At 42.0% G+C, this 217,017-nt stretch overlaps 12 protein-coding genes across 15 annotated transcripts; 8 read left to right on the forward strand and 4 right to left on the reverse strand.

Annotated features, from left to right (window-relative positions):
- Positions 1-12,865: 12,865 nt before the first annotated feature.
- Positions 12,866-16,002, reverse strand: LOC140306501 (charged multivesicular body protein 4b-like; the record flags this gene model as incomplete). Its single annotated transcript, XM_072385114.1, has 5 exons — positions 15,819-16,002; positions 14,468-14,564; positions 14,261-14,378; positions 13,045-13,159; positions 12,866-12,932 (listed from the first exon to the last, which is right to left on the reverse strand). Coding segments are annotated over exons 1-5 (581 nt in total), but the record flags the coding sequence as incomplete, so codon positions are not given.
- Positions 16,003-16,406: 404 nt separating this feature from the next.
- chmp1a (charged multivesicular body protein 1A) lies at positions 16,407-24,091 on the forward strand. The gene is made up of 7 exons (XM_072385357.1): positions 16,407-16,534; positions 18,089-18,108; positions 18,199-18,276; positions 20,220-20,366; positions 20,477-20,605; positions 20,959-21,152; positions 23,012-24,091. Exons 1-7 carry the CDS (start codon positions 16,528-16,530, stop codon positions 23,031-23,033), a joined length of 597 nt encoding a protein of 198 aa, XP_072241458.1. The 5' UTR covers positions 16,407-16,527; the 3' UTR covers positions 23,034-24,091.
- A 6,171-nt stretch (positions 24,092-30,262) lies between these two features.
- slc10a3 (solute carrier family 10 member 3) lies at positions 30,263-32,673 on the forward strand. The gene has a single exon (XM_072385356.1). It carries the CDS (start codon positions 30,716-30,718, stop codon positions 32,126-32,128), a length of 1,413 nt encoding a protein of 470 aa, XP_072241457.1. The 5' UTR covers positions 30,263-30,715; the 3' UTR covers positions 32,129-32,673.
- Positions 32,674-40,876: 8,203 nt separating this feature from the next.
- LOC140306770 (Fanconi anemia group A protein) lies at positions 40,877-93,955 on the forward strand. The gene is made up of 42 exons (XM_072385362.1): positions 40,877-41,142; positions 41,798-41,910; positions 42,722-42,806; positions 43,376-43,527; positions 45,231-45,326; positions 47,229-47,302; positions 48,055-48,185; positions 49,265-49,363; positions 49,452-49,506; positions 51,090-51,202; positions 51,671-51,747; positions 56,019-56,160; positions 56,317-56,450; positions 57,073-57,183; positions 57,986-58,081; positions 58,183-58,242; positions 58,550-58,638; positions 59,743-59,803; positions 60,425-60,474; positions 60,567-60,637; positions 63,060-63,158; positions 63,316-63,449; positions 63,521-63,591; positions 63,803-63,902; positions 63,991-64,178; positions 65,730-65,823; positions 67,038-67,235; positions 67,691-67,764; positions 73,714-73,842; positions 74,768-74,852; positions 76,367-76,536; positions 76,631-76,736; positions 76,819-76,878; positions 76,959-77,063; positions 78,279-78,394; positions 80,773-80,929; positions 83,660-83,722; positions 84,904-84,997; positions 85,082-85,157; positions 86,591-86,741; positions 87,739-87,837; positions 93,171-93,955. The coding sequence occupies exons 1-42, from the start codon at positions 41,082-41,084 to the stop codon at positions 93,267-93,269; spliced, it is 4,338 nt and encodes a 1,445-aa protein (XP_072241463.1). The 5' UTR covers positions 40,877-41,081; the 3' UTR covers positions 93,270-93,955.
- znf276 (zinc finger protein 276) lies at positions 93,395-105,225 on the reverse strand. Of its 4 annotated transcripts, XM_072385359.1 has the most exons (14): positions 105,115-105,225; positions 103,845-104,144; positions 100,810-101,125; positions 100,685-100,731; positions 100,210-100,590; positions 99,469-99,550; positions 99,223-99,306; positions 98,329-98,448; positions 98,176-98,251; positions 97,652-97,769; positions 96,230-96,329; positions 95,232-95,896; positions 94,462-95,151; positions 93,396-94,074 (listed from the first exon to the last, which is right to left on the reverse strand). In XM_072385359.1, the coding sequence occupies exons 2-12, from the start codon at positions 104,086-104,088 to the stop codon at positions 95,626-95,628; spliced, it is 1,839 nt and encodes a 612-aa protein (XP_072241460.1). In that variant the 5' UTR covers positions 104,089-104,144; positions 105,115-105,225; the 3' UTR covers positions 93,396-94,074; positions 94,462-95,151; positions 95,232-95,625. The 4 variants fall into 4 exon arrangements, with proteins under 4 accessions (XP_072241462.1, XP_072241460.1, XP_072241461.1 ...); XM_072385360.1 differs by having other exon boundaries at positions 94,462-95,896; positions 100,810-101,122; XM_072385358.1 differs by having other exon boundaries at positions 94,462-95,896.
- Positions 105,226-106,742: 1,517 nt separating this feature from the next.
- Positions 106,743-109,651, forward strand: LOC140306549 (C-C motif chemokine 3-like). The gene is made up of 3 exons (XM_072385153.1): positions 106,743-106,822; positions 106,898-107,024; positions 107,691-109,651. The coding sequence occupies exons 1-3, from the start codon at positions 106,765-106,767 to the stop codon at positions 107,830-107,832; spliced, it is 327 nt and encodes a 108-aa protein (XP_072241254.1). The 5' UTR covers positions 106,743-106,764; the 3' UTR covers positions 107,833-109,651.
- Positions 109,652-117,038: 7,387 nt separating this feature from the next.
- On the forward strand, positions 117,039-157,073 carry vps9d1 (VPS9 domain containing 1). Its single transcript, XM_072385363.1, has 17 exons — positions 117,039-117,152; positions 119,100-119,172; positions 121,771-121,932; positions 123,400-123,556; positions 127,003-127,114; positions 130,886-130,948; positions 132,242-132,294; positions 132,916-133,003; positions 133,309-133,391; positions 136,002-136,150; positions 136,812-137,198; positions 137,280-137,409; positions 139,466-139,671; positions 140,198-140,282; positions 144,708-144,812; positions 147,889-148,002; positions 155,770-157,073. The coding sequence occupies exons 1-16, from the start codon at positions 117,060-117,062 to the stop codon at positions 147,995-147,997; spliced, it is 2,055 nt and encodes a 684-aa protein (XP_072241464.1). The 5' UTR covers positions 117,039-117,059; the 3' UTR covers positions 147,998-148,002; positions 155,770-157,073.
- A 6,026-nt stretch (positions 157,074-163,099) lies between these two features.
- On the reverse strand, positions 163,100-173,396 carry LOC140306550 (uncharacterized). Its single transcript, XM_072385154.1, has 6 exons — positions 173,191-173,396; positions 171,058-171,165; positions 168,418-168,557; positions 167,229-167,325; positions 166,154-166,278; positions 163,100-164,131 (listed from the first exon to the last, which is right to left on the reverse strand). The coding sequence occupies exons 1-6, from the start codon at positions 173,372-173,374 to the stop codon at positions 163,955-163,957; spliced, it is 831 nt and encodes a 276-aa protein (XP_072241255.1). The 5' UTR covers positions 173,375-173,396; the 3' UTR covers positions 163,100-163,954.
- Positions 173,397-174,638: 1,242 nt separating this feature from the next.
- spata2l (spermatogenesis associated 2-like) lies at positions 174,639-178,369 on the forward strand. The gene is made up of 4 exons (XM_072385364.1): positions 174,639-174,760; positions 176,234-176,583; positions 176,680-176,973; positions 177,261-178,369. Exons 2-4 carry the CDS (start codon positions 176,236-176,238, stop codon positions 178,113-178,115), a joined length of 1,497 nt encoding a protein of 498 aa, XP_072241465.1. The 5' UTR covers positions 174,639-174,760; positions 176,234-176,235; the 3' UTR covers positions 178,116-178,369.
- Positions 178,370-178,397: 28 nt separating this feature from the next.
- Positions 178,398-182,739, reverse strand: pdf (peptide deformylase, mitochondrial). The gene is made up of 3 exons (XM_072385365.1): positions 182,633-182,739; positions 181,175-181,784; positions 178,398-179,387 (listed from the first exon to the last, which is right to left on the reverse strand). Exons 2-3 carry the CDS (start codon positions 181,767-181,769, stop codon positions 179,230-179,232), a joined length of 753 nt encoding a protein of 250 aa, XP_072241466.1. The 5' UTR covers positions 181,770-181,784; positions 182,633-182,739; the 3' UTR covers positions 178,398-179,229.
- Positions 182,740-183,007: 268 nt separating this feature from the next.
- LOC140306503 (uncharacterized) lies at positions 183,008-192,201 on the forward strand. The gene is made up of 8 exons (XM_072385115.1): positions 183,008-183,292; positions 183,438-183,661; positions 183,755-183,856; positions 185,532-185,633; positions 186,479-186,592; positions 186,788-186,896; positions 187,320-190,419; positions 191,337-192,201. Exons 1-7 carry the CDS (start codon positions 183,187-183,189, stop codon positions 190,352-190,354), a joined length of 3,792 nt encoding a protein of 1,263 aa, XP_072241216.1. The 5' UTR covers positions 183,008-183,186; the 3' UTR covers positions 190,355-190,419; positions 191,337-192,201.
- Positions 192,202-204,401: 12,200 nt separating this feature from the next.
- Positions 204,402-214,576, forward strand: tat (tyrosine aminotransferase). Its single transcript, XM_072385366.1, has 12 exons — positions 204,402-204,582; positions 205,227-205,516; positions 206,661-206,765; positions 206,916-206,983; positions 207,105-207,263; positions 208,368-208,506; positions 208,592-208,644; positions 212,218-212,370; positions 212,877-213,005; positions 213,274-213,357; positions 213,729-213,827; positions 213,924-214,576. Exons 1-12 carry the CDS (start codon positions 204,578-204,580, stop codon positions 214,062-214,064), a joined length of 1,425 nt encoding a protein of 474 aa, XP_072241467.1. The 5' UTR covers positions 204,402-204,577; the 3' UTR covers positions 214,065-214,576.
- The last annotated feature ends 2,441 nt before the right edge of the window (positions 214,577-217,017 follow it).

Genomic DNA, 217,017 nt, shown 5'->3' on the forward strand with positions numbered 1-217,017 from the left:
AAGAGAGGGGAAAGGTGCATTAAGAGAGGGGAAAGGTGCGATAAGAGAGGGGAAAGGTGCGATAAGAGAGGGGAAAGGTGCATTAAGAGAGGGGAAAGGTGCATTAAGAGAGGGGAAAGGTGCGATAAGAGAGGGGAAAGGTGCGATAAGAGAGGGGAAAGGTGCATTAAGAGAGGGGAAAGGTGCATTAAGAGAGGGGAAAGGTGCATTAAGAGAGGGGAAAGGTGCGTTAAGAGAGGGGAAAGGTGCGTTAAGAGAGGAGAAAGGTGCGATAAGAGAGGAGAAAGGTGCATTAAGAGAGGGGAAAGGTGCATTAAGAGAGGGGAAAGGTGCGATAAGAGAGGGGAAAGGTGCGATAAGAGAGGGGAAAGCTGCGATAAGAGAGGGGAAAGGTGCATTAAGAGAGGGGAAAGGTGTGATAAGAGAGGAGAAAGGTGCATTAAGAGAGGGGAAAGGTGCGATAAGAGAGGAGAAAGGTGCATTAAGAGAGGGGAAAGGTGCATTAAGAGAGGGGAAAGGTGCGATAAGAGAGGAGAAAGGTGCATTAAGAGAGGGGAAAGGTGCATTAAGAGAGGGGAAAGGTGCGATAAGAGAGGGGAAAGGTGCGATAAGAGAGGGGAAAGGTGCATTAAGAGAAGGGAAAGGTGCATTAAGAGAGGGGAAAGGTGCGATAAGAGAGGGGAAAGGTGCGATAAGAGAGGAGAAAGGTGCATTAAGAGAGGGGAAAGGTGCATTAAGAGAGGGGAAAGGTGCGTTAAGAGAGGGCAAAGGTGCGATAAGAGAGGGGAAAGGTGCGATAAGAGAGGGGAAAGGTGCGATAAGAGAGGGGAAAGGTGCATTAAGAGAGGGGAAAGGTGCATTAAGAGAGGGGAAAGGTGCATTAAGAGAGGGGAAAGGTGCGATAAGAGAGGGGAAAGGTGCGATAAGAGAGGGGAAAGGTGCATTAAGAGAGGGGAAAGGTGTGATAAGAGAGGAGAAAGGTGCATTAAGAGAGGGGAAAGGTGCGATAAGAGAGGAGAAAGGTGCATTAAGAGAGGGGAAAGGTGCATTAAGAGAGGGGAAAGGTGCGATAAGAGAGGGGAAAGGTGCATTAAGAGAGGGGAAAGGTGCATTAAGAGAGGGGAAAGGTGCGATAAGAGAGGGGAAAGGTGCGATAAGAGAGGGGAAAGGTGCATTAAGAGAGGGGAAAGGTGCATTAAGAGAGGGGAAAGGTGCGTTAAGAGAGGGGAAAGGTGTGATAAGAGAGGAGAAAGGTGCATTAAGAGAGGGGAAAGGTGCGATAAGAGAGGAGAAAGGTGCATTAAGAGAGGGGAAAGGTGCGATAAGAGAGGAGAAAGGTGCATTAAGAGAGGGGAAAGGTGCGATAAGAGAGGGGAAAGGTGCATTAAGAGAGGGGAAAGGTGCATTAAGAGAGGGGAAAGGTGCGATAAGAGAGGGGAAAGGTGCGATAAGAGAGGGGAAAGGTGCGATAAGAGAGGGGAAAGGTGCGATAAGAGAGGGGAAAGGTGCATTAAGAGAGGGGAAAGGTGTGATAAGAGAGGGGAAAGGTGTGATAAGAGAGGGGAAAGGTGCATTAAGAGAGGGGAAAGGTGCATTAAGAGAGGGGAAAGGTGCATTAAGAGAGGGGAAAGGTGCATTAAGAGAGGGGAAAGGTGTGATAAGAGAGGAGAAAGGTGCATTAAGAGAGGGGAAAGGTGCGATAAGAGAGGAGAAAGGTGCGATAAGAGAGGGGAAAGGTGCATTAAGAGAGGGGAAAGGTGCATTAAGAGAGGGGAAAGGTGCGATAAGAGAGGGGAAAGGTGCGATAAGAGAGGGGAAAGGTGCATTAAGAGAGGGGAAAGGTGCATTAAGAGAGGGGAAAGGTGCGTTAAGAGAGGGGAAAGGTGCGATAAGAGAGGGGAAAGGTGCATTAAGAGAGGGGAAAGGTGCATTAAGAGAGGGGAAAGGTGCATTAAGAGAGGGGAAAGGTGCGTTAAGAGAGGGGAAAGGTGCGTTAAGAGAGGAGAAAGGTGCGATAAGAGAGGAGAAAGGTGCATTAAGAGAGGGGAAAGGTGCATTAAGAGAGGGGAAAGGTGCGATAAGAGAGGGGAAAGGTGCGATAAGAGAGGGGAAAGGTGCGATAAGAGAGGGGAAAGGTGCATTAAGAGAGGGGAAAGGTGTGATAAGAGAGGAGAAAGGTGCATTAAGAGAGGGGAAAGGTGCGATAAGAGAGGAGAAAGGTGCATTAAGAGAGGGGAAAGGTGCATTAAGAGAGGGGAAAGGTGCGATAAGAGAGGAGAAAGGTGCATTAAGAGAGGGGAAAGGTGCATTAAGAGAGGGGAAAGGTGCGATAAGAGAGGGGAAAGGTGCGATAAGAGAGGGGAAAGGTGCATTAAGAGAAGGGAAAGGTGCATTAAGAGAGGGGAAAGGTGCGATAAGAGAGGGGAAAGGTGCGATAAGAGAGGAGAAAGGTGCATTAAGAGAGGGGAAAGGTGCATTAAGAGAGGGGAAAGGTGCGTTAAGAGAGGGCAAAGGTGCGATAAGAGAGGGGAAAGGTGCGATAAGAGAGGGGAAAGGTGCGATAAGAGAGGGGAAAGGTGCATTAAGAGAGGGGAAAGGTGCATTAAGAGAGGGGAAAGGTGCATTAAGAGAGGGGAAAGGTGCGATAAGAGAGGGGAAAGGTGCGATAAGAGAGGGGAAAGGTGCATTAAGAGAGGGGAAAGGTGTGATAAGAGAGGAGAAAGGTGCATTAAGAGAGGGGAAAGGTGCGATAAGAGAGGAGAAAGGTGCATTAAGAGAGGGGAAAGGTGCATTAAGAGAGGGGAAAGGTGCGATAAGAGAGGAGAAAGGTGCATTAAGAGAGGGGAAAGGTGCATTAAGAGAGGGGAAAGGTGCGATAAGAGAGGGGAAAGGTGCGATAAGAGAGGGGAAAGGTGCATTAAGAGAGGGGAAAGGTGCATTAAGAGAGGGGAAAGGTGCGTTAAGAGAGGGGAAAGGTGTGATAAGAGAGGAGAAAGGTGCATTAAGAGAGGGGAAAGGTGCGATAAGAGAGGAGAAAGGTGCATTAAGAGAGGGGAAAGGTGCGATAAGAGAGGAGAAAGGTGCATTAAGAGAGGGGAAAGGTGCGATAAGAGAGGGGAAAGGTGCATTAAGAGAGGGGAAAGGTGCATTAAGAGAGGGGAAAGGTGCGATAAGAGAGGGGAAAGGTGCGATAAGAGAGGGGAAAGGTGCGATAAGAGAGGGGAAAGGTGCGATAAGAGAGGGGAAAGGTGCATTAAGAGAGGGGAAAGGTGTGATAAGAGAGGGGAAAGGTGTGATAAGAGAGGGGAAAGGTGCATTAAGAGAGGGGAAAGGTGCATTAAGAGAGGGGAAAGGTGCATTAAGAGAGGGGAAAGGTGCATTAAGAGAGGGGAAAGGTGCGATAAGAGAGGGGAAAGGTGCGATAAGAGAGGGGAAAGGTGCATTAAGAGAGGGGAAAGGTGTGATAAGAGAGGAGAAAGGTGCATTAAGAGAGGGGAAAGGTGCGATAAGAGAGGGGAAAGGTGCGATAAGAGAGGGGAAAGGTGCATTAAGAGAGGGGAAAGGTGCATTAAGAGAGGGGAAAGGTGCGTTAAGAGAGGGGAAAGGTGTGATAAGAGAGGAGAAAGGTGCATTAAGAGAGGGGAAAGGTGCGATAAGAGAGGAGAAAGGTGCATTAAGAGAGGGGAAAGGTGCGATAAGAGAGGAGAAAGGTGCATTAAGAGAGGGGAAAGGTGCGATAAGAGAGGGGAAAGGTGCATTAAGAGAGGGGAAAGGTGCATTAAGAGAGGGGAAAGGTGCGATAAGAGAGGGGAAAGGTGCGATAAGAGAGGGGAAAGGTGCGATAAGAGAGGGGAAAGGTGCGATAAGAGAGGGGAAAGGTGCATTAAGAGAGGGGAAAGGTGTGATAAGAGAGGGGAAAGGTGTGATAAGAGAGGGGAAAGGTGCATTAAGAGAGGGGAAAGGTGCGATAAGAGAGAGGAAAGGTGCATTAAGAGAGGGGAAAGGTGCGATAAGAGAGGGGAAAGGTGCAGTAAGAGAGGGGAAAGGTGCGTTAAGAGAGGGGAAAGGTGCATTAAGAGAGGGGAAAGGTGCGTTAAGAGAGGGGAAAGGTGCGTTAAGAGAGGGGAAAGGTGCGATAAGAGAGGGGAAAGGTGCATTAAGAGAGGGGAAAGGTGCGATAAGAGAGGGGAAAGGTGCATTAAGAGAGGGGAAAGGTGCATTAAGAGAGGGGAAAGGTGCGATAAGAGAGGGGAAAGGTGCGATAAGAGAGGGGAAAGGTGCGATAAGAGAGGGGAAAGGTGCGTTAAGAGAGGGGAAAGGTGCGATAAGAGAGGGGAAAGGTGCGATAAGAGAGGGGAAAGGTGCATTAAGAGAGGGGAAAGGTGCATTAAGAGAGGGGAAAGGTGCATTAAGAGAGGGGAAAGGTGCATTAAGAGAGGGGAAAGGTGCATTAAGAGAGGGGAAAGGTGCGATAAGAGAGGGGAAAGGTGCGATAAGAGAGGGGAAAGGTGCATTAAGAGAGGGGAAAGGTGCGTTAAGAGAGGGGAAAGGTGCGATAAGAGAGGGGAAAGGTGCATTAAGAGAGGGGAAAGGTGCATTAAGAGAGGGGAAAGGTGCGATAAGAGAGGAGAAAGGTGCATTAAGAGAGGGGAAAGGTGCATTAAGAGAGGGGAAAGGTGCGTTAAGAGAGGGGAAAGGTGCGATAAGAGAGGGGAAAGGTGCATTAAGAGAGGGGAAAGGTGCGTTAAGAGAGGGGAAAGGTGCGATAAGAGAGGGGAAAGGTGCATTAAGAGAAGGGAAAGGTGCAGTAAGAGAGGGGAAAGGTGCGATAAGAGAGGAGAAAGGTGCATTAAGAGAGGGGAAAGGTGCATTAAGAGAGGGGAAAGGTGCGTTAAGAGAGGGGAAAGGTGCGATAAGAGAGGGGAAAGGTGCGATAAGAGAGGGGAAAGGTGCGATAAGAGAGGGGAAAGGTGCATTAAGAGAGGGGAAAGGTGCATTAAGAGAGGGGAAAGGTGCATTAAGAGAGGGGAAAGGTGCGATAAGAGAGGGGAAAGGTGCGATAAGAGAGGGGAAAGGTGCATTAAGAGAGGGGAAAGGTGTGATAAGAGAGGAGAAAGGTGCATTAAGAGAGGGGAAAGGTGCGATAAGAGAGGAGAAAGGTGCATTAAGAGAGGGGAAAGGTACATTAAGAGAGGGGAAAGGTGCGATAAGAGAGGAGAAAGGTGCGATAAGAGAGGGGAAAGGTGCATTAAGAGAGGGGAAAGGTGCATTAAGAGAGGGGAAAGGTGCGATAAGAGAGGGGAAAGGTGCGATAAGAGAGGGGAAAGGTGCATTAAGAGAGGGGAAAGGTGCATTAAGAGAGGGGAAAGGTGCGTTAAGAGAGCGGAAAGGTGCGATAAGAGAGGGGAAAGGTGCATTAAGAGAGGGGAAAGGTGCATTAAGAGAGGGGAAAGGTGCATTAAGAGAGGGGAAAGGTGCGTTAAGAGAGGGGAAAGGTGCGTTAAGAGAGGAGAAAGGTGCGATAAGAGAGGAGAAAGGTGCATTAAGAGAGGGGAAAGGTGCATTAAGAGAGGGGAAAGGTGCGATAAGAGAGGGGAAAGGTGCGATAAGAGAGGGGAAAGGTGCGATAAGAGAGGGGAAAGGTGCGATAAGAGAGGGGAAAGGTGCATTAAGAGAGGGGAAAGGTGCGATAAGAGAGGGGAAAGGTGCGATAAGAGAGGGGAAAGGTGCGATAAGAGAGGGGAAAGGTGCATTAAGAGAGGGGAAAGGTGTGATAAGAGAGGAGAAAGGTGCATTAAGAGAGGGGAAAGGTGCGATAAGAGAGGAGAAAGGTGCATTAAGAGAGGGGAAAGGTGCATTAAGAGAGGGGAAAGGTGCGATAAGAGAGGAGAAAGGTGCATTAAGAGAGGGGAAAGGTGCATTAAGAGAGGGGAAAGGTGCGATAAGAGAGGGGAAAGGTGCGATAAGAGAGGGGAAAGGTGCATTAAGAGAAGGGAAAGGTGCATTAAGAGAGGGGAAAGGTGCGATAAGAGAGGGGAAAGGTGCGATAAGAGAGGAGAAAGGTGCATTAAGAGAGGGGAAAGGTGCATTAAGAGAGGGGAAAGGTGCGTTAAGAGAGGGCAAAGGTGCGATAAGAGAGGGGAAAGGTGCGATAAGAGAGGGGAAAGGTGCGATAAGAGAGGGGAAAGGTGCATTAAGAGAGGGGAAAGGTGCATTAAGAGAGGGGAAAGGTGCATTAAGAGAGGGGAAAGGTGCGATAAGAGAGGGGAAAGGTGCGATAAGAGAGGGGAAAGGTGCATTAAGAGAGGGGAAAGGTGTGATAAGAGAGGAGAAAGGTGCATTAAGAGAGGGGAAAGGTGCGATAAGAGAGGAGAAAGGTGCATTAAGAGAGGGGAAAGGTGCATTAAGAGAGGGGAAAGGTGCGATAAGAGAGGGGAAAGGTGCATTAAGAGAGGGGAAAGGTGCATTAAGAGAGGGGAAAGGTGCGATAAGAGAGGGGAAAGGTGCGATAAGAGAGGGGAAAGGTGCATTAAGAGAGGGGAAAGGTGCATTAAGAGAGGGGAAAGGTGCGTTAAGAGAGGGGAAAGGTGTGATAAGAGAGGAGAAAGGTGCATTAAGAGAGGGGAAAGGTGCGATAAGAGAGGAGAAAGGTGCATTAAGAGAGGGGAAAGGTGCGATAAGAGAGGAGAAAGGTGCATTAAGAGAGGGGAAAGGTGCGATAAGAGAGGGGAAAGGTGCATTAAGAGAGGGGAAAGGTGCATTAAGAGAGGGGAAAGGTGCGATAAGAGAGGGGAAAGGTGCGATAAGAGAGGGGAAAGGTGCGATAAGAGAGGGGAAAGGTGCGATAAGAGAGGGGAAAGGTGCATTAAGAGAGGGGAAAGGTGTGATAAGAGAGGGGAAAGGTGTGATAAGAGAGGGGAAAGGTGCATTAAGAGAGGGGAAAGGTGCATTAAGAGAGGGGAAAGGTGCATTAAGAGAGGGGAAAGGTGCATTAAGAGAGGGGAAAGGTGCGATAAGAGAGGGGAAAGGTGCGATAAGAGAGGGGAAAGGTGCATTAAGAGAGGGGAAAGGTGTGATAAGAGAGGAGAAAGGTGCATTAAGAGAGGGGAAAGGTGCGATAAGAGAGGAGAAAGGTGCATTAAGAGAGGGGAAAGGTGCATTAAGAGAGGGGAAAGGTGCGATAAGAGAGGAGAAAGGTGCATTAAGAGAGGGGAAAGGTGCATTAAGAGAGGGGAAAGGTGCGATAAGAGAGGGGAAAGGTGCGATAAGAGAGGGGAAAGGTGCATTAAGAGAGGGGAAAGGTGCATTAAGAGAGGGGAAAGGTGCGTTAAGAGAGGGGAAAGGTGTGATAAGAGAGGAGAAAGGTGCATTAAGAGAGGGGAAAGGTGCGATAAGAGAGGAGAAAGGTGCATTAAGAGAGGGGAAAGGTGCGATAAGAGAGGAGAAAGGTGCATTAAGAGAGGGGAAAGGTGCGATAAGAGAGGGGAAAGGTGCATTAAGAGAGGGGAAAGGTGCATTAAGAGAGGGGAAAGGTGCGATAAGAGAGGGGAAAGGTGCGATAAGAGAGGGGAAAGGTGCGATAAGAGAGGGGAAAGGTGCGATAAGAGAGGGGAAAGGTGCATTAAGAGAGGGGAAAGGTGTGATAAGAGAGGGGAAAGGTGTGATAAGAGAGGGGAAAGGTGCATTAAGAGAGGGGAAAGGTGCGATAAGAGAGGGGAAAGGTGCATTAAGAGAGGGGAAAGGTGCGATAAGAGAGGGGAAAGGTGCAGTAAGAGAGGGGAAAGGTGCGTTAAGAGAGGGGAAAGGTGCGATAAGAGAGGGGAAAGGTGCATTAAGAGAGGGGAAAGGTGCGTTAAGAGAGGGGAAAGGTGCGTTAAGAGAGGGGAAAGGTGCGATAAGAGAGGGGAAAGGTGCATTAAGAGAGGGGAAAGGTGCGATAAGAGAGGGGAAAGGTGCATTAAGAGAGGGGAAAGGTGCATTAAGAGAGGGGAAAGGTGCGATAAGAGAGGGGAAAGGTGCGATAAGAGAGGGGAAAGGTGCGATAAGAGAGGGGAAAGGTGCGTTAAGAGAGGGGAAAGGTGCGATAAGAGAGGGGAAAGGTGCGATAAGAGAGGGGAAAGGTGCATTAAGAGAGGGGAAAGGTGCATTAAGAGAGGGGAAAGGTGCATTAAGAGAGGGGAAAGGTGCATTAAGAGAGGGGAAAGGTGCATTAAGAGAGGGGAAAGGTGCGATAAGAGAGGGGAAAGGTGCGATAAGAGAGGGGAAAGGTGCATTAAGAGAGGGGAAAGGTGCGTTAAGAGAGGGGAAAGGTGCGATAAGAGAGGGGAAAGGTGCATTAAGAGAGGGGAAAGGTGCATTAAGAGAGGGGAAAGGTGCGATAAGAGAGGAGAAAGGTGCATTAAGAGAGGGGAAAGGTGCATTAAGAGAGGGGAAAGGTGCGTTAAGAGAGGGGAAAGGTGCGATAAGAGAGGGGAAAGGTGCATTAAGAGAGGGGAAAGGTGCGTTAAGAGAGGGGAAAGGTGCGATAAGAGAGGGGAAAGGTGCATTAAGAGAAGGGAAAGGTGCAGTAAGAGAGGGGAAAGGTGCGATAAGAGAGGAGAAAGGTGCATTAAGAGAGGGGAAAGGTGCATTAAGAGAGGGGAAAGGTGCGTTAAGAGAGGGGAAAGGTGCGATAAGAGAGGGGAAAGGTGCGATAAGAGAGGGGAAAGGTGCGATAAGAGAGGGGAAAGGTGCATTAAGAGAGGGGAAAGGTGCATTAAGAGAGGGGAAAGGTGCATTAAGAGAGGGGAAAGGTGCGATAAGAGAGGGGAAAGGTGCGATAAGAGAGGGGAAAGGTGCATTAAGAGAGGGGAAAGGTGTGATAAGAGAGGAGAAAGGTGCATTAAGAGAGGGGAAAGGTGCGATAAGAGAGGAGAAAGGTGCATTAAGAGAGGGGAAAGGTGCATTAAGAGAGGGGAAAGGTGCGATAAGAGAGGAGAAAGGTGCGATAAGAGAGGGGAAAGGTGCATTAAGAGAGGGGAAAGGTGCATTAAGAGAGGGGAAAGGTGCGATAAGAGAGGGGAAAGGTGCGATAAGAGAGGGGAAAGGTGCATTAAGAGAGGGGAAAGGTGCATTAAGAGAGGGGAAAGGTGCGTTAAGAGAGGGGAAAGGTGCGATAAGAGAGGGGAAAGGTGCATTAAGAGAGGGGAAAGGTGCATTAAGAGAGGGGAAAGGTGCATTAAGAGAGGGGAAAGGTGCATTAAGAGAGGGGAAAGGTGCGTTAAGAGAGGAGAAAGGTGCGATAAGAGAGGAGAAAGGTGCATTAAGAGAGGGGAAAGGTGCATTAAGAGAGGGGAAAGGTGCGATAAGAGAGGGGAAAGGTGCGATAAGAGAGGGGAAAGGTGCATTAAGAGAGGGGAAAGGTGCATTAAGAGAGGGGAAAGGTGCGTTAAGAGAGGGGAAAGGTGCGTTAAGAGAGGAGAAAGGTGCGATAAGAGAGGAGAAAGGTGCATTAAGAGAGGGGAAAGGTGCGATAAGAGAGGGGAAAGGTGCGATAAGAGAGGGGAAAGGTGCGATAAGAGAGGGGAAAGGTGCATTAAGAGAGGGGAAAGGTGCATTAAGAGAGGGGAAAGGTGCGATAAGAGAGGGGAAAGGTGCGATAAGAGAGGGGAAAGGTGCATTAAGAGAGGGGAAAGGTGCAATAAGAGAGGGGAAAGGTGCGATAAGAGAGGGGAAAGGTGCATTAAGAGAGGGGAAAGGTGCGATAAGAGAGGGGAAAGGTGCGATAAGAGAGGGGAAAGGTGCATTAAGAGAGGGGAAAGGTGCATTAAGAGAGGGGAAAGGTGCATTAAGAGAGGGGAAAGGTGCGTTAAGAGAGGAGAAAGGTGCGATAAGAGAGGAGAAAGGTGCATTAAGAGAGGGGAAAGGTGCATTAAGAGAGGGGAAAGGTGCGATAAGAGAGGGGAAAGGTGCGATAAGAGAGGGGAAAGGTGCATTAAGAGAGGGGAAAGGTGCATTAAGAGAGGGGAAAGGTGCATTAAGAGAGGGGAAAGGTGCGTTAAGAGAGGGGAAAGGTGTGATAAGAGAGGAGAAAGGTGCATTAAGAGAGGGGAAAGGTGCGATAAGAGAGGGGAAAGGTGCAACAAGTCAGTAACAGGGTTATTTAACCTTTGCTATGGAGTGCTTGTCATTCTTTGAACAATCATTTCTAAAAAGACATCCAGTGGTTTAGGAACAGATGTTACTCTGCAGTGTTTTGCTCGTGTCGACAAAAAAAGGATTTTGGTCTTTTCAGTTCAGTTCAATTGAATAAAACTTTATTAATTACAGAAAGGAAATTGTATTGCTTTAGTATTAATTATTTTAAAAGATATGCCATCGCTATGGATATCCATCCATCTGTTCTCTTCTGCTTATCCAAGGTCGGGTTGCAGAGGCAACCGGCCGAGGAGGGAAACCCCGACATCTCTCTGCCCAGAGAAACTTTCAGGCTCATCCTGGGGAGGCGTTCCCGGGCCAGAAGGGATGTATAATCCCTCCTGTGAGTTCTGGGTCTGCCCCGGGGGTCTCTTCCCAGTTGGATGTGATAAAACGGCTTAACAACTGTCCTGTTGCCATGGTTTTACATCCATCATAGGACGACCCGTCACCTCAAGTCAGTCTGGATCTCAGGAACACTCAAAAAAACACTCAGAAACAGTTGTTTAGTTGTGTCAGCGGTAGATGTGGAACCAGGAGGCAAAGATGAGGCAAAAATGATCTTCTGTGGACAGTAATGAGCGCACAGCGGGGTGCTTTTATTTAGCAAACATCAGACATACAGGCCCCAGGGAGCTAATTAGCTTCCTTAAGGCTTTGCCTTTTATTCTCTACGGAGCTCCTCCTGAGTTTCCACTCCTGTTATTTCTGACCTTCCACACCATTATAAATCAGGCTTAAACTTTAATGATGTATTGTTCCTCATTACCTCATTAGAGCAGTTGGCTGACTCCATCTCAACCATATCTGACTACATCTTAACTCATTAGAAGGTAGCAAAACAGCTGAGCTGATTACAGAAACTAAAACTGGGATAAGAGCTGTCCAACGCATCATTAACACCTGGAAGGATGGTGGTAAACCACCAGCTTCGTGGAAGAGGCCTCAGCAATGTTTACTCATAAAGTCGGAGCATTTCCACGTGCACAATGTGAAGAGAACTCAAGGTGTTGGGACCAAACAGCTCATAGCACTTATCGTGACTTAGTAACTGGAAAGAAAAGCATAAATATTGGACTCTGCCTGGTCGGCTGGTCTGATGAGGCTGCAGTTTTAGGACATTTTAAACTTTTAGCATATCATTTCACATCGTTAACCGGCCAAAGTAGCATGAAAGTAGCATGAAAGTAGCAAGAAAGTAGCATGAAAGTAGCATGAAAGTAGCATGAAAGTAGCAAGAAAGTAGCATGAAAGTAGCATGAAAGTAGCATGAAAGTAGCAAGAAAGTAGCATGAAAGTAGCAAGAAAGTAGCATGAAAGTAGCAAGAAAGTAGCATGAAAGTAGCAAGAAAGTAGCATGAAAGTAGCAAGAAAGTAGCATGAAAGTAGCATGAAAGTAGCAAGAAAGTAGCATGAAAGTAGCATGAAAGTAGCATGAAAGTAGCAAGAAAGTAGCATGAAAGTAGCATGAAAGTAGCATTAAAGTAGCAAGAAAGTAGCATGAAAGTAGCAAGAAAGTAGCATGAAAGTAGAATGAAAGTAGCATGAAAGTAGCATGAAAGTAGCAAGAAAGTAGCATGAAAGTAGCATGAAAGTAGCATGAAAGTAGCATGAAAGTAGCAAGAAAGTAGCATGAAAGTAGCATGAAAGTAGCATGAAAGTAGCAAGAAAGTAGCAAGAAAGTAGCATGAAAGTAGCATGAAAGTAGCATGAAAGTAGCAAGAAAGTAGCATGAAAGTAGCATGAAAGTAGAGGGGCAGCTCTCCAGAAGCGCTCCACCCAGCAGGCTTTGAGCCTTCTGTACAGCGCTGTGATCTGGGCTTGGTTGAGTTGGTCGGGTCAAGGTTCACTAACATTATGGTCCAAAAGAAGAGGACAGCTGACAAACTGAACATACTGAACCACCAGGTTTCACGAGTCCATTAAAACCAGACTAAAAGTAGTATAAAACACAAATGCACATGCCAAAATGTAAAAAAAACATCTAGAATTCATAGAGATACCAAAATAAATCATTTTAATAAGACTGTGAGCATTTATGAGTTGAAAATTAGTTCCATTAATCCATTTCGCCTGAACTCAGGAACTCTTCTGAGAACAGCTATGAATTAAAGCTCCACGGTGCAAAGTTAGAGGGACTGAGAGAAAGCAGAGTTCTGTGATCTGATCTGAAATCCCTTTATTAAACATGTCCAACAGACAAACAACTCAAAGCCAACGCCTGTGGTGGTGCATTCCTGCACATGGCATCTGTGTGGAAAATATTAAGGAATAAGGATTTTGGAGCAACATGTGCTGCATTCTTGAGTCTTTTTCTGGGTTTGAGTTGCTGTAAAAGTTCAGGTTAAAGACTGAATTTTCACAGGAGACCGTCAGTAAGCTGCTGGTGGCTTTTATTTCTGGAACAAGTAACTTCAACCAACAACCTTTAGAAGAAAGATGAAGATCAACACCAAACTTTAAGAGAACGATGCAGCATCATCAAAGATCTGTTGATCAGAACTTTACAATCAAGCCTTAAATTCATCAAGTGACTCCAACAGTGGTCTAAATAAAGTGTTCTAGTGGTTCTACTTTACAGCATCAAATGTCTCCAAAATAAAACACCTGTGAACAATAACATGTAACTGCTGCCTGTTTATTCCTTCCAGTGTTTCATCTCCTCTTTTAAGCACAATTAGTTGCTTACAAGGATTCGTTTGCCCACCGTAGAAGATACTTTAGGCCATCTTCAACATCCTGCTCCTCCGTCTTGGCTTTAGGGGAGAAAGAAAAGAGAATAAATGGTGATAAATGTGTCCACATTTACCATGACTTCCATGGGAACTCAACCCAGGAACATAAAGAAGCTCTTCAGAGCGTTCCTACCAGGCTGGGAGGGCGATACAGTGGAAAAATGGACTCCGGCATCCGTTTCGTCCGCCTCAAAGAGGCTCTGGTCCAGACTCTTCTCCAGCCTCTCCAGCTCTGCCAGCAGCTCATCCTGCAGGAAACAAACACAAACAGGTACTCTAAGCCCGGTAACCGGACAGTTATGTGTGGATTATGGTGTTTAAGAGGCACAAAGTTTATATAAAAACTTTCACATAGAAATAAGAACCGTTGCATGATGGGAAAGAGTCCAACATGTCACTGCAGCAGCTTCAAATGTGCAGAACGAGGGAAACTGCATTTATTTATCACTAAATCCTTCAAACTGCTCCTTTAAGAACGTCTCTCTCCAGTTTTTATGAACAGTTTAGGGAAAGCTGCACATTTTGGTGATTACTTTATAAGTCAGATGTTTCAAACCTTCAAACAACACTAAGAAAGTCATTAAATTCCTTACAAAGCAAAGAACGCTGTTGAAAAACACACATAGGTGTGTGGAGTACTTATGGAAATGTGTCTCCTTCTCATTAAATGGCACGACGTGTTGCATAGAAAGAATCTTATTCTGGGTCTGTTGCTCCCATTTGTTCCTGAAGCTTTAGGTGGAAGGTTTAGAAAAGGTAATCTTTTCAAGCAGCACTGCAGACGTCAGCTAATCTGATCATAAGACTGATCTCATGTCTGATTGTCCTTAAAATTCCAAGCATCAGGCCCCGCCCCTTATTGAGCTTTAATGCATCACGCCAGCGTGAATCCTGCTTCAGGGCTGCTGAATCTGCACAGGTGATGCAGGTGATCTGTGCCTTCATGATGCACAGACCAGGTGAGTGAAAAACATTACAACATGCTGTGCAACATCTGGATAAGCCAGAGCCAAAAGGTTTGTTCTCACTGCAGCGGTTCAGTTTGCTTCAGACACAGAATCATCCACAAGTACAAAGGATGCAAAAGTTTTGATGCAATCTGTTGGTTTCCTTAGCTAGGATATTATTTTTGAATTGGCTCCATATGAATTAATTGGATTATGATCACAATGAATTGAATTCCAATTGGCTTGAATTGGACTATATTACTTAAGTGCCTTGAGATGAAATTTGTTGTAATCTGGCGCTTTATAAATAAAATAAATTGAATTGAATTGAATTGAAAAAGATTGCTCAGCACAAATAAAAAGCTAAATGATGGAAATCCCAAAAGGTCATTCAGCAGATACCTCATCAAACTCCACTTCCTGGTTTACAGACGAGAAGAGGCTGTCCGACATGTCTGCAGCCACGCCCTCTTCTTTGGGGATGTCCTTGATCAGGTCGTTCACTTTGTTGAAGGTTTCACTGCAACAGCCAGCAGAAAGTGTCGGTCAAACATTTCAGGAGAGCTGGAACTAAACCCACGACCTGGCAGCGTCAGACTTTCTGCTTACATGTGTTCGTGGGCAGATCTCATGGCCCTAAAAGCGCAGTCGATGTGCTTCAGATGTTTCTCGCACCACTTCTTTCTTCTCAGCGCCTGCAGAGCCACTGTGGGACAGCAGAGTTAGACCAGGTGTGACCGCGGCGTCCTCCATCCCATTCACACTGATAACATGTCGCCTTAGTTTCATTTAAACATCATGTTGGATAACAGCTGCTGTCAGTAATGCTTTGGTTATAAAATATATTCTATAATACAGCATCAGAACATCTGAAAACACAAGTTAAACCCAGAACTCTTTTATCGATTAAGCTCCAGCTGTTGGATCAGATCAGCTTTGCAGGATGGAGCCTCGTCTTGGACCTTTTCTGAATTTCTATTTTTATCTTATTATTCATGGATTGACAAAAGTGTCCAAAATGGTAATGACTGCCATCTTTGCCATCTGGTCCTTCACCCGACATCAACCCCATATCAGCAGTGATTGTGGAAATGTGCTTGTTTGCTTCATACGTTTCATTGGACCTGCACCAAACTAAGGTCCCAGGATCATCTCCGTGTCCAGTGGGGATTCATCACTTTCCTCTAGCCTTCCACAGTCCATGACTACTTCTCTCTATCCCACTGTGACCTTGTTCTTGTGTTAATGATGGTTTATGTTTGGCTTTTCTGAAAGGAAGTCCCATTTCGTTTCATTGTTTTCACAGTTCAGTTCAAACCATTGACTGCTGTTTCTGCCCATTTGTTTCCCATTTCTATTTTCAGGCATTTTGCTACGAGTCTCCTGTGCTTGATGCCTTCCTTGGTCGACCTGTGTGTTTCCCTTTTACTACTTTCCCATTTTGTTTGTACCCGCTCCAAATCTTAGACGCCTCTCACTTGAACCAACATCTTCTAAAATGGCTTCTTAAAGCAGTTTATGATCCTTTCCTGTGTTTCCACTGACAGCTCACTTGTTGGGGCCAATATTCAGAAATTACTGTAATTATTATTATTCTATCATATCTCTGTTTTTAAAAAAATGTCTTTTTACAGAAAGAAAAGCTGAAAGTTTGGTTATTTTGGTTATAATACTTGCAGTGACCAACCATTTATTACTAATTTCAGATTGTTCACCTATTCTCCATTAACTTTAGTTGTTTTTCAGCATCTATTTCTAACTTTTACTTCTCCATTTACATTCATAATTACATTTAGTTGAGCGTTTCAGTTAGTTTGTGTAGAGAAACTAAGCTAACATGCTAATTAGCTCTATAACTAGCTAACGCTTTTTCAGCAGTTAGGCGCCATTTTAAGCCTCAGAAACTCAGTCTGTTTAAATTTAATTTAAATAAACTAGACTTTTACAGTAACTATCTCACCTCTTCTGTTTTTTCTGCTGTTTTTCTTGGCAGTCACGAGTTCCTGGTTAATTTTTCTCCTCAAAAATTCTGTCTTTTTCACCAACAACTCTTCAATCTCCGCAAGCTTATCGATCTCCTCTTGGTGGCAGGTCGTCTTTCTCACCTTTTCCCCGCCGCATAAAAAATTAACAAACAGGGACATGTCTGTCACGACGACAGAAACACAGAAATGTCTGCTTCAGGCAGTGAGCTAAAACTGGATGGAGGACTGCTCAGTGGCCCCGGTCGGAACACAGTTGACCTGCTTTAAAACTGGGGACCACTTTCAAATCAAAACACGGAACAGATAATGCCTTTTTATGTTATTATTAAATGGAATGAACTTTAAACAGTAAATTCTACCGTCTATTGGAGGATATTTTTAAAATTTTGTGTTAATGAGGTAATAGTAATGGTACTATTACACAATATTTTACTTAAATATGTCTTCAGCCGCTGAACTTACAGTTATCTGTCTTTATATTGTAGCGTTCAATACAATACAGTAGGGGGCAGTAGACGCAGCTACCGAAAAATAATAAAAGAAGAAGAAGAGATAAAATTCCGGTCACGTGACAACTGTTGAACCAGGAAGCTCCACGGTTAGACCAAAACAAATCGAGACGATCTTGTTGAACAGCTGAACAACACTTTTTCCGTGATTGCCTGGCCCCAAATTTGTGACAACATGGATGGTATGTTGTGTTTTACCAGCTTAACTTTACGTTTAGAGGGATTTTAACTTTTAATTTTCGGCAACACAGTTATTCTAATGACTCATAGCTAACATTAGCGTGTTAGCTGGGTGGGAGCCGAGCCCAGCGGTTGGCTTTTAGCTGTCAAACCACTTGTAGTTTTAAGCTCAGTTCTTTTATTATTAACTGCAGTTGCCAGATTGATTATTATAGTGGCTTTTGGCTTGATTTGGTGTCTTTTCGGAGCTCTAGCCTATGCTTGCTCTATTCTTAGCAAATGACTATGACATGTAGGAATGTTGCACTTGATCTCTGTAAATTCAACAGACACTTCCTGACTTTTGCGCTCACAAATTTTAACTGATAAATGCTGAGCCAAATTATCTGGTGTTACTTTAAAGAATGCCTTCAAATTGTACATCGTCTTTGTTCCAGTCTCAGTATGATAGTTGTTTTTCCAGTGAAAAGGATTTTACCCTCCAGCAAAGAAACTTAAATAGTTGAAAGGATTGTCATTTGACATGTTTCATGTAATTTAGAGCGGGCTCATAAAGGAAAGACAGACCTGACACTGGCTTCTTCTTAAAGCATTTATTCCGATTGTTCATACAAAATGTGAACATGTCTGTTGGCCACCTTTAGACATCAATTAAAAATGTTTTTAAGACTTGTTGCACTGGTGCAGACAGCATCGCATTCAACACAGAAGTTTTACAGGTTCACTCTTTTTTTAAAAACTGTTGCCTGTATTTTTGGGCAGTATTGACTGGTAAATAATTAACGATCTGGTCAACATAATGTTCTTTATTTGAAGTATAATTCCACAAGACGGGTAACTAACTGAAAAGTGTTGGTGCTTAAAGTGCTGCACTGAGCTGAAATTTAAACTTAAAACATCTCAAGATAGATTAAATTAAAAAGACTCCATTAAAAGTGTTTTAAAGACTTATGTTATTATTATGTTACTACACTGGTCACCAAGAGCAGAAAAATGCTTTATTAGAGGCAGCATAAATTCCTAAAACGAATAAAAAGATAATATGATTTACTTTCCAGTTCAAGAGTTTATAATGGAATCTGCTTTTTAACTTTCTGACTCGCAGAGACTTTTTTCCTCGAACCGCTGGTCGCACCTGTGAGACCTCAGATTTATTTTATTTAGTCGCACCGTTAAGAAATCAGGTCGCCCTGGTCTATAGGAGAGCATTTTCTTAAAATATTGAGCTACAAACTAGAAGCTTTTACTGTTTTTACTGCAGAATGTTTTTCAAACCTTTTTTTTTTTTAGCATTAATAGTCAGTTTTAGGAATAACTCTTTTGGGGTTATTTGATAAATTTCTTTCATATTTTTCTGTTGGGAACATAAAGACAAAAAAGAGACATAAATGTCTGAAGTGACATAGATAGAACTATATGAACTCTGCGTATTTCCACCCTGTTGTTTTAGTTTATAACAGATTCAGATACTTCTTCACATACATTGGTATGTTTTTATTAATCCACCGATTCATTATGACAGTTTATTTCATCTCACTGGTTCTGTCTTTCCACAGAGACACTCTTCCAGCTAAAGGTATGTTCCCTTTATGTTTAATCCATACCAGCTGGATAAGTTTGAGTTAGTTTCTCATTGATCTAATGCACCTTTTCCTCTGGGTAACAGTTCACATCCAAACAGCTTGAGAGACTAGCTAAGAAGGCAGAGAAGGAGTCTGAAAAGGAGCAGGCCAAGGTCAAGAAGGTGAGCAAATCTTATTCTTCTCTTTTGTCTTGTTTCTACCTTTGTTGTCATTTACGCTGTATTTTCTATTTCCCCTCATTACCTGTCTCCTGTACTGCTGTTACTCTACATAGAAAGTCCAAATAGATTAATAAAATAGAGGAAACTAATTTACATTAAACCCAAAATGTGATTTACAGCCAAAGTTAAGTCTGACAACCAAAGAATGATGATAACTTTTCACTAAGTGGCCTCTCACACACAAACAGTTTGCCAGTAAATGCTATTAAATGTCTGCAGACACAAAGGGGGGGGCAGCTGCTTACACAAAGCCTGCCAGCTGCCCACTGAAACACAGGAAACCAACGGTTTAAATATGATTAACTGGCTTTCTGATTAGTGCGGCAAACAGAGGAAAAGATGAAATCAGTCGATACCGGACAGTCTGAGATGATGAGCAGCCAATCCTGAATGGGGAACTGCACAGCTGAAAATAAAACTATAAGGACCAGAGTCAGACCATTAGTCTGAACAGTTTAGTACTTTTAAACGATGTAAAACATCCTGCCTTGTATCATCCACACACTTTGCATCTCTACATCCTTCTGAGCATCTGTTGGGTGGCATCTAAAGCCTGAACAGTCTGCAGTCCACCTCAAAGCAAAGGCAGAGCACAGACCACTGGCTCCTCCCTGTTCTTTCTGTGCTTCTTTGTTAAACCGCCTGAAAGTATTCTGGTAAGTGGTTGATTATGTTTCCTGTGTAGAGTGTTTTTTACTGGATGGAAGCAAACCTTTTAAATGTAAGCTCGACATTGATCATCTTATTAGATGAGATGGAAAAGAACAGCCAGCACAAACCACCTGCTTGCTTATGCAATGATTTGTCATCCAGCTATGAGGCAACGGTGCATAAACTTCTTTAGTAATATTCACATCTAGCATTAGAATACGGTGACAGCTTTCTGGTATTTCATTATGATCCAACCTCCTTTTCTTGGTTTGGAAACAATGGTTTTAAGCCTTTATATTTTTCTGCTCTTATGACACAGCTGGTTGCACCCATCAGCCAGCAGGGGGCAGTGCAGCCCAGTTCTGAGCAAAGAGCGGCTTTGGTGAAAATGATGTTTTAGTATTTCCTTAATGTGAAATTATTTTAAGAGCTGCAGGGTCATTAAGCAGCTCTCCTAATGCTGTAGATGGGTTTGAAGTTCCTGTCAGACGGCTTCTCATAACACAGAGAAGTAGTTTCTTATTGAGCCAAGATGCACAACAGAGCTCACATGGATCTGAAATGATATGAGATGGATTTGTTTTTATTACTTTTCAAGTATCATTACTGATACTAACTTAATTTGCTGTTTTGATAATTATTTTGTCAGTTAAATTAACAGAAGACCACCTACAAAACCTTAATTATTTCCTTAAAATAGAATTATCAGTGGCATTCACATTCATCTTCTTCATCATTCATCTGTAACACAAATACAACATAAAACACAACCCAAGGACACAGATACTGTGAATTAAAACTTGTAGTTGACTCAAACCAAAGTAATTTAACACCATATGTGTGTGAATAAGAGCTTCAACAATAGTTTAGTGTTGGTAAGAAGTTGCTCTTTAACCAAAGTGTTTATCGACAAAGTTCTAAAAGTAGAACGCCTCCATGTGTAAAACTAACATTTAGAGGTTTTCAAAAGGTTCTCCTTTAACTGTGAGGTGAAAAACAGCTGTTTCATATTTGATATTTGGGGAAATAAAACTTCTAATATCTAACCGATGTCTGTCATTATTTGATTTTTTTTATCTTGGAGTCAGTTTTAAGTAAAAAAAGAACAAGATGATTCCTGTAAATTGACTATTAAACTGATTCTCTGCTCTTCATCTGTAAAAAGGCCCAAAAACGTGTGAAAGTTGCTCAGACTCTGCAGACAGTTGATAAACATTTTGTCTCCTCGACAGGCTTTGCAACAGAAAAATGTGGAATGCGCCCGAGTCTACGCAGAAAATGCCATCCGGAAAAAGAACGAAGGTCTTAATTGGCTGCGCATGGCGTCCCGTGTGGATGCCGTGGCCTCGAAAGTGCAGACTGCCGTCACCATGAAGGGCGTAAGTTACGGCTCAGCCCAGCAGTGAATGCTGTTCTGAATAAAGCAGGTTTCTGCGTTTAAATGCAGAAGGATCCATTCAGTAAAGATGAATCTCATTCCTTCCATCAGGTGACCAAAAGCATGGGCCAGGTGACCAAAGCCCTGGACAAAGCTCTGAATTCAATGGACCTCCAGAAGGTCTCCGCAGTCATGGATAAGTTTGAAACCCAAGTCCAGAACCTTGATGTCCACACCTCAGTGAGTGGCTCCTAACCTTCAGTTGAGATGTTTTCAGAGAGCTCTGGTGCTTTAAAATGAGCTCAAACTCGCCTCCTAACCTTCAGTTGAGATGTTTTCAGAGAGCTCTGGTGCTTTAAATTGAGCTCAAACCCGCCTCCTAACCTTCAGTTGAGATGTTTTCAGAGAGCTCTGGTGCTTTAAAATGAGCTCAAACTCGCCTCCTAACCTTCAGTTGAGATGTTTTCAGAGAGCTCTGGTGCTTTAAAATGAGCTCAAACTCGCCTCCTAACCTTCAGTTGAGATGTTTTCAGAGAGCTCTGGTGCTTTAACACGAACTGTTTCTGCTCCTTCGCCTCTCTTTCCTGCTCCAGGTGATGGAGGACTCCATGAGCTCAGCAATGACACTGACCACGCCTCAGGAGCAGGTAGATGACCTGATCCACCAGGTAGCAGAAGAAAGTGGCCTGGAGGTGATGGACCAGCTCAACCAGCTGCCTGCTGGGGCGACTTCGATTGGTGCAGAGAGCTCACGGAGCCAGGATAAGGAGGACCTGCTGTCCCGACGGTAAGGAGCCGTCTTAGTGTGCCTGCTGAGAATATCATATAATAATATAATATATAATATATATATAATATAATAATGTAATAATATAAGCTCGGAACGTAGGAGGCATCTTAGAAATAGGCTTCTTCTTTAAAAAGTTCCATCTTCACTCAGTAACCAGGGCCATATGTAGAAGAACTACAAAATAAAAGCGCCACAGTCAAAGTAAAGAAGACCTTCAGATGTTTGGAGCTTATTTATGGCTCACTGTAAGCCATGGAGACGGCACTTTTTGTTCCATCATCTCAGCTGCAGACAGTGCTGGAAAAGCATGTCTTTGACTCTAAATGACACAAACATCTCTCGTTTGCTTAATGTTCTATAAAGAAATGGAGCTGGTGTGTTGAGGACTGCATGCAGTAAATGTTCATCCTGTTAGAATCTGTCACAGACTTATGGGTCAGGCAGACTCTTTTTATCTTCTACAAACTGGCAGCAGCTAAATGGGCCAGATTTAAACCAGTTACCTCTCTTTATGACTTCTACAGGAGCAGGAAACTGCCGTCCAAATGTTGATGTTCACAGTCCAAAAGCTTCGATCTGCAGGGATCAATGACCCCGTTCAAACTCAAACTTTGACTGCTTTCGTGCTGCTTTCAAAGCAACAGTCAGCAGCAGAGGGACAGAAGAGTTTCCTCTGCATCCTGGACTGCCATCTTGGCTCTTTGTGCCATCTGAAGGGAGCCAGTTATGTAACTCATGAGCAAAGCTTGGCTAAATATGAGTAATTATGGAGGCTGGTGTCAGAATGTGAAATAAGATCAACTTCTCCCTGTTGTAGCATTATTTCCGGTGTACAGGTTTCCTAAGTTGATAAATCACTAAGCTGGTTAATATCCACAGGTGGAGCTTTCTTCCACTGAATGTTTATTTCAGGCTTTGCAGGCAGGCAGCTGAGCAGCACGTGCACAGGCAGCTCTGTAGTCAGGACAGGAAATTAGACGGCTGTACAGGCTCCTGCGTTCACTCACAGCTGCTGTGGCTGCAGAGCCATAACTGAGCGAGACTGGTCGTCTGTGTTCAGCTCAAACGGTGAAACTCGCAGACAGAAGGAAGCTGCTGCACTGGAGAGAGATGAGAATCAGATGGATCCATCTGAAATATCAGCTGGTTTAGACACCAGCAGCTCAAAACTTTATTTAGACCTTCTTTTCTCTTTTTTATCCTTGCTAATAATCCTTTAAGGAATAAGAATTCTTTAGATTAAGGACATGAAACTCCTCTCAGTTCTCATTAGTAATTCTAAAGGTTTTGGTTTGCAGATGGACAATAATTCCACAAAATGTCCAAAAAATGACAGATTTGTGCTTGATCAGCATCATTTATAATTCATCTCTGAAGCTGCTGCTTCATATGAAACACGGTTTGGTTTTACACCTAAAATAGCTGAAAATTTGACAGATTTCTGGACGATTTGTCATCATTTTTCAACATTTTTTTTTGTTGTCATTTTATTGAGTTTTAGCAGCTCAGGAAGCGGGTGTTAAAAAAACCATAAAGATACTATTATTATCTCATTTATTGGCAGGGAAACATGGATGAAACTTAAAGTTTGTTAGTTCAGAGAAGCCTGTTTTTTCTATTTTATAATCATTTATTTTAATTTCATAGAATAAATGACCAAAAACCATTGAAATAATTGTTTGTAGCAGCCCTGCTCTCTATATATTTGCATGCTTTCGTCTGGTCAGAAAGGGACCTGCAGTCCTGCTCAGGCTGCATCTGTTTCATGTCTTATTTATTTATATAAATAAATTTAAATTTAAATGAATAAATGTCTTATTTCACACAGCTTGACAGGTTCTTATATTTTCCCACAGGTTGGCAGCTCTGCGAAACTGAAGGCGAGATGTTGGACAGACTCACCGCTGGATGAGTTTATGCGAATTATGGGTTTCAAATGAACTGTTTCAGCTGGGAGGATTTAATAAGTCCCTCAGATAAATCCACATAAACACACAGCAGTTAGAAATCTCACCTGAGGGGGCGCTGTTGTCCCGGTTCACCTTCCTGTTTCTTCATTGTCCATCAGATCTCATTTCTTTCCTTTTTCCTTCAGGTTTTTGGATGTAAACTTTGTACAAAAACAGACAGATTTTACAAATAATGGTGATGAAAATTCGTTTTAATGATGGCGGGGGGGGGGGGGGGGGGTTCTCTGATTGGATGATCCTGCTGAGAGAAAGGAGATAGGATTTTAATCTGAATCAGTTTAAATGCATGTTGGTAACACTAATAGATTTAACTCTCCTTTCCTCATCAGGTTCATCATCCAGGCTTTATTTTCTGCTGTAATCAGAAGACGATCTCCTTGTTTCTCTGTGGGTGGAACTCGCTTCCTTTTATTTTTAAGCTTGTATTCTCTGCTTTAAACGCCTTATTTGGGGTGCAGATGCTTGTTTAGGTGCTTCTTCCGCTTGTGCCTGAAGGACAACAGCTGAGATGCTGCGCTCTGGCTTCCCTTCGCCGCCACAGGTGGACCCTTTGGATCTGTAACCCGATCGCTGTCATTTTTAATTTTAGCCACACTGAAACCGTGTTCAGATATTTTTGGAAGCCTTTCTCTCTAAAGTCCTCTCCACCTGTCCCTGCTGAACAGTTTCAGGATAGATCAGATGAAGAGGTGTTGCTGTGAAGATGGTTAGCTTCAGGAGGAGGTGACACCTGAGGACAGAGGAATGTGTTTGAAGGTCTTTGCTTTGATGGGTTTCAGTGAGAGTGTGGGGGGGGCAGAAAGGGAGAGACCCTCCACCTGTGACTGAGCAGCTTCAGATGCAGGTTTAAGTTTCTCGTCCCTTTTTAACACTGGGAGGGTTTATTTATACTCAAGTCCCACATATTCTTCAGCACTTTTCTTTTGTATATTTATCTTACGGAAAATAAAGTCGTGCCCTCAAAAATCAGTGGTTTGTGTGTCGAATGCAGACAAATGATGTGTTCAAGCTTCCATGGATGGCAGCAAAACCATGAAAAGCAAAGGTTTGTCTGCAGGAACATCCCCTGAAGAACGGGAACCTGGTTCCTCTTCCTGTTTCTGTTGAGGACTGAGTAGCTTTTATTGTGTCCTGAGCCCTAAATCCAGAAAATGCACAAAAACATTCTTAAGGAGAAAAATAGATGCAATAGAACTGAACTGTGCAGGAAACATTTTAGATAAAATTATTGCTGTCGGATGGATTTTAACTGTAAGCAGACAGAAAAGATGCCATTAAACCCATCAGAATGAACGGGTAACTAAACACTTTAAATGGTATTTATAGGGAGAAACAAGCATGGAGATTAACCTCCAATGAGACTTTTTCTGGATGAACTTCACAATTATTTCAGCCTTTAAAAAATCTTCTAATCAAACAGAGATAAAAACAATCTAAATGATCATTAAACAGGAGGCATAATGTACAAAGTAAGAAATACCATCTTTTTAACTCCTTTATATAGAGTTAATTTAGTCCACCGGCTCCCAGCCTGATGTTAAGGGTTCAGAGATGTTTGCTGTGTGAGAAAAGAAGGAATCAAACTCTTATAAAATACCAGCATATTAAAAACCTGCTGCATATAATTAGGCTTTTCCTTGCAGTGCTTGTTATTTTCCATCTGCACAACATGCACTGGAGTTAATCTTTGCTGTAAGACCTGAAAGGTTCGGTCCTCTCTCTTCTTAGTGTTCCCCAGATGTTAGTCACAGTTACTTTGGCTGAAACAGAAATTAGGTCAATCTGAGGAGCTCCAATCTCCACGCAGCAGTCCTAAACCCGGCTGTTTACTGCTGTCAGGAGGGTAACTGTTGCGTAATTTCAGTGCGGAGTCATCATGGCTGCTGATGATCTCATCTGCAACACAAGGCAGATCATAACATCTGGTTCATGAATATTCAAACCGTGCTGATAGAAGCGGATCAAACTGCGCTAAATATTCCTGTAATTCCTCGTGAAAGAGGAAAGAAGAGCTGCCGTTCTGCCCTCCTCTTCCTTCCTATTCTGCGCGCTCTGCCGCGTCCTGTTTGTGAAATAAGTCATGAGGTGAATTATCATACCACGGGTAAATAATAAGAGCAGGAAGTGTGCGTGCCTGGCGGCCCCGCAACAAATAGGCTGTCGCTCCACGAAATGTCAGCGAGGAGGCCGGAGCGCGCGCAGCCAGCAGGTTGTCTTGGCGCGCGCTGAGTGTTTCCACCGAGGACTCCCCCGCCTTTTCTTTTTCTGGAAGCTTTGACTTAGCCGTGCTGACAGAAGGAGGACACACAACTCATGGAAACACAATAGATGACGAACAAGCCGCCCCAGAAGTGCTTTTTTACCACAGCGAGCCACATAATCCTGCTGTGACCTCGCTCACCCACCGAAGCTGCGCGTTATGAAATAAAAATGGCTTTTAAATAAGAGAGCGACTCCCAACGGGAGCGGGTTACTATAAAAAGGCCTGCTGACAGGACGGAGTTTCCCTTCGGTGTCAGGTTTCCTGTTTGTGTACAACAGGAAGCCGTTGATGGAGCCTGTTTAATGGATCCGTGTCTCTCCAGGGACTAAAGGTCAGGGACAGAAACTGGGAGTGACACAAGGTCCAGGATTACAACACTCTGTTGAGAGAACTGAACAAAACGTATTGATCACTCCTGTCTGAGAGTTTTTAATCACTCTTTTCCTCATCAAACACATCTAACAGAACACTGTAAACTCTGTAAAACGGGGGATTATGCAGCAGCCGGCCTCAGATCCATGGACCACACCGGCCCACTCAAGCCAAGCCGGAGCCACACATGCAAAAACACTGCATGTTTCTTTAATTTAGCCTTAAACACTGCATGTTTCTTTCATTTAACCTTAAACACTGCATGTTTCTTTCATTCATCTTTATTAAAGCCAGTCCTTGTTCTTCACTATTTTCAAAGGTTTTGTTTTGTTTGTAAGCCACTTAACATGAATAATTCACAGGTTAAAAAGACTCAACTCAAGGGATGAGCCGGTGTTGGTTCAGCTTGTTTTCTGGATCTCTTTTTGGTTGTTTTATGTCTGGTTTTCATCATATCTGTATAGTCGAGTCTCCTTTAGGCTCCTTTTGGCTCCTTTTTGGTGATTTTGTGTCTGGTTTTCATCATATCTGTATAGTCGAGTCTCCTTTTGGCTCCTTTTTGGTGATTTTGGCTCCTTTTTGGTGATTTTGTGTCTGGTTTTCATCATATCTGTATAGTCGAGTCTCCTTTTGGCTCCTTTTGGCTCCTTTTTGGTGATTTTGTGTCTGGTTTTCATCATATCTGTATAGTCGAGTCTCCTTTTGGCTCCTTTTGGCTCCTTTTTGGTGATTTTGTGTCAGGTTTTCATCATATCTGTATAGTCGAGTCTCCTTTTGGCTCCTTTTGGCTCCTTTTTGGTGATTTTGTGTCTGGTTTTCATCATATCTGTATAGTCGAGTCTCCTTTTGGCTCCTTTTGGCTCCTTTTTGGTTGTTTTGTGTCAGGTTTTCATCATATCTGTATAGTCGAGTCTCCTTTTGGCTCCTTTTGGCTCCTTTTTGGTGATTTTGTGTCTGGTTTTCATCATATCTGTATAGTCGAGTCTCCTTTTGGCTCCTTTTTGGTGATTTTTTTCCCTCCTTCTTGTCATTTTGTATTGTTCATGTTTATGATGGCACCTCTGGGTTTTTTTATATCACATCTCTTCCTTTTTCTTGTCTTTGTGATGAACCTTTAACAAGAATCACTTCAGGTTTAAAATCCATACATGAATAAAATAGATTTAGGTCAAATAGGTCAGAATACTTCCAGTGGGATTCTGGGATTTATGATAGCCTGATGGTTAAGCCCCATGAGAGAAACTCCAACCCAAGGATCTTATTTGCATGTTGTTCTTCTTTCTCCTCCAAAAATGCATAAACTAGTTATTTTTAATATGTTATATAATTGTAGTGGATTCATTGAACCTGAAAGACCTTTATTATCCTCCCAGTTTCTGCTGCATTATTGTGTTTTCAGATTCTTTTAATGCTCCTTTGCGAATGAAATGCATGCCCTCCTGTGTTTATGTGTCATGGGTAATCCCTGTCTGCCCCCCAAGTGGATAGAATCACGGTGTTCCCTGCGCCATGTGACCGCCCCTGCTCATGTCTGACGGGGGAGAGCTGACGCTATGGGCCGCTCCGATTGGATCAATGAGAAGCTGCGTCAGGTTTGCCATGGTTACGCACGGAGAAGCAGGAAGTGCTGGGATTATTCCTTAGAAATAAGGGCCAACTGAATGATATAATCTGTTAATACTTCCAGAGTATAATCACTGACTTTGCACAAAATCTAAAGCTCTAAACAGCTCAGGGAAAACCATACAAACAAAATGCTAAATTGGATTTATTCTTACTCATTTGAACTGGTCGCTTGACATTTTTGGGGCTTTTGATAGTTTCTCTTGTAACTTTCTCTTAAAAGTAAGAGAAAAATGTAGCGGCGAGGAAAATTATTAGAACAAATGATTGAAAAAAGAATCAGATAATCAACAAATTATCACATATTCAAGTAAAATATGTAACCATATTTATTTTTAATTAATCTTCATTTTAAAGGATATCTTGAAACAACAAAGAAGGTTTTTTAAATAAGGAAGTAGTTCTCACATTAAGTCTGGTGATGTATTATATAGCATAAAACAGTCAGATAATTTAGCTAAACTCAGTATTTTACTTTAATTAAAGAAGTATTTTCAATGCTGCACTTTGAGTTGTTGGATGTATGGTGTGGTTTTAATTATTTTACATAGACATTAGATCTAGAATTACCTCATTTCAGCTGCATTTGGTCATTTAAATGACTATAAATGCATTAGATGCCTTTATCAATAAGGGTTTGGCTCTAGTTTTTAGCATTAGCATTAGCATTAGTTGGTGTTTCTCTGTATTTTTCTAACATTAGTTGGTGTTTCTCTGTATTTTTCTAACATTAGTTGGTGTTTCTCTGTATTTTTTTAACATTAGTTGGTGTTTCTCTGTATTTTTCTAACATTAGTTGGTGTTTCTCTGTATTTTTCTAACATTAGTTGGTGATTCTCTGTATTTTTCTAACATTAGTTGGTGTTTCTCTGTATTTTTCTAACATTAGTTGGTGTTTCTCTGTATTTTTCTAACATCAGTTGGTGTTTCTCTGTATTTTTCTGACATTAGTTGGTGTTTCTCTGTATTTTTTTAACATTAGTTGGTCTTTCTCTGCCTTTTTCTAACATTAGTTGGTGTTTCTCTGTATTTTTCTAACCTCAGTTGGTGTTTATCTGTATTTTTCTAACCTCAGTTGGTGTTTATCTGTATTTTTCTAACATTAGTTGGTGTTTCTCTGTATTTTTCTAACCTCAGTTGGTGTTTATCTGTATTTTTCTAACCTCAGTTGGTGTTTATCTGTATTTTTCTAACATTAGTTGGTGTTTATCTGTATTTTTCTAACATTAGTTGGTGTTTCTCTGTATTTTTCTAACCTCAGTTGGTGTTTCTCTGTATTTTTCTAACATCAGTTGGTGTTTCTCCGTATTTTTCCAACATTAGTTGGTGTTTCTCTGTATTTTTCTAACATTAGTTGGTGTTTCTCTGTATTTTTCTAACATTAGTTGGTGTTTCTCTGTATTTTTCTAACATTAGTTGGTGTTTCTCCGTATTTTTCTAACATTAGTTGGTGTTTCTCTGTATTTTTCTAACATTAGTTGGTCTTTCTCTGCCTTTTTCTAACATTAGTTGGTGTTTCTCTGTATTTTTCTAACCTCAGTTGGTGTTTATCTGTATTTTTCTAACCTCAGTTGGTGTTTATCTGTATTTTTCTAACATTAGTTGGTGTTTCTCTGTATTTTTCTAACCTCAGTTGGTGTTTATCTGTATTTTTCTAACCTCAGTTGGTGTTTATCTGTATTTTTCTAACATTAGTTGGTGTTTATCTGTATTTTTCTAACATTAGTTGGTGTTTCTCTGTATTTTTCTAACCTCAGTTGGTGTTTCTCTGTATTTTTCTAACATCAGTTGGTGTTTCTCCGTATTTTTCCAACATTAGTTGGTGTTTCTCTGTATTTTTCTAACATTAGTTGGTGTTTCTCTGTATTTTTCTAACATTAGTTGGTGTTTCTCCGTATTTTTCTAACATTAGTTGGTGTTTCTCTGTATTTTTCTAACATTAGTTGGTGTTTCTCTGTATTTTTCTAACATTAGTTGGTGTTTCTCTGTATTTTTCTAACATTAGTTGGTGATTCTCTGTATTTTTCTAACATTAGTTGGTGTTTCTCCGTATTTTTTTAACATTAGTTGGTGATTCTCCGTATTTTTCTAACATCAGTTGGTGTTTCTCCGTATTTTTCCAACATTAGTTGGTGTTTCTCTGTATTTTTTTAATATCAGTTGGTGTTTCTCTGTATTTTTCTAACATTAGTTGGTGTTTCTCTGTATTTTCCTAACATTAGTTGGTGTTTCTCTGTATTTTTCTAACATTAGTTGGTGTTTCTCTGTATTTTTCTAACATTAGTTGGTGTTTCTCTGTATTTTTCTAACATTAGTTGGTGTTTCTCTGTATTTTTCTAACATTAGTTGGTGATTCTCTGTATTTTTCTAACATTAGTTGGTGTTTCTCTGTATTTTTCTAACATTAGTTGGTGTTTCTCTGTATTTTTCTAACATTAGTTGGTGTTTCTCTGTATTTTTCTAACATTAGTTGGTGTTTCTCTGTATTTTTCTAACATTAGTTGGTGTTTCTCTGTATTTTTCTAACATCAGTTGGTGTTTCTCTGTATTTTTCTAACATTAGTTGGTGTTTCTCTGTATTTTTCTAACATTAGTTGGTGTTTCTCTGTATTTTTCTAACATCAGTTGGTGTTTCTCTGTATTTTTCTAACATTAGTTGGTGTTTCTCTGTATTTTTCTAACATCAGTTGGTGTTTCTCTGTATTTTTCTAACATTAGTTGGTGTTTCTCTGTATTTTTCTAACATCAGTTGGTGTTTCTCTGTATTTTTCTAACATCAGTTGGTGTTTCTCTGTATTTTTCTAACATCAGTTGGTGTTTCTCTGTATTTTTCTAACATTAGTTGGTGTTTCTCTGTATTTTCTAACCTCAGAGGGCTTTTATTTTGGTACTTCCTGAGCAGAAAATTGGCTTTAACTTAATCCAGCTTCACCGCAACGTCTCCGAGAAGCAAATAAACGACAGGAACTACGATGCTCCCAGTTTTCTTCAACCTGAGGCACAAAAACAACGACGGACGAGGCGAGGCGTTGCTTTATCGTGACAAACATCTGAGCTCCGAGTAGCCGGCGGGGAGCTTCACCGGGGCTGTGGAGCTGGGCTCCGACACCACAGGGCGGGGTGATGTTTAGGTTCCGGTATAAAGGCACCAAGAAAATGGGAACCAGACTAGACGAGGAGCCGGCTGGCGACGCTGAGGTTGTATCCCGGGGACTAGAATGAGAAGCTCGGCGGCTCGGTGTAGCAGGGCGGCGGTGTAACCGTCCGGGGAGGCCGCCGGCGGGGGAGAAGCGCGTCTCTGCGGCATCCCTCCGCCCCCGTCACTCTCCACAATGAGGACGCTATTTACCTGCTGTTGGCTTTTCCTTATCTCCGTTGGAGCGGACCGGGCGTGGACCGCCGGGAACCTGACCGTGGACAGCAGCACCAAGACCAACCTGACGGCCGACAGCAGCAGGTTCATCAGAATCGGGGACGGATCGTCGCAGGAATTCGAGTTTCCTGAAAACACCAACGGTGTCATTGTGATCTCCAGCCGGTACCGGAGCTCCTTGGCCAGCAGGAAGGGCCGGCAGAGCTGGAAGCAGACGGTGAAGGTCTGCTCCCTGGACCCGGAGGTCCTCTCCATTCTTAACGTGACGGACGGCGGCCACGCAGGTCCAGCCAGGAGCTACATTATCAGCATCCGGTCCGGGTTCCCCGGCAGGGCTCAGCTGCAGATCCAGCTGCTGGACCTGGACCAGGACTCTGTGCCGGTTCTGATCGAGGAGAGGACGGATTACTCCATCAGGGTGGCGCCCGGAGACGATGACCCGGCCACCCGGCTCATCCAGTCCGGGGGTCTGTCTCACTTCTCTGAGAACCCGGTTCTGTTCGCGCTGCTTCCCCTCATCTTCGTCAACAAGTGTGCCTTCGGGTGCAAGGTGGAGGTGGAGGTTCTGCGGGGGCTGCTGCGGAGCCCGGTGCCGCTGCTGCTGGGGGTGCTGGGCCAGTTCCTGGTGATGCCGCTCTACGCCTACTGCGCGTCCTGGCTGGCCTCGCTGCCCACGGCGCTCTCTCTGGGTCTGGTGATCACCTGCTCGGCCCCGGGCGGCGGCGGCGGCTACCTGTACAGCCTGCTGCTGGGGGGGGACGTCACGCTGGCCATCTCCATGACGCTGGTGTCCACCGTGGTGGCCACCGCCGCCATGCCTCTGTCCTCGGCCCTGTACGGCCAGCTGCTCGGCGTGCACGCCGCCCTGCACGTGCCGTTCGTGAAGATCCTGGGCACCCTGCTGTTCATCGCCATCCCCATCTCTCTGGGCATGCTGATCAAGCTGCGCCTGCCCGCGCTCACGCGCGTGCTGCTGGTGCTCATTCGGCCCTTCAGCCTCGTGCTGATGATCGGCGGGATCTTCATGGCCTACCAGATGGGCGCCTCCATCCTGGCCAACGTCAAGCCCCAGATTGTGGCGGTTGGGGTGACGGTGCCTTTGCTGGGCCTGGTGGTCGGCGCCGTCCTGGCGAGGCTGGCGGGGCTGGCGCCGCCGCAGCGGAAGACGGTCAGCATCGAGGTGGGCGTCCAGAACAGCCTGCTGGCCCTGGCTGTCATGCAGCTGTCCTTCCGCCGCGTGGAGGCGGACTTTGCGTCCCAGGCGCCGTTCATCGTGGCGCTCAGCAGCACCTCGGAGATGCTGCTCATAGTTCTGGGACACTTTGTGCGGCGCAGGTTCTGCGGCTCCGCCGTCCTCAGGAGTGACGCCTGATTGTTTTCTTCTGAACTCTGGAGAAGTTGGACCCTTGGATACCTGAGATCTGGGCTTCAAGAAAGTCTCCTGTCCACAGATCGCTGTTGTACACAGGACACAGAATGGACGTTTTGTGGTTCTTTTGTTGTCGTTTTTGGTATTTTTTGATGAAAACCAAAGGCCTTTTACCCCACTGAGACCTTTTTGTGTTGGTTTTACACTCCGTACTTTTTCAGATCAGATTCTACTGTGAGGTACTTCATGTAAATACTCCTAAAAAGAGAAAATCCTATGACAGAAGAGATATTTTTCTACCAGATTACTTTTGTAATCAGAGCTCAAAGACTGATTTGTACCATGTTTACAAAAGGTCCACGTGTCTTAGCCGAAGGGGGATTTAGTTTAAAGTGGAAAACATTTGGGAATGGAAACAGAAAAAGGTTGAAATGAGGATTCTGGAGGTTTCTGCCACTGATTGTGTGTCCTGGATCTTTGAATCCGTGTACTTGAATATTTGAAAAGGAAAAATGATGAAAAAGTCAATAAAAATCTTTGTCATAGCAGCTTTGGGTTGTTGTGTGTTTGCTGTGAAACGAGTTGGACGGGAAGTTGCCGCTCACGCGCCAACGGGCCGCGTTTATCGGAGCTGAGTTTCAGTTTTACACAGAAACGGAAGCGAGTTTCATTTCTGGCACATATTTGTTCTGGTAAACAGCCTCAGAGGGCGTCAAAGCCGGCTGTTTCACTCCTTTAATCGGTCACATTTTAACCAAAAAGCCGTTTATATTCAGCATGTAGAAACGTGCACACGCCCCAAAACTTACAGGAAGCTTAAGTCAAGTTAATGTTAATTAAACTGTTTTAATGAAACCTGAGCTTCCCCTTTCAGGACCTATGATAGATTATCATTACATATATTTGCTCTTCCTCTTTGAACAAGTTAATTTAACCAGATAAGGCTCCAGTTGCTGCTCTTTCTGCATCTGAATGATTTCAGCTTCAGCCTCAGGCTAAAAACCCACATCAAGCGTTTTCTAAGAAACTATTTAAAGTAAACTTTGTGTTTCTGCAGGTTTATGAGAATAAAAACCCAAATGTGGGCCAGAGGTAGGAACCTGAAGGCGAATGGAACCAGCCAATCATAAGCAGCGTGACGCTGAGGTGAAATAAGGCAGATACTGGATCAACAAGCAAGTTTAGACATGAGTTTGTTCAGCATTTAGAAACCAAAGGTCTCCTCCTTATCAGCTCGCTGTTGCCTAAGAACACAGTCGAGCTGAAAGCCGTAAAAAGCTGTTTAAAGCAGGTTCAGGGTCCACAACAACAGCAGAAAGCCTTCCTCTGCTGCAGCGGGCGAACGAAAGCAGGTATTTTTATGTGAGTTTCCTGTTGAGGCGTGCAGAGCAGCAGACTCTCACTGGCTTTCATTAGCAGCGGTTTTTAGGTTGGTTTTATGTTGGAAAACACGGCTTCAGAGCTGCTGTTGGGCTCAAAATGCAGCTGAGAATCCTCCAGGCCTCAGGGAAACATCCTCATAATGCAGCTGAGAATCCTCCAGGCCTCAGGGAAACATCCTCATAATGCAGCTGAGAATCCTCCAGGCCTCAGGGAAACATCCTCATAATGCAGCTGAGAATCCTCCAGGCCTCAGGGAAACATCCTGAAAATGCAGCTGAGAATCCTCCAGGCCTCAGGGAAACATCCTCATAATGCAGCTGAGAATCCTCCAGGCCTCAGGGAAACGTCCTCATAATGCAGCTGAGAATCCTCCAGGCCTCAGGGAAACATCCTCATAATGCAGCTGAGAATCCTCCAGGCCTCACAGAAACATCCTCATAATGCAGCTGAGAATCCTCCAGGCCTCAGGGAAACATCCTCATAATGCAGCTGAGAATCCTCCAGGCCTCAGGGAAACATCCTCATAATGCAGCTGAGAATCCTCCAGGCCTCAGGGAAACGTCCTCATAATGCAGCTGAGAATCCTCCAGGCCTCACGGAAACATCCTCATAATGCAGCTGAGAATCCTCCAGGCCTCAGGGAAACATCCTCATAATGCAGCTGAGAATCCTCCAGGCCTCAGGGAAACATCCTCATAATGCAGCTGAGAATCCTCCAGGCCTCACAGAAACATCCTCATAATGCAGCTGAGAATCCTCATAATGCAGCTGAGAATCCTCCAGGCCTCAGGGAAACGTCCTCATAATGCAGCTGAGAATCCTCCAGGCCTCAGGGAAACATCCTCATAATGCAGCTGAGAATCCTCCAGGCCTCAGGGAAACGTCCTCATAATGCAGCTGAGAATCCTCCAGGCCTCATGGAAACATCCTCATAATGCAGCTGAGAATCCTCCAGGCCTCAGGGAAACATCCTCATAATGCAGCTGAGAATCCTCATAATGCAGCTGAGAATCCTCCAGGCCTCAGGGAAACGTCCTCATAATGCAGCTGAGAATCCTCCAGGCCTCAGGGAAACATCCTCATAATGCAGCTGAGAATCCTCCAGGCCTCAGGGAAACATCCTCATAATGCAGCTGAGAATCCTCCAGGCCTCAGGGAAACGTCCTCATAATGCAGCTGAGAATCCTCCAGGCCTCATGGAAACATCCTCATAATGCAGCTGAGAATCCTCCAGGCCTCACAGAAACGTCCTCATAATGCAGCTGAGAATCCTCCAGGCCTCATGGAAACATCCTCATAATGCAGCTGAGAATCCTGCAGGCCTCAGGGAAACATCCTCATAATGCAGCTGAGAATCCTCCAGGCCTCAGGGAAACATCCTCATAATGCAGCTGAGAATCCTCCAGGCCTCAGGGAAACATCCTCATAATGCAGCTGAGAATCCTCCAGGCCTCACAGAAACATCCTCATAATGCAGCTGAGAATCCTCCAGGCCTCACAGAAACGTCCTCATAATGCAGCTGAGAATCCTCCAGGCCTCAGGGAAACATCCTCATAATGCAGCTGAGAATCCTCCAGGCCTCACAGAAACGTCCTCATAATGCAGCTGAGAATCCTCCAGGCCTCATGGAAACATCCTCATAATGCAGCTGAGAATCCTCCAGGCCTCAGGGAAACATCCTCAAAATGCAGCTGAGAATCCTCCAGGCCTCAGGGAAACATTCTCATAATGCAGCTGAGAATCCTCCAGGCCTCAGGGAAACATCCTCATAATGCAGCTGAGAATCCTCCAGGCCTCACAGAAACGTCCTCATAATGCAGCTGAGAATCCTCCAGGCCTCAGGGAAACATCCTCATAATGCAGCTGAGAATCCTCCAGGCCTCAGGGAAACGTCCTCATAATGCAGCTGAGAATCCTCCAGGCCTCAGGGAAACATCCTCATAATGCAGCTGAGAATCCTCCAGGCCTCAGGGAAACATCCTCATAATGCAGCTGAGAATCCTCCAGGCCTCACAGAAACGTCCTCATAATGCAGCTGAGAATCCTCCAGGCCTCAGGGAAACGTTCTCATAATGCAGCTGAGAATCCTCCAGGCCTCAGGGAAACATTCTCATAATGCAGCTGAGAATCCTCCAGGCCTCAGGGAAACATCCTCATAATGCAGCTGAGAATCCTCCAGGCCTCAGGGAAACATCCTGATAATGCAGCTGAGAATCCTCCAGGCCTCAGGGAAACGTCCTGAAGTGGCAGCAGAAGGGGAAGTCCAGCCCAGGCTGTGAAAAGGAGATAAACCCCAAATCTCCTGAGTCATGACCGCTTTGTTCTTCCTCTTAGATTACAAGATTAAGACTGCATTTGATCATTGGAGGCATGTTTGTGACCTACATGCAGAAACTGTGACTATGAGCAGCACAGCATTCAGTCAGGAAGCATAAAGACATTATTTATGCATGTATTTAACAGATCATAGTTCATCTTTACAGAAAGAAGGCTTTCAGTTCAAGATAAAACCAGCTTCTGTCTTTTTAATGTAGTTTAGTAAAAAGTAAAGTTTATCTCCTCTTTATGGTCAGAAGTATAAATTACTGTAACATTTCAGGTCAAATATCTCATGATTAACCGAGGAAATGTAGTTATTCGTTCAGGCTCCACCACATGACTTTATGAGCTAAAAGACTAAATATATCATTAAAGAGAAGAAAAACGTAGGAAAGGAACATTAATGTAGACAGAGACATGGATAGAGAAGACAAATAAAACTGAGGGGATAAATTAGACTGAATAAAGTGCAGGAATAACCCAGGAGAGGAACCTGAAAACAAGATTTCATGTTGCAGAAACACAGCTGCAAGATAAATTCATCAAATTAAATCAAATTAAACGGGGAAAAAAAAGGAAAAAGAGAAATACTCTGAAATCCTAACCTGTTCCCCTGGTTTTGTAAACTGTGCTCACTGTATTTTGTGTTCTGGGATTAATCCGGAGCCCAAATTCCTGAGCCATAAAGACAAAGAGCAGCACCGAGGGCCCGGTTTATAACTGCTGTAAACAGAAATCTGCTTTTCTTCCACAGATGGCTCTGAACACACAGGCTGCTGCAACTCTTGGTTTAATTAACTGGATTTTTTATCCTTTTCTAATTCATCAGTTTATAAAGGATAAAATGAGTGATTCCCACTGTTTTTCCCTTGTTTTCAGCTCTGTTCAGATCTGCTGAAGTAAAGAACTGTTGAGCTGAAGTCTGAAGGTTACAAACGGTGTTTATGACGGGTTTAGATTGTGCAGATTAAGCACAGATTAGGTTCAGGTAAATTAAAGGTGGTTTTAGGTTCTGTTAGAATGAGACGAGGCTCATATTTATGTAAAATCCGGAGCTTTTTGGGTTTCGGGGTTAGTCAGTGGCAAATTAATTTAAGTCATTGTGACGTCCTCTGAAGTAATAGGTCAACAATCTGTGTGTGTGCACGTGTGTGTGCACGTGTGTGTGCACGTGTGTGTGCACGTGTGTGTGCCCTCAGGTGTGTGTCGCATCCACAGAGCTGACAGGTGATGATGCTGCTGCTGCATTAGCCCCCTACAGCACTCCGGTTAATATTCTGACCGGCACAATAGGAGGAGAGGCTCCTTAAAAATTCATGAGGACACATTGCATTAAGTTTTCATGAGTTTTATGCGGCTCCCGCCGGACGGCTTTCCTGCTGCCTGTTCTGCTGAAATAACGCCGGGAAGTCCAGGAATCATGTGGGGGGGGGCTGCACTGATGGAGCCTGAACAGCTGGGTGTTCAGAGGGATCCAGAGATGGGTTTAACTTCACAAGCCAGATGAAATCAAGTGTTTTTCAAGCTACTCATGAACAAAAATAGCATTCTGTGAGATATGTTTATGTTTTCTCACACTTCTTTGGCTGTTCGGCATGTGTTCTGGATGCTGCCCCATACTGTTGTATGTGGGGCAGGTATATATGTATGTATATATATATAAATATATATGTATATGTATGTCTGTTCTGGACAGACTCTCAACATTTACAGTGGGAACCAAAAATAAACTGATCTGTTTCATGAAAAAGTGGAAGTTTACCTCTGGGTCACACCTCCTCACATGCTGTGTGTCGTGGAAATTAAAGCAGAAAAGAGGAATAAAGAGGAATAAAGCGGAATAAAGAGGAATAAAGAGGAATAAAGAGGAATAAAGCGGAATAAAGAGGAATAAAGCAGAATAAAGAGGGATAAAGAGGAATAAAGAGGAATAAAGAGGAATAAAGCAGAATAAAGAGGAATAAAGCAGAATAAAGAGGAATAAAGAGGAATAAAGCAGAATAAAGAGGAATAAAGAGGGATAAAGAGGAATAAAAAGCCATCCTGTTGTCTTTCTGCGCAGTTATTCAGGACAGACCTTATAAGGGAACGTCTCTTGGAGGCCTGACAAAGAGCAAAAGGCCATAAGTTTTATGCTGTCCTGAGACATAACTGTGGTTTCAGTCTGCAGCGAAGCCAGCTGGAGCTGCAGCTCATGAAGAAGTGGCTCTCAGAGGAGCTCATGGGAGGAGGAACACTCAAAAAACAAATGGATGATGAATAAACACAGGAGAACATGCAGCCTGAGAGGAAACTGTTGCCCCGGGGGGGGGGAGTGTTGCTAAAGAACGAGTTGCTGGTCTACGCCCAGATTATTGGGAAATATCTGTTTATAAACTCAATAACTCATCTGCTTCATTTTGGCTTCACTTACTTTCTAACTGCCTTCTGTTTTAAATTAATTACGCCTTTTTACAGTTTGGTAATTTCTTTCTTGAGCAAATATATTGCTGGGAAAAGATTTTTGGACAGACAAATAAATCTTCCAGAGTTCTCAAACCAGAGTTTTCCCTTCATGGCATAAACAGAGATGAACTGAAGAGGTTAAAATAAAACCAGGCTCTAAAAAATCACACATCCCTTTAAAAACATTTACAACTGCCCCAATAAGTCAGCATTTAGATGGAATTTACAAAGTAAAATGTAATTTATTTATACAGCCCTTTAAAACAATCCATTTCGGTACCAAAGTGCTTTATAGAAGATAATAAATAAAGAAAAGAATAAGTAAAAAACAATAAAATAACAGTAAACGCAACAAAATACAGCAAAATTGAATAAGATAATATGAAAGTGTCACCAAATTGTAACTAATAGCTCAAATAATTGCAACTTTGTGGCCTTATAATAAAATAATTCTAATAAAATAATAATGATACTAATAATAATAATAATAAAGAAACAAAATGCTCCAGATAAAAATATTACAAAATCAACTAAGATAAATTAATTATTCTTTCATTTAATTAATAAAAACAGGAAAACAGCTGTAAGAATATATATTTTCCCAATAAACTGATAAAAACAATAAATCAATAAGAAATAAAAAGCCAAGTAAAATGAATTTGATAAAAGTAAGTTTTAGGAAGAGATTTCAGGTAAAACTTCTGTAATTTAACCACAGACCAGAGCAGTTTATCAGTAATCTGCCGGAGGATCTCAGGTTTAACTGCAGACTTCTACAGGCAGGTCTGGTGAATAAGTTGAGCCACGAAGAGCCTTAAAAGTCAAAAGTTAGAGCTTAAGAATCCATTCTGAAGCAGGTTGTTGGTTCTTGTTAAAAGTCTGAAGCTGAAGAGTGTAAATGAATAAAATTTGTTGGCTTTTTTACACTCATCTTATAGGAGAACTTCTATGTTTGTTGTAATCTAACTTTGACTTTGGAAACTCTTTTTTGGTCTCTTTGTGAATCCAGGAGTTAGAATGAGTTCCATTTATGTGTTTATTTTAGCGTTGGATTTCCCTGTTTTCTGTATTCCAGTCAACCTGGTTTTCATTTCAGAATCATTCTTCCTTCTCGACATTTTTTACTTTGCTCAGTTCCCCCCCTTCATGTTCTGTTTGAATCCGGGTTCTGCGTCCGACTGCCACACCTGTGTTTGTTAGTCACTATTCTCCTCAGCACAGGTTTCCTTTGTGGTCAGCTACATTCTCATCATTGTTTCTCACCTTGATTTGTTCCCTGACTCTGTTTCTCTGACTTTTTCCTTTTAAATCACTATGAGTTTCAGTTTTAGACATCCTTCCCAGCCGTGCTCCTGGTTTCCTGTTTTGATTGTTTTTTACCACAATATGCATTTGTCCTCCATCTGACTGCATTATGCACTACAGTGAGCCTGCATTTGGCCCCCCATTGTACACCAACACACCAACATGGCATTCAGTTAATTATGTGTGGGGCAAGATTATTCTAGAAATGCAGAAAGCCTGTTTTGGACAACTCTGTTGCTTTGTGTCTAATCCTGTAAGCAGATATTGCAACAGAGGGGAAAATAATCCCACCCACAAGTCAATAACTGTCTCACTACTTAAAGATTAATAAGAAATGACACAACCAGTGAGCACATTTACTTTTTTTACACCATGAACTCATTCACTCTGGGGAATACATAAGATAATGAATCACAGGCATGAGCGCTGCAAGACAAAGTGGGAAATGGTGCAGAGCTATGACAAAACAGGGCGTTGGAAACTGATGCTCATGTTCTCACACCCTTTGTCAGGAATTAGGCTACACAACAAAAGTTCAGGTTTGGTCCTATTTAAATTGTCCCTGAATGTAATGCAGTCCCACAAGTTAATTTTAACTACCTGAGCCATGTAGGCGTAACTTTTTGGGTCACTACAGTTTGGAAAATGAACAAACAAAGAGATTAGTTTATCGATTAAGTTTTAAATTCTGGGAAAATTACAAGATATATCAGAGGAGATATTCACATTTGCTCCACTGGGGAAGGTCAAATAATTAGAGGGTCTGCGGTAGTCTTATTATTGTTGTTAAATCCTTTACTTCAGAGTGCTTTACAAACTACTGAGGAAGGCAAATTGGACACTGAAACACACAAAAATACCAAAAATGTGACGAATTTAAAGAATAAAAGAAATTACAGATCATGTAAAAGCCATTTTAAAAGGAAAAGGTGTAACATGTCATGATTTCTAATAATATGTTCAATGATACAACAAGTGAATATGGTAAATACAGTTAAATCACACTGATGAGAAGTGAGTCAAAAAGATTAAATTATTATTGATATAAAAAAGAGTTTAACAATCATGAAATTACACTATGAAGTTACGTGAATAAAAGTATACATTGGACACCACAATAAAATCCTAAACCAGTCAAGAAATTAAAGTAAACCAAACAAAGAAAGATTATTAGATATTAGATTATTAGATTAGATACATTATCAGTTAAACGTAAAGACAGCATTAATGATAAACGTTAAAACTCCGGGATAGTTTCTGTTTGTCCCGCAGGAGGATGCTCTGTCCTGATTGGCTGCAGTACGGACCAATGAGAAAGAAAAGCGCGAGAAGGAAACATGGCGGACAGGATTAACCAAAACATTGCTGCTGCCGCGTGAACACGCTGAGCAGACGCTGACAGAAGTGATTTAGCATAGTTTAGTGTTTTAAACATCTCTAATGTGTTCATTTAAAGAGTCTGCTTCCTCTCGAGACGTTTGATTAGTGATCCTCCAAAGAAAAATGTCTTTGAGTGCGTCGTATGAGTCGGTATCTCATAAAAGGACTCTGTCGAGCCTCCTCGGTGAGTTAATGGACAGTTTAACTGAGAATAAAACACTGGCTTGAATGAAAACATGCACTGAAAATCTAACATAACCAACGAGCATTTTACTCTTCGGTGTCATTCCGTTTCTACGCGTGTTGTGTGAGTAAATCTGCAGTTTGTAACGTTACTTCTGATGTAAACACATGTGGCAGAACAGCGCTTTATCCTTTTCAGATCATAATTACATGGCTGTCCAACAGAGAATCTGCAAATGGTAAATCTAAATGAACGCAGGGTTTGTTGTCTGAGGTCTTCCCACAGAAAAGTGGGGAAAAAGTGACTTTTTGCATAACTTCATAGTGAAAATGACTTTATCCATATATATATATATATATATATATATATATATATATATATAGCAGGAATGACAAAAACCGTGTGGCAGGTAAGATGATCAAATCATCTTCTTTTCCTTTCTGGCCCTCTGAGGTTACCATCCTCCCTGCATGCATCCCAGACTCACCTACATGGTCAACATGCAGTTTTCGAGCCGAAGCTCCTGCTTTAGGCCCTGATAATGTTTCCAAAGTGACTCACTTTAGTACAAAGTATATAATTCCTGCACTGTTTGTCAAACTGTTATTCAGTTCGGAGACATAGCTTCGTATCTTTGTCTTTTGTTTGGTCTCAGCTGGTCGTGTGATAAAGAGGCCAAAGCAGGAAGATGGTCAGCAGCTGCAGGAAGCAGCGATCCAGCTGATGGAGCAGAACCAGAACCTCTGCAGCCTCATCAGGGAAATGGGGGTAAGTGAGGTGGAAGGAGTACTTTTTGTAGGTTAAGCTGGACTGAGCGAGGTGTTAAACAACAAAAATATCAGGAATATCAGGAATATGAGACTCTATTTAGACTCCAAACAAGTTTTCCACTCGAGGAACATTTAAATTTTAATAAAACTGGTGTCAGAGTTTGAATTAGAGGTGATGCTTTTATGCTTTTATCTCTTTAGATTACTGTAGCACTCACTCATCTTAATGAAAAAAGCAGCAAGGCTCCTCACTTGAACCAACAGAAGAGCAAACTTGCCTCCAGTTCTATCATCCCAGCACTCGCTGTTATTGAATAAGATTCAGGGAATTGTTCCTTTTAATTAGTTTCACCTCAACTATAAAATCTTCTCTTGTTTTGATTCCTTTAAATATCATTTTAATTTATTGGGATAAGCTTTTAGTCTTTATCTCACGTTTTATTGTGAAACACTAAAGGAGGGTTTCCTGAGCAGCCGTTCTGTTCTCATCAGGACCAAGAGTCAAAGTAGACTGGAAGCAGGAGTGTTTAGTGGAGAATGTTCTTTAACACATAAAAGCTCAGGTAACCCGGTCCTATTTAAACCTGAAGGTACGTCCAGAACCGTCTGTCTTTAGGTGTTTCTCATGATTTCTGTAAGGAAAGTCATAAACTTTCTATAAACCTCCTCCTAACATAAATCTCTGACTGACTTTGTGATTTTTATCTTTTCTAAAGATGCATTTTACTTATTTGGAGAAAAATCCCGTGTGATGCATTTGAAGGAAGCTGTTTTACTTCCATGTGATGCTTTTTACTCTTTTTTTATAGAGTCCAGACCCGTTTCACCACCTTCAAAAGGAGGAGAACAAACCGGCTGAAGACGTCTCTTCTGAGATTTCAGGGTCGCTTCTGGGTGAGTGTTTGAGAGGAAAAAAGGTCATGAGTTAAAGTCTGTCTTCAGGCTGCTGGACACACTGAGCTTTGTGCAGGAAACCAGCAGAAGCTGCAGACTGGAGGGGGAAAGGAAGTCATTTGTTGCAACTTTCTCTTTAATTATGAATGAAATTCAGGAGTTTTCAAACGGAGAGAGTTTCAACTGTAGATGGAAGATGTTGTGATTAAATCTGAAGCTCAGCCTCCTCACTGACTGATTAACTGACACCTCTGAGTTTCCTCTCCTTCTGACGCTGTTAACAGTTCACAGCAGAGTGTGGATTCCTCTTTTTAAAGATGAAAAGCAGAGCAGGCAGATGGTTTTGGACGGTTTAAAAGCTTAATTCCTCTCGTGGTGAAGCAGCAGAACTTCTTCTTCTTCTTCTGATGAATCCTGAAACATTCAGTTTGGGAGCAGATAATGTTCTTTAATTCAGCTCCTTCTTCACACAGCGAGCAGTTTTTGTGTCATAAGACTCGGATGTTTAGGCCAGCTGCTGAATTCCCTGACCTTCCGGTTCCTAACGGCTCGGTTTTCTCCGTGGACAGCGTGGGAGCTGCGGCGCCAGGCGGCACGCCGCGGCGTCTCGGTGGCAGCGCTGTCGGTGAAGGTGCTGCTGCAGAGGCTGCAGGAGATCACCGAGGGCAGCGAAGAACGGGGGGGCAGCAGGAGGAGAGAGCTGCTTACATCCTCTCAGAGGGTGAGTTTGATCCAGCATCTGCTGAAATCCAGTCTGAGAGAAACATTCAAGCATCGAGAGAAAGAAACTTCCTGAACTTCTGCTGATTTCAGTCTGTGTTCCTGTGTTAATTTCTGTTTATTAAATGTTTGACTGAGGTTGCTGCTGTTTAAATAAGTATAAATAAGTATAAATAAGTATAAGCAGGTATAAATAAGTATAAATAAGTATAAATAAGTATAAGCAGGTATAAATAAGTATAAATAAGTATAAATAAGTATAAATAATAAGTATAAATAAGTATAAATAAGTATAAGCAAGTATAAATAAGTATAAATAAGTATAAATAATAAGTATAAATAAGTATAAATAAGTATAAATAAGTATAAATAATAAGTATAAATAAGTATAAGTAAGTATAAGGAAGTATAAATAAGTATAAATAAGTATAAATAAGTATAAGTAAGTATAAATAAGTATAAATAAGTATAAATAAGTATAAATAAGTATAAGTAAGTATAAATAAGTATAAGCAAGTATAAGTAAGTATAAATATGTATAAGCAAGTATAAATAAGTATAAATAAGTATAAGTAAGAATAAATAAGTATAAGTAAGTATAAGTAAGTATAAATAAGTATAAATAAGTATAAGTAAGTATAAATAAGTATAAGGAAGTATAAATAAGTATAAGTAAGTATAAGTAAGTATAAATATGTATAAATAAGTATAAATATGTATAAGTAAGTATAAGCAAGTATAAATAAGTATAAGTAAGTATAAATAAGTATAAATAAGTATAAATAAGTATAAGTAAGTATAAGTAAGTATAAGTAAGTATAAATATGTATAAATAAGTATAAATAAGTATAAATATGTATAAGTAAGTATAAGCAAGTATAAATAAGTATAAGTAAGTATAAATAAGTATAAATAAGTATAAATAAGTATAAATAAGTATAAGCAAGTATAAGCAAGTATAAATAAGTATAAATAAGTATAAGTAAGAATAAATAAGTATAAGTAAGTATAAGTAAGTATAAAGAAGTATAAATAAGTATAAGGAAGTATAAATAAGTATAAGTAAGTATAAGTAAGTATAAGTAAGTATAAATATGTATAAGTAAGTATAAATAAGTATAAATAAGTATAAATATGTATAAGTAAGTATAAGCAAGTATAAATAAGTATAAGTAAGTATAAATAAGTATAAATAAGTATAAGTAAGTATAAGTAAGTATAAGTAAGTATAAATAAGTATAAATAAGTATAAGGAAGTATAAGCAAGTATAAGTAAGTATAAGCAAGTATAAATAAGTATAAGTAAGTATAAATAAGTATAAATAAGTATAAGTAAGTATAAATAAGTATAAATAAGTATAAGTAAGTATAAGGAAGTATAAGCAAGTATAAATAAGTATAAATAAGTATAAGGAAGTATAAATAAGTATAAATAAGTATAAGGAAGTATAAGCAAGTATAAATAAGTATAAATAAGTATAAGGAAGTATAAATAAGCCCCACAACAGTATCATTGAGTTCAGTGACTGAAGTAAAGTAGAATTATTGAATTATTGAGTTTGTTTCTCAGAACGAGTCACAGTGACTGAACTTTTCCTGGTTTTCCTGACGCCACCTCCTGCTGCGTCAGATTCTTATTTCTGTGTTTAACGTTCCTCAGCTGCAGAGCAGATGGTGAATAATAAATGTGGTGAAACTCTGCAGGTCCAGCTGTGTGTTCTGATGGAGTCCAGCAGAGAGCTGCTGTCGCAGGGAGCGCTCTGCCCCAAGCTGCTGTGGCAGGAGAGCAGGAGGGATCAGGTCTGTGCCACCGCTGGAGCTCAAGAACTGAGGTTCTTCAGCCGAACAGCAGCTGAGCTGAAGGAAAAGTAGTTCCTCACCATCACCTTCTGTCAGGAGTAAAACTGCCGTCCAAACATGAAAAAATGTCCTTTATTACAGCTGTGGCTGCTGTTTATCTACAGCTAAAGATGTCCTTTATTACAGCTAAAGATGTCCTTTATTACAGCTAAAGATGTCCTTTATTACAGCTAAAGATGTCCTTTATTACAGCTAAAGATGTCCTGTATTACAGCTAAAGATGTCCTTTATTACAGCTAAAGATGTCCTTTATTACAGCTAAAGATGTCCTTTATTACAGCTAAAGATGTCCTTTATTACAGCTGTTTCTGCTGTTTATCTACAGCTAAAGATGTCCTTTATTACAGCTAAAGATGTCCTTTATTACAGCTAAATATGTCCTTTATTACAGCTGTTTCTGCCGTTTATCTACAGCTAAAGATGTCCTTTATTACAGCTAAAGATGTCCTTTATTACAGCTAAAGATGTCCTTTATTACAGCTGTTTCTGCCGTTTATCTACAGCTAAAGATGTCCTTTATTACAGCTAAAGATGTCCTTTATTACAGCTAAATATGTCCTTTATTACAGCTGTTTCTGCTGTTTATCTACAGCTAAAGATGTCCTTTATTACAGCTAAATATGTCCTTTATTACAGCTAAATATGTCCTTTATTACAGCTAAAGATGTCCTTTATTACAGCTAAAGATGTCCTTTATTACAGCTGTTTCTGCTGTTTATCTACAGCTAAAGATGTCCTTTATTACAGCTAAAGATGTCCTTTATTACAGCTGTTTCTGCCGTTTATCTACAGCTAAAGATGTCCTTTATTACAGCTAAAGATGTCCTTTATTACAGCTAAATATGTCCTTTATTACAGCTAAAGATGTCCTTTATTACAGCTAAAGATGTCCTTTATTACAGCTGTTTCTGCTGTTTATCTACAGCTAAAGATGTCCTTTATTACAGCTAAAGATGTCCTTTATTACAGCTAAATATGTCCTTTATTACAGCTAAAGATGTCCTTTATTAGAGCTAAAGATGTCCTTTATCTACAGCTAAAGATGTCCTTTATTACAGCTAAAGATGTCCTTTATTACAGCTAAAGATGTCCTTTATTACAGCTAAAGATGTCCTTTATTACAGCTAAAGATGTCCTTTATTACAGCTAAAGATGTCCTTTATTACAGCTAAAGATGTCCTTTATTACAGCTAAAGATGTCCTTTATTACAGCCGTCCAAACATGATGTTTCACAAGCTCAAAGACAGGGAACCACATGCTGAAATGTTCCATTTTATCTTTAAACACAGCCACAGAACTTTTCACTTTGAGCTTTAGTGGCAGAAGAAGAGCCGCTTGTTCTGCTGTTATCCAGGTGCTGCGGTGCGGCCTCAGAGTGGAACTAAAGGTGGAAAGGACGGTTTCTGCTGAGCCGACTGTCTGTTACACACAGTTTAATTCCTCAGTCTGGGCACAGACCTGCACTCTCTGTGGCTTCAGACCTTTTTCTTACTTATGAAACTTGGCATATAAACCTGAAATGTTTCCACTCCACACCATAATATCCAAAAAGTAGCTGATAATGGGTTTCTGCACGGAAAGCATCGCATTTTAGGAGATATTAAAGCCTTTAAATGACTTAGAAGTGTTTTTATTTGACCTCCTGAGCTGAAGCACCTTAAAATGTGCCTAAAATCTTCATATTTTGCAGCTAAAACCACAGAAAACATCATGTTTGGGAGAGTTAACCAACTATTGAACAGTCTGATGGTCGAATGAGGATAAATTTCAGTTCCATGTGGTGTTAAACAGCCTTTAATTGAACTTGGAGCTGTACTAAATCAGAGCTGCTGTGTTTTCAGAGGCTTCCCAACCTGGAGGTGGTGTTTCGGCTCCATTCTCACAACATCTTGACCCTGAAGCACATCGTAGAGACGTAAGAAGCATCGATTCTGTGCTCGCAGAAGGTCGTTTTTAGATATTTATTTGATGTTTATTTGCTGTAAAGTTTTTCCAGAGTCAAACATGATGAATAACTTTATAAACTAAAAACTTTTGACATGTTAATGCTCCTTGATTTGTGGCATTAAAGCATTAAACTTTACTTCTTTGGGTCCAGTGGAACCCTTTCCCAGCTTTCCCAGTGTCTCCTAATCAGAAACACTGAATCCTGAGCTGCTTAGTTTTATTAAAACCAGAGGAAAAAAGGCCCCATTAATGTAAAACTTACTGTTAGAGGCTCTTTATCCTCACCTCTGAGACATTTTCACAGCTGAACACCAGAGAATCTGGAGAAAGGGAAGCGTCTCAGTAGCAGAACGTGCTGGAAGCCGGTTTTATTCGCTGCAGAAGAACGAAAGAACCGACCTGAAAGGGTTGCTGTGTTTCTGTGAATATCACCTGTATTTAGACATATTTATGATTCCTGCAAGCGATTCAGAAGCAACAGAAAAGAGTGAGGCTCAAACTGTGATCAGCACCTGCCGTCACTCACCTGGATGCTTCGGAGGGTTAACTGTTGCCTCCTCAGATGCAGATAACCCTCCAGAGCACCTGAGCTCACCTCAGTCAGCTCTCATCGTGTCAGAGCTCCTCTTGCATGAGATTTACGAGGCAGGACAAAGCAGAGCGGCACCTTTCCCGGCCTCTGAGAAAACAACGCTCAGTTCTTCTCTTGTTGCTTCTCAGGGATGAAGGAGTGAGATCCTGGTTGGTGCCTCAGCTGAAGGCTCTGTGTGGCTGGACCCCGCCTCAGGGAGGAGAAGAAGAAGAAGAAGAAGAAGAAGAGACCAGACGAGTTCAACAGGAAGTGCTGACAAGTAAGTCACAGCTTTAGATTTAGTTTCCATCTCTGCTTATTGAAACCTTTTAAACGGCTTTATTTTCTTTAGTTTCGTTAGTTTGAGGCTGGAAACCAGCTTCAACACATCTGATTCAGGCTGATAAAAGTGTTAAATGCAGGAAAACCCATCATAATCTCCTTTTTTAATCATTTTAATCATTAAAAGTACCGCTATGGTTCAGATTCTTAGTGTCTTACAACATCTACAATAAGCCCCTTTAACAAAACAACCATAAAATCTACAAATAAATAATACATTTTATCATTAAAATAGAAGAAACCTTTAAAATGCTACATTTTCCTGTATCCAACTATATGAGTTTAATTAGCCTTTTCTACTTAATTAACCAGATAATTTGTTTATTTCTGTAAATAACAAACAAATGCATTGAATTTTCATCTTTGAAAAAAAATGAAACAAAAATATAAAATGTTTTATTTAGATTTTCTTGATAAATGTAGTTAGTTTCTGCTTATTGAGTCCAGCATTCGCTGCACATGTCGGCCTCCTCCTGGCTCCACTGCTGCAGCAGCCAATCAATGAGCTCCAGGTCGTTCACATCTCAGCTGGATTTCAACAGGAACCCAGAAAAGAGGGAACATTTCTCCGGGTTTAGCCGCCTTGCACCAGCTCCCAGTATGTTTTAGAACTGATTTAAGACCTTTATGGACTTTTAAAGCCCCTCGAGGCCTAAAATATGAGCCTCTGCTTAGACTCTCTGGCAGAGGATTCTTAACCAGAGACCTGGTTTGAGTCCAGAGGTGACAGAGTGTCTTTAGGCTTCACATCTGCTGCATCTGTCCAGAGCACATTGTTCCGAATGGGCTGATCTTTATATGATTATCTTGTATTACAGCTGTGGCTGCTGTTTATCTACAGCTAAAGATGTCCTTTATTACAGCTAAAGATGTCCTTTATTACAGCTAAAGATGTCCTTTATTACAGCTAAAGATGTCCTTTATTACAGCTAAAGATGTCCTTTATTACAGCTAAAGATGTCCTTTATTACAGCTAAAGATGTCCTTTATTACAGCTAAAGATGTCCTTTATTACAGCTGTTGCTGCCGTTTTGGTGGGAGCAGGGTTTGATCCGACGGCTGCAGACAGGAAGCTGTCCCTGCTCTGCTGTTCGATGCTGGACGACCTGCTTTTCTGTGAGTCTCTGACCTGCCTGGATGAGATTTACCGAAGCACTTTGATCCACATCTGAGCCGTTTTTACTGTTTTCTGTGTCTTCTTCAGGGCTTTTGGACGCCGTGGACTCTGTGCAGTCGGCTGGAACAGGAGCTGAGCTGTGGTCCTGTCTTTTTCTTTCTGTCTTATTTGTCTTGTTGGAGCTGTGAAGGTTTACACTGACCCACCAAGATTCACACTAACCTGAAAAGAATTGCAGCTAAAACAAACTTCAACCACAACCTATAAAAGTCACTGTGAGAATGCTGAAAAGCTGAATGGGATTAGCTGACCATGCTAAAAAAGCTGAAAATAGTGAACATTTAGCAGAAATCCAGTGAGTAACAGTTAAAATGGCTTCTCTGTAATATTCAGCAGGGAGTGGAAGAGTGATGTCATCAGTGATGTCATCAGTGACAGGAATTTTTGTAAACAGCTGCGGCTTCACGGATTAACCTGCAGAAATGGCTTTTTTGGATACTATGACCTCCTGTGAGAAAACTGGAAGAGCGAGGAAAATAATTTGAAGACCGTAAGAAGCAGAAGGCTTGGAGGAACGCGGCAATGTAGTTTTTATTTCAATGGAGTGAAAAATATTTAAACGGCAGCGAGTTGAACACAGTTGAACCCACAGTTTTCATTGGAGTTAGTGAGAGAAATTGAAAGGTTTCTCTGGCTTCAAGGCTCATAGGCTCAATTCTGTAAATGTGAGCTCTTTAGTAGTTACATCAGCTGAAAGAGGACAAGTGTTCCTACATTTTAAGGTATAATTTGTTTATCTGAGTTAAACAGCATGAAAGTTAGAGGAATTTGTTTGAATATCAGAAAAAGCTGAAAATGATCAGTCTGCCACTCTAATCTAATCTTCTCATTCATAAAAATCAAGAAGGAGCAAAAATATTCATGTTTTTTAAACTGTCATATTTTAAAATTGGCTTAATATTTTAAAAAGCTGAATCATCTGGTAATAGCTGAATGTCTTGTGAACATTTTAAAGTTTGAATGGTGTCTCTAGCTGAAAGTATGCAGAAGTAGTTGGTTGAAAAGAGGAGGCTGAAATCAGTTGCCATTCATTTAATGGACGGGGAAATTTGAATAAAAGTTAAATATTTTAAAAAGTATAAAAGTGAGAAAGACTGAAAGATATTACAAAAATCTCCTGAATGAGCTGAACATTTTGAGACCAAAACTGTTTAAATCGGTTAAAGTGTGCAGAAGTAGTTAAACGGCGAAAAATGTACGGAAGAACTGAGCTGTTGGAATAATAATAACATCTATAATAAAATAATAATCAGCATTCTCACAATAAGATGTGCGTCATGGGGTAGAAATGAAAATGCTGTGTGTATTTAAAGAAGTTAAAGTAAGTTAAATAAGAATATAAAACAAGTTTGATGACTCGGTTAAACATTTTCATTCTGTTCTCACAAGCTGGAGACTGAAAATGACAAATAAAGGGATTTTTAACCAGTTTAGGGTAGAATATGTACAAAATAACAGTTTAATCGGACACTTTGCTGGTTTAAATCGAGCATTAATGGGTTAATTTGAACAGATTTGAACAGTTTCAGAGACTGAATTATATCTTCTTTAGATAAATGTCACCATAACTAAGTTTTTATGGTTTTCACGGTCATGTTGATCTATTTTTGTGCCCATTTCCTTGAGGATATCTCATCTCATTGAGGATATTTGTGCTTCCTGCAGGATTGGGATATTTGATGCATCCCTCTGTGGAGTTTCAGCATCGGCTGAAGCTCTTCAGCGTTTCTTCACACACTCGCTAACGCAGACTCTCACCTACAAGCCCCGACTTACAGGTAAAGACCCGTTGGATGCAGGTTTTCTTCCTTTAACATCGGGGCTTATCTGCAGCTTTAAAAGTCATCAGAAAGTTCAGGTTCTGGATGTTTTCTGTGAGTTCTTCTTGTATTTTACTGCAGATGTTCTACAGTAACCAAAGGTTAGGCTGTTTTAGGCGTTTATATTCAGTTTATATACACTATAAACAGCCAGCTTCAGGAGCTTGGAAGGTCTTAAAATCCATCAGCAAGGAAGTAGAAGAAATTAATAAGAAAAAATTAGTCCCAAAAAACAGAAAAAGCTTCAATGGTTAGAAAAGAAGATTAGTTTTACAAATAATCATATCAAAAATGTACTTAGTAGCTAAAACAGCATCATGTATCCATCCTTATGAGTAAGTAAAATGGTTTGTTTGGGACCTTAAAGCAGGTTTAATATTGCATTTAGTCTCTTTTTACAGTCTTTAATGTGATAAATCTCCTCAGTGTCAGACGCCATCAGGCTGCAGGTTGAATGGACCTTTGCCAAAGCCGGCCGCTTGCTGACCTCACTTTTCCGGAAGGTGAATAATTTGTCTAATCTGTGTTACTAATTAAGATGGCAAAGCTTAAAGTTTGGTAATAATCTGTGGACTAAGAGCTGTGTTTTGGCTGTGTTTTGACTGTGTTTTGACTGTGTTTTGACTGTGTTTTGACTGTGTTTTGGCTCCGTTTTGACTGGTTTTGGCTGCGTTTTGGCTGCGTTTTGGCTGCGTTTTGGCTGCGTTTTGGTTGCGTTTTGGCTGCGTTTTGGCTGCGTTTTGGCTGCGTTTTGGCTGCGTTTTGGCTGCGTTTTGGCTGCGTTTTGGCTGTGTTTTGGCTGTGTTTTGGCTGTGTTTTGGCTGTGTTTTGGCTGTGTTTTGGCTGTGTTTTGGCTGTGTTTTGGCTGCGTTTTGACTGTGTTCTGGCTGCGTTTTGGCTGTGTTTTGACTGTGTTTTGACTGTGTTTTGGCTGTGTTTTGACTGTGTTTTGGCTGCGTTTTGACTGTGTTTTGGCTGCGTTTTGACTGGTTTTGACTGTTCTGGCTGTGTTTTGACTGTGTTTTGGCTCCGTTTTGACTGGTTTTGGCTGCGTTTTGACTGGTTTTGGCTGCGTTTTGGCTGCGTTTTGACTGGTTTTGACTGTGTTTTGGCTCCGTTTTGACTGGTTTTGGCTCCGTTTTGACTGTGTTTTGGCTGTGTTCTGGCTGTGTTTTGGCTGGTGTTTGCTGCGTTTTGGCTGCGTTTTGACTGTGTTTTGACTGTGTTTTGGCTCCGTTTTGACTGGTTTTGGCTGCGTTTTGGCTCCGTTTTGACTGTGTTTTGGCTCCGTTTTGGCTGTGTTTTGACTGTGTTTTGACTGTGTTTTGGCTCCGTTTTGACTGGTTTTGGCTGCGTTTTGGCTGCGTTTTGGCTGCGTTTTGGCTGCGTTTTGGTTGCGTTTTGGCTGCGTTTTGGCTGCGTTTTGGCTGCGTTTTGGCTGCGTTTTGGCTGCGTTTTGGCTGTGTTTTGGCTGTGTTTTGGCTGTGTTTTGGCTGTGTTTTGGCTGTGTTTTGGCTGTGTTTTGGCTGTGTTTTGGCTGCGTTTTGACTGTGTTCTGGCTGCGTTTTGGCTGTGTTTTGACTGTGTTTTGACTGTGTTTTGGCTGTGTTTTGACTGTGTTTTGGCTGCGTTTTGACTGTGTTTTGGCTGCGTTTTGACTGGTTTTGACTGTTCTGGCTGTGTTTTGACTGTGTTTTGGCTCCGTTTTGACTGGTTTTGGCTGCGTTTTGACTGGTTTTGGCTGCGTTTTGGCTGCGTTTTGACTGGTTTTGACTGTGTTTTGGCTCCGTTTTGACTGGTTTTGGCTCCGTTTTGACTGTGTTTTGGCTGTGTTCTGGCTGTGTTTTGGCTGGTGTTTGCTGCGTTTTGGCTGCGTTTTGACTGTGTTTTGACTGTGTTTTGGCTCCGTTTTGACTGGTTTTGGCTGCGTTTTGGCTCCGTTTTGACTGTGTTTTGGCTCCGTTTTGGCTGTGTTTTGGCTGTGTTTTGGCTGTGTTTTGACTGTGTTTTGGCTGTGTTTTGACTGTGTTTTGGCTGCGTTTTGGCTGCGTTTTGGCTGCGTTTTGGCTGCGTTTTGGCTGCGTTTTGACTGTGTTTTGGCTGCGTTTTGGCTGCGTTTTGGCTGTGTTTTGGCTGTGTTTTGGCTGCGTTTTGACTGGTTTTGGCTGCGTTTTGACTGCGTTTTGACTGGTTTTGACTGTGTTTTGACTGCGTTTTGGCTCCGTTTTGACTGGTTTTGGCTGCGTTTTGGCTCCGTTTTGACTGTGTTTTGACTGTGTTTTGACTGTGTTTTGGCTGTGTTTTGGCTGTGTTTTGGCTGTGTTTTGACTGTGTTTTGGCTCCGTTTTGACTGTGTTTTGGCTGCGTTTTGGCTGCGTTTTGACTGTGTTTTGGCTCCGTTTTGACTGGTTTTGGCTCCGTTTTGACTGTGTTTTGGCTGTGTTCTGGCTGTGTTTTGGCTGGTGTTTGCTGCGTTTTGGCTGCGTTTTGACTGCGTTTTGGCTGCGTTTTGACTGTGTTTTGGCTGTGTTTTGGCTGGTTTTGGCTCCGTTTTGACTGTGTTTTGGCTGTGTTCTGGCTGTGTTCTGGCTGTGTTTTGGCTGGTGTTTGCTGCGTTTTGGCTGCGTTTTGACTGCGTTTTGGCTGCGTTTTGACTGTGTTTTGGCTGTGTTTTGGCTGGTTTTGGCTCCGTTTTGACTGTGTTTTGGCTGTGTTCTGGCTGTGTTTTGGCTGGTGTTTGCTGCGTTTTGGCTGGTGTTTGCTGCGTTTTGGCTGCGTTTTGACTGTGTTTTGGCTCCGTTTTGACTGGTTTTGGCTGCGTTTTGGCTCCGTTTTGACTGTGTTTTGCCTCCGTTTTGGCTGTGTTTTGGCTGTGTTTTGGCTGTGTTTTGGCTGTGTTTTGGCTGCGTTTTGACTGTGTTCTGGCTGTGTTTTGACTGTGTTTTGGCTCCGTTTTGACTGTGTTTTGGCTGCGTTTTGGCTGTGTTTTGGCTGCGTTTTGACTGGTTTTGGCTGCGTTTTGACTGGTTTTGGCTGCGTTTTGGCTGCGTTTTGACTGGTTTTGACTGTGTTTTGACTGTGTTTTGGCTCCGTTTTGACTGGTTTTGGCTCCGTTTTGACTGTGTTTTGGCTGTGTTCTGGCTGTGTTTTGGCTGGTGTTTGCTGCGTTTTGGCTGCGTTTTGACTGTGTTTTGGCTGCGTTTTGACTGTGTTTTGGCTGCGTTTTGACTGTGTTTTGGCTGCGTTTTGACTGTGTTCTGGCTGTGTTTTGACTGTGTTTTGGCTCCGTTTTGACTGTGTTCTGGCTGTGTTTTGACTGTGTTTTGGCTCCGTTTTGACTGTGTTCTGGCTGTGTTTTGGCTGGTGTTTGCTGCGTTTTGGCTGCGTTTTGACTGCGTTTTGGCTGTGTTTTGGCTGTGTTTTGGCTGCGTTTTGACTGTGTTCTGGCTGTGTTTTGACTGTGTTTTGGCTCTGTTTTGACTGTGTTCTGGCTGTGTTTTGACTGTGTTTTGACTGTGTTTTGACTGGTTTTGGCTGCGTTTTGACTGGTTTTGGCTGCGTTTTGGCTGTGTTTTGACTGGTTTTGACTGTGTTTTGACTGTGTTTTGGCTCCGTTTTGACTGGTTTTGACTGTGTTTTGGCTGCGTTCTGGCTGTGTTTTGGCTGGTGTTTGCTGCGTTTTGGCTGCGTTTTGGCTGTGTTTTGCCTCCGTTTTGGCTGTGTTTTGGCTGTGTTTTGGCTGTGTTTTGGCTGTGTTTTGGCTGCGTTTTGACTGTGTTCTGGCTGTGTTTTGACTGTGTTTTGGCTCCGTTTTGACTGTGTTTTGGCTGGTGTTTGCTGCGTTTTGGCTGCGTTTTGGCTGGTTTTGACTGTGTTTTGGCTGTGTTTTGGCTGTGTTTTGGCTCCGTTTTGGCTGTGTTTTGACTGGTTTTGCCTGCGTTTTGGCTGCGTTTTGGCTGGTTTTGGCTGCGTTTTGACTGGTTTTGGCTGCGTTTTGACTGGTTTTGGCTGCGTTTTGGCTGGTGTTTGCTGCGTTTTGGCTGTGTTTTGGCTGCGTTTTGACTGTGTTCTGGCTGCGTTTTGGCTGCGTTTTGGCTGCGTTTTGGCTGCGTTTTGGCTGGTTTTGACTTGTTTTGACTGGTTTTGGCTGCGTTTTGACTTGTTTTGGCTGCGTTTTGACTGCGTTTTGACTGGTTTTGACTTGTTTTGACTGGTTTTGGCTGCGTTTTGGCTGCGTTTTGACTGGTTTTGACTTGTTTTGACTGGTTTTGGCTGCGTTTTGACTTGTTTTGGCTGCGTTTTGACTGGTTTTGGCTGCGTTTTGACTGGTTTTGGCTGCGTTTTGACTGGTTTTGGCTGCGTTTTGACTGGTTTTGGCTGCTTTTTGACTGGTTTTGGCTGCTTTTTGACTGGTTTTGGTTGCTTTTTAACTGGTTTTGGCTGCGTTTTGACTGGTTTTGGCTGGTTTTGACTTGTTTTGGCTGCGTTTTGACTGGTTTTGGCTGTGTTTTGGCTGCGTTTTGGCTGCGTTTTGGCTGGTTTTGACTGTGTTTTGACTGTGTTTTGGCTGGTTTTGACTGGTTTTGGCTGTGTTTTGACTGTGTTTTGGCTTGATTTGGGCCACTGTTTGAATCCCTTTCTGTCCCACCTTCTCATTTTTACACGCTGAATAAATGAACCTTTGACATTTGACCTTTGCACCTTTCTTTATGTGAATGAATGCTGTATTTTATAAGCATGTGGTGGACCGGTCTGTGTCGTTTCTCCCTTAAAGCTGGCGGTGATCTCCAGTGTGGAGCAGCTTTTGGGTCACCTGCAGCAGGTTTTGCAAACCCATGAGGTCAACTGGAAGCATGTTCTGTGCTTCCTCTCCACTCTGCTGGTTTACTGTCCGTCTGCTCAGCCCAGACTCAGAGGTAAGCACAAAGAAAGCACCTGGAGTTTAGGAACACCTGCTTTATTGGCTGAAACAGCCTCATTAACATTAACTTTACAACACATTTAAGCTAATTTCATGCAGATGTTTGGCTTGGTGCATCAGACTGAGATCTACACCTTTATATTTCTGCCAGAGCTGCTTTCCAGGCTGCTGAGCTCCACATTTGAAGGCTACGACCTGGAAAACCTGATCACTGCGTTCTTGTTGGCTCGTCAGGGAGCGCTGGAGGGTCCCGGCGTCTTCCCCTCCTACAGCGACTGGTTCAAGGTTTCACAGCTTTTCGGCTCAGTTTCAGATTTTTACACGTTTTTATTTTATTTCCAGATGTTAAAGATGATTTTTTTTCCTAGTTAGTGATGTTATTCTGCGATAGGCTCCACCCCCCCGCCTCTTACCCACTGGAAGCTGCGATAGGCTCCGCCCCCCGCCTCTTACCCACTGGAAGCTGCGATAGGCTCCGCCCCCCCGCCTCTTACCCACTGGAAGCTGCGATAGGCTCCGCCCCCCGCCTCTTACCCAATGGAAGCTGCGATAGGCTCCGCCCCCCGCCTCTTACCCACTGGAAGCTGCGATAGGCTCCGCCCCCCCGCCTCTTACCCACTGGAAGCTGCAATAGGCTCCGCCCCCCGCCTCTTACCCACTGGAAGCTGCGATAGGCTCCACCCCCCGCGGCCCTGAATTGAACTGAGCAGGTTTAGGAAGCGGCTTTCACCCGAAACAGATATTGTTTAAGCACAGATTTGGTAGATTTAATTGTATATTTTTCTCTCTTATACCATCATAAGATCTTTGGCCAGATACTTATTGTTTTTATCTATTTTAGTGACAGATGGAAGTCTCGGGTGCATCATTTTTCTCACTGCTGGTCTGACCCTTTCTGCTGTTTCAGATGTCCTTTGGTGGCGGCTCTGGCTTTCATGCAAGCAGTAAGAAATCTCTGGTGTTCCTGCTGAAGTTCCTCTCTGATCTGGTGCCATTTGAACCCCCCCAGTACCTCAAGGTGACTCCATCTGAGCCTTTTCTTTATCTACAGGATGTACAAACCAATGGCTGAATGAAAAAAGCGTGTAAGGTCAGACCGTAAAGTGCAGTTTCAGTGAAACTAACACTATACTATATTATATTAACACTTTTCATGACCTGAAGATGTTTAACTTGTAGATTTTAACAGATATTAACAGATATTTCTTTATTGAACATCTAGAGAAGTATTTAAATTCCAATGAAAGGTATCCCAAAGTAGTGTTTTAGCTCCATGACAACAGCCTGTGGATGAATTTCATCGTGTTTCGGCGTGTTTCAGCGTGTTTATTACGCTGCAGAACTGGTAAAATGACATAAATTAGATCATTTACAGAGTTACTGAGTTCCAGACCAACCATTAGCTGAATTAGATGCTCTAAAAGACTTATTTAGTGTATCATTTCTAAGCTTGTTGAATGAATTTTTGCATTTGTTCAGCATTCACATGACAATTTGAGAACATTTCAAACTCTTAGTTATAAAAAGAAGTAAAATCCATGTTATCATTGCTGTAAATGTGACTTTTTTTTTGGTTTTAGCTTAATTTTTTCAATTAAAAAAAAGTTTTTTATTGCACATGTCATGCAGTATATATCTTTGTTGTGATTAATTAAATCATTAGTGCTGATTGTTGTGTTTAACAGACTGTACTTTATACTGTATATATCACATGTTGCTATGTAAAAAAGAACTTTCTTTCAGCTCGGTTGAAGCTGTAAGAAAACACAGGAATAACACATCTCTGATGGTTAACACCTGAGTGTTATTTCCACACATAGGTGCACATCCTGCACCCCCCCTACGTGCCTCTGAAACACCGGAGCCTCCTCATGGAGTACGTCTCTCTGGCTAAGACCAGACTGGCCGACCTCAAGGTGAAAAGAAAAGTCTTTTTGTCTCAGTGAAAAGCAGTAATAAAACAGAGTGGATCTTAAGGCTAATTCCCTTCCATAATTGTGCATTTTTGTGCATGCAGGAGTCGGTAGAGGACATGGGTTTGTATGAAGATGTTTCTGGTGCAGGTGCATCACTTCAGGTACCAGTGAACTGGGCAGAGTGTCCTTTGTGTGCTTCTTATCAAGATGGGACCCATTAATGTAGTCAGTTACCATAGTAACGTATACCTTGGTGGTAATGCTGCTTGTTCACTATTTATTTAAGTATTACTTTAGTGTTAATTAAGTTTTAAGGATGATTAAAAAGTTGAAGGATTTTAATCTGAGTGGACCCTACCTTACTATTAGACTATTATTGTATGTATATATGGGATTATCCTCCATGTCAGGGTCAGATTCTGCAGTTTTTTCTCTACGAATAACACTGTAATGCTTCTTTTTCCGCAGCCTCAGTGCCAGGCTGCACAGGATGTGGAGAAGGCAGTGTCTCTGTTTCAGAGCACCGGAAAAATCTCTGCCACAGTCATGGAGGCCAGGTGAGAAATCAGAGTTCAGCTGCACATCTGCAGCAGATTCATGGCTAAAAACAGGGACTAAAAACAGCAGAGATCTCACTGGAAGGGATTGGTAGATTTCTTAATGACTGCAGAGACACAGAACAGCGAAAATAAACTCAAATCAACCACAAAAAGACAGAAAACTACCGCAGACACACATGTGGGCACAAAAAGAAAAGAGAACAGCAACAATAAAGAGAAACAAAGTGACCTCAAACATACAAATCAGCTACAAAACAACACAAATCAGCTACAAATCAGCTACAAAACAACACAAATGGACAAAAAATGAATGCAAATGAACACAAATCAGCTACAAAACAACACAAATCAGCTACAAAACAACACAAATCAGCTACAAATTAACACAAATCAGCTACAAATTAACACAAATCAGCTACAAATTAACACAAATCAGCTACAAATTAACACAAATCAACAAAAAATGAATGCAAATGAACACAAAACAACACAAATCAGCTAAAAAACAACACAAATCAGCTAAAAAACAACACAAATCAGCAAAAAATGAATGCAAATGAACACAAAACAACACAAATCAGCTAAAAAACAACACAAATCAGCTAAAAACAACACAAATCAACAAAAAATTAATGCAAATGAACACAAAACAACACAAATCAGCTAAAAAACAACACAAATCAGCAAAAAATGAATGCAAATGAACACAAAACAGCACAAGGAGACCACAGCGATAAATAACCTCAGAGATCCTGCAAAGCTGTAAACCAAAGTGTCAAAGTGACAAAAAAGGACCTCAGAAGGGCAGAAAATGACCACAAAGAGAGATAAAATAAGAGCAAAGTGACCTGAAATATCCACAGAGAGATGATAAAAATGAGTGCGAGATGCAAAAAAAAACTGCTGACGAACAAAATAACAACCGGGTGACGCAGAATTACAGCTGCTGATGATTAATAAGACATAAAATAACCAAAACATGACATAAATACGTTCAGAGCGACAGGAAGTGACCAAACGCAACCATTTAGAGACCAAAATAACCCCAGAAGTGTGAACCTCAGTAACCTGAAGAAATAATCAGGTGTTTTCTTCTCACAGTATTTTCCGGAGACCGTATTTCCTGAGCCGGTTCCTTTCTGCGCTGCTGAAGCCGAGGCTGGTGAGAGTTTCCACCTTTCTTTGCTGCTGAAGCTGAGAGTTTCCACCTTTCTTTGCTGCTGAAGCTGAGAGTTTCCACCTTTCTTTGCTGCTGAAGCTGAGAGTTTCCACCTTTCTTTGCTGCTGAAGCTGAGAGTTTCCACCTTTCTTTGCTGCTGAAGCTGAGAGTTTCCACCTTTCTTTGCCTGTTTCTCTGCTGAAGCTGAGTGTTTCCACCTTTCTTTGCCTGTTTCTCTGCTGAAGCTGAGAGTTTCCACCTTTCTTTGCCTGTTTCTCTGCTGAAGCTGAGAGTTTCCACCTTTCTTTGCTGCTGAAGCTGAGTGTTTCCACCTTTCTTTGCTGCTGAAGCTGAGAGTTTCCACCTTTCTTTGCTGCTGAAGCTGAGTGTTTCCACCTTTCTTTGCCTGTTTCTCTCTGCTGAAGCTGAGAGTTTCCACCTTTCTTTCCCTGTTTCTCTGCTGAAGCTGAGAGTTTCCACCTTTCTTTGCTGCTGAAGCTGAGAGTTTCCACCTTTCTTTCCCTGTTTCTCTGCTGAAGCTGAGTGTTTCCACCTTTCTTTGCCTGTTTCTCTGCAGAGATGCATCACACCTATGAGTCTTTCTTTTGCTTCTGTCCATTCCAGCTTCCAGTAAAGCCTGATGCTCGGATGAATTTCATAGAAGCTCTGAAGAAGTGAGTCGTTATCAGATCTGTATGTATACAGAAATAAATGATGTTGTTTTCAGGGTTGCCAGCGATGAGCATCTTTTGTTTTTTGTATGCAGAGCAGATAAGATCCCCGGGGTGCAGTATTCATCTTATGTGGAGTCCTGTCTCAAACAGAGGCAGCAGAACAGTGAGTATTCTTTATTTATTGTACTGCATACAAGCCCAGATGAGCATTTACCATGATTATCACTTATTCTGTACGTTATTTATAAGTCTTATTGATACAACTGCAAACCCCGCAGCTACAGGTCTGATATAAGAACAGAGATGAACTAAATGCTAAGACCTTCACTAATAGGATTTCCATGGATCCAGATGTGACCGAGCTGTCAGCTCTGCAGAATATAATATAAAACTCTGTTATTTGGGATAAACAGAAGCAGGAAAGCTTAATTATGACCTATGTTGCACACGGAAGTTCATCTGATCTCAGTTTCGGTGCAATAACTTCTTTTAAACTCTGCTTTTAATCGTAAGCAGTTCGAAGACAACATGCTGAAAATGAGAAATGTTTTTTTATATTTGCACATTTTAAACTGGTGAGTCATAGCTTTACCTCTGTATATGAGACAGTTACAGCGATTAGCTCAGTCTATTTTAGATCAAAACTCCCATCTGATGTGCAGGGAGTTTTAGCTTCTCCCCTCTTTGAGGTCTTGATCTGGTTATTTATGTGAAGTTTTTTTAAATCTGTGTTATTGGCTCATCTTTTTTCTCTTATATGCACTGATTTGTGGATCCAAAGCATTTGAACCAATTTATGGTGAATTTCAACGTGTTTTGGGCTGTTTTATGTTTCACTTGCTTCATATGTTCTGTGTCATGATGGCACTAGTTTTTGTAGGGCTACAAAACAAATCTAGCCAGAGATACACATAAAGTAACCTGAACCTTAACCTAGAGTGACAATAGGAACATATTTAAGAATTGTTGGGACTGAGGAAACAAAAGAGTCCTTCAGTGCTGTAATTAAAGTCATTTCTGAATGTTAAAGCTGTAGTGTGCAGCCTCTGCCGCCCCCTAGAGGATTTATGCGTTATTACAACGAATTTTATGCTTTTTGTGTTCAGGGACCCTTGCACAGTCCAGTTTCTGTTTCCCAGTCAGAACCTGGAGCAGGGAAACAGATACTTATAGACTACAGCTTTAAGGTGTAAATGATGCGTTCAGGGACCCTTACACAGTCCAGTTTGTGTTTCCCAGTCAGAACCTGCAGCAGGGAAACAGATACTTATAGACTACAGCTTTAAGGTGTAAATGATGCGTTCAGGGACCCTTACACGGTCCAGTTTCTGTTTCCCAGTCAGAACCTGCAGCAGTGAAACAGATACTTATAGACTACAGCTTTAAGGTGTAAATGATGCGTTCAGGGATCCTTACACGGTCCAGTTTCTGTTTCCCAGTCAGAACCTGCAGCAGGAAACAGATACTTATAGACTACAGCTTTAAGGTGTAAATGATGCGTTCAGGGATCCTTACACAGTCCAGTTTCTGTTTCCCAGTCAGAACCTGCAGCAGGGAAACAGATACTTATAGACTACAGCTTTAAGGTGTAAATGATGCGTTCAGGGATCGTTACACAGTCCAGTTTCTGTTTCCCAGTCAGAACCTGCAGCAGGGAAACAGATACTTATAGACTACAGCTTTAAGGTGTAAATGATGCGTTCAGGGACCCTTACACAGTCCAGTTTCTGTTTCCCAGTCAGAACCTGCCGCAGGGAAACAGATACTTATAGACTACAGCTTTAAGGTGTAAATGATGCGTTCAGGGACCCTTGCACAGTCCAGTTTCTGTTTCCTAGTCAGAACCTGCAGCAGGGAAACAGATACTTATAGACTACAGCTTTAAGGTGTAAATAATGCGTTCAGGGATCCTTACACAGTCCAGTTTCTGTTTCCCAGTCAGAACCTGCAGCAGGGAAACAGATACTTATAGACTACAGCTTTAAGGTGTAAATGATGCGTTCAGGGATCCTTACACAGTCCAGTTTCTGTTTCCCAGTCAGAACCTGCAGCAGGGAAACAGATACTTATAGACTACAGCTTTAAGGTGTAAATGATGCGTTCAGGGACCCTTGCACAGTCCAGTTTCTGTTTCCTAGTCAGAACCTGCCGCAGGGAAACAGATACTTATAGACTACAGCTTTAAGGTGTGAATGATGCGTTCAGGGATCCTTACACAGTCCAGTTTCTGTTTCCCAGTCAGAACCTGCAGCAGGGAAACAGATACTTATAGACTACAGCTTTAAGGTGTAAATGATGCGTTCAGGGATCCTTACACAGTCCAGTTTCTGTTTCCAAGTCAGAACCTGCAGCAGAGAAACAGATACTTATAGACTACAGCTTTAAGGTGTAAATGATGCATTCAGGGATCCTTACACAGTCCAGTTTATGTTTCCCAGTCAGAACCTGCAGCAGGAAACAGATACTTATAGACTACAGCTTTAAGGTGTAAATGATGCGTTCAGGGACCCTTACACAGTCCAGTTTGTGTTTCCCAGTCAGAACCTTCAGCAGAGAAACAGATAATTCTGATGTTGTGTTCTCAGAGAGCGCCGTGTCTTTGGACTGTAACGATGATCCTCTGGAGGTCCTCAGGCTTCAGCTGCAGGAGTTCACAGAGCTGGTCGTGGGTGGAAATGATGGAGGTGGGCAGATATCCGTGCACTCATTAACTCACGCTTATTATCCGGTGGTCAGGGAGCTGCTTCAGGATTGGGTTTTATGCAAATGAAAGACAAAAAGCTGATAATGACATGCAGACTGTGTGTTTCTGCATGCGTCGTGTCGGTCGTGCACCTTCAGAGATGTCAGCCCAGCTGTCCAGGATCTCACACACTCTGGGCGTCGCCTTCCCCGGCCGTCCTGACGAGCTGATTGGACGAGCCGCCATCGCGCTCAACACAGACGCGTCTCTGTGGACGGAGCTGCATTTAAAAGTATGCTCAGATGAAAGCTCTTTGTTTCATTCCTGTTACATCTTTAATGAGTCTTTCTGACTTATCACCAGGTCGTCAACATGATCCTGAGAAGCTTCTGTCAGTGCCTGTTAAACGCTTCCCACGCAAACCCTCCCAATAGGTGAGTGGGACTTTGATTAGTGCTGAAAATGCATCTTTTCTAGCAGCTTTCAGTTTCTTCTCCACAGTTCAGGGAATAAACATCACTGTAGGATAAAGAAAACCATCAGAATCACATTTAAAACAGTTTAGTTCAGAAAATCTCCTAAAGGATCGTATCCTGATGAAAATAGAGGCAGTAACAGACTAATTGTTGCTGCTTTATCTCTCAGACACAGCCTGTGGGCCTCCAGATATGTCAGTGTGCTCTTTGGTAACAGACAGCTGCTCTGCACCGTCATAAGCAGACTCTGGGACTTATTTCACAACCAGGTACATGGATCCAGATTCCTTTAATATCGCTGTTAGCTTAGAAATCGCTGCACCTGTATTCCTGCTCATTACTCTTTCCTCTGTAAAGGGGTCGTCGCTGAGCGCCGCACATTTACTCGGTTTAGCGGCGTTCGTGGTCCAGCTTAACGCCTTCATGGCCCAAAGCCTGCTGGTTCAGCTGCCGCCGCCCGTGAGGCGCCAGCCGGTGACCTTTGGAGAAGCTCTCAGCTTGGCCCTGGCGTGCAACACAAGCGCTAACATGCTGGTCTGTGTCAGGTGAGGCTTGTTCTCTGGAGATGTTTCGGGTTCTTTTGCAGAAAAAGCAGAGCCTGTTCACAATGAACACAGCAGCTGATTTATAGCACCAGGAAAGCATCTTGGTTTCTAAATCAAAACCTCTGTGGAACAGGTGAAAGAGCTGCTCTACAGTTTCATTGTGAGAATGCTTTAAGGCATTCTCACTATTGTTTTCCTGTTTCTCTTTTTTGGCACTTAATCAGCACATTCCGGCTATGACTTTTGGTGTTTATAACTTTTATACTTTTTAAACTATTTAACTTTCAATTCAAATTTTCCCGTCATTCAAATGAATGGAAATTTCTTTCAACTCTTCAAAAACTTCCTCCTCTTTCCAACCTAACTAGTTCAACATACATTCAGCTGGAGACACCATTCAAACTTTAAAATGTTCACAAGACATTAAACTATTACCAAATGATTCAGCTTTTTAAAATATTAAGCCAATTCTGAAATATGACAGTTTAAAAAACATGAACATTTTTGCTCCTTCTTGATTTTTATGAATGAGAAGATTAGAGTGGCACATTTTAACTTTTTCTGATAGTCAAACAAATGCCTCTAACTTTCATGCTGTTTAACTCAGACAAACAGATTATACCTTAAAATGTAGGAACACTTGTCCTCTTTCAGCTGATGTAACTACTAAATAGCTCACATTTACAGAATTTCAGCTATGAGCCTTGAAGCCAGAGAAACCTTTCAATTTCTCTCACTAACTCCAATGTAAATTTGGTGGAACGCCAGAGACGGGTTCAACTGTGTTCAACCTGCTGCCGTTTAAATTTTTTTCACTCCATTGAAATAAAAACTACATTGCCGCGTTCCTCCAAGCCTTCTGCTTCTTACGGTCTTCAAATTATTTTCCTCGCTCTTCCAGTTTTCTCACAGGAGGTCATAGTATCCAAAAAAGCCATTTCTGCAGGTTAATCCGTGAAGCCGCAGCTGTTTACAAACATTCTCCTGTCACTGATGACATCACTGATGACATCACTGATGACATCACTCTTCCACTCCCTGCTGAATATTACACTGAAGCCATTTTAACTGTTACTCACTTGATTTCTGCTAAATTTTCACTAATTTCAGCTTTTTGAGCATGTTAAACTAATCCCATTCAACTTAAAAAGCATTCTCACTGCTGTTTCGCAGGAACAGCTTTTTTCTAGTTTATTTTATTATAACAGAGGAAAGGACATTGCTCTGAAAGCCTTCTATAATACATTTAGCTCTCGTAGACACACGACAAAAGAGACGTTTTTTAAATGTGATTTGGTGTCAGATTCCTCATTTAACCGCTGTGTGATGTTGTATTTGTTATATTGCGTTATAATCCAGTTTATTTCATGCTTTAGAAGCTTTTTGTTGTTGTTTTCTAGCGAACACGCAACTCTTGGTCCTCTTGAACTCATTTATGCACGGTCAGCACTTCCTGGACCTTCTGTTTCCCTTCCACTGAAACCTCAGTTCATGTTAGACTTGTTTTCATGTTCATTCTGCATGTATCTGGGGTTGAACTGGTTGCTCCAGGCTCTGTGTGGCAGCTGTGTGTTACGGCATCTGTACGAGGGACTCTCTGCCTCAGCAGCAGCAGGAATACGTCCCCAGCAGCCTCTATAAGAAGGTAAACGTTTCTCTTAACTCATCGCTTACTAAGCTGCAACAAAGTGATCTTCAGTCTTCAGATCTTTACTCTGCAGTTTGTCTTTAATGCACCCTTATCGAGCCCTATCACCACTTTCAGTTATAATCGTCTTTTTAGAGATATCTTGGACCATGTCTGCGTCATTTTTCTAATTATCTTCAGTCACGTGTCTGAAAACAGCAAATTCCTTCAAATGGTGAGGAAAAATGTGCAAATATGTGCACATCTTCTGCTGTTTATCTGCTGTTTACCTGCTGTTTATCTGCTGTTTATCTGCTGTTTACCTGCTGTTTATCTGCTGTTTATCTGCTGTTTACCTGCTGTTTATCTGCTGTTTATCTGCTGTTTATCTGCTGTTTACCTGCTGTTTATCTGCTGTTTACCTGCTGTTTACCTGCTGTTTACCTGCTGTTTATCTGCTGTTTATCTGCTGTTTACCTGCTGTTTATCTGCTGTTTACCTGCTGTTTATCTGCTGTTTATCTGCTGTTTACCTGCTGTTTACCTGCTGTTTATCTGCTGTTTACCTGCTGTTTACCTGCTGTTTATCTGCTGTTTATCTGCTGTTTACCTGCTGTTTACCTGCTGTTTACCTGCTGTTTATCTGCTGTTTGTCTGCTCTGTGCAGTTTCCATCACTGTGAGATGTAAATTATCCGATTTGTGTGAAGTTAACCTTCAACTAAAATGTCTTAATTAGAAATACATTTATAAATTATGACATCAAACACGGTTGTAAGTTTGAGGACTGCAACCATGAACTGATGTTTTTGTCATGAAAAGAACACCTGAAAGTACACGTGCACGGTTTCATGCACGTTAAGCCCAAATTCTGTTGATTTAAAGCAAAGCAAAGACACCTGAGAAGCTATTTGTAATGTGAAAAGAGCCCAGAACTGGTTGATTTAAAGCAGATTGGGTCAGAACTGGTTGATTTAAAGCAGATTGGGTCAGAACTGGTTGATTTAAAGCAGATTGGGCCGGACTCTGGTGTGTTTAGAGTTAAAAAGTGGAGCAGATTTAATAACTTTCACACCACTGGTGTTTTGTGGTAAAACACGCTGCAGAGTCACAATTTAAACTGCATTTTTACTGAAATTCTGTGAAAAACAGCCTGAAAATGCAGAGTTTTACCATCGTTTATGTCAGCAAACACACTCTTTGTGCTTAAAGCTACACATCATTGTCTGTTCAGCTTTTGTACCTCATCCCACGGCTGGTGCCTGAGGCCAGAGGAGCGCCCCCTGCTGGCTGTATGAGTGAACATCAGGAGGAGAACCTGCTCAGCTTATGGAGCAGCATCACAGACGGCAACAGCACCTGGAGGCAGACTGCCTGCCATCTCTGGAGACATGCTGCCTTTAAACAGCTGGAGCAGATGCCACAGTATCAGGTCAGGCTGCATCTTTTCAGTGAAGATTCAAGCCAGTAGCTGCTGTTGAAAGACATTTTATTCCGTGTGATAATGCTGTCGGGTTCAGGTTGATGACGGCACTTATTCCCTAAATAAATCTGTTTTATTTATTTATATGGACCAAGTAAGCCACTGTTCAGGTGGTAAAAACATAAAACCCAGATTAATTAAGCCCAGAATGAAGAGTTTTAGCATTTATTAGTATAAAATCACTTTGTATTTTATAGGATAAACATATAAAACATTTTCAGTTAAACTTTTTGGATGAATTCTGCCGTAGAAGTTTAGTTTCCATGTTTCTTATTAGATGTGACAGAGTTTCTAATGTGGATCAAACCTTTTTAAATAGTCTTTTAAATCAAGTGACGACACGATATTCTAATGCATAACTAATAATAATAAAATAACGCCGACCTTTTGTTGTTTTGGTCAAGCTGTGTCTGTCGGAGTGGCTGCACAACGAGCTGAGAGTCCAGAGAAGTGAAGACGCCCTGACTGACGCAAAGCGGTACGTGCACTGTTCAATGCTCACAGCCAGAAACAGTCAGAAACAGCCAGAAACACAGTCAGAAACAGTCAGACACAGCCAGAAACACAGTCAGAAACACAGTCAGAAACACAGTCAGAAACACAGTCAGAAACACAGTCAGAAACACAGTCAGAAACACAGCCAGAAACACAGCCAGAAACACAGCCAGAAACAGTCAGACACAGTCAGAAACAGCCAGAAACACAGTCAGAAACAGTCAGACACAGTCAGAAACAGCCAGAAACACAGTCAGAAACAGTCAGACACAGTCAGACACAGTCAGAAACAGTCAGAAACAGTCAGAAACACAGCCAGAAACAGTCAGAAACACAGCCAGAAACACAGCCAGAAACACAGCCAGAAACACAGCCAGAAACAGTCAGACACAGTCAGAAACACAGCCAGAAACAGTCAGAAACAGCCAGACACACAGCCAGACACACAGCCAGAAACACAGTCAGAAACACAGTCAGAAACACAGTCAGAAACACAGTCAGAAACACAGTCAGAAACACAGTCAGACACACAGCCAGAAACACAGCCAGAAACACAGCCAGAAACACAGTCAGAAACACAGTCAGAAACACAGTCAGAAACACAGCCAGAAACACAGTCAGAAACACAGTCAGAAACACAGTCAGAAACACAGTCAGAAACACAGCCAGAAACACAGCCAGAAACACAGCCAGAAACACAGCCAGAAACACAGCCAGAAACAGTCAAACACAGTCAGAAACAGTCAGAAACAGTCAGAAACACAGCCAGAAACACAGCCAGAAACACAGTCAGAAACACAGCCAGAAACACAGCCAGAAACACAGCCAGAAACACAGTCAGAAACACAGTCAGAAACACAGTCAGAAACACAGTCAGAAACACAGCCAGAAACACAGCCAGAAACACAGCCAGAAACACAGCCAGAAACACAGCCAGAAACAGTCAAACACAGTCAGAAACAGTCAGAAACACAGCCAGAAACACAGCCAGAAACAGTCAGACACAGTCAGAAACACAGCCAGAAACAGTCAGAAACAGCCAGACACACAGCCAGACACACAGCCAGAAACACAGTCAGAAACACAGTCAGAAACACAGTCAGAAACACAGTCAGAAACACAGTCAGACACACAGCCAGAAACACAGCCAGAAACACAGCCAGAAACACAGTCAGAAACACAGTCAGAAACACAGCCAGAAACAGTCAGAAACAGCCAGAAACACAGTCAGAAACACAGCCAGAAACACAGCCAGAAACACAGTCAGAAACACAGTCAGAAACACAGTCAGAAACACAGTCAGAAACACAGTCAGAAACACAGTCAGAAACACAGTCAGAAACACAGTCAGAAACACAGCCAGAAACACAGCCAGAAACACAGCCAGAAACACAGCCAGAAACAGTCAAACACAGTCAGAAACAGTCAGAAACACAGTCAGAAACACAGTCAGAAACACAGTCAGAAACACAGCCAGAAACACAGTCAGAAACAGCCAGAAACACAGTCAGAAACACAGTCAGAAACACAGTCAGAAACACAGTCAGAAACACAGTCAGAAACACAGTCAGAAACACAGCCAGAAACACAGTCAGAAACACAGTCAGAAACACAGTCAGAAACACAGTCAGAAACACAGTCAGAAACACAGTCAGAAACACAGCCAGAAACACAGTCAGAAACACAGCCAGAAACACAGTCAGAAACACAGTCAGAAACAGTCAGAAACAGTCAGAAACACAGCCAGAAACAGTCAGAAACACAGTCAGAAACACAGCCAGAAACAGTCAGAAACACAGTCAGAAACACAGTCAGAAACACAGTCAGAAACACAGTCAGAAACACAGTCAGAAACACAGCCAGAAACACAGCCAGAAACACAGCCAGAAACACAGCCAGAAACAGCCAGACACACAGCCAGACACACAGCCAGACACACAGCCAGACACACAGTCAGAAACACAGTCAGAAACACAGTCAGAAACACAGCCAGAAACACAGCCAGAAACACAGCCAGAAACACAGTCAGAAACACAGTCAGAAACACAGTCAGAAACACAGTCAGAAACACAGTCAGAAACACAGCCAGAAACACAGCCAGAAACACAGCCAGAAACACAGCCAGAAACACAGCCAGAAACACAGTCAGAAACACAGTCAGAAACACAGTCAGAAACACAGTCAGAAACACAGCCAGAAACACAGCCAGAAACAGTCAAACACAGTCAGAAACAGTCAGAAACACAGTCAGAAACACAGTCAGAAACACAGTCAGAAACACAGTCAGAAACACAGTCAGAAACACAGCCAGAAACACAGCCAGAAACAGTCAGAAACACAGTCAGAAACACAGTCAGAAACACAGTCAGAAACACAGTCAGAAACACAGCCAGAAACAGTCAGAAACACAGTCAGAAACACAGTCAGAAACACAGTCAGAAACACAGTCAGAAACACAGTCAGAAACACAGTCAGAAACACAGTCAGAAACACAGCCAGAAACACAGTCAGAAACACAGTCAGAAACACAGTCAGAAACAGCCAGAAACACAGTCAGAAACACAGTCAGAAACACAGTCAGAAACACAGCCAGAAACACAGTCAGAAACACAGTCAGAAACACAGTCAGAAACACAGTCAGAAACACAGTCAGAAACACAGTCAGAAACACAGCCAGAAACACAGCCAGAAACAGTCAGAAACAGTCAGACACAGCCAGAAACAGTCAGAAACACAGTCAGAAACACAGCCAGAAACAGTCAGAAACACAGTCAGAAACACAGCCAGAAACAGTCAGAAACACAGTCAGAAACACAGTCAGAAACACAGTCAGAAACACAGCCAGAAACACAGCCAGAAACACAGCCAGAAACACAGCCAGAAACACAGCCAGACACACAGCCAGACACACAGCCAGACACACAGCCAGACACACAGCCAGACACACAGCCAGACACACAGCCAGACACACAGCCAGAAACACAGTCAGAAACACAGTCAGAAACACAGCCAGAAACACAGCCAGAAACACAGCCAGAAACACAGTCAGAAACACAGTCAGAAACACAGCCAGAAACACAGTCAGAAACACAGCCAGAAACACAGCCAGAAACACAGCCAGAAACACAGCCAGAAACACAGCCAGAAACAGTCAGAAACACAGTCAGAAACAGCCAGAAACACAGTCAGAAACACAGCCAGAAACACAGCCAGAAACACAGCCAGAAACACAGTCAGAAACACAGTCAGAAACACAGTCAGAAACACAGTCAGAAACACAGTCAGAAACACAGCCAGAAACACAGCCAGAAACAGTCAAACACAGTCAGAAACAGTCAGAAACAGTCAGAAACAGTCAGAAACACAGTCAGAAACACAGTCAGAAACACAGTCAGAAACACAGTCAGAAACACAGCCAGAAACAGTCAGAAACACAGTCAGAAACACAGCCAGAAACAGTCAGAAACACAGTCAGAAACACAGTCAGAAACACAGTCAGAAACACAGTCAGAAACACAGTCAGAAACACAGCCAGAAACACAGTCAGAAACACAGTCAGAAACACAGTCAGAAACACAGTCAGAAACACAGCCAGAAACACAGCCAGAAACAGTCAGAAACACAGCCAGAAACACAGCCAGAAACACAGCCAGAAACACAGCCAGAAACACAGCCAGAAACACAGTCAGAAACGCAGCCAGAAACACAGCCAGAAACAGCCAGAAACGCAGCCAGAAACACAGCCAGAAACGCAGCCAGAAACACAGCCAGAAACAGTCAGAAACACAGTCAGAAACACAGTCAGAAACACAGTCAGAAACAGCCAGAAACACAGCCAGAAACACAGTCAGAAACAGTCAGAAACACAGCCAGAAACACAGCCAGAAACAGTCAGAAACAGCCAGACACACAGCCAGACACACAGCCAGACACACAGCCAGACACACAGCCAGACACACAGCCAGAAACACAGTCAGAAACACAGTCAGAAACAGTCAGAAACACAGTCAGAAACACAGTCAGAAACAGTCAGAAACAGTCAGAAACACAGTCAGAAACACAGCCAGAAACACAGCCAGAAACACAGCCAGAAACACAGTCAGAAACACAGTCAGAAACACAGCCAGAAACACAGTCAGAAACACAGTCAGAAACAGTCAGAAACACAGTCAGAAACACAGTCAGAAACACAGTCAGAAACGCAGCCAGAAACAGTCAAACGCAGTCAGAAACGCAGTCAGAAACGCAGTCAGAAACGCAGTCAGAAACGCAGTCAGAAACGCAGCCAGAAACGCAGCCAGAAACGCAGTCAGAAACGCAGTCAGAAACGCAGCCAGAAACAGCCAGAAACGCAGCCAGAAACACAGCCAGAAACAGTCAGAAACAGTCAGAAACAGTCAGAAACAGCCAGAAACACAGCCAGAAACACAGTCAGAAACACAGTCAGAAACACAGTCAGAAACAGTCAGAAACAGTCAGAAACACAGCCAGAAACACAGCCAGAAACACAGCCAGAAACACAGTCAGAAACACAGTCAGAAACACAGTCAGAAACACAGCCAGAAACACAGCCAGAAACACAGTCAGAAACACAGCCAGAAACACAGTCAGAAACAGTCAGAAACAGTCAGAAACACAGTCAGAAACACAGTCAGAAACACAGTCAGAAACAGTCAGAAACACAGTCAGAAACAGCCAGAAACACAGCCAGAAACAGTCAGAAACACAGTCAGAAACACAGTCAGAAACACAGTCAGAAACACAGCCAGAAACACAGCCAGAAACACAGCCAGAAACACAGTCTGAAACACAGTCAGAAACAGTCAGAAACACAGTCAGAAACAGCCAGAAACAGTCAGAAACAGTCAGAAACACAGCCAGAAACACAGCCAGAAACACAGTCAGAAACGCAGCCAGAAACGCAGTCAGAAACGCAGTCAGAAACGCAGCCAGAAACGCAGTCAGAAACGCAGTCAGAAACGCAGCCAGAAACAGCCAGAAACGCAGCCAGAAACACAGCCAGAAACACAGTCAGAAACACAGTCAGAAACACAGTCAGAAACAGTCAGAAACAGTCAGAAACACAGCCAGAAACACAGCCAGAAACACAGCCAGAAACACAGCCAGAAACACAGTCAGAAACACAGCCAGAAACACAGCCAGAAACACAGTCAGAAACACAGCCAGAAACACAGCCAGAAACAGTCAGAAACACAGTCAGAAACACAGTCAGAAACACAGTCAGAAACACAGTCAGAAACAGTCAGAAACACAGTCAGAAACAGCCAGAAACACAGCCAGAAACAGTCAGAAACACAGTCAGAAACACAGTCAGAAACACAGTCAGAAACACAGTCAGAAACACAGCCAGAAACACAGCCAGAAACACAGCCAGAAACACAGCCAGAAACACAGTCTGAAACACAGTCAGAAACAGTCAGAAACACAGTCAGAAACAGCCAGAAACAGTCAGAAACAGTCAGAAACACAGCCAGAAACACAGCCAGAAACACAGTCAGAAACACAGCCAGAAACAGTCAGAAACACAGTCAGAAACACAGTCAGAAACACACAGATGGCATTAAGTGCAGCAGAAACACAGTTAGCTGTGATTTGTGTGCATACAGCTGCAGTCAGGAAGGATAAAAAGACCAAAGTCAGCACTTTACTTTAACAACTTTAGATCAGTGTTTGGTCCCTTTTTCAGACACGTGCACTGTTCAATGCTCACAGCATGCAGACAGTTATTATTTGTTTCCTGAGCAGCTCTAACGTTTCCTTAATTTAAAGAGTTCTGTCGAACAGACTGAACAAGAACAGCAGCTGTGGATAAAATACTTTGGGAGGACAGCAGTGTGGATTTGGCCTTTCTCTTGATATAAAGATTGTTCTTTATTGAAGTATCTTGCCTGTTAATATGTTCAATGCACAGTCAGGAGTACCAGCAGTGGGCGTGCACGGAGCTCTATCTGACGCTTCCTGGGGAGCAGGGAGGCTGCGGAGGAGACGTGAAAAACCTCTGTTCCAACCTGCTCAATGCCATCATGGAGCAGCAGTTAAGGTGACTTTAATTCTCTGGCTTTGATTCTGCAGTTTATCTGTTAGCTCGGTCAGAAGAGGCCGAGCTTTTTAAAGTGTTCAAAGGACGGCAAAACAGTCCAGATCTAACCCTGGACTTCTTTTGGAGTCATAAACAGTCATAACCCTGCAACATGGGATGCTTATTTATGACATATAAATGGATGGAAAGCTGTTCGTAGAGCTTTGAAAAAGATGTCCAGAACGCACCTGAAAAAGCTTTTATTAGCATTCTTAATAATTAACTAATAAATTAATAAAAAACTGAGTAATTCAGTGACAGACAGATGGTTTACGCCTGCAAACAGGAACGTTTAATAGCTCATTTGACTTGAACTGGCTAAAATATCAACAGATAAGAGCTCTAAAAAGCTGTGACCCTTAAATAACTCGCCTCATACTGACAAAAACCCCGAGTTTCCCCCCTGTGGAGGACGACAGGCCCTTTATTAACTGATCAAAATGAATAGTAATGATGTTTTTGTCAGAGTTAAAGCGTATAAAGTGATCAAATACAGGATATGTTTTGAGTTTCTGAGACACAGGTCAGCAGGGCCTCAGATGGCCGAGTTGTTGTCTTCCAAATGAAGGGTCATTGGTTCAGTCCCCAGTAAGGCACTGAGCCCCTATATTTCCCCCAAACTGGTGAATCAGTGAGTGACTGTAGAGAATCGGACTGATGTAACCAAAACTTATTTTATCATTGACTATAAATATATAAAATTAAAAATAAACTATAAATTTATCTAATATATAAATAAATATATATTTAATGTGTTCACAGTATCAGATGTTCAGTAAAAATCAGTCTTTTAGAGTAGAATGAATTGTTATCTGTTGTCTCAACATGAAATGAATGAATTACACATTAATTGAAAACATAACTGCTCTGTATTTGATGCCAACAGTGACGCACGTCTGGAAAAGCTGAACTGTGAGGTCGGAGAGTCAGAGACCGGCACCTGTTTGCCAGACATCCTGTCCAGATTACAGGTAACTATCTGCTGTGATGCTTATACTTCAGAGTCAGGCTATTGGTTGAACTTTTATATCCAAAAGCGTTAAAATGCTCAACCAGAAAGCTCAGCTTCTCCATCAGCTCTGGGGCTTTGGTGGGTCTGAGTGGGTTTGGAACTGAACCAACTGCTGATTAGGTAGGTGGTCATAATGTTTTGGCTCATGAGTGCATGTCTGACTTCAGGTTAAGCCTGAAGAGATCTGATGGGTTAGGGTCAGATCTGATGGGTTAGGGTCAGATCTGATGGGTTAGATCTGATGGGTTAGGGTCAGATCTGATGGGCCAGGGTTAGATCTGATGGGTCAGATCTGATGGGTCAGGGTCAGATCTGATGGGTCAGATCTGATGGGTTAGGGTTAGATCTGATGGGTTAGGGTTAGATCTGATTGGTTAGGGTTAGATCTGATGGGTTAGGGTCAGATCTGATGGGTTAGGGTCAGATCTTATGGGTTAGGGTTAGATCTGATGGGTTAGATCTGATGGGTTAGGGTTAGATCTGATGGGTTAGGGTCAGATCTGATGGGTTAGGGTCAGATCTGATGGGTTAGGGTCAGATCTGATGGGTTAGGGTCAGATCTGATGGGTTAGGGTCAGATCTGATAGGTCAGGGTTAGATCTGATGGGTTAGGGTTAGATCTGATGGGTTAGGGTTAGATCCGATGGGTTAGGGTCAGATCTGATTGGTTAGGGTTAGATCCGATGGGTTAGATCCGATGGGTTAGGGTTAGATCTGATGGGTCAGGGTTAGATCTGATGGGTTAGGGTCAGATCTGATGGGTTAGATCTGATGGGTTAGGGTTAGATCTGATGGGTTAGGGTTAGATCTGATGGGTCAGGGTTAGATCTGATGGGTTAGGGTCAGATCTGATGGGTTAGATCTGATGGGTTAGGGTCAGATCTGATGGGTTAGGGTCAGATCTGATGGGTTAGGGTCAGATCTGATGGGTTAGATCTGATGGGTCAGGGTTAGATCTGATGGGTCAGATCTGATGGGTTAGGGTTAGATCTGATGGGTCAGGGTCAGATCTGATGGGTCAGGGTCAGATCTGATGGGTTAGGGTCAGATCTGATGGGTCAGGGTTAGATCTGATGGGTCAGATCTGATGGGTTAGGGTCAGATCTGATGGGTTAGGGTTAGATCTGATGGGTTAGGGTTAGATCTGATGGGTTAGGGTTAGATCTGATGGGTTAGGGTTAGATCTGATGGGTCAGATCTGATGGGTTAGGGTTAGATCTGATGGGTTAGGGTCAGATCTGATGGGTCAGGGTTAGATCTGATGGGTCAGATCTGATGGGTTAGGGTTAGATCTGATGGGTTAGGGTCAGATCTGATGCAACATGAGTTGATCATGAGTGTTGATGTTTACGCTCAGGTCTTTATCGCTAAACTGGTGAATAAGGCTGTGAAATAGCAAACTGTAGTTTATATTAATTCAAAAAGAGCCATGTGTGTGCATGTGTGTGTGCATGTGTGCATGTGTGCATGTAGGAGCTTGTATATGAGATGGAACTGACTAAACTCTCCGGCGGCGGTGGAAACGGCGCCGATCTGTGTGACTTCCTGTTTGAAGCGGCGTCTCAGAGATGCTCCTCCACCTCGTCCTCGCAGAGCATCAGCAGCCAACTCAGCCTGCAGCGCACGATGCACACGTGGAACAGGTGCACTATTCACTATATGCAGGTTGTCTTCACAGGCCAGCGTGCTGTAAAGAGACATTTAGTGAAAAAGCTGTTGAAACGCTCCTTTTGGCAGGGTGCTGCTGAGTCTTCCAGCTGCGCTGCTCATCAGATTAAAGGCTGAAGGCGGCAGGACGACTCTGGACTGCAGCAGCCTGATGGAACATGTCAACCAGCATCAGGTGAGCTGCTCGGTTCATTCTCAGGAACAGACTGGTGTCGCCCTCCTTGTTCTCTGTCCTCACTCCTGTGGTTCATCCTCAGAGGAAGGCGTGCTCTCCATCCGGCCTGCTGCCCCGCCACATAACTGCACACTTTCTGAAAGTGAGAACCGTTCTGTGAAACAGTCCCATCTTAAGTGCTGTTAAACACATGTAAAGTCTGTTCGTGTTGCTTGTGTTTAGGGGCTGTTATGTGCCGGTGTGCAGTGTGGTCGTCCAGCAGAAGAAGTGAACAGAGTCTGGGCTCAGATGAGTGTCCGCTGCCCTCTGCTGTTGGTCTCCACAGTGGTACGATCCGCTCCCTGTGCATCTTAAATGGATTTATGGATAAATGGATTATTTTCATGTCAGTTTAATCTCTGCAGATATTGGCTAAAAGGTTTGCTTATGAGCCCTTTTGGTTTCATGATTTTAAAGCTGTTAAAATAGCTGTAGATTGGTGTTTTTTCTGTCTTCTCTCTGAATTGTGGGGCCTCACTCGAGCTGTACATGGTACCTTTTAATATTCCCTTTTAATTAAAGCCAAGTGGCTGGGATGAGAATCAGTGCCTCCAAATCTGAGACTATGGTTCTCAGCTGGAAGAGGGTGGAACGCTCTCTCCGGGTCGGGAATGAGATCCTTCCCCAAGTGGAGGAGTTCAAGTATCTCGGGGTCTTGTTCACAGTGAGGGACGAATGGAGCGGGAGATTTATGGCGGATCGGTGCAGCTTCTGCAGTGTTGCTCTGCACCGACCCGTCGTTGTGAAGAAGGAGCTGAGCCAGAAGGAGAAGCTCTCTATTTACTGGTCAGTCTACGTTCCCATCCTCTCCTATGGTCCCGAGCTGTGGGGAGAGACCGAAAGAACGAGATTGAAATGGGTTTCCTCCGCAGGGTGTCTGGGCCTCCCTTAGAGATAGGGTGAGAAGCTCAGTCATCCGGGAGGGGCTCGGAGTAGAACCGCTGCTCCTCCAGAGAGGAGTCAGATGAGGTGCATCTGGTTAGGATGCCCCCTGGAGGCCTCCCTGGGGAGGTGTTCTGGGCCCGTCCCACTGGGAGGAGACCCGGGGAAGACCCAGGACACGCTGGAGAAACTATGGCCTGGGAAGAGCTGGAGGAAGTGGCCGGGGACAGGGAGGTCTGGGTTTCTCTGCTAAAGCTGCTGCCCCCGCGACCCCTGGAGAAGCTGCTGATGATGGATGGAATTAAAGCCATATTAGATTTTAATGTTTTGCAGATAAATCTGCTGCAAAGTATACGGGACACTTGAACTACAGCATTTATCTCATGAGACCTGTGACTTTCTTTTAATGTAACTCATAGCATAAAGTTACATATTATTATATGGATTTAAAACTCTGCTGTAGAAAAAGATGTGTGCAGTTCCTAACCCTAAAGTTGACACTCTGAAGTGGTTCCTGCTCTAAGATCTATTATCTGTGATATTAAATGTTTAGATGGTGATGAAGACCTTAAAAAAGCCGTGTGAACCTGAGTAAACCTGCTCGGATCTCTTTCTTTGCAGCACTGGTGGCAGCATCTGTCGCCACTCCTGGCGTCTCTGTGGCGGCGTCTGCGTGATGCAGAGTTTCTACCAGAGCAGCTGCAGCTGCTCTCAGACTGTCAGCTCTGGGCCTGCAGGTAAAACCTCATTTACACCTGAATCCAGGTTAGTTTTGTGGAGAAAGAAAAAGAAGCGTTGATAGAAACCTGCAAGTTTGACCATTTAGGGAAGAACAAATGTAGAGAAACTGAATGAGTTGTTGAAAGTACAGTCAAAGGTACTGATGCCCCAAATAATCCAAGAGTTTCCCTTCATTTCCCTTCATTTCTCTTATTCTCTACAGTTTGGAAACGCAAATCAGTGGAAACACAGCAAAAAAACCCACAAAATTCTGAAAAACCCTCTCAGTTTTCATTCCTCACGTTTGAACGATCGCAGAACATTAAATCCACCTCAGCTGAATGTGGATTTTGTTGGTTTTAGCTTCTAAAATCAGCCCCAGAAAGGAGCAGAGCGTTTCCATTCTGATTTAAGATGAATTTATCTGTAGTCCAAGTAGCTTTAATCTATGTGGGTCCTTATCCTGGCATTTGGTGAAGTCATTAAATGACATTTTCTTTTGGTATTGGCAGAAAAATTCTCTCAAAATTAGACTCGGAGTTGCTGGAAACGATTAATACAGAACATTTATTTCTTGGAAGAAAGAGACGAGTCGGCACAACCTGTCAGGAAGCTGCTCAGAGTCTCCTAACTAAATGGTGCTACTGTTATTTATACTGTTTATGCTTGCTGGCCACACAATGTTCTCTGTATTTAGTATTGAAAAACCTCCTGAACGCAGCAGGAAGTCTGTTACAGCTCTGACTGTGTGAAAAACCTCCTGAACGCAGCAGGAAGTCTGTTACAGCTCTGACTGTGTGGAAAACCTCCTGAACGCAGCAGGAAGTCTGTTACAGTTCTGACTGTGTGAAAAACCTCCTGAACGCAGCAGGAAGTCTGTTACAGTTCTGTGTGAAAAACCTCCTGAACGCAGCAGGAAGTCTGTTACAGTTCTGACTGTGTGAAAAACCTCCTGAACGCAGCAGGAAGTCTGTTACAGCTCTGACTGTGTGAAAAACCTCCTGAACGCAGCAGGAAGTCTGTTACAGCTCTGACTGTGTGAAAAACCTCCTGAACGCAGCAGGAAGTCTGTTACAGCTCTGACTGTGTGAAAAACCTCCTGAACGCAGCAGGAAGTCTGTTACAGCTCTAACTGTGTGAAAAACCTCCTGAACGCAGCAGGAAGTCTGTTACAGCTCTGACTGTGTGAAAAACCTCCTGAACGCAGCAGGAAGTCTGTTACAGCTCTGTGTGAAAAACCTCCTGAACGCAGCAGGAAGTCTGTTACAGCTCTGACTGTGTGAAAAACCTCCTGAACGCAGCAGGAAGTCTGTTACAGTTCTAACTGTGTGAAAAACCTCCTGAACGCAGCAGGAAGTCTGTTACAGTTCTGACTGTGTGAAAAACCTCCTGAACGCAGCAGGAAGTCTGTTACAGTTCTAACTGTGTGAAAAACCTCCTGAACGCAGCAGGAAGTCTGTTACAGTTCTGACTGTGTGAAAAACCTCCTGAACGCAGCAGGAAGTCTGTTACAGCTCTGACTGTGTGAAAAACCTCCTGAACGCAGCAGGAAGTCTGTTACAGCTCTGACTGTGTGAAAAACCTCCTGAACGCAGCAGGAAGTCTGTTACAGCTCTGACTGTGTGAAAAACCTCCTGAACGCAGCAGGAAGTCTGTTACAGCTCTGTGTGAAAAACCTCCTGAACGCAGCAGGAAGTCTGTTACAGCTCTGACTGTGTGAAAAACCTCCTGAACGCAGCAGGAAGTCTGTTACAGCTCTGACTGTGTGAAAAACCTCCTGAACGCAGCAGGAAGTCTGTTACAGCTCTGACTGTGTGAAAAACCTCCTGAACGCAGCAGGAAGTCTGTTACAGTTCTGTGTGAAAAACCTCCTGAACGCAGCAGGAAGTCTGTTACAGCTCTGACTGTGTGAAAAACCTCCTGAACGCAGCAGGAAGTCTGTTACAGCTCTGACTGTGTGAAAAACCTCCTGAACGCAGCAGGAAGTCTGTTACAGTTCTGTGTGAAAAACCTCCTGAACGCAGCAGGAAGTCTGTTACAGCTCTGACTGTGTGAAAAACCTCCTGAACGCAGCAGGAAGTCTGTTACAGCTCTGACTGTGTGAAAAACCTCCTGAACGCAGCAGGAAGTCTGTTACAGCTCTGTGTGAAAAACCTCCTGAACGCAGCAGGAAGTCTGTTACAGTTCTGTGTGAAAAACCTCCTGAACGCAGCAGGAAGTCTGTTACAGTTCTGACTGTGTGAAAAACCTCCTGAACGCAGCAGGAAGTCTGTTACAGTTCTGACTGTGTGAAAAACCTCCTGAACGCAGCAGGAAGTCTGTTACAGTTCTGTGTGAAAAACCTCCTGAACGCAGCAGGAAGTCTGTTACAGCTCTGACTGTGTGTGGTGTGCAGTTTGGGGAAAGCTGAGGCGCCACAGACCCCCCCCGCTGCGGCGCTCCTGCTGGCGGCCAGCCTGCACGGCGCCTGGCGAGGCGGCGAGGGAAACCAGCAGAGCTTCACCTCTGCTCTGAAGTCACTGCAGCCAGAGAGAGACGCCAAGCACCAACAGGTGAGTTTAAAAGCTGATCCTGATGCAGCTGGATGCAAAAGTGTGGGTCGAGTTTTGTGCTCTGAAGTGGGGAGACGCATTAAAAATACTGTGCTGTCACTTTGCTTTTAATTTACTTTAATTTACTTTTGTTACTTTGCTTTTAATTTACTTTAATTTACTTTTGTTACTTTGCTTTTAATTTACTTTAATTTACTTTTGTTACTTTGCTTTTAATTTACTTTAATTTACTTTTGTTACTTTGCTTTTAATTTACTTTAATTTACTTTTGTTACTTTGCTTTTAATATACTTTAATTTACTTTAATTTACTTTTGTTACTTTGCTTTTAATTTACTTTAATTTACTTTTGTTACTTTGCTTTTAATTTACTTTAATTTACTTTTGTTACTTTGCTTTTAATATACTTTAATTTACTTTAATTTACTTTTGTTACTTTGCTTTTAATTTACTTTAATTTACTTTTGTTACTTTTCTTTTAATTTACTTTTGTTACTTTTCTTTTAATTTACTTTTGTTACTTTGCTTTTAATATACTTTAATTTACTTTAATTTACTTTTGTTACTTTGCTTTTAATTTACTTTAATTTACTTTTGTTACTTTTCTTTTAATTTACTTTAATTAACTTTTGTTACTTTGCTTTTAATTTACTTTTGTTACTTTGCTTTTAATATACTTTAATTTACTTTAATTTACTTTTGTTACTTTGCTTTTAATTTACTTTAATTAACTTTTGTTACTTTTCTTTTAATTTACTTTTGTTACTTTGCTTTTAATTTACTTTAATTTATTTTTGTTACTTTGCTTTTAATTTACTTTAATTAACTTTTGTTACTTTTCTTTTAATTTACTTTAATTTACTTTTGTTACTTTGCTTTTAATTTACTTTAATTAACTTTTGTTACTTTTCTTTTAATTTACTTTTGTTACTTTGCTTTTAATTTACTTTAATTTACTTTTGTTACTTTGCTTTTAATTTACTTTAATTTACTTTTGTTACTTTGCTTTTAATTTACTTTAATTTACTTTTGTTACTTTGCTTTTAATTTACTTTAATTAACTTTTGTTACTTTGCTTTTAATTTACTTTAATTTACTTTTGTTACTTTGCTTTTAATATACTTTAATTTACTTTAATTTACTTTTGTTACTTTGCTTTTAATTTACTTTAATTTACTTTTGTTACTTTGCTTTTAATTTACTTTAATTTACTTTTGTTACTTTGCTTTTAATTTACTTTAATTTACTTTTGTTACTTTGCTTTTAATTTACTTTAATTTACTTTTGTTACTTTGTTTTTAATTTACTTTAATTTACTTTTGTTACTTTGCTTTTAATTTACTTTAATTTACTTTTGTTACTTTGCTTTTAATTTACTTTAATTTACTTTTGTTACTTTTCTTTTAATTTACTTTTGTTACTTTGCTTTTAATTTACTTTTGTTACTTTGCTTTTAATTTACTTTAATTTACTTTTGTTACTTTGCTTTTAATTTACTTTAATTTACTTTAATTTACTTTTGTTACTTTGCTTTTAATTTACTTTAATTTACTTTTGTTACTTTGCTTTTAATATACTTTAATTTACTTTAATTTACTTTTGTTACTTTGCTTTTAATATACTTTAATTTACTTTAATTTACTTTTGTTACTTTGCTTTTAATTTACTTTAATTTACTTTTGTTACTTTTCTTTTAATATACTTTAATTTACTTTAATTTACTTTTGTTACTTTGCTTTTAATTTACTTTAATTTACTTTTGTTACTTTTCTTTTAATTTACTTTTGTTACTTTGCTTTTAATTTACTTTTGTTACTTTGCTTTTAATATACTTTAATTTACTTTAATTTACTTTTGTTACTTTGCTTTTAATATACTTTAATTTACTTTAATTTACTTTTGTTACTTTGCTTTTAATTTACTTTAATTTACTTTTGTTACTTTTCTTTTAATTTACTTTTGTTACTTTGCTTTTAATTTACTTTTGTTACTTTGCTTTTAATATACTTTAATTTACTTTAATTTACTTTTGTTACTTTGCTTTTAATTTACTTTTGTTACTTTGCTTTTAATATACTTTAATTTACTTTAATTTACTTTTGTTACTTTGCTTTTAATTTACTTTAATTAACTTTTGTTACTTTTCTTTTAATTTACTTTAATTTACTTTTGTTACTTTGCTTTTAATTTACTTTTGTTACTTTGCTTTTAATTTACTTTAATTTACTTTTGTTACTTTGCTTTTAATTTACTTTAATTTACTTTAGTTACTTTGCTTTTATCTGGTTTAACTGTTGAGGCGTCATCGGTTAGTTAGAAGCTGTTGGATCTGTCTGCAGGGTTAGGGTTAGGGTAACTAATCCTCTCTAATGATCATGGATATCAGACTTTGGACTTTTCTTTTCAGAGCAAAAATTCAGATTTTCTCTCTTATTTAAAAGCAAATTACTGAAAATGAGGCAGTTTTACAAATGGTCTGACAAAAAGAAGCCATTTAAAGACTTTGGTTTACAGTTAATCAGCAACAGACTTTGTTAGGATTTGATCGTGCTGTAAAATGTTTCCTTTCTCGATGTATTTCAAACCAAATAACTTATTAGAGTAAGATTATCGTATTTTGCACAAGACCAGAAATAATAGAACGATATAAACTCATTATTCTGAGCCTCAGGCCAATATTTAACTTTTCCAGACTGTGTTTATTCACCTGCTGCCTGATTTCTGCTCACAGCTGCTGGTTTTTCTGCTCTTCCTGTGTGTGAACGACTTCCTGTCAGCACTCCTGAGTCCTCAGGTAACCGACCGCCATCAGATGTGTTCAGGTTCAGGTTAGAAAGTGGGAAAAAACACACCTTTACAGCTCGAGTGTAATGAACACAGAAGCTGCTGATGTTTACACCTTCAGGCTGATATTCAGAGTCCAGGAGGGAATTAATTCTTTACAACGTACAGTTTAACATTAAAAGTGGTGTTTTTACATCTTATTTTCAGTGTATTTCTCCATTAATTGGACTGTACAGCAAATGGCCGTAATGTTAAAGGAATAAATTTCACTTTCTTATCTGTTCTTTAAATTAAATCTGGAGCTGCAGACTCAACCAGGCCAGCTGCTGCTTTTTTATTGTTTGATTTTTAAAGTTTCTCTGAGCTTATTGGCTCTGTGCTGTAATTTAACATCAAACTTAGCATCAAACTGTGGCTTCATTTCACAAATAATAACAGGAAATACTGGAACTTTTCATTGACTTCGAATCATTTTGACTGAAAGAAGCACATAAACAGCGGAGCTGCTGTTCTGAACGTTTAAAGCAGGTTCAGCAACAGAATATAATTCTAATTTAAAGGTGTTTTTTCTCTGGAGCCTGGTTTAAGGGATGCAGATACTTCTTTTTATCTTATTATTATTATTATGAAGTCCAGCTGTTACAGACCCAATTAAGGATTTTTTTTATTGTTGTTCCAGAAAATAGTCGAACAGTTTTTACATAAACATGCATGTTTTCTATAGTCCTCCATGTAAAGAATGCTTGGAGCTCATGAAAGGTACGATATATAAGTTTTATTGTAATAAAGTGAAGAAATGAAGTGCTGCTTCATCCTAAATTAGCCATATTTGTCCCATGTGCTCATATGAATTTGCTGTAATTGATCCTTTTGTTAGTTTTATCCATTAAATGCTGTTTATACGTTTGGAGCTAAATCCACAGCACTTAAAACCACAGATATTGACTCCTAAAGAGTATAAAAATGAGCTTTTTGGAAGTGTTTCTTTAAAGTTCAAGGCTGAGCACTTCCTCTTTTCAGCTACGAAAAATCACAAAACTATCGAATAATTAATAAGAAAAAGAACAATATAAACTGAGTTTGGGCATTTTAAGATAAAAGTGGAAGTAAGAAGATGATAAAAGGTGTGTTTTCTTTGAAATAAACTAGTTTTTTTGCTTGTTTCCTCTGTTTTACTGCTTGGTTCTGAAGGAGAAGAGTCGTGGAAATGCCAAAGATTTGTTCACAGCGCTCCTGACCGGGCTGGTGAACTCAGCTGATTGGCTGCTCATCTTCAGGTCAAACGGTACAGAGCGAACCTGCAGCTCAACAACATCTCATGTTACATGTTTTATCTATTGCTAAAGTCGATGCTCGATCTGTTTTCCAGAACAAGGCGTTTACCAGCCAGTAACCATGGTAACATCGGATGAGCGCACACGATTAATGCCGTGGGCCTTCTGCAGGTGAGTCTTTCCAGAGGGTTTGTTTTATTACTAAGATCTGGAATAAGTGTTTTATAAAGAAGAATCTAAACAAAACCTGAAGCATTTCACTTTCAGTTGCATGCTTTATTTCTGACACTTTTCTTCACTTTTCTGTCATGTTTTTCAGTAGAGACGAATAAATCTTTTTGTTTCCACTTTTTTGAAGTCAATATAACTACAGTGACAGTAAAAGCTCAACAGCAGAGAGATGAGGCATCGATAGAGTTTTTGTTACATAAATACATATAAATACATATATTTATTCACACATACAAACATGCATACTAAGGCTGCCACAAACGATCATTTTAATAGTCGATTAATCACAGATTATTATTACTCGACTAATCGGATCATATATCGAATGTAAAACATGCAGCTTATCGCACCAGGAAGCAGCTGCTCTTATAGAACCAGCATTAGCTTTCAGCTTGGACTGTTTAAGGTAGATGCTAACTAAAGAAAAGAAAGTATTATAGTTCATTAACCCTTTAATGAAATCTGCAGCTTGTTGCAACAAACAATTATTTAACTGTGTAGCAAAAACACAAAAATAAATACTTTAGGTTTTAAGGAACCAACATGTTCAGTTTGGACTCAGTCAGGACATTTGCTTGCTAAGGTGTGCATGTAGCTTTGTAACAAAGCCGTCCTTTGAGGATAAAGTACCTTTTTAGCACTGAAACATAACGTTAGAAAACATTAGCGTTCCTATTCAAACACATTACTGTTATAACATTACAGAAAACACATGAAATATGTGTTTTAAGGCTAATTAATCACTAATGTTAACGTTTACAGATATCAATATGAGTAAGCAGCAAGTTGACTCTGTTTACGCTAATTTTAGCAGCTAACTAGCCAGTTAGCTGTTAATTTTAGCAGCTAACTAGCCAGTTAGCTGTTAATTTTAGCAGCTAACTAGCCAGCTAGCTAACCAAGACAATGGTCCCTCTTCAGCCGAACCCCAAACCTCAAGTATTTATTTTTGTGTTTCCTACACAGTTAAATAATTGTTTGTTGCAACAAGCAATAATACCAGAGCCTCTGATTTAACTTCCTGTGACATCACGGCTGACCCCGGTTACCACGACAACGCATGTGTGTCAAGGACAGAAAGCCAGACGCAGCAGCAGCTTTGAGGGGAAAAAAAGTTATTAAATTAGTCGTCGACGCATTTAATAGTCGACATAATCGTGGCAGCCCTAAAACATACATTTATTAACACACATTTGACACGTTTGCATCTGTCAATGAATGAATTTGTCAGTTAATTTGTGTCAATGAGACACAGAGAGACACACATACACAGATTAAAACATTTTGTCCAGTTTCCCAGCTCCAGGCAGCTTCTTCTTCTTCTTTAAATCTCCTTGTGGGTTATAACATGTGGAAATGCTTGATGTGTTCAGCTTGCTGCCGCAGCAGAGTGCAGAGCTGCTTCAGAGGGCTGCAGGCTGTCCAGGGTTCCTCCACACCGCCGTCAGCTGCTACATCTCTGTGCTGCAGCTCTTCCTGGAAGGACAAACTCCTGCACCAGCCACCGAGCTCCCTGAGAAGCAGGTGAGCATGTTTGCTGCCTGTTTCTGCCTCTAATGAAACCAAAGCAAACACTGTGTTCTGCCTGTTTCTGCCTCTAATGAAACCAAAGCAAACACTGTGTTCTGCCTGTTTCTGCCTCTAATGAAACCAAAGCAAACACTGTGTTCTGCCTGTTTCTGCCTCTAATGAAACCAAAGCAAACACTGTGTTCTGCCTGTTTCTGCCTCTAATGAAACCAAAGCAAACACTGTGTTCTGCCTGTTTCTGCCTCTAATGAAACCAAAGCAAACACTGTGTTCTGCCTGTTTCTGCCTCTAATGAAACCAAAGCAAACACTGTGTTCTGCCTGTTTCTGCCTCTAATGAAACCAAAGCAAACACTGTGTTCTGCCTGTTTCTGCCTCTAATGAAACCAAAGCAAACACTGTGTTCTGCCTGTTTCTGCCTCTAATGAAACCAAAGCAAACACTGTGTTCTGCCTGTTTCTGCCTCTAATGAAACCAAAGCAAACACTGTGTTCTGCCTGTTTCTGCCTCTAATGAAACCAAAGCAAACACTGTGTTCTGCCTGTTTCTGCCTCTAATGAAACCAAAGCAAACACTGTGTTCTGCCTGTTTCTGCCTCTAATGAAACCAAAGCAAACACTGTGTTCTGCCTGTTTCTGCCTCTAATGAAACCAAAGCAAACACTGTGTTCTGCCTGTTTCTGCCTCTAATGAAACCAAAGCAAACACTGTGTTCTGCCTGTTTCTGCCTCTAATGAAACCAAAGCAAACACTGTGTTCTGCCTGTTTCTGCCTCTAATGAAACCAAAGCAAACACTGTGTTCTGCCTGTTTCTGCCTCTAATGAAACCAAAGCAAACACTGTGTTCTGCCTGTTTCTGCCTCTAATGAAACCAAAGCAAACACTGTGTTCTGCCTGTTTCTGCCTCTAATGAAACCAAAGCAAACACTGTGTTCTGCCTGTTTCTGCCTATAAAGACTGATGAAAACAACACTATATTCATCTGTTTTGCCAGCTGGAGCCCTCCCAGATCCTGAGTCGCACCAAACAGTTTCTTCTAAATCTGATCTCCCAGATGTCTCCATCTGCACTCACCTCCAGCCAGTTCAGACAGGTAAACGGCCCACATGAACTTATGCTTTATCTTCTCCTGTGTGCTCACCTCTCACTGTCTTCACTCTTCCTGTCTTCACTCTTCCTGTCTTCACTCTTCCACTCTTCCTGTCTTCACTCTTCCTGTCTGTCTTCACTCTTCCACGTCTTCACTCTTCCTGTCTTCACTCTTCCTGTCTGTCTTCACTCTTCCTGTCTGTCTTCACTCTTCCTGTCTTCACTCTTCCTGTCTTCACTCTTCCTGTCTTCACTCTTCCTGTCTGTCTTCACTCTTCCTGTCTGTCTTCACTCTTCCTGTCTTCACTCTTCCTGTCTGTCTTCACTCTTCCTGTCTGTCTTCACTCTTCCTGTCTGTCTTCACTCTTCCTGTCTTCACTCTTCCTGTCTTCACTCTTCCTGTCTTCACTCTTCCTGTCTTCACTCTTCCTGTCTGTCTTCACTCTTCCTGTCTGTCTTCACTCTTCCTGTCTTCACTCTTCCTGTCTGTCTTCACTCTTCCTGTCTGTCTTCACTCTTCCTGTCTGTCTTCACTCTTCCAGTCTTCACTCTTCCTGTCTTCACTCTTCCTGTCTTCACTCTTCCTGTCTGTCTTCACTCTTCCTGTCTGTCTTCACTCTTCCTGTCTGTCTTCACTCTGCCTGTCTGTCTTCACTCTGCCTGTCTTCACTCTGCCTGTCTGTCTTCACTCTTCCTGTCTGTCTTCACTCTTCCTGTCTGTCTTCACTCTGCCTGTCTGTCTTCACTCTGCCTGTCTGTCTTCACTCTTCCAGTCTGTCTTCACTCTTCCAGTCTTCACTCTTCCAGTCTTCACTCTTCCTGTCTGTCTTCACTCTGCCTGTCTGTCTTCACTCTGCCTGTCTGTCTTCACTCTTCCTGTCTGTCTTCACTCTTCCTGTCTGTCTTCACTCTGCCTGTCTGTCTTCACTCTGCCTGTCTTCACTCTTCCTGTCTTCACTCTGCCTGTCTGTCTTCACTCTGCCTGTCTGTCTTCACTCTGCCTGTCTGTCTTCACTCTTCCTGTCTGTCTTCACTCTTCCTGTCTGTCTTCACTCTGCCTGTCTGTCTTCACTCTTCCTGTCTGTCTTCACTCTTCCTGTCTGTCTTCACTCTGCCTGTCTGTCTTCACTCTGCCTGTCTGTCTTCACTCTGCCTGTCTGTCTTCACTCTTCCTGTCTTCACTCTTCCTGTCTGTCTTCACTCTGCCTGTCTGTCTTCACTCTGCCTGTCTGTCTTCACTCTTCCTGTCTGTCTTCACTCTGCCTGTCTGTCTTCACTCTTCCTGTCTGTCTTCACTCTGCCTGTCTGTCTTCACTCTTCCTGTCTTCACTCTTCCTGTCTGTCTTCACTCTGCCTGTCTGTCTTCACTCTTCCTGTCTTCACTCTTCCTGTCTTCACTCTTCCTGTCTTCACTCTTCCATGTCTTCACTCTTCCTGTCTGTCTTCACTCTGCCTGTCTGTCTTCACTCTTCCTGTCTTCACTCTTCCTGTCTGTCTTCACTCTTCCATGTCTTCACTCTTCCTGTCTGTCTTCACTCTGCCTGTCTGTCTTCACTCTTCCTGTCTGTCTTCACTCTTCATGTCTTCACTCTTCCACGTCTTCACTCTTCCTGTCTGTCTTCACTCTTCATGTCTTCACTCTTCCTTGGCTTCACCTCTTCCTGTCTTCACTCTTCATGTCTTCACTCTTCCTGTCTTCACTCTTCCTGTCTGTCTTCACTCTTCATGTCTTCACTCTTCCTTGGCTTCACCTCTTCCTGTCTTCACTCTTCCTGTCTTCACTCTTCCTGTCTTCACTCTTCCTGTCTGTCTTCACTCTTCCTGTCTGTCTTCACTCTTCCTGTCTTCACTCTTCCTGTCTGTCTTCACTCTTCCTGTCTGTCTTCACTCTTCCTGTCTGGCTTCACTCTTCCTGGCTTCACTCTTCCTGTCTGTCTTCACTCTTCCTGTCTTCACTCTTCCTGTCTTCACTCTTCCTGTCTTCACTCTTCCTGTCTTCACTCTTCCTGTCTGTCTTCACTCTTCCTGTCTGTCTTCACTCTTCCTGTCTGTCTTCACTCTTCCTGTCTGTCTTCACTCTTCCTGTCTGTCTTCACTCTTCCTGGCTTCACTCTGCCTGTCTGTCTTCACTCTTCCTGGCTTCACTCTGCCTGTCTGTCTTCACTCTGCCTGTCTGTCTTCACTCTGCCTGTCTGTCTTCACTCTTCCTGTCTGTCTTCACTCTTCCTGTCTGTCTTCACTCTGCCTGTCTGTCTTCACTCTGCCTGTCTGTCTTCACTCTTCCAGTCTTCACTCTTCCAGTCTTCACTCTTCCTGTCTGTCTTCACTCTGCCTGTCTGTCTTCACTCTGCCTGTCTGTCTTCACTCTTCCTGTCTGTCTTCACTCTTCCTGTCTGTCTTCACTCTGCCTGTCTTCACTCTTCCTGTCTTCACTCTTCCTGTCTTCACTCTGCCTGTCTGTCTTCACTCTGCCTGTCTGTCTTCACTCTTCCTGTCTGTCTTCACTCTTCCTGTCTGTCTTCACTCTGCCTGTCTGTCTTCACTCTTCCTGTCTTCACTCTTCCTGTCTGTCTTCACTCTTCCTGTCTGTCTTCACTCTGCCTGTCTGTCTTCACTCTGCCTGTCTGTCTTCACTCTTCCACGTCTTCACTCTTCCTGTCTGTCTTCACTCTGCCTGTCTGTCTTCACTCTTCCACGTCTTCACTCTTCCTGTCTGTCTTCACTCTGCCTGTCTGTCTTCACTCTTCCTGTCTGTCTTCACTCTGCCTGTCTGTCTTCACTCTTCCTGTCTTCACTCTTCCTGTCTGTCTTCACTCTGCCTGTCTGTCTTCACTCTTCCTGTCTTCACTCTTCCTGTCTGTCTTCACTCTTCCATGTCTTCACTCTTCCTGTCTGTCTTCACTCTGCCTGTCTGTCTTCACTCTTCCACGTCTTCACTCTTCCTGTCTGTCTTCACTCTTCATGTCTTCACTCTTCCTTGGCTTCACCTCTTCCTGTCTTCACTCTTCCTGTCTTCACTCTTCCACGTCTTCACTCTTCCTGTCTGTCTTCACTCTTCCACGTCTTCACTCTTCCTGTCTGTCTTCACTCTTCATGTCTTCACTCTTCCTGTCTGTCTTCACTCTTCATGTCTTCACTCTTCCTGTCTTCACTCTTCCTGTCTGTCTTCACTCTTCATGTCTTCACTCTTCCTGTCTGTCTTCACTCTTCCACGTCTTCACTCTTCCTGTCTGTCTTCACTCTGCCTGTCTGTCTTCACTCTTCCTGTCTGTCTTCACTCTGCCTGTCTGTCTTCACTCTTCCTGTCTTCACTCTTCCTGTCTGTCTTCACTCTGCCTGTCTGTCTTCACTCTTCCTGTCTTCACTCTTCCATGTCTTCACTCTTCCTGTCTGTCTTCACTCTTCCTGTCTGTCTTCACTCTTCCATGTCTTCACTCTTCCTGTCTGTCTTCACTCTGCCTGTCTGTCTTCACTCTTCCACGTCTTCACTCTTCCTGTCTGTCTTCACTCTTCATGTCTTCACTCTTCCTTGGCTTCACCTCTTCCTGTCTTCACTCTTCCTTGTCTTCACTCTTCCTGTCTTCACTCTTCCTGTCTTCACTCTTCCACGTCTTCACTCTTCCTGTCTGTCTTCACTCTTCCACGTCTTCACTCTTCCTGTCTGTCTTCACTCTTCATGTCTTCACTCTTCATGTCTGTCTTCACTCTTCATGTCTTCACTCTTCCTGTCTTCACTCTTCCTGTCTTCACTCTTCCTGTCTTCACTCTTCCTGTCTTCACTCTTCCTGTCTTCACTCTTCCTTGGCTTCACCTCTTCCTGTCTTCACTCTTCCTGTCTTCACTCTTTCATGTCTTCACTCTTCCTGTCTGTCTTCACTCTGCCTGTCTGTCTTCACTCTGCCTGTCTGTCTTCACTCTTCCTGTCTGTCTTCACTCTGCCTGTCTTCACTCTTCCTGTCTTCACTCTTCCTGTCTTCACTCTGCCTGTCTGTCTTCACTCTGCCTGTCTGTCTTCACTCTTCCTGTCTGTCTTCACTCTTCCTGTCTGTCTTCACTCTGCCTGTCTGTCTTCACTCTTCCTGTCTTCACTCTTCCTGTCTGTCTTCACTCTTCCTGTCTGTCTTCACTCTGCCTGTCTGTCTTCACTCTGCCTGTCTGTCTTCACTCTTCCACGTCTTCACTCTTCCTGTCTGTCTTCACTCTGCCTGTCTGTCTTCACTCTTCCACGTCTTCACTCTTCCTGTCTGTCTTCACTCTGCCTGTCTGTCTTCACTCTTCCTGTCTGTCTTCACTCTGCCTGTCTGTCTTCACTCTTCCTGTCTGTCTTCACTCTGCCTGTCTGTCTTCACTCTTCCTGTCTTCACTCTTCCATGTCTTCACTCTGCCTGTCTGTCTTCACTCTTCCTGTCTTCACTCTTCCTGTCTGTCTTCACTCTTCCATGTCTTCACTCTTCCTGTCTGTCTTCACTCTGCCTGTCTGTCTTCACTCTTCCACGTCTTCACTCTTCCTGTCTGTCTTCACTCTTCATGTCTTCACTCTTCCTTGGCTTCACCTCTTCCTGTCTTCACTCTTCCTGTCTTCACTCTTCCTGTCTGTCTTCACTCTTCCACGTCTTCACTCTTCCTGTCTGTCTTCACTCTTCATGTCTTCACTCTTCCTGTCTTCACTCTTCCTGTCTTCACTCTTCCTGTCTGTCTTCACTCTTCATGTCTTCACTCTTCCTGTCTGTCTTCACTCTTCCACGTCTTCACTCTTCCTGTCTGTCTTCACTCTGCCTGTCTGTCTTCACTCTTCCTGTCTTCACTCTTCCTGTCTGTCTTCACTCTGCCTGTCTGTCTTCACTCTTCCTGTCTTCACTCTTCCATGTCTTCACTCTTCCTGTCTGTCTTCACTCTGCCTGTCTGTCTTCACTCTTCCTGTCTTCACTCTTCCTGTCTGTCTTCACTCTTCCATGTCTTCACTCTTCCTGTCTGTCTTCACTCTGCCTGTCTGTCTTCACTCTTCATGTCTTCACTCTTCCTTGGCTTCACCTCTTCCTGTCTTCACTCTTCCTTGTCTTCACTCTTCCTGTCTTCACTCTTCCTGTCTTCACTCTTCCACGTCTTCACTCTTCCTGTCTGTCTTCACTCTTCCACGTCTTCACTCTTCCTGTCTGTCTTCACTCTTCATGTCTTCACTCTTCCTGTCTGTCTTCACTCTTCATGTCTTCACTCTTCCTGTCTTCACTCTTTCCTGTCTTCACTCTTCCTGTCTTCACTCTTTCCTGTCTTCACTCTTTCCTGTCTTCACTCTTTCCTGTCTTCACTCTTCCTGTCTTCACCCCTCCATGACCCCAGCTGGAGGCCCGGTGTGCAGACCTGGACCCGGAGTTGGCCGCCGCTCTCTCAGGACACATCGACCTCCACAGTCTGAGCCCTGAGATGGATTTCCTCTGAGCTTTTTAACTCTGACAGTGCAGCCCAGAAATAAAAAGCACCGACTCATCGACCCACATATTAACCACCCGGACTTTAAAAAAAGGAGGCCGATGCTCTGCTTTGTTAAAAAAAAGTTTACATTTTATTTACAATTCTTTTTGTACAGAATACACTTTTCTTTTTACACCTGAAGCCGTTCAGAGGAAACGACTCTAAAAAAGAGTCAGAACTGTAATAACTTAATAAACTGGACTGCATCTTCCTGGATATCAACAGAAACTCTCTGCAGCACAAGTGCTTTTCATGAAAGAGGCAACTGGTATGTTTCAGCTTTAATTCACTTTAGAACCATCTATATTCAGAGTGAAAGATCTGTCTTTAAATCTAACTTTGGGAAGTAAAAGCTGGAACAACAAGAAGAACCATTTGTTCTTAGAAATGACAGAATTAACTAATTGGATTTATTTATTTTAAACGAGCAGAAAGTATTCTTGTTGTGGATGTTTTATTAAAGTGTTGAGCTGTTTATATCAGATCTGAAAAGAAAGCATTTGACCGGTTTAATGTTGCTGTTTCTATTTTCAGTGTCACTGATGGAGCAGATCTTCTCTTTTTCTTTAATAAACAGCAGCAATATCACTAGCTTTTGGGTAATATATTAATGAATAAAAATAGTTCTGATCAAATGTTCCAACCCTAGTTCCTCCCCTGCTGTATTTCTAACTGCTGACGTGTTGTTTGTGTAAAAATCTAATGAAATCTGAAGGTTTCCAGTTTAAAATCTCAGGTTTCTGACACTGAATACAGTTTAACTGTGGTTCACCTTAGACCTTAGACCTTAGGCCCCCCTCAGGTCACAGTGTGTTGATGACACACCTCTCAGGTTCTTTCTACGGTTCCTGATGCCTTCCTGAGGCCTTTGGCCTTAGACCTTTGGCCTTAGACCTTTGGCCTTAGACCTTTGGCCTTAGGCCCCCCTCAGGTCACAGTGTGGTGATGACGCACCTCTCAGGTTCTTTCTAAGGTTCCTGATGCCTTCCTGAGGCCTTTGGCCTTAGACCTTTGGCCTTAGACCTTAGACCTTTGGCCTTAGACCTTAGGCCCCCCTCAGGTCACAGTGTGTTGATGACACACCTCTCAGGTTCTTTCTACGGTTCCTGATGCCTTCCTGAGGCCTTTGGCCTCAGACCTTTGGCCTTAGACCTTTGACCTTAGACCTTAGGCCTCCCTCAGGTCGCAGTGTGGTGATGACACACCTCTCAGGTTCTTTCTAAGGTTCCTGATGCCTTCCTGAGGCCTTTGACCTTTGGCCTTAGGCCCCCCTCAGGTCACAGTGTGGTAATGACACACCTCTCAGGTTCTTTCTAAGGTTCCTGATGCCTTCCTGAGGCCTTTGGCCTTAGACCTTTGGCCTTAGACCTTTGACCTTAGACCTTAGGCCCCCCTCAGGTCACAGTGTGGTAATGACACACCTCTCAGGTTCTTTCTAAGGTTCCTGATGCCTTCCTGAGGCCTTTGACCTTTGGCCTTAGGCCCCCCTCAGGTCACAGTGTGGTAATGACACACCTCTCAGGTTCTTTCTACGGTTCCTGATGCCTTCCTGAGGCCTTTGGCCTTAGACCTTTGGCCTTAGACCTTTGACCTTAGACCTTAGGCCCCCCTCAGGTCACAGTGTGGTAATGACACACCTCTCAGGTTCTTTCTAAGGTTCCTGATGCCTTCCTGAGGCCTTTGGCCTTAGACCTTTGGCCTTAGACCTTTGGCCTTAGGCCCCCCTCAGGTCACAGTGTGGTGATGACGCACCTCTCAGGTTCTTTCTAAGGTTCCTGATGCCTTCCTGAGGCCTTAGACCTTTGGCCTTGGACCTTAGGCCTTAGACCTTTGGCCTTAGACCTTTGGCCTTAGGCCCCCCTCAGGTCACAGTGTGGTAATGACACACCTCTCAGGTTCTTTCTACGGTTCCTGATGCCTTCCTTAGACCTTAGACCTTTGGCCTTAGACCTTTGGCCTTAGACCTTAGACCCCCCTCAGGTCACAGTGTGGTGATGACGCACCTCTCAGGTTCTTTCTAAGGTTCCTGATGCCTTCCTTAGACCTTAGACCTTTGGCCTTAGACCTTAGACCCCCCTCAGGTCACAGTGTGGTGATGACGCACCTCTCAGGTTCTTTCTAAGGTTCCTGAGGCCTTCATCGTGTTGCACTGCAGAGTTTGTGAGCGTCTGCTGAAGCCTGAACTGAGACAGTAAATTAGATCTTGGAATGACAGTTGGTTTGTGGTAACTTCAAAGAACTGATAATATGATGGAGAACATCCAACAACAGACTGGCTCCAGCCCACAGAGAGAGACCGGATCCTGCAGCAGACTCCCTGCCGTCATCTGTCCTGGTCCTGCTGGAGCACCTCCCCTGTCAGTGTGATGGTGTGCAGGTCGGCGTACGGCGGCTGCTGCTGGCTGCTGCCCCTCTGGGTCTCGGCCTGAGTCAGCGGGTGGACCATGGACATGTGCACGTTCAGGTTGTGGGCCTTTTCAAAGCGTTTCCTGCACATCAGGCACTCAAACTCCAGGTCGGCCTCGGCCTTGTGTTTGGTCATGTGATACTTTAGAGACGCCCGCTGGCGGCACTGGAATCCACACACCTCGCATCTGAGGGCCAGAGATAAACCGCTCACATTAACGCTTTGATCTTATTATAACGGTCATTTATGTGTAATTAAAAAGGAAATGTATCGATTTAAATTACTAGCATCATGATAATAACGACAGAGCAGCAAAAACCTGTAAAGGAGCTCATAAACCTGTGTTTATAATGTTATATTACAGATAAATAACTGCAGTAATTTAATAAATGAGTCATCAGGACTTACTGGAGTGGTTTAGCCCCTGAATGCCTCATCTGAGCTCATAAACCTGTGTTTATAACGTTATATTACAGATAAATAACAGCAGTAATTTAATAAATGAGTCATCGGGACTTACTGGAGTGGTTTAGCCCCTGAATGCCTCATCTGGTGAACCGACAGGTGCTTCCTCTGTTTGAAGGTTTGGCCACACTGGTCACAAATGTAGTTCCTCTCCTCTGGAAGCAGAGACATAAACTTAAACATCTACTAATGTTTTTACTTTTCTTTTAACAGATGGTGATGTCTGCTGAACATGCATCCAAATTCAGGAGAAACTCACTTTACAAAACCATTTCAGTAAGATTAAATGGAGAAAATGTCTAAAAAAGAAGTAAAGAATCTGTTCTTTTATCAGATAAAACAACAGTTAAACATGATGAGAAGTCAAAGATCTCAGTATTTTACACCATTAAAGAGAGGAAGTGATAATTGTTATATTAAGGACAGGGTTGTATAAAATTCAGAATTGAATTGAGAATAATCCCTAAATTTCCATTCAGTTCTTGAATTTGAATTTGATTTGAGATTACAGGAAGTAGAATTGAAATTCCATGAAATACGGTGTATTTAACAATGAATCTTTACAGCATATACTGCATAATAATGATTACAAAATGAATTTCACACAGATATTATTAATTTAATTTAATTTACTTCATTTAATTGTGCACATATAGTTTATACAAATAAACTATATGTGCACAACACTTTATTACAGAGGTGCTAAAGTCACCCGCTGGAATAACTCATGAGCTCCCAGTTTAGCTCAACCATGTGTGGCTGAGGATCCTTTATTGTTCTGGAAAGAAAGCCCAAACCGAGCTGTGCTTGCATGTAAATATCTGGTGAAACCTGCATCCTCTGCAGCTGCTGAGAGGATGTTTGGTGTTGCAGGATATTCAGACCTCAATAAAACATTTGGGCAGCTGTTGGCCATTAGATGCTACAACTTTACTCTGTAAAGAACCTTAATAAATGATCGTTGCATTTACCAAAACATTGTTTTCTAATTATATTATTTCTAATTATTCAATATTAAGAGAATGTTTGCTTAATGTTAGAAAAGAAAAGAAAATTTAAGTTAAAAGTATCAGATTCTCACTGATAAGTGAGAAGAAGGAATTTCTCTGAATTACAATGAATTCAAATTCAAATTCTTTCCTTGACTTGAATTAAATTCTGAATTTTGTAAAACCCTGATTAAGGACGTGTTTAATAGTGTTTTTAAGCTGCTGCTGCTGCTGAACCGCTTCTGCAACGAGACACTCCTGATCAACATTAGACATTCAGAGAGGTCAGTTTTCAGAAGAAAGGATACTTTAGAAAATATAAACAGCATAGTTTGTGTCAGCAGGCGATCCTTCATCTAATATGGAAGGAATTCAGCTTATAAACACACCATAAATGAACTGAACTGTCTGAAAATCCCCACGGTCATACTTAGTGAAAATAACCCAGAGGACATGAGGACAGCCCAACTACCCTGTGCAGAACTCACCGGTGTGGATGAGCTTCACGTGTCGCTGCAGGTAGCGGTCGATCATGAACACCTTGTTGCAGCCAGGATGAGGGCAGGGCCGCTCCCTCACCTCCTCGTGATGCTCTTTGATGTGCTTCTGGAGAGAAGAAGAAGAAGAAGAAGAAGAAGAAGAAGAAAACCTGTCATTTACACAGACTGAGGGGCAACAGATCACACTTTAACAACACAGAACAAGATAAGAACTGAGCAATAAAGAAGGTTACAGGACTGAAAAGAGACCGTAGTTAAGGAGGAGTAGAAGGGGTGAGTATAAATAGATCAATTAATTCATGAATTAAAGATTATTTAAATAATGCTAATTAAAACAACATTATGGATACCACAAAGCAAGGTTTGTTATGGTCACAGTAAAGTAAATCACGCTATTTAACAGGGTCCATTTAAAGGATATCCGGCAGCTTTAGAGCCAAAGTGAGCAGAAGGTCAAAGGTTATGATTGAGAAGAAGTGGCTTTTAATAGCAGTGAAAGGGTAAATGCTGACCTTCAAACCATCAGGAGCTCTGTAGACTGCTGTGCAGCCCTGATACGGACACTTGTAGATGTTGGGAAGCTCCTCTCTAAAGAAACCAGACGCAGCAGCGGTTAGTTCATCTTTGTTAAACAGCATTACTCAGATTTAGCACACAGCACTCACCCTTTAGGCTTGAACTTGTTCTTCCAGCCTGGTTTGGGTCCAGGTTTCTTCCTGACTTTGGGCTCGTCGGGGCACTTTGGGCTTGGTCTTCTCTTGTTGGAGACGTTCACCCTGCGAGCTCTGAGGGGAAGAGGAGAGGCTCAGGACAGGGACTTAGCAGCCATTCTACAGTCATTCCTGCTGCTAAAGGAGTAAAACTGCAAAGGAGGCATTTAATCGCCCGGCAGTTATCGCAGATTATTACATCACTCCTGCTCTGTTTCCTCTGCACATTCAAGGATATGAGCACCTCTTTTTAGGCCTGAAAACCTACTTACTTAAGGAGGCATTTATATCGCAGACTATTGCATCACTCCTGCTCTGTGCTCTGACGTTTCTGCACATTCAAGGATATGAATGCAGGTGTTAAAACAAACAGTGAAGCAGGCAGGCGGACTGTAACCGCTGCAGGAGCCGAGGTCCTGAGGTCTCTGCACCCTACAGACGAAGTGACGAGCAGGTCTGCACTGAGGCGGTTTTAAAGCCCAGAGATGGGCTTTAGGACCAGAAAGTTAAATAAGAAACTATCAAAAAAAAAAACAAGTGATGTCATGATGCCAGAACATCTGACAAGAAAAACTGGTGAAAAAACAATAATAATAAAAAAAAGTGTGCATTTGACAAGAGTTCAAAGGTTAATGACCTGCTGCCCCCGAGTGGTTTGAGCTCATTTTAAAGCAGGCATGTCTCCAAACACCTCTTTTTAGGCCTGAAAACCTCCTTATTGAAGTGTTGCTTTTCAGAATAATCCAAAGCATCCTGATGAAAAGGAGTAAATTAAGCTTCATGACTCATGACTTATGATTCCTGTATTTCACCAGCACATCCCTCTCTGGAGGAAACCTTTCTGCCCACCTCTTGTCTGAGTACGGCTCAAAGAGCTCTTCTTCTGACAGGCCTCCTTTTCTGCTCCCCTCAAACTCATCCTCAGAGGCGACCCTGAACATACACAGTTACAGTTGATCATCAGTCTCGCTTTAAACCAGCTCAGAGGCATCGTTCTCAGACCAAAGAAAGACTAAATCCAATATCATTACAGCTCTACTGGCGTAACGGACCTGAATCTCTTCAGCATTAAAGAGCAGCAACAGTGAGACTAACCTGTCAGAAAGGTCGCTGTCAGCTGTTCTGTCCTCAGGGCGGGTCGGAGCTGGAGACAGCGCCTCCTCCTGACCTGTAAAATCTGAGAAAGGAGGGGATAAACTAAATGTTAAGCACCCAGAACTGTTCATGGTCTGTATATTTGTGCTGGCAGAGAAGAACTGTTCACAGTCTGGCTGCATCCTCCCTGCATGTCAGTCGCTATCCGACCACAGAGTCCGTAAATAAATAACCATTATTTTCTATTTCCTAAGATAAACTTGAAGCAACGAACCCTGAAGTTGAATCTCATCTGAGATAAACCTGTAAACCTATTTTAACTGTCAGTAGCACTTTAAAAATAACATCTACACCTCAAATCCCAGTTAAACTATTCAGATGGATCAGATGTTAATAGTGGTTTATTTTTATTTACTGCCTGTTGTTTTTGGTAACGTTCAGATGCTTTTAATAAATGAATATGCTACAAAATGTCTGGAATCGAGACATTTGACCTGAACCAGACCCGTAAAACACATGTAAACATGTTAGTCTGATCAAAAGATGTGGGTTAGAGTCACTTTGAACAAAAGTTCAACTGGACTGAAATGAGTTGCTTTGAAGATGCTACAAATTTCCACCTTTTGGAGCTCTGATATACAGCGGTCCAGTTAAATGTAGCGTGACTAACTGTTCTGAATGTGTTATAACATGTTCTGCAGGCCATGAGGCTCACTGAGGACCTAAGGAGGAAACGTTCACCTTCACTGCTGCCGGTCCAGTACTCCAGCGCAGAGTTCTGGGTCTGTGCTGCTGGCAGACCGCTCTGAACCAGAGTGCTTCCTGCTGAGCTCCTTCCATTCCCACTCAGCTGCTCCTCCTCCTCCTGTTCCTCCTCCTCCTCTGACAGAGCTCCATCACCGTTGCCACTACTCAACCCTCTCCCTCCTGGGGTGGAAGAGGCGGTGTACCGAGTGTCCATGATGTATCTGTGACCGTCCACACAGCTCCACACAGCCTTCACTGAGCCCCAGCACTGGCCCTCCAGCACCTCCTGCAGGTCGGGGCAGGAATGGCAGGCCTCCCCATGGTGATGTGCCCAAGACACCAGGCGGTGGAGGCACTTTGGGTCTGAGGTAAAAGCTGGTGGAGTTAAAGTAAAACAGAAAAAAACAGTCAGAGTAATCAGGCAGTTAACGTCTGTGGATGAAAACCAAGAAGAAACCAGTTTAGTTACCTCTGGAGCTGTGGTTTACTGGGGACTCTGGACACTTTGCATTCTTCCTGAAAGAGAAACAAAGAGTTGCTGATGGCTCCACACTTTCTTCAGCTGAAGCTGACTTTTCAGAGGACTTGACTCACCGGCTTTTGAGGTTCTCCTTCCCGACAGGAGGGAGGTTGACTCTCTGCAGAAACCTGATCAGGATGCTGTGGCATTTGTAGAACTTGGCGTGGCATTTCTTACAGATGAACTCAGAAAGCCGCGGGTCGCGCTCCAGCTGGACGCCGACCAAGCGCTGAAAGTCTGTGTGAAATAAAAGAGGCGACTGGGTCGCAGCGTCCGACTCGTCAACAGCCTCCAGGGAATCCTGAGGCCATCTGTTAAAGGCGTGCCGCAGGCTGCGTGGAGAAAACTTCCCATGACAGAGCCGACAGACGGCAGTGGACAGTCTACCTGCTGGGAGACACGACAGCCTGAGTTTCACCTTCAGCCTCTGGGGGCCCTTCAGCTAAGTTTAACCTTTACTTCAGCCTCTGGGGGCCCTTCAGCTAAGTTTCACCTTTACTTCAGCCTCTGGGGGCCCTTCAGCTAAGTTTAACCTTTACTTCAGCCTCTGGGGGCCCTTCAGCTAAGTTTAACCTTTACTTCAGCCTCTGGGGGCCCTTCAGCTAAGTTTAACCTTTACTTCAGCCTCTGGGGGCCCTTCAGCTAAGTTTAACCTTTACTTCAGCCTCTGGGGGCCCTTCAGCTAAGTTTAACCTTTACTTCAGCCTCTGGGGGCCCTTCAGCTAAGTTTAACCTTTACTTCAGCCTCTGGGGGCCCTTCAGCTAAGTTTAACCTTTACTTCAGCCTCTGGGGGCCCTTCAGCTAAGTTTAACCTTTACTTCAGCCTCTGGGGGCCCTTCAGCTAAGTTTAACCTTTACTTCAGCCTCTGGGGGCCCTTCAGCTAAGTTTAACCTTTACTTCAGCCTCTGGGGGCCCTTCAGCTAAGTTTAACCTTTACTTCAGCCTCTGGGGGCCCTTCAGCTAAGTTTAACCTTTACTTCAGCCTCTGGGGGCCCTTCAGCTAAGTTTAACCTTTACTTCAGCCTCTGGGGGCCCTTCAGCTAAGTTTAACCTTTACTTCAGCCTCTGGGGGCCCTTCAGCTAAGTTTAACCTTTACTTCAGCCTCTGGGGGCCCTTCAGCTAAGTTTCACCTTTACTTCAGCCTCTGGGGGCCCTTCAGCTAAGTTTAACCTTTACTTCAGCCTCTGGGGGCCCTTCAGCTAAGTTTAACCTTTACTTCAGCCTCTGGGGGCCCTTCAGCTAAGTTTAACCTTTACTTCAGCCTCTGGGGGCCCTTCAGCTAAGTTTAACCTTTACTTCAGCCTCTGGGGGCCCTTCAGCTAAGTTTAACCTTTACTTCAGCCTCTGGGGGCCCTTCAGCTAAGTTTAACCTTTACTTCAGCCTCTGGGGGCCCTTCAGCTAAGTTTAACCTTTACTTCAGCCTCTGGGGGCCCTTCAGCTAAGTTTAACCTTTACTTCAGCCTCTGGGGGCTCTTCAGCTAAGTTTAACCTTTACTTCAGCCTCTGGGGGCCCTTCAGCTAAGTTTAACCTTTACTTCAGCCTCTGGGGGCCCTTCAGCTAAGTTTAACCTTTACTTCAGCCTCTGGGGGCCCTTCAGCTAAGTTTAACCTTTACTTCAGCCTCTGGGGGCCCTTCAGCTAAGTTTAACCTTTACTTCAGCCTCTGGGGGCCCTTCAGCTAAGTTTAACCTTTACTTCAGCCTCTGGGGGCCCTTCAGCTAAGTTTAACCTTTACTTCAGCCTCTGGGGGCCCTTCAGCTAAGTTTAACCTTTACTTCAGCCTCTGGGGGCCCTTCAGCTACACAGATACTTTTATTTGATACCTGAATCCTTGGAAAACAAATCTAAAGAAACTAAATACAACTTATTTTTATGCTAAAAGTAATAAAAAAAGATGACTTTCGCTGTTTTCTGGTGTTACGACAATAAAAACAACTCGAGCTGAAAGTGGAAACAGAAAATCTCACAAAACAAGATTTTTGTTGCTTGTGAACAAAAAAATAAGTGAATTACACATTGAGTGAGAAAAGAAACACTGCAGGCATAAAAGTGTTAAGTTCAGTCATTTTAAGTCTCACTTTATCCAAAATAACAACAACATTTTATCTGGGACAACAGCTCCAATAATAAATCAATCAGTCTTTGAAAGTATCAGTCGGGAACTAATTCAAATCCTCCATAAACCTTTAAGTTACAGTTTTAATACCATTTCATCCAAAGTGGGAAAGATATCAGTGGATAATAAATTTGGACATTGAGTTGCATTTTTATCCAGCGGTCCCAAACATCCATCCATGGGAGGTGGAGCCTATCCCAGCGGTCACTGGGCGAGAGGCGGGGTCACCTGGACAGGTCGCCATCCCAGGGCCACACAGAGACAAAGGAGACACACAACCACTCACTCCTTGGGATTTAGAGTTAACCTAACCTAACCTGACATGCTGTTTTTGGACGGTGGGAAGAAGCCGGAGAACCGGAGAGAACCCAGCCTCACACAGACAGAACCAGCCGGGAGTTAAACCTGCAACCCTCTGCTGTGAGGCGGCGGTGCTGAGCACCACAGCACCCTGCAGCCCAGTCCCAAACAATTTGAGATATTTACCAAAATGACTAAACAATTCATTTGGAATTTCAACCAATATTCAATATAAAACCAATTCACTTTAAAATGCAGCAAATCTGATGATTAGAATTTCTTTTGTTGCCTTTTTTTAGTCCAATTTCTGTTTGTTTTTTTTGTCCGACATCAGCTTTGACTTTTATATTTTAACGCCTTTATAGTAAGAATTCTTAGGCAATCTGTTGAATTATTAATGTGATATTTCGTATAATTTTTTGGTCCCTGGAAACTTTTCTGCCTCACTGTAATAACACAGTTTACATTTTCACATTATTATTGTATTATTGTCCTGAAATTTTCCAGATGTTCTGGACGTTTTGCTTTGGGCTTCCTGTGGAGATTTTTAATCCAGCTCAACAGAAAAATCTTCAGAAAACGATACAGATATGCTCACAAACTTCTGATATCAATACAAAAACAGCAGCCAAGAGCTTCATTGGCCATTCCCAAAATGCTGTAAACTAAATTTCCAGAAAGACTCTCACCTGAAGATCTGGATTTGCATTGAGGAGGTTTTTGTGTGTCATCTGCTACCATAGCGCTGAGCTCCGAGTTTACAGCCTTGTCCGTTCCTGTGCTGTCGTGACAGAAACCGTCTGTTGTTGCAGTCTTCCGGCTTCTCCCTCTGTTCCCAGACAGCCGCTTCTCCTCACTGGTGTCCTCAGGCTGCAGCGTGCCGGCCTGCTGTGAAGTGTCCATTGTCCTTGGACGTCTGCTTTTCTTTTTCATGGTTTATTGTTCGGTTGGACTGTAAGCAGGCGGTCTTGGATATAGAGCCCTGCTGCCTGTAAAAAATAATCAGAATAAAATAAAGAATAGCAACACAGGTCACTGAGTTTGACCTTTAAGCAATTCTTCTTCTGAGAGTTAGCTAATCAAAAGTTTGATGCCAAAAAGGTTGAGACGCCTTGTAAAGCGTAAATAAACACAGAATGCAAAACTTTTCAAATCTCATAGACTGCTGTTTTATTCACAATAAAACATTAAAAAAACAAAATGTTCAACGTTACAATTTAATAAAAAATGATGAGCTCATCTTGCATTTGATGTGAGTAAAATATCTGAAAAAAGTTAGAATAAGAGCAGCAAAGGTAATGGGTACCATAAAGGAAGACCAGAGGAAAATATTAAAGCTAATTAGGTTAAAAATCAATAGATAAGTAACACGAATGGGTACAAAATACTATTAATATTAATAACTAATAGTATTAATATTAATTAATAACTATTACTAATCTACAAATCTACAAACTGTGGAGCAGTTTCACAATAATATTCCTTCATCTACAGGAGATAATAATATCACCAAAAGATTAAAAGAATCTAGAGACATTCTGTGGTACAGAGCTGAAACTTTAAAATGTTTTCAATGACGTTCTAATTGATTATGAATATTTCTTGGAATTATTTCAAAACTACTTATACAAAACTGATCACTTATGAGCCCCATAAACAAACACGAACTTATACATAATAAAAAATAGAATGCGTTACATTCAAAAACCTTGCCCAGTTTATGCTTATAAAAGACTAGAATTCCCCTCATTATCCTTCAAATTTCTATAAAGAAACACACATAAACGGAAGGGGCAGTTTCACATTATGGCAGATTGAAATTTTCCAGTGTTGACTACAACAAATTGTCGCTAGCTTGTTAGCCGGTTAGCTTAAGTGAGATTGCTACGTTTGCTAAACAGTGAGTGAAAATACTGAACATTTACGTTAAAATCTGTGCAATAGTCCAGCAGAGCTTACCGTGAGTGTGTACAAATTTTAGCACACAGAAAAAAATGTGTTTTTAACATCTGTGACGAGTTTCATTGGTCAGTTTGGTCAAATTCTGGCTGCAACGCCGATCCCTGTTGTAAACATTAGAACCCGGAAGTGTTACCGGTTGGAAACACGGACGGAAATATTCCACAGCGCCACCTGCTGACCAAAGACAGGTGCCGTTATTTTCGCTTCCACCTCCTCATGTTTTAGGGAAAAACAACAACTAGGACTCCTTCGCAGTTCACTGCAATAACATACAGGATAATCCATGTACAGTAAACCCGCATTAGTTTAATCTTTTTTAGTTTTTTTGTTCATGTGCTTACTTGATTTACTCTGAAGCTTGTTTTTTTCTTGACTTTCTCCCTGAAGACCCCAGACACAAACAGTTCATGCATTTCCACAGCTGCTGCTCTACAACATATCCACAACAGGAGAGTAGATCTGTGCTCCATTTTCACCTGGCGACACAGTAACTTTCACTTTGGACAAAATAAAGTTAAACTACAGGCTGAAGACAGCTGTTTAAGAGGCATAACACGAGTGTTCATAATCCAGCGGAGGGAAGAATATTTTACTGAACTTTCATAGCATTTTATCAGGATTTCATTGTCTGTGCTCTGAATGAGAAACAGATGGAAACACAGAAACATTTTCCTGATGCTTAAATTCCCCAACCTCTCGTTCAGTTGTTTTTGCCAACTTTCTGCATATTTTTCCCTGTCCCACTAACTCATAAGAATCCTGATTTAACCATTTCCCAGCAGTGGTCAAACAGACTTCTACTGCTTATGAAACATTAAGCTTATACAACTCACACATACAAATGTACATAAATATGATTATATATATGAAAATGTAACATACGGTTATATGATTAAGAGCTTTATTTGATGAAAATCACTTCAAAAGTGATGAACTGTGTTGTTTTCTTTTGTTCCTGTTTGAAAGAGGACTAATATATAACTTTTTTCCCATTAATAATCAGTATTTGTATTATTTTTTTAATTCTCTGTGTTAGATAGCTAATAAATAATAAATAATAAAGCCAATAAAGTACTCAACCTCTCATGCACCAACTTGCAGACTGGAAACTGAACTTTTAACAGATCAAAGTTAATTAATTAATTAATGCAACGTAGTATTTAGTTCCTCTTTATTACCTTTTAAACTAATCAGAGGTTTACATTGAATTAACTCCATACTGTAGTCGAAAAGAGGGATCGTTTATATTGGCTGTAAGAGTGATTTATGAAAGGAATAGTTTGATATTTTGGGAAATGCTTATTTTGTAGTGAGGTGAGAAAATCCACATCACTTTCATTCTACTATTAAATGTTTAAGAGGAAGATTGTGACTAAGACACAAATTTAATGAGTATAAGAGTAATAATGCGAATGTGTAACTAAAATATATTATTATTATTATTTGTGTATGCTTTGTACTTTAGTTATAAGAGTATATGAGTCCATGAAGAAGACCCCTCCCACAGGATTTCTAGTCCTGAAATGGTTAATTTCCAGGGTGGAAAGCTGACATCCCATCACTGGTGGGCAGGATTTATCTGGGACAGAAATAACAGCCACAGCAGGAAGAACTTCCTCCTCCTCCTCATCCAGTGGCGAAGACATCATGAAGACTCTCTGCTTCGGGCTGCTGCTGCTCGCCGTTTGCTGCTGCGACGCCATGCGTGAGTCATCTCCTTTCTGTTCACTCTCCTCACTGATATGTTGACATTAACTTCCTCTTTTTACTCCCCTAACAGCTGCAGAGCAACTGTCCATCACAGCTTCTGAATCCTGCTGCTTTAAGTTTCTTTCTCACCCGATACCGTTCAGGTTTGTGACCGACGTAACCGAGACCCACAGCTCCTGCCCAGAGCCGGGCTTCATGTGAGTATGTCAGGCTGAGGCATAAAGAAACTGATCAAAACAGAACAATTTAGATATTAATATGAGCTGCAAAGGTTTAATAAATGTAGGGACATTAAAACACAATATTTTTAATGTAAATCATCAGTTTTTCCTTTTACCTGTGGTGTCTCTATTGAATATTTTCACTCCTATCTTCATTCAAAAGACTCAAAAAGCCAGATATGAATAAAATAATGAAAATAAGATGGATGTCTTCAACACTTTTTGACTGGTGACTCATGTATTTGATGATAATAATTATAGAAATAATCAACAAAAGACAATAAACTGCAAATCAAACTGTTATTTACTGAATAACCACAGCTGAAAGAAGCTGTCATTCAGGCTCTTATAGAGTTAGAAATGTACCCAGATTAAATTTAACATGCACCAAAAATGAATAATTCAGAGAAGTCCACACAAAGAACCTGATTTAAAAACAGAACAAAAGATGCACCTGCTGCAGGCCGGGGGGCTGATGACAAAGAAGAAGCAGCAAATGGACATAATTTGAACTAATGGAGTGACTTTTGAACTGTTAACACCAGATAATTAATAACTTCAAAGCAAAGCATGCGGAGGATTGATTGAATAGGCAGTTATCGTCCAGCAGAGTGAATAAACTGATTTAAATTGTGTTCACAGAGTCCGAACTACCAGGGGAAGACAGGTCTGCTACAGTCAGACTTCTCAGTGGGCCCAGAGCATCTATAATTTGACCCACGCTTTGAGGAAAGCCGTCGGCAGCATCGAGGATCAGACACCGGATAATGCTGACGTAATCTAAGGTCCTTCACAGGCTGAATGGAGTGAAGAGAGTTCTGTGTAGAAACATAACTGCATGCTCAGCATTATTAGAGAAAAGTGTATATTCATCAGGGTCTTCTGCAGATTCCAGACTGGTCAACACAAATTAAACAGCTCCAGATTAATCCTACATTTCATTGCTCATTACATGCTGCAACGAGGGTTTATTCTGTAATTAACACGTTAAATGTTGTTGGCTCATGTGTGAAACTGTTGCTGTAGCTACGAGTTCAAAAGTTCAAAAGAGACAAGAGGGAACTGGTAAATGGTACAAATATACAAATATATACATATTTATATGTATAAAAACATACAGGGTGGGACTGGAGGTGAACATCTGTAGGAGAATAGCAGGTTGATTATAGGATCATGAATCATCAAAAAAAGAGTTTCTTGATTTAGGAAAGCTGGGGAAGCACAAATAAAAGTGAACCTCTGCTCATCTTTATTCTGAGCATATAACTGATGTGCAAACAGCTAACTCACTCTAACTCACTCACTCTTCCAGCCTTTTCTTGTCCCTTCTTTGTTGACAATAAATTCAAGATGAGCTGATAATTCTCATGAAATGTTTCCCACTCAACATTTGAGATGTTTATCTCCTTTTATTTGATTGTGAACAGAATATTTGTTTATGAGATGAGAATCTGTCACGATCCGTGAAGCACTGGATGCAGATCCAGGGTAGAATCAATAACCAGATTTTATTTATATAATGAGAGTCACTTGATGATAAACTCCTAACTCACTCCTCTCGATACCTATGGGGAGGAGAGTGAGGCTATAAAACTTAGCAAAAGAAAACTCTCTCCATGCTAGGAGGAAAAAACAAAAGGTTTTATAAATCTTACAACTAAATTTATCCGAACCGTCGGAGGCTCTATAGAAATTTAACAAAACCAATAAACAAAAGAGGCTCCTTCTAATGGAGCTGCTATGAAAGTTATAATTATAGATCAAAGACACTCCTCTACCGGAGATACTACTGAATAAACGACAAGACAAAGAAAACTTCACTTGGAATCTATGGAAAAACTTACAACAAAAAAATCACTCTCAAGGAGGAAATCATTAATAAATAAGATCTTTGGATCACTTGGAGGCTGGAGGACGAAAGCTCGAGAGACAATTCAACACACTGGCAACGAGACGCAGACTAAATACACCTGAGGGACCGAGGGGAACAGGTGGAAACACTTTGGGAATCAGGGAAGACAATGAGACACACGGGAGGAAGGGAAAGTTATCTGAAACCAGAGGAGTTGTTAATTTCAAAATAAAACAGGAAGTGACAAGACAAGGTACAAAAACCTAAGAGCCTCTGTGAGAGCTGACAGAATCATTGCATTCTGCATTATTTACATTTTTCAGTGACCAAACACTTTTGGAATAGGGTTGTTGTACTCGAGCAACTCAGTTATATTAAAGCAGAAAGTGGAGAAATGGCGCTCCCACAGCTGGGCCTTAACCTTGAATCCAGTGTCTGGTTCTGTCTCTGACCTCCTTGTTACTTAGTTGTAGATGGAGTTGAGGAATGATGATAAAGAGACGCCCTGTGTGCTGAAAACCAAAGCGAAGGGCTCCTGATCAGGGGTACATGTGATGATCTGGGGTGAAAAATGTATTGTTTGGGCAGGATGGAGCTGGTTCAGGTGTCAAACTGCAGATTAATTCAACAATAACTGGGTAATTTCCACCGCTGGTTGGATGTTACAGAAACCCGATCTTTTCTACTAAGAAGTTCAAATATTCACTGGTACCATCTCCTTTAGTTTGACTGTTGATGCGACACAGAACTCTTCTGAGTATTTGTAAAGGTTGTAAAGGTATCTAAATGATAAGGATTTGGGATTATTTCTAAATTCACATGAAAACACGACACTTTTTTAATCTGGTTTCAGAGTTTTGATACTCAGTAAAACTGTAGTTTTTATTTGATCAATTATTTATTCATTTTTGGCCTCCAGGGGGCAGAGATCAACAGCAGCACCGCTATAATGTTATCACAGATTAGAAATAGATGAATAATAAACTTTAACAGTCATTCTAAAACCAACCTCTATATATTTATCTTTCTATGGATTCATAGATGTAGGCGTGTACGCATGCTTTTATGTATTAATCTTTCTTTGTATGCATATTATATGTTTGTACAATTCTGCTCTCCTGCTGAATTTTATTGTTTTATTAAAGGATCATTTTATTATCCTTTATTGTTTGACATGTGGCTGAAAGCTGGAAGAATCCATCTGGTGAAAACTGAGATTCCAGGACATTAAACTGTTCTTGTGTTGAATTTGGCAGATTAAGAGAATTAAGAATTAAGGAATTTGTGAATTTCACAGTATTCTACGGTCTACATTTAGGCTTTACAGCATCTGTGCTTTATTAAAACTAAAAACTTTCTTACAGTGTCAGGAAATAAATCTTTACCTGCAGAGGAGGAGCTGCCCACAGCTCCTTTTCCCTCCCAGTTGTCTCCTCTGGTGTTGGCCTGGATGGAAATGGTTTGGTGTCTCTCCCTGACACACCGACATCACATCGAAGTGTCCTGACATCGTGTTTCTCATGATTTTGTGCTAAATAATACTGAAATAAACGAGGTAGGAATGCAGGTGTGATACTGATTCTTGAGGGTCACCTTTAGTAATCTGACTTGAAACCAAAACCATAGCAGTAAAATTCACAATCATTTTTTTATTTAAAAAAATTCACAGAGACTTGTGTTATTTTCACTGATTTTTACTGTGGTCTTCAGCACAAGTCCACCGTAGAACTGATAAAACACAAATGATGTACAAATATTACAACTAAAATAAAATATATAATTTACAAACACAAACTTACATACCACTTTGGCCTTCAAGTGGACAAACCGGTAAACCTGAAACCGCTTATGGTCTTCGGTGATTGCTTTCTTAATTGGATCCATATCAATGCTTCCGGTTAACCGCCTTTTAAAACCGGAAGTGACGTCACCATCACCTTAAACTAAAGTTTTAACTTTTACCTAACACCAAAAGTTATTAACTATATCCTTTAAACATTGCTAAAAATATTAAATATATACATCAAAACACTCAAAACAAACGTGTTATACGGACCTTCTCTATGGCCATAAAATCAGAGCTGCATCTAGAGGCGAAGCATAAATATAACTGCCGTTACATGCATTATGGATCGATTCAAGAAGTTTCTTTATTACTTGTTAGTTTAGGACATCCCCCAAATGGAAGCTTTCTATGGAAGCCCTTTTCCGAGTAATAATTTCGACTTTCAAAGTCATAATTATGAGATTTAAAGTCATAATTATGAGATAGAAAGTCATAATTTCGACTTTCAAAGTCATAATTATGAAATTTAAAGTCATAATTATGAGATTTAAAGTCATAATTTCGACTTTCAAAGTCATAATTATGAGATTTAAAGTCATAATTATGAGATAAAAAGTCATAATTTCGACTTTCAAAGTCATAATTATGAGATTTAAAGTCATAATTTTGACTTTCAAAGTCATAATTATGAGATAGAAAGCCATAATTTCAACTTTCAAAGTCATAATTATGAGATTTAAAGTCATAATTTCGACTTTCAAAGTCATAATTATGAGATTTAAAGTCATAATTTCGACTTTCAAAGTCATAATTATGAAATAAAAAGTCATAATTTCGACTTTCAAAGTCATAATTATGAAATTTAAAGTCATAATTATGAGATTTAAAGTCATAATTATGAGATAGAAAGTCATAATTTGTGCTGAAAAAAGCTTTTTAGGATTTCCACTGTTGTATGAAACCGACTAATGAAGCGTAACACACACTAAACATGCTGATGTGTAGGCAGGCTACCGTATATTCACACTTTTCACCCAGATGCTGCTGAAATACCAGAAGGTTATGGTGTTGTTTGCAGAAATATGCAAATCAGCCACAGCTGATGACTGGGGAAATGTTTAAAATGTGTTTTAAATAGGTCACAGACGCAGCTTACTTCATTTTGATAAGATCTAAGCAAGATGTCATCACCACACACAGGAGGACTGAGTCACGATGATACAGCAGCTAATTTACCACAGAGGAAGCCCCCCATGAAATCATTTCTATGTTTAGAAGAGCAAATATACTTCTGAGTATTTCCTTTTTCTATTTGTGTGCTTTCTGCATGCAGAACCTTTCCAGTTACCAACAAGCAATACTTTCAAAGTGACTTTTGAAGTGTACTTTCAAAAGTGAGGAGCATGATGTTTATTACCTTTAAGAAAAAAAAGCAAAGATGTTTTCGATTTCTTTTCACAAAAGTACCCTGAAAAAGTCACTGTGGCTAAAAGACTGAGTTATATAAAGGATAGTTTAATGTTCTGTAAAATAATTCCTTTATTATTAAATCAAAGAAGTAGATTATGTCTGTCCATAAATTATCTGTAACTACAGTACATCTATCTATCTATCTATCTATCTATCTATCTATCTATCTATCTATCTATCTATCTATCTATCTATCTATCTATCTATCTATCTATCCATCCATCCATCTATCTATCCATCCATCCATCTATCTATCTATCTATCCATCTATCCATCCATCCATCCATCCATCCATCCATCCATCTATCTATCTATCTATCTATCTATCTATCTATCTATCATCCATCCATCCATCTATCTATCCATCTATCTATCTATCTATCTATCTATCCATCTATCTATCTATCTATCTATCTATCTATCTATCTATCTATCTATCTATCTATCTATCTATCTATCTATCTATCTATCTATCTATCTATCTATCTATCATCCATCCATCCATCCATCTATCCATCCATCCATCCATCCATCCATCCATCCATCTATCTATCTATCCATCCATCTATCTATCCATCCATCCATCCATACATCCATCCATCTATCCATCTATCTATCCATCCATCCATCTATCTATCTATCTATCTATCCATCCATCCATCCATCCACCCTATAATATTTAACTGTTAAAGGTGTATAAATGCAGAATGTGACCCAGACTAATCGTGGCCTGAGATGCAGATAAGATCAGAGGTGTGAAAGCTGACTTCCTTCATCACAGCAGACTGTGGTGACAGTAAAAAGCTGGGGAGGTGTCGGGGGTTTCTGATTTATTAACTGATTTATTTTAAAGTGTGGAAAAGTTGACAGAGCTGTAGTTCCGCTATGGACAGGATTTATAAGTTGGATGAAAGGCTGTCACCATCAAGCCGGATCGATCAGAAGCGATCAGCTGTCCTCATCATCTCGTTACCAACCGAAGGACCATGAAGACTCTCTGCTTCAGTCTGGGGCTGCTGCTGCTCGCTGCCTGCTGCTGCAGCGCCATGCGTGAGTCATCTCTTATTTACTTATTTACTTCTTCTGAAAAACTTATACCCGCATTTTAACTTCTTCTCTCCAACCTTTCAGCTAAAGGAGTCTCGTTTGGCACAGCTTCAGAGTGCTGTCTACGGTTTCATGATCGCGCCCTACCATTAAAACTCGTGGCTAGCATAAAGAAGACCCACATCTCCTGTGGGAAGAAGGGATTCATGTAAGTTTATGCTTCATTTAACTGATATCTTTAATATTAATAGTGATGAAATTAGAGATTCAAATATAGAAAACCAGAAACATTTAATTTAACCAGGAAAATAAAACTGAGAAACTCTCTTAAAGAGGCTTGATCAGGTTAAATAATCAGTTACACTTCTGTAAAAACTGTATAATACAGTCAGTATAATTATAATACAGAATAATTGTATAAGTTAGAAAGCTTCTTAGAACCAGCTTTTTGGGATAAATATGTGCCTGAACTGCAAGAAATGAGATGACCACAGAATTATTGTCTGATGGGAGAAAATAAGTGTGCAGAATATGCTAATTAGATTGTTCCATATTTAATTTAAACATTTAAAAACTCTAGTAAAATGGAAATTATTCGTATTTGTGTTTAAAGTAAAGGTGATGATGTCACTCAATGGTAAAAGGATAAAAATAATGACATAAAGTGCCTGAAGCAGAAGGAGATAAAAGGGTTAATTCATTTCATGGAACTATAAATTCAGCCCTTCTTAGATATTTTCCATTTTTATAAAACAAAAAAAGATAAACCATATAGTGAAAGACGGTAAATTATCAGGATAACTTTATTTATCTTCACTTTTTACAGCGTTTTAGACCCATTTTGGTCCCATATATCCCAGAAATGTCCCGATGAAGTATATAAACCCATGTTTCTGTTAGAAAACTCATTTATATTTAACATTTTAAAGTAAATAGAGCCTAAAAGTGTGAATAAATCTGTGTTTTTCTTTTCTGCAGAGTCCACACTAAGGGGAACAGAAGGATTTGCTACCCACAGACCTTCCAGTGGGCTCTGGACACCTTCAATAACTTCACTAAAGGTCATCCCTGAAGATCACTTACAGGCTCACAGAGGAGAACATTCGTTCTTTGTTATAAATTAAATGTAACTACTTTAGTTGTTGCTTATTGTGTATATTTTGCATTTTTTTGGGTAGATTTTATCAGGGTCTTTTGTAAGTTTCAGACTTGTTTGTGGTTGAATAAAATAATAAAATCAGTTTAACACCATCTGGATACAGTTCTACATTTGATTATTGATTATATTTGTAGTTCATGCAGTTTTTAATCCTGCTTTGTTATTATGAACACATTCATTTTAAAATGGACATATTTCTGAGGTTGCTGCCGTAAAGTGGTGTCCAAAAACCTGAGACCATCCAATTTCTACACCCACTTATTCCATCTGAACCCAACCCAACCGGGTTGGAGCCCAGTGCTGTTGTCATTGGGCAAGAGGAAGGCTACACCTCGGACAGGTTTCCCAGAGACAAACAACCATCCAACACTCACTCCTAATATCAATTTAGCATCATCACTTAGCCTAACATGCATGTTTTTGGACAGCGGGATGAAGCAGGGATTTGAACCAGGAACCCTTTTGCTAACCACCACCATGCAGCCAAACTTAGGACCACGAGTGAAAATGAGTTTCCAGTTTGATCTGTTTGTTGTTACCACATTCTCTCCAAAGTGGGAGATTTTCTTCCAGAGATATACTCTAAGAGGTGAAAAACAGATGGAAGGTCAGAGTGTCTGTCTACAGGATGTAGAATGTGTTAGAACCTTAGATAAATTAGGCTCGCCAAAGACATTCATGTGTTAGTGAATGTGTCTCAGGTCTTTGAAGACCAATAACAAGTCGAGTCTCAAGTCTCAAATGACTGAAATAAAGGTTCTATCATCAGACACATGCCATTCGGTCTGGATAAGCATGCATTTCTCTATCTTATGGCATGTTATGGCATGAAAGCATCTACTGTATTATCAATATATGTAATATCATTATACTCTGCATGGTCACTTAAGAGGGCTGTTTCAGTCCAATTTGAAGAAATGCCATGAAAGCTTGTTTAAAGTATATAAATGTGTTTGGAAATCTGTGTTCTGCCCCACATTAACAGACATATTAATAACTGGAGCCTGAACCTCTCATGCATAACATTTTTCAGTGCATTTTTCAGCTTTTTGACAGTGTTCAGCTGAGAACGGGTCCACCAGGACACTTTAATTAGTTTGCTAGCGCTACATTCACATTACAAAGAGTCTGACCCATCCTGGTGTGTTTCCAGGTGCCTGATTTCTATTTAGCATTTGAGGGGTAAATGTACAGAAATGAGCTAACCGAAGTACTGCTGGAATCCACTCTGACCGGCAGGTAAAGTTTCTCCTTTTCAAAGTTAAACAGATGCTACCTCTGAGCATCAGTCTGTCTGCAGCACCCATAGCAGAAGCTTTTGGTTTATTTTCTATTTTCTTCCCGTTTTTTTGTACAGTTTTCTCCATATGTATTCTGTTGTATTTGCTTTCTGATTACATCTGATTCTCAGCTGCTGATTACCATACCTGTTCCAGATGCCAGATCACTGTTGTGATCCAGTGTTTCTCCGGGAGTTTCCTGTCGTCCGTACCTCAGTTATTTAGTCATTTCTTTGTTTTTGTATCTTCAGTTTACAGTTTTCCTATCCAGTGTTTTTTTTTTTCTTTTCAGGTACTGGAGCAAAGTAGAGAGTTTAAAGGTAACATGACATCATCGGACCTTACAGCAGGTTAAAATTAACCAAAATGACCCTTTAACTTTGTCTTTTGCAGTGGAACTCTCACAACTTTCAGGTACTTTTTCTCTCTGCTGCATCAGAGAAACACAAACCATAGATCTGACCTGTATGTGTATTTCTGTCTTTATCTCATCCGTCATCAAAGGCTAAAACAGGAAAGCTGCAGAGGTGTTGCTTGTTGTATTATTATCTGTCTCAGACTCTCAGATCAGATGTGGGGTTCCGTAAATTAACCCACAATCATGATGACACTCACCTCCTGTGGTTTTCTCAGAATTGTGGTTGACGTGACAAATAACTGGAAAATAAAGTGAACAGAGCAGATGACCTCAGACAGCAGTGACAGAAAAGCATTTCTCCAGTTAAATCCTGATAAGACTGAGGCTCTAATCATAGCTCCTGATAACTTATGCAGCATCTTATCATCTTCAGTCTGTCCTGTTGTGGGGAATCTCAGGGTGCGATTTGATCATTCAAAACACATAAAATCACTGATAAAATCATATTTCTTCCACCCCTGTAACATTAGTAAACTGGGGGCTGTGGTCTCCCAGGTTCTCATTCATTATTTCATCTCATCCCGCATTTATATTATTAGCAGCATGCAGATCTATATGAAGTAGGAAGTAAATTGGGATTCTAGCTGCTCATGTATCAATGGAGGGAAATAAAGCAGCAGGTCAAACAGCAAAATCAGCAACGCTGAAGATAACCAGTGATTTACCCATGGAACAAAGTACTTTGCAATTATTTTCTGTAATCAATTCTGAAATGAAAGAAGCCATTTCATCTGAATTAGGTGTTCAAGAAAGGAAGAAAACATGCTGGGCGCCTAGTGTCTTATAGACAGTGGAGGAGAAGCTTAATTTAGTTAATTTAGTTCTTTGTCAAGATTAACAGCAGAAAAACAATAAATTTATGGCGCTATTGCGTCCATCTGGGCTGTAAACACAGTAATTTGGTAATGGAGAAGATTAGCCTGAAGGGGGCAGCAAAGCGCGTTCAATGCGTCGAGTCTGCCACACCGTAGAAGAAGAAGAAGAGGATCCGGACGTGTCATGGCTACAGCTGACAGTGGCGTGAAGCCCCTTCAGAATGCCATGAAAATGGCTAAAGTAGCAATACAACTGGACGGAGGGAACAAACACAAGGTAGTGAGATAGAAAGTTGGGCAGTTATGATAAAATGTGGATTCAACCCGACAGGAAACGGCGGCGCGTCGATATGTAAACAGCCGGAGGGGGCGGAGACTAGCTAAACCTAAGCTGTCATTGCAGTAAACACAGGAAACACCTGCTGGGGGTCAGGCCTGATGGTGCCAGGACTCATTTAGGACTCACTGCTTTAATGTGTGCTGTCATTAACTCAACTGGCTCCATTTCTACTCACTGAATCACCCTTTTAGTTCATGTCAACTTTAGATTTAGATACTGTGTAAATGAGTCGGGATTAAAAACACTGAATATGAAATCTGACTATAAAGTTAATTAGATATAAACTGAAATAGTTTAGGGGAAACTCTAATTTGACCAGTTTTTTGGTTATTAAAAAAGTTTCTACATAGTGTTTTAATTAGCTTTAATGGGCTTCAATAAGTAATTTTAAAACTCATTTCCAGTACGTTTACATACCTGTCTGACGCTGCCTCCTCTCCAGTCCATCTTCACTTTGATCGTTACAGTAAAGCTTTTTATTCAGTGTTGCTTATTTCTTTGCCCTCCAACTGGCTGAATGAGCTGGTCTCATAAGAGTCTGACAGCCTTTAGTGCAGAGAGAGGTCAGTGTGTGACACAATCTGTCAGAGAGCTGATTCTGGGCCTGTTTTTGGGTTTATTAAGAGCACTACTTTCAGAGAAACAGTTGGCATCTCTGTGGTCTGCTGCCACCTGTGAGACAGACTGTGGGAGGTAATCTAAACAGACTTTATTGCACTTATATTTATCACATCACTGATAAGATGCAGTTAGAGTCTGACTGATCTGCTCCCACAAACAGGCTTTTCTTTGTTCTGCTGTTTCTGTCTGACATGTCATAGCAGAACGAGTTTATCTTCCATCTGTTGTGATTAGCAGTGAGACAGGTTCTGCCCATATTCCCTTAAACAAAGTGGTGGTGGAGCGCTCTGAAAAGAAGAGGCTGGTTATCTACTAATTCTGAATCATTTAAGTGTCCTGAAGCTGCTTTACTTTTTACTAGGATGCCTCATGACTAATCAATTCTCTTAGGAAATGGGAAGCTAAGAGATGTTGTTGCATGGACTGGAGTGAACACCCCCCCCAAAAAAAAACTCCAAAACGACTGTACTGTATGATTAAAGCTCAGAAACGTCTTTATAAGAATATGTTTACAGATTTTTGGGTGCTGCTGGCCTTTATTCAAAAGAGGAAGACATGAATGGAGGAACTGCTCCACTATATGTGGAAACTGCACATTTCTCATACATTATGAGTGCACAGTTTATCCAATTGGAAAACTAATACAGTAGACAATTAGAATCCCTTTTTGTTAAGCATTTTGGAGCCTGGAGGACAGAAAAATGAAGTTAGACATTTAGTAAAAGCCCACAAAAGACTGCTTTGAATTACTTTTATGTGAGTTTTGGCCTGTTTGGTGCAGAGAATATTTACAACAGCTGGTTTAAAACCTGACAGAATCAGCCTGCATTGCATTAATGTAATGAAATACAAACTTGTAGCTTGATCAGATCATTCTTTGTTGATGTGGTATTGATCAACTTATTAATCTGTGCATTTTTGTCAGCTTTCTTCCCTATTTTGACTTGTTGCTTTTCGACTTGTGAGAATTATAGATGGTGATTGGTCTGAAGCCAAATCCAGCCGTTTTACATAAGCACATATCCAGCCTCTGAAAGGTTTAATTACAGAGTTAATAACCAGAGTTGTAGTAACACTTTGCAAGATCTCCTTTGTTAGGGTCAGTTAAACCAGAATATACTCTGGAAATGTTGAACTTGCTTTGTTGTACAGTTCCCTAAAACAACTACAGCTGAGTTTATTATTGGGATCCAGAACAGTCTGTGTGTGGATCGCATTGCTTACTGTTTACCTTGATGTGACCTGCCTGTTATCTCTCTGCAGGAAGCTTACTGTGAATACCTGCGGACCATCCACTATATCTCACATGCACTTCTGGAGGAAGCTGGGCCTCAAAGTAAGAGCTGAGAATTAATATGTTAAGTTGACGAAGACGTGAACTGAGAAACGATATCCAAGCGTCTGGTTTTCCCATATTATTTAGTATGTTTGTTCAATGAAAATACTGTAAAAATCTCATCTGTCAGCAAAACTTTTAAGACTATCTTCAGCTCGTTCGTTTGCTCAGTTAAATTAACTTCAAACAGCAAAAGACAAACATGCATCACACACACAAAGGCTGGAAATGAAGTTCCTACACTAAATGCAGCTTTAGAGGGGATGAGCTAACATGCCAAATGATGTGAACTTTGATCAAAATACGGCCAAATGATGTGAACTTTGATCAAAATACAGCCAAATGATGTGAACTTTGATCAAAATACAGCCAAATGATGTGAACTTTGATCAAAATGCAGCCAAATGATGTGAACTTTGATCAAAATACAGCCAAATGATGTGAACTTTGATCGAAATGCAGCCAAATGTTGTGAACTTTGATCAAAATACAGCCAAATGATGTGAACTTTGATCAAAATACAGCCAAATGATGTGAACTTTGATCAAAATGCAGCCAAATGATGTGAACTTTGATCAAAATGCAGCCAAATGATGTGAACTTTGATCAAAATACAGCCAAATGATGTGAACTTTGATCAAAATACAGCCAAATGATGTGAACTTTGATCAAAATACGGCCAAATGATGTGAACTTTGATCAAAATACAGCCAAATGATGTGAACTTTGATCAAAATACAGCCAAATGATGTGAACTTTGATCAAAATACAGCCAAATGATGTGAACTTTGATCAAAATACAGCCAAATGATGTGAACTTTGATCAAAATGCAGCCAAATGATGTGAACTTTGATCAAAATACAGCCAAATGATGTGAACTTTGATCAAAATACAGCCAAATGATGTGAACTTTGATCAAAATACAGCCAAATGATGTGAACTTTGATCAAAATACAGCCAAATGATGTGAACTTTGATCAAAATACGGCCAAATGATGTGAACTTTGATCAAAATGCAGCCAAATGATGTGAACTTTGATCAAAATGCAGCCAAATGATGTGAACTTTGATCAAAATTCAGCCAAATGATGTGAACTTTGATCAAAATACGGCCAAATGATGTGAACTTTGATCAAAATGCAGCCAAATTATGTCAACTTTGATCAAAATACAGCCAAATGATGTGAACTTTGATCAAAATACAGCCAAATGATGTGAACTTTGATCAAAATACGGCCAAATGATGTGAACTTTGATCAAAATACAGCCAAATGATGTGAACTTTGATCAAAATACAGCCAAATGATGTGAACTTTGATCAAAATACGGCCAAATGATGTGAACTTTGATCAAAATACAGCCAAATGATGTGAACTTTGATCAAAATACAGCCAAATGATGTGAACTTTGATCAAAATGCAGCCAAATGATGTGAACTTTGATCAAAATACAGCCAAATGATGTGAACTTTGATCAAAATGCAGCCAAATGATGTGAACTTTGATCAAAATACGGCCAAATGATGTGAACTTTGATCAAAATACAGCCAAATGATGTGAACTTTGATCAAAATACAGCCAAATGATGTGAACTTTGATCAAAATACGGCCAAATGATGTGAACTTTGATCAAAATACAGCCAAATGATGTGAACTTTGATCAAAATACAGCCAAATGATGTGAACTTTGATCAAAATACAGCCAAATGATGTGAATTTTGATCAAAATACAGCCAAATGATGTGAACTTTGATCAAAATACAGCCAAATGATGTGAACTTTGATCAAAATACAGCCAAATGATGTGAACTTTGATCAAAATACAGCCAAATGATGTGAACTTTGATCAAAATACAGCCAAATGATGTGAACTTTGATCAAAATACAGCCAAATGATGTGAACTTTGATCAAAATGCAGCTAAATGATGTGAACTTTGATCAAAATACAGCCAAATGATGTGAACTTTGATCAAAATACAGCCAAATGATGTGAACTTTGATAAAAATACAGCCAAATGATGTGAACTTTGATCAAAATGCAGCCAAATGATGTGAACTTTGATCAAAATACAGCCAAATTATGTGAACTTTGATTAAAATACAGCCAAATGATGTGAACTTTGATCAAAATACAGCCAAATGATGTGAACTTTGATCAAAATACAGCCAAATGATGTGAACTTTGATCAAAATACAGCCAAATGATGTGAACTTTGATCAAAATACAGCCAAATGATGTGAACTTTGATCAAAATACAGCCAAATGATGTGAACTTTGATCAAAATACAGCCAAATGATGTGAACTTTGATCAAAATACAGCCAAATGATGTGAACTTTGATCAAAATACAGCCAAATGTTATGAACCCTGTAATTGAATAATAATAAGAATTGAAGCAGCACCTTTGCTAATGCTGTTAATCATTCACGCCCGACTTAGATTAATCAGCTTGAATACAATAGTTGATTGTTATTATTGAAATTGAGTCAGACCCCAGAATCCCACAGGATTACCTTTTATATTGTAGAGCTGCTTTAGCCACGTTTTCTGGGAATAAATCACTTTTCCTGACTTCCTTTCTGTCTGCCCGCCTCAGAGGAGAAGGAGATGATAGCAGTCGAGGTGGAGCGCATGTTGAGGCTGGCTGAGCAGTGTCTGGAGCGAGCCAAGTCATTTATTGGAAAGAGCCCTGACCCTTCTTCTCCTGGTTCACCCGGCCAATCAGCTCCCCTCCCTGCCGCCACTGCTGGAAACACTGGTGAGTTTCCTCCAATCAGAAGCATCTCTTCTGTAAACACACCTCAAACCTGCTCCAGGAGACACAAATCAATTCAATTCAATTCAATTCAATTCAATTCAGTTTTATTTATAAAGCGCCAGATTACAACAAATGTCATCTCAAGGCACTTAAGTAATAAAGTCCAATTCAAGCCAATTGGAATTCAATTCATTGTAATCATAATCCAATTAATTCATATGGAGCCAATTCAAAAATAATATTAACACAAGTTAATAACCACAATAATGTCACATGGACATAAAATCATTTGAGAAATTAAACAGGAGGAAAAAGAGAGCAAAGTGAGGAAAGTTGTGACAGATGAGGTCCCCCAGCAGGCTGGGCCTATAGCAGCAGAACTATGGGATGTTTCAGGCTCACCTGAGCCATCCCTAACTATAAGCTTTATCAGAAAGGAAAGTTTCAGCCTGATCTTAAAGGTAGAGAGGGTGTCTGCTTCCTGAAGCCAAACTGGCAGCTGGTTCCACAGAGAGGGGCCTGATAACTGAAGGCTCTGCCTCCCATTCTGCTTTTAGGGGCCTGATAACTGAAGGCTCTGCCTCCCATTCTGCTTTTAGGGGCCTGATAACTGAAGGCTCTGCCTCCCATTCTGCTTTTAGGGGCCTGATAACTGAAGGCTCTGCCCCCCATTCTGCTTTTAGGGGCCTGATAACTGAAGGCTCTGCCTCCCATTCTGCTTTTAGGGGCCTGATAACTGAAGGCTCTGCCTCCCATTCTGCTTTTAGGGGCCTGATAACTGAAGGCTCTGCCTCCCATTCTGCTTTTAGGGGCCTGATAACTGAAGGCTCTGCCTCCCATTCTGCTTTTAGGGGCCTGATAACTGAAGGCTCTGCCTCCCATTCTGCTTTTAGGGGCCTGATAACTGAAGGCTCTGCCTCCCATTCTGCTTTTAGGGGCCTGATAACTGAAGGCTCTGCCTCCCATTCTGCTTTTAGGGGCCTGATAACTGAAGGCTCTGCCTCCCATTCTGCTTTTAGGGGCCTGATAACTGAAGGCTCTGCCTCCCATTCTGCTTTTAGGGGCCTGATAACTGAAGGCTCTGCCTCCCATTCTGCTTTTAGGGGCCTGATAACTGAAGGCTCTGCCTCCCATTCTGCTTTTAGGGGCCTGATAACTGAAGGCTCTGCCTCCCATTCTGCTTTTAGGGGCCTGATAACTGAAGGCTCTGCCTCCCATTCTGCTTTTAGGGGCCTGATAACTGAAGGCTCTGCCTCCCATTCTGCTTTTAGGGGCCTGATAACTGAAGGCTCTGCCTCCCATTCTGCTTTTAGAAACTCTGGGAACCACAAGGAAACCTGCAGTTTGGGAGCGAAGTGCTCTGTTGGGGAAATATCTTACAATGAAATCAAAGCTTCCCAATGAATTTGCGGTGTGACTTTGACCTTTAAGCTAATGTTGTCTCTCTTTCACACCTCTGCCCTGCAGCTGATGCTCGTCTTGATAAGCAGCACAAAGCAGCCAGTCCCACTAAGGCCGGTCATCGCAGGGTGCTGTCGGATGGCGACGGGCAGCTCTCCCCGTTTCTGCCTCCCGAAGTCTTCCAGAGATTACAAATAGTGTCTTCACAAGACACGTGTAAGAAGTAAGGGCTGCGGATATTTCTCCCTGAAGAACAAAGCACAGAGAAGGTTTATTTAAACCAGTTACATGTAAATTCCCTTTAGATATCAATGTTTGGACCCGGACAGACTCCTGCTGGATGTCTAATGTGTTGCAGTAAAAATAGTTTCACACTTAGAAACAAAGAGGTTGGAGCTCATTAATCTGGCTGCAGAGATTTTAAAAGTAAGAAAATATTTCTATTGATTCCTTTGATAACTAAGGATAATATCTAGCATTTTCATAAACATTAACCAAAGTAGCTGCAACAAATATTACATTTAACTAACAGAATCTCTGTGGGAAAGCAGCACATTCCTTACAGACCTTACAGATAAAATTCAGTCTTTTTGCAGATGCAGACCATTTGTTCTGATGATCGCTGCTTACCTTCCTCCATTAGTGCTACAACTTGACTTGAGTTTACCTGTCTGATTTAAAAAGATTGTAAGGAAACGCACTGATAGTGAATGAATGAAAGAATAAAAATCAAGCCGAAAGCTTGAGAGATTTGCCCTGAAACCTCCAAGGCTGGACTGTGTAAAGGCACGTTGGGTCAATGATACAAGAACATTTCAGCATTTCATTTCATTTTTAGCTCCATGACTTCTGAATCAGCTACAGCTAAAGCAGCTACAGCTAAAGCAGCTACAGCTAAAGCAGCTACGGCTAAAGCAGCTACAGCTAAAGCAGCTACAGCTAAAGCAGCTACAGCTGAATCAGCTACAGCTACAACCAGCTACAGCCGAACCAGCTACAGCTAAATCAGCTACAGCTAAAGCAGCTACGGCTAAAGCAGCTACAGCTAAAGCAGCTACAGCTAAAGCAGCTACAGCTGAATCAGCTACAGCTAAAGCAGCTTCAGCTACAACCAGCTACAGCCGAACCAGCTACAGCTAAATCAGCTACAGCTAAAGCAGCTACAGCTAAAGCAGCTACAGCTAAATCACCTATAGCTAAATCACCTATAGCTAAATCACCTACAGCTAAATCACCTACAGCTAAATCACCTACAGCTAAATCACCTACAGCTAAATCACCTACAGCTAAATCACCTACAGCTAAATCACCTATAGCTAAATCCCCTACAGCTAAATCACCTACAGCTAAATCACCTACAGCTAAATCACCTACAGCTAAATCACCTGTAGCTAAATCCCCTACAGCAAAATCACCTATAGCTAAATCACCTATAGCTAAATCACCTGTAGCTAAATCACCTACAGCTAAATCACCTACAGCTAAATCACCTACAGCTAAATCACCTACAGCTAAATCACCTACAGCTAAATCACCTATAGCTAAATCACCTACAGCTAAATCACCTACAGCTAAATCACCTACAGCTAAATCACCTACAGCTAAATCACCTATAGATAAATCACCTGTAGCTAAATCACCTACAGCTAAATCACCTACAGCTAAATCACCTACAGCTAAATCACCTGTAGCTAAATCACCTACAGCTAAATCACCTGTAGCTAAATCACCTATAGCTAAATCACCTGTAGCTAAATCAGCTACAGCTAAATCACCTGTAGCTAAATCACCTATAGCTAAATCACCTACGGCTAAATCACCTGTAGCTAAATCACCTACAGATAAATCACCTACAGATAAATCACCTATAGCTAAATCACCTGTAGCTAAATCACCTACAGATAAATCACCTATAGCTAAATCACCTATAGCTAAATCACCTATAGCTAAACCAGCTACAGCTAAATCGGCTACAGCTAAACCGGCTACAGCTAAACCGGCTACAGCTAAATCACCTACAGCTAAATCACCTATAGCTAAATCACCTACAGCTAAATCACCTATAGCTAAATCACCTATAGCTAAATCACCTACAGCTAAATCACCTATAGCTAAATCACCTACAGCTAAATCACCTATAGCTAAATCACCTACAGCTAAATCACCTACAGCTAAATCACCTACAGCTAAATCACCTACAGCTAAATCACCTATAGCTAAATCACCTACAGCTAAATCACCTATAGCTAAATCACCTACAGATAAATCACCTATAGCTAAATCACCTGTAGCTAAATCACCTACAGCTAAATCACCTGTAGCTAAATCACCTATAGATAAATCACCTGTAGCTAAATCACCTACAGCTAAATCACCTGTAGCTAAATCACCTACAGATAAATCACCTATAGCTAAATCACCTATAGCTAAATCACCTATAGCTAAACCAGCTACAGCTAAATCGGCTACAGCTAAACCGGCTACAGCTAAACCGGCTACAGCTAAATCACCTACAGCTAAATCACCTATAGCTAAATCACCTACAGCTAAATCACCTATAGCTAAATCCCCTACAGCTAAATCACCTATAGCTAAATCACCTACAGCTAAATCACCTACAGCTAAATCACCTACAGCTAAATCACCTGTAGCTAAATCACCTATAGCTAAATCACCTACAGATAAATCACCTATAGCTAAATCACCTGTAGCTAAATCACCTATAGCTAAATCACCTGTAGCTAAATCACCTGTAGCTAAATCACCTGTAGCTAAATCACCTGTAGCTAAATCACCTATAGCTAAATCACCTACAGATAAATCACCTATAGCTAAATCACCTGTAGCTAAATCACCTACAGCTAAATCACCTATAGCTAAATCACCTACAGCTAAATCACCTATAGCTAAATCCCCTACAGCTAAATCACCTACAGCTAAATCACCTACAGCTAAATCACCTACAGCTAAATCACCTGTAGCTAAATCACCTATAGCTAAATCACCTACAGATAAATCACCTATAGCTAAATCACCTGTAGCTAAATCACCTATAGCTAAATCACCTATAGGGCCATGCCTAATGTAAATCCAACAATTAATGCGATCCAAAGATCCTTTGTGGAGACAGTAAAACCTTCCAGAAACTCTGCACCTATCAGGTTATTATGATGAATAACGCCCAAATTACTGTCAGAATAAGCAGAATCCTCTGTTCTGATTAAAGAAAGATTCCAATATTCAGCAACATGTGGAGAGGAAACTACTCACTGAGCATCGCTTCATTGGTCCCATGTGTGCAAACATGGTGATGGCAGCATCATTCTGTGGGTCTGTGGGAAAGAAAGAAAAGGATTCATGCAGAAATGATGCAGCTCTCCTCCACAGTGGGGTGAAAGTGTTACTTTTAGAAACCCCAGAAAACTCTGAAAGGCCTGAAAATAACCCAGCAGCTGATTAACAAACAGCTCCAATGTTCCTGAAGAGAAGAGGAAAAGATCATTTGATTAAATTCTGACATAGAAAGCGTGGAATATGAATGTTTTTTAATATTTAGTCACCTCCACAGCCAACAGCAGCTGCTATCGATCAGCCGGCGTGTTGATAGAGTGGAAACAGCTTGCTTCATGTGTCTCTGACGTCACTTGTTTGCCTTTGCCTGTGCTGCAGGGAGCTAACTCCGATTGAAGAAGCATCACGCTTGAATCAGAAGCTGAAAGCTAACTATGAAGCCCGACTGGCGAGGCTGGCGCCTGGTCAGGCCTCTCAGAAGACGTCTTTGGTGAGTTTTGGGTGATAGAAAGAGGAGGAGAGGCAGAGTTTTGGCTCAGTTTTTCATTTCTTATCACGTTTTGTTGACTTAAACTCAAGTCCTGCTTGAGCTTAACTGATCTTATTCTCTTTGGTGGGTTATTGACGGATTAATGACGCGACGGGTTACGATATAAGCTGCAAGTTGTTTAGAGATACACTTTTTCTTCACCGCTGCAATACACAAACTAACCTAATGCAGAACACTACAGCAGAGCTGTGTGAGGAGGCTTATGAAGCTGTTATGAACTATGAAGAGATAATGGTCAAATACCTCGATCCAGGCATGGAAGTTAGCTGGTCTTTACTCTGACTCTGTTTCAGGGAACCTTACCATCTCTAAAACAACTAGAAAAACATTTTATCCCATCACAGTTACAGCAAATTAAGGGCATACAGTAGAAATGTTCCAGTTAGACAAACTGCTAAACTGTTTGTCTAAATGATTATAGCTGGAAGTTGTAACAGAGGCAGTGTATATCAGGGAATATTAATATAGAAATGATTGTAGCTAGAGGCTGATTTTTGTCCTTTGGGCAGGTTGATGTTCCCTAATGAATAAGAATAAGTGAGATAAATAAAACAATATCAGACAGTTATGCACAGTTATGACTGCTTAATTGGTTTTCTGGTGAATAAGTTAAGAGTTGATTGTTCACAGGTTGGACTTGGCTTTGGGTTCCAGGTTTCAGGCACTAACAGCTTAATCTCCTTCTGAGCCAGTTGACCTGTCTGAGATTTAGACCTTAAACCAAAACCAAGCCAACAATCGAGGACCTTTAACTGTAAATGATTAGTTGAATAGATCACATGCTTTGGATGTAAAACATCCTAACAGGTGAGGTTAACTGTATCTGGGTGACTTACTTTGAAGGCTTCAGTCCCTCAGACGGGCTGCTGTCCCGGTCCGAAGCTGCTCTGCCTGTGGTGGGATGCTGCTGCTCGTGCACTTTTTAAACTGAGTCGTGCACCTTCGGTAAAGCGGCGTCTGTAATTTGATGAAGGCTGAAAACGTGCTGAGAGGGCAACAGAACATCTGGAACAGCTGCTTGTTAAAGGGCTTTTTAACGCCTGTAATGTCTCTTTTTTGACAGCAGAGCAAAGCTTCTAACCTGCTTTTCCTTTGTTGGCTCTGGTTCTCAAAATATCTCAAAATGTCCACTGCTTCGATGTGCTCAGCCCAACCAGAGCTTTAAAGGGGTATTCAGTGGAATAATCAATAATCAACAACATACTAAACTGTCCATTCAGCTTTATTCCACCAACAAACACACACAGAACACATTAAGTAGGTTTTCTTTCCAGCTGATTTGGCTGCTGACTGTAATTCTGCTGTTTTTTATTCATTGTCTCTGTAGTTATTTAGACTTTGAACAGCAATGTGAGCCTGTTTAATGCTCCAGTTTTTTAAATGTGAGGCTCAGAGAGAAGCTTTTATTTCTGAGCCTCACATTTAAAAGCAGCACAAGTTGAACAAATAATTCTATTCAAGGTGATGTAAGAAACTAAAACTAACTTTCTCAAATGATCAAAATCGTGTAAATGGTTAAAAAAACAAATAAAGCAGAAAGAAAATGGCAACTAATGAACTTTAAGTTAAATTTACAGTAAAACAAAGTCACAAATGTGACATTCCACCTTTTTTAAGGTACTAATACTAAGAAATATCCCTGCTTACATTCCTATTAACGGCCGAGCTCTTATAAAGAGCCCCCCGGCCTTGAATCAGACTAAGCAGGTATAGAAAATGGATGAATGCTACATGAAAGAAGAGCAACCGGGTCATTCGTATCGTTGTGCATAATTTATCATCTTTTCAGCCACTTAACCCTTAGAGATTGTCCAGAAACATGGATAAGATGTTAATTTATCTTAGTTTTTATTGCTTGTTTTTCAAAAACAGATAAAAAACAGCTTTTTGGAGGAGAATAAAATGCTTAAATGTGCAGAATATTACCAGGATGCTCCAAAAAATCCAACCAAAACTCAAAATATTACTGATTACTCTATACAGTCCCATTTTAGGGGCCTAATTAATTTACACACGCATTTTTCTGACCAAACCACGTTAGAAAGCATGAAAGTGCAGAATGTCAGCAGGACTTCCGGTGATTGCTTTGAAATGCCTTCTTTCTTCCGGTGACCCCTCAGGTGAAAGGGGGAGTGTACTGAAGAGGCTCTTATTTAACTTTAGATAAAGGAAGCCCAGCGAAGCAGAAGTATTTCTCCTGGTCCTCCTTCTCTGGACTGGAAAACTCTTAAGTAAGACTGATAGAAAATAAGCGATGCGCGACAACAACAAACCTTTTCTTAATTATCACGTGTGGACGCGAACGGTTTTTTATCGTGTTTTTTTCCCCTGGAGAGTCTTAAAATAACGCAAACTTGTCATTTAGATTCGGAAAATGTTTCGGCATCAAGTGGAGCTCCGATCTTACTGGAGAAAGCTAAAGGCGTTTGTAAAGGTAAAGTGTTGTCGGCTAACTTTGTTAGCTCATTAACACCAGGTACGTTTCCTCCCATTTACGGAAAATCAAAGCCTGTGAGCCTCGCATATCTGAGCGGTTGGACATGACAAAAAGGGTAAAAGTGTGTTGAAAGTTTGCAAAGAATACATCATAAACGGTGCAATAACTGCACATTTTCCCTCTGAATCAAATTAAATGTGCTCAGTTTGCCCTGTGTTTTGCACATTTAAGCCTTTTTTAAGCGTTTATCTTCACACAATGCATTTTTAGTGTGGTGTAATTGTTTTTTGTGATAATTGAGACATTCTTTCCATGTGAAGTTTGCTCCACAGCAGTATTGATTAAATGTCAGGAGCTGTTGCAACATTTACTGCCTTAAAACTAAATTTAGGTTAATCTCTGCCCAAGTTTGTTATGATCAGCATAGAGGAAAAATCCGAGGTGAAATGAAGCCTCTGTAGGGTTTTGTGTTTGTTGTAATTAATTCATTTTTCACCCATGATTTCTGTTTTAAACGTGTTGTTTTTTTGTTAAGAAACGACATTGTGGGCTTTTTTTTGTCCTCAGCTTGTTGGTGTAACTTTCTTTTTCTTTTTCCCAGAGAATATTTACAAGATAGCCAAAAAGCAGTGGAGAATGAGTACTGTTTACCATTTAATTTAATTTAATTTAGGGGCAAGTTCTCATGTTAATCCAGAGGTATGAACCAAGATACAGTAACTGCATAACCTGGAAAAACACTGTAAAAAGACTGTAAAATCCTGTTTTTTTGGTCAAGTTTGTTGTTTTAATCTTAATGTTAAACTAGCTTTTTCTGTGGAAATATCTACAAATTGAAAAGTGTGGGTGAGGCCAGTAAAAGCTCCATGTTGGCCTCTGGATATGTCGAGGTGAATGATGTCTGAGGTGTGAAGTTTATCAGAAGTTTTCTTTTCTGCTGGAATCGTTGTTCACAGCCGACGTCATTATTCTGAAGCACTGGATATTTTCTCTTTGGATTCTTTTGGACTCACGAAGACGAAAGAAGACTGATTTTTCACACCAGCCTGTGTTTTTCTCTGTATTTTCATGTATTTTCGTGTCTTTGTTGGGACTCCACCAGCTTTCTGTTTTGTTTTGCCATTTTTTGCTTTTTATAAATTCAATAAAAATCCAAATTTGAAAAAATCAGGGATTTTTCTTGTCTTTTTTTTATTGAAACTGTTATGAATGATCCTTTGTAATTCTATAACTGCACATGTTTAGCATTTTCTTCTCTCCCCCCCCCCATGCAGACCCTATCCCTCCAGAGGCAGATGATGGAGAACCTCATCATAGCCAAAGCCAGGCAGGATGCTGTATCCTTTTACCACCTTTTGGCTTAAGGGTAAATAATCTAATATGATTCTCTCTAATGCGTTGCCTAATGTTTCGTTTAAATTTAAGCAGCTTTGAATGTACTTTTTCTGCTTTTGTTGGGATATTTATGTAGAAATGGTCAAATAATGCAAATTTATTCTACTTATTTTTGAGGTACTCGGCACTTAAATGACGAGCAGCTTACGATTTCTGAGCAAAGGTTGAACAATAGAGTCTCTGGTAATGCTCAGAAAATGATGGCATTGGTGGAAAATGATAAGAGAAGTGATCACGGGAGGGTGGAATGAACCTTTAACTGCAGATTAATTAATATTATGAGAATATATTATAGCTCAGTGGGCATTGTTATAAGCTATCATTGCATCTCTTAATAAGAGTCTTATTTGAGTTTTTATAGGTGCTTTTGCCTGTTGTATCAGTAAAGAACTCATGATGTTTTACTTCTATATATATATAGGAGGGGATAAACATTAAATTATGTTTAAAGTAAGAAAATATTTTGTATGCCTGCTTGGAAATAAGTCATTATTATTATTGCTAATTTTTGGAGGGCGATTTTAGGTTAAAATGTAAATAAAAAATGATTTTATTTGCTCAGTTTATCCATTTTCTGCTGTTTGCTTATATATTTAATTATTTCTCTTGGAATACTTTGTAAACACTTTTCTTTGAATGAATACAGCTGGTTTCCATCATAGTTTAAGGCGGATTTTTCTTTTTCTTTTCCTGCAGGCGCCTTTCTGTTTGGTTTGCCTGAACCAGGCTCTCGTTTGTAAGGATTTTCTTTGGTTAAATGTTAGTTTATTACGTAAAATTGAACTAAATATAGAAAACATTAAAAAAAACAGAGGTGTAGGCTTTATTAAGCGTACTTTTGACTTGTCTTCTGCTGGGAAAACGTTGTGTAAACGCACCGTTGTACGTGTGAATGCTGCAGAAACGCTGTAATATATCCAGTGTAAGTGTTGTTTATCATCAGTCTAAGTGCAGAATTCACAAAGTAAAACCAGTGTGGAAACTCTCTAACCTGTTGTAGATAATGTCAGTGCTGGCTCTCTAAACTCGGAGCTGTGCAGCATATTGTTCTTTTAAGGAGGACCACTTCCCAACAAAGTCTAGTGTTCTTAAAATATCAGATTAAATTACTTTAACATCTAAAAAGGGCCATAAAATTCCACGTTTCTGATGTTGACCTTCCATAAGTGTGAATATCGTCTCTGATGGCTGCTTCATTTGAGATGTTTCTGAGGTTCCCTTAACTTCTAAACCAGCTCCAACGGAAGATGGAGGAGAGAAGACTGAGGCTACAGGAGGAGGCCAACAGGTACTGTTGGATCTGTTGAAAATGAATCTCAACAATGGACTTTTTCTGTGTTTTCTCAGCCTAAGAAGCAGACTAATCTGAAAGTGTCTCATTTGTTTGGGTAAAGTCTGCCTCCTGGTTTATCTCCTTTGGGACACACTCACAGCTCTGTTGCTCTGATTGGTTGGAGGCCCGTCCAATCCATCCAAAGTCATTATCAGTTACTATGTTTTGAGGTTCCCTGCCTCAAATAAGTCTCATTTTCGCCTAAATCTTTAAGTGATATCATTGTCTTCCCAGTGTCTGGGCTCCAAAGTACGTTTGAAACAGTCGCTGCAGACTCTGTTATCAGTTTGTTATCTAAAAAACCTCAAGAGTGCTCAAGTTGGTTTTAGGTCATGAGATTTACTCTCAAATGAGTTACTTTAGCTAAAAAAAACATGCTCTGATATCAGAGATTGAGTAATGCCTCTTATGTTTTTAGCAAATACAGTCACAGATACTTTTTCATTAGTTTCAGACTCCACAAGGTTGTAGTATCCATAAAGAAATCATTAACTAAACCACCCAGTGAGGCTTAGTGATTGGTTGATCTATAAATTGGCCATAATAACGTCTTTTTTATGTGTTTTTTCATCGCAGGAGATTTGCAGCATCTGGGGCGATGACCTCAGAAGAGCAGGAGCAGCGGCTTCTTTATACCAATGTGCTGGAGTATGAGCAGGACCATGTAAGTGTGGGAACAAACGCTTTAAAGAAACGATGAAACCATACCAGAGCTCCCAGGGTCCATGCAGATAAGCAGACCTTAATCAGGCCAAATTATGGAGCCAAAGTGCAGCACAGAAGACTGAAAACAGCTTCACTGTTGCTGCAGAAGATGCATTTAAAGAACATCGGATTTACCTTGAACATTAATGACGGCTGACTTGTGCCTCAACTAATTTGAGACGGAGCAGCTGTACCTTTGATAATGAGTCGGTGGCCATTTTTAATCCCAGATATGCTTGTAATTCATATATTTTTATGTTCTAGGATTGGCCCAAACAGTGGAAAGCCAAAATAAAGAAGAACCCTGACGTCACACTGGTGTCAGATTTGGTCTCCTATCTGCTGAGGTAACTGCTTCCACATGAGTCTGAGTCTTATGAATTGCTCTTGATTCATTGTTTTATTGTAAAGTCGAGCTTAATTTCTCATTACCTAAGACAACCTAATCATTCAGTAATTCTAATGTAGCCCAGCATGATAAACAGTGAAAAAGATTGGACCATATAGCCTACTTTGTGAATACTAAAAACATGGCTTCTATGTATGAATGCCATTTGAGGTCATTACCGTAACAAAACTTTTCATTACCGTAACAAAACTTTTCATTACCGTAACACTTGCTGTATCTGTAAATATTTGGATGGGAATGAGTGATACCTTCAAATTTTCTTTTTGTACAGGAACTATTTGTCAAGTCTTTTCAGATTACTGAATTGACATTTTTTTTAATTATTTGTGAAATTTACACTACAGGAAAGATTTAGTGTAAAAAAAAAAAATATGCAATTTTGTTACGGTAATGAACATAACTAAAATTACTGTATCAATAAAAACATTTCTGAATGTTTACACTATGTGATTATTCTGAACTATCAATAGAACATGCATGAAAAAAATAAAAGGTCTACCTTTCATACATATTCAGTTATCATCAGTTGAAAATGTGTTACGGTAATGAATTTATTTGGTCAACGACTCAATAAAACATTCCGAAAATGTATTAAAGAACGTGTATTGATCACTAATTTTAATTGAGCCAGTTAATTGAGACCCTGCTTAATACTAATAAGAGAAAAAATGAGCAAAATTGACCTAAATTTGTTTTTGCAAAAGGTTACGACAGTTTCGTGAGAATCACCCATTTGTGCTTAACTGCAGCGGAGTTAATGAAACCGGGAGTTGGCAGGTTGAGTTTCCTCTAACAGCAGGAAAAACAGACGATTCAGCCAAGCCCTCTTCATTGTTTTAAAAGGTTTTGGGTTGGTAGGGGGCAGGAGTCTCCTTTGAGTTGTTTGTGCTGCTCATCTTTCAGTGTTTTTAACGCCCAAATCTTATATTTTAGTGCGTCTGCTGGAAAAAAGACATTTGTTTCTTAGTCAGAATTCAGGTGCTTCTTGCATGTTAAATTACTACATTTAAGCTTCCCTGCTCTTAACCCCTGCTCTTAACTCCTGGCCATAACTGAGCATTTTTGCATCACTTTCAGAAGCATAGAACAAGAGATTTTGAAGAACACAAAGTCAAAAACTCTGATTATTTTTTTCATTTTTTTTATATATAAGCAAACAAACCTTCGTCTCTAATCTTAGATCAGATTGGAATTAGTTTCTGGACCATTTTTAGCATGATATTTAACACATTTGGGCCAAATGAAGATTTTTTTTATCTATTAAAATCTACATATAGAAGAAGAAAAAAAAACAAGCAGATAGATTGGACATGCAAACATTTTTATTCTTTAAAGAACTTAAATATTATAATATATTAATAATATAATATATTATAATATTAATAATATAATATATTATAATATTAATAATATAATATATTAACTTAAATATTAAAGCTTGATTTCAGCAGACACTAATATGTCCCGAACAGCTTTAAATGTCTCATATTGTGCTTCAGTTACTGTCGTTTGTCGTCCTTTCTTCTTAAAGTGTTGATGTTTGATTCCTTGTAAATGGTCAGTACCTTATTGCAAGGTGTGCAAAATAATTTTCCCCCACTCTCATGGAGAACAGAGGGATGCTGCTTTGCTCCGTCCTTTTTTATATATAAGCAAACAAACCATTGTCTCTAATCTTAGATCAGATTGGAATTAGTTTCTGGACCATTTTTAGCATGATATTTAACACAATTGGGCCAAATGAAGAAGAAAAAGCGTCCTTTGCGCTTATGTATGACGTTAATAGTGACTTTTTTTACCCGCCATATCGACCACGGACTATATTTTAACATCCAGTAAGACTGCAGCAGCAGTGTAGTACAAGTAAGAAACACTGCCACCTGCAGGTGGGAGTTAGTGTCACTTAAACCTAATTATTTTTAACATTTTTGTGGAAAATTTGCAATAAACTCACAATTATGCATTAGTGCGAAAAAATGCAGGGATCTGTTGACTTTGTGTAATTTCTGTGATCGCGAAAAACTGGAGGGACTGGGTAATATTTTAACTGAAACTGTTAATTTTCTACCAGATATGTTTATATTTGCATTTGGCAGACACTTTTATCCAAATGAGGAAATAACGTTACAGTGAATAAAAAGGAGACCGCCAGTCAGACTCTGCTGGAGGGAGGTGTGAGATATTTTAAAGTAGTAATAATTCATTTAGGCTTTTGCCATTTCAGATTTTTCTGATTCAAAGGCCAACTCAATATTGCTTAATGTTATTTTTAGTGTTTGTTTTGTTTCGCTTTTAAACTTTTGAGCTTTTAGTTTGACTCAAGTTTGCTTCCAACACACGTTTTGTGTGTATGTATATATATATTTACAATAAATGAGTCTTATTCTCACCATCTGACGGTACAGAGCAGGGTTTCCTCTGAAACTTAAAGCTTTTTAAAGGCTATTTTATCATAATCTACTTCATATTTGATCAGAGTTTGTTCTGAAAGCCATCATCACGCTGTATATTTTCTGAGGATTAAGCTGCATTGGCTCTGTGTTCCCAGCCGGTCAGACCACCCAGTGGTGAAGCTGCTGAGGAAGCATCAGTACAGGATTTACAACCGGCTTTACCCCATCGTGAGCAAAGGCCTGCCGCGGAGCGCCGCCCTGCCCCTGAGACCGTCCCGCAGCGTCCACAACCTCCTTCATCCAGGTAAGCACCGCAGTCGGGGGGTTTGTGGGGTTTATTTTCTCCTCTGAGGGAAGTTTGGTGAAGTTTACACTCAGTGTAAGAACAGTGAAAGGGCCTCAGCTTCCAGCACCTGTGAGGGAACAGTCCAGTAAAGTGTTATTAAGTTTGAAATGGGACCAACCTGTTGATCAGATCAAGAAATCCTCTCACTTTAATTAAATTAAAGTAAATTAAGTTAACACAATCTTCAGCAATGGGAGCCTTTGTGAGTAAGGGGTAAAATACAGTTCCCATACAAGCTTCTTACTCTTCTTCACCTGTGTTCTGAGAGCAGTAAAGAGAGTAACTGACCTTGTTAAAAATGATTAAAAGAAAGCGGCCAGAGTTGCAGTTTTAGTCTATTTGCTGCAGGATTTCCCTCTTTATGCAGACAGAGAATGAGCTGATGAGGATTAAAGCTGCAAAACCTGCAGGTTTTACAGATGTTTGTGTGAATTAAGCCAGGGATTAATTTTAGTTAACCTCACTAATGGGGTCTGTTTTGCATGTGATGAACATTTACTGACGTTTTCATTGCTTTAAGCCCTGCTTGACTTTTGAGGGGTGAGTTTAAAGAGGCCTTGTCCAGCGACATCATCAGTGTTTGTTTGCTAATAAAAGCGCTAATTCATGGGTTGTTCAGAGAGCTACAGAAAGCCGACCGGGACTGCAGGCAGTAGCGTTGGTGGCCAGAGCTTCAGCACAGACTCCTCACTTTCTCCCTCGTGCTCTCATGACCTCCACACCAACTACGATGATGATGATGATGATGATGAGGACGACGTGGAGGAGCCCCTCACGCAGGTGGCAGTGGACCGGGAGAACTCCTTTGAGGATTTGGAGCAGTTTCTGTCCCAGCTGGACTGGGCTCCACCCCTCGGCTGCACAGAGGACACCTCCTCGGAGTCAGAGCTGACCTGTGAGGCTTCGATGCAGCTGGAGCAGGATGAGGTCCACACCCAGGAGCTGGAGAAACGGGCGCTTAAACAGCACCTGAAGGCCGTGGTCAAAGACATCCACATAGCAGTCGGTGAGCACAGTGATGTCACAAAGTGTCTTACTTTTTATCTTTTAACAGTTAAAACTGTATTTGTTTCTTGTAATGTTTCAGATCAACTTCTCTCTCTGTGTTTGCTGTCCTTCGAGTGTCTGAACACGGCCGTCTTTAAGGACTTGTGTCTCGCCAGCATCGAGGAGGCGTTCTTCACCCCCCTGTGGAGCGCCCTACTGGCTCTATTCAGGTACTGCACCTTTAATTTAGTTTACTTTTAACACATTCAGCCTGAGATAAAATGCTAGATGCTGTACTTTATGCCCTGATTTGGATAAGTTTGCATCAGTAAAGGAGAACTCTCTGTGAGATAGAGCTGTGCTAACATGCAGAATCCAATACAGATGAGATGTGGAAACTGTCTTTACAGGCTGTCGACCTAAATAACCCGTTTCCCTCCAAATATGACTTTACAAATATGACCGATTCACCTATTTTAGGGGAGTTATGAGTCCAAATATAAGGCTGTCTAAAGCTAACTGTATTTAAAAGGGAAACAGCGTGGGTTATATCCATATCTGTGTTTTTCTATTGATCATCTGCAGAACAGATCGGTTTTCAGTCGTTTATCATTGCAAACTAATTACAGTCCATTAAACTAAATTCAGCTGCAGAACAAGTTGAAACACCAGCGAGGCAAATTCTTCTTTAATAATGTTAAAGTTGCTGCTTTCATCTTTAAACATTTTCCTCCTGCTGAAGCATCTCGTTTTCCCTCTTTCATTGGACCTCTGTATTCAATTCAATTCAGTTTTATTTATATAGCGCCAGATTACAACAAAATTCATCTCAAGGCACTTAAGTAATAAAGTCCAATTCAAGCCAATTGGAATTCAATTCATTGTAATTATAATCCAATTAATTCATATGGAGCCAATTCAAAATTAATATCCGAGCTAAGGAAACCAACAGATTGGACCGAAACTTGTCTTCAGTCCAATCTCCCGTCCTGAGCCTGAGGGACTGTGGAAAGGAACGACTCCCTTTAACAGGAAGAAACCTCTGGCAGAACCAGAACCAGGAAGAAACCTCTGGCAGAACCAGGAAGAAACCTCTGGCAGAACCAGAACCAGGACGAAACCTCTGGCAGAACCAGAACCAGGAAGAAACCTCTGGCAGAACCAGGAAGAAACCTCTGGCAGAACCAGAACCAGGAAGAAACCTCTGGCAGAACCAGAACCAGGAAGAAACCTCTGGCAGAACCAGGAAGAAACCTCTGGCAGAACCAGGAAGAAACCTCTGGCAGAACCAGAACTAGGAAGAAACCTCTGGCAGAACCAGACTCAGGAAGAAACCTCTGGCAGAACCAGAACCAGGAAGAAACCTCTGGCAGAACCAGAACCAGGAAGAAACCTCTGGCAGAACCAGAACCAGGAAGAAACCTCTGGCAGAACCAGAACCAGGAAGAAACCTCTGGCAGAACTAGAACCAGGAAGAAACCTCTGGCAGAACCAGGAAGAAACCTCTGGCAGAACCAGAACCAGGAAGAAACCTCTGGCAGAACCAGGAAGAAACCTCTGGCAGAACCAGAACCAGGAAGAAACCTCTGGCAGAACCAGAACCAGGAAGAAACCTCTGGCAGAACCAGGAAGAAACCTCTGGCAGAACCAGGAAGAAACCTCTGGCAGAACCAGAACCAGGAAGGGTGGCCATCCGCCTCGACCAGCTGGGGTTTGAGAAGACAGAAAAGAGGGAAAAGAGGGGGAAAAACACCATAACACCATTCAAAGGATACCTGCTGGAACAGGGAAACACAAGTTAATAACCACAATAATGTCACATGGACAGAAAATCATTTAGAAATTAAACAGGGAAAAAGAGAGAAAAGTGAGGAAAGGTGTGACAGATGAGGTCCCCCAGCAGTCTAAGCCTCAGACTTTCTATCAGTCAGAAACAATTCGGCTTGTTTTATTTTCTAAAAAACAGCAGAAATTTACCCATGTCTGTAATACCAAATTCAACATATAAACATGATTATAAAGGGAAGAAACTGCTGCACACAGACTCTTATAATGTTAAATGTTAGGATGTGACTGAGCAACAGGTTTTTTTGCTTTAGTTTTCCACATGTTGCCTAAACTCTCTCAGGTCACCACCTGCAGGAAAAAGTTCCCTAAAGTTTACTTACAGTGACTCAGAACATAAATGATATCCTGGTTTTCAGCTGAACTGACACCAGGACCAACAAACAGCTGATGTGAGTTACTTCTCCCACTTTTTCCACCTGGCGTTTGTCTGTTTCTCAGGAGGGTCCACAGAGAAAGGGAGCAGTCCTTCGAGAAAAGCATCACCATGTTCTGCAACGCTTCTCCAGGAGACGTCGGCGTCCCCCCAAAACTCTTCCCCCAAGACCCGTGTGCACTGCAGGGTTCCTACCCCTACGAGTCTGCAGTGCAGGAGCTCAAGCTGCTGCTTCAGTTTTGCTGCCCACAGAGGAAGCTGGAATGTATAGGTAGGAGAAACTCTTCGGGTTTCCTCCTCCTGGGCTTGAAAATGGAAGATAAATTCTGTTCAAAGGCATTGGATTCCACAGCAGAAGTGGTCGGGTCCTTTCTTTAGTTTTAGGGTTTATTCTGCAGAGATGGAAATTAATTTCACAACAAATGATTAACCGCTTAAAATCCTAATTTAAGCTTAGTTCTCAGAGGTTGATAATGTGGATAAAGGTGAGTTTACCACCACGGTAAGCTAAGATGGAACTTAAAACTGTCCCATTCAGAGCAGAATAGTGTTTTATCCACATGTCTTCAGCCTAAAGATGATGCTCTTTAACTGTGGTGCAACCAGTGTTTGAGCTTCTGTAATCTCTTTGGTCCAGTAGGTGGCGCTGTTTTCCTGGTGTTGTCTTTAAAAGCATCTCATCTTCTGCATCTGACTGCTGCACTGAGCCATGTGTTGTTAAATTGAACTTTGTTTTCTGTGGGGGGATTATAAATGAGATAATTGCCAGTCCAGCTAAAGTCTTGCTTCTGTTACAGTTCGAGCGTTACGCCTGATCTGTGCTTGTGCCGAGGATTATCGGTGTCTTAATGAGATGGATTCTGCTCCCAAAACAGCAGCCATGTGAGTAAATGACCACAGAAGTGGCTTCTTATTGCTGCTTTTCTTTCATCGCTGCATACATTTCCTCACTGACGGATTCCTGCTGGAACATGAACTTTTTTTTCTTTTTGCTTAATTCGTCCACCTCATTAAACTTTAGAATAAGTCATTTCCTAATTTACTTCATGCATGTAATAGGGAGGGAAGGACTGTGTCTGAGTCCCCTGGAACTAGCCAAACATTATTTAAGGGCTCTGCCTGGGGAGCTGCGCTGTCAGCTCTCATCAGGGCTCACTCAGGCCCGGCACAGCAGGGGCTTTCCTGGGTCAGTGGCCCCCCTACAGAGTGCCTCCTCTGGGCCAGACCATAAAGTGGGTCGTCCTGTCTGAGCTCCACACAAACCCAGGGCCCAACAAGGAGGTTTGGGGAGAAAAACACACAAAGGCTCAGTGGGTTGCAGTTCTTATAATGGAGAACGTGGATTTCGGTCCGTTTGGACTGAAGCAGGCGCAGATATTATGGCTTTATTTTAAACACTGAACTAAACTAAAGAGAAAACTGTGCTGTACCTACAGCCTGCATGATAACCACCTGCTGAATGTCCAGCTCTAATTTAGGTGTAACAGTATTTTGGCTTTAATATTCTGAAGTGAAAGGTGACAGCAGTAGTAAACAGACTGAGGTCCTTTGGACCTGAAAGAGTCTTTCAGTGTAAATTCCTTTAGTTAAAGTTTAAGTTGTGCCCCTAAAAATGGTGTAAAAGGAACTTTTCTAACTCTTTAAAGACTTTTCTGCTGTTTCTCTTTGTTAAAACTTCTTGTTTCTCTTTAAAACTTCTTGTTTCTCTTTGTTAAAACTCCTTGTTTCTCTTTGTTAAAACTTCTTGTTTCTCTTTAAAACTTCTTGTTTCTCTTTGTTAAAACTTCTTGTTTCTCTTTAAAACTTCTTGTTTCTCTTTAAAACTTCTTGTTTCTCTTTGTTAAAACTTCTTGTTTCTCTTTGGTCGGTTCCACTAAGAGTTTCTGAGAACTGTTGAGGCTGTGTCTGCTGTTCCATATCTGTCTCTTTGCGTTGGATTTTGTGGGAAGTGATCGGAGACGGCGGAGTAGGAGGGAGTCGGGCACAGCTCTGAAATCTCTTTATCCGGAAAAGTTGCCACACTGAAGGATTTCTGTGTGTTTATGTTACTTTCAGTCTGCTGAAGTAAACTTCATGATGGCTCGGTTCAGGCGCTCTCGCGGCTCGGTTCAGGCGCTCTCGCGGCTCAGTTCAGGCTCAGTTCAGGCGCTCTCGCGGCTCAGTTCAGGCGCTCTCGCGGCTCAGTTCAGGCGCTCTCGCGGCTCAGTTCAGGCGCTCTCGCGGCTCAGTTCAGGTGCTCTCGCGGCGCTGTTCAGGCGCTCTCGCGGCGCTGTTCAGGCGCTCTCGCGGCTCGGTTCAGGTGCTCTCGGGGCTCGGTTCAGGCGCTCTCGCGGCCCGGTTCAGGCGCTCTCGCGGCTCGGTTCAGCCGCTCTCGCGGCTCGGTTCAGGCTCAGTTCAGGCACTCTCGCGGCGCGGTTCAGGCGCTCTCGCGGCTCAGTTCAGGCTCAGTTCAGGCGCTCTCGCGGCTCAGTTCAGGCGCTCTCGCGGCTCAGTTCAGGCGCTCTCGCGGCTCAGTTCAGGCGCTCTCGCGGCTCGGTTCAGGCGCTCTCGCGGCTCTGTTCAGGCGCTCTCGCGGCTCAGTTCAGGCTCAGTTCAGGCGCTCTCGCGGCTCAGTTCAGGCGCTCTCGCGGCTCAGTTCAGGCGCTCTCGCGGCTCGGTTCAGGCGCTCTCGCGGCTCAGTTCAGGCTCAGTTCAGGCGCTCTCGCGGCCCGGTTCAGCCGCTCTCGCGGCTCGGTTCAGCCGCTCTCGCGGCTCGGTTCAGGCGCTCTCGCGGCTCGGTTCAGGCCGCTCTCGCGGCTCGGTTCAGGCGCTCTCGCGGCTCGGTTCAGGCGCTCTCGCGGCTCGGTTCAGGCGCTCTCGCGGCTCGGTTCAGGCGCTCTCGCGGCTCAGTTCAGGCGCTCTCGCGGCTCGGTTCAGGCGCTCTCGCGGCTCGGTTCAGGCGCTCTCGCGGCTCAGTTCAGGCTCAGTTCAGGCGCTCTCGCGGCTCAGTTCAGGCGCTCTCGCGGCTCAGTTCAGGCGCTCTCGCGGCTCGGTTCAGGCGCTCTCGCGGCTCAGTTCAGGCTCAGTTCAGGCGCTCTCGCGGCCCGGTTCAGCCGCTCTCGCGGCTCGGTTCAGCCGCTCTCGCGGCTCGGTTCAGGCGCTCTCGCGGCTCGGTTCAGGCCGCTCTCGCGGCTCGGTTCAGGCGCTCTCGCGGCTCGGTTCAGGCGCTCTCGCGGCTCAGTTCAGGCGCTCTCGCGGCTCGGTTCAGGCCGCTCTCGCGGCTCGGTTCAGGCGCTCTCGCGGCTCGGTTCAGGCGCTCTCGCGGCTCAGTTCAGGCGCTCTCGCGGCTCGGTTCAGGCCGCTCTCGCGGCTCGGTTCAGGCGCTCTCGCGGCTCAGTTCAGGCGCTCTCGCGGCTCAGTTCAGGCGCTCTCGCGGCTCAGTTCAGGCGCTCTCGCGGCTCAGTTCAGGTGCTCTCGCGGCGCTGTTCAGGCGCTCTCGCGGCGCTGTTCAGGCGCTCTCGCGGCTCGGTTCAGGTGCTCTCGGGGCTCGGTTCAGGCGCTCTCGCGGCCCGGTTCAGGCGCTCTCGCGGCTCGGTTCAGCCGCTCTCGCGGCTCGGTTCAGGCTCAGTTCAGGCACTCTCGCGGCGCGGTTCAGGCGCTCTCGCGGCTCAGTTCAGGCTCAGTTCAGGCGCTCTCGCGGCTCAGTTCAGGCGCTCTCGCGGCTCAGTTCAGGCGCTCTCGCGGCTCGGTTCAGGCCGCTCTCGCGGCTCAGTTCAGGCGCTCTCGCGGCTCGGTTCAGGCGCTCTCGCGGCTCTGTTCAGGCGCTCTCGCGGCTCGGTTCAGGCGCTCTCGCGGCTCAGTTCAGGCTCAGTTCAGGCGCTCTCGCGGCTCAGTTCAGGCGCTCTCGCGGCTCAGTTCAGGCGCTCTCGCGGCTCGGTTCAGGCGCTCTCGCGGCTCAGTTCAGGCTCAGTTCAGGCGCTCTCGCGGCCCGGTTCAGCCGCTCTCGCGGCTCGGTTCAGCCGCTCTCGCGGCTCGGTTCAGGCGCTCTCGCGGCTCGGTTCAGGCCGCTCTCGCGGCTCGGTTCAGGCGCTCTCGCGGCTCGGTTCAGGCGCTCTCGCGGCTCGGTTCAGGCGCTCTCGCGGCTCGGTTCAGGCGCTCTCGCGGCTCGGTTCAGGCGCTCTCGCGGCTCGGTTCAGGCGCTCTCGCGGCTCGGTTCAGGCGCTCTCGCGGCTCGGTTCAGGCGCTCTCGCGGCTCGGTTCAGGCGCTCTCGCGGCTCGGTTCAGGCCACTCTCGCGGCTCGGTTCAGGCGCTCTCGCGGCTCGGTTCAGGCGCTCTCGCGGCTCGGTTCAGGCGCTCTCGCGGCTCGGTTCAGGCCGCTCTCGCGGCCCGGTTCAGGCCGCTCTCGCGGCCCGGTTCAGGCGCTCTCGCGGCTCGGTTCAGGCGCTCTCGCGGCTCGGTTCAGGCTCACAGAATCCACTTTCTGATCTGACCTTTAGGAGTGAATTTAGTCGAGATGTTCTGCTGACAGAACAGCTTTGTGTACAGTGACTTAATTACACTGTATATTTATTTATTGTCAGTCTATCTGTCCCCCAACCCCCCGAATAAGATCGCACTCCCTCTCTTTATTCTTTGAAGAGCATTTACTTTTACATTTGGTCTTTGTCGTCGACCAACAGTGAGTTAATTTGAGCTTTTGTCTCATTCCCTTTGTTTCCTTCCTCAGTTCATTACCATTTGTCCTCCTTTTGAATAAGAGCTCTCCCCCCTCTGTCCATTCCTGCATTTCTTCCTCCGTTTTATTCTCCGATGAACTTTAAGACGGAGCAAACTGGGAACCTTCTCCCTGAGATCAGTGTTCATGCTGCGGTGTTTTCTGGGAATGCAGAGACACAAGCTGTCGTGTGAGAGGTTGATGTTTACAGAAGAGGAGATTAAACTTCAGGATTGTGAGGTCCAGCTCTCTGCGGTTACATGAGCTTGTCCACACCTTCCAGAACCTGCAGAAGAAGAGTATCCTGTTGCATGCAGCCGGCTCCTTCTCACGCAAACGAGCAGCCGGCGGCTGGCCCTGCGTGTGAGTCCTGATAAACAAACAGCCGCTGTCTACACGCAGAAAAGCCTATCTGCTGCCATCATCTCCCGGCTGCAATTTGTCCTCCCAGCAGGTCTCGGTTATCACTTCAACCCTGAACACGCACCCCATTAAGAGCCACGTTTGACTTTGTTTTCATTCAGTCCTCTTGGGGAGCACTTTGTCTCTTTAGTTTATTTGTTTCTGTTCTCCTCTTCCCTGCATTTCACCTCCTTCCTCTTTCTTCTGACAGCGGCGCAGACGACCTGTTGCCCATCCTCTCCTTCGTGGCCCTGCGGTGTCAGTCTCCCCAGCTGCTGTCTGAATGCGCTGCTTTGGAGGAGTTCATTCATGAGGGGTGAGTCATCTTCCTGGAAATAAGAACATTTGAATACATTCAGTCGGCTAATTGGCTGAAATCTTTCACTGCAGCTTTCTGTCAATATGAAAAGACTCCTGTGTTTGGATAGTTTGACTCACATGAAATAAATCAGAAGAAAATGTCTGATCAGTGCAGCTTGTTTCTGCTTCAGAGCTGCACAGAATACCCTCTGAACAAATATAATATGATATAAGACTGTAACACGCCGTCCCTGTCAGTGTGAGAGGACTCGTGCTGCTGGTGTATCAGCAGCTCTCAGCTCTCTGTGAGTTTATGGCCCCTCGAATGCTGCTCTGCTTTGCTTTTAGCAGTATTTGCAGGCAGCTGTTTCAGTGATAAAGTTATTAACCTGCTGTGCAACACCGGCTCATGAGCACACAGCAGACAGGCAAAGTTAGAGCTTTAAGAAGTTTCTGCAGAGCTGGTAGAGAACCACGTGAAGCTAAATGTGGATTCATTAAAAGGGCCCAAATAAAACCTGACGTTTCCTTACACGGTTCATAACATATTTGAACTGAAGCTCGATATAAGATGGGTAACATCTGTTTGGTTTGTGAAGACCGGGCAGTTTTTATAAGGTTTTTACCACAGAGCGCAGCCTGAACCTTCAGAGCCTTCCGCCCTCTGCCCTTCAGGCCTGTGGCAGCTGCTCCATCCGCCTGTGTGCGTTTGTGGTCGTGAGCTTTTGCCTTCCAGTGTGTATCGAGCAAACTCAGAGGTTTCCTCTCACCGAATAAATCACCCTCTTCAGCTAAAAAGCCTCCCACAAAGACAGGGATTGGACCAGAGGCGACATTTTGCTGGTTTTCCCAAGAAAACAAGCTCCTGGAGTAGATTGCATGGCTCCAGTTAAGGTTTCTTTCTTGGTTTTGACTCTTAGTTTTGGACTGAAATGCTGTAACACTCTGAGGTTGTATTTTGGACTTTTAAGGGATGGTAACAGTGAGTTTTTGCAGCATGGATCTGTTCCAGCCTTAAAGGTTGAGTTCAGATGGAGCTTTAGTGTTTGTAGTGATGCTGACCTTCCTGAGGTGATACAACACCTGCCTGAGGTTGATGGATTCTCGGCCTTAAGGGTGAAAACATGTTGCCAAAAACCAAGAAAAGTGTTTGGGTTCTGGGTTTCTGGGGTGGTCTTGAATATCTTCCTCGGTATCATTGCGTGTGAGCTGCGACCTCAGAGGTCTGCTCATGAGCATTAAAAGCGTGGGATATAAAAGGCAGCTGGTTAGATTGGCTGCTGCCAGAGAATGTCTGGATATTTGGGATTTGGTTTTCTTCCCCATAAAAAATGCAAATAAAGTCCCGGTTTATTTTTATTCGGTTCGGTGGGTTGGGAGTGACTGAGGAGCTGGAACCACGAGGCTGAGAGTGGGCCGAATGACGGGCCTGCAGTCGGTTTGTGTCAGATTCAGTGAAATTAAAGTCTTTGGGAGTTTCTTTTCTTCACACCATTCATTTAGTTGGTTCTCAGTGATGTTTTGGACCTTTGGAACACGGTTAAAGCTTGTTATTGGCAGGTTTTATCATCTTATTAAACACCTGTGAATGATGGGTTCAGCTCCGTCACATCGTTTCTCCACATAACTCGTCTTTGGAGTCCACAGAAAGACCAGAAACACAGAACATCACCACCTGTGATGGAAATATGTGGAAGAACAGTTCTGGTATGATTTTCTGTAACTCTGTACTGGGATTGTGGATAAGATGGGGCGATACTCACAGATTATAAGGCCATAGAATCAACTTATCTCCTGAAATAACTGAACACATGTTGGCCCAGAGTCATTATGGTCTTGTGAGATTTGGTTTTACTCCCTCTGATTACTGCACTGGTGGTCCTGGAAACAGAATTTCATAATTCTGTACGCTTTTCCCCAGTTAGCATCACTCTCCAGCTCCTCCTCCTCGCCCTGATATGGTCAATGAAGGCTTAGAAATGGCACAAACCAGTGGAGGTGATGGCCAGCAGCCTTCAAGTTGGGGATCAGTTAAAGCTAATCAGTGTTTTCCTGACAGAAGGAATCGAACATGGAATATTTATTGGGAGAAATTGAATTTCTAACACTGAAAGGAAGGCGCTTTCCCGTCTCCATCAAAGTTCAGCCTCAGTATGATGGAGGCTGACTGTTTGGTGACCTCGGTCTGCTTTGTCTTTACTTCATGCTGCAGCCTCCCATAGTTCCAGCTCTCGCTCATTTCCAGGATTCACTGACACATGAAACTGTGCAGAACACGATCTGAGTGTTGTGCTGTTGCACTTCTTGTTTCATTGTGATGGCTGATGGGTCGGGACCTTAAAGCTTTCTCATTGTTTTCTTAAGGCATCCCATAACGCTGTCTAAAGACGAGCCGTGAAGGCGGCTTTTGAAGAGGAGGTTTCTGGAATTCCTGCAGAAGTCTGCAGAAACGTGTTGAATTCCAAACAGACTTCTGTGCTTCTTTATCTCCTCTCCTCTCTTTGTTTGGCTTCTTTATCTTCTCTGTTTGTTTGGCTGCAGCAGTTATGGTTTCAGGATAGAAGAAGAAGAATGAGCAGAGAAGGATGGCTGGTTGGCCGCGGTGTAGCACCCACGGCTGGTGACTCTTTTACTTTGAGCTCAGGCGTGTTCTTCTGGATTTTGTGCCAAACCAACTCTCCATCAGCCATATTTCATATTTGATTCCTAACTTCAGGATTAGAATTGCTGGGCTCAGGTTTTTCTGGTCCTTCGTGTTCATCCGTGCAGCATCTTGGCTGAAGTCGGTGTCGTGTCTCGCTCTCATTATTTCAAGCTCAGCCCTCTCAGCCCTCTTCTCCCTCTTTTCTGCTGCATGTGGAAACAACTCGTCACTCATCGCAGTCATCAAGTCATCAATCTCCCACCCCTGGGATGTGTATAAAATCTGTAAATATGGAGGGAAAATGTTTGGATCTTTTGCCTTCTGTCAGAAACAAACTGATGTGGGGATGAAACAAAGTTCTTTGGGACTTGTGATGGAACTTTAGGAATGTTTGAGGTCATCCCTGCTTTGTTCGGGTTCATTTTCAACTCTTTTTCCTCTGTTTCAGGTATTTGATAGGAGAGGAAGGCTACTGTCTGACCTCCCTGCAGAGCGCCCTGGCCTATGTGGAGACGCTGCACACAGGAGGCGCTCACCATCCTGTTGAGCTCATTTGACAAAGGTAATGTACTTTTTTTGCATTCTGAAATGATTATTTGCAAAGAAACCTTGGTTTTTGATTGGTTTCTGCATGGTTTCCATCCAGCAATGCAAGATAAGTCCACTGTAACAAGTGAAAGTCATTAAAATAACCAGCACATTACTCTGTTCATCTTTAATGAGAAGCTGGAGCAGTGGGTGGGCTCATCCCCTGAGAGACTCGCCGCTCCCAAGTACAGATTCAGATGGATCAAAACCAGTTTTTAAATCCTATCGAGCATGTTGTGTAACGTCATGATAACTGTGTAAAGTGTGCTAGAAGAGTGGGGTATGAGCACAGGGATAAACAGCTGGAGGCACGAAGTCAAAGCCATCGCAGCACAACCAGAGCCTCAGTCAGACCTTTGAATCAAAACATGATGAAAACACGATGAAAACATGATAGAAAACATGATAGAAAACATGATAGAAAACATGATTGGAAACATGATAGAAAACATGATAGAAAACATTATGAAAACATGATAGAAAACATTATGAAAACGTTATGAAAACATGATGAAAACATGATGAAAACATGATGAAAACACGATAGAAAACACGATGAAAACACGATAGAAAACACGATGAAAACACGATAGAAAACACGATGAAAACACGATAGAAAACACGATGAAAACACGATAGAAAACACGATGAAAACACGATTGAAAACATGAAAACATGATAGAAAACATGATGAAAACATGATGGAAACATGATAGAAAACATGATAGAAAACATGATGGAAAACATGATGGAAACCATGATGGAAACATGATGGAAAACATGATGGAAAACATGATGAAAACATGATTGAAAACATGATGAAAACATGATGAAAACATGATGAAAACATGATGAAAACATGATAGAAAACATGATAGAAAACGTGATGAAAACCGTGATGGAAAACCGTGATGGAAAACCGTGATGGAAAACCGTGATGGAAACCGTGATGAAAACCGTGATGAAAACATGATGAAAACATGATGAAAACATGATAGAAAACACGATGAAAACACGATAGAAAACACGATGAAAACACGATTGAAAACATGAAAACATGATAGAAAACATGATAGAAACATGATAGAAAACATGATAGAAAACATGATGGAAACCATGATGGAAACATGATGGAAAACATGATGAAAACATGATGAAAACATGATTGAAAACATGATGAAAACATGATAGAAAACATGATAGAAAACATGATGAAAACATGATGAAAACATGATGAAAACATGATGAAAACATGATGAAAACATGATAGAAAACATGATTGAAAACATGATTGAAAACGTGATAGAAAACGTGATGAAAACCGTGATGAAAACCGTGATGGAAAACCGTGATGGAAACCGTGATGAAAACATGATGAAAACATGATGGAAACCATGATTGAAAACATGATGAAAACATGATGAAAACATGATGGAAAACATGATGGAAAACATGATAGAAAACATGATAGAAAACATTATGAAAACATGATAGAAAACGTTATGAAAACGTTATGAAAACGTTATGAAAACATGATTGAAAACATGATGAAAACATGATGAAAACACGATAGAAAACACGATGAAAACACGATAGAAAACACGATGAAAACACGATAGAAAACACGATGAAAACACGATAGAAAACACGATGAAAACACGATTGAAAACATGAAAACATGATAGAAAACATGATGAAAACATGATGGAAACATGATAGAAAACATGATTGAAAACATGATAGAAAACATGATTGAAAACATGATAGAAAACGTGATGAAAACCGTGATGGAAAACCGTGATGGAAAACCGTGATGGAAACCGTGATGAAAACATGATGAAAACATGATGAAAACATGATGAAAACATGATGAAAACATGATGGAAAACATGATGGAAACATGATAGAAAACATGATGAAACCATGATTGAAAACATGATGAAAACATGATGAAAACATGATGAAAACATGATGGAAAACATGATAGAAAACATGATAGAAAACATGATAGAAAACATGATTGAAAACATGATGAAAACATGATGAAAACATGATGAAAACATGATGGAAAACATGATGGAAACATGATGAAACCATGATGAAAACATGATTGAAAACATGATAGAAAACATGATAGAAAACATGATGAAAACATGATGGAAAACATGATAGAAAACATGATGAAACCATGATTGAAAACATGATGAAAACATGATGAAAACATGATGGAAAACATGATGGAAAACATGATAGAAAACATGATAGAAAACATGATGAAAACATGATGAAAACATGATAGAAAACATGATGAAACCATGATTGAAAACATGATGAAAACATGATGAAAACATGATGAAAACATGATGGAAAACATGATAGAAAACATGATAGAAACCATGATTGAAAACATGATGAAAACATGATGAAAACATGATGAAAACATGATGGAAAACATGATGGAAACATGATGAAACCATGATGAAAACATGATTGAAAACATGATAGAAAACATGATGAAAACATGATGGAAAACATGATAGAAAACATGATGAAACCATGATTGAAAACATGATGAAAACATGATGAAAACATGATGGAAAACATGATGGAAAACATGATAGAAAACATGATAGAAAACATGATGAAAACATGATGAAAACATGATAGAAAACATGATGAAACCATGATTGAAAACATGATGAAAACATGATGAAAACATGATGAAAACATGATGGAAAACATGATAGAAAACATGATAGAAACCATGATTGAAAACATGATGAAAACATGATGAAAACATGATGGAAAACATGATGGAAAACATGATAGAAAACATGATAGAAAACATGATGAAAACATGATGAAAACATGATAGAAACCGTGATGAAAACATGATGAAAACATGATGAAAACATGATGAAAACATGATGAAAACATGATGGAAAACATGATGGAAACATGATAGAAAACATGATGAAACCATGATTGAAAACATGATGAAAACATGATGAAAACATGATGAAAACATGATGGAAAACATGATAGAAAACATGATAGAAAACATGATAGAAAACATGATTGAAAACATGATGAAAACATGATGAAAACATGATGAAAACATGATGGAAAACATGATGGAAACATGATGAAACCATGATGAAAACATGATTGAAAACATGATAGAAAACATGATAGAAAACATGATGAAAACATGATGGAAAACATGATAGAAAACATGATGAAACCATGATTGAAAACATGATGAAAACATGATGAAAACATGATGGAAAACATGATGGAAAACATGATAGAAAACATGATAGAAAACATGATGAAAACATGATGAAAACATGATAGAAAACATGATGAAACCATGATTGAAAACATGATGAAAACATGATGAAAACATGATAGAAAACATGATAGAAAACATGATAGAAAACATGATAGAAAACATGATGAAAACATGATGGAAAACATGATGGAAACATGATAGAAAACATGATAGAAACCATGATGAAAACATGATTGAAAACATGATTGAAAACATGATGGAAAACATGATTGAAAACATGATGAAAACATGATGGAAAACATGATGAAAACATGATAGAAAACATGATAGAAAACATGATGGAAAACGTGATGGAAAACGTGATGGAAACCGTGATGGAAACCGTGATGGAAACCGTGATGGAAACCATGATGGAAACCATGATGAAAACATGATAGAAAACGTGATGAAAACATGATAGAAAACATGATTGAAAACATGATTGAAAACATGATTGAAAACATGATGAAAACATGATGAAAACATGATAGAAAACATGATGAAAACATGATGAAAACATGATTGAAAACATGATTGAAAACATGATGAAAACATGATAGAAAACATGATGAAAACATGATGAAAACATGATGAAAACGTGATGGAAAACGTGATGGAAACCGTGATGGAAACCGTGATGGAAACCATGATGGAAACCATGATGAAAACATGATGAAAACATGATAGAAAACATGATTGAAAACATGATTGAAAACATGATGAAAACATGATAGAAAACGTGATGAAAACGTGATGAAAACGTGATGAAAACGTGATGGAAACCGTGATGGAAACCGTGATGGAAACCATGATGGAAACCATGATGAAAACATGATGAAAACATGATAGAAAACATGATTGAAAACATGATTGAAAACATGATGAAAACATGATGAAAACATGATGAAAACATGATAGAAAACATGATGAAAACATGATGAAAACATGATAGAAAACATGATTGAAAACATGATTGAAAACATGATGAAAACATGATAGAAAACATGATTGAAAACATGATGAAAACACTCCATTTCTGTTTAATTCTGGGAATATCCACATCAGCTTCAGGTTTTGTCTGCAGCTGTCTGTTTTCAGGGACTTTTGCCTGTTTGCTGGCAAGAATTTGAAGGCTATTTTGAGCTTTAAATGATGTAGAAGAAGGTGGAGACAGATTAGCAGGTTAGCTGGACTGATTTCTTAAAGCAAAGCTTACCTGCATGTTGGGGATCTCTGACCAGCTCCTCTGCATGCAGGCACAAGCACACACTTCTTGGTTTAGATCAGTCGTTTGATAGGTTTATTTTTTAGTTTGTGCCACTTCTGTTGTAGCTTTGAAATGGGCTATAGTTGGCGTGAGGTCAGCCGACACTGATGCAGCACACTGAGGAGGGATTGTGTTCCTGAGAGGCCAGTCTGGCGCCCAGGGTGATGTTTCCACACAGCTCGGCGGCGGGATGAGGAGTAAAGACGGCGCGTCTTATAAAATGTGACATCCTCAACTGGCATACTCCGAAACTCCCAGTGACACAATGATTCCACCACTGCCAAATATCTAACTGTGCTCCACGGAGCCGGGACTGAGCTCAGGAGAAGGAGCGTTTCCTACTGGAGGAACACACTTGATTTTAAAAGTCTACTTCGTACAAACAGATGCTGCTTAAAGCATTCTTCTCCCTGATGTGGTTTTAACAGTCATATCTCTTCCCTTCTGATCTCGTTTCATATAAGAAATAATGGAAGTTTAAAGGGTAAAAGAAGTAAATGACCTGCTATAGCTGCTGTTGTATAATTGTATAGAAGTCCATCAAAAAGCCAAGAACAGTGGGTGTCTAACAGGAGCTCACAGTGTCATGCAGGGATGGAAGCGCTGCACTAACCCACCTGCACCTGTGAGCCGCTCCTTTAGGCCTCCAGACTGAATGTTACTGAAGCTGCGTTCACTGCCGGGTTTCTGTGTTGGAAACATTCAGCATTTTACACATTCTGTTATTTTGCCTGTTTAAATTAAAGCTAACATTTGACTCTCCCACCTGAATGGAAGCATGATTGTTGACCTAAATGGACGTCAGCTTGTGTGCTTTTTGCCGTCTGTGTCCGCCTGGCTGGATGGTTTGTTTAGGCTGTTGGACCTTTGGTTCTGCCTGGACGTTGGCTCACTTTCTGCTTGCATTTATCTGTTTAAACTGTTGGAGATGATTGCTGTCAGAGCGCAGCGCTGCTGGCGTCACATTCGGTCTGAAAAGGACCTCCAAAAACACCCCGACGATGTCCGGCAGAAGAGTTGAAGCCTCATACTGTCCTAATGCTCCTTTTTAAGATGCTTCTCAGCGTCCAGTTCAGGGTTGCCGCGGTAACCGCAAAGATGAAATATCCCGATATTAAGAAGGCTGCCCAGGGCCACCGCCATCACCACAGGTGACCTGATCTCGCCATAACACGCTGAGAGGGAGACGATGGCAGTTGCACTGGCATCAAAACCAAATGTTACTTTAGTCTTTTGGGAGCATTTCAGCCAAATGAAAAGGGGGATCGGGCCAATTTAAATGAGGCAAAACGGTTCAAGTAAAACGAATTTAAGGGCTCGCCGCCTCCTGCCGCACAGGCGCGGATCAGCTGGTCGATGCCGGCCGACAGCGTGGAGTACAGCAGAGACGGTGACAGACATAAAGGCCTAAATGTCTGTTTTATAGCCTTTTTTAAATGTAAGCGCCGTGTTTCAGAGGAAATAAGTTCAGTATTTTAGATTAAAAAGAAAAGATGGTGCAATAAAATCAGGACATTGAGCCGACTCACCGCAGGAGGAACCGACCACTAATCGCCCGAATCCGGTTGTCAGAACCTCAGATACTTCTCTGTGAGACGATATTAAGCTGAACTTATTAGAAATAACCTTTTAAAAAGTGATGAAGTGGACCTGAAGATATTCACCCGCCAGTGATCTATAGAGAAATCAGAATCTAACAGAGGAATTTGGACATTTCTCTATTTGAGGGGCTAAAAACGACCTGTTAGTCTGATTTATTCTGGTTTGAATTTCCATGAAAATCTTTTGGCTGCTGAGCAAAAGAAAAGTGACTGAGTGGCCAGATGTGGGAGGAGTTGTACAGATGCGGGAAGAGTTGTACAGGTGCGGGAAGAGTTGGGCAGATGTGGGAGGAGTTGGGCAGATGTGAGAGTTGGGCAGATGTGAGAGTTGGGCAGATGTGGGAGTTGGGCAGATGTGAGAGTTGGGCAGATGTGGGAGTTGGGCAGATGTGAGAGTTGGGCAGATGTGAGAGTTGGGCAGATGTGAGAGTTGGACAGATGTGGGAGTTGGGCAGATGTGAGAGGAGCTGCCCAGATGTGGGAGTTGGACAGATGTGGGAGTTTCACTTTCAGCACAGATAAGATCCTTTGGCTGCTGTTATCTCAGTTTTCACAAACACTCTGATGAGGTTTTCCTATCTGCAGCGGATGCTGGGACGTGTTGGGGGGGGGGGGGGGGGGGGGGGGATTACAATCAGGATCATTTTGTATTTGTGAAAATAAGGTAAGAAAAATGCAGCGGCGTGCCGCAGGGACTTTGATGCTCATTGCAGTTTGATTTCATCCCACATAAACAATCCTGCACAGGGAAATACTCAGTAAAGCACCAACTGTCTCATCTGGGGCTGGAAATGCTCCCTAAGAAGCCCACAAATTACACACTTTTTACCCAATATGAGTCATTTCTCACTTTTTCCCCATTAAGTGCTGAAACTAATAGCAATGACTGTTAATTTTTAGAGGAATACAGACTGTAACCAGCTGCTCTCACAAGACTGATGCAGCATATTAAATACCTCCCTATTTATGGTTTTTATTAACTTTTTATGGGTTTTTTGTGTTTTAAAGCGTATGTTTAAGCGTAATAAGTCGCCACAAACTGGAACAACAACAAAAAAAAACACACACACAATCTTACACCTTGTTTTGGGCGTCCTTTTATCTAAAAAATTTAACATTCAGTGAGATATTCCTTCTTTATCTCCTCCTAACTTCATTCACTGCACGCAGGAAGTGGAACATTTAGATTCTTTTCTTCTGCCGATAAACATCAAATCTCATCATTAGTTAATTTAACACAATAAATAATATGAATTACCTGTTACTCTGCTCAGTTTGGTGTTCGGTCTGAGCTCTAAGGCTCCTTACTGGATGCCCTCTTGTACGATATTAATGTGTTCAACCTTAAAATGATTTATTGTGTAAAATGTTTGTATTTTTTAGGATATTAGTTGAAAAAGAAGCTTCTGTAGTCCCTCTCTGTGTTATTTAGACCAAAGCATGGCACAGATCTTTCATGAAGACCTCAGGAAAGTGGAAAAAACACACGTCTGCTTTTAAACTGACCGCCAGTGAAACCTTTTCCCTTCTGTGCTGCAGGCTGCTGCTCATCCTCAGACTTTTCATTCCTCGTCCTGCTGCTCTACAGAGAAGAAACGGCTGACCTGCAGCGTCCTGCAAGCCGATGCATGTTATCCTGCACACAAACGTATTTTATACCTGACCGAAGAACTTCCTTTGGCTGCGTTTCTGAGACTAAACCAGCGCCTTTAAGTCCTTTTAATCCAAGCATGTGCTGCATGGAACCAAGCTTCAAGTTTTGATGCATTGCTGTGTGAAATTAGCTCTGGATTGTGCTGAGACTGAAGTTCTGTTACCTCCGTACCTGTAAACCGCTGCATCCACACCTCTCTGAGGGCAGATATGGCAGATATGGCAGATATGGCAGGTCCAAACTCTTCTTTAGCTAAAGATGTCATTCAGCTGAAAGAAGGCTGAACTTTTCCCTCCTCTTCTTACTTTTTGTGGCACTTTTTCTGTCAGAAACCAAGTGCAGAACGACTCCAGCCTCCCTGTCTCACTGTCCTGAAACGCTCTGATATCACAGCTCTCAGCCCCCCCCCCCTCTGAAAACTCCTCCAACCATCACTTCCTGAACCATCACTTCTTATCAATAAGTAATGACCCTAAAACCGTCATTCGAAGGAAGGATTTTGTCATTTCTGAGCTTCATTTTAATGAGATTATGGTAGTTGAGGCTAAAATATTCTTGTGCTTTTTCTGTTATTTCACCAGTCTGGAGAGGACTTTAAAGTCCTTAAAAGTCCACGATGTGGTTAATAACAGACAAAAAGGACAAACCAAAACAGAAAAAAACAAGAAATTCTAACAAATGATTGAGGAGACTCTACAGAACGAGGCTTAGCCCAGTGTTAGCATCAGTAAACTGGGACTGTAGCTACTTCAGCTGCTTTCAAACCAATCGGCTCAAACTTCCTCCTAAATAAGCTCAACAGCCAGAGCTCCTCTAACTGCTTTAGTACCCAAACGGGCCTTCTGTACATATGTGTGTCCGACATGTGGAAAAAGTGGTCCCAACCTCCTCGGTTTTAGCTTCCCGCTGCGCTGCTAAGCTTCAGTCGGGGGAGAAAACATCTTCACACTTTAAAATACAAACGAGGATTCTGGCAAGAATGAAATGACTGAGGGAGCGGCAGGTTGGACGTACCCAGAGAACAGCCCAGGTGGTAATTAAACCCCCCCCCATCTCCCTGAGCGAGATGAGAAGTGTCCAAATGGAGAGTAAAAAAGACAATAAATACATGGGGATGCATCTGTTAAACAATACAGCAGATCAGTCTAATAGAGCTGTGATGAGGTGAAGTTGTTTAGGATGTGGACAGATCAGCTGTTTGTTGGTGCCTGACCAGCTGTTTGTTGGTGCCTGACCAGCTGTTTGTTGGTGCCTGACCAGCTGTTGGTGCCTGACCAGCTGTTTGTTGGTGCCTGACCAGCTGTTTGTTGGTGCCTGACCAGCTGTTTGTTGGTGCCTGACCAGCTGTTGGTGCCTGACCAGCTGTTTGTTGGTGCCTGACCAGCTGTTTGTTGGTGTCTGACCAGCTGTTTGTTGGTGCCTGACCAGCTGTTTGTTGGTGCCTGACCAGCTGTTTGTTGGTGCCTGACCAGCTGTTTGTTGGTGCCTGACCAGCTGTTGGTGCCTGACCAGCTGTTTGTTGGTGCCTGACCAGCTGTTTGTTGGTGCCTGACCAGCTGTTTGTTGGTGTCTGACCAGCTGTTTGTTGGTGCCTGATCAGCTGTTTGTTGGTGCCTGACCAGCTGTTTGTTGGTGCCTGACCAGCTGTTTGTTGGTGCCCGACCAGCTGTTTGTTGGTGCCTGACCAGCTGTTTGTTGGTGCCTGACCAGCTGTTTGTTGGTGCCTGACCAGCTGTTTGTTGGTGCCTGACCAGCTGTTTGTTGGTGCCTGACCAGCTGTTTGTTGGTGCCTGACCAGCTGTTTGTTGGTGCCTGACCAGCTGTTTGTTGGTGCCTGACCAGCTGTTTGTTGGTGCCTGACCAGCTGTTTGTTGGTGCCTGACCAGCTGTTTGTTGGTGCCTGACCAGCTGTTTGTTGGTGCCTGACCAGCTGTTTGTTGGTGCCTGACCAGCTGTTGGTGCCTGACCAGCTGTTTGTTGGTGCCCGACCAGCTGTTTGTTGGTGTCTGACCAGCTGTTTGTTGGTGCCTGACCAGCTGTTTGTTGGTGCCTGACCAGCTGTTTGTTGGTGCCTGACCAGCTGTTTGTTGGTGCCCGACCAGCTGTTTGTTGGTGTCTGACCAGCTGTTTGTTGGTGCCTGACCAGCTGTTTGTTGGTGCCTGACCAGCTGTTTGTTGGTGCCTGACCAGCTGTTTGTTGGTGCCCGACCAGCTGTTTGTTGGTGCCTGACCAGCTGTTGGTGCCTGACCAGCTGGAAGTCAGAGATGTTTAAAACTGGTGGAAACATTCAGCCGCAGACTGAAATGCTGTGAGTTATGCACTTTGTGTGTGGAGCTGATCGGGGGGGAGCTGCACTGGACCATGGTGAGTTCGGACTGTGATGGTCGGAGACGTCGTGCAGCACAGACTGGAGGAGCTGGAGGAAGGATTCCTGGGAGCTGCTGAGTGTTTGAAGCAGGTTGGGTTGTACTTACTGCAGGAACACTGTTGCACTTTGCCCACTTTTTAAGTGCATCTGATTGTTGTTTTCAAGCCAAAGGGACCCTGGGTGCATGGGACTCTTATTTTTTTGATAGTTATGCAGCAGAATTAGTTTTTCTTCTTACCCAGATTAACTCTTTTTCTTTTTTTAGTTCAAATTATAGTTTTTTTTTTAAGTTCTGAGGTTCAAATCCTGACATGTTAACCTCCATGTTTAGAAATGGCTCAACAGGGCGCTTTAAAAAAAGAAGAAAAGTGTCATTTTTATGTTTTCTGTGGAAGCCGTTTAGTTTTAAATGCACACAGTGGGCGTTCACATGTGATTTCTTTGTTCTTTTTAAATCCTTCCACCTGCATATTGCTTATCCTGGATATATTTGTCATTTTCAGTCGGTCACCAGCTGGTTTCCACTGATCTCACCACCATATCTCAACTTTTAGATTGTGTCAGACTTGTATTTCGGTCACAGAAATGCAACCGAAACATCAAAATTAGTTACTCTTATGCCATAATGGTGCATTCTCAGGTTGGAATAAAACTTGTCTGAGAGCAGGTTCACCAAGTGAGCTCGAAGTCAAACTGGTTTCACACCGGCTTCAACGCTTTGAGTGCATTTATAAACTGATTAAATCAGTGGAAATCAATAATTCCTGGATTTAACCACAGAATGCTGCAGCAAACCGTGAGTTTAATGAGCCAAAATGCTGATTGTGCACGTTTCAAAGCAGATTTGGACTGAAAAACTACATTTTTATGTTGTTTGTTTAAAATCACTATTTAAGATGTGTATTTTTTATTTTGTGTGTGTCTGAAAGATGTAAAAAGATGTCTTAAAAGCTTATTGGAATTGTTCTCATATCTACATTTTGTGAATTTAACATGTTTATGTAACTGATGATATAAAAATGGCAGAATATTGTGATGATTTGCTAAGTGGTCTGAGCCAGTATGTTCATAAATATGATTTATTGTACATTTTGCGTTGCTTTTGAAAACTGAATGTGTCATTTTACTTTCCAACTGTCCTGTGAATGCTTGAGAATATTAAATGTATGTTTGAGAGGAGTCAATAAAGACGAGCTGGAATGTTTAAATCATAAAAAGATGTGTTCTCGGCAGACTTTTTTCTCTCTTTTAGGTGTTGCATTTGAGCAAAGATGCCACTGAACATGCAGCCTCAGAGAAGCAGAGCCTGCTGCCTCCTGTGACGGGTTCTGAGCTGTTTAATGCTCAAACCCGTCAGCTTTTGACTTGTTTATTTGTGCAGATGGCTACATTATCACTGAGGAATGTGAACACGCCTCAGGGGTTCATCTTTTCTGTTTTTCACAGTAGAATTAAGACAAATGAGTAACAACACCCTTGATTTACTCGCTAAGCTAAAAAAATATGTTTTTCATTTTCAAATTAAATCAAAGCCTTATTTCTTTTGGTTAAATTAAGGCTTTAGATTTCCCATGAAGCAACTAGCAAAGTGCCATTGGTCACATTTACATGCCTGGTGTGAAAGCAGTACAGAGAACGCCTCCCTTCTTCCAGAAAAGTCCATCCTGCAGCGATATGTTCAGCCCAGAAAAGCCTTCCACAATGTTCAAATCATTTGTCTTTTCACAGGACAAAGACTGCAAAATTAAGTTGATGATGAATAAAACATTTGGTGAAACGGACCAAAATAAGGATGCCCGGAACACCTCCCCAGGGAGGCGCCCAGGGGGCATCCTAACCAGATGCCCGAGATACCCATATAATGGATAGGATCCCTGTGTAACCAACCAGGATGGTTGAACTTCGAGGAGAAAACAGAAGATTTCTGGCTGCTCTCAGTCAGCCAAGCTAGCAGCCGGATCTGGTGCTGGTTGAAACCAGGTCAACTTAGCTCAGCCGAGAGCTCAGGAGCCGAAATAGTTCTCCCAAACACTCAGCCGGTAGCTGCTACAGCAAACAAGAGGGACTTCCAGAGCTGTGAGCTAACCGAGCTAGGAGAGCCACCTCTTAGTCAAACAGCCAAGAGATTCCCAAGTTAGTTGAGCTCCAGAGTTCCTGGCTGAGCTCTACTGAGCAAGTGGAGAAGTTTAGAAGTGTGAGAGCCTGAAGACTGCAGAGGCTCAAGAAAGCAAAGACTGAGAGCTGAGCATTTATGGTTGAATTTCCACAGTATTAAAAGTGTTAAACAGAGAACCAGAGTAAACAGGAAAGATGGTGGGCCAGAGAAGTCGATGGGGCCATTAGCATTAGCATTAGCATTTCATTGCTCTCAGTTCAGTGAATGGAAGAGTTGGTGCCAGGCCATCTAAACACCATGAGAGGTTTCTTTTGTTGCAGAAACTACGAAATGTACAGTTTTGGACCACACTGGTGAGTTTTAAAGAAATCATTAAATGCTGGAGTGTGAATTTAAGAAGTATTTTATTGACCTTTAACCCCATGTTGTCTCCCAACCTGAATATCTGTATAATTTTTAACCAAAAAACAAGAAAAAAAGAGTACTTCTATCCTCTGATGAACTGAAATCCAACAACACAGCCCCAGAATGAATTGTCCTCTCACCCTGTGGTCAAACTGGGGCTTTAAACCACTTCACAGAACCACTTTTGAACCAGTTCATTCATAAATGAGTCACATGTTGGTATCCAGCTGTTTTTACGTGTGCTGCAGAGCGGGATCTGTGGGACTCGCCCTCCTGGAGGCAGATGCATGACTCCCTGACCTCAAAGCTGGCCGTGGATATGAAACCAGCCTGTTGCGTGTGTGAAAAACTGCATCAATCATTTCCACGGCAACAACCACACAGGCTGCTGTTATTAAACAGTGTTTATGGGCTTATTCTCAGTCATTTAAACATGAAGAGAGACTGCAAAAGGTCACAGCTCCATTTTTCGTCTGGTTTTAGACTTTAATCTCACTCCAGTTTTTAATGAATAAGCAGACATGCAATTTGAACCATTGCAACACTCCTGTCATCAAATTGTTAAACTCCATTTCATCATAAGGCTCTGAGAAGCAACAAATGTCTTTACTGTACATGTTCTGTCACTTTATCACAATTTGTGTTCGTGCATCAATCCTGAAAAGCCTAAACTTTCTTCTCCTGCTAAAGATGAAGCGCCTCTGCCCTCAAGTTACTGGAGACACCATAATATCTGCCTTACTGCCTGCAGATGAGTCTGGCAACACTGACACTGACTTGGTTCAATGAGTGGAAGCTGATCCACTAACTGTGAACCCAGAGAGGGACGCCAGAAAGAAGCCCTGAATTTAATAAAGTTGGGACCTTATTCCAAAAGAAGTCTGAAATGCAGTAAATTTAGGGCAAGAAACAAATTCTGTTGTTTTAAACAGGTGATTTTAATCAGAATTTGGTAGAAATAAAGAGTATTTAAGGTTGAAAGATGGGTAGAAGATTGCCAGTTTTTAAACAAAAGTAATTTAAATGTTAAAAAACAGGATTCTTCTTCAAAAGATTGGATTTTATAAAATTCTTCCTGGTTAAAACATTCAGTTCAACAATAACTGATATAAACACATGGGATCACTTTGGGAAGTACTTCATCAGGAACTACATTATATTCACAGAAGCCATTTCAAACTTTACCGTGCAGAAAACGAAACTTGTCCAACAGCAGAGTCGACTTCTCTGGACTCGGAGGCGTCTGGATCGGACCATCTGTGGTCAGTTTCAGGGCTGTTGGGCTCATTAACACTTCTGTAACGGCAGCATTAATGCAGAAGGGTCTTTTTAGAGATTTTAGAGGAACATAAACTGCCCTCAAGGCCCCATCTTTTCCAGGATCTCATTCTGCACACATTACCTGATTCACCCGATGAAGAAAGGGAGCAGAAAACTGGCCTTGCTGCAGTTCTGACCTTTCTTTAATAGAAAATGGGATAAAATGGTGCCTGAAATGCTTCGTTGCTTTGTATCATCTCAAATCTCATCTTTCTTTGGAACCTGATGGCCTCATATACAGTTTACAAGAGAAAAAGATTCAATGCCATCCTAATTTTTTATGTTGAAGCGGTGAAAAAAGAGGAAGAATTGTGAAATTCATCTAATATCTGACATATTTTAGCATGGCCTGAGCTTTTCCTGCTCCAACATCAAGGTCCCGCCCACATTTCCACCCCGCCTGGTCCCAAGTGTGCTGAGGATTAGCTCAGAAGACAGTGGCCCCCAGTCCCCCAAACAAAAGCCAGCCTTCTTTTCTTATTAGAATTAGATGAATCATGACAGCAAATGTGGGTTATTGACTTGGCTTGTGTGGGTTATTTGACCGTTTTTGTCCTTTTCGGGGGGGGAGAAGGGGAGCTGGATGAGGACATGAAGAGGAAGTCGTGCCCAATGGGCTCTACTTTACGGGTTAATAATAATTTGGCCTAATTGAGCTTTCAGCCGACAACTTGAAAACAAAAACTGTGGCTCTCTACCCCCAGCCTCCCACCCAAAGATGAGCACTACTCTCCATTCCCGCTTCTGCTTTCTAGTCCAGTCTCACATTTACATTTTTCATGGAAACATGACCACAATGCCCTTTGTGATGGTGTTTATTTCAGGGACATGTTGCCCTAAATAAGCAGATGAAGCAGTCTGGGGCGTGTGAACCGGCCAGAGAGTCACGCTAGTCTGGATGTAAAAGTCTCGCCCAAATCAACCTGCTCACTCTGTACTCTGGGCATTAATAGGAGTAAAAATGTGACACGTTTGCAGGCAAAGACCCTGAATAACCACACAGTGTCAAATATATCGTGTTTATTTGAGTTTGAATGCAAAACGCTGCATATTTTCTTATTAAACTTTACTTCATTCATGATAGAAACTCTACAAAGACTCGGGCAGGTTCTGACGTCATGTTGAGGGCTCCCAATCCATCCTGTAGGGATGGTATGTGTCAGAGGAATTCCAACAGTGTAAGAACCTGCCTTCCTCCCACACTTTCCAAAACTAGGAACCTTTAAATTTCATCCAATTCAAACAGTTTCGTTCAGACTTGCAGGAGCTGAGGTTGCCAGTTCACTTTTGAGTAACATTTGGATCAGGTATGAACACATCTTTAGCTTTGGTTGGAAGGCAAAACAAGGAGTATGCAAATTAAACTCCTAATAAGTAAGAGGATGCTGAACTCAGCTCTCCTGTTGCATTTTCCCAGCATTATAATCAATCCTACATATATATATCAGGAAGTCCTCATCAAAAGATTCAATCATCGCTCTATTATTGGTAAAAACTCCACAGGATATCTTTAATTCAAGCTTTGCAGATAAATATTGAGAATTTGGCCTTCTTGGGTACATGTTGATATAAATTCCTCTTTTTTGTGCCATCGAGCTCCAGCTGTTTGTCCTTTTTCAGCAGATGTTTGAGCAGATTCTAGTTGTTCTGTCTTCCAGACCATCACAAAAGAGGCAGGCAAAGTGATGCAAATCTTTCTTTACATCCCACAATAGCACATGCAGGTAAAACACTTGCTAATTATCTGAGAACAGGCAGGATAATGCACACCGTGGGGTTCAGGGTAATAATATGAACTGGAGACGCTGTGAATATGTTTCAAGAGCAGAAGCAGAAGAAGGGCTGCGAGGGTCTGGGAGCCTAAAGGCTTCCCTCCAGCAGGGCAGTCTTTAGGTCTGCAGGGCAGCTGACGGTGAAAACCGAGTGGGAGGAGCTCCGTCTTTCCACCAGGGTGGCAACAGCCTCGCCCAGGTCCAGGTGGTTCAGGTAACCCGGCGCCATGCCTTCTGGAGTCCCAACACCTGCGTTAATCTTCACCTGCCAGGAGGGAGGATGAGAGGGGAGAGGTTAAAACGACTGTTAGGAAGTGGCAAGAAGGCAGGGGAAGAGTTTGCATCATGCAAGATACTGGAGTCCATGTTGCTCCTCAGGGGGAAACCAGGCTTTGAAGGGCAGCTCTGCTAAAGTAAAGTAAAGAATAACGGATAAAATGTGAAGCAGGGCATAAACAATAAAACAAAGTCAGCCGACTACCACCTTAAGAATATATCAAGGCTAAAAGATCTGAGCAGGACCTGGAAGAACCGGTCCATGCATCCATCTTTAGAAGGTTTGATTATTGTAAAAGCATCTTTAAAAAGTCAGTCAGACACCTGCAGCTCATCCAGAACTCAGCTGCTGGAGTCCTACTGAGACCAAAGAAGTGGAGCAGCTCAGTCCAGCTGTGAGGTCTTTCCACCGGCTGCCGGTCCATCAGAGGATAGACTTTAAGGTTCTGCTGCCGGTCCATCAGAGGATAGACTTTAAGGTTCTGATGCCGGTCCATCAGAGGATAGACTTTAAAGTTCTGATGCTGGTCCATCAGAGGATAGACTTTAAAGTTCTGATGCTGCTCCATCAGAGGATAGACTTTAAAGTTCTGATGCTGCTCCATCAGAGGATAGACTTTAAGGTTCTGATGCTGCTCCATCAGAGGATAGACTTTAAGGTTCTGATGCCGGTCCATCAGAGGATAGACTTTAAAGTTCTGATGCCGGTCCATCAGAGGATAGACTTTAAAGTTCTGATGCTGGTCCATCAGAGGATAGACTTTAAAGTTCTGATGCCGGTCCATCAGAGGATAGACTTTAAAGTTCTGATGCCGGTCCATCAGAGGATAGACTTTAAAGTTCTGATCCTGGTCCATCAGAGGATAGACTTTAAAGTTCTGATGCCGGTCCATCAGAGGATAGACTTTAAGGTTCTGATGCCGGTCCATCAGAGGATAGACTTTAAAGTTCTGATCCTGGTCCATCAGAGGATGGACTTTAAAGCTCTGATGCCGGTCCATCAGAGGATAGACTTTAAAGTTCTGATGTCGGTCCATCAGAGGATAGACTTTAAAGTTCTGCTGCCGGTCCATCAGAGGATAGACTTTAAGGTTCTGATGCCGGTCCATCAGAGGATAGACTTTAAAGTTCTGATGCCGGTCCATCAGAGGATAGACTTTAAGGTTCTGATGCCGGTCCATCAGAGGATAGACTTTAAAGTTCTGATGCCGGTCCATCAGAGGATAGACTTTAAGGTTCTGATGCCGGTCCATCAGAGGATAGACTTTAAAGTTCTGATGCTGGTCCATAAAGCTCTGAATGGTCCAATATACATCAGTGACCTCCTGACCCACTATGAACCTCCCAGACCCCTCAGGTCATCTGGATCCGGTTCTTTATCAGTTCCCAGAGTCAGAACCAGACCTGGAGAAGCTGCATTCAGCTTCTATGCTCCACATGTCTGGAACAAACTCCCAGAAAGACTCAGATCAGCTGAAACTCTCAGTATTTAAGTCCAGGTTGAAGAAACATCTATTTTCAGCTGCTTTTGAATAAGCTTGAGTTTCAAAACGGAATCATATTTTAACTATTGTTCTTATTTCTTTCTTTTGCTTAAATTTTAAATCCTGCTTTTTATTTCTTCTGTTTTAATGTCTCTGTAAAGCACCTTGTTGTTGAGTTGTTCTATAAGATAAACTCGCCTTGCCTAAATGTAGCCAACAATGTGCTTTCCCTGGAAAACAGGACGGAGGCTGAGGATGAGGAACACCATCATTAGCTCATCTGCTCCAACAAAATGCTTCAAACTTTCACAAAGTGCATCAAATAAAAAGAATTCTGATTTATTTATCAGGTTTATAAGTTTATTAGAACTCTACATATTCATATGGGAGCAAAGTTATGACTGAAAACTCTACATAAACATGATTAAATCCCCTCCAAGTGGAGCTGTTAGACCTAATTATGCCAAGTCAAAGAGCCTGACTCAGAGTCATGTGATTCCACTGCTCCTCTTCCATTAAAGCCTCACCTGGTTGAGTTTGCAGGGCAGCTCGGGGTATTCCTCCCGTAGTACCTGGCAGAAAGCCAAACTGCTGGCAGCTCCCACCGTCAGGAAGCCGGTCCCGGGCATCAGCAGCTTCTCTCCAGCTCCTCCTGCAGCGAAACACGACAGAATTACACAGCATTAGCCTTTTATTTATCCTTTCTTTCTGTGACAAAGAGCAGTCTGCTGTGGTCACTGTGGAATGACGACAAAGATTAAAGGAAACGTGGGATTTTTTATTGTTTATTGTTGTTGGAGTTACCATGGTAACGGAGCCATAAATATGCTGGTTTTATTCTCCAAAGTCCCAGTGGATAAAATGCATTTGTGACTGATTTGTTAAACTCGTGGAAAGCACGTTTCTGAGGTATTTCCTCAGTATTTTAAGGTGAATTATTGCATTTTTTTACTTCAAACTGTTCAAAAGACAGAAACATTTTATGATAAAATACGATGCTCTTTTTAAAAAAAACCTTCAACCTCCCAAATGTTCATTTCTGTTGCTTTACTTACATTTAAGGTTATAGTTTTAGTTAGTTTAATTATCAGACTTATGTACACTTTATCAGATTTGATCTTTTTCTCACTCACAGACAAATAAGTGAGGAAATAATCACTTATTTTATGACAGAAAAGACGTTTTTTTCCCTCCTGCACATTCGGTTTCACTGAGCTCCACTTGTCAGTCACAGCAGACTGATGTACTTTTAGTTTTTAAACATTAAGCTGGTCTTGTACACTTCAGTAGGACTGCAGGCTTCAGCACAAGCACATCATTTATTTTCCACAGGTGGACAGAAACACATCTCCGGAGACACGCTGCTGTGTGCAAATATGTAGTTTAAGTACTTTACTTGATAAGATAAAGACTAAAAATGGCAAAAAATTAGAGGAATAATCTCTGGATTTGGGTTTGGTTTGCAGAAAAACACCATTAAGGACACATAACTTCCTGTTCCACAGTTTCAGAATCTTTCCTTTGAGTCTGTTCAGTTTCTGGCTGCAGAAGATTTGAGCGGCGGCTCAGTTCAGCTCTGAGTCCGATGGCTGGAGGACTCACCGGTGATGAAGGTGTAGGTGCAGTCAGAGCTGTCCCTCACCAAAGGGAAGAAAGCCTTCCACGACACAAACGTGCAGAATAGCAACGTCTCTATTACCTGGACAGTTGACAGGGGGAGACATATTGGCATAATAAGCAACAGCAACAGTACTTTAAAACAAGTAAAAGGCTTTCTGTGGACTATAACCATTACAAGCTATCAGTGTATCCAGGAAAACGAGCTAAATGTGAGCTAAATGTGCTAAAACGAGCTAACTGTGAGCTAAATGTGCTAAAACGAGCTAAATGTGCTAAAACAAGCTAAATGTGCTAAAACGAGCTAAATGTGAGCTAAATGTGCTAAAACGAGCTAAATGTGCTAAAACGAGCTAACTGTGAGCTAAATGTGAGCTAAATGTGCTAAAACGAGCTAAATGTGAGCTAAATGTGCTAAAACGAGCTAAATGTGCTAAAACGAGCTAAATGTGAGCTAAATGTGCTAAAACGAGCTAAATGTGAGCTAAATGTGTGCTAAAACGAGCTAAATGTGAGCTAAATGTGCTAAAACGAGCTAAATGTGCTAAAACGAGCTAAATGTGCTAAAACGAGCTAAATGTGAGCTAAACGAGCTAAATGTGAGCTAAATGTGCTAAAACGAACTAAATGTGCTAAATGTGAGCTAAATGTGCTAAATGTGAGCTAAATGTGCTAAAACGAGCTAACTGTGAGCTAAATGTGCTAAAACGAGCTAAATGTGCTAAAACAAGCTAAATGTGCTAAAACGAGCTAAATGTGAGCTAAATGTGCTAAAACGAGCTAAATGTGCTAAAACGAGCTAACTGTGAGCTAAATGTGAGCTAAATGTGCTAAAACGAGCTAAATGTGAGCTAAATGTGCTAAAACGAGCTAAATGTGCTAAAACGAGCTAAATGTGAGCTAAATGTGCTAAAACGAGCTAAATGTGAGCTAAATGTGTGCTAAAACGAGCTAAATGTGAGCTAAATGTGCTAAAACGAGCTAAATGTGCTAAAACGAGCTAAATGTGCTAAAACGAGCTAAATGTGAGCTAAACGAGCTAAATGTGAGCTAAATGTGCTAAAACGAACTAAATGTGCTAAATGTGAGCTAAATGTGCTAAATGTGAGCTAAATGTGCTAAAACGTGCTAAATGTGCTAAAACGAGCTAAATGTGGCTGCTGTGTGTGCAGACCCAGTGCAGATCTTTGAGGGACTGGGTGTGAGGCGGGCCTCCCTGCCACCAGCTGAAGCCCAGAGAGGAAACGACGTCAGTCACCTTCCCCGTCTCCTTCAGCAGGGCCTGCTTGGCCTGCTCCGCTCCCTCCTCTGACCCTGAAGCAGAGAGACGGATTTCAGATGCACACCGTGGTCTGAAAACTAACATTATGGCGTCCATCCAGCTTCCAGGATTCCACAAAGATTCAGATAGAACAGTTTGCTCTGTGGCTGACAGCTGACTGAACTCATAATGTTAAACTTAAGGGTGAAAACAAAGACTTTAGAGGAAGCTGTGAGCACTTTGTACACCTAAAACAGGATAACCTATACCTGAAACCTTTGATTGAGCATCATTATCAGGAAAATGTTGCATTTTATAGCCATAAAGTCTAATGTGACCTGAAACTGATTCCAGCTCCTCAGAGCATCAAAGCCTTTCAAAATTCACTGAAAAGAGACAGAAAAGACGCTCTCAAAGTAAATGTCTGATCAAATAATGCTTCAATATGTCTGCCTAAAGTTCGCTGACATTAACTAATAATGAAAAAATAGTACAGTCATGTATCGAGGCATAAAGAATAGAGTTAACCTGGTCCTTAAAGGTGTTAACATATAAAATATAACCTCAGACACCTCAGTGAACCCCTGATCCAGCAGCTTCAGCAGCAGTGAGTAAAACTAAGTGAACCCCTGATCCAGCAGCTTCAGCAGCAGTGAGTGTAAAACTAAGTGAACCCCTGATCCAGCAGCTTCAGCAGCAGTGAGTGTAAAACTAAGTGAACCCCTGATCCAGCAGCTTCAGCAGCAGTGAGTAAAACTAAGTGAACCCCTGATCCAGCAGCTTCAGCAGCAGTGAGTGTAAAACTAAGTGAACCCCTGATCCAGCAGCTTCAGCAGCAGTGAGTGTAAAACTAAGTGAACCCCTGATCCAGCAGCTTCAGCAGCAGTGAGTGTAAAACTAAGTGAACCCCTGATCCAGCAGCTTCAGCAGCAGTGAGTGTAAAACTAAGTGAACCCCTGATCCAGCAGCTTCAGCAGCAGTGAGTGTAAAACTAAGTGAACCCCTGATCCAGCAGCTTCAGCAGCAGTGAGTGTAAAACTAAGTGAACCCCTGATCCACTCTTCTCTCCAGCGCTGCTTCAGCTCATTGAGGTTTGCAGCATTGGTTTCTGCACAGCTCTCTTAAGGTCCCACCACAGCATCTCAGTCAGGCTGAGGTCTGGACTCTGACTGGACCATTGCAACAGCTTGATTCTGTTCTTTTTCCCACATTCTGCTGTAGATCTGCTGCTGTGTTTGGGATCTTTGTCCTGTTGATGAGCCAGTTTCAGCCCAGCTTTAGCTGTGGGACAGATGGCCTCACATCTGACTCTAGAATACTTTGGTATCCAGAGGAGTTCATGGTGGACTCAATGACTGCAAGGTGCCCAGGTCCTGTGGCTGCAGAACCAGCCCAGATCATCAGCCCTCCACCACCGTGCTTGACAGCTGGTATGAGGTGTTTGTGCTGATCTGCTGTGTTTGGTTTCCTCCAAACGTGCTGCTGTGCATTAGGACCAAACATCTCCACTTTGCTCTGGTCTGTCCAAAGGACATTGTTCCAGAAGTCTTGAGCTTTGTTCAGATGCAGCTTTGCAAACCTAAGCTGTGCTGCCATGTTCTTTTTAGAGAGAAGAGGCTTTCTCCTGCAGCCCTTCCAAACAAGCCATCCTTGTTCAGTCTTTTTCTAACTGTGCTGTCATGACCTTTGACCTTTAACATGCTAACTGAGGCCTGTAGAGACTGAGATGTAGCTCTGGGCTTTTTCACCTTGGGGTGACCTTTAACATGCTAACTGAGGCCTGTAGAGTCTGAGATGTATGACCTTTAACCTTTAGCATGCTAACTGAGGCCTGTAGAGTCTGAGATGTAGCTCTGGGCTTTTTCACCTCGGGGTGACCTTTAACCTTTAACATGCTAACTGAGGCCTGTAGAGTCTGAGATGTAGCTCTGGGCTTTTTCACCTTGGGGTGACCTTTAACCTTTAACATGCTAACTGAGGCCTGGAGAGTCTGAGATGTAGCTCTGGGCTTTTTCACCTCGGGGTGACCTTTGACCTTTAACACGCTAACTGAGGCCTGGAGAGTCTGAGATGTAGCTCTGGGCTTCTTCACCTTGGGGTGACCTTTAACCTTTAACATGCTAACTGAGGCCTGGAGAGTCTGAGATGTAGCTCTGGGCTTCTTCACCTTGGGGTGACCTTTAACCTTTAACATGCTAACTGAGGCCTGGAGAGTCTGAGATGTAGCTCTGGGCTTTTTCACCTTGGGGTGACCTTTAACCTTTAACATGCTAACTGAGGCCTGTAGAGTCTGAGATGTAGCTCTGGGCTTTTTCACCTTGGGGTGACCTTTAACCTTTAACATGCTAACTGAGGCCTGTAGAGTCTGAGATGTAGCTCTGGGCTTCTTCACCTTGGGGTGAACTTGCTGGGACGTCCACTCCTGGGAAGATTGACAGCTGTCCTGAATGTTTTCCACTTGTGAATAATCTTTCTCTCTGTAGAATGATGGACTCCAGATAGTCTGGAAATGGCCTTATAACCCTTCCCAGACTGATGTGTTCTCTAACTTACCCACATTCCCCAGGACAGTGGTAAGGTTACTCTTTGTGTTTGGAGAGACAAAAGACCGGAGCTTCTCCAGCCGGCTGCTGTCCCTGGAGATCACTGCCACTTTAAAACCTTCAAAAACACACCAGATATTTAGCTAAATCCTTAGTAGACAGACAAAAGCAGCACATTTTACACAATTACATGTTTAGTAAGGCCAAGAGAGGCATAGAGTCGGTTCAAACAACAAAGCAGAGGATGTGAAACCAGTAAACTCCCATCAGTTTATCCTCTTTCACAGAAAAAAGCAAAGTAATTATCGTGGATTTAAACTCTGAGACACAAACAGCCTTTAAGCAGGAATGAAGCCTGAACTGAAAGCATCATCATCGACCTCCCACCATAAACTATGATGGAAATGATGGGAAGTGCTGAAAGCAGAGTTCTGATGGCTTCCTTTCACGGTGTCATGGTGACCAAACCACCAGCAGAGGAATACAAACAGGATAAATCCAAGAAGTATGAGATCTAGAACTCAAGCAGCACACATCCTGTCTCATATATCTGATAATCAAAGGATTCTGTGAGGGAACAAGTATTTTAATCACAGACCATCTCATTATAAACGTTATTGTGTAATGTAATATAATGTAATATGATCTGTATTTCTGCACCAGCACCACTTTTACACCATTCTTACAGTTTAATAAAGAAAAGACAGGCCTTTATGACACATGTGTTCCTGTGTGGGTAAAACAGAGGAGGAGGAGCTTAGAACAAGAGAAGGAATTTAATGTTTCTGTTTATATATTTAGCAGAAGTTTTTATCCAAAGCGACTTACAGGTAGGCAGATAGGATAAGGGGGTCTTTCCTAAGGACCCCTACTGGAGGTAATACCTTTTATGCAGGGGATTTGAACCCAGGTTACCCTCATGAAAGGTGGCAATCATACACTAAACTATCCAGTCCCTGGATGCTCCTCAGATGTTAATATCCATGAGTCCATGATGGACTGAGCAGTTTGAATGGTGGGGCTGAAATTAGAAATCTGCTCTACTAACAGAACATCGCTCTAATTCATGGAGAAAACTCCCTTCCAGCATACAAATCCTATCTGTGAAACACGGTGGTGGGAGTGTCATGCTTTGGGCCCATTTGTGCTGCATCTGGACCAGAACCATCACTGACAGAACAATTTATTCTAAATCAGCTCAGATTTTATGAGCAGGACAAGCGTCAAAAGAGAAGGGAAACAAAGACAAAAGAATAAAGTTTGTGTTTAGGGATGGATCCGAGTCCTGAACTGAATCCAACAGAAATGTTGGAAAAGGACGAAGTGAGGAGTTAGTTTGAAGAACCCAACGTTCCACCTGCTCTTTAGAGAAGAATGGATCAAGGTTTCCTCACTCAAAGGTTACCTGAAACATTTAGTGACGCTTTAGAATAATATCTCATTACATAATGAGAGCAAAAGCTTTTATTACCCGCAGAAATTTATTATCTGATGATCATCTCCCCTAAAAAATAAACAACTTAGATATTTTTTTAATCATTTGTTTAAATGTTCTGTTTACATACTGTCGGGATTTGATTGAAAATCTGTTGATGTTCTGGGTCGTTTTTACGCAGACATGTAAACTTTTTGCGCACATTTAGACGTTTATTTCTGTGATATGGGATGGATTATATATTCTTCCTTTTATAAATTAATTTATGTATCTATATAGTTGTCTCAATACATGATTAGTTGATTGAAGGTTAAAACTGAACGGTGATAAGTTTCTATGATGTTATCCCCGGTCGGTAGATCTGTCGACACACCCTGAACGACAATTAATTAAATGCGTTCTTTGTGGGTTTGTCATTAATGCGCGTGCAAATGAAACCAGTGGAAACTTGGTTTTGCCTTTTTACAAACAAGAACTGACAGATAACCAATCGTTTCACATTTCAGAAGCAAAAAGATCGTTTTCAATGTTGTCAGAATATAGAACACAGTGAAAAGTGTCCACGACTCTTTGTGCGTAAAATCCACGAAATACGCGTCTGTGCGTAAAACCGAAGTGTCCAAATACAAGTGGATGTCAGCGCTCAGAATAAAGGAGGAATAAAATAGCTGCAGTGTGTAGCTCGTGCAGTTTTTTGAATGAGCTTACCTTTATCCAGCAGTGCTTTAACAACGCCAGAGCCCACCGTCCCCGCGCCTCCCAGAACTAACGCCACCCTGTCCGAGTTTGACATCCCAACTGCAGCTGCACAGATTTGCACGAGGAAGGATGAAGGATAGTAGGTGACGCTCTGAGTGCGCTGGAGGAGAAGTTGCTGATTTCTGCAGAGCATCTTGGCCAAACCAGGGAGCTTTAAACGGGCCCCAGTTCCGCCCCCTCTGAAGCCTTGGAAGCCACGCCCGCAGGTCAGCAAAACAGGTCCATCACCGTTGAAACCTCGTGACTCAGAGTGGGAGTCTGTGTTTGCTGGATGAACTTTTATGCATTTTTAATTTTGTAGTGGACCAGTTTTAACTTTAAATATCTAGATTGTGGCAGATACTTTCCAACACACATACAAATAGACGTTTTACTTCTCACCCAAAAGGTGTCGTCAGTTCTGAGGTAGCTGGTGGGGAGTTTCAGCTTAAAGGTACTTGAACCAAAACATGCTTGTTCAGGCAGGTAAACACAGGCGAGAATGTCTTAAACGACCCACACAATGGTAAGGTGAGCCAGTGACACACGAGACCTTTAAGACTCACAAAGTGTCAGCTAGTTTAGAACTGAAGAAGCCTTACGGATGAGTGGTGAAACGTCTTAAAGCACCAAAAAAAAGACGTCCAGTTGCCCTTATTCAGGCTTTTAGGATTACTATAACCTGAATGACCGAGAGTCACTAACATGTTGGGGCATTTAGGGATGATTAAGGATGAGTGGGAGTAGGATGAGTAAATTCTAACTGGCATCCTTTACCAAAGTATTGCAAAAAATGTCCCAAATTCCCAGGATCCAGCCTCACAAAGGTGACTACTTTTTCTGCTTCCTATTACACCAAAAACTCAACATATTGGGCTTTGTTTGCCTGACCACGTGATTTTTACCTAAGCTTCAGGTAATTACTATATTTTTTCAGGGTTTGTATCATATTTCAGCAGCTATCCTTGGTAAGAAATATCAGATATGACAATCTTAAAAGTAGCTTTACAGTTATCCAGAATATGAAAGTATATATAACAGCAACGCATTGGACACAACAAAATAAAACAAAGCCATATATGTAGAAGGATTTTCTAGAAAATTTTCACCACTTTTGTGAAAGGCATTGTGTAATGCCGACTATAGAAAGTGTAAAAGGTGAATGGGTTCACGTTGAGGGTGTAACACAGGAAATGCTGCCATCTGTTGGATAAATTACCCTAAAGACAAATTAGAGATTTCTTTATCGATTACCTTCATGGTGCACGCTCCAGTTCTGTCGTTTATTATGTTTTTGTTGTTATATCTTGGTTTTTGCTTTCAGCATTTTAATAAGGAACAGTTTTCCCGCTGCAGAACCCCTGCGGCCCGTCGCGATACAAATTCCAAGCGCACCCGTCAGAAGCTGGGAAAACCCGACCCACGTGACAATGTTTACTTTAACACTGAGCTGAGCCGAGAGGCTGCGCGGAGACGTCTGTGCAGTCGGAAATGTATTTTTCTATTCACCAATAAACCTCTGGATAAGTACCAATCACAGGTTAGTCGCTGTTCCTTTTCTGTGCTGACAATATGTTTACATCTGGACTAAAATTAGGATGTCCAACCTCAAGCTAACCGCGAGGTAACGTTAGCTACGATCCTTTTCTTATAGACTGAGATCTCATTCGAAAATCTAACAATTTAGTTTAGTCTTGTAAATCTGTACAAGGCCATGTTGTGTGGCGCTTCAACCATAACGCATTCCTTATCAGTGAAAGTGACACTTAGATTCGGCATTAGTCCAAAACTTTTCAAACTCTTGTTTATGTAGCATTTTTCAACTTTTCTGGGGACATCCTCTTACTTCCTGGTACTTCTAGACAAATTACACACTGGTTGGCGACTGTCTTTTTGGACAATTTCTAAAATAGTACTTTTATGTTAGGCGAACTGAAAACCATCACCGTCATTTATATGAACTTTTTAGCTCAATATAACAAAGTATTTGTTTAAGTAAGGAACGCAAGATAGTTTTATTATTATATCATTGAGTTTTGAAGTTATTGACATCAAAATAAAGACGAAGAAACCTAGCAAAGTTAGCTAACGTTAGCAGAGAAGCTACGATAGTTTTAACGTTTTCGTGAAAATAGGCTAAGCTAATGCTAATAACAGACTTATAAGAGTTAACTACGGTAATTTACTTTTCTCTGACTGGGTTCATCAAATTCAGAGCTGACGGGCATGAAAATTTGCTCATAACGGTAGCATAAGGTGGCTACTTTTTAACAGTTGTGAGACTTTCATTTTCGGTTATGAGCGTGTGCTCGAAAATAATCCTTTTAAGAGTAGTTTGTGATAGTTGGCAGGTGTTATGGTTGGATTTGGCAACTCTTTTGAAGCAAATTGGTCATATAAGAAATACTTAAAACACCAGCTTCCTTATAGTCGACTGAAATTTGTGTAGAAAAACATGTTTGTAGGGAAAATGGAAAACTTACAAGACAATTTACTTAAGATGCCAAAATGTACGAAATAAATATGTACTTTTATATTACTAATTAACAATATGAAAGTAAAAGTGCCTTTTGATTTTTAATGGTGTATAAATGACAAAATTGGGAAAATTGATGAAACACAACCTCACAATTCCCTTTTCTTTTCTTTCTAACTTTTTTAAAGAAAAGATGGGGAATTATGGGCCTTTCTAACTTTACTTTAACTGCTGTAAATAAACTAATGGGAGTAATTAGTGGATAATCTTGTCCTCTGATTGGACAGCTGAAGTATTAAATGGAGGTGTAGAAAAGGATTTTCTGTACCTGATACAGCTCAGAGATCGAGACATTGCATATAAAGATTAGGTGATTAGCTCTTTTTCTGTTATTTTTTTCTTGGCCTCCCTCTGAAGCGTTTTATTTTAACAAACCAGGAACATTGAATTGGGAACCTAATTTAAAGCAGATTTTACACGTTTAAACCCTAACTTCACTGTTCTTTTCACTTGTCTCTCTTAACGGCTGATTGGAAGAAATGAGCGTCTCCCGGCAGAGCGCCAGGCATCTACTGATGTGTTATAATGGGATTCTGGAGCGGCAGATTGCGGCACGGGGCTCCAGCCTGGCCTGCAGAGACGAGGAGCTGTGGATGCAGGTGGAGGAGCTGCTGAGGGACGGCGACGCCCAGGAGACGCACTGCCTGGGCCCCAATCCACTGATGGTGATGGAGGAGTCCCTGAAGGCAGCATCAGCTCCAGCAGCAGCCTGCAGCAGCAGAGTCAGGGGGGAGCTTCAGGGCCTCGCTAAAGCCTTCGAGGTCCTGGAGCAGGCGGCCCTGAACCTGTACCTGGGTCCCTGGAGAAAGGAGTACAGAGTAATCAAGGTTGGCCAAAGGAAAAAAGAGCTGAAATGATCATTGTTAGTAAGTTTCTGTGCAGGGTTTTTAACTTTCTCCCCTTTACTCTGTTTTATTTGGAAGATGTACTCTGGGACGTTCACCCACTGCATCACCCCCGTTCTATCGCTGTCTCAGATCGAGAAACTCTTTGGGCTGTTAGGGTACCAGCTCAGCCCGTCCTGTCCCGAGCAGCTCTGCCTCCAGTGGCCCAGAGTCAGCCGGGACTCTGGGGATGGCCTCCTTCGCTTGTCTTGTGCCTTCTTCATAGCTCGCTGCGAGTGTCGCCTGCTTCTGGCGGCGCTGGGGCAGCATGGGGGTGACACCCAGTGGGAGCTGAGTGTGGTTCGAGAGCGGCTGAGAGGAAACAGCCTGCAGGTAAATCAGCTGATCCGTCTCCCCTGAGGTGTGGAAGTAATGCTGGGGTCAGCCAGACTCATTCTGGGATATTAATCTGGCATTTTCAAATATGTTCCTGTATTTTAAACGATCCCCAGGACTCAGGAAGGAGGTTTTAGCAGGTTGTAAGTGCTGAGAAGCTTTTTTACTCGTCTAATATCCGCAGGTTTACTCTTACAGACACACTGCGGTTTGTATCTTATAAAGATTGAGGCCCAGCTAACAATAAAAGAGCAGAAGCAGTGATTTTTCATGCCTCCCAACAGGTTGCCCTGGACAACACCAAGAAAACACTCGAGGTCAACCAGCCGCCGGTGGAGCTGAGCAACGTGGAGGTGGATCTGTACGGAGATGAGCAGCTCAACGGCGGGCAGGAGGAGGCGGCTGCCAGCGATGACGAGAGCCCCGGCCCTCTAACCGAGGCGGCTCAGAGCAGCGCGGCGCCCCCTGCAGGCCAAACACAGCGCAGCAGCAACGGCGTGACATCTCCCCCGAAAGAGTCCGACACTACCAAAAGTTCCTCAGCCAGCAAGAGACACGACGCCTGTGAGGAGTTCCAGTCGGATCCAGCAGATCTGCCGCAGGGCGCCGGTGAGCCTGAAGGCCGCCACCTCTGCAGCTGCCTCCAGTCTTCTCCTCTTTTTCTCAAACGCTGCTTTGAATGCAATACCTTGCACGACATCACCTGTGCCTCCCTTTATTTCTGTAATGCAAACGGCCACAGCGTGTCCTTCACAGACAGTCTCACTGAGAAGATGGCGCCGCCACTCGAGGCGTCGCCGTCGGGTGGCGGCGCCAGAGAGAGCGCCAGAAACGCTCTGGCCTCAGACTCCCTTCTTCAGATCAGCTTCCACGAGTGCTGCAACCTCAGCAAGCTGGACCCACAGCTGCTGTGTGAGAGCTGCAGGGTTTTCCACTCCGGCGCCTGCAGAGAAGGGAAAGTGTGCAGAAGCAGCCACGACTTCAGCCTGCTGGGAACGTGCTCCTGTGGGAAGCTGTGCTCCAGGAAGCCTCTGGTTCTGTGCAGGTACTGTGGAAACGAGTACTGTAACAACTGCTGGTACAGGAACCCTGTGACCTGCAGCTGTGGCCAAACCTTCGACCAGTCAACACCCGTCTGACTTAATTAAAGTTTTGCACTAAAAAGGCACATTTAGCAGAGTCACTGTGCCTTAAATCTGTTTTTGTTGGACAGATTCAAACGTTGCCTTGTTGTGAATGCAGTATTAAATGTGCTCCCTTCATTCTCACACAGTGTCCCGTATGTTGCCACATATATACTCACCATTATCAGCCCGTTGGAAGGGGGCGTGATCGGCTGTAACTTCATGTAAACTTTCTTATTCTCTGTTTGTCACAGTTTGGAGTAAAAAGGGTCAACTCACACTTTGGGTAATGCGTGTTTTCTAAGAGCTTTATTTGTCTGCTGAACCTGCTCATAAAGAGCTGGAAGGTTGTGGAAAATGTCAAAGAAACTATTTGTAAATCATAAAATTCACTCTTTCACAGTTGAAAGTAAGAAATTTCAAGAAAAAGAGCTCATCTTGAATTTTACGGTGGAAACACGTCTCGATTTAAAGGCTGAAAAAGTGTTTTAAGACCAATCTGAGCTTTTAATTTGATGAATTTGACCAAACTTCATACTGCTCTCCTGCCATTTTGGCCGAATTTACCAACCAAGCGTTAAAGATGGACGAGCCTCGTCTTTATAACACAGCAAACAGTGATGTGCAACATCTGGGCACCGAAAGTGTTCAGATTTCAGATGTATTAAGAGAGCATCTCTATATGCTGAATATCCTGAAGAAGAAAGTCTTTTTCTATTATATTCTATACACAGACACTGTAAAAGGTCTCTGCACTGCAGCACTTCTTAGATTAAAAGCTCTTCAGCCGCTGGTTTCACTCAAGAAAGAAAGAGTCTGATATGCCAGTGAAGTGCTAATAGGGGGGGTGCACTGATATTTAAAGCAGACAACTGCCTCTGGATAGGACAACAGCTTCCTGGGTCATGCCCCCCCACAGAGGCAGATGATTCACCTGTTTTATCCTCACCCTTCATGCATTAAACATAAAGCTGAGCTCCACATTAAATACAAACTGTGGGTTTCCTGCTCGGATCACAACACCCCCGCAGCAGCGATGAGGTCATCAGCTGAAGCTCAGCTTCTATCTGAACCAGAACCACAAATGTAAACAGTGGTGTCAGTCACTTCTGTTACAGGGAGGCTGGTTTTATTCGTTATGTTCCTGCCAGTTGATGTTAATAAAAGTCTTGCTGTCCATGCGGTCGATGTACAGGACCCCGTCCAGGTGGTCCATCTCGTGCTGCAGGATCCGAGCTGACCAGCCGCTGGCCTGCCATGTGACGCCTTCGCCTTTTTCATTCAGGCCTAAATGAGACAAAAGGTGCATCAATGACTGACTCCTAAAAGGCTACTTTCACATGAGAAACTGAAGCTTCTCATTCTTCTTTTGGGTAAATCATAAAGTGAAGTGTTTCATGTCTTATTACCGGCAAACGGCGCCGGTACGGCACCGTTATTACCAGCTAACGGCGCCGTTGTTACCAGCTAACGGCGCCGTTGTTACCAGCTAACGGCGCCGTTGTTACCAGCTAACGGCGCCGTTGTTACCAGCTAACGGCACCGTTGTTACCAGCTAACGGCACCGTTATTACCAGCTAACGGCACCGTTATTACCAGCTAACACAAGTGTTATTACCGGCTAACGCAAGTGTTATTACCGGCTAACGGCGCCGTTGTTACCAGCTAACGGCACCGTTATTACCAGCTAGCGGCGCCGGTATTACCAGCTAACGGCACCGTTATTACCAGCAAACGGCACCGTTATTACCAGCAAACGGCACCGTTATTACCAGCAAACGGCACCGTTATTACCACCTAACGGCACCGTTATTACCACCTAACGGCACCGTTATTACCAGCTAACGGCACCGTTATTACCAGCTAACGGCACCGTTATTACCACCTAACATCACCGTTATTACCGGCTAACGGCACCGTTATTACCAGCTAACGGCACCGTTATTACCAGCTAACGGCACCGTTATTACCACCTAACGGCACCGTTATTACCACCTAACATCACCGTTATTACCGGCTAACGGCACCGTTATTACCAGCTAACGGCACCGTTATTACCAGCTAACACAAGTGTTATTACCGGCTAACGCAAGTGTTATTACCGGCTAACGGCGCCGTTGTTACCAGCTAACGGCACCGTTATTACCAGCTAGCGGCGCCGGTATTACCAGCTAACGGCACCGTTATTACCAGCAAACGGCACCGTTATTACCAGCAAACGGCACCGTTATTACCAGCAAACGGCACCGTTATTACCACCTAACGGCACCGTTATTACCACCTAACGGCACCGTTATTACCACCTAACGGCACCGTTATTACCACCTAACATCACCGTTATTACCACCTAACGGCACCGTTATTACCAGCTAACGGCACCGTTATTACCAGCTAACGGCACCGTTATTACCAGCTAACGGCACCGTTATTACCACCTAACATCACCGTTATTACCGGCTAACGGCACCGTTATTACCAGCTAACGGCACCGTTATTACCAGCTAACGGCACCGTTATTACCAGCTAACGGCACCGTTATTACCAGCTAACGGCACCGTTATTACCAGCTAACGGCACCATTATTACCAGCTAACGGCACCGTTATTACAACCTAACGGCACCGTTATTACCAGCTAACGGCACCGTTATTACCAGCTAACATCACCGTTATTACCAGCTAACGGCACCGTTATTACCAGCTAACGGCACCGTTATTACCAGCTAACGGCACCGTTATTACCAGCTAACGGCACCGTTATTACCACCTAACATCACTGTTATTACCAGCTAACGGCACCGTTATTACCGGCTAACGGCACCGTTATTACCGGCTAACGGCACCCTTATTACCGGCTAACGGCTCCGTTATTACCAGCTAACGGCACCGTTATTACCAGCTTACGGCACCGTTATTACCAGCTAACGGCACCGTTATTACCAGCTAACGGCACCGTTATTACCAGCTAACGGCACCGTTATTACCAGCTAACGGCACCGTTATTACCAGCTAACTGCACCGTTATTACCAGCTAACGGCACCGTTATTACCAGCTAACAGCTGTAAACATGCATACCGGACACTTCCACAGACAGGTAGCGTGGAACTGTGGCAGAGAAGCCTGAGATGCTCTCACAGGCCTCCTGAAACAGCACCGTCCGGCCGTCCAACACCCTCAGCTGGGGGTTCACAAAGATCCTCAGGGGCTGTTTGGAGAGACCGCGGGACTCCCTCGCTGCAGGGGAACACTCCTCCAGCATCCTCTCAGGGTATTCCAGGGCCAGGATGCGAAGCGGCACCCCGATCTGAGGCGCACTCAGCCCCACGCACTCCAGCTTCCGCATCACTTTGACCATGGTGCTGATGACCCGTTGGACCTCAGAACCTGTGACGGCTGCAGGGTCAACAGCAGCCGCATGGGCTCGCAGCACGGGATCCCCCACCTGGCACACGTGGCTATACGGAGGGCTGGGAGCCGATATCATCTTACGTTTCACATACTGAAGATAGGAGCGAACCTTCACGCTGCTGGACAGCCTGCAGGTGTGTGGGACACCAGCGGGGGTCCGTGCTGCCGGGTTCAAGGCTGGGAGACCCCAACAGGGGGGTGCACAAAGTCTGAAGCCCATCCGGGAGAGCTGCAGCAGCGGCACGGAGGACTTCACAGTCATGATGCAGCTGAGGCTCTAAAGAAGAAAGAGCTGCATTATTCCACAGAAACACAACAAACACAGCAGCTGTTCCCCTGATGTGTGTTTTTAGAGCCGGTGGGAGGCACCGAAACCCTGAAAAACCCCCGAAACGGACGGGCTGAAGGTGGGTTTAACGTTTTTCTGACTGTCAGAACAAACTATCTTTTGGACCGACAGTGAATCAGGCTGCAGATTATTAAATAAATCTATCTTTGGTGATATCTTATGAGCCTTTTTTCTCCTGCCCCGGGCAGCTGTGGCCCACCCAGATTGTTCAGGTAGTGAAACCAGTCTGGACCACTGGGTGAAAACACCTTTTGTGTTTATCGGATCATGTTGAGAGGCGAGGGAAGCACTTCTATTGCACCAAAGGTCAAAGGTGAACAGTTGATGCAGCTGGTGCCACTATGTAGAAATACCTTATGGTTAAAAAACATGTTTTTCCAAAGTTTTTTACTTGATCGTGTAAAAAATATTTGCTACAGAATAAACTAAAAAATTAAAGCAATCATTAACTTTAATTATAACCTGTTTAAGAATCTCTATCATCTTACAAAGACCTACAAAAAACATCCGATTAAACATTTCAGATAAATATAATTAAGAGTGCAATACTTTCAACACTATTCCCGGCACCAAACCTGAAGCCACCTGTTCAGCTGTACGAGAAACACCGCCCGCCTGGGTTAAGAGTTAATACAAAACACGCGCCCCAATTCAACAGCCAGCTAGCACATTAAGCTAGGCGCGAGCATGACAACGTACTGGAATTTACGGTTTGATATAATATTGTTATTAAGTGCATTGTTTGCATGTTGGAATACGTGCTAAAGCACTGTTACCTTATAGTAGTGCGCGCACTCCTACGCAAACAGAAAAAGAACACATTCAAGAACGCGAGGTCAAGACAAAAGCCGTTCACGTCTCCGTCTAATCACTTCCGGGTCAATAACGGTACGTCCATCACGAGCGGCACAGTCAACTTCACAATAAACGTCTCAACGGTTAAACAACAGCTCAAAGGAAAAGAAGAGGGGGAAACTATACAAACGTTTGTAATCAGTTTTTATTCTACACTATTTTTTTAAATCAGATTAAACGTACAAAAGAAGAAACCGCCGGTTTACTGTTCGTAACGAGAAAAGCTTTTATTTTGACAGTATTCGAATGCGTTAAAACGGAAGTAATTTTCAACGTTTTTAAACCAGAAACCGTCTTGTTGCTGGGGATGTCAAGTCCTCGACTTGCCGGTACATGTCCAGCTGGGGGGTAAACGGGGTGGTCGCTGTCCCATTCATAAGCGGGGGGTTAACGAGGACCACCGGGCTGGTTTCCAGGCGTCTTCTCCATCCTCGGAGTCCGCAGAGTTGACTGTTGGAGCGGCACAGAGCAGCTGATGGATGCAGGAGAGCTGCAGACTGGGTGTTTTCAGAGCTCCACTAAGCTGCCGGTTTGGATCATAGAGCACGTCTGGGCTCACAGGATGATGGACATACAAGGAGGTTGGTTTTAATTTGACATGAACAATAAATGAAGATAGTTGTAACATAGATGGAGAATAAAAGGGTTGATCCTGCTTCTGATAGCTGCAGCACAATCTAAATGTAAAAGTTTCTGACCTGTGGGGGTCGCGTTGTGCTGCCACAGTTGTTGACCCCTGCAGCTGGCCAGATGTGGACTCCCAGCCTCTGAGCCTGGAGGACTCGTGGCGGCTGCGCGTGGCGTCCGCTCAGATATATTCAATCGTGAAGACGAGGGACGTGGAGAACTTTGAGAGAGTGATGGTCTTTCTGGACTCCACCTACAGACTTCTGCCCAGACTTGTGCCTGCCATCAAACACATGAAGATCATGTTTGGCCTCAAGACCATGGTGGGGGAGCATTTCCAGATGTTTCCAGCATGTAAACCTGTTATTTCCTGCCTTTTTGTTCTTCTTTGACTTGGTGGATCTCACTCTCTGCAGGTCACCATGTGGATGTTGAAGCAGGGTCAAGGAATGGTTGAAACTGTCTCTAAAATTGGACAGTTCTTCCCAAACAAACTCGCTCAGTACCAAGATCACTGTGTAAGTATCTCACAGAGGAACCATCCAATTGATTTTAGTCTTATTGCATGATTAGAAGCATGAATTTCACCCGAGGCGGTCACTTATCTGAGGTGAATAACTACATCATCTGACTTTATAAGTATCTTAGCTAGTAGGCTTTAGGTTTATTCTAACCTTTCCTGGTTTTTCTTTTAAAAAGCTGGTGTTTTTCTTAAATAAACTACAGTAACTGCATCATTTGATGGACAAAACTGACAGCTGGCAGCCGAAGTGTCAGATATTTTGTCTCCTAAAGCTAAACAGAGCTTAAAAAGGGAGTAAAAGCAGCTGCATTCTTACCAAATCCATGGAGATTTAATTAGATTATTGGATACAGTCTGTAGTTACAGCTGTGGGAATGGTATTATTATGGCACAATAACTAAAGAAGTCTGTCTGAATATGGGCAGTTATTTCAAGTTTAGGTTAATTACTTACACTAATTCAATCATTTCAAATAAAAACAAATATTCAGCTAATGTTTTGAACAACTTGGGTCCAGTTTGAAGGTTTTTCTCAGGAGTCAGAAGGAGTTTTAACAGTAGAGATAGTTCCTCACTTTGTAATCAGAGTGAAAAACAGCAGAAATGGAAGCCAAGAGCTCGTATTCTTGTTAAACCACAATAAGTTACTCACTGTTTTCACTGTAAAGCTTAATTTATGCGTCACAGAACCGACATCGTAGCCTTTAGCCGGATTTAACTTCCCAGATTTGTAAATGTAAATGTAATTTATTTCTACAGCCCTTTACAAGAATCCATTTCGGTACCAAAGTGCTTTACAGCAGATAATAAATAAAGAAAAGAATAAGTACAAAACAATAAAATAACAGCAAAATTGAATAAGATAATATAAAAGAGTCTCCATACTACTGGGTATTAAAAGCCATCTGAAATAAGTTTTTAGCCCTGATTTAAAGAGGCCCAGGTCAGAAATAAGATGCATCTCTTGGGGGGGGGGGCTTATTCCAGAGCCTGGGGGCACCCCAGGGCTTGTATTTTGACCTGAACACTTCCAGCAAAAGTTGATTTGTTGACCTCAGAGCTCTGCCAGGGTTACAGTTAAAAGCTCAGATAAATACGATGGGGTGAGGCCGTTAAGAGCTTTAAAAACAGACATTAAAAGGTTAAAATCAGTTCTATGAAGGACAGGAAGCCAGTGAAGGGAGTTAAGAACAGGAGTGATGTGCAGAGGTCTGTTAGTGTTGGTTAAAGACGGGCAGCAGCAGCATGTAAAGAAGCACTAATGTGATTGGTTTCTTTGCTCAAATAAGACGCTTCTGTGAAGCTTTAAGTTAAAGTTTTAAGATAATTACACATGTATTAGCGTTATTATGCTGTTCATCCTTTTATAGACTGAGTTTATTCAACGCCATGCTTCCTATTCCTCTGTCTTCTCTGTTTTACATTAATTTAATTAAATCATTAACGTTTTACATTAATTTAATTAAATCATTAACTATACAACAGTCTTTTAGCTCCTCTTGTCCTTTAGTTCTCTGGTTTTAGGCTTGAACAGAAGTGGAGATACGATAAGTTTAAATGCTCCGAATCAGCGAGCCTCTTGCTCACTCTTTATTTATCTGAGTATATATATATATATATATATATATATGAATCATTGATCCTTTGCTTTTGTCCCTCTTTCTTGCACAGAGCCAACATGAAATGTTCCTCATGAGGAAGAACCACCTGGACTTTAAGAGTCTGGCACAAACGCTCGCGATAGACAAGGGAAGACTTGAAGATTATATTAAGGTGAGTTAATCAAGCTGTGGGAGAAAATGTACAGCAGCATCCTGCTGTCGTATGTTTTCTATATAAAACCAGAACAAAGACCCAAAGGAAAACCTGCATTCAACCCATTTTATTTAAACTGATTTTTGCTTTGATTAAACGGGTGAAATCAGAGTAAATATGGATTAAACCGTCAGTTCTTGTGTGAGCTTTTGAATCAGGATTAGCCTCCTTAGCTGCACTTTAGATCATTTCCTGACTTTTCTTCCTGATTCTTGACATTTTTAAACAGATTTTGTCTGTTTTAATACAGGAATCTGGTTCAGTTTCACCAGCAGATCTTAGAGGTCCTGACATGCTTCAGGGCTTTTATTTCCCTCACTTTGGTCTCAGCTCTATATATATATCAATATTTAATCTCATAGTGTTTTTAGATGACATTAGAAGTAATTAGCAAATGCAGGGCCTTTTCTGTTCACTACAGATCCACATATAACTGTAAATACTTATAAAGATAAAAGTGGAAAGCAAAGCTCAAACATCTAAAAAAAACGTGGGAAGTAATAAAAATTAATTGTTGTTTTTTTACTTTGGACAATCGCATCCGTCAGGAAAAGAAGAAAATGATTTTTATCGGATAATTATTGGCATGTAATTAAGCAAAAAGTCCCTCATATTGGAAGCTCTAAAACAGGTTCTTCTATATTTATTTGACCCTTTTTCTTTAATACTTTCTGCATGACAAAGACGTACTTCTCCATTAAATATAATTAACATCAGCTTCACCTGCGTTTGCTGCAGCTTTAGAGGGATTAATTAATGTAGCAGCACCTATAATCTGACCCAATGATGTGTTTTCCTGTCAGAATCAGATGGAGGAGCAGTACGGGGAGCATTACGCCCAGAAACTGGAAGACAGGCTGCTGCACTACCTACGCGAGCTGGAGTCTGTGTTACCAGGAGATACCTACATCGATAAGGTGTGTTGTAGTAAAGATCCGTTGAATTTTATACCAGAGTCTCATCATTGAGCTCAAAACACTGCACCACAGCACCCCCTAGTGGCCAAATATTCCACAGGCTCCTTTAAATGAGCTTTAAATAAGCAAAAGGGACTAGAAACACGTCCCCAGCTGAACTCGCTCTCTCTTCTAATGCAACTCTGCATTTTCCAGATTCTGAAGAAACAAAGTCCTGCGACTGAGGAGGAGAAGCTACTGTTGGAGGTAATAACCTCGGACTCCACGACCATCGCAGCGACTCTGAGGAAACTTCTTCACTGCGGTGAGAAGCAGCTCGAAACATCCATCCTCTTATCAGATTAATGCCATATATGTATATATACCACTGTCTTTATCCCTCTATACCGCAGCTTTTTAAGTGTGCTGCTTATAAAACACCATATTTATGTATTTATGTATCCAAAAGTGGAAGTGAGCTCTTTATAACCACAACACAACGTCTTCTTCTCTGTATTTCCAATATGCTTTTGAGCATTTAAGCATATAAACAGTCAGATGCATTTTAGATAACAGCACAGTGCTTCTTATGGCACGCATTAAGAGAATCCTCCACAGATCTTGTGTCCTGTGCCGGCACTTTTTAATGCAGCCGGGTGGCTTTGAACTTCTTATTCATTATAAATTAGGGCTCCTCTGTCTTTGCACCAGTGATACATTGAATCATGGATTCCTGTCTGTTCTTTAGATGTTGCCAGAATCTCCCAGACACCAGAAAGTGGGAAGAAAGGTGTGGAAATCTCTCACCTGTCAGACCCATTCCTGTGTGGGGGCTCTTCAAAGGCTCTTCTCAAAGCAGGAGGAGGCAGGACTCCCTTTGAGGTTCAGCCAGAGGTTTTCAGGAGAAGCAAAGACTGTGAACTGTCGGATTCGGATTTTGAAGAACTTCAGCAACCAGAGGAGGCCGGGAACAGGGTGGAGGAAGAGAGCAGTGGCAGAAAAGAGGAGGACGGCAGTCAGAGAAGTGGTGAATGTGCTCAGAAAGTCGTCTCCTGCCCCCAGTTCTGCTCCAAACACCAGCGATGGGTGAAGAGCATCCTGCGGGGCTGTCCAGACGACTGCTCCGAAGAGCTGCTGCATCAGACCAATGTCTCTTCATCCCCTTTGCTGTTTCAGTCATCCTCATCGACCTCTTCATCACAGGACCTCACCCCATCTGACCTCGTCCCCGGCCACCCTCATCGACCACCTTCACAGACCGAGGTGTGTCCAGGAGCCCCTGGAGATGAGCAGAGCTCAGGATGTCCTGCAGCCACGAGGGATTCTCCTCCAACAGAACATCTCCCTCAGCCCCCGTTAGACTCTCTGCTGCCTCACCTGCTGGCAACGAGGGATTCTTCTCCAACAGAACATCTCCCTCAGCCCCCGTTAGACTCTCAGCTGCTGGCAACGAAGGATTCTTCTCCAGCAGAACATCTCCCTCAGCCCCCGTTAGACTCTCTGCTGCCTCACCTGCTGGCAACGAGGGATTCTTCTCCAACAGAACATCTCCCTCAGCCCCCGTTAGACTCTCTGCTGCCTCACCTGCTGGCAACGAAGGATTCTTCTCCAGCAGAACATCTCCCTCAGCCCCCGTTAGACTCTCAGCTGCCTCACCTGCTGGCAACGAAGGATTCTTCTCCAACAGAACATCTCCCTCAGCCCCCGTTAGACTCTCTGCTGCCTCACCTGCTGGCAACAAAGGTTTCTTCTCCAGCAGAACATCTCCCTCAGCCCCCGTTAGACTCTCTGCTGCCTCACCTGCTGGCAACGAGGGATTCTTCTCCAGCAGAACATCCCCCTCAGCCCCCGTTAGACACTCAGCTGCCTCACCTGCTGGCAACGAGGGATTCTTCTCCAACAGAACATCTCCCTCAGCCCCCGTTAGACTCTCAGCTGCCTCACCTGCTGGCAACGAAGGATTCTTCTCCAACAGAACATCTCTCTCAGCCCCCGTTAGACTCTCTGCTGCCTCACCTGCTGGCAACGAAGGATTCTTCTCCAGCAGAACATCTCCCTCAGCCCCCGTTAGACTCTCTGCTGCCTCACCTGCTGGCAACGAAGGATTCTCCTCCAACAGAACATCTCCCTCAGCCCCCGTTAGACTCTCTGCTGCCTCACCTGCTGGCAACGAAGGATTCTTCTCCAGCAGAACATCTCCCTCAGCCCCCGTTAGACTCTCTGCTGCCTCACCTGCTGGCAACGAAGGATTCTTCTCCAACAGAACATCCCCCTCAGCCCCCGTTAGACTCTCAGCTGCTGGCAACGAGGGATTCTCCTCCAACAGAACATCTCCCTCAGCCCCCGTTAGACTCTCTGCTGCCTCACCTGCTGGCAACGAGGGATTCTCCTCCAGCAGAACATCTCCCTCAGCCCCCGTTAGACTCTCTGCTGCCTCACCTGCTGGCAACGAGGGATTCTCCTCCAGCAGAACATCTCCCTCAGCCCCCGTTAGACTCTCTGCTGCCTCACCTGCTGGCAACGAAGGATTCTTCTCCAACAGAACATCTCCCTCAGCCCCCGTTAGACTCTCTGCTGCCTCACCTGCTGGCAACGAGGGATTCTCCTCCAGCAGAACATCTCCCTCAGCCCCCGTTAGACTCTCTGCTGCCTCACCTGCTGGCAACGAAGGATTCTTCTCCAACAGAACATCTCCCTCAGCCCCCGTTAGACTCTCTGCTGCCTCACCTGCTGGCAACGAGGGATTCTTCTCCAGCAGAACATCTCCCTCAGCCCCCGTTAGACTCTCTGCTGCCTCACCTGCTGGCAACGAGGGATTCTTCTCCAGCAGAACATCTCCCTCAGCCCCCGTTAGACTCTCTGCTGCCTCACCTGCTGCTGCCAGTGGTCCGATTGGTGGACATCGCCTCCTCCTGGAAGCATGACCCCGCTGCTCAGTCCCATAAAGCGTCCCCAGGTCACTTCACCCGGTCCTGTAGCAAACGAGCACCTTCCAGCTCCAGTCCTCAGGCTCGTACCTCAGGAAGCAAAGAATCCATGTTAGAAATGTACCCAAAGGTGCGAGCAGCTCCTGGACCTCAGAACGTTTCCTCATCAACCAGCCGCCAGCCTTCAACTCAACGCACTTTTTCCAAACTCTCACGGAGATTCAGACAAGCTTGCCCCAGAGATTCACAGGCTTTGACAAGGAAACCTTCAAATGATCGGTTTGTAGAGGAGCCAGGTCCCTTTTCAGTGAGTTGTCCACCTTTAATGAATAACCTCAGCGTCTCTGGTGCTGCTGAACAGAGTTACTCTGCCTCCTCACCCCAGTCAGAGGCTTTATCTTCAGCCTGTTCTGAGCTCATCCATCATAACTTTGTCTCCCAGTCAGAAAGCCCTCCACTCCCCACTGTTCTCTCCTCCACCTCCACCTCTGACTGCCTGCCAGAGACCAGCAGGATGCAGAAGGACCAGCTGAGTCGGGCTGTGCTGCTGCAGTCCAACCGGCTCCAGCCATATGTGGGTCTCACCAGGCTGAGCGCTGCAGAGTGTCTACGAGCGACCGAAGGAAGGGCCTCAGCAGGCCTGAAGGAGTCTGTGGAGCAAGGCAGCAACCGGCAGCAAACCAGGAAGGAGGAGAAAGAAAAAGCAGACTCTTCCTTCGACGTGAACTCGCTCTACTCCAGCGACTCTTCAGGCAGCGACTGTGAGGACTCGCTTCACTGCGACCCCAACTACAGACCTCACATCAAAAGGAGAACGCTTCTCTTAGAGTACGAACGTGCACGAGTTCAGCAGTAAGTGAGATGTCAGAGCGTCTGAACCAGTGGAACAAAGTCTGTGGATTTAAAACCGGTTAAAATCAGGTAACTATCTCTGTTTTCACTAATACTCCTGATAAAGATACAGATAAAGATATATTTATATATATAGATTAGATTTGAGATGATTTTTATCAGATTTTAGATGATTTTTATCAGATTTTAGATGATTTTTATCAGATTTTAGATGATTTTTATCTGATTTTTATCAGATTTTAGATTATTTTTATCTGATTTTATATTATTTTTTATCTGATTTTAGATGATTTTTATCAGATTTGAGATGATTTTTATCTGATTTTAGATGATTTTTATCTGATTTTTATCAGATTTTAGATTATTTTTATCTGATTGTAGATGATTTTTATCTGGTTTTTATCTGATTTTAGATGATTTTTTATCAGATTTAAATGATTTTTATCTGATTTTAGATGATTTCTATCAGATTATAGATGATTTTAGATGATTTTTATCTGATTTTAGATGATTTTTATCTGATTTTAGATGATTTTTATCTGATTTTAGATGATTTCTATCAGATTTTAGATGATTTTTATCAGATTTTAGATGATTTTTATCAGATTTCAAACTTACTGTTACTTAGCAGCCAACCTGCAGGGAAGCTGCAGCCAAGCTGTTTCAGTGCTGCTCGTAGGAGTAGTTCTGTTACATTTTGACTTGTGGTTATTACATGCAGTTACAGAGAGAGTTCAACAGGTGCTGCTTCATTAATTTACTGCTGCTGCTGCAGCGACATTAAAACAGATAACTGCACAAGAAACACTCCCACCAGGTGGAATATGTCCCTCACGGCTCATTCTGATGCAAAAAATGGATCTAAAGAGACTGAGAGGAGGTGAAAAGGTTAAAACACAGCACTTCCCCCTGGATTCACACACTGCAGTTACTCTGTTTGCATTTATCTGTGTCAGATTGATAAAGACGTTTTCTTTCTTTAACAGACATTCCTCCTCCGCTGCCTCTGTTGGAGCCGGATTCAGAATCAGAAGAAGTGCGAAGCTGTAAGATGAGCTTAGATAGAAGGGATGACAGAAAAAGCACAATTACAAGTTTTTATTAGAGCTTTTACAAGTTTTTATTAGAGCTTTTATTAGAAGCTGTGATACCTCTGGCAGTCCATGAGTGGGAGTCATTTCAGCCATATTAGTTCTGATGCTTCTTAAATAGTTACAAAGGCATTTTTTGCACATAAAAATGATAAAAATGATAAATTCAGTGTGACTGGAGGCTGGTAAGAGGCTGTTTTTAATGAGCTGTGACAGTAACCAATGAAAGGAGAGCAGGAATGAAACATTGAGCAGGTGTCTTCACTTCATTAGAGACTAATTAGAGTTGAATAATGATACAGACAGAAAGAAATGTGAAGGAGCTCTTCTGTATGACTAAACAAACTTGATTTTCTGTCACGTCTGTGAAGCATTTTGACGTTTTACACGCAGCCGGCTGCACTGACGGCGCTCTGCTGCTACCGGCTCCTTTTTCTAAGCTGCTAATGACAGGAATTTTCTGTTTGTTGAGTGTTTTGTAATATTTATACATGGAGAAGTCATTTAATAAATGCTTTCATCCAAGTAGCAGCTTTCAGACCCTGGGAGGATTATATCAGGTGCTAAATCAGCTTCTATCTATTTAAATAACAGAGTAAGAGCAGCTCACATTCAGCCCTCCACCAGGGGCAGGCTGGAGCTGTTAGAAGAGATGTTCTGTGAAAGAATGAGTCTGAAGGATGTCGCAGAACCACAAAAAATGGATTCTGATGTGGATTTATTGCAGTGTTGTTGAGAAATGAGAATAAAATATCCCTGAACGAGCCTTGAGATGTGATTTCTTTCCTCTTCTCAGTCGTTCAGTCCAGCAGAATGAGAATCTCCACACTGACAACTCTGGGCAAACTGCTCTTAAACTGTTATAAAGAATAGATTTAATCATTATTTCATTATTGGATCAGCTCAGAAGGCTGTATGTGTTCTAATTCTCAGATGATTTAACATAAACTTTAAACTTTTAAAAGACATTTTAAAAGCTTTGTTGGACTGAAATGAAAATGTTCTGATGATATTCCTGTTTTTTTCTAAAAGCCTTTAAACATAAATCAGTTTATGCAGCTTATCTTTTGTCATATTTGATCTCACCGGCATCTTAAGCAATAAGAAGATAAAGTAGTTATAAAAACTGTAAAATGACGCCGGGTTTCACTCGATGAATGAATTAATTTTTGATCCTCTGACATATGAGGGGATTTGTTTACTTTCCTGCCATTGTTGCAGTGTTTGGCCCCAGAGGCCCCAGAGGGAGCCTATGAATGGGATCAGCATGAGAAACACAGATTAACATGTATAGTCGGTTACAAAACCCAGAACTGACAGGTTTTGGTGCCCAGTTTAAGGTCAAGTGTCCAGGAGTCCCGTCAGATTCCCTCCTCTTTTGCATTTTCTTTGCCAAGTTCCATCATCGCTCAAAGGCTGGCAAAGTAATCCATCCAAGTTCTGACTGCTGTTGAGGAAGATTAAGCAGAACAGTCCAATATGAACACTTAGAGCATCTGGACAATGGTACAAAGATGTGGTTCAGAGGGAGTAACTTTCGCTTTATGTTTGCTTCTGTTCAACATTTCATTTTAGTTCATTACAGCATCTTTGGGTCCAGTCTTTTTTTCTTCCAAGCTGAGTGAAATGAGCCAGAAGCCTTTATAAAAGCTGGCCAGATTCTGTAAATGCAAAGGAAACGAGATTCATTTTATTCCTTTAGCTTCTCAGTGAAAGAAACGCTGGACCATCCATCATTCTGAACCAATTAATCTTTCTTTTCTTATAGTCGTACAGGAAATTCCTCCGATGTGGAACAACATAAGAATGCATCAGGCTTTGGAAAAGATAACAGGAGACCATTGATTTGCCATTTAAAAATAATTAAAAACAAACAGTTTTAATAAAGAGATGCTGTGAACAGAGACGCAAGGGGACCAGCTTGTGTCCACCTCGTTAAATTAGGAACGGATCCGCCTGCTCAGAGTCGGGCTGAGCTGCTGCAGTCCAACTGGCTGCAGACACATGTGGGTTAGGGTTAGCTTTAGCTTAGGGTTAGCTTTAGCTTAGGGTTAGGGTTAGCTTTGTTTTACCTCGGAGGGTTAGCTTAGGGTTAGGGTTAGCTTTGTTTTTACCTCAGAGGGTTAGTTTTAGCTTAGGGTTAGCTTTAGCTTAGGGTTAGGGTTAGCTTTAGATTAAGCTTAGGCTCAAGAGTTTTTACTCAGTGGTCTCCCTCCTACGCAACCAGCTGGTTACCATGGAGTTTGGTGTAGAAACCAAGGGGGTGCACGCTCAACTCGTGATCTCGCTGGGAGCTGCTGCGTGTAGTGACATGGTCTTGGAGTAACTCAGGAGACCCTGGGAAAGTCCGTGCAATTTGAGTTGTGTAGCAATGTGGGTGCGATAGACTCAGGGTCCTTATGGTGTGTGTTATGTGCTGCTAGGATGGGGGGGGGGGGGGGGGGGGGGGGGGAGAGGATGGGTTATGTTTTTGGATTGTGGTGTGCTGCGGGTGCGATAGGAAATTGAATTTCCCTTGAGGTGAGTGGTGCAAGTGTTTGGGTGTGTACTGTATGCAGTAGGCTCGAGGCCTTTGGTTTGTGTATGTGGAGGGGGGGGGGGGGGCGAGAGAGAGAGAGAGAGAGAGAGGGGGGATGGGGAGGACTTAGGGTAAGGCTAAATGACCGGGAAAGGCCTGAGACAGAGGAATCAGGTTGTCAGGTAAGGCCGGAAACCGTTAGTTTTAGCCAAAATTGTTAGGCTTATGAAAATTCATTTTCCCGTGGCGTGGCCAGGGGAAGGACTTATGGTTAGGGCTAGCGTCCTGTGACCTTTAAGGTACAGGTAAATGACCGGGAAAGGCCTGAGACAAAGGAATCAGGTGGTCAGATAGCCGGAGACTGTTAGTTTTAGACTGTTAGTTAGGGTTAGGGTTAGGGTTAGCTTTAGCTTAGGGTTAGCTTTGTTTTACCTCAGAGGGTTAGCTTTAGCTTTGGGTTAGGGTTAGCTTTGTTTTACCTCAGTGAGCCCCATGATGCGTCACAGCGCCGTCAGGATGCTTGCATACGTGTTCAAAACAACTAAAGAGAAAGATATTACAGGGAAATTACCTTGAACCCCCCCCCCTTCTCTTTTTTTCTGTATTTACACAGCAAATATGGAGGTAATAGAAGCTGGGTTCAGCCTGAAAGTAAAGGGAGGACACCAGCCACTGGCTTTTGACCAGCAGAGATTAGGAAATGTGCCCTTGAATGATCCAGCAGAAAGTTAAACATGTTCTACTTAGTCTCCACTGGGCCCGAAACTCTTTATGCAGCCTTTCAACCATCGGTTCTGCCTGGGATTGTCTGGGTTTGGATTTTGTCCAACTCTGAAGTGCACAACATTACGCTCATGTTCATCTTCATCAAAAATCCAACTATTCAAAATGTAACTACGACGTTGTTGATATCTAGTCTGAATTCTGGAGAGTCAAACGTAGCCATTAGATGTTAAAATGACTTTCTATACTATGCTTTCATCCCTCTGTGACCCAAGGAGGTGTTTAAATAACCAGCAGCAGCACAACTGATCAAACATGGTAAATATGTTGACTGCTCTGTTTGAATAGAACTTGTTTGTGGACCAATGATCACGGGTCAGATTTGAGTTCAAAGAACCACAGAGCAAACTATGTGAGGTGAATCATGTTTATCAGCTAATATCAAATGGAAAATCAATCCTAAAACGGAATTTTTCTGCAGCCTTTTCCACCTGATTTAACAAATCTCTATTTGAGACGTGTTTTGTGACCCTACTGCCTCACGATTAATGACTAAAACTACAACAGACACCTAAACTATATAAAACAGATGCCTAAACTATATAAAACAGACGCCTAAACTATATAAAACAGACACCTAAACTATATAAAACAGACACCTAAACTATATAAAACAGACGCCTAAACTATATAAATCAGACGCCTAAACTATATAAAACAGACGCCTAAACTATATAAAACAGACGCCTAAACTATATAAAACAGACGCCTAAACTATATAAAACAGACGCCTAAACTATATAAAACAGACACCTAAACTATATAAAACAGACGCCTAAACTATATAAAACAGACACCTAAACTATATAAAACAGACACCTAAACTATATAAAACAGACGCCTAAACTATATAAAACAGACGCCTAAACTATATAAAACAGACACCTAAACTATATAAAACAGACGCCTAAACTATATAAAACAGACGCCTAAACTATATAAAACAGACACCTAAACTATATAAAACAGACGCCTAAACTATATAAAACAGACACCTAAACTATATAAAACAGACACCTAAACTATATAAAACAGACGCCTAAACTATATAAAACAGACACCTAAACTATATAAATCAGACGCCTAAACTATATAAATCAGACACCTAAACTATATAAAAAAGACACCTAAACTATATAAATCAGACGCCTAAACTATATAAAAAAGACGCCTAAACTATATAAAACAGACACCTAAACTATATAAAACAGACGCCTAAACTATATAAAACAGACGCCTAAACTATATAAAACAGACACCTAAACTATATAAAACAGACGCCTAAACTATATAAAACAGACACCTAAACTATATAAAACAGACACCTAAACTATATAAAACAGACGCCTAAACTATATAAAACAGACACCTAAACTATATAAATCAGACGCCTAAACTATATAAATCAGACACCTAAACTATATAAAAAAGACACCTAAACTATATAAATCAGACGCCTAAACTATATAAAACAGACGCCTAAACTATATAAAACAGACACCTAAACTATATAAAACAGACGCCTAAACTATATAAAACAGACGCCTAAACTATATAAAACAGACACCTAAACTATATAAAACAGACGCCTAAACTATATAAAACAGACACCTAAACTATATAAAACAGACACCTAAACTATATAAAACAGACGCCTAAACTATATAAAACAGACACCTAAACTATATAAATCAGACGCCTAAACTATATAAATCAGACACCTAAACTATATAAAAAAGACACCTAAACTATATAAATCAGACGCCTAAACTATATAAAAAAGACGCCTAAACTATATAAAACAGACACCTAAACTATATAAAACAGACGCCTAAACTATATAAAACAGACACCTAAACTATATAAAACAGACACCTAAACTATATAAAACAGACGCCTAAACTATATAAATCAGACGCCTAAACTATATAAAACAGACGCCTAAACTATATAAAACAGACGCCTAAACTATATAAAACAGACGCCTAAACTATATAAAACAGACGCCTAAACTATATAAAACAGACACCTAAACTATATAAAACAGACACCTTAACTATATAAAACAGACACCTAAACTATATAAAACAGACACCTAAACTATATAAAACAGACGCCTAAACTATATAAAACAGACGCCTAAACTATATAAAACAGACACCTAAACTATATAAAACAGACGCCTAAACTATATAAAACAGACGCCTAAACTATATAAAACAGACGCCTAAACTATATAAAACAGACACCTAAACTATATAAAACAGACGCCTAAACTATATAAAACAGACACCTAAACTATATAAAACAGACACCTAAACTATATAAAACAGACGCCTAAACTATATAAAACAGACACCTAAACTATATAAATCAGACGCCTAAACTATATAAATCAGACACCTAAACTATATAAAAAAGACACCTAAACTATATAAATCAGACGCCTAAACTATATAAAAAAGACGCCTAAACTATATAAAACAGACACCTAAACTATATAAAACAGACGCCTAAACTATATAAAAAAGACACCTAAACTATATAAATCAGACGCCTAAACTATATAAAAAAGACGCCTAAACTATATAAAACAGACACCTAAACTATATAAAACAGACGCCTAAACTATATAAAACAGACGCCTAAACTATATAAAAAAGACACCTAAACTATATAAAACAGACGCCTAAACTATATAAAAAAGACACCTAAACTATATAAAACAGATGCCTAAACTATATAAAACAGACGCCTAAACTATATAAAACAGACACCTAAACTATATAAAACAGACACCTAAACTATATAAAACAGACGCCTAAACTATATAAAACAGACACCTAAACTATATAAATCAGACGCCTAAACTATATAAAAAAGACGCCTAAACTATATAAAACAGACACCTAAACTATATAAAACAGACGCCTAAACTATATAAAACAGACGCCTAAACTATATAAAAAAGACACCTAAACTATATAAAACAGACGCCTAAACTATATAAAAAAGACACCTAAACTATATAAAACAGATGCCTAAACTATATAAAACAGACGCCTAAACTATATAAAACAGACGCCTAAACTATATAAAACAGACACCTAAACTATATAAAACAGACACCTAAACTATATAAAACAGACACCTAAACTATATAAAACAGACACCTAAACTATATAAAACAGACGCCTAAACTATATAAAAAAGACACCTAAACTATATAAAACAGACGCCTAAACTATATAAAAAAGACACCTAAACTATATAAAACAGATGCCTAAACTATATAAAACAGACGCCTAAACTATATAAAACAGACGCCTAAACTATATAAAACAGACACCTAAACTATATAAAACAGACGCCTAAACTATATAAAACAGACGCCTAAACTATATAAAACAGACGCCTAAACTATATAAAACAGACGCCTAAACTATATAAAACAGACGCCTAAACTATATAAAACAGACACCTAAACTATATAAAACAGACACCTAAACTATATAAAACAGACACCTAAACTATTTAAAAAAGACACCTTAACTATATAAAACAGACACCTAAACTATATAAAACAGACACCTAAACTATATAAAAAAGACGCCTAAACTATATAAAACAGACACCTAAACTATATAAAACAGACACCTAAACTATATAAAACAGACGCCTAAACTATATAAAACAGACACCTAAACTATATAAAACAGACGCCTAAACTATATAAAACAGACACCTAAACTATATAAAACAGACACCTAAACTATATAAAACAGACACCTAAACTATTTAAAAAAGACACCTTAACTATATAAAACAGACACCTAAACTATATAAAACAGACACCTAAACTATATAAAAAAGACACCTAAACTATATAAAACAGACGCCTAAACTATATAAAACAGACACCTAAACTATATAAAACAGACACCTAAACTATATAAAACAGACACCTAAACTATATAAAAAAGACGCCTAAACTATATAAAACAGACACCTAAACTATATAAAACAGACACCTAAACTATATAAAAAAGACACCTAAACTATATAAAACAGACGCCTAAACTATATAAAACAGACACCTAAACTATATAAAACAGACGCCTAAACTATATAAAACAGACACCTAAACTATTTAAAAAAGACACCTAAACTATATAAAACAGACACCTAAACTATATAAAACAGACACCTAAACTATATAAGCTAGGTATCAATTACCTTTAATAAATATTTTATTCACATATTCAGATTTTCTCTCTCTAAAAAATTCATTTAAATGACCCCAAATGTACAAAAAAAGCAGATCAAAGGTTGAATGTTATTAATTAATTGAAGCTAAATTGTTGATGTCACGATATCATTTTATCTAAGAGGCTTTTCAGCCTAAAAAGTCCAATAGTTTAGTCAAATTTGTATGATAAATGCGTAAGATTCCTGAGATTGTGCCGGAACACAGAATAATTTGGCCTTGGGGTGGATTTTCTGCAGCAGGCTCATATTTATTCAATCTCTGGATGATTACAGTGACTGTTTACTGGATTTTTATCAGTATTACATAACAAAGCCGACATGAGTGGCATTTATGCCAAGGCCAAAGTTCAGAGGAAAAACATCACATTCTCAATGTTTTTAGAACATTTGTGCACTTTTTTCATGCTCTGAACTTTAAAATAATAAATAATTTAAATAATGTGTTGCTTTTTCTCACATTCAGATTGTTTACTGACCGCCAAGACTGGCGTCCTCACAAGAAGCTTTTAGACTCAATTCAGTTCAGTTTTATTTATAAAGCGCCAGATTACAACAAAATTCATCTCATGGCACTTAAGTAATAAAGTCCAATTCAAGCCAATTGGAATTCAATTCATTGTAATTATAATCCAATTAATTCATATGGAGCCAATTCAAAAATAATATCGTAGCTAAGGAAACCAACAGATTGGACCGAAACTTGTCTTCAGTCCAATCTCCCGTCCTGAGCCTGAGGGACTGTGGAAAGGAACGACTCCCTTTAACAGGAAGAAACCTCTGGCAGAACCAGAACCAGGAAGAAACCTCTGGCAGAACCAGAACCAGGAAGAAACCTCTGGCAGAACCAGGAAGAAACCTCTGGCAGAACCAGAACCAGGAAGAAACCTCTGGCAGAACCAGGAAGAAACCTCTGGCAGAACCAGAACCAGGAAGAAACCTCTGACAGAACCAGAACCAGGAAGAAACCTCTGGCAGAACCAGAACCAGGAAGAAACCTCTGGCAGAACCAGGAAGAAACCTCTGGCAGAACCAGAACCAGGAAGAAACCTCTGGCAGAACCAGGAAGAAACCTCTGGCAGAACCAGAACCAGGAAGAAACCTCTGGCAGAACCAGGAAGAAACCTCTGGCAGAACCAGAACCAGGAAGAAACCTCTGGCAGAACCAGGAAGAAACCTCTGGCAGAACCAGAACCAGGAAGAAACCTCTGGCAGAACCAGGAAGAAACCTCTGGCAGAACCAGGAAGAAACCTCTGGCAGAACCAGAACCAGGAAGAAACCTCTGGCAGAACCAGGAAGAAACCTCTGGCAGAACCAGAACCAGGAAGAAACCTCTGGCAGAACCAGAACCAGGAAGAAACCTCTGGAAGAACCAGAACCAGGAAGAAACCTCTGGCAGAACCAGAACCAGGAAGAAACCTCTGGCAGAACCAGGAAGAAACCTCTGGCAGAACCAGAACCAGGAAGAAACCTCTGGCAGACCCAGGAAGAAACCTCTGGCAGAACCAGAACCAGGAAGAAACCTCTGGAAGAACCAGAACCAGGAAGAAACCTCTGGAAGAACCAGAACCAGGAAGAAACCTCTGGCAGAACCAGAACCAGGAAGAAACCTCTGGCAGAACCAGACTCAGGAAGAAACCTCTGGCAGAACCAGAACCAGGAAGAAACCTCTGGCAGAACCAGAACCAGGAAGAAACCTCTGGCAGAACCAGAACCAGGAAGAAACCTCTGGCAGACCCAGGAAGAAACCTCTGGCAGAACCAGACTCAGGAAGAAACCTCTGGCAGAACCAGAACCAGGAGGAAACCTCTGGCAGGACCAGAACCAGGAAGGGTGTCCATCCGCCTCGACCAGCTGGGGTTTGAGAAGACAGAAAAGAGGGAAAAGAGGGAAAAGAGGAGGAAAAACACCATAACACCATTCAAAGGATACCTGCTGGAACAGGGAAACACAAGTTAATAACCACAATAATGTCACATGTACATAATATCATTTGAGAAATTAAACAGGGGGAAAAAGAGAGCAAAGTGAGGAAAGGTGGGACAGATGAGGTCCCCCAGCAGTCTAAGCCTATAGCAGGATCACCTGAGCCATCCCTAACTATAAGCTTTATCAGAAAGGAAAGTTTCAGCCTGATCTTAAAAATATTTTAGATTCAAGACTCAAGAAGCTTTATTTATCCTGAGAGAAACTGCTGTGCAATATCCAAAAAAATATATTATATTATATTATATTATATTATATTATATTATATTATATTATATTATATTATATTATATTATATTATATTATATTATATTATATTATATTATATACAATTGATTGAATATACAATATTTGATTAGGAGAAACCTGAAATATTGATTCTAATTCCCACAGATGAGGTCATTTGAGTCTAAATAGAAGGACTGTGGGACCGGCCCAAACCTGATCATCTGAGAAGAAACTAGTGGACAGTTTTTCTGTTGTTCTGATAAACTTTGCATTACAGTATCCAAAGATCATTTTCCAATGGATTCTTCTGGCCTGATTTCTTTTAGCAACTATACTTCCACCCACTTTCTTTTCATTTTCTTTACCCGATTAATCCAATTCAGGGCTGCAGAGGTTCTGGATTCAATCCAAGCTGCAGGCAGGAGACCCTGAACAGCAACTGTACAATAAAACAATATTTTATCAACTTTTTAACCCTTTTTTTAGGGTTTTAGTTGTAACAAATCCTTAATTAACGCATGTTGCTTTTCATCCTCTGATCTCCTCAGGAGATGCAAAACAACACATTTTAAATTAAAGTTCCCTTTGCTTTGGACACATGTGGACCGAGCAGATTCAAAAAAACTGAACGGTCTCCCCTTGATGGGGAACAACACAATGACTCTGCAGTTTTAGCTGAAAGCTGAGCTCAAAGTTGAAGAAACCAGAACATTCCAACTGAAACGTCCATGTGAGGCTGGTTTTTTGTTAGTTTGCTTTCAGTTATTGAGGAATAAAGAAAGAAGGGGTCCAGAAAACTTTGATTTCTCTGAATACAACAGTGTACTGATGCTAAATGATTTAAAACCCCATTAAATAAATGAACAAACACAAAAATACTAAGAAATGCAACATTATTCAGGAAAAAACTAAGAAAATTACAATAAAAATGGGGGAAAGTAAACATGTATTCAGTTAAAAATAAAAAGCATACATGTTTGTAGTGTTTTAATGAGGTTTTTCAGCGATAAAAATGGGGGAAAGTAAACCTGTATTCAGTTGTGTAAAGTAAAAAGTGTTTAATTTAGGTTTTTCAGCAATAAAAATGCGTTGCTCATCCTCTGTTGTTTCATCTCTCTTTACACAGACTATTCCTTTAATTCACGCTGTTATTGTTTCTGAGAGACTGTAAAAAGAAGCCAAAAGTGAAGCAGAAAACAACTTGACTGATCGGCCGTTACATAACCAGTAATTTTCTGCATGTGTGTGTGTTTAAATGTGATGTCTGGCCAGATCTTTTTAACCCTTCACTGCTCACAGCTCACTGTACTCGCTGCAGACAGCCGTCCTCTCACTGAAACTGAAGGAACTGAATCCAAATTCATTCAAATTCATTTGGATTTAACGCGTTAAATTACCTGGAAAACACATGAAATCATAACATGTTTGGTGTAACTTTCTCAGCCTCTTTATGTCAAACTCACCATTAATCAGTAACCTTCTGTGTGGGCTGGGGACAGCATCATGAGGCGAATGACTCACAGTGACTTCAACCATACAGTGAAGGACAGGAAGCTGTGATGTCATCACCTGTGAGCCCCGCGAAATGGTGCACGAGCGCTGTAGCTTTTTCATGTGAATGGAGATGAGTTTGGGCTTTATTTTGGGGTGTACTTAGTTCTGTGTTTGATTGTGACTGCAAAGAAGCTGCAAATGATCAAAGCTGGAAGCTCCAAACACATCCAGAAGATCCGAGTCCATCCAGGAAATGCTGACCTATAATTAGGAGCAAGGGGGTTCTGCAGAACTGGTAGCTGCATTTTCAGGACCATGGCTTTAGGAACCTCATTATTAACAGAAACTACTTTGGAGGAGTAAGAAGTATGAAAAGGGTTCAGTGAGAGAATGAAACCCGACAATTCTGACATGTTAACAACGTGAAATGAAACACCGGAAGTGTAAAATGGGTATAAATGAGATGCAAAAGGTGCAGAAAGTAGAGTGCTATCTGGACATATTACCATCGAAGTCCTAAAATTGTACTCTTGGCAGTTCAGAAACCCCATATTGATGTTTACATTTTAAGAATATGTGCACTCTAGTGGATATAAAGCAACTGTATCAAAAATGGCGTCTGTTTTGGTGACGTAGTATAATTCAAAGGATATATTCTAGTGTTCTTTATCCTTAATCAAGCAGTTTTGGTTTGTAATCTTAATCTATTAAATCAATTGTCCGACCAATTCTGCAAAAAAGTTCTTTATTAAACTCTTATTGTGTTAATGATGAATCTAACACAGTAAGATTAGATCAAACGTGTGTCCCGCGGCCAAAAGTGCACGTGGCTGTAAGTCATCCTTCTAAACGATCAATACTGAGCTTTGATGCATAATATGAAACAAAACCAGTGAGACATCGTGTTTTTCTGTCTCTCGCCATGTAATAATTCACCAAAAACACGGTGCTGGACTGGACCTCAGCTATAGAAAAGCCTCCAGCTGCGTCACACATTGCGCAACATCTGCGGGTCATGTCATCAAGCTCCAGAGCCCGTGGACGAGTTCGACAGATAACATCCTCAAATGTTCTGATAAAGGATGTGAAACAGGAAGCTGCAGCCCATAAATGAGCGGAAAACAGGTTTAAGTTCCAGTTATGAGGATATGAATTATTAAAATTTGATATATTTTACAGGGAAGTTGAAATATTGTGTGGCACCGTGAAAATGCATCCGACTCCCTGCCATGACGTCATGCTGTAGATCAAATACTGGAAAGAGCAGGAATCTCACATCTCCAGGAGCAGAGACTGCGGTGGGAGGGACTGATATTACATAAGAGTGTGGAGAAAAGACGCCTAACTTTTATTAATCCAGATCAGCTGACAGTGAACTTTATTATTATCAATCTTACTTTGATGTTTTCCTCATTATGAACATTTTTTCAAACTTTTACCTGTGAAATAATGTGAAATAAAGACACCTCCATTGACTGAAAGGATGTTTTCTGACTCGTCCCTGCTGGGCCCGCACTTTGCGCTCTGCGGTGACGCGCTCCCGCGGGCGCCAATACGGTGTCCTGTCGCGTGCGTGAAACCAATCGCCCCGTTCAACCCACACAACCTCACGCTCCTCCGTTCGATAATTGACGCCGTTAAAAGCTTTAAGTGGTATGGTTCTGGTTAGTGATGTAAGAGGGGTGTAATGGCACAACCCTCAGCCTCCACCAATGGAAACTTGGGCCGGTCTCAACTCCCATTTTCGGGCGTCTTGCTATAAATCACCTTCATAAATACATCCTGTAGTCTGTATTGCAAATTTTGTTTAAGAGTGATTAACTTGCGCCGCATTTCTGGAGACTTTGCGCTAAAAATTTAATGTGGTAAGTGCATTTATTAAAGTTGAATTATTATATTAGGAACGCATCATGTTTGGATGCATTTTCTGAAGGGTTTATGTAAAACTGATCAATTTATTTCATTTAGTTTATGCAATGGTAAATAAATGCAACGCTTTGAATTTCCTGTATATTTCAAAGGTTAGTTTTGTATGAGGATGAATTAGAAATTAAATTATTGCTTTTTTTTCGCTGCTGTCTGTCGGTTCTGTCGCGTTTGAATGAAATAGATCCATTAGTAGCTTTTATTTAGCCTTAATCTCTTCTTATCACGGAAAATGTATTAAATATTTACTCTTTGTATACTTATTTTATGCATAGAAATGTAATTCTTTGACAGTTTATTACAGAAAGTATTTTTCAGTAAAGGTAAAGAAAAAAATCCCATCCTGTAGTAAACTCTAAAAGTAAAAGACATGAACAGATTTTCTATTTTACGCTTCTTATGGATGATTTTGGGTGTTTTTTTTATACATTTTTCATAATCTGATCATATGGTTGTAAATCTCTGTGAAGAAACTAGCGACTGTCAGATAAATTAAATGAATTAAACAAAGTATAAGATGGTATAAAGCTGGATTAAACCTGAGTAAAAGTGTCGCTCTTTGCGCATTTTCTCCCATTATTAGTTCCAGGATGGACAACAAGTCTTACCTTGTTCAGATGAGTGGGAACGGAGTCCACAGCAAAACCATGGTGAAAGCTAAAGGCCTGAACGGGAAGGGGCTGCACGGGAACGGCGTGCACCACGTCAGCGTGAACGGCAGCTTGTATCCGGCCAAAACCAAGAGTCGCCGGCAGAGGTGGGAGGTGAAGCCCTCCGAGATGGCCAACAACACGCTCAACCCCATCAGGGCCATCGTGGATGGGATGAAACTCACCCCCAACCCGGACAAACCCATGATTGCCCTCTCTATTGGTGGGTGGCTTTAAGCTATACATCCCGTCTGATTCTCACAAAGAATGGGAATTTGGACAATTTAAATCTTAATTTCGACGGATTAGTGTTTAAACCAGTGCATTTCCTGTATAATTCCACTACTTTATGAGAAACTGCATCCTCTCTGTTCGTGACTTCTCTATTTATTTTGAACTTTCTCTCTGTGTCACATCTGCTCCAGAAAGAGAGACAGAAAAACACGATGTCTCACTGGTTTTGTTTCATATTATGCATCAAAGCTCAGTATTGATCGTTTTGAAGGATGACTTACAGCCACGTGCACTTTTGGCCGCGGGACACGCGTTTGATCTAATCTTACTGCGTTAGATTCATCATTAACACAATAAGAGTTTAATAAAGAACTTTTTTGCAGAATTGGTCGGACAATTGATTTAATAGATTAAGATTACAAACCAAAACTGCTTGATTAAGGATAAAGAACACTAGAATATATCCTTTGAATTATACTACGTCACCAAAACAGACGCCATTTTTTATACAGTTGCTTTATAGCCACTAGAGTGCACATATTCTTAAAATGTAATCATCAATATGGGGTTTCTGAACTGCAGAGAGTACAATTTTAGGACTTCGATGGTAATATGTCCAGATAGCACTCTACTTTCTGCACTTTCTGCATCTCATTTATACCCATTTTACACTTCCGGGGTTTCATTTCACGTTGTTAACATGTCAGAATTGTCGGGTTTCATTCTCTCACTGAACCCTTTTCATACTTCTTACTCCCCCAAAGTAGTTTTTGTTAATAATGAGGGTCCTAAAACCAGGGTCCTGAACATGCAGTATTCTGCAGAACCCCCTTGCTCCTAATTATAGGTCAGCATTTCCTGGATGGACTCGGATGTTCAGGATGTGTTTGGAGCTTCCAGCTTTGATCATTTGCAGCTTCTTTGCAGTCACAATCAAACACAGAACTAAGTACACCCCAAAATAAAGCCCAAACTCATCTCCATTCACATGAAAAAGCTACAGCGCTCGTGCACCATTTCGCGGGGCTCGCAGGTGATGACATCACAGCTTCCTGTCCTTCACTGTATGGTTGAAGTCACTGTAGCTTTCTCTCTGTGTCACACACATGCTTTCTGTCACATCTGCTCCACAGGGGATCCCACTGTGTTTGGAAACCTGCCCACAGATGATGCTGTGCTCCAGGCCCTGAAAGACGCCATAGACTCCCAAAAATACAACGGCTACGCTCCCTCTGTGGGTAAGTCACTCTGAGCAGTAAGCTAACTGAATCCTGAGTAAATATACGCTTAAATGCACAGAAAGCTTCAGATGCACACAGTGCTTCTAATGTTTAGCAGCTCAGCTGCACTGGAGTGGAGTAAATGCTGTTTTCTGTGCATGTTTGCAGGTTACTTAAAGAGTCGGCAGGCGGTGGCCAACTTCTACAGCTGCCCGGAGGCTCCACTGGAAGGAGAGGTGCTCGCTTTTCTTAAACCGCACCTCTTTGACCTGAATGAACTCGTCCCGCTGACTGTAATTGTGCCAAATCAATGGATAGGTTTGAAGCTCTAAAAGCAACATTCTCCCTGCCTTTCAGGATGTGATTTTGACCAGCGGCTGCAGTCAGGCCATTGAACTGGCTGTCAGTGTCCTGTGCAATCCTGGGGACAACATCCTGATCCCCTGCCCGGGCTTCTCTTTATATAAGACTCTGGCTGTTTCCATGGGCATCGAGGTCAGGCTCTACAACCTACTGGTAAGTAGATGGCAGGGTCTTTGTGAAGGTTTTCATTTCTGCAGATGATCGGTTCAGCAGCATCAGTCTGAGGATCTGTGAGAACTGAACTAAAAAGGTTTCAACAGTTAATTCATCCTTTAATATAACTTTTAAGGAAGAAAAAGTTAACAAAGTTACACCTCAAACAGTTAATCAGCATCTTCTGTTTGTAATGATAATGAACTACATGTAAAATATACTAAAATAAAATGTGTTTTCGTTACCTTTCACTATCATTCACTAAATGTTGCCATATTTTGCCATATTTTGGCTATTTACTTAAGATAAAAGGGGTCTCTTCCTGTTTCTGTGACACATTCATAAACACAAGGATGTCATAACTCCAAATACTTAATAATAGAGTCAACAAATGTCTCCAGTTTCAGCATTTATTTGCACTATCACAGCTTCCAGATGTTCAAGGACTTAGTCTGTGGCAGTTAGACTGGAAAAGCAGAAGACTGCAGAAGAATATCATATATATATATATATATATATCATATTTCTACAATTCACTGTTTTAAACTTAAATATAATCTTAACTTGAGTTTGGTTTATTACTGGACCTATGTGTTTATTTATATTTTTAGTGATTTTTCACTTAATTCTCAGCATTAAACATGAGCAACCCATCCTGCTGCAGGATTTTCTCGTCTTTATTATTAATGAATTCAGTCGTTTTCTAAAACCCAGAATGTCCCTTTTTGCAGGATTTTAAAAGATATAAACTTTTGTAATTTATCTGTGAAACATTTCTTCTGCAATAAAGGTAACTTTATCTGCCTAATTTTTAAAGTGTTTATCAGTTCATTCCCTGTTAGTAACCACAAATAATAGGAAGATTAAGAAGCAGTTTGAGCTGTACCTAAACAACTAAAACTGAAAATCACCTCCACTGACTGTTATTTCATCATATTTGACAGCTTGATGCTGCTTATATGTATTTATTGATATTATAATAAAGTAAAAAGTTCAGTTTTCCCTTCAGAGATTTGCTGGAGGAGAAGTATCATGTAGGGCCGTTAAAGTGAACATCTTAAGGAAGTGGGTGCTTAATTATCTGGTTATTCTGCATTATCTCAGCCAGAGAAGTCGTGGGAGATCGACCTGCAGCACATGGAGAGCCTGATCGATGAGAGGACTTCCTGTTTGATTGTTACCAACCCATCCAACCCGTGTGGATCCGTCTTCAGCAAGGAGCACCTGCAGAAGATCGTTAAAGGTTAGCTGCACCTCAGCCTCAGAGTCAGCTGATCTTCAGCCGGAGTCAGAGGTCACTTTAACGCAGCTTTTCTTTGTTTTTTCAGTGGCTTCCAAACACTGTGTTCCCATTCTGGCTGATGAGATCTACAGCGACATGGTGAGTAAAACTGCATGAAAACAAAGTCTCACCTCAGCTCAGCACAGGCTCGGTTCTGTCAGGCAGCAGTGGTTGTGTTTCATTGGCCTGGTTCTGGATGATGGCAGAGGGGGGGGGGTTCATGTGTTTGGATGAGCAGAAGCCAGGGAGGTCAGTAAGGGCAACCAGGGGATGTGAGCCTGCAAGTTTTACACTGAGGCTGTGAGCAAAGTGACGTCTGATAAAAATAATATACGATTAATCATGGGAGGGTTTTTGGTTTTTATTGGAATTATTAGTCTTATGGTTTAGGGTTGGGTGATGAAACATTAACTATCAGGGAAAACAATCCCCCGGTAATGATGAGAAACTGATGAGAAGATAAATGTACAGCTTTGTGCCTGTTTGGGCTTCATCTGATCGCCAATCAATAGAATCGGGGGCAAAAGCAAGGATTTTGCTGCATGTTGTAAAAGTAGAAAAGAGCAGTTTCAGTTTCAGAATTCATGCATTAACCTGAGAGAACAGCCAAAGATAATAATCTGTTCTATAGCTGAGCTGGAATATGGCTGAAATCATAGGATCTGAACAGCTTCATCCTGATTATCCAACATTTCCCTTTAAAAACAGCAGTCAGGTCTTTCCCCGCCTCCCTGACTTTCTTCTTCTTCTTCTTCTATATTCTGTGGTTAGTGACATCCTTAAATGACTGGTCCATATGGATGAGTTAGTGTATTATTGATCAGTATAGATCGGTTGATGTCTCACTGCAACAGGGTTCTACTCCACCTCCCCCCCGCAGTCCAGAAACATGACTGTAAAGTCAACTGATGATTGTAAAAGGATGCAATGAGTTTGTCTGCAGTAGAGGTGGGAAAGGCCTCAGCCCCCATCCACCCCCAACCCAGAGCAGGATCAGTGGACCACGGTCCTGCATGTTTTCCTGCTCCAGCACGGCTGGTTCAAATGAATCAGGTGCTTTGGAGCAACATGCAGGAATCAAACCAACCACCTCCAGGAAAACTAGAAAAACTTTGCATTTCTGATCTTAGTAAAAACTGAAGGAATACGATATGAAGCTGCGTTTGTTGGCCTTTAGCCTTTAGCTGCAGGGCTGTTCTATACTGTTCTATACTAAGTGGTGAAATGAATTCCTCTCTCTTGAGCCCCCCCCCCCCCCGGTGTGGCTCATGAGACAGGAAGTGAAACAGTTTCAGCTGCTCTGACTGCAGCAGTGGTCATTTGTACTCTTTAGCTTTCCGTTGGATGTTCTCATGAAAAATGGCTCTCATGCTCAGACTTAATGACATTTCAGAGGTTAATTGAATAGTTGGTGAGCTGATGACCCCCCCAATTCTGACCCAAACAATCAAAAATCTCTCGGTAGACTTTTGCAGGAAGAAGGAGGGAAAAACTTGACCAGCTGAAGAACTCTATTTAAAAGCGTCTCATGGTTAACATCATGCTTTTTGGACCTTTTACCCAAAGCTTTACACTGTGGTGTGTTTAATACTTAAAGACCTGAGCTTTTAGAGAAGCCGTGAGGATTTCTGTCTCAGCTGCTTGTGCTTGTTTGCTGTCTTTGGGGGAAGAAAACAAAGAGACAGAAGTAACAGGAAGTGAGTTTAGCCACACATCACAACTCCAACTGTACCTCAAAGCTGCAGCTAACCTCTCAACCTGCTGCACAATGAAAGGTTTACAGGCTGCTTTTTGTGTTGAGGAATCCTGGAGTTTAGGCTGCTGTCTGCATTTAACCCCCCACCCCCCCGCCCACTGGCTCCATATGACCATTTCACATTGATCCAAGGCAGACGAGAATGACTTTGCACTTTCTGGCCACATGTGTTTGCAGTTAATGCAGATGTCTGGCTTTGGCCCAGAAGAATGGGGGGGTGCCTATTTTGTGGGAAGGGCTGGTTTTGGGGGGTGTGTGATGAGGTCTTTCCTGTAGGACTCCAGCTTTAAGGGGGTCAGGGGTGTCTGTGGACCGTAACAGACAGCTTGGCTGACTCTGTGGGACATTAAAACCCCATTTTTCTCCTCTGAAATAATAAATAAAGCTCATGTTCGACCATTAAAATTAATTATCCTGCTTCATTCATACAGGCCACATTTATTCTCTGCTCTATTTTAATTTACAGGCAGATTTTTCTTGGTCTAAAACTTTAATTTGATAAAAAAGAAGAGAGAAGTGGATTTATTTGGCTGTTATATCACTCGTCTGGATCTGGCCAATAGGACGTGGGGCAGTGCCGGGCTCCATGTCACACTTACTGTAGCTATAATGAAAACCAGCCCTCTGGCTGAGGCATAACTTTCTGTGGTAACTTCATCCGTTCAGGACCCCCCACCCCCCCTTTCTGGCTGCTCATTCTTCTCCAGATTCAATACAACGTAAACAAGAATCAAGTGATAATCTCTGTAAGCTTACAGCAGAAACCGCTCACACTTTAGGAATATCTGGAGGTTGAATGTATTCAAGGAATCATTGTTTGATTGTGTTAAAGTTATACAAAAATAGTTAAAATTAAAACACCCAAATGAAGTTCACACCATTGTTTTGGAAGCACAAGACATTGCAGAAGTCATTTTTGGCTTTAAGAAGCCGAGTCCCTCCAGTAAATGTGTGTCATTATTTACCCAAATGTAGAAGTGTCACAATCCATGATTTAAAAGCAGCGTTTTACTATTATTTGAATGTGACTATCAGTACAGAATTATGAAAAGCATGAGGGTTAGAATATGGAAGCTGTAACAATCTGTACTTTAGCCAAGCCCTGAAGCAGGTGCCGACCTGGATGGGTTAAATGCAGTAATTTAGTGAGAATAACATGAAAATAAAGTAATTTTAATCTTACTTTTTACGGTTTACGGTTCTGAATGATTATTAGTAACAGATTCCAGCTTAACTTGGTTTTATGGATTGTAATGAATAGAAGCTTTAAAACAATTGTTCTGGCTCTACGACACCAAACTTTGATCTGGACTCACAAAAAAGGCGTAATTATTGCAGAAAATAGCGCCGTGTTGTGTGCATTTTTGTAGTTTTGCCGTCATTTCAAACTATGAGAAGAAGACCCTAACCAACCATTTAGATGTGTTATTTCAACAGTGTTAAATTACAGGTTAAAAACTTAAAATGTGCATCTTTAACATGTGAAAAGTGCCTGAAGTGGTGCCATGAGATCATGTTTCAGCTTTGTTTTTGTCTCAAAAGTCTCACTTACAGCTGCCAAAAAACCCCGAGTGGACAAATATTTAGGGATGAAAGTTTAATCAGATTAGTAGTTTATGATAGCCGTATGATAGTCTTTTTGTAGATTACCACATAAAACTTTGAGTTGCAATGTTACAGACAAAATGTATTTTTTAAATTCAGTCATTTTAGGAAACAGGAACAGGAACAAGAAGACTTATGATAAAATTAATTTAGTAAAAGAAGGTAATAAAAGCATAAAAAACAGTTAAATAGGCTAGAGAATTCAATAATCACTGTATCTTTGAAGTGCCTTTAGATGACATTTGTTCTGATTTGGCGTAATGTGAATAAAACTTTTACTCACTGAGGTTATGCTTCATTCTCTTCCACAGGTTTTCCCAGGATGCAACTGTCCTTCCATGGCTTCTCTGAGCAGTGACGTCCCGATCCTTTCCTGCGGCGGCTTGGCTAAACGCTGGCTGGTCCCCGGCTGGAGGATGGGATGGATCCTCATCCACGACAGGAATGATATCTTTGGATCAGAGGTACAGTTCATTTTTGATACCATCACAGAACTCTTTGTAATTCTAATTCAGTCTAAAATATGTCTGGAAATGTCAGATGAGGTTTACAGTAAAGGATAAAAGGCATAAAGGGGCGTGACCTGATGGAAACAGTGTTGTTTCAGGCTTTGGTCTTTATGTTTGTTGGATAATTGATGATAATAATAATAATAATAATAATAATAATACTTTACAAAGCTGATGCAGCCTTTAAAAGGCTGAAAAAGATGCAACATTTATCACTTTGTGCTCCAACCAGGAAGCAATAATCCCACATTTGACTGATATAAGTCACTGATGACTGATTAGTTTCAGCAGATTTGTGTTTTTGGGGCACGTTTATTCATTTTTTGAATAAACAAATGATTCATACTCTTGCTCTGAGAGGTTTTTGACTTTGAAATAATCAAATTTGCAGCCTAATAACTGGTAAATGCAACCAGTGTGATGTGTTTCTGTGGTACTGACCCGCCTTCTCCCCTCTGCAGATTCGACAGGGTCTGGTGAAGCTAAGCCAGCGTATTCTGGGAGCCTGCACCATCATCCAGGGGGCGCTGGAGAGCATCCTGAACAACACGCCTCAGAGCTTCTACAGCGACACCATCAGCTTCCTGAAGGTACCCAAAAAAAATCTTTGAGGATTCCCCATAATCCTTATTAAATTACAGTTTGTGAAGTTTTTTGGCTCCAAAAAATGATCATTTCCAGTTTAACCTGCAATAAAAATCCCTTTTATATTGTATGAATATGCAAGAATAAGATGCTATGAGGTATTTGTTCATTTACTTTCTCTCTGTTTTCACTGGTTCTAATTAGTTTCTTTTCTGGCCAACAGTAATACGCATTAAATGCAACTGATTGGACAATTTCATTTCTCTTCCTCAGTCAAACTCAGAGATTTGTTTCAACAAGCTTTCTACCGTCCCCGGCCTGAACCCGGTCAAGCCTTCAGGAGCCATGTACCTCATGGTCAGTATTAAAAGAGAGATTTAACATGCACAGAAATCAAATCTATTCATCTATCTATCGACATGTTTTTAGAATAATTACAGCGAACAAAACTACATTTTCTCTTTGGTTCAACGTGTGTTCTGGGTGCAGCTTGAAGGGAATTATAGCCATTTAAAATCTAATTTACATGGAAATAATGGGGCACAAAGAAAGGAGTCTGAAGGTTAAAATTACAGCACATTTAATATTAATTTAATTCTAAAGAAATCAAACTAACCTATGGTTGTGACTCCTGACCATCAGCCTGAGAGGCTGCCCTCTGAGTTTCTGCAGACATTCGAGGCGTCTGTTTTTACAAGAGGAGCTCACTTGTGTGCATATTTCTCCAGGTTGGGATTGACATGGATCACTTTCCAGATTTTAAAAACGACGTGGACTTCACCGAGCGGCTGGTGACCGAGCAGTCCGTCTTCTGTCTGCCTGCTACGGTAACAAACCACCACTTTACCGGCTGATTTTCATCATTTTCGCCCTACTTTGACACAGAATTGACTAAAAAAGCGATTGGTTCTGTCCACCTCCAGGCGTTTGAGTATCCCAACTTCTTCCGCATCGTGGTGACGGTGCCGGAGGCGCTGATGATCGAGGCCTGTGCTCGGATCGCAGAGTTCTGCCAGCGCCACCATCGGCCTTACGGCTGCGACAGCAACGATCTGGACCAGTGATGCGGCCGAGCCGAACCAGAACCACCGAGTTACGGAGGGAGAAATCTTCTGTCAACATAATTGTCATCGCCGTGGCAACAAGAAGCCTTACAGCAACATTTCTGACGGATTAATTTTTGATGATGAAATGAGCCAAACGTGATATTTATATTTTTTACAGGCAACTATATTAACCTTTTCTTGTTTTTGTATATTTATATAATTTGTATAACGCCTCTTCGCCATCATCCGCAGGATTAGAGCAAACTGTGCCATCAGCATCGTTAATTACAATGAGCTGCCTGTGTTTTACCATCAGGGGAAGATATCTGAAAATCTATTTCATGAGAACAATGTACTGAGATCCATCTGATCGCTTCAGACTCGTTCGATATCAGAACTGTTTCTGTACATCATTTCAATGTTAATTGCATCAAATGCTATATTCACATTCATTTCTTTGTGCATTTCATACACAGGACTTTGTTTTGTAGTTTTCTTTATGCTCGCCTAATAAAACAATCTGACATGACTGTTGCTGACTGATATTTGAGGAGATCCTTATACTATTTTACAGGGTTTTGTTGCCAGTATGGTGGAGCATTCCAAGCTCTTGTTTTTGGCCCTCGGTTTTTGCCTTTCCCTTCTTTGAACACTATTCTATTGCTTGTGGGCATTTATCTCTTGTGTCACAGTTTGAAGGAAGAGCTTGAAGAAAAAAACTACATAATTTCCTTTATATAAATGAACCTGGGAAGTAAACAGTAAGTTCTGCCCAGTCGGGGAGTCCAAAAAACATGAAGCTAAATCAGAAAACTAGACAAGCTGAACTGGCAACCACAGGACAGAAAGCAATGGGACCTGCTCCTCCTAAACAAAAGAGGAAATGAGACAGAAATGAAGCCACAGCGACGGTACCAAGGAAACCAAGACCAGGAGTAAACCTAATAAAAGCAGCAGTCTAACACAATAAAACCCACAGAAAACAAAGCCAACTCTGAAATAACAGAACAAACAACCCAAACCATGACAAATCTGGCTTTAGTCTGTCGCCGCTCGACTTAGTTTCTTATGCCAAATGACTCCCTGCAGCAGCTTCCATAATAAACTGGATTATCAGATTTATGCCCATCTTTACCTCCCTTTGCAAAAAACAGTCATGCATCCTGAAGATTTGGGAACAAATAAAAATAATTAAAGATAAAATCATTTTCCTAAAAAAGCTCATTCACGGAACACTGACCAATAAAAGTACAAAATAAGGTGATGCTCAAGTCTTACCGACATAAAGAGCAGGAAAGATGATTTATGGAACCTGAAAAAAAGAGTTTAGTTTGGGTCACGCTCACACTGAGAAAGTGGTTCATCGGCACCATTAAGAGTAACTTGGGCACTGACAATATTGAGCTTTCTGCTGCCTGCGTAGACAAGGTGAGGCTCCCTAATCGTGAGGTTCCCCAACCGTGAGGCTCCCCAATCGTGAGGCTCCCCAACCGTGAGGCTCCCCAACCGTGAGGCTCCCCAATCGTGAGGTTCCCCAATCGTGAGGCTCCCCAATCGTGAGGTTCCCCAATCGTGAGGCTCCCCAATCGTGAGGCTCCCCAATCGTGAGGCTCCCCAATCGTGAGGCTCCCCAATCGTGAGGCTCCCCAACCGTGAGGCTCCCCAACCGTGAGGCTCCCCAATCGTGAGGTTCCCCAATCGTGAGGCTCCCCAATCGTGAGGTTCCCCAATCGTGAGGCTCCCCAATCGTGAGGCTCCCCAATCGTGAGGCTCCCCAATCGTGAGGCTCCCCAATCGTGAGGCTCCCCAACCGTGAGGTTCCCCAATCGTGAGGCTCCCCAATCGTGAGGCTCCCCAATCGTGAGGCTCCCCAATCGTGAGGCTCCCCAACCGTGAGGCTCCCCAATCGTGAGGTTCCCCAATCGTGAGGCTCCCCAACCGTGAGGTTCCCCAATGGTGAGGCTCCCCAATGGTGAGGCTCCCCAATGGTGAGGCTCCCCAATCGTGAGGTTCCCCAATCGTGAGGCTCCCCAACCGTGAGGTTCCCCAATGGTGAGGCTCCCCAATGGTGAGGCTCCCCAATGGTGAGGCTCCCCAATCGTGAGGTTCCCCAATCGTGAGGCTCCCCAACCGTGAGGTTCCCCAATCGTGAGGCTCCCCAATGGTGAGGCTCCCCAATCGTGAGGTTCCCCAATCGTGAGGTTCCCCAACCGTGAGGCTCCCCAATCGTGAGGTTCCCCAATCGTGAGGCTCCCCAACCGTGAGGTTCCCCAATGGTGAGGCTCCCCAATGGTGAGGCTCCCCAATGGTGAGGCTCCCCAATGGTGAGGCTCCCCAATCGTGAGGCTCCCCAATCGTGATACTGCGGAAAATCGTCCCAGATTCTGCTCCTCCACATCAAAATGAGTCAGCTGAGATGGTTCTGGCATCTGATTAGGAAGTCTCCTGGTCGCCAGCTGAGAGTCCAGCTGAGAGGAGGCACCGGGGAAGAACCAGAACGCAGCGGAGGGCACATTCCCTCTGAACTGGGAACGCCTCAAAATCCCCCAGGAGGAGCTGGAGAAAAGGATCTCGGCTTCCCCCCAGGCCTCTTTCCCTCTGCTACCAGACCTAAGCAGGATGGACGGATGGATGGATGGATGATGGATGGATGGATGGATGGAAGATGGATGGATGGAAAATCAAAAGTCTTTATAAGTCTTAACCTACTTTCATACCATCATACCTGAAGATATCCCAAGTTATAACACTGCAACAATGGGAACTATTGTAAATTAAATTAATTAATTAAATTAATCAACTACTGTAAATTAAATTAATTAATTAAATTAATTAACTATTGTAAATTAAATTAATTAATTAAATTAATCAACTACTGTAAACTAAAGCTGGAGTTAATTGTTGGTAGTTGTTATTCAACTTGTCTTTATATAAAAATGACAGCTACTTCATATGTTGGACCCTCTCTGAT

The sequence above is a fragment of the Leuresthes tenuis genome, unplaced genomic scaffold (genome assembly GCF_036924035.1).
Source record: "Leuresthes tenuis unplaced genomic scaffold, fLeuTen1.0.hap1 SCAF_5, whole genome shotgun sequence".
Lineage (NCBI taxonomy): Eukaryota > Metazoa > Chordata > Actinopteri > Atheriniformes > Atherinopsidae > Leuresthes > Leuresthes tenuis.

Coding starts and splice junctions, on each gene's coding strand:
- chmp1a (XM_072385357.1), top strand. Junction 18,109..18,198: donor AGACACTCTTCCAGCTAAAG/GTATGTTCCCTT, acceptor TCTGGGTAACAG/TTCACATCCAAACAGCTTGA. Junction 20,606..20,958: donor ACCTTGATGTCCACACCTCA/GTGAGTGGCTCC, acceptor TTCCTGCTCCAG/GTGATGGAGGACTCCATGAG.
- slc10a3 (XM_072385356.1), top strand. CDS start 30,716: ATGAGGACGCTATTTACCTGCTGTTGGCTTTTCCTTATCTCCGTTGGA.
- LOC140306770 (XM_072385362.1), top strand. CDS start 41,082: ATGTCTTTGAGTGCGTCGTATGAGTCGGTATCTCATAAAAGGACTCTG. Junction 51,748..56,018: donor TGACCTCACTTTTCCGGAAG/GTGAATAATTTG, acceptor TCTCCCTTAAAG/CTGGCGGTGATCTCCAGTGT. Junction 60,638..63,059: donor CAAACAGAGGCAGCAGAACA/GTGAGTATTCTT, acceptor TTGTGTTCTCAG/AGAGCGCCGTGTCTTTGGAC.
- znf276 (XM_072385359.1), bottom strand. CDS start 104,088: ATGAAAAAGAAAAGCAGACGTCCAAGGACAATGGACACTTCACAGCAG. Junction 97,770..98,175: donor GAGCTCCTGATGGTTTGAAG/GTCAGCATTTAC, acceptor TCTTCTCTCCAG/AAGCACATCAAAGAGCATCA. Junction 95,897..96,229: donor TCAGGGGCTAAACCACTCCA/GTAAGTCCCGAT, acceptor TCTGGCCCTCAG/ATGCGAGGTGTGTGGATTCC.
- LOC140306549 (XM_072385153.1), top strand. CDS start 106,765: ATGAAGACTCTCTGCTTCGGGCTGCTGCTGCTCGCCGTTTGCTGCTGC. Junction 106,823..106,897: donor TTGCTGCTGCGACGCCATGC/GTGAGTCATCTC, acceptor CTCCCCTAACAG/CTGCAGAGCAACTGTCCATC. Junction 107,025..107,690: donor TGCCCAGAGCCGGGCTTCAT/GTGAGTATGTCA, acceptor TTGTGTTCACAG/AGTCCGAACTACCAGGGGAA.
- vps9d1 (XM_072385363.1), top strand. CDS start 117,060: ATGGCTACAGCTGACAGTGGCGTGAAGCCCCTTCAGAATGCCATGAAA. Junction 137,410..139,465: donor GCCCTACTGGCTCTATTCAG/GTACTGCACCTT, acceptor TCTGTTTCTCAG/GAGGGTCCACAGAGAAAGGG. Junction 140,283..144,707: donor GCTCCCAAAACAGCAGCCAT/GTGAGTAAATGA, acceptor TTCTTCTGACAG/CGGCGCAGACGACCTGTTGC.
- LOC140306550 (XM_072385154.1), bottom strand. CDS start 173,374: ATGCTCTGCAGAAATCAGCAACTTCTCCTCCAGCGCACTCAGAGCGTC. Junction 168,558..171,057: donor CACTGTCCTGGGGAATGTGG/GTAAGTTAGAGA, acceptor TCTCTGCTTCAG/GGTCAGAGGAGGGAGCGGAG. Junction 167,326..168,417: donor CCCTCAAAGATCTGCACTGG/GTCTGCACACAC, acceptor TCAACTGTCCAG/GTAATAGAGACGTTGCTATT.
- spata2l (XM_072385364.1), top strand. CDS start 176,236: ATGAGCGTCTCCCGGCAGAGCGCCAGGCATCTACTGATGTGTTATAAT. Junction 176,584..176,679: donor AGGAGTACAGAGTAATCAAG/GTTGGCCAAAGG, acceptor TTTATTTGGAAG/ATGTACTCTGGGACGTTCAC. Junction 176,974..177,260: donor TGAGAGGAAACAGCCTGCAG/GTAAATCAGCTG, acceptor GCCTCCCAACAG/GTTGCCCTGGACAACACCAA.
- pdf (XM_072385365.1), bottom strand. CDS start 181,769: ATGACTGTGAAGTCCTCCGTGCCGCTGCTGCAGCTCTCCCGGATGGGC. Junction 179,388..181,174: donor CCTGTCTGTGGAAGTGTCCG/GTATGCATGTTT, acceptor TGTCTCATTTAG/GCCTGAATGAAAAAGGCGAA.
- LOC140306503 (XM_072385115.1), top strand. CDS start 183,187: ATGGATGCAGGAGAGCTGCAGACTGGGTGTTTTCAGAGCTCCACTAAG. Junction 183,293..183,437: donor GATGATGGACATACAAGGAG/GTTGGTTTTAAT, acceptor GTGCTGCCACAG/TTGTTGACCCCTGCAGCTGG. Junction 183,857..185,531: donor CTCAGTACCAAGATCACTGT/GTAAGTATCTCA, acceptor TTTCTTGCACAG/AGCCAACATGAAATGTTCCT.
- tat (XM_072385366.1), top strand. Junction 207,264..208,367: donor TCAGGCTCTACAACCTACTG/GTAAGTAGATGG, acceptor GCATTATCTCAG/CCAGAGAAGTCGTGGGAGAT. Junction 213,828..213,923: donor TCTTCTGTCTGCCTGCTACG/GTAACAAACCAC, acceptor GTCCACCTCCAG/GCGTTTGAGTATCCCAACTT.